The sequence below is a fragment of the Culex quinquefasciatus genome, chromosome 1 (assembly GCF_015732765.1).
Source record: "Culex quinquefasciatus strain JHB chromosome 1, VPISU_Cqui_1.0_pri_paternal, whole genome shotgun sequence".
In the NCBI taxonomy this organism is placed as follows: Eukaryota; Metazoa; Arthropoda; class Insecta; order Diptera; family Culicidae; genus Culex; species Culex quinquefasciatus.
Genome location: NC_051861.1, coordinates 83343979 through 83632336, shown reverse-complemented (window position 1 = coordinate 83632336; position 288358 = coordinate 83343979). Strand labels below are relative to the sequence as shown.

At 38.3% G+C, this 288358-nt stretch overlaps 11 protein-coding genes across 17 annotated transcripts in view; 6 read left to right on the top strand and 5 right to left on the bottom strand.

The window, feature by feature from the left end:
* Positions 1-30511, top strand: part of LOC6040802 (protein toll) — a 41244-nt gene extending 10733 nt beyond the window's left edge. Inside the window, 4 exon segments of the mRNA XM_038266672.1 lie at positions 4210-4248; positions 26062-27505; positions 27507-28997; positions 29067-30511. Coding sequence (XP_038122600.1) covers positions 26216-27505; positions 27507-28997; positions 29067-29636 — 3351 coding nt within the window. The 5' untranslated portion in view covers positions 4210-4248; positions 26062-26215 and the 3' untranslated portion in view covers positions 29637-30511.
* Positions 1-51159, bottom strand: part of LOC6040797 (cation-independent mannose-6-phosphate receptor) — a 209579-nt gene extending 158420 nt beyond the window's left edge. For 4 of the 6 annotated variants that reach the window (XR_005279066.1, XM_038266675.1, XM_038266678.1 and 1 more), the window contains exons 1-5: positions 50923-51158; positions 44275-45142; positions 38811-39807; positions 37766-38752; positions 37647-37708 (exon numbers count right to left, since the gene is read on the bottom strand). Coding sequence is in view for 5 of the 6 variants with exons in the window: in XM_038266675.1 (XP_038122603.1) it covers positions 37647-37708; positions 37766-38752; positions 38811-39807; positions 44275-44472 (2244 nt within the window). In the remaining variant the exon portion in view is untranslated. Of the gene's footprint in view, positions 1-37646; positions 37709-37765; positions 38753-38810; positions 39808-44274; positions 45143-45583; positions 45690-50922 lie in introns of those variants that run through there. The other 2 variants (XM_038266677.1, XM_038266676.1) reach the window with 2 other exon arrangements.
* On the bottom strand, positions 33422-35984 carry LOC6040798 (protein toll). The gene has a single exon (XM_001850090.2). The coding sequence runs from the start codon at positions 34751-34753 to the stop codon at positions 33470-33472; it is 1284 nt and encodes a 427-aa protein (XP_001850142.1). The 5' UTR covers positions 34754-35984; the 3' UTR covers positions 33422-33469.
* A 1259-nt stretch (positions 51160-52418) lies between the features above and the next one.
* LOC6040801 (histone H2A.V) lies at positions 52419-63983 on the bottom strand. Of its 2 annotated transcripts, none has more exons than XM_038266715.1 (4): positions 63609-63673; positions 63257-63371; positions 63061-63174; positions 52419-53455 (listed from the first exon to the last, which is right to left on the bottom strand). In XM_038266715.1, exons 1-4 carry the CDS (start codon positions 63656-63658, stop codon positions 53270-53272), a joined length of 465 nt encoding a protein of 154 aa, XP_038122643.1. In that variant the 5' UTR covers positions 63659-63673; the 3' UTR covers positions 52419-53269. The 2 variants fall into 2 exon arrangements, with proteins under 2 accessions (XP_038122643.1, XP_001850140.1); XM_001850088.2 differs by lacking the exon at positions 63609-63673 and adding an exon at positions 63753-63983 and having other exon boundaries at positions 52422-53455; positions 63257-63334.
* Positions 63984-70079: 6096 nt separating this feature from the next.
* On the top strand, positions 70080-72497 carry LOC6040800 (digestive organ expansion factor homolog). Its single transcript, XM_001850087.2, is given in 2 exon segments — positions 70080-72197; positions 72200-72497. Coding segments are annotated over 2 exon segments (2277 nt in total). The 5' UTR covers positions 70080-70201; the 3' UTR covers positions 72481-72497.
* Positions 72498-75268: 2771 nt separating this feature from the next.
* On the bottom strand, positions 75269-76092 carry LOC6040799 (39S ribosomal protein L40, mitochondrial). The gene is made up of 2 exons (XM_001850086.2): positions 75948-76092; positions 75269-75888 (listed from the first exon to the last, which is right to left on the bottom strand). The coding sequence occupies exons 1-2, from the start codon at positions 75971-75973 to the stop codon at positions 75312-75314; spliced, it is 603 nt and encodes a 200-aa protein (XP_001850138.2). The 5' UTR covers positions 75974-76092; the 3' UTR covers positions 75269-75311.
* A 472-nt stretch (positions 76093-76564) lies between these two features.
* On the bottom strand, positions 76565-273015 carry LOC6040796 (heparan sulfate glucosamine 3-O-sulfotransferase 3B1). Its single transcript, XM_038251521.1, is given in 5 exon segments — positions 76565-77375; positions 77377-78035; positions 78102-78285; positions 251576-252045; positions 272521-273015. Coding segments are annotated over 3 exon segments (1101 nt in total). The 5' UTR covers positions 78237-78285; positions 251576-252045; positions 272521-273015; the 3' UTR covers positions 76565-77068.
* LOC119770561 lies at positions 240405-242433 on the top strand. The gene is made up of 2 exons (XM_038265667.1): positions 240405-241066; positions 241143-242433. The coding sequence occupies exons 1-2, from the start codon at positions 240405-240407 to the stop codon at positions 242431-242433; spliced, it is 1953 nt and encodes a 650-aa protein (XP_038121595.1).
* On the top strand, positions 246748-249402 carry LOC119770558. Its single transcript, XM_038265658.1, has 3 exons — positions 246748-247409; positions 247486-248113; positions 248161-249402. Exons 1-3 carry the CDS (start codon positions 246748-246750, stop codon positions 249400-249402), a joined length of 2532 nt encoding a protein of 843 aa, XP_038121586.1.
* A 9399-nt stretch (positions 273016-282414) lies between the features above and the next one.
* Positions 282415-283228, top strand: LOC6053737 (39S ribosomal protein L22, mitochondrial). Its single transcript, XM_001869735.2, is given in 2 exon segments — positions 282415-283011; positions 283014-283228. Coding segments are annotated over 2 exon segments (657 nt in total). The 5' UTR covers positions 282415-282524; the 3' UTR covers positions 283184-283228.
* Positions 283229-287446: 4218 nt separating this feature from the next.
* Positions 287447-288358, top strand: part of LOC6053736 (post-GPI attachment to proteins factor 2-like) — an 18353-nt gene continuing 17441 nt past the window's right edge. Inside the window, exon 1 of the mRNA XM_038266899.1 lies at positions 287447-288169. The gene's annotated coding sequence lies outside the window, so the exon portion shown is untranslated. The remainder of the gene's footprint in view (positions 288170-288358) is intronic.

Sequence of the window (288358 nt, the reverse complement as noted above, 5' to 3'; positions counted from 1 at the left end):
GGTTATTAACGATAAAATGATCTATTATTATATATTAATTAACGATAAAATTATCTATCGTTATCGTTATTTCGATAATTCTATCGGCGATAATGAACAGTAAATATTTTTTTTATTTTTTTCTGAAATCGACTTAAAGTATAATCTTCAATGCTTTCACTAGAATATATATTTTTTTGAAAATGTAGTAAGTTTCATGGTATAAGCACTCAAAATTGTTCACGAAATATAAAAAACGTATTTTTTTTTCAAAATTTGCATTATTGGGGTATCAAACGAAACGAAATTTTGTATGCTATTTCTTTTTTTAATACCTTTTTTAGAAAAATACTAAAATTTTCACAAAATACCGATTGGATCGAAAATACTCAAATTATAAAAATGTGCAATATTGGTATCAAACGAAGCGAAATTTTGTATGCTTTTCACTTTATAAGAGTTTTTTTTTAATACTAAAATTTTCACTAAGTACAGTATTTTTCGAAAATACTCAAATGTTCATATTTTGTAATATTGGTATCAAACGAAGCGAAATTTTGTATGCGTTCTCACTTTATAAAGTTTTTTTTTTAATACTGAAATTTTCACAAATTACCGCATTTTTTCGAAAGTACTCGAATTTTCATAATTTGCAATATAAGTATCAAACGAAGCAAAATTTTGTATGCGTTCTCACTTTTATATAGTTTTTTAAATACTGGAATTTTCACAACATACCTTATTTTTCGAAAACACTCAAATTTTCATAATTTGCAATATGGGTGTCAAATGAACAGAACACATGCATTTTCAAAAATCACAAAATACTGTATTTTTTCGAAAGTACTTAAATTTCCATGATATGCAATATGGGTAACAAACGAAGCGAAATTTTGAATGCTTTTCACTTTTTTTCTTTTTTTTTTGTAAATACTAAAAAGATTCACAAAACACAGTATTTGTCGAAAATACTAAAATTTTCTTAATTTGCAATATGGGCATTAAATGAAGCGAAATTTCATATGCATTTTCACATTTTTAATTTTTTTTAAATGCAAAAACAAAAGTACTTAAATTTTCATGCTTTGCAATATGGGTAACAAACGAAGCGAAATGTGATATGCATTTTCACTTTATCAGAGTTTTTTTTTTTTCAACACTCAGATTTCACAAAATAATATATTTTTCGAAAATACAGTCCTGAATCCGATTATCCGAAGGCCTCCGAAAAATTTCACTTCGGATAATCGAATCACGAAAAAATATTTTTTGGTGACTAACTACGCTCAAGGGAGCGTTATTTTATAACGTAACGCAATTGGGTGGGAGGAGGGGAGGGGGGGGTCGAATGCCGTGTTACGCTCCATTCAAAATTTTTAGAATTTGTATGGAAATTTTGTTACGAGGAGGAGGGGGTCTAAAAATCTGATATTTAGCGTTACGTAATAAAAGAACGCTCCCTAAGTGATTTAAAATTGTTTAAAAGAAGATGACCGATATGATGGTTAAGAAATATTGAAAACAAAATGCATTTTTTTACTAAATAGGCAACGAACTATTCAAATTCGACTAAAATGGGGTCGCAGAACTCGAATTTGATGTTTAAAACAAGAGAAACGAAACAAAATTGAACGTGATTCGATTATCCGAAGCCCCTTCGGAAAATCGAACTTCGGATAATTTAAACTACGGATAATCGAGTCTGGACTGTACACACATTTTCAAAATTCTCAAAAGAAATTAACTTTTCAATGTTTTTAATATTATCCAACAAACTTTAATAAAGTAAAATAGCATACAAATGTTGTCGATTGTCCGCGCTCCATACAAAAACGATTGACAACTGTCCACGAAATGGCGGTTATGATTTCCAAAAAAGTGTTCACGTGATTTATGGATGGTCCCATAGTAGTAAAGCTCAATTGATCAACTCTAGTGTTTTTAAAGGTCCTAAAACCTATAGGATTCTCTTTGTTTATAGAACCTTTTCTAATTAAACTCTAGAACTGTACCAGAAGCTTCAATTGTGGCAATCCTCCCAGGTGCACCACCATTCGCCTGCGTTGCACCATACGTGTAGTACAGTGGCACATGGTGTCGCCCGGACCAAGTGTATTGTAAGCAACATCCCCAAAACTGTGCGGCATCGGCTTCCCGGACCAGATAAGGGGTCTGATTTATGGGCTGCTAGTGCGCGATGCCATTACATGTTACGGCTTCGACTATAAGTTACACACCCGACACTTGGTTATCTGGGCGGTAGCCCAAACCGCCGTTACGGCGGCTCGTAAACCAACCCAGTTTTCGGTAATGAAGTGCCAACTGATTTCCTTGAAGTATTCACGGAAATCTGATTAGCGAATCTGTGCCTCATCAGCGTAATCCTTGAGGGCAAATGCTCAACCGCGGTAACAATTCCGGAAGATTAACGCAACAAGTCATCTGGCTTGTATCTTCCGAAATCTGTCCTGAAGATGTTTTAACAAGGCCGTTTCTTTGTGGAAAATCGTATAATTCTAGCCGGCATCCACCGCGTCGGAATCAGGGCGAAGGAGCGACGGATTTCGTAAGGTAAACACAATTTTCTTTCCCCGCTCCGCGGCTGTTTGTTCTTTGTCGGCCGTAATTCGGGCAGTGTTGCCAGAAATTTATTATTTATGAGACCCGTCTGGGATATTTTGGGGTTGTCAATATTAAAACAACTTGAATGTATTGTTTGAGGTTAGGTTAGGACCGACATACTTTTAGTGTCAACTTGACAACTTTTGTGATTAAATACCGTTTTCAAAACGTTGTTACAAACTATCCATGACGATGCTCTTAACACAAATTTGACAACAGTAGTTTGGCAACACTGCATCCAACATTGTTAACGAGAAGGCCGCGATGTCTTACGCACAGCCGGGAAGGAGGGCGAAAAATCAACAAAATCGGAAGAATAAATGAGCATTTCCTCCCCCGGCCACCGAAACAAAGGTTGTACCGGCTCATGAATCCGACGAAAGACGCACACGCACGTGCGAGTTCCGGTCCGGGCCGGGAGAATCTAGTGTTTATCTTTGTAAGTATAAGGTGGGATGGCGGGGCGCGAGTTCACTTGAGCTGATTTATTTGATTTCTGTTGAATTAATTGAATTCGTTATTTTGCCGCATCCATATCGTGACCGGTGGGGATTTGGACGGAACAATAGGTCAAAAGGTTGAGAGATTGTGTATTGTTTTGATTCTGAAGAATCGTTGAGAGGAGTTGAGTGTACCACTTCAGTGTGCAAAACTAAAATATATTACCAAAATGAAAGCGGCCAGCCTACTACGTTGTGTTTACCACAGAGAGGATTCTGAGAACGGGTCACATTGCACAGAATCTACAAGGGAGGAAGGATGCGTGGACATACCGTTCCTAACGCTCCATCAAACTAGCTAACTCTTTTTTGACGCTTTATAAAGAGAATGAATGCTTCTTGTCTTAATTGTACCACTGTTATGTGACAGTTTTTTTTACTTTAAAAATGACAATTTCGCCAAAAACCGAAACCCCCCGCAGGCTCGTACCACCCAAGAAGCCCACCAACTGAGGCCGCGGTAGTTCCCACCTCAAACCTTAAACCTTGATTACTTCTGCGGCATTTTACCGGCCATTTCCAGAAGTCGGTACGATACCATCTCCATGCTTGAAATTGTTATTTTCCGCGCGGAACAAAGAAAGCGAAACACGAAAATTAGCGAATTGCGAGCGGGTTTCCAATTTTTAAAATGATATACCGCTAGAATTGTTCCGTTTTTTGTTTTTGCGAGGAGGGGGGTCAACTGACGATGGCAGATAAATTGTGGAGGTTCCACAGAAAAATAAAAACAGCAGCGACATCTTTTGTTAAACAATAAAAAAAACAGCAGTCAGTGGCAGCAACACTGTTACGTAATGCAATTAAATGCTTTAATTAGCACTTAACGGCGCCTGAAATTGGTAACAAGTGGAACGTAAATAATAGCAGATTTGGAAACGGATTTTGGAGGTCGTGGACGCAGGAGGGAGAGATAATGAACTGAGATTTTTTTAGCACTCTGAGCGTTTTTATTTAACACAAAAGTTCACTTTTCGCAGTTTAATCTACTGGCGAAGGTTATCTGGCCTGCGAATGCGCATTTGCGTGTTTGTGGTCCAGTGAATTAAGTTGCAATGTTTATCAACATAAAATACTCATGCAATTTTCTTTTCTTTGTTTCTTTCAGATTAATCGCAGTTGATAGCATCACGAATCTCAAAAGCAAGTAAGTTAATCGAGATTTATTTGTAATTATTGTAAATCCGTATCCATATTTGTAAATACTAAAAAAATGATTCACTGACTCACTCACTCACTCACTCACTTACACATTATCTCACGTATAGCTTATGTTGTTGAGTTTGTGTACAATCATTACAATAAAGCTTTTTAGTCAGAGATTTACCAACACATTCAAAGTATGTTTACATGGCTGCTGGGGTTTGTTTGCATCATGTTTGCTATCTCTTTCTAGCAAAGTTTTTTATCAGGCGACTTCTAGCTGGTTGTGTTTATTGACCGCCCGATATGCCCACCAACATATTTCGCAGGGCTGTCACAGCTCGAGCTCGATCATTGTTTGCATCAGAACACTGTGACGAGAAGTCCGTCATTTTAGGTTAAATTATATTTTTTTACTGGGCCTGGAAAGCCTTATATCCTTAAGCCGACTACGAAACTATGAAAAGTAGAATCTGTTTCAGACTTGGTTTTGCTGATACAAATTACCTCAAACATAATTTTTCGTCGATTAAAAATAAAATTCTTGGAAGGCTCGCAGGAAAATTCCAAGCCCAGCTAATTTCCAACTCCCAAAAAAAATAGTAAAAATCTGCCCCATAATTGGTCCAACCCTTGAACCCACAACGTCCAGAGGGTGCTCGCGCCCTCTGGGGAGGACGCGCTCGCCGGTCGCGGACATAATTGCACCAAATCAAGTGGAAACAAGAGCGAAAACAGGCTTCCTGCCCGGGACAATTCCTCCAGCAAAATGTAACGAAACGGAAGAAAATTCCCCAACCCCCCCAAGAAGCAACTCAACAAAAAAAAGGACACAAGAATCCTAATTTGCCCATCAGCAACATTTCCGGCTGCTTCTTCTACTTCTATTTTTGTCGGTTTCCAGAGTCTGGGACTTCTGGGAATCCTTTTGCAATTTCAGAGCGGGCAAGAAAAGGATCCATGGTGATTTTCTCCGGGCAAAAGTCTGTTTAAATATTATAATCGGCTTATTTATGGGGGCCGGCTTCCGGCCGCGCCGGTGGGGCAATGTCTTCTTCCCCATTCCCAAATGAATTAATAATCATGACTAATGGTCGAAATCTGATTGAAGCGAGCCCAGGGACCGAAAACTGGCTTCTGTGGCGAAATTAGGCTACTTTTTCATAAGCACCCTCGCGCCAACTCGTTTCTTCCCGCTAGCGTCGCCCAGATGGCAGCACCCTTCGCAGAAGGGGAGAAATTATCCTTGCCGTGTAGAAATGCCGGCATTTTGTTTCTATTTTTACATATTTATGAACACACTTTTTGCGCCGGGTATTCAGGGTTGTGGCCACTTCCGGCGCCGCGACCATAAATATTTATTAACACAAGGGAGGTTTTTGGAATCGGATGTTGTACCGCAGAGGGCGCCCTCTCGACCACAAGTTCGGGGGGCAATTTAAATCACACTTTTTTGCGTTCAGAAGCCACTTTTTGCTGAGTAGAGTGAAAAACGGTCAAATCAAAGATTAACAGACTTAGATTCTAAAAGAGCTTTATGACTGTGAACGCTAGCGCCGCCTTGCGGCCAGTAGAACAACCGAAACTTAATTTGTCCAGTTACGACATTTTTGGACTTTTTCACATGCAAAATTGCTGAAAATCAGCTCGTAACAATTCATAAATAAGCCTCCATACATTTTAAATTATGCATGAATAAATAGTGGTCGACCCTCTCCGGGTCATTCTCTGTCACAAAATCGAGCAAGAGAATGAGCGTGTTTGCATTTTGGATAAAATTTGTTTAAATTTTATCACGCTCAAATGGAAAGCTCAGACAGGCGTGATTTTGACAAAAAATAACACATCGACTACAAAATTGGCTCGGAAAATGTGGCAAGCGGGGAGGTTCGATCATTACCACATCATTAATGCAATTCAATGTGCACCGGCCACACACACACACTGTTTGACTTTCCGGGCTGTCACACAGCTGTCGGGTGACCCTTAAAAGACCGGGAAAATAGACTTTTAAAATCAGGGTTTATAAAAAAAAATCTCATATTTTTAAAAGGTTTCACTAAGGCTTTCTATGCCCAGTGAAAATTATAATTTAAACCAAAAATTACGAACTACTCGTGACAGTGTCCTGATGCAAACAATGGTCGAGATCGAGCTGTCACAGTCCTGCAAAACAGTAAAAAAAATAGCAAGAAGTCGCCTGACAGAAAACTTCAGCTAAAAAGGGATAGCAAATTTGATGCAAACAAACCACCAGCTAACATGTAAACATACTTTGAATGTGAACACCTCTGAGTGCCACGGAAGTTCATTTGTTTGCGTAAAAATCTGCTTTCTCTTTCTCGCAAAAGTGATTTGTCATGCGACTTAAAGCTGGTTTTTAAAGGCCTACCGCCCGATGACAGTTAACATATTTCACAGAACAGTGACAGCTCGAGCTCGATTTTTGTTTGATTTTTGAGTTAAATTATATATTTTTAACTGGTTTTAGGATGTCTTATGAGGGTGTATTATTACCATTTTTTTTTAACTTTTTAATTCAACATTTTTTTGACAGTTCATCAACCACAGACAAACAGATATGAATCTGGAAAAAAAATCGTTTATGAATTCTGTTAATAATATCCCAATGTTACGAAATCTTATTATTGCACGAAAATTGACATGTAGAACTGACAGAGGTTAGGCGATGCATTGTTTTGACAGATTGGCACTGCATGTTCCTCTAACGTGGATTGACGAGACAGAAAACCGACGTTTTACTTCACCATCCGATAGAAGCTCAGTATGAATATTAGCATCATATTTAATTACACAGATATCGTGTTTATCAAAACAAAGTTTCTCTAAAACTTAGACCCATTGAGGTAATTTTCGACTTTTGCAAAGGTTTACTATAAATCAAACCTACAAAATATGACTTTCACTAAATAAAAAGTGACAGCTGTTTGTTTAGAACAAAACACGCTTAAATGAACCTATTCAATTTTGGGTTAATTGTTTCTGTCGATTTTTTTAAACCTGTTAGAAAACATCATAAATAGCTCTTCAAAATTTTGCACGTTTTACCCAACCAAATTTTCCCCATTTTGGACGCTGCGGGATCCTGCTGGGGTGCCAGAAAAAAAAGCATCTGCTACCGCCCTCCGGCGTGGCGTGTCCACTCTAACTAGCTTGAATCGGTGTGTTTGTGTTGGTTGGTGGTGCAGTGTGTGTGTGTTCTGTTTTTGTTTGTTTTTCATTCCGATGAAATTTGCAATTTTAATTAAAAGGATGCGCGCATTCGCAAACAATGCAAATATTAGCTTTTCTACATACGTCAATTTAGTTAATTGATTTCGTTTTTTTCTGCTGTTAGCTGAGCGTGTTATCCAGCGTGATAATGTTTCAAATTGGTTCCGTGAAGTGCAAATGTTGATTCACTGCATAGTTTGGCGAACGTCAAAACAGTTGACACGTTCACTCGAGATGACTCAAATTTGGTTAGATTCTACCTTCCAAACTACCCACTTTTTGACAGTTGGTTTGGGTTGCAAAAAGGATTGTTCAAGGCTGCCAAACTATTTGTTTATGTTGGCAAATAAGCTTGCAATAAAAACAAACAAATTTCTAATGGATTAGTGCGCAATGGTTGCCAGACTCATTCTAGGCACGAACTTTCCGCCCACAATTAGTGCCCATGTCCGACGCTGTGCTCCCAGCCTATTGTAGAACAAGTCATAAATCTAATTATTGTCGACCCTAGTCAAGAAATAATTCGCTCTAAAACGAGCTGATTATCTTATCTCCCCACTTAAAAACAAGAAGAAAGCCTCTTTCCGAAGCCGATCCCGCTGCCCAGAAGATGCCAAAGATATTCTGAAATGACCGCAATTTCGGCCACAAAGGAAACGATTGATCTAATTACCCGAAAAGTTCTTCGCAACGCAAGGTGGCCGCCGCAAAGTTTCGGCCAGGCCCGACGAAAACCATCCAATTAGAACAAAACCACCGAAGCAATCCGGCTTTTCTCGTGGGACCATCATGATCCGGTTACCTTCTCCTCTCTGTAAAGTTTCAACTTTTCCGAAACGAGAACTTTAATTACACCAACTTTTGGACGACCCCGTCCGCAGGTCCCCCTCTTTTGAGGTTATTTCCCACAAACGTCACCTAGAAAGTCAGAAGCTCGCGCCAAGGAGGGGAAGATTTATTTCACCAAATTCCTATCACCTTGAGGTAACTCTAGGCCAGAGCGAGCGAGCGAGTCACCGAACCATGACCCATCACCTTGGTGCACCACCAAGTCATTAGGACAAACCGCAGCAGACAGAACCACCCTACCCGAGAGGATGACCGAACCCTAGACTAATTGATTCGTCTCCGGAGGACAGAAATGCCACCACACCGCCTCCCTATGAGCATGATGATAAATATTATGAAATTATGAGAAATTCAATTTAGAGTGCCACCTGGCGGTCGTTGACGGTGGCTTGTTTACTTGGAAGAAATGTGCAGCAAGTGGGTTTCATCTTTCACCTTCGTGAGCGGAGAAAGAATAATGGAGGTGAACGGTTTTATTACCTGTATTATCAGGGGATCCCGAGAAAAAACGTGCTGCCAAGTGACAGTTGAAACAGTTAAATCGATTTTCCTAATCTTATTATTATCATAATAATCTATAAAAATATGTTTGTGGTGATTGCAAACATATCCGTAGTAACAGTTCAATAGGGCGAAGCTGCGTTTGTAAACAAGCAGTCTATCCCCCTCTTACTTGACGTGAACTGTCACTTGAGCGAAAGGGGTAAACTGCTTGTTTACAAATGCAAATTCACCCTATTGAAATGTTACTACGGATATTTACAAACATAAACAAATAGTTTGGTCACCTAGAAAACAATCGTTTTGGCAACCCAACTGTCAAAAACTGAGTAGTTTGGAAGCTAAAATCAAACCAAATTTGAGTTATCTCGAGTGAACGTGTAAGTATTCTTTTTATTTCCTGTTGGTTTTATTGACTGACTTTTGATTACTCTTTTCTTAAAATTTAAAAAAGAGAAAAAAATCTAACTAATATTGTTTTTTTTTCTTTTTTTTTCGTGTCACTAAAGGAAGTATTCGACTATGACAAACAAACAGCACATTGATAAATGTCAAAATATTTTGTCAAATCCGTAATAAAATCATGCAAAATAAAACCAACAAAATTAGTATTGCTAAAGTTTAACCAACCAAGATTAAATTGAACTATGAAATTTAGAGATTATTTTTTTTTCGGGATCTCCTCCCCTGGTCCACGACGAAATTGATATTTGCACAATTTCTGCCACCGTCATGCTCGTCAGAAAATTGCCGCCTGTTGACACCAGGCGCCGCTCTCGGAGTTCACACCACGCCGAGCTGCTTTTGCTTTCACCTCAACGCCTGCTGCTGCGACGCTAAAGAAAATTATATTTTGACAGCTGGAGAGCACCTGTGCGGGGCATCTTTCCCCTGCCCTTTGTTATTAACCACAGTCACATCTGCTTTGACGGAAATTAAGACATATCCACGTGCCTTCCACCACAACCAACAGGTGTCATGGCGGCGGCGGCGGAGACGAGGAGGAAGCAGCTATTGTTTCCGCTCTGTCAGTTAGCAAATGTCACCCGCAACTAGTGCCTATGCGGCAGGGAAATAGCCAAGGAAATGGTCGATTTTCGCAGACATGCCGCCGCTGCCGGATGTTCGGCTAGGTTAGGTTTGTTTTGGCCTGTGGGGTAGGTTAGGTTTAGTCATTACGACGAGCCCCCGGGTGAAATAATTGTGTAATTGAAGATGGCACAAGTTGAACTTTTGCGTCGCGTTGTTACTGTTTTGGGAATTAGCTGAAATTTAGTCGAGCTATTTCAGCAATAGATGTCAAAATCTCTTGAAATTGATAAACTTTGACAGCCGTGACAAGCGCCATCTCGCGCACATTAGCGCTGGTAAACTTCTTCATCCGGCCAAGCTCGTGGCAAACGTCAAAACCGGTCCTGGTCGCCACTCCATTAAGGGGTCGTGCATAAACCACGTGGCCTTTTTTTGGAGACCCCCCCCTCCCCCCTCATGGTTTTTCGTGGTTTCACGCCAACCCCCCCCCCCCCCCCTATATGACCACGTGGCTTTTTCCTCCCAGGTGAAAAATCTTTAAAAAAAATACAAAATAAGTATAGATTTAAAAAATGTTTATCCACAAATGATGTACCGTCAGTGGTGGTGACTTTTGGTCAAAAAACGATATTACTGTTGTTATTTTAACACAATAAAACATTTCAAATTATATCGAAATAAATATTGTTGGGGAATGCTCCTGAATTTACCAACATTTTCCCAGAATATGGCTAGTATAATCACACCGTTCATAAATGCCAATCATTTTAAAATTAACTCAAACTCACCCTTTAGAGGGGGTGACATTGGGTCAAACAGAAAACATTTTAATTTGTGTAGGTGCTGTAACACCATTAAAATCAATTTAATAATATATAAAAAAAAACAGAAATTCACTTAAAAGTGTGAAAAAAGTATGATATCACAAAGTTTAAGGTAAATAATAACAGTATAACAATTTATTGAAATGGTCCAGAAAGTAAAAAATACTCTCAACAAAACAAGCAACTTAGTAAAACATATGTATTCAAAATTATGGAATTGCAGTGCAATTAATTGCATCCAGAATAAATATGCTTTAAGAATTAAAGCTATTTTGATTTATAAACAGCATTCATGATTTAATTTAAATGCGCTTTAAAATATTTTCTTAAAATTGAAATTAATTAAATAGAAAAGTTTTGTTTCAGGAAAAAAATATTTTCATTTTATTTTAAGGGAAATATCTAGTTATGAAAGCTCCTAGTTAATATTTATTTAATTCCAAACATTCATAAAAATCCAAACTAAAGCAACTTTTCTTTTTTATTAAGCATGATTGATTCCAATGATTCAGTGTGTCCAAAAAAGTCGAGCTGTTTAATTTTTTTCTCCATACAAGAATCAGAGACAGGGACAAACATTCAATATTACGACCTTTTGAAATGTTAGTCTTAATTTTTTTGAAAATATTGATTTCGAAAAGATCGGAAAATTTCACGAAAGTTATATTTATAAACATTGAAAATCGCACCATTATTTCCCGCATAAAATTATATGATGATTTGCACTGTTAAAACCATGCAATTACAATACATATTATGATATTTATGGTAAGTTTATTGTTGACGTTTTCGAACTTTATTGGAATGACGATGAAGCTACTATAAAATTCATGGTTACAACTAATTGAAAGGTTTTGTTATTGGAAGTCTCATAAAGTTATAACAAATAAGCTACCGTAAAGCGTATGGTTACAGAAAATTGCACGGTTTTTATATTAGTTTTCTCATGATGTATTTAAAAAAATAGTAGCAGTAAAATATACAATACTCAAACTTTTACAAACACAAAATAGGAAATTAGGATATGTTGATCAAGTGTTTTGTTTAATATTAAAATATTAAAATATTTAAATATTAAAATATTAAAATATTAAAATATTAAAATATTAAAATATTAAAATATTAAAATATTAAAATATTAAAATATTAAAATATTAAAATATTAAAATATTAAAATATTAAAATATTCAAATATTAAAATATTAAAATATTAAAATATTAAAATATTAAAATATTAAAATATTAAAATATTAAAATATTAAAATATTAAAATATTAAAATATTAAAATATTAAAATATTAAAATATTAAAAAAATAAAATATTAAAATACAAGCCTTACCCGACAAACTTCGTTCTGCCCTTTTTTCGTTTTTTGACGTTTCTTGATTTTTTGCTTATTCAGCCTCCTGTGATCAAAATATAATTTTATGTCTCTTTCTCCATACAATTTGTCGATGCTCCGGAATCGGTTCCAGAGTGGCCAAAGTGTCAATTAGTTAGAGTAAAAACCTTCCTTGGGCCTATACGAACCCAACGCAACTAAAAGCACCTCGATCCGACACTCCGTATTGAACTGATATGCGTTCGAACAAAACCGTCGAAATTTTTTATATATATAGATTAAAATATTAAAATATTAAAATATTAAAATATTAAAATATTAAAATATTAAAATATTAAAATATTAAAATATTAAATAAAATATTAAAATATTAAAATATTAAAATTTTAAAAACATTTAAACATTTAAACATTTAAACGTTTAAACATTTAAACATTTAAACATTTAAACATTTAAACATTTAAACATTTAAACATTTAAACATTTAAACATTTAAACATTTAAACATTTAAACATTTAAACATTTAAACATTTGAACATTTAAATATTTAAACATTTAAACATTTAAACATTTAAACATTTAAACATTTAAACATTTAAACATTTAAACATTTAAACATTTAAACATTTAAACATTTAAACATTTAAACATTTAAACATTTAAACATTTAAACATTTAAACATTTAAACATTTAAACATTTAAACATTTAAACATTTAAACATTTAAACATTTAAACATTTAAACATTTAAACATTTAAACATTTAAACATTTAAACATTTAAACATTTAAACATTTAAACATTTAAACATTTAAACATTTAAACATTTAAACATTTAAACATTTAAACATTTAAACATTTAAACATTTAAACATTTAAACATTTAAACATTTAAACATTTAAACATTTAAACATTTAAACATTTAAACATTTAAACATTTAAACATTTAAACATTTAAACATTTAAACATTTAAACATTTAAACATTTAAACATTTAAACATTTAAACGTTTAAACATTTAAACATTTAAACATTTAAACATTTAAACATTTAAACATTTAAACATTTAAGCGTTTAAACATTTAAACATTTAAACATTTAAACATTTAAGCGTTTAAACATTTAAACATTTAAACATTTAAGCGTTTAAACATTTAAACATTTTAACATTTTTGAACGCAAACTCACATTAACACTGAACCCGTGCGACCTTCTTTTAAAGAGCGCACCATTACACTAAATCTGTGCGACGCACCTGAAACGAACGCACCATGGTTCGAGCGAGCTGTCATTATTTTTCATTCGCGCATGATTGATCCTGTTCGTGTCGCGCGTTTCGAGAGGAAATTTCCGCGTAAAGTCGTGTGTCCCCGGGGATGTGGAACATCCCCGGCATTTGTGCGTGTTCGCGGTGCTAATAATGGCCCCGATCCCGGGTTGGACAGTTCCGCCGGAAGACCGAATCGGAAAGGTTCGGGGTTGGCGAATAGGTGTTGCCGCTGTGAAGCAACAATATTTTTAGGTGAGTAATTGAAAGTTGGCGTAATTTTTGGAAGGCGGTATCTCATATCACAACAGCGGAAGGAATTTTCCATAACCATTTTTTTTCTTTTCTATACAGGGACACTTCTCCACGGTGAACCTGCTGCTGCTGCACATCCCGGACCGCCGTGGTGCGCCGAAAGTATGTGTGGAAGCGCTGGTATGGAGTGACTGCGTTCTCGGTGTAGGCTGGACCGCTGGATAGATCCACCGGATGACGGATCTAGTACGACTCAGGAATGGTAACAAGGAGTTCAGCAACTACGTGAGTATTGGGGTATGAAGTGAAATGTTTACCTTGGAAACTTTCATCTGGGCAGAGGTACGACTTGAGAAGCTAACGTTGAAAAACTCATTTGATTTTTGATCGATGTTGTTTCTATTTCGAACGAGTCTTTGACGTTCAATTATAGTTTCTCAAAAGTATTGTACGATCAGTTCCTAACTGGACTCGGTCGTTGGAAACGACCGACGAAATAGGTGGCGGGCCAGATGCTGGCATAAAAATGTCAAAACCTCTTCCCCCTCACTTCGTCTCACCATCCAGCTGCAGCTTTGTTGACAAACAAACAGAGCGCGCGGTCACATGATGGCGACATCGGGCCAGAATTAGGGGTGATCATGTGGTTAAAAATGAAACTTTTTTCAAGAAAAATAAGATTTTTCCGATTAAATTTAAAATTTGCGAGCAAGTTCGAAAAATGATTACTGATGTCGGAGAAGTGATTAGAGATCAAAATTTAGATCCCTATTTGTTTATAGACTAAAACTTTTTCACATCAGTTGGGAACCCCTAGGTCTATCCACGACTATTTCCAATGACCGTGAGAACCCAGTCAAATCAATCCGAATTCTGAAACGGAATCTAATTAGAATCGTACACAAATTCCGTTTCAAACGCAACAACCGGTTCGAACACGGAACCGGTTGTTGCGGTTGAAACGGAATTGCGAATTGCGATTCAATTAGATTCCGTTTCAGAATTCGGATTGAATTAACTGGTAACTTTCCGATACTAGAACTTACAATTTTGGTAGAATTTTTGGAATGTTTCATCGGTAAATTTTCTCGCGTCATCCCAGTCACTAAATATTCTTCTAGCAGAGCTGGTTCTGCCAATACTGCTAGAACGTTAGAACATTTCTGCTAGAATGCTGTAAAAATATCCAGCTCTGTAAGAACTCTGCTAGAAACTTGCAAAAACGTCGTGACTCGGTGATGTCGATGAAAAGTTTGGCGGGGATGGACACTTTTTCGCCAAACGTCGGCCTGACATGTGCCATTAGGTTTGTACGTTGTAATGATTCCAGAAAATCCAAATTGTAAGTTCATTCACTGACGAACTGACGTGCTACCCCATACATTTTTGAACTACTCTCTCTCTCTCTATCATTTTTGTAAAAATTCAAAGTGCACGTGCTTCTGGGAACCCCAAAGTTCTTGCTTCCCCTCGAGTTGAGCCTGCGGAGAAATTTTGTTGGTCGGTGTAATAAACTTTCGATTGTAATTTGGCGATGGTAGATAGAAATCTTACCAAAGAGCGGATTAGTTAAATCGAACATATTTGAATTAAAAAAGCACTCTAACGTCAAAACCAATAGGGTCCTAAAGTCCTATGTAAATTTGTATGTACAACGGTAACAAACACGATTAAAAACCTGTCTGTTGCATTTTTTTTTTCTAAGTTCAAAATTGGTTGAAAATGCAATTTTCAGTAATCACCACGTAGTTTTGCAACATTATTTATTATTTTACTTTTGTCTAATTTAGTATTTTCTCTTCAACAGGGGCTTATTCCACTGAGGATTGTGCTTCTCGATTACGCGAATGTCCATCCCAAGTACGAAGCAGTGAATCCTGCACCGGATACCGACATTCCGGACAACGCCAAACAGTAACTGTTTGCTTGGCTGATTGAAGCGGAATCACAAAAGAAAACGACGCTAAAAAAAGTGCAAAATAAAGTGAAAAAAAATACAAATAATAACGATAAAAATACTCATTAATTTATTGTATTAACCATTAACTTCAATGTCCATTTATATTTTTACCATACAGTTTTGTGGAGAAAAAACAATAAATAAACGATAAAACTTACTGTAGTTATTATTTTATTCGATGTACGGATATAGTTTTTACAGTACATTTTGGTAGTGAAAAACCCATGAAGAACTGTAAATTGACTGTGCAATGCATTGTAATGCTTGCTGTTTTTATTATTAATGTATGATGTTTTCTATAGTCAGGACGAGTTTTTGGATGAAAAATGCAACATTAGATTAACAGTAAAAAGTGTCGTATTTGGAAAAAAAATGTATGGAAAAATTTCGAAATTTTTATGGTACCGGTGCATAACAACCCCCCTTTTTTATGGTAAAATCCCAAAATACGACGCAAATTATCTTAAAAAACGATGCTGTCTACTGTTAAAACACTGTCAAAATGACAATATTTTTTATCGTTTTGTAACGTTAAAATTTACTGTAAGTTTATCAGAAATCTTTATGCGGGTAGTAAACATCAATTTTTCTGTTTTAAAATCTTTGCATGGCAATATCTTAGAAACAAAACAGCAAAGAATTTTCTCAGCATTTCAATTTTTTTTTTTTTTTCAAAATTAGGCAAACTTGGGCACTATTTTTTTAAATTAATAACTGCAACTAATTTAAAAAAAAAGTTACCTAAAAATAGCAATAGCTTGAAAACGGTGCACTTTATGAAAATTTCACTAAGGTACTTTTAGATTGCAAATTTGATTTTACATCGAAAAATAAAATTGAAATAAAGTTGCGGTCAATATTTCGATTTTTTTTAATCAGTATTGATTCAAAAATTCATTACTCAAACAACAATTTTTTGCCCGTTCTGAAAATTTCTGAAAAATAGGCAAAATTAAAAAAAAATAAAAATAGCGTTTTTTGCAAATCATGTTTTAGTGACAAAATGTGAAATTAAAAATCAGCAAAGTAAATTACCATTTATCATTTTTTTCAGTGTAGTCCTTATCCATAACTATAACTTTGCCGAAGACACCAAATCGACCAAAAATTTCTTCAAAAGATACAGATTTTTTTAATTTTCATTGCTGCCAAATTTGTATGGAAAACTATAGGTATGGACAAACTAATGATGCAAAATGGCTTGGGCACCAAAAAAGGTTTCTGACGGATTAAAAAAATCAAAAAATTATAATTTAAGAATAAAGACCGATTTTGTATAGAATTGCTCGAAAATCGATTTCGTGTCTTTGGAAAAGTTGTAGACAACGCGCTAAAAATCATTATTTTAGTCATGGACATCCAAATTGTTTAAGTCTTACTTTAAATTGCTTTGCTATCGACTACGTGTTTTGATAAATTTAAAAAAGATTGAACCTAAATTTGGAATTTATTTTACATTTTTTTCAGTTGTTTAAATAGGCAATTATCTACGATTTAAGATTTTTGATCCAACTTTTGGTTGGAGATATTACCGCAAAATAAATACAAAAAAATATTAAATAAGATAATTTTTCAAGCGAGTTGAAAGTACCGTTCCATCTTTTTTAATGAATTTTATTTATGTTGATCTTGACGGCATTGAATTGAAATTTATTTCACAAATTGATATCGGCATTTGAAAATTAAGTGACTCTTTAAAACTTTTTAGTTATTATTTTAATGTGTCTATATATTTGAGTGGTTTTATCTCAAATATGAAGTTGAGGGTATAGTATATTTTCTCAGCTTAAAGAAAAACTAATATTTTCAGGAAAGGCCCCTATTTTTTTAAACTTTAAATGTTTTAAATGTTTCTCTTTGGCTCAAGAGATGGTCCCTATTAACATAAAAAAACTAAAAAAATACCTACAACTTTGACGATGGATAGTAATCGTGTATTTTATGAAATGTTATGTAATATAACAATCCGAATTATGTAACCCATGAAATAAGGAATATATTTTAGACCAAAATGTTCATCAAATTTTTTGGTAAATCTTAAAGTATGTATCGTTCGTTTTTTCGTTACTGGTTATTTTTTAATGTTAGACGTTTCACTTGCAAATGAGGTAGTGAAACTGAAAATTTGCGCGATAATCCTGAAATTGGGTTTTTTAGTTTCTTTGTACTTAAAAAATATTGCATGAGAGAGGAGATACAAGATATCTTGAGTTTGTTTTAAGTGTCAAAAGGAAATCTTTCGATTAAGATTCTTCGATCACTTATAGGACCAGCTACGGTAATTAGCTAAGATCTGAGATTTTGAATTTTTTTCACAGAGAATCATTTTTAGACACTTCATTTATAATACATATTTAGTTTTTTGCCTTGTTACGAAAATCTTATAAAATTGTCAGCAATATTTATTTTTTAAGTTGTTCCAAAATAGAACTATCGAAGACTAAATCTACTTTCAATGCAAATTTGCAAGCACATTTTAGCTACTTGATACCATCAACAAAAACTGAAATTGTGTTTGCATTTTGGTACGCATTTTTAGGGTATATTAACTTTGATACTGTCACTTTATTTTTTAACAGCTTTTAAACTTTTGCAAAACGTAGTTACATTAGTATTAAAAAGTGTACATTCAATTACAGGCTCAAAGTATTGATATGAATCTGCCGAAATATATAACTCAATATTGAATTGGAAAATATTATGACATTGAAATATAAGTAATAATTTTAAACACAATAATTATATGGTTTTGAAGTTTAACAAAAAATGTATGCATATAAGTAAATTTAAAGCGCGTATTTTTTTGTTTTTTTTTTAAGAAAGGATTTTTTTAAAGGCCACGTGGTCAGCCGTCGACCCCCTCCCCCCATGGCTTTTCATGGTTTTTTTTCGATCGGATTTTGGACCCCATCCCCCCCTAAGGAGACCACGTGGTTTATGCACGACCCCTAAGCGCTCCATAAAATTGTTTTAATTAAATCCCCGGCATCATCCGGAGCAGTGGCAACAACAACCAGTTTGACACCTCGACTGGGTCAAGCTGCACGTCTGGAGCCGTAGAGTTTGCGGGTGTGACCACAGATAATCAGATGTTAAACTTTAACTTAACAAATTGGATTCGTTTGACAGCTAACGTTTGCTACCCAAACGTAGATGGCGACACTGTCAGCAAGGGGCCTTTCAAGTGTCAAGTCTCGCAATACCCAAGTCTGTGGCCAAGACACCAAAACACAGCAGTAGAAGAGAGGAGACGCTCCCGGAACTTTAATGATCGCATTAATTGCTTCGATGAAAACTCGTTTTCTGCTTCGGGAAAAACTTGTCATAACACGACGGCTTCAATGGCAAAACTTTGCCGTCTGAGTCGCATAGTTTTCCCCCTGGAGATGGAGTGATATTCCGGGTAGGAACTTTACAAAGCCTACTCTGGACTAGAGGCGGCAAGCGCGGACGATGGTCAGCAAACTTTGATTAGTTTGAGTGTTGAGGAATCGAGAGTGGGGTTTGATAAGGATCGATTTAGAGACGTTTAAACTCTAATTACATTGAAAATAAATGAAAATCAAGTCAGAAGAAATTTTAGAATTTAATGGAAATTATTAATTAAAAATATTCAGGGACCATTCATAAACAAAATGAAAACTTTAACAAATTTAAATATTATTTTGACTTTTCATGAAAACTTAGAAAATCTGGCAACCCTGCATCGAAATATCGCCAGTTAAGTAAAAATTATTGAATAAAATGGCTTTTAGAACCGCCTTACTGTTCGTTGTTGGATATGTACTTAAAACTCCTTTCAAAGTGGAATTAACTTTGACATTTGGCAACCCTGTCATAACCTTGAGTTTTTGTGGAAATTGATTCTAAGCCTCATCACTTATTGAATGATAAGTATTTAAAAGATATTCTTGAAATCTGGGAACACTGCCAAAATTAAAAATAATTTAAATTCAAAGATCAAACTACAAGACTCAAAACAATTAAACCCCACTCTAATGGTCCAAAAGCGAAACTGTCCCACGCTTGACACCCCCACCCATTAATGGAAAGTGAAAAATTATGATGAATGGCCATTATAAAGCGACCGAACTGGCGCCTTTTGTTTCGCGCCAACCGAGAGAGTGGTTTTGATTTCGCCTTTATTTCGTAATTAATGTTGACGATCACCGAGTCTTCTTTTCTGGGGGGGTCTTCTTCAAACTTGAATGGCTACCAGCCACCACGATTTGGCGAGGGGAAAACAATAAATCACCAAGTTTTTTTTTGTGGTGGTGCAAACGCTTTGGAAGCGTTTTTTTTCTGACGTTTCTAGCGGAAACTCGCCTCGCGCGCTATGGAAACTGTTACGATTACGACAGATTCAGCTCAGCTCAACGAAAAAAAATGAACCTCGAGATAACAAAGCTCGTTTAATTGGCCACACCAACTGCATCTCATTATTGGCATCACTGCTCGGCAGCGCCACCACGCTCGTGGTGGCATTTCGCAACCGCAAAAATCGTTTGCTTTTGTTGATTTTGCTTGTGTTTTTTATGAACCCATTGCTGGCGCATTAAAAATTCACCAGTTTCGTCAGGCCCGTCCGTCTATCCGCTGCACCAGTTACATCTATTAAGCATGAGCAGCAGCAGCCTCAGCTTAATTGAATCTGTGCCCTTGGCGTGCTAGCGATGTCTAACTGCAGTTGCCAGTGCACCACTGACGATGGCAGTGCCATCTAGCTTCAAATAGCATTAACAAAAAATTGTGGTGTGGGAACGTGCTGAGAGACGATTCACAGTCAGACGACGAATCTCATTTGGGTTTTTAATTTTGAGTGACAGCTCTCTCCCTATATATAAGTGAGATGCATCCACTTTTCACAATAGAGTTATTTACGTGCGCATGTATTGCGTATACATACACGAAAAAAAGTGAGGTTAAATTTTGTCCGGCCAGCAAAATCAAATGGTGCGCTAGTGTGTGTACGCGAAACGTCATAAAGCTCTATTACCGTTCAAGAGCTAAACGACATGCGACACCTAGTGTTGAGTAGCAGAACAGAGCGAAGAATGTCGATTGAAATTTCCGCCCTTTGAGGTTATGTACAGTATGTAAAAAAAGTATTTACACCCCTTGGGCACTATGCACATTTTGTGATGAAACATGTAAAAAATTTAAAGTTTGACAGGAACCTAGTACTACGTTTTGTTCAGAAACTCATGCCAAACATTTTGCTACAAAAAGCTCATGAAAAGATGATTTCTATAAAAAGTTATATAACAAATACTATTATGAAAATAAAAAAGGTGCAAAAAAAGTTAGGTTGACTTGTGAATCGTGGATCGGTTCGGATGCCGGCGGATTTTCCTACGACGTAATTCCGGGTTGGTACGAAATTCCAACGAAAAATCTATTCTATCGATACAAAAACCCTCAAAACGGTGTTATACCCACTCCAAAATGTTTATTTAGCAATTCTATGGTAATATATTGACATTTAGTTGAATTAAAAGTTTGCAAAATTAAGTTTAGATAAGTTTTATGTAGAATTTCCAGAGTTATATAAACTTTTATACTAAGTAGTTAGTAAACTTTATATTCAATCCAAATTATTTTTTTAATCAGTCAAGGATGCCTATTTGGAGTTGGGAGACTGGATTTATGGTGATTTGTCAACAAATAACATTATTTATGTTAATTTTTCGAAAGGTGTACACACTTTTTTTGCACCTTTTTTATTTTCGTAATAGTATTTGTTATATAACTTTTTATAGAAATCATCTTTTCATGAGCTTTTTGTAGCAAAATGTTTGGCATGAGTTTCTGAACAAAACGTAGTACTAGGTTCCTGTCAAACTTTAAATTTTTTACATGTTTCATCACAAAATGTGCATAGTGCCCAAGGGGTGTAAATACTTTTTTTACATACTGTATGCGAATTCTGTTTTGTTAAATTCCAGCGTTGAAAACAACTTTTGAGCAAAAATTCGAGCTGATACTTTGTTAACTTTTGATGCTCTATCATTTTAAACAATATTATTTTTTCAAAAATATTTTTTTTCAATTTTTTTTTCACTGCGTTAATTTATAAAGGGCAAAGAGTTAACAATCGTACTACTTGAATTTTTTCTCAAAAGCTGTTCTATGAGCTGTAAATTCAATTTTAAGTTTGCATTCCTATGTAACCGAACAGCGAAAATTTGAATCGTCATTCTTCGATGCTTTGCGCCATCTGTCGGAATTTTTAAGCTTTTGATCGCGAATAAGTCAACACGCAAACTCTCAGGACATCAACCCATTGGAGTGATTTCAAACTTATTCAAAGTATAGCAACTTACTTACAAACTGTCAAAATTGCAATGGTTTGAGTCTTGACTAGTTAGGAAACAAACTCAACAATTTTCTTCTACAAAAATGATAAAGCCAGGAAAGGGCTAACAAGAAAAGATACGTGCATAATTTAAAAAGCTGTAGAAGAAATGCAATAAAAGCTTGACGACAAAAAACTTCACCACTAATGATGGAAATTTGCTTTTCTCCAGACACATACATAGAAAAAAGGAAAGTGTTTCTCCTCCTCCTCCAGAGGGAGCCACTAAAAGAAGGGGTTTTAAGCTTCCTCACCAGGGATGGAACTTTTGCTGATTACAATTCCGCAGCGGAAGCAACCTACAGGAGAGAAAATGAATAATGCTCATACCATGATGCTACGACGATGGTGCAACAAATGAGGACTCCCCCCGTTTCCCTGCCGGAATTCCCAGGAAAGGACACTGCGGAAGCGAACGTGGCCAACATTTACATATGGAAATTAATGGATGCCGGTGATGAGCTTTCGCTATTTTTTTCCGACCCCGGACCGCGTCCAACGCGAAAATGGAATTTCCACATCGCCACCACCTGTTAAAAGGGGGGAGGGGGTCTTAAAAGCATATTTAACTACCCCTCCCCCCGCGCCACATAATCCCACCACCTACCGGCAAAAGGTTACCATCCTTTACACTAAAGTTTGAGCCCATTGTCTCCCCAACTAAACCGACATTCTGCATACATTCAGGCGATAACGGGGACCAAAATCCCCACCAGAGGGAAGCACCACCGCCGCGCAACGGAACAATCCAATCCGATCTTGCCCACTAATCTCCCCCGTGGCTGCGGTGAAAACAATCTGTGAGCTGCTCCCAAATAAGGAGCTTTCAACCCGGTTAGATTTTATGAAAATTGGAGCGTAAATATTAAATGTTATTACATTGGAAGCATAATTTCTGCCCGCTTTCCCGCAAGCTAGCCAGCCAGAAACCTATCATCGTCGATGGTATAACGAACGCTTCCAGGTTCGTCTCTTGGATTTTCTCACCCCTTCCACCAGATTTAGAGGGAGGGAATCTGATTGGTTTCTCCCGACGACGGTGTCTAGTTGCAGGGGATGATTGCCAAGAGGTAACGTGCCAATTGTGGGCAATTTTGGAAGGGTAATCAAAGTTTTACATAACCAAAAAATAAAATAAATATTAAAAGCCTTGATAAATTTATGCTTTGAAACATTTATTTTTTTCCAGGATTTTTTTATTTCTGATTGAAATAATGGTTGTTGGTAATGATATAATATTGTTATCAAACAATATTTCATTTGTAATCTATGTTTTTTATGACAAAAAATATCTGTTCACGACAATTTGCTGGAATTACAGACATTTTTAGGGAAAATACAGATTTCTCATTAAGAAAAGTGGCAACCCTGTCTTTTTGTTTATATTGTGCAATTAATCAAAATTTCTAGGATCCCAGGAAATAGCAAGCATGACTAAATTTAAACTAAATATCAAAATTCTTTACATAACATTACACGGAAACGGAATCGATCGCCAAAACGCGATTAAGTTCACCAAATCAAGCAAAACAATGTAAATGGGCCAAAGCCGAAGCTGCTCGTTGCTAATGTAAACATCCACTGACGTAAGCAGGACAGACTGTTTACATTTCAGCTTTGGTTCATTTTAATTGGTTTGGCTTGAAATGTTGTTATTTTGCAAATTTAATAACGTAAACAAGGAAAATTAACCAGTTCGGGTGGCCACACAAAATTCATTCTCGTATTCCCAACTTTTTCCAAAACCTCAAAAATTATGCAGTTCTTACTCAAAGGATGGTTGCAAACTAAAAACTGTTTATGAAAAAAAGGTCAATCGATTTTTTTCATAAATTTAAAAAATCAAACTATTGACAGTTTTAATAAAAATATAAACTTAACTATATATTTAATTTTAAAATCTTCAGAATAAAGCACTTATAATTTCGATTTTCAGAGAAAACACTTAAATCAATGCATGAAATTTCCAAACACAAAGTTTGTGTTGCTCGGTTTTAACTGGAAAATAAAGGGATGAAAAAAAGTTAAAATAACTCAATTTTATTCTATTTTTTTATCAGAACATGAAAGTTTTAATCTTCTAAAAACAAATATCTAGCATAATATTGATCAGGAATCTTTTTATTTTTTTTTAAATTTTCATTTTAGATTCTAAAAATCAATCTTGGCAATTTTTGAAGAAACAATTTCTTTTAACATATTTGTAATGGTTTAAATTCATAGTATTTCTGGAATCGAAATATTTTCAATAAGTGAAAAGTTTCTTTTTCCCATTTAACACTAAAACCGATTTTTAACCAAAGTTTAGTTACGGAAATTTTGATACTCAAACATGTATAGGTCATCGCTAAAATTTTAAAGCTATCGCTGTTTTTTGCCTATTTCGTCGTTATTCCGCGCCAAAAAAAAACCCGGATTTTAATTTCAAAAAATTATGATTCGGAATCCTGGTAAAAACCCTCCTCCCATTTTTGAGTATGTAACGTAAAATTGTCCGAGGAATCCGATAAAAATATTTCCAGATAAAGACGCTTTGGTCCAGACACCGTCAAAACGACATTTTAAAGATTCAAAAGACCTTTTCATATGTAAGGCTAGATTTTTGAAGCTTCTTCTTATAATTTTTCTTTGAAAGGCCAACTTATCACCTTTCATTTGCGTTTAAGACTAAAAAGCTAAAATCGGTTGAAATGGCGGGGAGTTATAATTTTTTAAAAAGAGTGGTTTTTGCGAAAATCGACAAAAATGGCAATTTTTCAGACCACCCTAACACGGCGTAGGTCACCCAAAATACGGTTCTAATTATTTCGGCCAGGGGAACATTTTGAGCCGGTTTTTCAATTCTTTGGCTGTAACTGGGAACTTCTTTTCACTTCGTCACTACAAATTTAAACTGACCACTTTTGATTAGGGACCATCCATAAACCACGTGGACCATTTTGGGGAAAGGGGGGGACTCAGGAAAAAATATTTATGATAGTTTGAAAGTTGTTTGTGAAGTTATTTTAAAAATTAAGCAAAATAATGCTGAACTAAACTTTTGAACAGGATAACAGAAATTATACCAGAAAGACCACAATTAAGAGCAAATTTCCCCTAAAATTAACCAGAACCAAACACCCACACCCACATACAAACATCATAGAGCCGGGTAGAACCAGATTGTTTGCTTATGTGATAATGGCAATGAAGACTAGGAGGATGACAGCAAATCAGAATTCATTAGAGTTGCTCAAATTTGACTTTTTGTCGGAGCCTAAATCTCGAAAATGAGCTCGATTGAACGAAATCTCAAGCATCCCAAGCTCGGTAATGGACGGCGAAACGTCAAATTTGATCCACCCTAGTATCCATACTACGACAATATCGGGGAGCCGATAAAGGGCTTCTTCTCTATAGTGCTTAGAAAGCATCATTGAAGCACACCAAAGGCCACGAGAGCAATGTAGATTGCATGCAATTGATGAAGAATTAGTTCCATTACGGTGGAGTCGCTTTCTTCGCCTGTAGCGTCCAAGAATGCTAATGTTGCAAGGCACAATTGAAATTACATGCTGTTTAAAATTTGTTTGTTTAATGTTTATTCAGATGTCACCTTTTGCAACATTTGCGAAACTTTCCAGCCTTTTCTTTTTTGGTTTTTGACCGACCAAGTGACTAACTAAAACAACATTATTTATTCCTTTACCTGGCCCTTTTACAACACACTGTCGTAAACAACAACTACTTCACAGGTAACCACCACCACTTCTCGTGAGATCCCTTCGAGGACAGTAGGTAAAACGGGATTTCCCCGGCTAGGATTTTTGGCACCGTCCCGGGGGACTGTTTTACCTCGGGCTTTAAGATCCCAACCAGACCGTTCCAACCGTCGAGTCAGTTCTCGCCTGGCAACGGCAGCGGAAAGTTGTTGTAACAGTGCATTTTTTAAAGTGAAACACCCAAAACACGTGATCAGTTCTGAGAAAATGAGATTTGAATTCTGCTTCTAAAATAACGGTTAGTTTGAATTGAAAATTGATGGATTTGACAGTTGTGTTTCCAAAAAAGTGCAATAGATGTCGCTGATTTTTCAAGTTTTAAGTTCACTTGTCTGTGCTTCCAGCACAGATAGATAATATCTCAAAGCGAAAGCGCCATTGTTTCCAGCAGCTCGTTAACCAATTCTTTGTTTTTTTCTTTCTCTGTGTTGCAGATTTTATCCAAACCCACAACGACTATCGCGTGGAGATAGCATGCTGCTGCAAGTTTACAATTTATGCTAAAATTATCACAGAGCGGCAACGAAAGGCAGCGAAGCAGCGCATAACGACGAGATTTAGATCAGGAGAGTGACCTACAATCCAGCCATGGGACGACGACGGAGTTGGGGCGTCCAGCTGGTGGCTCTAGCGGCGGTGTTACTTACGCACAATTTGGCAACTTCATTTCCGCAGCACTACGACTACGTTATCGGGGAAGAGTTGGGACCGGGCGGGGGAAACGGGTTGGTGGCGGCCAAGCAGGGCTTCAAGTGCCCCGAAATGACGGCCATTAGCGAGTGCAGCTGCATGTACGCCAGCTCCGATTACGAGATTCAGTGTCCCGTGACTAATCCGGAAATTACAGTGAAAATCAAACCAGACAAGTACGCCCAGATCCAGTGCTATGACCGGCATGATTTTGGGGAGTTGCCCCAGCTAACGCTGGGTGACACCGAGCAGGTCAAAATCATTCACTGCACGTTACCGCCGCACATCTCAATTCGGCAGTACATCAACTTCCTTGGCGTGAAGCACATGAAGGAGTTCTGGTACCAAAACTACGGCAAAGACCTCGGAGTCCGGCTCGTCCGTCAGCACTTTGACGGCATGCAAGACCTGGAGAAGCTTTTCCTTAGCTCCGGCATCGAGGACATCCAACCGGACCTGTTCGCCAACCTGTCCAACCTGAAGTGGCTCGTCCTGCGAAGCAACCACGTCAAACTACTCCACAACGTTTTCGACAACCTGACCAACCTGACCGTCCTCGAACTCGGCGCCAACCAAATCACCGAACTCGAACCCGGCCTGCTGAAAAACCAACGCAAGCTCCTTCTCCTTAACCTGTGGCGCAACCAACTCCGCAACATCACCAAAGAATCCTTCCGCGGCGCCGAATCCCTCCAACAGCTCGACCTCTCCGTCAACTCCATGGAATCCCTCAACCCGGACGTCTTCGAGCTGCTCCCCAACCTGCTCGAGCTCAACCTCGGCTTCAACCGCTTCTCCACCCTGCCCGAGAACCTCCTCGCCGAAAACCGCAAGCTCAAAGACTTCAAGTTCATCAACAACCAGGTCCCGATGCGAACCCTCCCACCGAACTTCCTCGGCAACCTCCCCCAGCTCACCAAGGTCTTCCTGAACCGGTGCAACTTTGTCGAACTCCCGCCGTCCCTGTTCCGCGGATCCAGTGCCATTCTCGAGCTCGACCTCAGCTACAACCAGCTGAACGCTCTGCCGGAGCTGCTGCTGCGCGATCAACGCGACCTTCAAACGCTGAACCTGGCCTACAACGAGCTGGAAGTGCTGCCCGAGATGCTGCTGGAGAATACGTCCAAGCTGCTGACGCTGCGGCTGAGCTACAACCGGCTGCGCAATTTGACCAGTAACATCTTCGCCTTCGCTGAAACAGCTGACGGAGTTGCACCTGGGCAATAATATGCTGCACACGATCCACGTCAACACGTTTTCGCAGACGACGGCCCTGAAGCGGCTGGACATGCAGAACAACCAGCTGGCCTTCCACGATCTCAGCTTCGTCGTCGAGGAGCAGAACATCGCCGAAGGGGACGGAACGCCGTTCCAGTATCTGGAGTCGCTGCAGGTGCTGAACCTACGCAACAACAGCATCACTACTGTGTTCCGAGATTGGAACGTGCTGAACCTGAAGCTGAAGGATCTGGACCTGAGCTATAACAACATTTCCTCGCTGAACTACCACCGGTTCGAGTTTTTGTCCGAGTCGATTCGGGTTAACTTGAGCCATAACCGCATCTCGGAGATCGACCTGAGCGACATGGAGTCGATCATCGGGACGTCGTACAACAGCGACGCCTCGAAGATCTACGTGGACGTGAGTCACAACCCGCTGGACTGCAGCTGTATCTTCTTCTTCTTCGCCCAGTACCTGCAGAAAGAGATGAACGAAACAGTTTACAAGCGGATCGAGATCGACACGAGCAACCTGCAGTGCGCGGAACCGAAGGATCTCCGCGGAACTCCCGTCGGACAGGTCAAGTCCGAGGACGTTTTGTGTGAGCTGGACCGACCCGGAACTAGCATTCGTCGATGCCCTGTCGGCTGCAGCTGCTCTACCCGCCGCAAGGACTTTGCCGTCATCGTCAACGGAACCGGCCAGGGACTCGTCCAGATTCCGGAACTTCCGCTGCCCCAATCGTTCGGATTCCGCTTCATCGAGCTGCACATGGACCACAACAACATCACGGAACTGCCAACGGACGCCCTCCCCGGCTATTCCAGCGTTGCCAAGCTGTACGTTGCCAACAACGCCATTTCCGAGCTTCTTCCGGAGAATCTCCCAGCTAGCTTGCGCATCCTAGACCTGACCCACAACCGCCTGACCAGCCTGAACGAATCCGTCGTGGAAGCGCTCAACAGCAGCAAGCAGCTGACGAACCTCAAACTGTCCGGCAATCAGTGGCGCTGCGACTGCACAACCTCGGAAATGCTCCGCTTTGTGCGCAACAGCTTCCGCAAGGTGTCGGACATCTCCCAGGTGGCCTGCAACGACGGAACCTCGATCGAAGCCATCCAGATCGGAGATCTGTGCAACGAAAACCTCAACACGTACATCACGCTCAGCATCATCCTGTCGATCCTGGGACTGCTGATCGGACTGCTCACCGTGCTGTTCTACACGTACCACATGGAGATCAAGGTGTGGATGTTCACGCACAACGTGTTCGTGTGGCTCGTCACCGAGGAGGAGCTGGACAAGGACAAGATGTACGACGCGTTCATCTCGTACTCGCACAAGGACGAGGACTTTATCACCGACCACCTGATTCCGACGCTCGAGAAGGAGCCGATGAACTTCAAGACGTGCTGGCACGTACGCGACTTTATGCCCGGCGAGCTGATCCCGACGCAGGTAAGATAATACAATGAAGTCCCGTAAATTGAACAGAAACTAATCCATCTCTCCCCCTCCCATCCACAGATCATCAAATCCGTCGAGGAGTCCCGCCGCACGATCGTCGTTCTGTCCAGCAACTTCCTCCAGTCCGAGTGGGCCAAGATGGAGTTCCGCACCGCCCACATCAACTCCATGTCCGAGAAGCGCGTCCGCGTGATCATCATCATCTACGGTGACATCGGCGACATCGAGAACCTGGACTCCGAGCTGAAGGCCTACCTCAAGATGAACACCTACGTCAAGTGGGGCGATCCGTGGTTCTGGGACAAGCTGCGCTACGCCATGCCCCATCCCCCGACCGTCAAGGGACTGAAGCGATCCGGCCTGATCAAGAACCACATCCGCAGCTCCGTCGACGACAAGCTAGAGCTGATCAAACCCGTCCCCGTTACCCCACCCCCACTGACCACGCCCCCCGCGGAAATGAACGGCTCGCTAAGCCCCGCCCCCTTCATAATCTCGAACGGAAAATCGCTCATGAACGGAAACGGCTATCACCACGCCGGAAACGGACACCTGCTGAATGGCCACGCCAACGGACACGTGAACGGCGCTTACGTCATCAACAGCAACGCCAAGCAGAGTGACGTGTAGAAGGATCAAAGACTGAACGCCGCGTGAGATTAGGAAGCCCCGCCCCCTTCACATTAAAAAACCAACAAACAATCTCGACACCTTTAAATTGTGATAAAGACAGACAAAACAAAAGCACGCGTAGCTGAATCTCCCCATCCCCTAATACTAACCCTAAAACTGAGTGCGGAATATATCATTAGCGCAAATCGGCAAAGAAAAAAAGTCATTTGTACAAAACGATATTGTAGTCTAAGATCTCGAGACAGAACGTTAAGAATCTTATGTGGCAAGATTCTATTACGGTGACTGAAAAACACAAATTCACGCAAAAAAAAACAAATGAACACTTAGAGCTTCAGCAAAAAAAAAAAAAAAACATGAGAACGAATCCAAATTACTTACGATAAAGCCTTTTGTACATAGAGACTTATTTATTATTAGTGTCTTTTTTGTAGGTAGCATTAAGACACGTAAACAACACACTCGAATAAGCAATCTTTGTTTAAATACCTTACACTATACTCGTCGTAAACGTTAAGCTAAGTTAAAAAAAACTACTATTTGTTTTATAACTCTTGAATGAATTCGTTGTTTTTCCAACTAAAAAATCAGCAAATTTTGCTAAAATGTGTACCCTTCCCCACTAAATTTAAGAAAAATTGTGCAAGCGATTGTTAGTTTTTTTTCTATTCTTATTTGTAAACAATTGTAAAAGATAACGAAAACCGGTAGCGTTAAGTAGTTTGTTAAAAAGAAACGACGACACAGCAAGTGTATCTGAATCTATCCCAAAAAATAATAGCAATATATGGAGATCACATTGTGAGACAACTTAAAAAAAGAAGAGTACGAATGAAACTATGGATGAAATAAATATGTAAATTTTTAAATGACTCAAGTGTTTTCAATTGCGGTTCACAGTCCCTGAATTATCTTTACCACTTCACTCCAATTAAAAAAAATATCCGAAACGTTATTCCCTTTCTCACCGCACTGAGATAAGGGTAAAATCGAAGAAAGGTACTTAGAAATTAGCTTCGTAGCCACACCTTCACGTACGAAAATTTCCACGCAAATTGAAAAAAATAACGTAACACGCTCGGAAAGAGCCTCTTCGGATAAATATAATACTTGTACTGAAAAAAACAATCATTTTGCAACTTCATCATGCAACGCAAAAAAAAGAGGCAAACAAAAATAACCGCTTTCGAACTTTTCAAAGAAAATAAACCTCATTTATCTACGTTTGACGTTACACCTGCGAGCGTCCACTTAACTCCCGGTGGTTTATCACTTTTTCGTTAGACATTTTTAAAAGTTTGTACCCTGTTGATTTGACTGTCGAGCTGTCACTTTTACACGGCGCTCACATACACTATAAAGCTATCTAAGCCCCATCTCACTCACACTAGCTTACCATTTGTTTTTACTGGCGGGTACAAATTTTAACCCTAAAAACTCTTCGTGTACAAACACTTAATACATGCGCACGTAGATAACTCTATCAAAGCAAACGTTGGATAGTGTGCGTGAGCTCCGTGTAAAGAGGGTGTCAACGGGAGCGTTCTTTTATTACGCAACGCACAAATTTGTATTTGTTACGGGCCTTGACCGATCTTATGCACCAGGTTCCCGACGAACACGCACTGCCCTTACACCTACATCGCACCCTTGTTCGGAGTCGGTACGAGCAACACGCTAGAACACGCTTTGAGTGTTCGTGCCAGACATTCACACATTTCCGGTTACGCATTTGAACTCGTTCCGGAAGCGGTACAGTGTTTTGGGTTTGATGTAAGTATAAGAGCCTAAACATTTATGTATAGTGTGCATTCCCTAATCTTAGTCGTGTTTATCTGTTTCTATTTCTTCTGTCAAGGTGTTTTGTTACATTTTTTTTGGACCTAAGCATGTTGTTCAAAAGTTTACCAAAAGTACAATAATGATAAGTGTATGACTTTGATGATTCAAACTATTGAGTAAAGACTCGAACCTCACTTGTTAGAAGAAAAGGGTGAAGATTGAAAACAATAGACAGTAAAGGAGAATATACTTTCAATCAATAGTAAGAGAATCATAATTGTATGTTGAAGAATAAAAAAAGTGCTACAAATTTTAATGTTATATACTAACGGATGCGCTAAGATCTGGCCTACACGCCATTGATGTTGAAAATAAACGCTTCAGTGGCCAATATGCCTCAAAAAGCGAAATTTTTCGCAATTCGCAATTCGCAATTTTCAGTGTAAGAACGGGCCTTGACCGATCTTATGCACCAGGTTCCCGACGAACACGCACTGCCCTTACACCTACATCTCACCCTTGCTCTGAGTCAGTACGAGCAGCACGCTAGAACACGCTTTGAGTGTTCGTGCCAGGCATGCACACCTTCTTTTCCGGTTACGCATTTTAACTCGGCCGGGGGTGGTACATTACGTAGGGTTTGATGTAAGTATAAGCGCCTAACCATTTATAGTGTGCCTATCAATTTTCATTAAAGCAAAAACTGTTTTATTTTTAGTTTGAATTCAAAAACTAATTGTTATTTAGTGTGTATTGTTTTCTCCTGAAATCTCCCTATTGTTGAGTTGTGTTTATCTGTTGCTATTTCTTTTGTCGCGGTGTTGTGTTACAATATTTTGGTCCTAAGCATTTTAGAAAAGTTTTTCAAAAGTACAGTAGTAATATTTGTGTTAATCCTTTAATCATTCCATAAATTGAGTAAGGGCTCGAACCTCACTTGCTTACGAAAAAGGTGAAGTTTCAAAACAATGGACAGTGAAGGAAATATACTATGTAGTAAAAGGAAGATAGTAATTTCTGAAGTAGATATAGAAATTAACAATAGTTAATAAAAAGAGGTAACAAACAAGCTTAGATTGTATTGAGGGCAATTTACAGGGAAGATGAGAAATTATTCAAATAGATAAATAAAGAAAAGGCACATGATAAACAAAATTGACATCGCTGCCAAATTAAGGGAAAGCAGACAGTTTTTACAGCAACATCAATTGGTAAAATAGAGTGGAAAAGCGTTGAGAAATAAGAGAATCAAATAAGTAAAATCGAAATTAAATGGAGGATAGTAAACAGAAGCCGTTTTAGAAAATCAGTGAAAACAAAATAAACAGAAGATAGCTGATAGCTGAAATGGAAAGAAGAGAAACCCCGTTCTGCGATGCTCAGGTACATCCACAGCAGTTGACTCAACATACTGCGAATCAAAACAATACCGTCTGCAATCACAAATTACTTCCCTTTCCCACATTGTCGCGCCCTTTCTTTTAGCCGTCTCTACTCTGACCCTCGCTGGTCAAAGGTTTACGAGTCGTTTCCACAGGCCACCAGCTAGGTTACACCTTGTCATCATGATGACTAAACCAAGCCAACGTGGAGGTAAGAAAATAGGACACTTGCAAGGAACCAGAGCCATGCTGTTTTGTTCAAACAGCACTACGGATGTAGTTGGGCTCCTTCCGGGAAGTTCCTCGCCTAGGTGTGTCAACCGACGAGTATCATCAGTATCATGCACCCTTGGCCTGCAAAAAAAAAAAAAAAAGCGAAATTTTTGAAAAAAAATCTTTTTTGCGGGTTAAATCCCATTGAAAATTCAAATTCAAAGCGCCAGCTCCTGTTACGTCCAATCAAGCTCATATTTTGGATTTGGTCTCAATACGTCCACCGGAACAAACCCTTGAATGCCCGCCAAAAAGTCATTTTTGTTACATCCTAATTGATATGCCCTTATGATTTTTTTTCTGATTCAGTGAATGGGAGTGGATTAAATAGAGTAACACATTATATTTAGGATACATTTAAATCTTATTCAAAGACTTATTAACTCTAAAATTTCACAGCACAACATCCGCCAACCGTTTCGCCTCCCTCGCCCGGTTCTTCTCCCGCAGCAGTTCCGTCTGTTTGCGCGTTCTCTCGCTCTGTTCCCGCCGGTGCTTCCTCATCAGCGCGGCACTGCGATGGGGCATCGCATAGAGCAATTTTTGCCACAGAAACGGGTCGTCCCGCTCGAGCAGAGTCTTGCTGCGCAGTGACGTTCGCAGTTCGTCAAACTTTTCCACGTCCTCGGCGAGGATCACGATCAGGCGAGACCGGGTGAGGGCGGACTCGAACGTTGTCCGGAAGCTCGTAAGCGTCCACTGGGACTGGAGGTACTGCTTGGTGATGTAGATGATGGTGCGGCGCGAGCTTCGGATGGCCTGCTCGAACTGCTCGGTTGGGATTGGATCGCCGGGGATGAAGTTTTGCGTGAGGATGCTGCACAGCTTGTAGGAATGGGGGGCTTTCTCGAGCGTTGGGATGAGCTCGTTGACGATAAACTGGTCGTTCCGGTGGGAGTAGGAGATGAAGGCGTCGAAGGGAAGCAGGGCGGCATCGGGTTCCTCGTGGCTAACGAATCCGAGGCAGATTTGCAGTGAGAAAAGCCGGACTTTGATGGAGTGACGGTGCCGGATGTACAGGGCGGAGAAGGTGATGGTTAGGGTGAACAGGACGGATCCTAGTACCATCAGGAACATGACCTTGGTTATGCACGATCGGTTGAGGTCGATGAGGCGTTGACCGGAGGTGCAGGTTGGGACGCGGAACTGCTTGAACTTTGTGCCCAGACGAACCATCTGCTTTGCTAGATGGCATTCACAAGGCCAAGAGTTGTTTATCAGGACAATCTCACGAAGAGTTTTGGTTTTGAGGGCATGGTCCACGAAAGTATCTTCAAGTTGGTGTAGCTTGTTGTAGGTCATGGATACGAAGGACAAATTTACATGTAAACTAGCAACATTCAAAGCATCAATCTCATTACCATCGAGTAAGAGTTTATTGATCAGTCCAAATCCTAGATTATCTTCAACTGCTGGAATGACCCGTATTGAGTTGTTACGGACATCCAGCGTAACGGATGATGAGTTGAGCGATATCTCTCTGGAAATCAACGGAACTTCCTCAAGTAAACTATTTGAGCAATCTATAGTAAGATTTCGTCTGGTTTGATCAATCCGGCAACTGCGACACTCCTTCGGACACAATTCACTCCAGTAGTTGGTAGCATTTTCGTTCAGTCTCTCTCCACTCACGAAGATTCCAACCCAAAACAAAACAATCGACCAGAACAGCTTCATTCTCGCGCGCACGGGATGAATCACTCTAACCGACGACGCCGGAATTGACACGGAAGGTTATCGCGATGCTGTGGCTGTCGATGCACTGAGTTCTCGAAACGTGCTGCACGGGTGATGCATCCCGAAGTGCCGGTACGTGCTTCGCGATTTGTTTATAGTAATTTGATTGATGTGGGTTTTCTGAATCACTGATAACAGGTGGAATGTCTCGGTAAGTGTGAGTTTTGTTCTTCTTTTGTCAGTACAGTTTGGATGTTGAGCGAATTGTGGCGCCATTACCACGGAAATTAATGTTCGTGGCATTTTTGGTACCAGATGTCCCATGGCAGAGGGTTCGGAGGAAGCAAAATTTCTCAGCATTGGGGGCTGTAGATTAGGGTGTTCCAAATCCGCGAGTCCGAAGGCTTGATTGTTGAGGCAATTATACTTGATTGTTGAGGCAACGAAACATCATAGCGCTTAAATTAACGTCGTAGGTCTGACCACTTAAAATTAGAACATCGTTATCCCAAGTAATCACATGGACGAATATTTGTAAAATTGTTTAATGCCCTAATTGATTTATATTGTATGATTTTAACAAAATGTTATTCGTTTAATTTTTGCATTAAAAAAATATTAATTTCAAAAAAACGGGGTGACATGGCTGGAATTTGAATTTATTGTTCAAAAATTATAGATATTTTGTAAACATGTATTGCCACAAAACCACGATTTTTTAAATGTATTTTTTAAATTGTGTTTTTGAAAATAGTTTCGACGAAATCGTTATTTTAAAAACTTCGATAATCACTGTGATTCTAACAAATTTACCGTTTTCAATAAGATATTTTGGGCCTACTAAGCAGATCGCATTTTTAATTTGATGCATTCTCAAGTTATACATGAATAAGTTGTTTTTTTAATGCTTTAGCTCGTACATTATCAACATTTTGATAAAAAATACCTTATATCGCTGTAAAAGCACGAACAATTAAAACACTTTTTGCCCCTATTTTGGGAATATTGCTCCTATCATACGTGCATATTTTCGGACTACCTTCTGATTGGTTGAAATCTCCAAGCACGTGGCGATTTTTTTTGACGTACGGTTCAGCCCCAGCTCGTACAGTTCAGCTCCAAAAAGTACGGTCATAGCCATAGTCTTCACATTTTAATGAAAAAATTGTTTTAAAATGCATTTTACACTAGTTCTTCAGTTGTTTTGCAATCATTAGTTTTCAAAAAATCTAAGATCTGACAAAAACAAAAATTGTATCGAAAAAAAAGATTTTGCATCGAAAATTTTCAAAAAATCTTAAGATATTTTTATAAACCCAAATATGCTAAAAATGATTTTAAACGCAGGAGAATGTATTTTAATTTGATTTCAGCTGGTTGCACTTGAATTTTCATTGAAATTGTGAAGTTTATTGTAAAAATATTTTTTTGCCCCCTGATTTTTCGGGCCAATTTTGAAGGGGGGGGGGGACAATTTTAAAAATTTAAAATTTAAGAATATTTGAAATGTTGAAACTTTAAAATTTAAGAATATTTGAAATGTAGAAAATTTAAAATGCAGCTACAGTTGAATGGTTACGGTGTTCGCTTTGTAAGCGAATGGTTCTGGGTTCGATTCCCATCTGCTCCTATCGAGAAAGTTAAGGACATAGAATTACTTGAAATGCTGAATGTGAACGAAAAATCAAAGTTGCTGGAGGCGGGGATCGAACCCCCGTTCTTTGGATTGATAAGCAAAAATGCTGTCCACTAGGCCATGGCGACTTGGTGAGCTCAGACTGGAGAGGAATACTGTTACAACCAACCCGAAACGCCTTTCGAGGTGTATCCTAGGGTTCTACCTCTCCTACTAACATTGAGTCCAAAACCTCCCTACAAACATCTATACCACAAAGGTGACGTAGGGGTCCTTGCGCACTTTAGATAGGTGTTTACCAACGATCCTTCCCATCCCTGAGGATAGCTCCCGGTCAGGACCCCCTTATGCCCTGGGTAGTATTACACACTCATCAAAAGATGAAGACATGGTATCTCCCGTGTTGGATTGTTGTTCCGGATGAGGGTCTAATAGCGTTGTGGAGCCTTCCGTTGGTGAGGCATCCTCCAAATGCTAATGCTAATGCTAATGTAGAAAAATTAGAATTTTAGGATTTAAGAACTTTAAAATTCTGTAATTTTAGAATCCTGGAATTTCAGAATGTTAGAATTTTTTAATTTTAGAATTTTAGAATTTTAAAATTTCAGAATTTTAAAATTTTAGAATTTTAGAATTTTAGAATTTTAGAATTTTAGAATTTTAGAATTTTAGAATTTTAGAATTTTAGAATTTTAGAATTTTAGAATTTTAGAATTTTAGAATTTTAGAATTTTAGAATTTTAGAATTTTAGAATTTTAGAATTTTAGAATTTTAGAATTTTAGAATTTTAAAATTTAAGAATTTTAGAATGTTAGAATTTTAGAATTTTAGAATTTTAGAATTTTAAAATTTTAGAATTTTAGAATTTTAGAATTTTAGAATTTTAGAATTTTAGAATTTTAGAATTTTAGAATTTTAGAATTTTAGAATTTTAGAATTTTAGAATTTTAGAATTTTAGAATTTTAGAATTTTAGAATTTTAGAATTTTAGAATTTTAGAATTTTAGAATTTTAGAATTTTAGAATTTTAGAATTTTAGAATTTTAGAATTTTAGAATTTTAGAATTTTAAAATTTTAGAATTTTAGAATTTTAGAATTTTAGAATTTTAGAATTTTATCTGTCACTATTGAATTAATTTGTCAATCGAAATCTAAACCTTACAATTCTGAGACGGCAGTGGGTTAGGATGCTATCCGGCAATCTCCGGGTGAATAAATGTCCGTTTGTTCAACCAACCCACAAAAAATCACTTACCTCGTTTACTTCAAAGTTCTCGATCGCAGCACAGGCCACGTGTAGATTAACGTTGATGTTCCCTAAAACAAAACCAACCGTTACGTCCCGTTTTAAACCGATATTACCCATGAACTCACCTCCCGTCCCCTCACAGCTCGGATCCTTCGCCGTAAAGTGCACTTTTAGCGCTTGCTCCTTGTAATCGACCAGCGCCGTCAAATTCTTATCGCAAAGTTGGATTTTCCCGCGCTTCAGCTCCTCCGAAACGCTGCCCTTGCTCGGGCTGACCTGCAGTTCCCCGGAAGCGAAGATCTTCTGCAGCGTGATCGTAGCACCCGTTTCAGCGTTGAATACTTCACAGGCCTTTGGTCGGAACTCCGCCACCACACCCGGGCATATCACGTTCGTTGGCCACTCGAACCGGTAGTGGCAGTCGTGGAGGATTTCCTGCAGGATCGGGTTGCCGTGACCCGCTTTGGGCGCGCAGTAAAACTCGATCTCCGTCGACAGGTCGGTGGCGTTGTCCTGCGGACAGTGATCCCCGCGTAGGTACTTGAGGTGGGCACGATCGCCTACGACCACCAGCGATGCGTCCGGATAGCCGAGTGAGAGCTCGTTGGTTGGTGTTTTGTCTGTGGGGCGCTGCTCGGCCACACAGGCCGCGGAACCTCCGCGACATCCCAGGCCAAACTCCGAGAGGAGAGGGCGGCAAACGTTGAGGAAGAACTTTTGCTGCTTATTTTTGACGGCGGTTAGCGTGTCGTTGACATCGGCCAGATAGTTCCGTTGAGATGAAATCAGCGGAGTGAGGTCGAGTTCGCGGTCGTTCGACAGGTTCATCGCGGAGCAGGAAATGTTTCGCAAACAGGCCAGCTCCGTCTCAAGCTGTACGATCAGTTCACATCCGGTGTTCTCGACCACCTTCGGCGGAGGGGTGGTCTGGCCCTTGTCCGTTTCGCAGATGAATTCGATCTTGGTTGACCAGCGGACGTTGCTCGACTGGTTGCAGACGGCGCCGGATTCGTAGCGCAGGTATGGCGCACCGGTAATGTTGTACTGGAGATCGGCGTTGATGTTCCCCAGTGAAACTGTTTGGGAGTTGACCGAGGAGATCTCGCACGATCCTGGAAATATATTTTGAGATTAGTTTTGAAAATAGCAACGGAACCCAAATCAACTCACCCGGACACTGCGTATCCGACGTTTTACAAATAGCAAACTCGTACGTCCTGTTCGCCTCCACCAGCTTAATCTGCTTCCCAGCCAGCGAGCTCATGTTGAACACGAACCCACTGTTCGGGTCAACGACGGCACAAAACTCGCGCTTCTTGCAGGCTAACGACGTTCGCCACGTGAACAAATGCGTGCAGCCTTCCTTGCCCAGATATTCCGGCCCAAAATCCGTTGCCGCTTCGTCGCACTCGAAGAAGATCTTCGAGTTCTGGCACTTGTCCTCGGCGGAAGCGAGATTCATGACGAGTTTCCCCTCTTCAATTGTCGGATTGGCGTCCGTCTGTCCATAATCGTGGTACTTTTTCGTATAATCAGACTCGCTGTCATTCACGTGACAAACGCTGCTCCCAATCGGACACATGGTCATGTGGCCATAATGAACCGGTTTACAAGCGGTAACGGAAAAATGCGACCCATTCCGATCCGGAACTCGATGGTTTAGCTGACTCAGCGGAAGCAGGTTGAACACGTGACCGGAAGGATCCCGCACGGCACACTCATTCGCCCGCAACCTCTCCGGAAGTGGCGCGCAAGCGTGCTTCGTTCGCCAAAAGATAAAGTAATTGCACTGATCGTCCGAGTACGGCACCACACTCATCGGTTCCGGTTCCGGCGCGTAGCTGCACATCAGAATAATATCCAGCGAGTAGTTCTTCCCGTTCCTGCAGGCATCCCCGCCGCTAAAGTTAAAGTGCAACCGGCCATCGATCAGCTGCAGCGTAGATTCCCGGGCCAGCAGCACCTCAGATTTGTCCTGGCGCAGAAGACAGGCGGCACCGCCGGACACGCCGTTGCAGGGCCGCTTCAGGTGGTCGCACACGTCGAAGGTGAACGTTTCACCAATGTCCGATTTGATGTGGTGCACCAGGTCCGAGTCAAGCGTTGTGAGGTTGAAGGTGATGTTGTACAGCGGTTCCTGGACGAGGCAGTTTTTGCTGTTGAGGACCTGGAAGTAAGAGAAATTTTGGTGAGCCTTTTGAAAGATTTAATGGTGTTTGTTGGTAGAGGAATGGGAAAATGCGAATTTTAATAAATGCAATAACGAAATTTCTGATTTCAGGATTATTATCCAAAGTGCTATCACGAAAACCACTCAGAACGACACGTTGAGGTCGCTCGCTCGGTCTGTTGAGCATGTAGATTTACACTATAGGTGAATTTGCAGAAACGCTCGCACGGTTTATAAATCTTTTCAAATTTCAAGCATAATCAATCCGCCAATTAACATGAAATCAGAATAAGTTGCCCCGAACCCTCTTCGATTAACGTGAAACTTTGCTCTAACGGTAATTATGGTCCATGACATGTTAATATTTTCATATCTCGTGTCGTTGGGGCTGTACGCCGATTTCTGGATTTCTAGATTTTCACTAAGATACGTTTTTCAATGATTCCTAGCTCGAAACCGTAAAGAGATCAAAATTTTAGGGAAATAATCCGAATTTTTTTTATCAAAATAGCTTTAAATCCGCTTCCTTTTCCAGTTTGTACGCCTCCTTGCCCTAAAAAAATGTTACTAACAGGATATCGTACAATTACTATTTCTCGTTTTTTTTTATTCATAAATTATTTTTATAAGGTCCATTTAGGTGCTGCGGTTAGGTTAGGATCGAGGATCGGTTCAACATCTAATACATAATTTAAAAAAAAAAAAACAAAAAGAACTCATTACATTCCTTACTTTGTGCTTGCCATTTCATTAGGGCACATAACTTTTGTAGACAAGAGTGTGTCCCTTTTACACCTTATGTAAGCTGTCATTTGAGAGAAAGGGATACACTATTGTTTACAAAAGTGATGTGCCCTTTTGAAATGTTAGGCTCCACTTGGAGATCATGTCGAGCCAAACATTTCATTAGGGCACAAAACCAAAACGTAAACATTCGGGATCATTCCACTATTCCATTCATTAGTACACTCTCTACATGCCCTCTAAGATTCAGATTGATAGCAAACAATTTCCTATAGAAAAAATCACAAACACAAAATGGCACATAACAATGCACAGTGGGAAAAATCGAGGCAAAAAACGGACTTAATTAATGCCGGTCAATTAGAACTTTCAACCAAGATTGTTCTTATGTGAAAAAATCCGAGGAATCGATTGGTGATGGTGAGAATTCGCGGAAATTTGCGTGAGGCCCGTTTAACGTCTATTTACCTTATTTTTTGCTGCTAAATAAAAAAACTTCATCATCCCGGTACGAGAATCGAACTCACGACCTCTGGATTGGAAATCCAGCACGCCGTTAGTCGAAACCCATCTCCTACCGGTCAGTATTCCCAGTGAGCAGATTTACTCTTTGAAGGGATCTGACTATGCCGAGCCAGACAGGAATCAAACCCGCGCTTACAAGGCGAAACCCGTAATCTCACGGCCACGGAAGCTCGGCAAATATGTTGTTGAAATGTTCAATATTTTGACATAACTTTTTCTTAAGTGAAAAATTGCGAGGAATTGATTGGTGATAGTCAGAACCCGCGGAAAAGGTCGATTTACCCTTATTTTTTGCTGTTAATATAAGTTTTAAATTTGTTTGTGAAATTTTTAATATTTTGACAAAGCTCTTTCTGAAAATTCGCAAAATGTTCCATGAAAATTATTTCGATGGATAAGAAAAAGTTATGTCACCGCATTGAACATTTAAGCAACATATTTAGAACTTATAAAAACAGCTAAAAATAGAGTGAATTGACCTAAAACGGGCCTTACGCAAATTTCCGCGGATTGTCACCATTACCAATCGTCTTCTTGGAATTTTTCACATAAAAAAGTCTTGGTTGAAAGTTCTAATTGACCGGCATCAATTAAGTCCGTTTTTTGTCTCGATTTTTACCACTGTGCAGTGAGGTACTCCTCGATATTAGCTCCTGAAAAGTGCTAAAAAGTGCAAAAAATGCCTCACGGCAAGAAAAAGAGGCGGTCCTCACCAGCAGGATCTGCAGATTTGAAGAAGCTAAAGAATGCCGAAGCGCTACCAGTAAAGCCAGGCAGTTTGAGCAAGGACGCTCAAAGTTCGTCTGGAAACCAGTTTGCTACCCTCCCTGTGGACGCAAGCGAGAATGAAGAATTCGAACGAAGGGAAAAGTTGCCACCCATTTTTGTGAAAACATCGTCATCGGATTCGGTGCGAAAGTGGCTGACCGGGTTTATCAAATCTGGTGCTTTACGAGCTTCCATTCGCTTGTGTGCTGATGGACTCAAAATTCTGCTACCTGGCAGAAAGAATTACAACTACGTTCGGGATTTTCTGAATAACACAAAGATTGAATACTACAGCCATGACGATCCAGGTAAACGCCCCATGAAACAGGTCCGCCATGGCCTGAACGACATGGATATGAGTGTGTTGAAAGAAGTTGAACGTGGTCGAAGTCTTCAAGATGACGAGACACAACAAGGACATCAAGTATCGTGATCAACTGTACCTGGTTCATCTCGAGAAAGGATCGACAACGCCGTCTGAGCTGAAGGCAGTTCGGGCAATATTCAACATAATCGTGACTTGGGAACGTTATCGTCCAGTGCACCGTGACGTGACGCAATGTTCGAACTGCTTGCAGTTTGGACATGGTGGAAGGAACTGTTTCATCAAGAGTCGTTGTGCAACCTGCGGAGGTGAGCACAAAACACAAGCTTGCGAAACAATCAACGAGAACATCGAAGCGAAATGCTTCAATTGCGGCGGCGACCATTCTGCCAAGAATCGAAGCTGCCCAAAACGAGCTGAGCTTGCAAAAATTCGGCAGCAAGCGACGACGAGGCACCAACCAAATCGTCGCAAAACACCACCAACTTTCACGAACGTGGATTTTCCTGCTTTGACGTCGCCAGGAGCGGGATCTGCTCGAGTGGTTCCAAATCTGCAGCCATTGCCGTTGAATCAGCGGCCAAAAGTTGCAGAGAATAAAACACCTCCAGGCTTCAGTCAGCAACCGAGGGAAAACCAACCAGCATCAACGGATGAAGGCAGTAGTGACCTGTTTTCACCACAAGAACTTCTGAACATTTTCTTCCAGATGACAACAACTCTGCGTGGGTGCAAAACTCGTGCGGAACAAGTAAGAACGCTTGGAGCATTTATCTTAAAATACAGTTCGTAGTTTACTCGTTCTAATGATCTTGAATATTTCAAAGAATTTTTATTTTAGTTTTAAGTTAGGATTAGTTGTTAAAGTGATTTTTTTCTTTTTTACCCAAATGTATTCGATTAACTGCAAAAATGTAAAACAATTTGAAATAAATAAATGAATGTGAACAGTTAATAATAAAACGAAAAATTTAAATGAAATTTAATTATTAAAAGAAAGTTCAATAAAGACATATTAAATTCAAAAAAAAAACGAAGTTTTTGTTTCGCTGAGTGCACTGAAAGACACCAACATTGCAATCTCAAGTGTTTTTTCACGCGAGAGTCTCATGAAGCGATTCATGAAGCGATTGAGCAAGCCGCTGGCAGCCAGCGTGTCGTGTTCGCTCGCAAATGGTTGCGCGCTCCAGTCGGCAATGATTCGTTCGGCGATGAGTGAGTGAATTCTGATCTTTGAACAGGGAATCAGGACCCTGTGCTTATAATTTTGCGGAAGACACCAAATCGATCAGAAAATTCCTTCTAAAGATACAGATTTTGAATATGTAAGTACCATTTTGTATGGACAGCTGCCAAAATTGCATAAAGAGTTGTATGGGTTAACCAATGATACAAAATGACTTCTTCCCCCAAATAGTTAGATTTTTGTGACTTTAGAGCTCAATGGATTATGTTTACATAGGGGAACAGCATCTAATTCCAGCGTGCCTCTAATGTTGGCAGGTCAGAACTTTGACATTCAATTAAAGCTAATTAAAAGCGTTTTCAACTGAAATCGAGTGATAAATAGCTCAATAAGAAGTGAGCAAGTAAGTTTCTATCAAAAGTTATGCAAAATTAGTTGTTTAAATAGTGAAAATCAGCAAATTGGATGGAGTTAGGAGCAGGTGCTTAACCTGCCAAACATACGAGAATTTCCCCTAAATAAAAAATGTAAAAAAAACACTCTCAAAACTGAAAACAACTGTCAATTTAAGAAAAACAGCAAATATGCAAAAGATAATGTTTAAAGGTTGTAAAATCAGCTCAAAACTGCCAATAAAAACAAAAACTTAAAAAATGAGAAAAAAAAAGTGTTAATGCATTGGCTCAGTTCTTCTAACGCCATGTCGGAGTCATCATAATATCATCATCCTCTTTCAATAACAAAATCACATTCCCCTTTTAGCTTCCACGCCGTTCAGCGCAGACACCGACACCGATAACGAGCAGAAAACGTGTGCTTATCTGTTTTGCTGGTTCAACCCATACCCACCCAATTCAATGATGTGTAAGCAAATTAAACCCGACATCAACAACAACAAACGAGAGCAAATACTCACGAGACTGCTCCCGAGCGATCCTGCAGGAAGCAAGGCCACCGCTGCCACCAACGCCACCGTCAGAAACAGCTGAACCGAAGAAGTTGTTATCAATTTCGACGTTGTTGTCCTCCTCGGCGGCGCCTGCCGGGGGAGGACTATCGATTTTTCCACCGCCAAGCCGTCACGGCCATGGCCATCACCTCCACTTATTGACATGGTTTTTCACGCGACCTTGTGTCTTCTCCTAACTACTTTCGTGTGTGCTAATGTTGAGTTGTTTTCACTAGAACTGAGCTGTTTTCTAAATTAGCACCATCCTCAAGCAGACTTGCCTTTTGGTTTTCGATCTTCTATCGCGATTTGTATCACAAACAATTTTCAACAAGTGTGCTCTCTCTACGACGAGTTCACCTTTAGCTATATGAAGCGTAATACACACGTGTATAGAGCGGACTACCACCAAGTGTGGTGTAAATTTAGTATTTACACACCTTTCGGGGTTGACACAAATACGTGAACCACTGATAAGAGAGCCTTATCCATCAAGTGCACCTTGTTTTGAACAAAGAACGGCCTCACTATGAACTTTTTGAGCACTGAAATCTTCCTCAAATCAGCTTTCCAAACCTTTCTTCAAAAAATGCATAAAAAATCCCTTAATTTTCCTCTCTTCCTGATTTCATATCGATTCGCAATTACGTCCGTTCAAAACCACCTGCGACCGCACTATAAGCTACTGCCGACGCGATGTTGTTTAGTTGTGGTACCGTGCCGCACTCTTTGGTTCAGTTAGCTGTGACGAACACTCTCTGCTGGCTCTGCACTGCTACGCGTTGAGTCGGCGATTCATCAGCACTCCAAGAAAGTGTAAGAGAGAGAGAGGGACCTGGAAAACAGACATAAAGTGGCGATTAGTAAAACTGTAGTGTGGAAAAATGTAAATAAAATTGGAAAACATTGCAGGTTTAGTTTGGGCGGTGTTGCCATTTCATTTTGATTTTTTTGTAAAATGTAGATTAAAAATTACATTAAAACGACAGTTTTGGAAACAGCAATGTCCCATCCATATGGCGTGTGCAGATTCAGATCTGTGTTGATAAATGAGTCATCACTGCGGTTAACTTTACGCAGTATGTCTGGCAGCATAAGTGTTCGTTGTGTATCAATACAATGGCACACAATAGATGTTTAAATTAATAAATCAATACAGGGCTTTAACGCGAGAGTCAAATAATAACCAGAATCGACCAAAAGATGCAGTAGTAATGGTACAGGCGTAACCAAAATGACAAAGGACGAAGAAAATATATTAAACCCACGAGCTTACCAGTTATTAGCTGAGAGCACCTTCCGCTTCGGCGGTAGATCACCGATTGAAGCTCGCATTAAAAAAGACACGTGTTTATATAGGGTTGGCTAGTTCTCCAAGTCGGCACTTGGTGGCGCATGTGAGCCGAGCTGAGCGCCTTTCGCCTGAAAAATCCAGACACAAGAAGTTCGGGCAAAATTGGTTTTGCTAGAATCTTTCTAGAACATGAATACCCAACAACCTCTGGCCCGCGACTGCTTTTAATAAAAAGTTCTATGACTGATCGTTTAGGCTGTTTGTGAATTGTTGAATTAATTAAATGAGTGTCTTAATTTAAAAATAAAGCCTGAGATAAAATTTTCACATTTTACAATCGTATATTTGTTTAAAAATGTAACTGAATCAACATTTTATTTGGATTTTGCCTTTTAATGTTTCAGAACTGATCAAATATTTAAATAAAAATGGCACAAGAAAACAAAATTATCCAATCTGCAAAAATGTGAAATAAATGAAAAAACTTGACTAACAAATCACAAAAAAGACACTGAACATAAAATTCAAAAATAATAACTGCTATATACTAATGATCGATGCAAAAATGTAAGAAAAATAAAAATTGAGGCCTAAATCTAAGTCAAGAAACCAGAGAATAGAGATTAACAAAGTTTAAAAAACTTTGAAAAATAACGAATTGGGTCCTAAAATTAAGCTTAAATTTGTGATAGTATTGTCCATATTATCAGCTTATTAAATAAGCTTCTGAGTACAATGACCCTTTGTACGACCTGAAACGGTTTTAAATGAATTTTTCTATCAAATTAAAAAAAATATCTTTACGGCCCTTTTTACATAAAAGATTCTAAATTATTTTTTTCGCAAAACACATTTTTTTGCTGTACCGTACATCGGAATTTCACAAATGAGCAATTCTCTACCAAAACCGGGAATGGATTTTACTAGTATTTTTTTATTTGACTAAAACTTTGTGGGGGCCATCCCTCTATAAGTTATTTTGTGTCATTGGTTCACCCATACAAGTCTCCATACAATTTTGGCCGCTGTTCATACAAAAATGATACTTAAATATTCAAACATTTGTAACTTTTGAGTGAATGTTTTGATCCATTTGGTGTCTTCAGCAAAGTTGTAGGTATTGTTGAGGACTATTTAGAAAAAAAATGGTACACGGAAAAAATGTCTTTTTCTCACAAAAGCAAAATTTCCTAAAATACGTATTTTTTTATTTTGAAAAATGTTGAAAAAAATATGTTTTAGGGGCCAAAAATCTTCCACTGAGTTATGATTTTTAGAGAATTTCATACGAACAATTTTTTTATTCAACTTTTCATATGTTAAATTGAATTTGCCGGAACCCTTTGCCGTTTTCAAGATATAGTCACCAAAAGTTTGATTTTAGCGAAATATTTGCAGTTTTTCGGCAAACCATTTCCAAAAATATTTTTTTTGAAAAGTTCAGAAAATTTACTATAACATTGTCTAAAAGAAACTAAGGATAGGACCTCTGGTTGCTAAGATCATCTGCTGAAAGGAAAAGAAACGGGAAAATTGAAGTTTTCTAAATATCACCCAAAAAAAACCCACCATTTTCTAATGTCGATATCTCAGTAACTAATGTTCCGATTTTCAATGTTAAGGCCCAATACGCACATCCTAAGAAAAAGGATCAAGTAATGACTTTATGAACAGCAGAACAAAGGAGAGGCAATGATTTCTTGGGGCTTTTCTTCACTCTCTCTGGCTTGCTTTCGCTGCCGCTGCTCTGCCGTTCTACGCATAATTGTCTATGTCATTTTTGGACGATTTTGACTTTTTAACATTTTTAAGTTAAGTTTGTCTTATACTTCTAGAAAAACACATAAAATCTAGTCCTTTGTTCGGAAACTCATGAAAAACAACACCAAGTCTGTTTGTCCCATCGTTACACTTCTGTTCCACCAAGTATTTTCTCTCATAGGATCATTAGGTTAACGAAGCATTATGCTTTGTTTACCTATTGTATAGCAAGAGGATCATAAATAAGAGTGATAAACTACTAACTGGGGCGATTAGGGACACATAGGACGGATAGGAACCCACGGAGCAATAAAGCGTAGAAACACAGAAATCGGTCGAAAAATTTCAATAGCGTTTTTCTCAGTTGCACTTTTTTGACCATGGGACAATTATGCGTAGAACGGCAGTGCTGCTCATTTAAAATTTATCTTCCTTCCAAAGTGCGTATACAGATAAAAACATGAAACATTCGAGAAATTTTTCGATCTTTTTGAAAACAATAGGTCTATTCCCGTACTGCAGAATTCTGCAATTCTGCACAAAAACGGCAGCAGAGCGTTCCCGTACTTTTCTGCAACAAAGTAACTTTTCTCTCAGGCAGAACTTCTGCAATGAGAGAGGTAGAAGTTGCAGCAAAACCGTTCCCGTACTTTTCTGCAAGCTCTCTCTTCTCTTTCTTGTTGAAAAGTTACTGCAATTTGGTGCGATGGATGTTGAGTACACGCTTACATAAAATTTGCAAGTTGGGTGAAATCAAGCATTTTATTATTAGTTGTAATAATAAACGATTTTGGGGTAGTTTTTTATGTCTGGTTTTATTGAGAACGATTTCTTTTATGTTAACGATTTCAGGCTTAGTTCATTCATGTAAATGATAAAGCGATTTTTTTAGTGTTATTATTTTTACCTGATAAAACTTAAGCCATAGTGTTACAGCACGGCTAGTACCCCAACAAAAAATGTACTTTAAAAACAAATAGTTTTTAAAAACTTTTAAAAGACTCATTTCTTTTGAGTTTAATAATTTCAAATAAATATTTATTTAGGAATTATTTTTGATCATAAATTGATTTTTAAGATACTTAATATATGTGTTAAAACAATAGGTAAATTTAATTGGCAAATCATAAATTGTACCTTTAACGGCGCTACCAATTTGTATATGAACCAAAATAACCCAATTGTCGAAATTAAAGTTCTGAAACTCTAAAACTCTAAAATTCTTCAATTTTTAATTTTTTTGATTCTTAAATTCTTAAATTCTTAAATTCCTAAATTCCTAAATTCTTAAATTATTCAATTCTTAATTTCTTACCATCTTGAATGATAAAAAATACACATTTTTTGGAGTCATATTTTAGGTTAGAAACACATATTTAGACGATTTATAGATTGGAAATTTTGACTGTTTCTATTTTATTTATATTTTTATTTTAAAATTTTTGATTGACAGAATTTTTTAATTTTACTTTATTTTTGAAGTTTTAATTTCTTAAATTTCTTTTTTTTAATTTATCTATAGTTTTTGAATTTTTGATGTTCTGCACTCATAAATATTCAAAATTTTGTTTTTTACTTCGATTTTTTTCGACCTTTTTAAAAAATTTAAAATTAGGATTTTTTGAAATTTTAATCATTTTGAAATATTTAGTTTTTAATTATTTGAATTTATAAACTTTGAATTTGTGATTTATTATTTTTTTTTATTTTTCTGAATTATTTGCATTTTTAAAATTCTCAAATATCTGATTTATGTTTTTAAAAGTTTGAAAATTTGAAAATATTAGTTTTTATATGTTTGATTATGGATTTCTTAATTTCCAGATTTCTATTTTTTTTTTTAATTTGCCGATTTCGCTGCGTCACCGTTGTTCTCTCATGTGACATCCAGTCATGATTTATCTATGTTACCCTGAATAATCTTTCAAACATTCTGCTATTGAAACATGTATTTTTGGTCCCTTCTATATTAAACCTTTGTTTGTCTTTTTTTAAATCATATTTATTAAACGTACCTGCCACTCTCATTTGTAAAATTGTTTAAATAATGTAAAAGTTTTGAGTTGTTTCTAATATATGATTTCTACCTAAGCATAATTAATTTCTAGTTACTTAATAAATAATACTTCCTTGATTTTTTAAAATAAAATGTTGTGCTGCATGAAAAAAATAATTTCCCATTTCTAGAGGCAAACTTGTTACAATTACTTTTTTGGCAACCATTTTTTTAATATTTTGAAATAATTAAAAAACTTTAATACCCAATTTGAGTAAATTCACTCAACTGTGTACAATATTGCAGAAAAAGTACTGGAACGCGCTACCCAGGCAAAAGTTTTGCCGCTTCTCTCCTTGCAGAACTTCTGCAAAAGAGAGATCGCAGTCAAATCAATCCGAATTCTGAAACAGAATCTAATTAGAATCGGATACAAATTCCGTTTCAAACGCAACAACCGGTTCCGCGTTCGAACCGGTTGTTGCGTTTGAAACGGAATTTGTGTACGATTCTAATTAGATTCCGTTTCAGAATTCAGATTGAGTTAACTGGGATGAAGAGAGCGAGCTGAAAAGTACGGGAACGTGCTGTAAAAAAGTGAATTGCTGGCTGCAGAATTCTGCAGATCCTGCAGAAATTCTGCAATTCTGCAAGTACGGGAATAGACCTAATATTTTGAATTTTTTTTTTCAATCAAGACTAACATTTCAAAAGGGCATAATAATATTGTCCAACCCTGGTTATAGAAAAATGGAAATTTATTGAAGATTGAAACTGACGACATTGAAACTGTTTGTTGAAGAATTCCGGGTTTTGGTAAAAACCACCACTCCCTTAAAATATAATCATTTGCCAAACATACACTAAGTCTTACACAACCAACCACATTTGATTCGGAGCGTTTGGTACGGTATGTCCACGCATCCTTCCTCCCCTGTAGATTCTGTGAAATGTGTGCCGTTCTCAAAATCCTATCTGCGGTAAACACAACGCAGCAGGACTGGCCGCTTTAATCTTTGTAATAGGATTTCGGGTGTTATCGGATATATTGCAAATATCAGATAAGTGCTCGAGGCGTAATCTTATCACAAGACTTTCCAGCATGCTTTCATTGGACTGGCTGCGTTTGTGTTAATTTAAATTAGATTTAGGTAGTTGAATATCCTAAACTAAAGAAATAAAAATAGTAAAAATACCCACATTTTTTTAAGTTTGTCAACTGGCACCACAGATTTTCCCAACCAACACAAACGCAACCAAAATGCATTCATTTTACACACAACTTTGCAAGAGCGATGTTGGTATTACTTTTTCGCGAAAATTTTTCTTCATAAAAAGCACTTTTTTTTGTTTCTGTCAGCTGATATTGCGACAAAAGAAACCGCGAGTCATCGACGGGGTGACTCATATTTTGCATTTATTTAGAGCAAGTCCTTCAAAAAGAAGAAATAATTATTATTCGTTTTTCATTTCAGAGATAAGAGCAAAATTCTTTAAAATATTTGCTACACCCAAAATGACCTCGAGAAAAGTGCTTTATTTGCCTTAATTTGACGATGAGTACCTTTTTGCTGAATCCACTGCTGACTGATTCTAAAGAACCGACAAATATTTCGCAGTCTTGTGATAATTGATAACTTCAACTAGAAAACACTTTGAAGAAACTCACTCGCGACGACCGAGACCGTTCAAGAACCCGCTCCGGATCGAAATCGAACCGAACTGACGGCGTTTTTGTTTTGCTTTGCAGATTCTTTGGCGTGTTTTCCTCTTTCGTGTTGTGCAAAACAAAAAGGGCGCACGCTTGAAGGTGTGTGTGTGTGAGTGACATTTGCAAACTGTCAAACGCGAAAAAGCCGCAAAACGCCCTTCGGAAACGTGCGGGGTGCAAAAATAAGGAGTTTGGGGATAAATTTTGCCTCTATCACATTTTCCAAAAAACTTTCATTATTGCTTAGTTTTTTGTTAAAATTCTTGAAATTTCAAACACATTTTCAAGCTGTAATTTATGGTTGAATAGAGCTATCTAAGCCCGAGCTCACGCACACTAGCGCCCCATTTGTTTTGCTGGCGGGTACAAAATTTAACCTCAATCTTTTTCGAGTACGTACACGCAATACATGGGTACGGTTCTCGTTGCCCTTTCGATGCTTGCGTCGATGGTGTCGACGTCGGCCAGCTTGTGTAGATCGACGGCTGGGCACCACGGGTCCACCATCTTGAGCAGCTTATTCTGCTTCACCTGGAGTCGTTTACGGTGCGATTTCTCCAGCCCGCCTAAGCTCGCAAGTTCTCCCAGGATTGAGCAAGTTTATGGAAACTGTTTTTTTTTTATTTTTTATTTGGATAAACTTTTTGTCTATTTTTTCTGTGATCAAAGCAGTCATTGTACAATTCTGGATTTTTTTTTAAAAGGTCCACTGCCGTTCTACGCATAATTGTCCCATGTCAGTTTTTGACGATTTTGACTTTATGCCATTTTTAAGTTTAGTCTGATGTGTACTTTAAGAAAAACACATAAAATCTGGTACTTTGTTCGGAAACTCATCAAAAACAACACCAAGTCTGTTTGTCCCATCGTTGAACTTCTACGCATAATTGTCCCACCAAGTATTTTCTTACACGAAATCATTAGTTTTACTAAGCATTATGCCTTGTTTACCTGTTGTATAGCAAGAGGATCACAAACAAGGGTGATAAACTGCTAACTGGGGCGATTAGGGACACATAGGGTGAATAGGAACCCACGGGACAATTATGCGTAGAAACACAGAAATCGGTCGAAAAATTTCAAACGCGTTTTTCTCAGTTGCACTTTTTTGAACATGGGACAATTATACGTAGAACGGCAGTCCAATAAACCAAATTTTTAGTTTTTTGCTTTTTGGGTGTTTTTTAATGCCCCTAACTCATGGCGGAATTTTCTGATCGATTTGCCGTCTTCGGCAAAGTTATAGGTCTTGCTTATGACTTTTCAGAAAAAAAGAGTGCACTTATTTGATAAAAAAAAAAACATTTTTTTAAGGAACGTGTCATCAAAATAAACCCTAAACGCCATTCTCGTTTGTCTTAATAGTAAAATTTTATTATTTTTCATCGAAAATATAATAAGAAAAACGCACTTAACTTATGTACTCTAGATTTTAGATTTTCTTTTTTCTCTCATTTTAGTTTTCTCTCTCAATTTGCGTTAAAAATTAGTTAAAGATTGTATTATTTCTTCTGGTTGTGTGTGTGTGTGTGTGTTGTTGTTGTTGTTGGTGCTGCTGATGTTGTTGCTCTTATCGCCACTCTGCTGCTGACAAGGAAATCTACTAAACTTTATGCTGCTGCGCGCGCCGAAACCAAACAGAATCCAATTGGGGGAAAGAAAAATGAAATCAAGACTACCTCCTCATCTTTGCAGTTAGTTGCGTATTTTTGCGAAAATTTTATTTCTCTCTCGTTTTGCTATGCGCACAGATTTTTTTTTTCTCTTTACTAAGAAACATGGTTCTAAAACTGACTGTGTATGCACTAATAAAAAGGAAAACATTATCTCTCTCTTAACAAACAAGAAAGTCTTGTTCTCGCCGCGTTTGTCTACTAAGGTTAAAGATCGTCTCGTATTCTTCTCTTCTCTGATGCTGCGATCTCCTCGCACGAGCGATACCAGGTAAGGTTTGAAAAATAATTACAGTTATATTAATATGCAGTTTTTTGTTTTGTTTGTGAGTGTGTCGTTTGTGTCGACGTGTGTGTGTGTCTGTTATTGTTTATGCTGTTGCTGTTGTCTCACGTTCTCTCACACATTTTGGTGGTCGTCCACGCGCGCGCTTCTGGATGATATTTTCAGTTAGAGTTAAAAAATAAGAAGGGGGAGAGGGGTGTGTGTTCCTTGGCTGCGGGGCTGCTTCGGGGGTTTAGGGAGGTTATTCGGGGCCGCCCTTTTTACCGATCAGCGACTTGTGGATATGCGGGATGACACCACCGCCGGCGATCGTCGCCTTGATCAGACTGTCCAGCTCCTCGTCTCCGCGGATGGCGAGCTGCAAGTGACGCGGCGTGATACGCTTCACCTTCAGATCCTTGGACGCGTTGCCGGCCAACTCGAGAACCTGGGGGGAAAATGGAAGATGGGAAACATTACTTGAAAATTGCAGAAATAGTGAACTTTTTTGGAAATGTCAATACCCCTCACTCCCCTCGTGGACAATGTATGTTGAGAGAACTAGAAGCGCTTCCCTACCGACGTAAGAAGTAAGGTCATGTAAATCGAAAGTGGATGGACGGATCGACGTAAAAGGCATTTTTTTGTTTGATTTCATGGCCTTTAATAACGGACGTCAATAAAGAAGAACGTAAAGAGGAGAATTGAGAAACGACATTGCTAAAAAATATGCTGCTGTATATCACTGACTTGTGAAATTCCTAAAACCAATACTCGGAGCTTATGATGGCGTGTCCATATGCTTCATCCTTCAATCCACCATCCAGGCAGCCCGGAGAAAGCCAAACAAGCGTGTGAACACGGGATTGAAACTCCTCTGAAAAACCTGTATCATTTTCTCATTCGAAACAGTGGCGCTACGTGGTGGTAGCTGCCCTGTTTATTACACTGTGAAATTTTTCATGGCCAATCCAAGGAACCAGAAGGTGACAACAGAAATGTCCGTCCAAAAGGGGTGCTGCAAAAACCTTATTATTTTTAACAAATTTTCAAACAAATCAGCAACGAATTACAAGTTTGACAGTCGAACTATACTTAAAGGTTAGTTTTGTTATTTGTTTTTGCAAAACCGCATATTTTTAACGAAAGTGCCAAAAATATTCGAAATCACCTTTTGCCTCTTGGTGGCGCTTTGTGTTAGTATGTGTGAGGTCGATGTTTGCGGACGTGACAGTGTTGTTACGGGAGTGTCGAAAAAAAAATCCGCGCCAAATCCGCGCCGACATAAAATCCGAAACTGCGCGAAATCCACGCCATATAAAAAAAATATCGCGACTAACATTTAAGAAATTTTATTTTTTAATGAAGAAAAACTTATTCAGAAAGTATTTGATTAAAAAAACTCGTATTATGTTTAAAGGCTCCAAAAGAATGAAAGCAAAAAATCCATTTAAAAAAAATCCTCAAGAGACGGTCAAGGCAAGGGTCGTGAAAAAAAAAAATACTTCAAAATTGAAAATACAACATTTAAAAACCTAAAAATTTAACTTCAAAAATGTAACCTCAAGTTCTTCCAGGATGCTTTTTTCGGACTGGCTGCGCTTGTGTTCGATAAGATTAGATTAGAAAAATATAACCTCAAAATAAAATCAAAATCTAAAATTATAATTTCGCAATTCGCAATTTTCAGTGTAAGAACGGGCCTTGACCGATCTTATGCACTAGGTTCCCGACGAACACGCACTGCCCTTACACCTACATCTCACCCTTGCTCTGAGTCAGTACGAGCAGCACGCTAGAACACGCTTTGAGTGTTCGTGCCAGGCATGCACACTAGGGTGGTCCAAATCTGGACTTTTTTGGGGCTACCCCCTGAAATCAAAGATTGACCCATCACTAGGCTAAATTCCAAATTTGAGCTCATTCTGACCACGGGAACCACTCCCTCCAATCGCTTAAAGTTTGTATGGGAAAAATCGTCAAAATGTATGGAGAAAAGCAACTGTTTTACTTTTTTACCTGTGGAAGGCGCAATAATTATCCGATTCTTACCATTTCTCAAATGTAGAACCTTCATTAAATTTAGAACAACTTTCCCGAAGATACCATATTTTTAGGATTTTTTCCCGCGAAGTTATTAGCGCCCAAAACTGACCCTTTTTGCGCGGCCAGCTGTAAGGGGCTACCTAACAACGATGTTTATTTCCAATTCGTAAACGCACGTGCTCTCTCTCAGGTTCAAACTCTCTCACGAGCTTGCTCGCCTGCCTGCCTGCCTGTTTACCTACAAGCGCGCGCTCTGTATTTCTGCTTGGACTTTTGTCGTCGTCGTCGTCGTTTTCGTTTGCTATCCGCTGCGCTGCGTTACTGGCATGTTTATTATAATTTTCAACGAAAATAGCAGGTTTGATTTGACTTATAAAATGTAATGTAATATGTGATTATCAATAGATATCATATTATCAGAGCGTGTGAGAGAGAGTAAAAATTTCGATGAATTAGCTCATCCATGAATCGTCATCTGTTCTGATCCAAACCTAATTGCAAACGTTTTGGATTTTAATTTATCTGCTTTTGTTACAAGAAATACCATGCAGTTTTTTTTAGATAAAAAGGAAGGAATTTTCTTTAGATTTTTTTTTAAACTGAATCCAAATGAGTATCTTAAAGGAAGGCCGCAACTGCAAGATCTGAAGGTAGTTAACGATTGTGCAGAAAGAGATGTTTCCTGAATCGAAAAACTTACAGGTAAACTGACAAAAAATGATAAACAGTTGCAAAATGTGTTGCAGGTGATCTAGGAACACAGAAATAAATTCCCAGAAAGAATAAAAAAATAATTTTAGAGAGTATTAATGAAAATTTGCAGCAATAATTGTAAAATTGCCTTGATTTGTTCTGATTTGTACTAAAATATATTTTTGTTAAAGCAAACTACCTAAAGGAACAACATTTGTATTACCTGAAGATTTTTTTTTAAATAATTGAATCATTACCATGTTTCTTTAGCATATACGAAAAACTGCGTGTAATGCTTGGAAAAACAAACAAACCCTGTTCCCATGACATTTGCTGTATTTTTTAAATTGAGCCTAAGCTGTCTTTTCTTTGAACTATTTTTTCAGCGCAGTTTTTTTATTTTTGTCATAATTTAAGAATTTATATGCTAAATATATCTCAAAACAATCCTGCTATTTTAGTTGAAAATCACAATAAACATGCCAGAAACTCAGCGCAGCGGATAGCAAACGAAAACGACGACGACGACAAAAGTCCAAGCAGAGAAACAGCGTGCGCTTGTAGGTAAACAGGCAGGCAGGCGAGCAAGCTCGTGAGAGAGTTTGAACCTGAGAGAGCACGTGCGTGTACGAATTGGAAATATACATCGTTGTTAGGTAGCCCCTTACAGCTAGCCGCGCAAAAATGGTCAGTTTTGGGCGCTAATAACTTCGCGGGAAAAAACCCTAAAAATATGGTGTCTTCGGGAAAGTTGTTCTAAATTTAATGAAGGTTCTACATTTGAGAAATGGTAAGAATCGGATAATTATTGCGCCTTCCACAGGTAAAAAAGTAAAACAGTTGCTTTTCTCCATACATTTTGACGATTTTTCCCATACAAACTTTAAGCGATTGGAGGGAGGGGTTCCCGTGGTCAGAATGAGCTCAAATTTGGAATTTAGCCTAGTGATGGGTCAATCTTTGATTTCAGGGGGTAGCCCCAAAAAAGTCCAGATTTGGACCACCCTAATGCACACCTTCTTTTCCGGTTACGCATTTAAACTCGGCCGGGGGTGGTACATTACGTAGGGTTTGATGTAAGTATAAGCGCCTAACCATTTATAGTGTGCCTATCAACTTTCATTAAAGCAAAAACTGTTTTATTTTTAGTTTGAATTCAAAACTAGTTGTTATTTTACTGTTTATTGTTTTCTCCTGAAATCTTTCCTAGTGTTGAGTCGTGTTTTTATGTTGCTATTTCTTTTGTCGCGGTGTTTTGTTACAATTTTTGGTCCTAAGCATTTTAGAAAAGTTTTTCAAAAGTACAATAGTAATATTTGCGTTAATCCTTTAATCATCTCATAAATTGAGTCAGGGCTCGAACCTCACTTGCTTAAGAAAAAGGTGAAGTTTTAAAACAATGGACACTGAAAGAAATATATATGTAAAGAATCAATAGTAAAAGAAAGATAGTAATTTATGAAGAAGATAAAGAAATTAACAATAGTTAATAAATAGAGGTAACAAACATGCTTAGATTGTATTGAGGGTAATTTACAGGAAGATGAGAAATTATTGAAATAGATAAATAAAGAAAAGGCACATGATAAACAAAATTGACATCGCTGCCAAATTAAGGAAAGCAGACAGTTTGTTGCAACAGCATCAATTAGTAAAATAGAGTGGAAAAGCGTTGAGAAATAAGAGAATCAAATAAGTAAAATCGAAATCAAAAGGAGGATAGTAAACAAAAGCCGTTTAAGAAAATCAGTGAAAAATAAACAGATGATAGATGGTAGCTGGAAATGGAAAGGAGAGAGAAAACCCCGTTCTGCAACGTTCAGGTACATCCACAGCAGTTGACTCAACATACAGCGAATCTAAACAATACCGTCTACAATCACAAATGACTTCCCTTTCCCACATTGACGCGCCCCTTTCTTCTAGCCGTCTCGACTCTGACCCTCGCTGGTCAAAGGTTTACGATCCGTTTCCACAGGCCACCAGCTAGGTTACACCTTGTCATCATGATGACTAAACCAAGCCAACGTGGAGGTAAGAAAATAGGACACTTGCAAGGAACCAGAGCTATACTGTCCTGATCAAGAAAGATCTAACAGGACTACGGACGTAGTCAGTGACGCTCCTTCCAGGATGTTCCTCGCCTGAGCGTCAACTGAAGAGATATCATCAGAATCATTCGCACTTGGCCTGCAAAATCAAAATCTAAAATTATAATATGATAAAATTTTAAATTTCGAAAGTCTAAATATTCAAAATCTTAGAATTTTTATACAGTTTGTAATCCAAAATGCTCGCTAAATTTCACTCCGAAAGAAATATAATTTCCGATATTTAAAATAATGTCTTCTCATCATTTCAAAATCTCTTACATAAAATAGGACTTCAAAAATTGTGGAATTTAAGAATTTTAGAACTTAAGAACTAAGAATTAAAAAAAAAACATTTTAGAATTTAGAATCTTAGAATTTTAGAATTTCAGAATTTTAGAAAATTTAAGAATTTTAGAATTTTAGAATTTCAGAATTTTAGAATTTTAGAATTTAGGATTTTAGGATTTTAGAATTTTAGAATTTTAGAATTTATAAGCTTAAGAATACTAAAAATTGATTAGATTTGAGAATTTTTCCTATATTGTTTTGAATTTGATATTTTTTAGTTTTAAAATTTTGACTATTTAATTTTGATTTTTTTTAAATCTTCAAATTTTCGATTACCCAAATTTTTGGTGTTTTGAATTTCAGATTGCTAAATTTTTGAATTTCGAAATTTCAGATTTTTTAAAATACGATTATAGAAATTTCGAAAAAATTAATATGTATTTTGATTTTTTTTTTGTTATAATAAAACGTTACTTAATCCACCTTTAGGTGGTTGGTGCCTTCCTCATATTCATAAAGTCAATACATTCAGTAAAAATAGCAACATTCCCCTTAACATGTTTAACAAATCAACTTTATTACTCATTTCTTTTGATATGGTTCGCAGACCATCAATATTTCTGGCTCATCGGCAAGGTCTGATAAAAAAACCTATCCAACGATAGTTCGCATGGAAGATTCAGACAATATTTTTATCACAATATCTGAAATCAAACCTCTAAAAAGTGTATAAATAACACTTAAGTGCCAATAACTTTTAATAGGGTTGTCAGATCCTTGATGTTTTAGGCTCATTTGAAAGGTCTTTTGATTATCTAACTAACGATGGGTCGCATGATAGACCCGGACATCATTTTTACTGAAATATTTGAGATCCGGCCTCCAAAAAGTGTATAAATAACACTTAAGTGCCAATAACTTTTGATAGGATTGTCAGATCCTTGATGTTTTAGGCTCATTTGAAAGGTCTTTCGATTATCTAACTAACGATGGGTCGCCTGATGGACCCGGACATCATTTTCATTGAAATATCTGAGATCCGGCCTCCAAAAAGTGTATAAATAACACTTAAGTGCTAATAACTTTTGATAGGATTGTCAGATCTTTGATGTTTTAGGCTCATTTGAAAGGTCTTTCGATTATCTAACTAACGATGGTCCGCATGATAGACCCGGACATCATTTTTACTGAAATATCTGAGATCCGGCCTCCAAAAAGTGTATAAATAACACTTTTTTTTTTTTTTTTTTGCTTAAAATTATTTATTTGGCTTCTTGTTAATACATTTTTGGGCCAGGTTTAATCTTCTTAACTTCTTCTTCTTTTCCAACAAGTTGTAGCAGTTTTTTGTATCTGCATAAATAAAGCATGGTTCTTTCGTTATTTGAAGTGGATTTTCGTTTTCGTTGCTGCTGTTGATTGCGGTGTATGGTGTTTGTAGTTCGTTTTCGTGTCTATCTTGAAACGATAAATCGGGTGCGTTATCGTTGTCAATCTTCTTTTCTGGTTCTGTTGTTTTCACGGTGTCGTCTTCGTCTTCTTCATCTGATCTGGTGCTGTTGCTGTCCATGTGTTTTGATGCGACTGTGCATTTTTGCCCCGCATGTAGTTTTTGGGAACAATAGCGACACGTCTTAATTTGTTCTTTATGAACAATGTACGCCGATAGACCCTCAATCTTGACGAATGAAGGTATCGGCTTTTTGATTTTCATCCGCACGACCCTCACCCCGTTCGGGATACCGGGAAGAAGTCGCGCCATACCTCGTTGTGGATTGAAGTTATCTCCCCGTATTGTTGTAGTTGATCCTCGATGAGATGATTTGGCATTCGAGGTGGCAAATCGTGGACTTTAACCTCGATAGTGCCATCCTCCACGTAGATCGGAATTAGGAACCGCTTCTTCTCATGCACAATGAAGTGCTTTGAATTGTGGTCCCTAGCGATGCGGAAAGCTTGTTCTGGCGTTGTTGTCTCGATGATGACCTGATTCCTCGACACGTTCACCTGCAGGTTACGCACCGACGACAGGTCCAGTTTGACTTGCTGCTGCAGAAAGTTCTGGATTGTCCCCAATTCGGGAACCGCTGGCATGACATTAAAGTCAAAAACCAGGGAGTTCTGGCGAAAAGTTTTCATTTCGTTTGGCACTAGAACAATGAACGACCTTGGGCCGCAACCGTCTCACAGAAGAAAGCGAACAGTTCACGAGCGCAAATGCGACCGCTTTGGCTGAGTGTAGAATAGCGACTGTATAAATAACACTTAAGTGCCAATAACTTTTGATAGGATTGTCAGATCCTTGATGTTTTAGGCTCATTTGAAAGGTCTTTCGATTATCTAACTAACGATGGGTCGCATGATGGACCCGGACATCATTTTTACTGAAATATCTGAGATCCGGCCTCCAAAAAGTGTATAAATAACACTTAAGTGCTAATAACTTTTGATAGGATTGTCAGATCCTTGATGTTTTAGGCTCATTGGAAAGGTCTTTTTAATACCTTTCTGAAAATGTATAACATGACAGGGTTTCTTACAAAAACCACCCTTTTTACAATCTTCCGGACATACGCCAAAATCGTTTTTTTAGCATAACTTTTGAAGTACTTTACTAAACTTCATAATTTTCAATAGGGACTTATGGGACCCCAAGACGAATCGAATGAGACCAAAACGGTCCAAATCGGTTAAGCCAGTGCTGAGATAATCGAGTGCATATTTTTTGGTGCACAGACCCTCATCCCTACACACACACACACACACACACACACACAGACATTTGCTCAGAATTTGATTCTGAGTCGATTGGTATACGTGAAGGTGGGTCTACGAGGTCAAATTAAGAAGTTCATTTTTCGAGTGATTTTATAGCCTTTCCTCAGTAAGGTGAGGAAGGCAAAACTATTAATTAATTGAATGTTCTGATTTTTTGGTTTTCGCCAAGAATGTTTAAATTTAGAAAAACAAAATTCTACCGATTAAATTCCATTCCAAAATTCGAAAGTGGAGGCCAGCTTCTGTTATTTGGCGCCCACCAGAACAAGCCCCAATAATAGGTTTTGTTACACATTCTAATGTCTATATCTTCGGGAAAAGTTTGTAATATTTGATTTACAAAATTAAAAATTGAATAAATCCAAAATAAAATTAAAAATAAATGAGGTTAAAAATCATTACTCAAAACTCAAAAGAAATTAAATATTCAGAGAGGAGATGTTAAGAAATGAAAAGAAACATATAAAAAATAATTTCTACATAATCTTCATCTTTATTTTTGACGTTTCGTACTAAGAAAATACAAACAAACATTTTCAGAAGAAAATTCAATTAATAAAAATTATGAAATTCTTGCACTCAAAGGAAAAACAAATTATCGTAATTCCACATTGTAATTTGTATAAAAGTTTAAAATAGTAAAGTTTGTAATTTCATAAAAGTTTAAAATATTTTTAAACCAGTCCAAACATGTTAAATATGATTATCGATGCAGAATAATGCATTGTTCTCAGTTGATTAGACTTCAATTTCCATTGAAATTTTGATATTTTTTTGAAAAAATATTTTTTTTGCCCCTCTGATTTTTCGGACCAATTTTGAAGGGGAGCGAAACTTTGAAAAATATTTGCAACGGCCTTTTTTTCTGTTTTTTTTTTAATTTAATTTTTATTTTATTTTAAAAAAATCAAAATTTGTATTTTTTTTAAAAATCTTAATTTTATATTTGTTTATATTTTAATTTTTTTTCCAATTTTTAAATCTTTTATTTTTTATATTTTTTTAAACGTTCAAGTTGTTTTTATTATTTTTTTTTTAAATTTTAATTTTCTTTCCGTGCTTGATTCGATTTTTTCCCAGCTTGATTCGATTTTCTGTGCATAATTCCATTTGATGCGTTAGCAAACAGGCTGAATATTTGGCTCGATCTGGTTCGAGGCTCGAGCCAAAATTCTCAGTGGGGAGTTTTTATTTTTTAAAAAAAGGTCCAATAAATTTTTATTTTTTTTGCTTTTTGGGTGTTTTTTTAATACCCCTGACTCAAGGTGCTACCGCGGTGGGGTTGACACGTCGGGTGCAAATTTGATTTGCTTCGATGTTTGCCACCAGCGCTGGAGATGCACTTAACCCTTAACTTTTCGAATTTTCGAGTTATTGACATTTAAGGAACAGTTGAACTCCATATTTTTTTGGAAAGAATATTTTTTAAAAAGTTTCTTGATGGCGTTTCAATTGTTATTTAAAATTTTTTAAGCGGTTCATGGTTTTTTGGCACCAATAAATATAATAAGAAATTTAAAGAAACAAAAAAAGTGAAAGTATAGATAAAATAATTCAAACAAGAGAAATCCCCTATTTTTTCAAATTTTACTGGGAGCGTAAAAAAAGTTCTAACTTTTCATTCTTTGTTTACTTACTACGCGCCAAAAATACGCAAGCCGTTACGCAACCACCAGGCAGGACTAACACCACGCACATCTGCGCTTCTGATGCGACACAATTCACACGCATCAAACAAAAGCCAAAAGGAAAACAAAATCGCGCTACGAAATTACGCGCCAAAACCAGTTTCTCCCTCCTCCCTTTTCGACAAATGTGTTTACAAACAAAACCGTTTCCCAAAAGAAAAAAAGAAGTCCAACGGGAAAATCGAATCAATTCAAACTTTGGCAACGCATTTTGCGCCCGTTTTCCCCGATGCGTAAAAGAAAGCGCATCGTCGATAAAAAAAGTGACGCGCGCGCGTCAACAAACGAGCAAAGGAAACCCCGAAAAAATACGTTAAACACAAAACAAAATGGCGCGCCCGCGCGCGCTGCCACAACAAAACAACAAACAAAACGCGCGCGCTCTCTCTCTCTCTCTCCTTCAACCCTAACCTCAAAAAGGGAAGAGGCGGCGTCGTCGTCGTCAATTCGAGCTTCGTGGAACTTACCTCAGCGGTCAGGTACTCGAGGATGGCAGCGGAGTAGACGGCGGCCGTGGCACCGACGCGTCCGTGGCTGGTCGTGCGGTTCTTCAGGTGCCGATGGATACGACCGACGGGGAACTGTGGCGCGAGAGGGGAAAACGCGAGAAATCGAACGTTAGCTTTTGGCGCCAAATTTGAAAAAGTGCCCAGTTTCGCTTACCTGAAGTCCGGCACGGGCCGAGCGCGATACGGCCTTGGCTTTCGCCTTTCCGGAGTCCTTGCCAGCTTTGCCTCCTGCCTGCAAAGTGCGTTGAAAGTTACAAAATCGTTCAAATCTGTTTCGTCAGCCGCCGCCATAACGCAGCGACAAAAAAGTCAACACAAAAATAGAGGTTATCTTCCCGCCGGGAAGAGTTCGGTACGTCAGGCAGGCCTTGGAAATTTCCGCGCTCTCCGAGACTCTCCCGCGGAGGTTTGCCTGAGCAACCAGCACAGAGGAAAATCCGAGGAGGCTGTGCCATCGGTATCGATTTTCCCAAACGTCACAAATTTTCCGCTGGAAAAAAACGAACTTCTTTTCGCCTCTTCCTCGAAGCAAACCCAAGCCGCCGCCGGAAGCCATCCAAGCCGGCGGCAGCGGGGCGTCACTTTCGGAGGTTTCCCGCGCGCGCCGGAAGATAACCTCAAACCTCACTACTTCCCCACCAAAAACTCACCATTTTTGCTAATAAATCGCTGTTTTAATCACTAAAAATCGCTTGATAAACACGCACACACTTCTCGCCGCCGCTTGCTTGCTTTTTTTTTGTTCTTTGGAAAATGGCTGCCGGAGCTCGCACCACTGTGTTTGCTTGGGGAGATTGGCTTGGGCTGTCTGTCTGTTTTGAGCGCCGAAGCGAGAGCACGAAACACGTCCGAACGGAGCGAGCTAAAGAAGAATACTGACGGCAAGACGGCGGTTGGTGAGCGGATTTTGAGCGCGCGCGAGAGGTAGACACAATAAAAAGAGCACGCGCCCGTGCGAAAGAGAGAGGAAGAAGGGGAGGTAGAAAGAAAATGGCCAACGCGCGCGATTGGACAGCTGGCGGTCAATCCAAGAACTAACATTTGGTTCGTGTCTTTGCTATGGTAGGTAAACGGTCAAGGGGTGGGACACTCGGTTTTGTTTATTTTACTGTTTTATTTATCCAGAAATTGGGTACTAAAGCCCTATGTCAATTTTTATGTACAACGGTCATTTTAATGCAAAATTTTTTTTGACAGGACAACATTTTTTCGATGGATCAACTATGGTCCCCTTGGAACGAGCTGTCAAGTAGGAGCTTTTCTGTCAAGAAGGACCGCGAGGTTAATTTTTCAAAATTGATTTAAAAATCCATTTTAAACTCTTTGTGGTTGTACAAAGGGTCATTGTACTCAGAAAAATAAGCTTTATCGCTGTAAACAATAATATCAGCAATCTATGCTTCATTTTAGGACCCAATTAGAAGTGCAACATGGAGCTTCTATGAAGTTTATCATGACAGTTGCGAAAGTTTAACTCCATAAGGCTTTCTAGTCAGAAATTTACCAACACATTCAAAGTATGTTTACATGACAGCTGGACGTTTGTTTGCATCAGGTTTCCTATCTCTAAGGCTTTCTAGTCCCAGTGAAAAAAATATAATTTAACTCAAAAATGACGAACTCCTCGTCACAGTGTCCTGATGCAAACAAAGATCGAGCTGTAGCTGTCACAGCCCTGCGAAGTATGTTGGCTGACATATCAGGCAGTCAGTCAAAAAAACCAGCTAGAAGTCGTCTGACAAATTTTTTTTGCTAGAAAGAGATAGGAAACCTGATGCAAACAAACGTCCAGCTGTCATGTAAACATACTTTAAATGTATTGGTAAATTTCTGACTAGAAAGCCTTCTTTCTAGCAAAATTTTTTTGGCAGGCGACTTCTAGCTGGTTTTTTTGACTGACTGCCCGATATGTCAGCCAACATACTTCGCAGAGCTGTGACAGCTACAGCTCGATCATCGTTTGCATCAGGACACTGTGACGAGGAGTTCGTCATTTTTGAGTTAAATTATATTTTTTTCACTGGGCCTAGAAAGCCTTATCCCACTGAGAAATGTAACGCCCCGATCGGCCTTCGTAAGCCCGATTTTATTCTACCATCAGACTGATCGGGTCGTTACATTTCTCAGTGGGATGTTGCCGGCTCACGATTCTATGACAATTTCCGGAATTCCATTTCCCGGAATGGACGTTTTACGGAATGGACATTATCCGGAGTGGACGTTTTCCGGAATGGATCACGCAGAAAAATATTTTGTAGAATCAGCCTGTACGAGGTTTGCTTCAACAAAATTTTTTGTTGAATATAATCAAAAATTTTTTGCATTGAATCAACTCTCGAATTTTGTTGTTTCAAATCTGAACATTTTATTATTTCAAAGCAGTTTTTTTTGTTGAATCTACCCTAACTTTTGTTCATCGAGATTTGACAAATGGTGCGTTCAAATCAGAATTTTCTTAGAAACAACGTCGGTTTTTTGTTGACTTAAATATGGATTTTTTGTTGAAACAACTGAGTTTTTTTTTCAATTTGTTGATGATTATTTTTATTTAATCAATAAATAAATTCGGCAATTCATTTTTCAAATTTTATTGAAGATCCCAAATAATTTCAACCAACTCTTGAACAATCTGATTCGCTGTCCTTGCACCGCACCTGGTGTTGCTAACAACATCGCTCGTTGAACCGCCAAGTTTGCTAAGTTGCATCTTCAGTACTGGCTTCCAGGCTTCCAGGTAGATCGTGGTTTTCCACAGACTTCTGCAAGACGCTGGTTTCGTTGAAGGCTATTTTTTGGGATTTCCATTCGATCTGCTGACCTGGGTTGGTTTTCCGCCATGCAACTTGTTGAGTCCTGGTTCGTGGTGGCTTTAATACAACCCGGGAGCATGTTGACAGCTCCCATACAAACTGAGCGTACCCCTTTTTGTGGGCCCAGTGAGCCTAAGATGGCGGCTTTCTATATTATCTAGTCGAACTTTTGAAAATGGCGAATAGTTTGAATAAATAAAGTGTTTGCCTTGTTTCAGTTTAAAACGACAAAATATGCAGTCTAGAATCATTTTCTTCTTCAAATATTAGTCTAGAACAGATGAAGTGAGCGGGCCGCGAAAGCCGCCACGAAAAAAAAGTTTCCCATGCAAATTATGAGTTGCGTATTTATTGGGCGGACTCCGACGAGGCCCACTCGCCATCTGTCGGTGGATACGCGCAACTCACGTAAACTGTCATGTTAGGGGACGACTGCTTTAATATCACCTCGAATCTCGAGCACTTGCGTCCCGAATTTCGCGAATCATTGCTCACGCTCATTGCCGCGGCAAGAGAACAGGATAGAATCACACGTATGGCCTAGGGACCTACATAGGGAAATGAAATGGTCTGGGAGAAATTTCAAACACCCAAAGTCAATCAAATATAAGGTTAAAAAACTTATAGTTTTTCTTTGGTGCTGGCACTTTTCTTGTACCGAACAAGCACAAATATAACAAAAACTACTAGATTATTATCAACAACAGTTTTACAATACTTGTAATTGTTTTAAGTCTCGTTTTTTGCCAACATTATTTTAAATTGATTCCAACCTTCTTCTTGCAAGATCTTGTTGCTCGATTGGAACCCCGATTTGACAGTTCGATTGGATCCCTGAGAGTGACATTTCGCCTCTCCATATAGACAAATCCAGCGAAAGCTCAACGCTGCTTTTTGATGGTGAGAGATTTGACAGCTCCCATACTAAATGTCTCGATTTTCATACTTTTTGTTAATTATCTTTTAAAATAAAAAACTTAACATATGAAAACTATATATTTTTGGTGCCCAAAATTCCTGCTGAATCGAATGGTGTACTTATCTCGATTGCAAATTTTTTGAGCAGTTTTCATTTTAATAATATTCTAGACACATTTTGTGCACCTAATCAATCAATACTTTTATCATAAATAATCATTTTATTGCTTAAAATTGAGTTTTCCTGAGCTCCCATATTCAAATACACTCAAACCCCGATGGTTTGACACCAACTGTTGTCAAACGAACGGGGTCACTTTTTAGTTTGACACCCCTTTTACACGGAGTTCACACACACTACCAAACGTTTGTTTTGATTGTGTTCGTGAGCGCCGTGTAAAAAGTGACAGTTCGTCACTTTTTAGTTTGACTTTGACCAACCAACGGGGTACAAACTAAAAAAGTGTCAAACGATAAAGTGACCAACCACCGGGGGTTGAGTGTACATGGAAGCTGTCATTTCTAACACCATTGGCCACCTAGCGGCCATTTCAAACTGGATTCATCTATAGGCTTTCTAGTATGGCCTGGCCGCACGAAACGAAAAAAAACGAACTTCGAAGATGGATCATCCGCTTGCCGAGAAAAAAAACTTAACATTTTGACAGATAGCGGGCACGTGTAAACAACAATAGTTTTTATTTAAACCAAAAAAATAAGTTAAGTTGAATTAACGCTGTTTTAGGTAGAATCAAAGCGTCATTTTTCTTGTTATTTCTCAAAGAGTTTGACCTCGAGTTTGACAAAATACAGTAAGTTAATTCAACTCAAAGTTTTGAGTTGTTTCAATTGGTTTTCAGGGTTACTGTAACAAAAAATCGTCAAATTAAAACAACACATTTTTTTTATTCGAATAGGCTTGATTTTTCTGCGTGACGTTATTCGGAATGAAATTTCCCGGAATTGACGTTCCCCGGAATGATTTTTTTATATTACATGATTTGACAATGAATGGAATCTTGCCTATAGTATACTCGCTTACTTGTGGATAAGAATTATTTAGTTTGTACCCCGTTGGTTTGACCTAGTCACATTTAAGAAACTCGATATTTTGACAACAATATGAATGATAAATACATCATGAATGATAAAAAAGAAAGCGAAATGTTCGGACCTCGGAGACAGCCCTGGATTCTGAGTATATTCAAAATTTTGGCCAAATCTAATGAAAGGACATTGTAGCCCAACTCAATCCCTATGGAACGTCGAAAGAAATTTGATGAAATATTAGTTTTGGTGTAAATGGCAGCCTACGAGCGAAAAAGTATTTTTTTGCAATTCCGTCGTGAAACTATTTACTTTTCCTGTCATTCTTGAACGACGAAATAGCCTACTTTTCTGTACCAAAAATAACAGAATCGAATAGCAACACTTTTCAAAATAAATGCTGAAAAGTTCTACTTTTCAGCACTCAAATGGATGCTAAAAAGTTGAACTTTTCAGCACTTGTTTCGAAAAGTAACACTTTTCAACATTTTTTTGATTTAATCGATTTATTGACAAAATACATGAAAATTTGACATAAAATTTCACTCAGCGTGTATTTTTTGGAATTGCAAAAAATGTTGTATGGAACTCGTTGCAAAACTTGTTTTTTTCAGCACTCTTCGTATTTATCCAACTCGGTGAACCTCGTTGGATAAATGTACAACTCGTGCTGAAAAAATCCTCTTTTTGCAACTTGTTGCATAAACTACTATTTTTGTCCATAATTTACTTCTACAACCCAGAATCAAACATTTATGAATAACTTTTTAAAGGGGCGTCCATAACCAAAGCCCTTAATATGGCAGACGTGTATCTAGTAGACACACCTTTCCCCCAAATATGAACCTGATTGGTTAAAACTACGACTTGTGAGAGTCATTTTATCATTGTTCCACGTGTCTCATTGATGACTACTCTACCCTAAAACGTTTCTTTTCCAATTAAAAATAAAACACTTTAACCGATACAACGTTTTTGTTCCATAAATGCATGGTAGTATCAAAAACTATCCAACTTTTAAATTGAAAGATTTGATCTTCCTACGAATATTCACCAACGCGAACTTTTAATCCCACGAACGATCTTTTTAAATTTAGAGTATTTTTTCTGTTTGTGTACAAAAACAAACAAAATCAATCACAAATCCCACAAAGCATCGATGCTTCCTTCTTACCAACTCTGGTCGTAAAACAGATGCAGGTCTGTAGTCTGTAGTATCGAGAAATTAAAAAGAGAGATGTGAGCCGGTAACATGGAGTGAAACTTTCTCAGCTTTCATGGAATCCTTCGTAAAAAAGATGCAGGTCTGTAGTCTATAGTATCGAGAAATTAAAAAGAGAGATGTGAGCCGGTAACATGGAGTGAAACTTTCTCAGCTTTCATGGAATCCTTCACAGCAGCTTGACAGAAAGTTTAACTCCATGTTGCACTTTTAATTTCTCGATAGTCTATTAGGTTTTACGCCGACTAAATTTTTAGTTTAGAAATTTGACAGTTTGGCTGCACTGTTTACATTTTGTGCACGTCTGTCTCAGCAAAAATGTGTGTAAGTGTGCGTCCGTGACGTCACGCTGTAAAACCTAAAGGTAAGAACAAGATTGTCCGTCAGACCTGAACGCAAACGCAAAATTTTGCGCCTGTCATCATAGCCTCACCGACCATTGAATAAAACAATCCCTTTAGATTGTTCGACTGGCAGTTTATAAAAAAAATCTAAAGGTAAGAACAAGATTGTCCGTCAGGCCTGAACGCAAACGCAAAATTTTGCGCCTGTCATCATAGCCTGCCAGTCATCGACCATTGAACAAAGCAACCCCTGCAAATTGTTCGACTGACAGTTGATGGAAAAATCGAACTGGCACAGCGTTCTGCGTTCACCACTGCGTCGAACATGTTCTTAGCTTAATCCAGGTTTTTAAGCGAAGATGGCGTTCGAATGTTGAACGCCCGAAATGTCAAAATCACGCAGTGGCACCAACATTAGAAAAAATGTGGCTGTCATGCCATGGCACACTTTTTTCGTAATGTTGGTACCGCTGCGTGAATTTGACATTTCGGGCGTTCACCATTCGAACGCCATTTTTGCTTCAAAAGCTGGATAGTCTTGGAGTAATTTTTATTTTTTCTGCTTCTTTTCCATAACCGTGTAATCATTTTTTGACGTTTTTCTCCGTTCTCTTTCGTGCGATGTTTTTTTTTTCAAAAGCAAAACGTGCATTTGTTTACGTTCGCATGTTGAATCAGCACAAAATCCTGCAGCATGTTATTCGTTGTGGTTAAAAGTTTTCATCAATCATTTTTTTAATTGAAACAAAAGTGCAACAATGGCCAACAAACACCACAAACCCTCGGGCGGCAAACGCGGCCGCGGTCGCCCCGTCCTCACACCGGCCATGAAGAAGCAGCAGCGCAAGGAGCGCGCCCAGCGGGCACCGGTCTCGCGCTTCCGGAAGAACCTGCGCCACATGGAGCGCAGCAAGGAAGCGATGGAAGCGCTGCGTCGGCAGCAGGATGCTGAAGTCAAGTACAAACGGAAGATGAATGGGGCGGTGGAGGAGGAGCAGGAGCTGGCGGCGATGGGTAGTGATGGCGAGGAAGCCGGGGAGGACGACCACTTTGACGTGCTGGTGAAGACGTTGAACAGTGGAAGGAAGGGGGCGGATCGGCGGGAGGTGGCGATTGAGAGTGACGAGAGTGAGGAGGAGGAGGAGGAAGAGGACGAGCAATCAGCGGAAGTTGAAGAGGAGGAGGATGAGGAGATGGATGATGGTTCTGAGGTTGAGGAAGAGTCCAGTGGGGAAGAGGGCGAGGAGGAGGAGGAGGACGAAGAGGAGAAGGACGAAGAGTCAGATCCTTACTTGAACCACATCAGTTACAACATTAGTCCGCAGATGCTGGAATCGGTGTCGGCCAACCCGGCCGTCACGAACAAGAGCACCATCGCCTTTGGCCGGTTGGGACAGCTGATGGTGGAGATTCCGAAGGATCGTAGCAAGGAAGCGAAGGGTGCGACGTTGCTGGATGACGACGAGAAGTACGCGCCGGAAGGGACCGTTCCGAAGGCATTGAATCCGGAAAAGTTGGATGTGAAGAAGCTGTTTATAAAGGAAAAGATTCAACGGAACTTAGAGGATCCGGTCTTCAACAAACTGCAAGCGGAATGCTTCTCAATTTTGAACAACTATCAGGACTTGTACTTTCCTGGGAGGAATCTGGACAACGGGTCGGATCTTCAGATGGTTTACTGCCTGCACGCCCTGAACCACATTCTGAAGTCGACGTCGAAGATCTTGCACCACAATTTGAAGCTGGCGGAAGCAAAGGGAAAAAAGAAGAAAAAAGTCGCGACGGTTCTGGAGTACCGTGACCAAGGTCTGGTTCGCCCAAAGGTCCTGATCGTGGTCCCGTTCCGCAGTGCGGCTTTGAAGATCGTCGACACGATTCAGCGCCTCTTCACCGGGGATGACCCCAAGCTGGTGACCAACTACAAACGCTTCCAGTCCGAGTACGGCGGTGAAACGCTGGCTTTCCCAAAGGTCAACCCCAAGCCCGAGGATTACGAGCGGACATTCGCGGGCAACACCGACGACAACTTCCGGATCGGCATCTCGTTCAGCAAAAGTTCGATGAAACTGTACACAAAGTACTACAATTCGGACCTGATTCTTGCCTCTCCGCTGGGACTCCGGATGACCATCGGCGCCGAGGGCGAATCCGAGCGGGACTTTGACTTCCTCTCATCTATCGAACTTCTAATCCTAGACCAAGCGGAAATCTGCCTCGTCCAGAACTGGGACCACGTGCTGCATCTGATGGACCACCTTCACCTGCAACCCCAATCTACCGAGCACACCGACTTCTCCCGCGTCCGCTACTGGTGCCTCAACGGATGGTCCCGCTTCTACCGACAAACCCTGCTCCTTTCCTCCCACGACCTCCCCGAATTCCGCTCCATCTTCAACAACAAATGCGCCAACTACCACGGCAAGGCCCGCGTCGCCAACCCCGTCAAAACCGGCTCAATCCGGCACGCCATCGTCTCCCTTCCCCAAACCTTCCACCGCATCGAAGTGCCCTCCCTCGAAGCGTCCTACGACGCCAAGTTCGCCCACTTCACCACCGTCCTCCTGCCCCAACTCCGCTCCGTCACGATGGCACGCACCCTTATCTTCATCCCGTCCTACTTCGACTACGTCCGGCTGCGCAACTACTTCAAAAAGGAAGAGCTCAACTTTGTCCAAATCTGCGAGTACTCCAAGGACGGCAAAATCGCCCGCGCCCGGGACATGTTCTTCCACGGCAGTGCCCACTTTATGCTCTACCCGAACGCTCGCACTTCTTCCGGCGGACGCGAATCAAGGGCATCCGCCACCTGGTCTTCTACCAGCTTCCTCAATTCCCCCAGTTTTATCCCGAGATGATCAACCTGATGGCGGACGAGTACCAGAACAAGCACGACGGAGTGGACGCGAGCTCGATGACGGTTACGGCGCTCTATACGAAGTATGATTTGCTGAGGCTTTCGGCGGTCATTGGGACGCAGCAGGCTGCCAAATTGGCCGGAAGTGCGCGGGCGGCGCACACGTTTACCACGCAGAAATAAACGATTGCTGATTTGAACTGAAGTTTGATGATTTGTTGAAAGAAACCCCGACTTTCACTTCCCAAACACAGACGTCTATTTTAAACACCAAGCCTATCAAAAATGCCCCAATCTTGCGTTGACAATCTGCCGAGATTTCTAATTCACGTCCAGCATTGTTGCTTCTGGAATTCAGCTTCGAACTCATTTCCGTTGCGTTCCATGCAGGAAAGAAAAACAAGCCTCGGCGTTTTGGAGGCAAGGTTTTCTTGCGGATCGCTACAGTGTTTGCCTTTCGGAAACGGCAAAAGAGTGGTCGAAACTTTGGGAATATGACTGCGCGACCAACAGCCATGCCATGTGCTTCGCACCGTTCAATGTTGTTGTTAGATTGTTTCGATCGTCATTTCTTCAGAGTCGTCCACCCGCTTTGTTTAGCTCCGGTGCAAAACGGGCATTCTACGGCGGCTTCCAAGTATCCTGCAGAACGTCGTCGGATCTTTCTCTAGAAAGCCGTCACGTTGTTGAGTGTCCTGTTGAGTGATATTATTTCGGTGTTTTATTTTCTGAAAATTGAATCAATTTAACTCACTCCCCTCGGATGCGGACCAACAAACTCGATAAATGAATAGCGAAATCAGATCGGTTGAGTCGCTTTTTCCTGGTAGTTCGAATTGGACGATTGCAAAGGAAGAAGGAACCGTGCAATCCCTTCGTCACGGATGGTTTGCGAAGGCGGACCTGAGCTGTGACTCAGTTAAAAAACAAGTAAACGTCAAACCTTTAAACGTCAAACGGAACTAGGGGTAAGCAAGTGAAACTCTAAAATTAAATAAATAAATAAACATTTTGAGAAATTCAACGTTTTTTAAATGTATTTGGGATTAAAAACAAGACAAGAAACCAAAACAAACTTGTATAAAATAATGCGCTCGCTTGCGCCATTCATCTTTCTTTAATTTCGTGTGCAAAGCCTAAAGGACTAAAATCAGCGGCTTCATTGCAGATAAAGCTCATCTGACAGTCCATTGCCTGCATGACGTCCGGAAATTCCGCTTCGAGTGGGAGATCGCCCACACTACCGGATGATCAGTCAAGCGATGGTTCTCCAAGTTCGCATTCGACGAGAACTGGATCAACATTAGGATCAAGACCGAATCGAGGATTTAGCCACGCCGGGTTCATCGTACACCGGCTTACATCTGATTTCTTACCAACATTTCAAACTCTCTGAAGTGGACGTTCTGGCGATAGCTGCGACCAGCTGTGCCAAACATATTCCATTCCAGCGTCTGCAAACAGTCTCCTTCGGCAGCATCCTCTGTTTCGAGAGGATGAAACTCGCCATCCGGAAAAGGATCCACAAGTTTCTTCCAGGAGTTTTGTATTGTCTTCAGCGAGATTTCGTCCCAGGCCTCCGCAATCCAGTCGATTGATTTTTCATTAAAGAGGAAGGTGTCCAGCTGGAGTTTTTTCGTTGGAAAGAACAACGTTCCTTGCAGCCGGTCAGAAAAAAAAAACGAAACCTTGATGCACGTATATTTCGTGCTTCTGTAGTTCCCCAAACAACAATTCTTTGGCCTAGGCTCGCAAAAAATCAAATGAAACGATGATGTTGGCTTCACGCTGTTGGAGAAGCCAGATGAACAAAACTTTCTTGAACTACGGGAAGCTTAGACCTTTCATGATCTTCCGATTCAACAAGCCATGCGAGTTTTCAGGCAGCTCATCCCTCTGCGGAATGAACCTTGTCACGGTGGAAGAAAAAACGCCGTATTTCCACCGTCGCTCGCAAACTCGTCGATAATCTGGACCTTCTGCGCAAGTGAAAGAGTTTTTTGCTTCCTCTTTTGAGCTTGCATTGTGATCGAGATTGTGATATGAATGGTACGTCGTATTAAGAATTGAAGCAACCGAAAATCTGATCGTACTGAACCAAAATTGTTTGCATTTAAATAATTACAAAAAAAAAAATAAAAAAACAAAAAAACAAATAATTTATTATCGGAATGACAGAATTTGTATCGATCAAGTTTGCATCGACTTTACCTCTCGTTGGTTTTTGATGTTTAGTCGTTCAGCCCAGCGCAAGGAAGCGTCGGAGATGTTGGAGGCTCAACTTGTTGTAACGCGTTCAGTTGAAAGAGAACAGTGCATCTTATTCGGAGAGATTTTCCTTGTCTTCAATATACGTGAACGCTTCGCTATTCGAGCGAACGAGCTTGAACCACGATAAGAACATGGTGTGTAGCGTAAGGTACGCCCCGAAACAGCAATCTACAAGGTCAAGAACCTGCAGCAAGCCTGATCTTGCAAAAAATGCTGGAAATCCGCGAAAATGTGTGTTTTGATGAATGCAGAAATTTATGTGGATGAGGTCCAGCCGTACTTGCTGCCACTCCGGATCTAATGATGCAATGCGACTGCTGTGGAAAAGTGTGCATCGAGATTAAGTGACTGTTCCAACTCTCTAAAAAAAGCTGACTCAACAAAAGCCTCAAAATTCAAGATATGGATTTTGCTTTTGCCACCGCTGTTTTGCTTGACTTGTTGCAACCCGTCTTCTATGTATAACAAAAATGAAGTCGGCTTTTGAGCCGACTGTCAATTTACTGGTTAGTGTCCTCGCTCAAGAGATTTCTCAAAGCTCGAAAGCTAGCTTGTTCGATTGCGCCTGGTCGGTATGCAAAACCAAACTTTTTTTCCTTGCTAGATAATTCTCAGAAGAAGTTCGATGTGATATTTTTTTGTTTTCACAGTAGTGTTTTGAGTAGATTGTGATATTCCAACCATTAAAAAAGTCTCTGACTTTACAATTTCTACAAGCATTCATTCAACATTATCATCATTATTCACTCCCACTTCTTCGAAATGTCGATGTACTCGCCGTCCGGCATTTCGTACCCCCGAATCGGAGGCGTCGCCACCGGACCGACCGCCTTCAGCGGCACCAGCGCCAAATCCGGCTGAATCGCGGCCTGGTACAGCGCCTCTGACTCGAACCGCAGCTCGTTCAGGGCCTTCGTCTGGGCGGCCAAAACCCGGTCAATCAGCTGATAGTCGCCGAGCTTTTCCTGCATCTTGAACTTGGCCCACTGCTTCTCCAGCAGCACCCGTTCGTCCTGCATCGCGGGCGTGACTTTGACGCCCTGTGTCCGCCGGCGCTGGGCCTGCTGGTCCAGCAGCTCGATCGGAACCTGCAGGTCTTCGACCGGTTTGAGCTGGCGAGCGTTTTTCTCCAGACGGCGGATTTGCTTTTCCAGGCGTTTTCGCTTGCGGTCTTCGCGCTGCTTCAGGACCTGGGGGTCGATTTTGCGCTTCTTTTTGAGGGGTTCTGCGAACAGGGCCGGTGTGAACCGGAAGCAGCTGGGTCCGGCTGCGGTGTGCAGGGAGTGCGCGAGGAAGGCTTTTGAGGGGGCAAGGGGAGCCCTGAAATTTTAATATTTTAACTTTTAGACAGCAATTAATAGTGACCAATCAAGCCTTACCGCAGCAAAGAAAGTAGTAACGACATTTTACTGCAATTTTAAATTAAATTTTAAGAAAAATCACGCGAACCTCGACGATTCGGTCGATTGTTTTGATCGCACTCTTTCGTAACCATCAGAACAGAAGAACGAGAGAAACGTCAAAATGCAGATACACGGTTACGCGAAAGTGATCAGATTTTCATTTTTTCAGCAATAAAAAAACATCGCACAACAGAGTGCTCGAAAAAGGTACACGGTAAATGAGAAATAAAAAATGGACATGGAACTTTACCCATAAATTTTAAGAAGCACAAACTCGCGTGTCGTAACGGTTATAACGTGTATAACGGTCATTCGGTTGATTGTCTTTTTCTATCAAGAGATCACTCAACTTTTTCTGCCGAATCCCAAAATGGAATACCAAAGCCATTTTGGGAATTTTAAAGTTTTCATTTTTTTTCGAATTTCAGAATTTTGATAGAGTTCTTAAATTTTAATTAGTAAAAAAAAATTAAATTCTGTTATCTGCAATATTTTAAAATATTTGGATTGGATATGTTTATAAATCAATCTTTGGTATAATAATAGTGTATTCCAGGAAATGTGATATAAATTTAAAATAATAATAAGTTGTGTTTATTTCAACGTAATTTATTTCCAGTTCAAAGTCATTTCTTTCCTGTTGGAAAGATCATTGATTTACAAACTCGATTTACAGCACTCGAGAATCACAATGAACTTTTAGCAGCATTCTTTGTGTTCAACCTTTTTCAAGAATTTGTTTTTGTTTGTTTTGTATAGATTTGTGCGAATGTGCTTACATCTTATCCTGTCTGTGCAAAACTATCTGTTTCATATTTTATACATCACGCAATATTTGGTACTGTTTTAACACTAATTGACCTCTTGGAAAATGAGTTCTGCCTACATCAGTTCAAGTGTTTGTTTTGCTTACAGTCTAAACTAAGGGGTTTGGTTCGTATCTCTTTGAGGCGAATCCGAAAATGCCACAAGATGGCACTGCTTCGCTCCGCTGCTCGCGCCAAATACTCGATGGCACCGTTTGATTTAGCTATAGGAACTCTACTCGCGGCTATTTACAGCGGCTACCGGTTGTCCCACCGGGTCACCAGCGACCCTCAGGGCCACCCAAAGTTTATGCCGGTCAGCTGGTAGAACTTGAGGTTGAACGGCCGGTAGAACTCGCGGAGTCGCTCGATGGCTTGGGATTCTATTTTGGGGTGATTGCGACCTTTGGTCTTGCCTAAGCAGTGCGGCGAGGATCGTTCCTCAGATTTGAGCAGACAGGGGAAGCCCTTAGTGGAGTTGAAGTAAAAGTGCTTCTCGTTGACGACCCGCTTGAGGCCGAGGAAGTCCTGGACGCGGCCGATCTCGACGGCTGGGTCAGCGATCAGGCGCTCACCACTGACGAAGATTAGCTGGGAAGGGGAAGTACTCGAGCCATCGCTCGAGATGTTTGGCGTAGACTCCGATCTTGACGGGTCCCCAGTTGGTGTCGACGACCCCGCCGGAGGTTCCGTTGAGAAAGGCCAGCTCTTCAAACCGTTTCATGTCTTTCTTCTTGCTACGGGCTTGGGTGTAGTCGGAGATTGCGCGGGTTACCGGATCCCGGACCACTACCAGCAGCTTTGTGCTGGGGTTCATGTGGTAGACCCGTTTCGGGGCTTCTTTAGTTATGAAATAGCTGGGCGTTTTCTCCATCGTGATTTGACCTTCTATCGTGGGTGGCATGTGATGGCGGTACCAGTGTAACCCTTTGGCGTAGTGACGATCGAAGAAGTGAACCTCACAACCCGCTGCCCGGACATCCGGATGAAGTCGGATAAACTCCAGCAGGGCCCGCGTTCCGGACTTTTTGACGCCGATGATCAGCGCATCCGGTAGGTGTCGCGATGGTCGTAAACCCTGTTGCCGCAGAAACCGGTACTTTGGCGATCCGTCCGAGGCGTTCAGCATACCTTTGGCCTCGAAGCCGCTGCTATCGTCCGTCAGAGGGACGATCCGTACGATCGAGCCCAGGATTTTGATCTGGGGCGCCTCGGTCTCCTCCGTTGGTGTGGTCATTGTGGTGATGCTCGTGTGAGCCTGAAAGTAGATTAGAAAAATCAAATTAAACAGTTGCCTAACCTGGGGCGCTTTACCCCCGCATACCTTCTTCCACGTTTTGTTGATGCTCGATATTAGGCATGTGTTGAACGTATAGGACACGTACAGCATACAAATACAGACGACGATGGTAATCGCGATCGTACGATTACTCAGATTGGCATACCATTTGTACACCATATTCCTTGCTCTGCCTTCCGCCAGATGACTCTGCCTTCACGACGCAGAGCTGAAAATGGGAGAGGAAGAAGAAGAAAGAAACTCTGTAAATCATGACAGACCGTAACTAAATTGCATAACCGCAGGCGGTTTGTACAAACAAACAGACGCTGGGAGTTGGAGAGTGTGAGAGGTGAAATGCACTTTTGCAAATTTCACAGTCAGTGTTGAGCATACGCACGTATGGACATAGTTGTGGAAAGTTTTGGGGTATGTCGGTGCTAGCGAGGGTGTTTTTGGCCTGTTCAGGGTGACAACATTCTTAAATTTTGTTATAAAAATGCGTAGCTTTGTTCGATAAATTTTATCAAATTAATTTCTTTAAAGCCGGCAAATATTTTTTTTTCAGACACGTCACCCTGCTCGAAGTGTGTGCCATGAATTACAAATCCGGCAGCGCCAGCTGCTGCCCAGTTTGACTCTCTCTTAGTCTTTTTTTTTCGCCTGCAGCTAGACTTGCAAAGTGTTCTGTTTGTACGTAGAGCCACGCCGGATTGCATACTGGTAGGCGCTCTAAGCAAGCAAAACAAAACGAAAAGGAAGAAAGCGTTTCAATCCGACACGAACTTGTGTCTCTAAATTTGAAAGATAAATAACCACGTGTCGAGACAGCAAGGTGACTTGAGTCCTTAACCGCACTAAGGCTATCCGCACCGGAATTGCCGGTGGCCTAAAGTCAGCAGTTTATTTGCACTTGTTCCGGTTACAACGGAACATAACCTAGGACCGTTGCTTCCTTACGCGCGTGGTTGGTAATTTAATCATGGCACATCGTTTTCCTTTCGCCGACGACCTCTTTTCTTATTCCGGTGACGGTGACGGCTGCCACCGAGTCTGAGCGATAACGAGCGGAATATTCGATGAGCTAATTTTCACCATGTCGAAAAAGTTTTTCCCGCATTTTCCATGCGGCCTTCGATGGAAAGCTCGTCAAATGAAGGAAGGAAAAAACGGATACACCGGTGTGTGTGTGTGTCTATCGAAAGTTTCATGTGACACATAGTTGAGGAAGGGCGGGAAAAACAGACGAAATTTGATATAATGTGCGGAAAGTTTGTTGTCACAGACTATCGGATCTGGAAGTTGTCAACCATATTATACGACCGCAAAGGATTTACAATGGGATTTATATTCAATTTTAAAACATCATCTTCGTGGCCCTTCTTGACAGAAAGTATTTTAAACACAAACGATTAAAAAAATATATGCACATTTTTTTCTCAATGAAAAAAAAACATAAATTAGAAATCGGACTACATTTTCGGATTTTTACAAGAACAGATAAAAGTAGTTTAAAATAAAAAGCCATTGTTAATGTTATTCAAATTTGGATTTGAGAAAAAATTTGAGCTGTTTTTGAAAATTTGTACAAAATATCAAAAAATAATCATTAGAATTTTTTTTGTTAAAATATATTATTTTTCTAATCACAGTGTTTGGGCAGAGAGTAAAATATCCATGCTCCAAAACCATCATATTGCTTTTAAATAATGTATCCGTGAATAGTATGAGAAAATATGTTCAAGAATAATATTGACACACTAAGTTGAAATGAAAACAAAAACGTGAGGAAGGCAAAAAACCATGCAGACAATATTTTTTTCTTTGCAAATCTTTTTGCCTTTCTTACAAAAGAAAGGATTAAGGTTTGCTTTTGGAAAAACGCTTTTTTAGAAATTTTTAAAAAAACGTGCACGGCGAGGAATCGTCCCAGAAAAAATCCTATTACTAATTTGAAGGTTTTGATGCGCTCCTTCGATTGAATTTTTGCCTGTAACCCGGAACGTAAAACCCTGATTTTTTTGTGCTCTTTTTCTTCAGATTTGTAGCCGTGGGGTCGGAGACGAACAATTCATTTTTTGATTCACAATTTTCGACCAGTAATTGTGGTCATAGCCATTTTTAGAAGTATTGTTAGAGAGTTTTACAGATAACACTATCAAATTAAAAGAATTTAGGTTCAAACAAAAAGCCGTTCGAAAACATGCGCCATAAACTGCTTCGGCCCAAAATTTGAAGCTTTTCCAAAATGTATTTCCAGAGATACAGTATGTAAAAAAAGTATTAACACTCCTTTGGCACTATGCACATTTTGTGATAAAACATGTTAACAATTTAAAGTTTGACAGAAAACTGGTACTACGTTTTGTTCAGAAACTCTTGTCGAACATTTTGCTATAAAAAGCTCATGAAAAGATGATTTCGATAAAAAGTTATAAAACAAATACTATTACAGAAATAAAAAAAGGTGCAGAAAATTTTTGTACACCTTTCGAAAAATTAACATAAATAATGTTATTTGTTGACAAATCACCATAAATCCAGTCTCCCAACTCCAAAAAGGCATCCTTGACTGATTAAAAAAGTAATTTGGATTGAATATAAAGTTTACTAACTACTTAGTATAAAAGTTTATATAACTCTGGAAATTCTATATAAAACTTATCTAAACTTAATTTTGCAAACTTTTAATTCAACTAAGTGTCAACATATTACCATAGAATTACTAAATAAACATTTTGGAGTGGGTATAACACCGTTTTGGGAGTATTTGTATCGATAGAATAGATTTTTCGTTGGAATTTATTACCAACCCGGAATTACGTATCAACATATCAAAAAATCTCGAAAATAAAAAAATACGTATTTTGGGAACTTGATTTTTTGTGAAAAAAAAGTTGATAAAAAAATCCGCAAAAAAAATTCTCAATAGTCCTCAACAATACCTACAACTTTGCCGAATACACCAAATTGATCAGAAAATTCACTCAAAAATTACAGCTGTTTGAAGCCATTAAGTACCACTTTTGCATGGACAGCAGCCAAAATTGCATGTAGATTTGTATGGGTGAACCAATGATACAAAATAGCTTCTTTGGTCATAGGGAAGGTCCCCACAAAGTTTAAGCCAAATCAAAAAATTAAAAAAAATAAAAATGGTCGAAATCGGCCGGTTTTTGTAGAGAGTTGCTCTATTTACAGTTGTGAATTGAACTATTCACAACTGTAAATAGAAATTAATATAATTTAAAATAAACCTTGACATGAAATTTTAAAAAGAACTGATAAGTTCAATAAGAACATTAAATCAAATAAATTAAAATAAAATTGAGCTCTTTCATATTTTTTTTTGAAAATTAAATATGAGTGTCAAGAAGATAAGAAAATGCATTATTCCATTTAAATTTAGGGAATTCTCGGGAAATTTACAAATTTCCCGGGAAATGGGAAATATTTTTTTTCGGGAAATCTGGGACGGGAAATTGGACGCTCTACTTCTAATCAAGGTTTGTTCATTTAATTAACTTTACCCTAAACCTGAAAAATGTATACATGCATTTAATAAAAAAGTAATTCATCTTCTGAATTTCTTTTTTTTATTTTTTATTTCGTATTTTTGCCTTCCTCACTGAGGCAAGGCTATAATCCTGGTCTAAAATTGAACTTTTTATTTAAAGCTCGAAAACCCACCTTGATGTATACATATCGACTCAGAATCGAAAACTGAACAAATGTCTGTGTGTATGTGTGTGTGTATGTGACCAATAATGTCACGCAGTTTTCTCAGCACTGGCTGAACCGATTTTGACCAAACCAGTCGCATTCGACTTGGCTTAGGGTCCCATAAGGTGCTATTGAATTGCTTGAAGTTTCGATAAGTAGTTCAAAAGTTATGTATAAAAATGTGTTTTCGCATATTTTCGGAAGTTGAATAAATGGCAGTAAACTGAACCAAACATCATCATGTTATACATCGTTAGTTAGGTAATCAAAAGACCTATCCAACGAGTCTGAAAATTTGATAATCTGGCAACCCTGTCTCGAGTTCTGAACACTTAAGTGATATTTATGTACTTTTTTGTAGCCGGATCTCACTTAAACGTATGTAAACAATGTCCGGATCCACCATCCAACCCATCGTTGGTTAGGTAATCGAAAGACCTTTCCGACGAGTCTAAAACATTGAAGATCTGGCAACCCTGTTTCGAGTTCTGACCACTTAAGTGATATTTATGTACTTTTTTGTAGCCGGATCTCACTTAAACGTATGTAAACAACGTCCGGATCCATCATCCGACCCATCGTTGGTTAGGCAATCGAAAGATCTTTCCGACGAGTCTAAAACATTGAGAATCTGGCAACCCTGTCTCAAGCTATGAGCCCTTGAGTTATATGTGTGTTTTTTGTATTCCGGAACTTAACGAAATCAGACGAAATTTGTGTCCAAACCCATCATATCACATATCACCCATTGTTTGAAAAGAGTGAGGAAGGCACCAACCACATAGGTGGATTAAGTTAGTTTTTTATTTGAAGGCAACTGGGTTGTCTCGCCGACAGTTGAGCCAGTTCGATTTGCAATGCCTTTCTGCTGGGTCGCGGGATTTTTGGCGTTCGTCGTCGGTGTGCAACAACAACAAAACCTTAGGATACCATTTCAGCTCATTCGCGATCAAAAGCTCAAAAATTCCGACAGATGGCGCAAAGCATCGAAGAATGAAAAAACAAAATTAAAATTTTCAAGTTTTGCAAGAAAAAAATTGAAAAAAATATTTTTGAAAAAATAATATTGTTTAAAATGATAGAGCATCAAAAGTTAACAAAGTATAAGCTCGAATTTTTGCTCAAAAGTTGTTTTCAACGCTGGAATGTAACAAAACAGAATTCGCATACATAACCTCAATAGGCGGAAATTTCAATTGACATTCTTCGCTCTGTTCTGCTACTCAACACTAGGTGTCGCATGTCGTTTAGCTCTTGAACGGCAATCGTTCGCTTCGTTAATCATTACCTCACTAAACATCAATCATTTAAAACTCGTAAATCATCTCAATTTAAAAGTCAGACTGTAAAATTCTTCATTCTTTAATTACAAATGATCTGAGATCTATCTTTCCACAGCCAACTGTCTAAGGTTAAACCATTCCATTAAAAATTTTACAACCGATAAACGGGATATGTCTCATCCGCAGCATCCGATTGCTTGCCTTGAGAATAATACATAATACCGTTCAACAAATACTATGATTTTGGGTCACATCATCATCTTTTATGATGAATCCTAACACCCTATCCTACTAACAAATTTTCAGGTTCCTGGCGCTTGTGGGGTACCTGCGCTAACTAACGAGATCTACAAACTGACAGGCGGGCGCCGTTGGTGGCCAATGACGGTTAACTATTCGCAACTGATCTAGTTTTAGCAATCATGGTGTTTTATCTTTTCGGCGCATTCATACATGCTGTTGATAAGGGAAACACCACTTGATAGTCGAAGCCTATGATCAGTAGTGCTGAAAGGATATTACGGTTCTGTTCAGCAACGGAGGGGCAACCATGAGTGGTCTCTCATACTCATGCTCTCAGGCTCACGCGTATTTTTTTATTTGAAGGCAACTTTGTACATTTTCTATGTCAAATCAATACAAAACAATTTTGTGGGATATATGAGTTATGCAAGCTCCATGATTAAAGGATGTAGCGTTGAGTTTGACTGTCCAAAACATTCTGAATTTATAGTAATTATAAAAGTCCTCCATAAGCTCACACATGAAATGCTGAGGCTTTGCTTACTGACCATTAATCAAGCTACTTGCTTTAATCGTGTAATAAGCTATTACAAACAAACTATTATTTCATTGTAATATTTCCTCATAACAATTTCAAACAAACTCGATTTAATGAAAATTGTTAATGAAAAATATTAAAATTGAAATAACAAGCCAACGTCTCAATATTTGAATGCAAAAAGTGTTTTAAGGGTGCACAGCAACGAAGGAAGTTGTTGTCTTCTTATTCCAAAATAGTCATTTGATGGACCCAATCCTGCAAAACAACCGGATTGTAAAATTTGTCAAACTTTGTGGTCAATTGCTTTGTGGACAGTACTAGGGGATGAATAAAAAAAATATGTCGATAGTACCCGTAGTTTTCAAGATACTAAAATGTCTGTAACAAAAATCTGGGTGCAAAAGCCTGTTCAGTTGTTTTACAATCATTAGTTTTCATAAAATACAAGATTTGACGAAAACAAAAATTTTAGCAAAAAAAAAAAAACACATTTTGCGAATTTTACCAAACATTTTTAAAATGATTTTTAACGCAGGGAAATGCATTTCAAAATGATTTCAGCTGAATGCACTTAAAATGTAATTAAAATTTTGAATTTGTTTGTAAAAGTTTTAAATAAATTCAGATCTGTTCAACCTCGTTTCTAAACGGCAATCGATCTAAATTATTGTTTCCAACCCATTTATCTGTGACGTTTTTCGTTTCCCAAGACACCTTTTCTCAATGTTTGTGTGTGGCGTGGCGTGGCGCAACGGCGAAAGGATCAAGCATTGGTACACACACACACACACATTTTCGAGCTCGTTATAACTTTATGGTGATTCGGATCCAATTTTCGTATTCAAATTGTTTTCTTGTGGGGCAAGTTTTACGTGAATGGGGTTTCAATTTAAAGCCAATTTTGGGCTGATTGCTGCGCCAGCACGAGCTCACCTTGAAACAGAAAATCTTTTTGCCTTTTTGGTTCGGCGAAATCATAACAAATCTTGTGTGCTGTTCACCAGAGAGAGGGAAAAGTTTGAAGTCGCGAAAACAACCTGCGAGCACCAGTACGAGAAAGTTTTCCAATTGTGCTCGGTTTCTGGGTCGGACGACAACGTGGTGTTTATTCGTGCTGTCCTCATCATGGTTGGGAATCTTTTCGAAGAACAAACACACCGTTTTGAAGGAGTTTTGCGAAACAATTAGTTGAAAAGTTGGAAGGCAGTGCAAGTTTCATTGAATTATTCTAATTATATAATTTTGTATTTTGCCCATTATCGCCTTATACCACCCTGAAACTCAAGAGCAACCAGTCAACCCAGCTCAGTCGAAAAAACTAATTGCTTTATCGATTTCTTCCCGGGAGACTATCAGCCCCCTGTAATCAGCAAGAACCCCCTGCGCTTCATCAGCAATATCCATGACCATGTATAATATAAGAGTGCCGAGAGTGAACCTTCCCCACACTCAAATTTACACGGCAGTAATCATTGTCATTAAAGCTCATCCATAATTCAGTCGAAAGACACGCTCGCCTCCGTACAGGTGCTTTTTGAAGCCGTCCCCGATCCCATCCTGTTCAGCTGAGCTATCCATCTCTCAATCATCGTCCTTATGCAAGGAATGTCCTCACTTCCGTCCGCGTCCTCTCCGGTGACATGTTTTCTCTTGCCATATAGCAGCACAAAGATTAAGTTTTGTGTGACGACGACATCCCTTCGGAGGAGTTCCGGCCCAGGTTGAACCGAACTATCATTATTCACCGTCTTTCGTTCTTGCTACACTCAGTTGGTTGCGAAAAGTCACATTTAGGCAATTAAAGTACATCCCTTTACACTGTTGCTTGGATGGCACGTCGTCGGTTGTATCTGTTTTAATGATTATTGCGAAACCCGGTTTAATTTTTCTACTCGCAGTTCAAAATACGTAAAAAAACAGTTTCGTTGAGTTTGTTTACCCTACATGTTAATTGCTTGGCACGACGTCGAGCGTTTTTGATTTTTAACTTTTAAAAAATATGGTTAATTGTATCCATCTCATAGCTTCATGGCTTGCGAGGCATGTCGTTAAAGGATTTCTTATTATTTTCATTACTGTCTTAGAAACAGTTTTGAAAATTAAAATCGAGTAAAACTCAATTAAATTTCATTTTAACTAAAATCAACTTTTTACTATTACATGCCACTGAGTGTACCACTTCTGAGCACACCGGAGAAGGACAGCAGATAAGCTCTCGTGGCAGCATCGCATCAGCGGATTTTCCAAAGGAACGCACCTCCTCCTCCGCACTTGTCGTCAATCACTTCCGGGGGAGGGGGGACGATCCTAGGCCAGGCCAGCTTTCCTAGAACGTCGCAGTGAGGTGGCATTTTAATTGAAACTAGCAGAAACATCAACGGTAGCAGCGGCAGCAGTGACAAGGGACTGATTTTGATCTTCATCGTTCTTCGGAGCGGATGTTCTACGACGAAGATGGAGCAGATTATGCGGTGTCGAGCTTGATTAGTTGAGGTGCCTGATGGGCGAAGCTGTACAGGGGAGGAATTGATGAGGTTCGAGCAAATTTTGGTCGTAACTCAAGTCTGTGGGTTTCAAGTGTATTATTTTCACCTTGGGAGAACCTACCGATTGTTGTTTTTTTTTGTCTTTTTTGTCTTTTTTGTCTTTTTTGTCTTTTTTTGTCTTTTTTGTCTTTTTTGTTTTTTTTTTTGTCTTTTTTGTCTTTTTTCTTTTTGGCTTTTGGTTTTTTGAATTCTGTCTTTTTATTTTCTTGTCTGAGGATCGTAATCTTGAATCTTTGCAGCAACTTTTCTGCGTTTTTTGTATCTAATATTTGGTCTTTTTTCTATTTTTTCAAAATTTAGTTTTTGATTCTTTGTCTTTTTTGTCTTTTATAGAGTGTCTTTTTTGTTTTTGTCGCGTGGTCTTTAAAAATATTCTTGTCTTTTGATTTTTTTTGTTTGTTCCTTTTGTTTCGTCATTTTTGTCGTGAATTGTGCGCTGCTTTTTGTTTACCCTCTGAAAATGCAGCGTCATCAGTGCTTAATTGTCTTTTTGTCTTGGTTGTAAAAAAATATTCGGAGTGAAAAGTGATTTTTTTGTTTGTTCCTTTTGTTTCGTCTTTTTGTCGTGTCTTTTGTCGCTGCGAGGTCTTTTACCCTCTGTCTTTGTCAGCGTCTTCAGTGCATTTTTGTCTTTTTGTCGCTTGGTCTTAAAAAATATTCGGAGTAAAAGTGATTTTTTGTGTTTGTCTTTTGTTTCGTCATTTTTGTCGTGAATTGTGATATAGTTTTCGATAAAAACGATCCGAGTTCGTTAGGTTTATCGTAACAAAATTATTTTGATTCATCAAGAACGTCGTGTGGTGCGCTAGTCTTTTTGTGTTGAAAAGTCCTTCCCATAGCTCCGTAGCTCTTTTTGGCTCGACGTCGGTTGTTTGTGTGTTTTGCCCTCTCCATAGCATCGTAGTCGAGAGGCAACGAAAATCTTTACCTAATCTAGTCTTTTAGAAAGAAGATAGGAAGGCACTTGATGATTGAGTTCGTCGCGTCTTTCCGTAACAAATTCATGAACTTTTTGATTATATAATTAAAATCAGTCTACGCTATCATTGCAGCATTGCGTTTAACACCTCATACTATAAACAAATATTATTTGGTTTTTTCTTTCCACAGCCGGCTGTCTAAGATTAAACCATTTCATTTAAAATTTAACAACAGTTAAACGGGTTTTGTCTCATCCGCAGCATCCGATTGTCTTGTGAGAATAAAACTTTTTACCTTTCAACAAACACTTTGATTTTGGGTCGCTTCATCATCTTCTTTGATGAATCCTGTCCAAACACCTATCCTTTTAACCTTTTTTCAGGTTCCTGGCGCTTGTGGGGTGTAAGCACAGAGTAAATCAGCTGCCCTAGTAGCAACCTGTCGCTAACTAACTTTCCGTCCCTTAAAATCGAGATCTACAAACTGACTTGGCGGGCGCCGTTGGTGGCCAATGTCTTTTACCTATTCGCAACTGATCTAGCTTTAGCAATCATGGTGTTTTATCTTTTCAGCGCATTCATACATGCTGTTGATAAGGGAAACACCACTAGATCGTCGAAGCATATAATCAGTAGTGCTGAAAGGATATTACGGTTCTGTTCAGCAACGGAGGGGCAACCATGGGTGATCTCTCATGCTCATGCTCATGCTCATGCTCTTTGACAAAAAATGAAAAATATATGTAAATCACTCATGTTTTTTTATTATGCTATGAATTCAAATTATTCTTCTTTAATTTAAATCTTTAATTTCGTTTACCAATGAAAGTAATTTTCATATAATTAATTTAAAAGCCACCTGTAATCCCGCTCACCACCGCCCATCGAATCTGTAACATATTACCGCTGATGGAAATTATCTCTCTTCTCGAGGTCGAATTTGTTGATTGTTTTAATAACCTTTCACCCCCTTTCTGGATCAACCCAAAATTACCCACATTCTGCAGGCGTTCCTACCGCTCTGCCACTTTGCGTTGCGTCACACAGCCAGAGAGAATGGCTCAATTTAATTCAACAATTTGTGGGTTGTCATCAGGACCCTTCTTTTCGGAGCGCACCCCCCCACAGTGATGATGACTGTGTCGCAGTGGGTGGCCGGATGCGATAATCTGATGGTTCACCTTCTCCTTTTTCATGGTGGTGATGTCCTCCCACCTTCCCCTGAGGTACAGTGCAACACTACTGTTTTGACATTTTTAAGTTTGATTTCGTCAAAACTGAATTTACTTAGAAAGGTGATTTTTGATTGATTTTACTATAAAAATAAACAAAATAAAAAAAAAGTTCAAACGAAACCACCGGAATTTAACTGTATCCGGCTCGAGTTGAGAAATGATGCATAAAATCGAGCTCAAATGTCGATGTGAGGTGGTTTCTTTTGTGTGTGGCACTTTCACATGGCTTTAATTAAACTTGGACCGTTTCATCGACGTGGGTGGGAAAATTGAAAACTCTCGTTAAACGAACAATTCCCGAAAAATTGATCAATTATTGGGTCCCTCCACTTGTGCCCAATGACAGTCGAGTACTAATTGGAGGGGTAATTTATTCAAATTGTGATTCCCGTTATTGTCTGCCCCTTGTCAGCAAGAGGAACATTTTCGATGGAAATACTGTATTTCTGTAATTCGAACAACTTTTCCCATTCTCCGTAGCGAAACAGCATTTTCAATCAACTGTCACGTTAGTAACCGTCCTTTGACTTCGTCGGAAGCTGGAAGAAGTCACATTGTGGACATCTATTATTCAGCGACCGCTTTCATCTCCTATGGTCGTGCTCTCCAAGATTGCCATCAATGGGTCCCCGCAGAGAAGCTCTCTGCGGTAGAGTGGCCTCGAGACGTTGTGCTTTGTGTAACTGGTATCTCCGGAAACATTAGCATTAAACTTGGAAGAGGATGCAGTGGTTAGTGACAAAACGATTATTTGGATACGGTTTTGAGGACAGTTTGAGGAGCTTAAAACATATTACTTCAATGTTGTAAAAAGTGCTATTATTTTGCACCGAGTAACCAAATAAATAACTCATAAGTGTGATATTCTCAAGCTTGTATTTAATTAAAACACATTTATGCGGTCTGCCATGCACCGCTTTATTCGTACACCTTCGTACACTGACTGACTGACAGCTCCCCCACGCTTATTGTCGTTTACCTCAACTCAACACTAATTCAGCCATAACACGGCTAATCTAGAATGCCACAACACATGCATAGCTCTACACGCTTATCGCTGACTACCTAATTCAGGATAATGTTCAGGATGCCACATCCTCCCCTTGCCAAATTGAAAGATATAATAAGTACACTAACAAAACAATAAAGTTAATGTTAATCTAAAATCCTTTCTGCTGCTTCTCATCTCAAGTTTTGTAACGCCTTGTGAAGTGTCCGTCCCAAAGCGCGAAGGCTACCGGCTTAGGCTGCCGATATCAATGATGCCAGTTGTCGTGTTGATCATCCAACCATCCTGTCTTCCTCCGAGTCAACTAAAGTAACAAAAAAGAACTGAAGAGAAAAAAAAACAAAAATCAGCAGTATACCAAGCTCTGAAACGTAAAATATAAAAGTAAAAACCACGTATATCAGGCATAAGAAATCATAATCCTCTTTGTAACATTTTTAACCACGTATTTAACCGTATCACCAATTTGAATGAAAACTGTTTAAGGCTTCCTCTCCGAACAAAAATTATTGTTTTCATTGACAGACGTGAGCCATGTGGTAAACGTATAATCTTCAGTGAACATCCTTCTTTACAATTATATAAAACAGTGATATAAAAATTCTCCTTTCATTGAACTATCTCCCTTCTATTGGCTATTCGAATGTTTCTTTTTCCTGCGATTGATTCACGCGATATCGGTCCTCAACTTAGAATTTATTAACTGTTGAAGATATTCTATATCTCAGCTAATGGTAGTTGTTGTACACAAAAGATGCTAAAACAATGCAATAAATTGAATGAGTTTCCACAAGGCTTGAATGACATTGATAAATAGCATTGTTAAATAACATGAATTTCAGAAACAATACTTCTTCCGAGAGTTAAAGTACATATGTTTAGTTGGTTAAGAACTCGGTCCTATTTCCATCCACTAATTTAACAAATTATATTCTACTTATATTCAAATTATATTATATACATTCTTTACATGACCTTGATTGCTCTTCGCCTATTGAGCTTTTAATCACTTGGTTTCATATGAAATCGTATGTCTAATCTAAGATCCCTGGAATCTTTCAATTGGGTTATATATTTATGATATTGATTAGAGAGCATTTTGTGATGAAAACTCTTTTTTTGAGAGAGTGATTCTTGGCTTTACCTTATTAGAAACTATTTCACGAAGAACCATATTCAACTACGTCGTGGTAGTTATACTATAGTTAGAATTTAACGATTCATACCGCGGTTGGCTTTTTGTATTTATTCCGTTTACACAAGTTTCGACGTACGTAAGTAATGGTATTTGTATTCAATTTGTTTGATAACAATTTTAACTTTCGTGGCCTGCTATCTCTAAAACCGTATTTTGCTTGGTATTTTGTATATTATCTCCTTATATTTTTATATGTGTGTTTAACTGTAGTAATATATTATACTTGTTCCTTATTTATGAATTCGTCAAACTTACGTTGACTACATAGATCTCTGCTAAAAAAAACTAAATACAATTGAGCGGTAAACATTATGCAGTAAGGCTGGCAACTTACATTTTTGCGATTTATTTTCGTTTCAATGTACTTCAACCATTAATATTGACTCATTATATTGGAACATTTTTCTAAGACTTATTAGCAACTTTCCTTGGACAGAACGTGTCTATTTTTAATTTGCATGGACAAATATTTCAGTTATTTTATTTTATTTTGTAAAATTCTTTCATGTTATTATCTAATCTTTTACAGACTTTTGTCCTCACAGTAGTTATGTTCTTCTCATTTAAAATAACTTAACTTAACTCGATTCCTTCGGTAACTGCATCTAGCTTTAGACCAATTTCGACTCAAATTCTCAACAACTTTTCCTTTTTTTTTTTTAACAATTGGTCTTAGACTAACTCCGACTCAATTTTACAGGAACTGTTATGCTGCAGTTGGCCTTGGGCTAAACCCGACTCAACTTTTTAGGGCGATTGGCCTTGGGCTAAACCCGACTCAATCATTTGCAGCAGTTGGCCTTGGGCTAAACCCGACTCAACTTGTCAGTAACTGTTTTGCTGCAGTTGGCCTTGGGCTAAACCCGACTCAACGTTTTAGGGCGATTGGCCTTGGGCTAAACCCGACTCAATCATTTGCAGCAGTTGGCCTTGGGCTAAACCCGACTCAACTTGTCAGTAACTGTTTTGCTGCAGTTGGCCTTGGGCTAAACCCGACTCAACTTTTTAGAGCGATTGGCCTTGGGCTAAACCCGACTCAATCTTTGCAGCAGTTGGCCTTGGGCTAAACCCGACTCAACTTTCCAGGAACTCTTTTGCAACAGTTGGCCTTGGGCTAAACCCGACTCAACTTTTCAGGAACTCTTTTGCAGCAGTTGGCCTTGGGCTGAACCCGACTCAACTTTTCAGGAACTCTTTTGCTGCAGTTGGCCTTGGGCTAAACCCGACTCAACTTTTCAGGAACTCTTTTGCTGCAGTTGGCCTTGGGCTAAACCCGACTCAACTTTCCAGGAACTCTTTTGCAACAGTTGGCCTTGGGCTAAACCCGACTCAACTTTTCAGGAACTCTTTTGCAGCAGTTGGCCTTGGGCTGAACCCGACTCAACTTTTCAGGAACTCTTTTGCTGCAGTTGGCCTTGGGCTAAACCCGACTCAACTTTTCAGGAACTCTTTTGCAGCAGTTGGCCTTGGGCTAAACCCGACTCAACTTTTCAGGAACTCTTTTGTAGTAGTTTATGTTGTGCTTAAACTTTCGTGCTAATAACTATCCGGTCCTTGGACTAAAACCAACTCAATCAATTTTTGGGTGACCTGACGCCTATTACAACAACACAACACTTTACCTGAAAGTCGTCCTCGGACTAAAACAATCTGTTTATACAAATGCTCGCAATTCAATTTTTAAATTTTATCGTAAACTCTATACTTTCCCTCTCTTTCTTTTTATTTTTTTTTTAAACGTCTATTTTTACAGTCACCACAATATTCCTTTACCGTGCCTTTATAATTAATTCCTCAGAGCAATGTTTGATACTTGGCTCCCTAAATATGACTGTTAGGAGTTTCCCAAACGCAATTGCAATTATTAAAAGTACGAACAGTTCATATGATAGTTTATTCCATTTTGAAAATCTATATATCGATCAACAACAATTGTTTATCAACTGCTAAACATTAGATATATTTTTTTCGCATCCTCGCATTCCACATAGTAATTTTCTTTGTAAGTAAATTGAATCCGAATCAATAAAAATTACGCGAATTATAATTATTTGATCTAATATTTTATGTTCTCAAATAGGATCGACAATAGGATTTTTTTTAGAAATCTAGAGTATTTTTTTCAAAACAATCAATATTTTCCAAGTCCAAGAAATCTAAGTTTTTTTTGGCTTACTAAATCCATTCCGTAACTTACAACTTGTATACATATTTAAACTTGTTATATTCATTTTATCCTCCTCATCTCCAGAGCTAACGATGAATAGGACTTGGTTCGAGCCTTAAAACATTTCAAATGTTATGTGAGATCTTCACTCAAAAACAATGTATTGCTTATTGCGAGATGAAATCACGTTTCTCCTTCGCTGTGACTGACAGGAGATTATAGCCGCCTAACTACCGCAGTGAAAAAAAAATCAGCAAGTTGAACTGAAATTCTACGTTGATTCTACGGCTGTCAACTTGATTTTTTTTTGAATATTTAAAAAAAAAAGTCAGCTAAAAACTCAAGGCAACCTTTGACAACAGCCAAAAATTTGTTCTGCGGTTGTCATGCGGCGGTCATGCGATCATTATCTTGCGGTCGAACACCGCGCTTGAACTCTAATTATTGACGTCTCTCCCAAGCAAATATTGTATTTTGTCACTGCTTATGAAAATAATTCAAACCAGTTAATCAAAACTTTCCACTTTTCTAATGCACTCACAAAAATAATAACTTCTGTTCAACAACCCAATAGGTGAATGTATAACAATAACTCATTTATCTACCTTATTAATTTCATTCAATCAAATTATCGAAATAGAATATCCTACAAATAATTTGTACAAATATTAAGAAATAATTTAAATTCCTAAATCGTTACCTAATATTCAACAAACCTTTTAGTCCGTTCAGAATGTTAGTGTCGAATTTGCAAAGATTTGTATTCTGCCGAAAATCAAAATCGAAGATCCAGAAAAACAAGCAAATTCTCAGCCCGGCGTGTTAGCACCATTTTATCAGAGTTCCAACAGAAGTAGATATTCTAACTGTATTCTATCAGAAATCCTGCACACTACCAGCAGCTCTGTTAAAATATTTCTTGACTGGGTTCCTGGGCAATGGAAAAAGTGAGAAAACTCGTGCACCTAGCTGTTGCTTTTGGCCGGGTGATGGTTGCGCAACGCGAAGTAAAAGAGAGAGGAAGAGAGAAATCAATTATAGAGGAGAAAAGCAACTCGCGACAAAATTTTGAGGCTAGGAATTTTGACAGGTATGATTTTCATAAAGTATTCGCCTCCTTCTCTCCCACAGAAAACCTGGGAACGAGGTAGCTGTCAAACTAGGCCAAAATGTTAAAGTCACTCACAAAATGAACTTTGAGTGATTTGAGTTCATTCCTGACGTCACGATTTTCTCCTCTATTGCTGCGGTCGTTGCATAACGTGAAGAATGCAGGGAATGGGCGCGGATTGGAAGCAAGATGCTGAGCGGGGGGGGGATGATAAGGGAGAACCACGTCGTTTGTGCGCCCTGCTTCGGTCAAGTTTTTTTTTTATCTGTGAAGAAGACGCACACCAGTTCTCCCAGAACCAAATCGATTAGCAAACTCTCAACCTTCAGCAGGCCGTTCATGCGGCCATCACGCATAACACTCACACACGCACAAGCGCCCCTCTGCACCGCTCGCTTCCCACAAACAAAAATAAAATAACCGGAACATACTCACCGAACTCCAGCATCTCGGCTACCCGGCCCCCTGTCTCACTATGGCAATTCCAGCTTTGCTGCCCGCTGCCATCGTCGCTACGATGCCGTCCTGCTGCGCGGAAAACGCCACCGCATTTCACACATATTTTTTTTTCACACACAGGAAATCAACTTTTTCCTACTTCCAACTTTCAGACTTTCACAAAAATCACAATTTATCAACATGGCAGGATCGCCAATGTGATATTCTCAAGCTTGTATTTAATTAAAACACATTTATGCGGTCTGCCATGCACCGCTTTATTCGTACACCTTCGTACACTGACTGACTGACAGCTCCCCCACGCTTATTGTCGTTTACCTCAACTCAACACTAATTCAGCCATAACACGGCTAATCTAGAATGCCACAACACATGCATAGCTCTACACGCTTATCGCTGACTACCTAATTCAGGATAATGTTCAGGATGCCACAATAAGAAGCTTTTGAAAGTACCTCGCATCTCCAGCGAAATGTAATGAAGATCATATTTTATGGAGATGCATGATGCTTGATTGAATCCGAAAAATGCACTCCGTTTTCCGATTCAAAATCATGTTCATTGAGAAAATCATGACACTTTGAATTGATTAAATCAATGCTATTCATCAACGTTTTCTTAATTATAGTTAACAAACTATAGTTAACAAGCACTGCCTTAAAGGAGCTCTGGCTCACTGGCACGTGCTGCAGTATTAATGAAAAATGTAAAGATCGATGAAAACATGAGAGGGCATGTAGCCCTACTCCATAACATAAAGAAATAATCAGAATATGAAAAATAAGACAAACCGAGCCTAACTCCGAATGGAGTAGGTGAATGTTCCAACTTCCAGTTGGATGTGCGTAATTCGGTCTTTATATATATAAAAAAACTTTTTGAACTTTTCAAAATTTTATCACATTTTCTTCTTCAGGTAATTTAAGCACTTCTCTACCACGGCCCGTATGATTCCGTGGTTTTATTCTGCTTTCATTCCGATTTTTTTTTTTAATTTATATTTATTCAAATTTCTTTTCCATGTACATTCATTCAGTTAAAATATTATTGAGTGTCCAATCACAAACGATGACTTTTCACCTCAATTTTAAATACTAGCAACTTTCATTTATTCATGAAATATTGTAGCTTTCGCTATTCAGTGATTTCAAATGTAGGAGGTCCTACATGTACAAAAGGGAAAAGGGATACCTTAAAACTAACTTATAAACTATATAAAGAGCGGATCAATGCAGCTGAAGACTGCAATGATTTTTGTCGAAATGCATCAATTATCTTATTGGACATAACATCCAAAGTGTCAACTTCGGCTAATTGATGAAGTTCACTGGTGCTGAACCAGGGAGGAAGTTTCAGAATCATTTTCAGAATTTTGTTCTGAATCCTCTGAAGTTTTTCTTCCTGGTTAAGCAACAGCTTGTCCAGATCGGCACAGCATAAAGCATGGCAGGTCTGAAAATTTGTTTATAAATTAACAGTTTATTCTTGAGACAAAGTCTAGAATTCCTGTTTATAAGTGGATACAAACATTTAATATATTTGTTACATTTAACCTGGATACTTTCAATGTGATCCTTGTAAGTAAGGTTTTGTCAAAACCAAGTCCAAGATATTTCACTTGATCCTCCCACTTTAAATTTACCTCATTCATCTTTATAATGTGATGACTTTTGGTTTAAGAAAATCAGCCCTTGGTTTGTGAGGGAAAATAATAAGTTGAGTTTTGCAGCATTTGGAGTAATTTTCCATTCTTTCAAATAAGAATTGAAAATATCCAAGCTTTTTTGTAATCTTCTTGTGATGACACGAAGGCTTCTGCCTTTGGCGGAGATGCTTGTGTCATCAGCAAAAAGTGATTTCTGACATCCTGGGGGCAAATCAGGCAAGTCAGAAGTAAAAATATTGTATAAAATTGGACCCAAAATGCTTCCTTGAGGGACGCCAGCACGTACAGGTAGTTGATCAGATTTGCTATTCTGATAACATACCTGCAGAGTACGATCCGTCAAATAATTTTGAATAATTTTCACGATATAAATCGGAAAATTAAACCTTTTCAATTTCGCAATCAAACCTTTATGCCAAACACTGTCAAATGCTTTTTCTATGTCTAGAAGAGCAGCGCCAGTAGAATAGCCCTCAGATTTGTTGCTTCGAATTAAATTTGAAACTCTCAACAACTGATGAGTAGTTGAATGCCCAAGGCGAAATCCAAACTGCTCATCAGCGAAAATTGAATTTTCATTAATGTGCGTCATCATTCTATTAAGAATTATTCTTTCGAATAATTTACTAATAGATGAAAGCAAACTAATGGGCCGATAGCTTGAGGCTTCAGCAGGATTTTTATCCGGTTTCAAAATCGGAATTACTTTGGCATTTTTCCAACTACTGGGAAAATATGCCAAATCAAAACATTTGTTGAAAATTTTGACCAAGCAACTTAAAGTTGCTTCTGGTAATTTTTAATTAAAATGTAAAAATGCCATCCTCACCAGGGGCTTTCATATTTTTAAATTTTTGATAATAGATTTTATTTCATTCAGATCCGTATTAAAAACTTCATCTGATGAAAATTCTTGTTCAACAATATTCTGAAATTCTATTGAAATTTGATTTTCAATAGGACTCAAAACATTCAAGTTGAAATTATGAGCACTCTCAAACTGCTGAGCAAGTTTTTGAGCTTTTTCCCCATTAGTTAATAGAATATTATCACCATCTTTTAAAGAAGGGATTGGTTTTGAGGTTTCTTAAGAACCTTTGAAAGTTTCCAAAAGGTTTGGAATAAGGTTTAATTTGTTCGACATCTCTTGCGAACTTTTCATTTCGCAGGAGAGTGAATCTGTGGTCAATAACCTTTTGCAAATCTTTTGAATTCGCTTCAGTGCAGGATCACGAGAACGTTGATACTGTCTTCGGCGAACATTTTCAGACGAATCAGAAGCTGAAGATCGTCATCAATAATGGGAGAATCAAATTTGACTTGGACTTTAGGAATAGCAATATTCCTAGCATCCAAAATTGCATTAGTTAAAGATTCCAAGGCTGAATCAATATCAGCTTTGGTTTCTAAAACAAAATCATGATTTAAATTATTCTCAATATGATGCTGATACCTGTCCCAATTAGCTTTGTGGTAATTAAGAGCGAGTTTTTCACCAATGTGTAACAGGTCGTACCGAGGTGCTCCGATTTGGATGAAACTTTCAGCGTTTGTTTGTCTATACATGAGATGAACTCATGCCAAATATGAGCCCTCTACGACAAAGGGAAGTGGGGTAAAACGGGCTTCGAAGTTTGAGGTCCAAAAAACCTAAAAAATCTTAAAATTGCTCGCATTTCCGAAAATTTCATCAAATTCCAACTCTCGTAGATGCATTTGAAAGGTCTTTTGAAGCACTTCAAAATGGGCCATAGACATCCAGGATCGGTTTGACTTTTTCTCATAGCTTTTGCAAATTACTGTTAAAAATTGATTTTTTTAAAACCTTAATATCTTTTTGCAACAGCCTCCAACACCCATACTTCCATAATTCAAAAGATAGGTAATTTCATGGACTATAAGCCTACGGTATTAACTTTTTGGCCAATCGCAGTTTTTCTCATAGTTTTTCGATTTTTCTACAACAAACATTTTACAACGTTAGTTTTTGCCCTGTAGGCCTCCATAGCGGCACTTTTTGGTTTCAATTTTGTCATATTCGGAATCCTCGGAAAATTTCACGTTAGTTAGAAGTATTGAAGTGGTAAATTTGATTTAAAAAATAATTAAATAAAACATTTTTGAAAAAAGAAATTGATTTTATTTACCCTGCGATCAATGCGTCAAACGCTGTATCAAGTAGGCGAAAACCTGTTTCACCCCTAATCCAACAAATTGTTAAAAAATATTTTTATTCATTCTAAATGGCAATTTTTCCAATCAAATTTACAACTCCAATACTTCTAACTAACGTGAAATTTTCCGAGGATTCCGAATATGACAAAATTGAAACCAAAAAGTGCCGCTATGGAGGCCTACAGGGCAAAAACTAACGTTGTAAAATGTTTGTTGTAGAAAAATCGAAAAACTATGAGAAAAACTGCGATTGGCCAAAAAGTTAATACCATAGGCTTATAGTCCATGAAATTACCTATCTTTTGACATATGGAAGTATGGGTGTTGGAGGCTGTTGCAAAAAGATATTAAGGTTTTAAAAAAATCAACTTTTAACAGTAATTTGCAAAAGCTATGAGAAAAAGTCAAACCGATCCTAGATGTCTATGGCACATTTTGAAGTGCTTCAAAAGACCTTTCGAATGCATCTAAGAGAGTTGGAATTGATGAAGTTTTACGGAAATGCGAGCAATTTTAAGATTTTTTATGCTTTTTTGACCTCAAACTTCAAAGCCCGTTTTACCCCACTTCCCTTTGTCGTAGAGGGCTCATATTTGACATGAGTTCATCTCATGCATAGGCAAACAAACGCTGAAAGTTTCATCCAAATCGGAGCACCTCGATACGACCTCTAGAACAAACCGAGCAGAATTTATAAATACTGCCTCTTAAACACAGAACTATTGGGTCTGGTAACTGCTTCATGAGAAAGTGAAAAAGTTACTGGAAGATGATCAGAATCAAAATCAGCATGAGTCACTAAAGGACCACAATACTGACTTTGATTTGTCAACACCAAATCAATTGTTGATGGATTTCTAACAGAAGAAAAGCAAGTTGGCCCATTCGGGTATAAAACCGAATAAAGACCAGAAGTGCAATCTCTGAACAGAATTTTACCATTGGAATTTACTTTTGAATTATTCCAAGATTGGTGTTTGGCATTAAAATCACCGATGATCAAAAATCGAGATCTATGCCGAGTAAGTTTATTCAAATCCCTTTGAAATAATTTTTATTTTCCCCAGTGCATTGGAATGGCAAATATGCAGCTGCAATCATAATTTTCCCAAAAGAAGTTTCAAGTTCAATGCCCAAACTTTCAATAACTTTTAACTTAAAGTCACGTAACGTGCTATAAGTCATACTACGGTGGATAACTATTGCAACTCCACCGCCATTTCGATTCATTCGGTTATTAGTTATAACTTTATAATCTGGATCACTTTTCAAATAAGTGCCAGTTTTTAAAAATGTTTCGGTTATAACAGCAACATGCACGTTATGAACTCGTAAAAGTTGAAAAATTCATTTTCTTTCGCTTTTAAAGAGCGAGCATTAAAATTCATAATATTGATGGAATTACTTAGATCCATGATTAAACTTCAGGGTAAGAACAACATCATTCGCAAATTTTAATCCAATCTGGATTGCTTCCATCATGGATGTAGCATTACTCATTGTTTGAATCAAACCAAACAGTGAGTTTTGCAAAAGTCATTTTTCAAACGTAACATCGCCGAGATCAGAAGATCCCAAAGCGTTGCCAGCAGAAAAATTTTCAAATGAGATTTGAGGTACCTGCCCAATTTCAGAAAGATTGGTAGAGGATTTAAAATTCGTGGATGAACCCGAAACGACGTTAGCATAAGAAATGCCATTGTTGTTACCTAACTTTTCCACGGTAGGGTATTTCTAGAATTGTTCGAGTGAGACAGCACGAACGTTTGATTTAAAGATGCAGGTACAACCTGACTTTGAGAAAATTTCGGTTTGGATTTCGGCTGATGCTTAGCACGAGAATCCAAAACCTTTTTCTGATGGGGCAATCCCAGAAATTTGATTTGTGATTTCCACCACAATTTGCACATTTAAATTGGGTGACTTCTTTCACGGGACAATTGTCCTTGTCGTGAGAAGAATCCCCGCAAACCATGCATTTTGGAACCATGGCGCAATGATCAGTACCGTGACCGAATGCCTGGCAACGCCGGCACTGGGTCAGATTCTGGCCATTACCGCCATGTTTCTTAAAATGCTCCCACTTTACCCGTACATGGAACAAAAACTGAACTTTGTCCAAAAGTTTCAAATTGTTGATTTCATTTCTGTTGAAATGAATCAGATAAAATTGTGAAGTCAAACCAAAGCGAGAAATATTCCCGTTTGATTTTTCTTCATTGGTATTACTTGGGATGGGGCAAAGCCAAGCAACACCTTAAGTTCGTTTTTGATCTCATCCACCGACAAGTCGTTGGAGAGACCTTTCAAGACCGCCTTGAATGGCCGAGCATTCTTGGTCTCATACGTGTAGAAATTGTGTTTGTGGTTTTTCAAATAACCAACAAAAGTTTGGTGATCTTGTAAAGATTCCGTCAACAAGCGACATTCTCCTCGTCGACCAAGCTGGAACGAAACTTTCAAATTGCAAGTTTCCTTGCAATTCTTCAGTTGTGTTCGAAAGCTGGCCAAATCGGAGACGGAAGGCAGAAGGCTCAGTACGAGAAGAAGGTTCCTTGTCATCAGTTTCGGATAAAACACCGAAACTGTTTGTCAATGGAATTGGAGGATTGACCTCACATTCAGAATCAGAATCAGACCTCAGAAGAGGCTGTTTTCTTTTTCTGTTTCCGTTAGCCGGTTTAGCGTTCAAACGCTTCACCGACGTAACGACCAAATCTTCAGAAGATTTGCGTTTACCTTTGTTTTGACGCATTTTGCAAGCAAAGTTCTCTTAAAAAGATGGCTTCGTTTGTAAAATACAACAAAATTTCAGGCGGGGTTAGTCTTGAAAAGACTGTTTAGAATTTTGGAAAATAACTCAGGTAGTCTTTAAAAAGACTGTGAATTTTGTTTTGAAATAACTCTGAGCTTAGGTAGTAAAAAATACCGCAGCTCTAGTGTCCGTTCACCACGAAGGTTCGCAAGACACTGTTTCATTCCGATTTTATTCTGCCTTCGTTCTACCTTCATTCTGCCTTCAATCTGCTTTCATTCTGATTTCATTTTACCTTCATTCTGCTTTCATTCTACCTTCATCCTGCCTTCATTTTACTTTCATTCTGCCTTCATTCTACTTTCATTTAGCTTTTATTCTGTTTTCATTCTGCTGTAATTCATTTGCCTTTCATTCTGCTTCATGCTGCTCTTATTCTGATTTAATTCTGCTTTCATTCTGATTTCATTCTGCCTTTGTTCTACCTTCATTCTGCCTTCATTTTACATTCATTCTGACTTCATTCTACTTTCATTCTGCCTTTATTCTATTTTCATTCTGCTTTAACTCTTCTTTCATTCTGCTTCTTATTTAATTTCGCCTGCGTTCTGCTTTCATCCTGCTTACAATCTGTTTTCATTTTCCTTTTATTCTGCTTTCATTTTGGTATACGTATACGAAACACGTATACGTATTTAATTTGTACTTTTCATTTTACGAAAAAATTTCAAACCTAACCCTGTTTTACGGTTTTTTTTAAAAAAGGTGGAGGTAATTTTGTATTGTAAATTAAAATTTACAATGCTCGCTAAAAAACGATATTTGTTCATAATATTTCATGAAAAAAACATGAGATTTTTTCTCAACGTGACGTAAACAACATATTTATGTGTACTGCTCTGTGCTCGTCTCGATATGAACAAATAAAGCTCTAATGGGTATATTTTTTGAAAAAAAAAAAAAAAAATAGTTCGGATATATGAATTTTAATAAAATTAATTTTGATTTATGATTATTTGTCGTTTACGTCACATTGTGAGAAAATCTCATGTTTTTTCATGAAATATTATTAACAAATATCGTTTTTGAGCGAGCAAAATAAACATTTCCAAAATATATGCCTTCCCGTTTGTAATCATAGTAGCCAATGTTTTATGCTAAAAACGCTTATATACCAAGAATTTTGAAAATCCGTCACTTTTTGTTCACTAAAATACAAATATCTTGGCTTTGCGTGGACATAAATTGAATGTTAAAAAAAGCAAAATGATCTCCGTGAAATTTCCTATAAGCAGAATGCATTAATTTTGGCTGCAATTTTTTTTGGCTCGTTTAGGGGAGTGATTTTTTAAATTTTTTGGCTAAAAAATATAATTTTTTCTCCCTAAAACGCTCTGCCATGCCTAAACACAAGCTTTTATGGACTTTGTCTGTACAGGAATTTGTTCAGGGAACATTAAACTATAACTTCAAGCCCAAGGCGGCCAAATTTGAATGACTTTAGTATGATTGTTACGCGCATTTCTGAAAAATACTCGAAAAATGCACTTTTTTCATTCAAGCTCCGCGCGCGAGTTGTAAACCATTTTTGGGAATTTTTCGTTGTATGAAAACATTGTTCCTGACATCTTAATCTATCATTCTAGGTATGAGCACCGAAGATTTGACAACTTATTATTTTTTTGGGACGGCATATCAGTTTGGACCGCGGTAGGATAAAATTCACTTCAAGAACACTTTCAAACTTCTGAAATGAATTGTTAAACGGATTTTGATCCGCTTAAAAAAGTTCTAGAAATTAAAAAAAAATAATTAAAAATTGATCGCGGTGGATACTTTTCTACCACAGTTTTTTTTAGATCAATGTGATAGATGCTTTAGTGGATTTTTGACAGTTCAAATTATTTCAAAAAAAATCTACCATGATCTACCGAGGTCGGTTTAACAATACTGCTCTGAAGAAGTTTTGAAGAGAATTTTATCCTGCAGCGGTCCAAACTGCTATGCTGTAGCTAACATGAAGAACACCTGAAACTTTTTGCTACCTGGAAAGTTATTTTTGTTACAGACGCGTGATATGTCGAGCTCAGAAATTGATTTCAGTTGAACAGAAGTTATCCAAGAACTGGCGTCCCGTTTCATCTTAAGCAAACCGAAATAATTACTACAATACCAGGTTAAAATTTTAAAACCATTACTAAGTTTTTTTTTAAAAATCTAAAGATAAATCTAAACTATTCGCACTACAGCATTGGCTTGGCGTTCTCGATTGGGAGATTCCTACTCGAAACTAGGTGTCCGAAGGCTTGATTGTTGAGGCAATTGCAAACCCCTTTTTACACCTTAGCTTCCATCCACCCCGGGATTCGAACTGGCGACCTTTGGATTGTTAGTCCAACTGCCTTCCAGCGACTCCACCGATACCGGACCCAGGAAGACGACTCCTACACCTGGACTGAGCTATCGACCTTCCCTAACCTAATCTAACCTCCAGGTTAGACCGGGGCCAACATTTACTTCCCCGTCCGACGGAAGGCGTGATCAGACAAATTTCGTCTCGAAAAATGCCACCGGGACCTTCTGGGATCGAACCCAGGCCGACTGGGTGAGAGGCAACCACGCTTACCCCTACACCACGAGTCCCGGCAATGTAGAAAATTGCAAGATGAGCACTCAAGATTTATCGATATTTTTGAAAATATTCAAATTTATAGATGGTGATGGGATGAAATATCGACAATGTAATTGCAAATCCAAATGCAAATTGGTTTCACCATATGCAAGTGCATTAAATTATTCATAGATAATTGTCTAAAAAATGTAACCAGATAGTTTTTTGGTCAAAAAGGTTCAAAGTTTTATGTAAATGAATTAAAAATTTTATTAACACTGGAACGCCCAACGCATGTCCAACTTACACGGACGCCCAAGCCTCCCAAAAAAATTGGAACGGTAACTTTAACTCGCTGGTTCTCGGGCATAACTCAACCAATCGGGACGATTCTTGTTTCCAGGGATTTGTAAGAATGTCTAGATGATCCTAAAATTTTGCAGAACTTGATTTGAACAAATCTGTTATTTCTGCGACCGAAAACATCGTTCCAACTTTTTCAAAAAGACTGCCTCCGCGGAATTTTCGACGATTTTTTTTTACACGCGAAAAAAAAAGTTGGAACGATGTTTTTGATCGCAAAAATTACAGATTTGATCAAATTGAGTTCTGCAAAGTTCTTGGATCATCTAGACATCCTAACAAATCACTGGAAAAAAGAATCATCTTGATTGGGTGAGTTATGCCCGAGAACCAGCGAGTTGAAGTTACCGTTCCAACTTTTTTGGAGCCTTGGGCGTTGGAATGTTAAAGAATTGTCACAAAAACAGGGTGGAGCCGAAAAAAGAGGGATGAGCCAATTAGCACCAAATTTGGAATTAATGTTTACTTTTGATGAAAGTCCCAGAAATCCAGTTCTTTAACAGAAAAGCTCTTTAACAGAAAATTGTGTTTGAACTTTTTTAGGTTTCTGTGTAAAATTTGTTCGAGTTTCGTTAAGATTAGTGCACTGACCACGGGGACGCGCTGTCTTGTTTTTGCATGCTCGTTTTCATTTCTTTTGTGTCGCTGTTTGTGTGCTTGGGTGAGTGGTTATTATAATTAAATAATGGCATCATTAGGATTCGGAGTGAAAAGTGATTTTTTTGTGTGTGCCTTTTGTTTCGCATTTTTATCGTGTATTGTGTGCTGCGAGGAGAAGATTACCCTCTGAAAATGCAGCGTCATCAGTGCATTATTGGCAAAGGGAGCGCGTGGTCGTAAAAAATATTCGGAGTGAAAAGTGATTTCTTTTGTGATTTTTAAAGCCCTTCCTATATCATCGTTGATCGGAAGGCACGGCGTCGGGTGGATTGTGTTTAAATTTTTCGAATAAGGTTTTATTTTTTGCGGTGAAAAAGCCATTTCTATATAATGAACGAAAGACGCACTGACAATTTGGATCGTTGAGTTAATAGTGGAGCAAAATAACTGTGTGTGAGTGATTTTGTGTGTTAACCAGAAAGACCTTCCCATAGCATCGTTGCTCGGAAGGCTCGCCGACGGGTCTGTTATGAAAGTCCTCCCCATAGCATCGTAGCTCGGGAGGCATCGAAAAGCCAATACCTTATCCTACTAACCCAAAAAAATAATAATCACGTGATGCTTGAAGGAGATGCTGTGGATTCAACGGTCTCAAGCGGTATCAACAAGTATATAGCGAAAAACTATGTGCTTGATAAGTCTGCAACTTCAACTAGCGGACTAACATTCCTCCCTTTCGTTGAACTGCAGGCTTCTTGGGAGGGCGCCGGTATTGACTAATAAAGTAGAGATCTTCAGAGGTTAAACAGTGAACGAATGGTTGGCTCCCACTGATCATTTTTGATTCATTGTTTAACTTCAGCTGATCTGTCAATAACGGAGTAGCAGCTCATTGGCAGTCAACCATGCTCATGCTCAAAATTTGTTCGAGTTTTGTTAAGATTTACATTAAATTAAATTTGTACCAGCCTTATTGAATATATCCGAAGTCTAATAACAAGTGTTGGTAAAATTGTAGACAGCATTTTGACAGTTTGAATAATTTTCCTCATTCTAATACTTTAGGTTACTTTTTACAAGTCTCAAAGTGTAAAACAGTTGACATCTTTAGCTACATTCCTAAAAAGGTTCCAGCTGGCAAATGATTTTTCAAATATTGCTCCAGAGTTAACGATAGCAAATTTTCTCTGTTTATCAAATGAAATTTAGTTAAAACTTAGTTAGATTTTGAAGTTCTGTTATTGATTAAGGTATTCTCAAAAAATATACAGATTTAAATTGTTTTTTTGATCACCCAACGATGCGGAAACATAATATCTGCTGCAATCCTAACCTTCTTAAATTTCTTTACCTTTCTCAGCTTCAATCCAACACGGGAATTTCCCCACCTATTGCCCGGAAAACTGCCTGGAAATGCTCCCACTCCTCCTCGCTTTTCATAATTCTCCCCCTTATAAAATAGCTGCACGACGTCTTTGGCCAGAGTGTTGGCGGAAGCCCGCTCACAGAGGGCAGATAAATCGCGATTTCTGGCGTCTTCTTGAGCACGCGAATAAGCCAATTTAAATCCGACGGCGATGGCTGCTTGAAGCTACGGTATCAATTTTCCCGCGTTGCCACTGGCGCTGATTTGCCATGAAGTAGAGAGTAGAGTCACCCGGAAAAGCCTACACCTTGATGCTTTTCCGGTTTGCTGTTTTTGTGTTCTCTATTTTTATGATTTTATTTTATTCAGATTGGCAGGTAGTGGAATGCAGAGTTGCTTTCAATGTGAATGGCTGGATGTTTGTTTGGAAAAGATGATACATTATTAGCAACTCTCTTAGTTGCATTGCTAATTTCTGTTTGCAGATGAGTTTTGAATAGGTAAGTTCATGTATTTTGAATATAATTTTTATCAGCTTATTAAAAGGCCCTTGTTTTAGGATTACAAGCCTAAAGGAGTTTGTAAGATTAAAACAAATTATTGGTCAAACCCTCCAGGCAAATATTTACGCAAAAAAAGTCCGTCCCGCTGCCCGTGACAGGTTTAAAACGTGACCTGAACCTCTTTTGGTGGAAACGCCTTCCGGCTGATGGGACCAGGCCAGTGACAGCGAAATATCACCGGTTAATTGACACCCTCCGGCGCACGCAGTGGAGTGGGAGTGGGCCTTTTTGCTAATTTCGTGCCTCAATTTATTTATGAATGAAACGCGGCTCATTTTATGCACAGACACACGCACACACACACACGTGCTTAATAGGTGCCGAATTGGCAGATTTTTTTCGCAATGAAACTCTCCCAGGGGTTCAACCCTGGTGGGTTCAATCGACTGATTGTATCGGGCAATTAAAAAAGTGCTGTTTTAATTATCAATTTTATCTCCACCGACATCATGGCCGGCTTAATCACTGCTGAATTATGCAGACTGTCGGCAATTTGAGCGGCTTCCGGCAGCGGAGAGGACGAAATATTCCCAAATGCATAATTTTTAATGTGTTTTGCGGTCTATTTTGTAGCTTAATTATTGCACACTTTGCACCAAATTCTCCCCCTGTGCAAATCACTAAATATTTGCACACCGAAAAAAAAAAACAATATTCTAGAGAACTACGAAAATCAATTCAATTCAAAATAAGACTTTCTCTGGTAAAAAGGCTCGTATTATTAGAAAAATTTGCAATTTCTTTTTTTTATTTCTTCAAATAACTAAAAGCTACATACAATTGTAGCAGCTTACCATACAAAAATGGTAAAAAATATTCAAGAATCAGTATATTGAAAACGATGTTATCTGATCGATTTTGCATCACCGAAAAAAAATGAAGGTATTGATGGAAAGAATTCTAGAATAAAAATAAAAAATAACCCGTTTTTTATTTTGTTTTTACAAAAAAAAACGGGTTTAATAACCTAAAATGGAATCTTTTATTAATAATTTTATTTGGCTGTTTTGCTCTTCTTTGAACAGTTCGACGTCGTCGTGCTATCTTGTCGCACCCGCTATTTCGACGTAAACAATAACAAACACGTTTTGTTTGGCTGACCATTATGTGCATTGTCCCGAAGGTTGGTTGAAGTTGGTTGCTGGAGTTATAATAACAAATGTTTACGATAGTCTTACTTGTACGTGCGTCAAACACGTTCTGACCTGAAATCCCTTTGGCCAATTGTCGCAATTACATCAATTTTCAGGGAGTGACAAGATAGCACGACAAGATTGAAACCATAGACTAATAAAAGACTACTCAGTGGGCTCTGATCCATGACTCAACCTTTTTATGACCCCTCGACAGGGCCGGTTCACTGTCAAAAATGACAGATCGAAATGTCAACAACTGGCAGCTCTGACTTTGACATGACATTTTGCGCAATGTTGTTGTTTGGGTTTGGGTTTTTGTTTTGAATTAAACGGAACCAGTTTCCGGAAGAGGACGGCGATTGAGTGAACCATCGTCTGGAGGGGATCCCGAACGAGATCCCGAGGGTGGTCGATTCTAGACAAGAAGCGGCTCTCGATCGAGATCATTGCGGAATGTTGATAATCTTCTTCTCCGAGAACGATCACGTGAGCACCGTCGGGTTTGCCAAGCAAAGCCGGCGCGGGCCGCCTCCGGTTAATACCGGCAGGGCAAAACCGTCCTCCTCCAACCCGGAATTATCACTCTGAAAGGAATGAATGTCCTTGCAGACGCCATCTTGGCCTCGACGAATTGCACCTACTTCAAAAACCTCAAAACAGCCAAGATCTTTGCTCTGAACTGTCAACTTGTGGCATTCCGAACCCCAGCGATAACGTCGTCAAACAAAAATTTGTCCCCGAACCAGCATCACCAACAAACCGCCCCAAGCACTTCTTTCGCCGTCGCCGATATAGGCGAGCTGTACGCGGAGGTCAGCAGAAAGAAAGCCCCCAAAAAGGAAGCCCGCTTCGTCCCGGAACCGAAACCCGCCGAAGTCGCTAAGTCCAAGAATCCTCTTAATAAGTCATGGGAAAAAAACCCTTCTTTTACTTTAGTACAAAGAAAACAAAAACGCCGATATTTTTATCATGCACTTGAAAGTTTATTTTCAATGGTTGGTTACTATTTTTTTCAACATGATCGAAATTCACTTTTTTTTGTTCACAAAGTTCTTCTTGACAAACTCCTTGCCCTTCCGGATGTTTGTTTCAGCTCCGGAATGTCCTTCTTTAGCAGCTCTAGCTCGTAGGCGTTCACCTTGGGCAGACCAAGGTTCGGCGAGGGCAAAACGGGCTGCGGCGTAGGCCGTCGTGAACGTGGCCGATCCGGCACCGGCCTTGGCCTTGAGGACCTCCTGAATGCGTGCCGTCAGGGCGGCAATCTTGTCCTGGGGAAGCTCTGGGGTTCACTGGGATAATGGTCTTGCCGGAGTGGCCTCCGATGACCGGAATGTTGGCCCGCCGAAGTCGACACCCTCACCGATTAACTTGTTGGCACGGATAATGTGCAGCGTCGAAATGCCTAACACGCTCTTTCGGGCCCAAAACTCCGGGTTACCATCGAGTTGCCTAGGTTCGAGGTGATTCAATCATCCGGCGGCGAGGTCGCGGACGATCGAGCCGTTCGTATTGAACAGATTTGGCTTGCGAGGAATGATGAGAAAACAGCAATCATCTGGAAAAGAGAACACAAATGATAAACCGAAATAAGCATTTATTTTAAAAGCTAAACATTACCTTACAAACCAAACACCAGTAAATTTCGCTTGTTTCGCCAAACAAAAATCCCTGCACAGCTGATTGACTTGTTTGCAGCCTGCTGCCTTGATTGCTAAGAAAAACAAAAACAAACAAGATGCGCGCGTAATGGCCTATCTACAATCACTTAACTTAGAACATCTAAGTTAAGTAGTTACTTAGGAAAGTCTGCAACTTACGTTCGTCATCCACAATCAACTTAGAAAACTTGCTGGGCTGATATACGTTGCTATGCAGTTGTTTGTTTACCTTTGATATGGAAACGTCAACTTACCGTAGATTTTGAAATTTTCCAAACCAAACGTCAGTTTCTAATTTGATTACTTTTCCATTGTAGAAACTCAGATTCATTTCCATTGATTCAAATTCCCAAGCTAAGTGAAATTTTCTAAGCTAAGTGATTGTAGATAGGCCATAAATCAGCACAAAACGAAATCGAAAAAACCAGCGCTGCCATGTCGTTCTGTCATACGAGGGGCAAGCCGATGCGTGGTTCAACGTGGTACCCGCGGTTCACAGCTTATGAGTCATAATTTTTGAAATGTTTTTGTTCCGAGTGTTTAGTCTTTAATTAGTCTATGTTGAAACTCCTTTCACAAAAATGCAAGGAGTTTTTTCGGCTTTCGTTGAATATCTCAGGATTGAAATCGAATTATGGGAATCTGTGATGATCAAAATGTGAGACATTGTGATCTGTACAAAATTGCGTTCTTGACTCAATTTGGCCCAAAATACGCGTACGACAAGTCAGCACGACGGCGACGAGCTCTTAGTTTTCTACACACATCTTAAATAAAATCAAACATTTTTATTTTTATTTTCTATGAATGTCAACTTGTCAACTAATGTCTTATTAGTAACATTAAAATCTCGCTTGTTTATCCAAAAGGCTTTGAAAATGTCATCTGAAAATCAGAATGGTGAATGCTGAAAACGTTTTGATACTGCTGAACTGCCCATGTTCGCATAAATGTCCCATATGCAAAAACAGCAAACTGAGAAAAACGGAAGCCAAGTTTGTCCCACACATAAGGCTACGAAAAAACTGGATTTCTCCAAGATTTCTAGAACAAAGTACTGGATGTTATAGGCTCTTTTGAAAGAGCACATGATTTTGAACCAAACTACATCAATAACTTAAAAGTGATGAAAATGCATATGGGACATTTATGCGATCAGGGGCAGTGAATGCTTCATAAACAACTATTTCAAATTTTTTTAAGTTCGAAATATTTCATTTTTTTTAATGAAGTAAAAAGATTTAAATTTTAATTAAACTAATAATATTTTTCCGGTTTGTCAGTAGAATTCCCAAGTTTTTCTAGGGTTTTACCCGGTGGAATCCAATTCCAGACATTTTCCCGGTTTTCCCGTTTTTCCTTAGTTGGCCACCCTGTAAACATAATCCTTTTAGTTCACGAAATATTCACAAAAGTTGTGCATGCAGTGTGTAATAGTGCGTCTTCTTTCTCAAAGGTGATGTGCATGCTTTTGCATTCAATTTTACCATCGGATTTTCAGCTGTGCAAATAAACAACTTATCACGTCAAATGTCTAACGCTTCTTGCCCGTTGAATCTACTTCACACCTGTTTAAATGCAAAAGTAATTCTCTTTGTCTTCTTTCACATTTCGCGCAAATCCTGCCGCAGTGCCTCCACAATTGCATATTACTAGGCAAATCGAGAATTTATTGCGACTGCTGCTGCGGCAGCTGCAGGGCGCCCGAGTGCAATTCTGCGCGATATCAAATTTCGCTGTCAAACTCAGACTCGGCCCGGCAAAATACGTGACTTGTAGCGCCACTTTCGGGCGCCACATGTTTTGAAAACTCAAACGAACAAATTGTGTTTACGGCGATGGGCCGAAATGTATGCAAAACATGCACCCCGGCTAAAAGGCTGCCTAACTTGGGGCGCACATTTACATTTGACTTTTCCTCTTTATTTCGGTAAAATAAGCCCTTCCAACCTATCAAGTTTATATTTAATGCTCAAGTGATTTTTCCTCCACTCGTTTCTTTCCCCCCTTCCAGGAAGTGCTCCATATCTGATTTCATTCAATTAAGGCTTTAGTTTGACCTCACCTTTCCGTTTCCGAGTGGCTTCCTGGCCCGGATTTCATGGCTCTTCATGCCCGGAAAATCTAAAAAAGCCGGCCTTCATACCAGCATGTTCCGGACGTGCAAAAACAAGTGTGCTTGCATACTCCCCACAGTTTGTTATTGTTCCACACACTCACACTGACTTTACTCTGACTGGTACTATCACTCCGGTTTGTATAAATAAGTTTTCCCCATTTATCAATTTGAATACGAATGTGTCGGGTCTTGTTTGGCAGAAACCGAGCGCCGTCCTGACGTTCAAGCTCGGGGATCGGGTTTCACAGCTGCAGTCATGGTTCGTAGAGAACGGGTTTGGTAGCGGGATCGACCGTTTATGGACTTAACGTGACGTTAGTTAGTTTATCATACATTTTTTTAGTTGTTAGTATTCGCCAAGAGATGGCGACACCTTGGAACTGTCAATTTTCATATCAAACCGAGTTGCTGGAGAATGCTCGTCAATAGATGGCGCCTTCTAACTGTCTATTTTCATATAAAAATGACGCATAAGTTTTCTTGAGATCGCCGATAGATGCCAATATTCCTCACAATAATTTAAATTAAAAAGTTACCGCCGATAGATTTCGACACCGCATAACTGTCCAATTTCATGTAAAAAAGCCGGGCTTCTCATGCTTTCCAATAGATGACGAAACATCATAACTGTCAATATTGATATAAAAATGTAGCAACCAGCGCTTGCCAACAGATATGATGATCTCAAAAAATCAAATTCAACATTAAAAATAAAACTGTAGTTGAAATATATCTTCATGTAAAAAGAGAAAACTATATAATTGTTTGTGCTTGCCAATAGATGGCAAATCTCATAACCGTCAATTTTCAATGTTTATATGAAAATTATGACCCATTTGAAAGATTTAATTTTTGTGAGTTATTAGTGCTCACTAATAGATGGCGCCACTCCAAAAACATGCATTTCTTAATCAAATTTAGTGTTTTATGCTAATTTTGATAAGAAAAAGTTAACTTGATCAAACCGAAGCTCGACTGTACCAGTCCGGTTATGAAAACTTGCAGCTCGAGTGATAGTAACGGATAACAGAGAGCTTTTTTTCCGTCTATATTAGCATAAGAGCTCGTTTTCCTCCTACAAAAACAATCCATAGTAGATGGTGCTCGCTCGTGCATGTGTTTGTGGATTCATCTCTCTGTGTGTGTGTGCACACACCAAAAATAAAACTTTGACTTATGGAAAAATACGGAACGATGAGCTCGCCACACCAGAATGGATTTAATTCAACCAAAGTTGCTTGTTTTATTACTTTTGGAGGGCACGGCGAGCAACCACAAAAAAAAAGTTACTTTTTCGCGCTCTCCTTCCTGGTGGTTTTGGGGGAAATCTGATCTCGTCGAATCTGCTGCTCTGTGGTGAGGTGGTTTTCATTACGCGACAGGAACAAAAAAATTGAATTTCAATCCGGATTACAAACAACCCACCGGGCGCGAGGGATGAAAAAAAAAAAGATCCTGGAGCGCGAATAACAAGGAAGTAATTGAATTTTAAATCAGTCTCCAAATCGATATGGCTTGTTTTTTTTTTGAGGATGAGGGGTTATTTTTCTGTGAGGCGTCTCAATTTTTGTTTGGATGGATTTAGGGATGATTTGGGTACACGGAGAAAAAAGAGTTCCGAAAATCGTGAACAAGAGTTCATGAAATAGGGAACCACGAACAAAGTGTTCAAATCTCATGGTACGTTTTCGAAAAACGTACCATGGAATTTGAACACTTTGTTCGTGGTTCCCATTTTCATGAACTCTTGTTCACGATTTTCGGAACTCTTTTTTCTCTGTGTAGTCGAGGGGAAATGTTAGGGAAGATTAAGTAATTACGAAGCTCCGTCTTAATTTTTTGCGTTGATTTGTTGTTTTTTGATAGCCGTCTTAGAAGCCATGTAGAATGGTATGCAAATTTAATAAAAAAAACGTTACTTAATCCACCTTTAGGTGGTTGGTGCCTTCCTCTCATTTATAGAGTGATTACAATCCCCTAAAGTGTCCACATGGTTTATGGATCTCCCCTAACGTGATCGCAGCACCTAAGAGGTCCTAATAAAAATAAGGGACGAGTAAAAAAAATAGAATTCCTACAGACTTTTTGTCAAGATTATACAGACACCGCCTTTCAGGAAAATGGCATCCCTCTACAAGGCGTTTTTCGTGGCGATCAGACGAGATCATTCGAGGTTATTTAAATCCAGACCATTTTTTAAAATGCTTGAAATTTTAAATAGGTAAGTCAGATCTTGAAAATTCTTAATCCACAAGAAAGGTTTTCTTATATGCTTTCTAAAAATATATAACATGTGAAGGTTTCATGATAAAACCAACCCATAATTTTAATTTAATATGAAACAGTTTTTTTAACATAACTTTTTAAATACATGATAAAACCGCATGAATTTAAAAAGTAACTTAGGGAACGTTAAGACGGATCGATTAAAACCATTCCGGCCAAAATCGGTTGAGCCTGTGACAAGATATTCCAGTGACATTGATTTGGTACACATGTCTACATACAGCCAAACACACAGACATTTGCTCAGCTGGTGATTCTGAGTCGATATGTACAAATGAAGGTAGATCTAGGAGGTCTAAATAAAAAGTTCATTTTCCGAGTGATTTTATAGCCTTTCCTCAGTAAAGTGTGGAAGGCAAAACAGACAACATCCTGCAGAAGATCGATTAACTTCCACCGAAACGTCGGGAAAAGTTGACGAACCTACAAAATGCTTCATACCCCCACACTTACCAGCTTGGTGTTCATTTAGAAGAGATGTAATATCACTTAATGAATTGAAAATGTCGACCAGATCTTCGTCAATAAGATTAACCTACTAAACGTTTGTTTTAATGATGGAATTTTGTAGAGATTGCTTCATACCCTGACACTTGCCAGCTTGGTACTAATTTAGAAGATATGAAAGAATTCTTTTTCAAGCATGTCCTCAGGTATTGCGATAATTACTATAATTAAAACTTTAAAAGTTGATATTCATCACAATCATGGAAAATTCTAAAAATGATTGACATCTGACCTTGTATAATTCTCAACCAACCAAGGTTTGAGTGCCCTTCACCGCCTTTTTCCAAACATAAATTTCCATTCAAAACTATTCAACAGTTGCAGCTGGGGTTTCCCATTTCAAAGCCATCGTTTTTTTTGCACTCAATGTCCCTGGTCGGAAAGCTCAACGTTGGCTATTGGATTGCGAACGAGGCCATGTTGAAACGCATTTACGCATAATTGATACTGGTGAACCGCGTACGGGAGTCGGTTTTTGCCATGGTGTGTGTGTGTGTGTTCCGGCACATCCGGTTCCATAGATCATTCATACACTCTCCGCCGGGGCACTTGTGGAAACACTCGGCAGCCGATGTTGTTGCTGCTGCTGCTGGTGGTAGTGGCAAATATGCATTGCGTTTAGTGACGAAACTATCCCTTGGCTAGTGATGTTCGGAATGTTTCATATGTTAAAAATATATTGGTCATGAGATTAATGAAGACAAAATTGAGTTGTGGAACTGTATACATCAATCTATACTAAATTTTAAGGTTAACAAACCTAAATTTTCAATCATCTCTTCTAGACGAGCATCAACTTGGTAAGTGTGGGGGTATGGAACAATACACATTAATCTAAACTAAATTTTAATTTTTTAATTAACTAAACGAATTGAAACAGTGTAGCACCTTAATATAGGATTAGAACATAAGTTATGTAGCATCTCGGTCCCGCCCGTGTGGATCAATCGGACCGCGCACTGGACTACCAATCCAGAGGTTGCTGGTTCGAATCCCGCGGCGGGCGCTCTAAAATTCTTTGCGTAAATATGGGTATCCGGTGCCGTCGCTCCGTGCCGTACTCAAACACTTAGGAGCCCAGGGCGGCGAAGTCCTTGTAGATAAAAGGAAGACACTAGTGGTTGGTACTAGCAATGGTGGCCGACAGCTATAAAGTCAACTCCGTTTTATGTAGCATCTCTTCTCGATTAACATCTAGATTGTAAGTTTGGGGGTATGAAGCAATGTATATCATAAACAAACTGTACTGTCATTGTAGAAATATCTTTTTCAGGGTGTTCATCAAATGCAAAATTCTAACAAAACCTTCGCAAAATGACCCACCAAGGGACACTCCACCAGAATTAGAAATGACCTGTGGCCGCCATGAATCTACACCGGGAGAGAGAGGAGCAACTAGAGAAGGCTACACCCGGCCAAGGCCAACAACTGTGAACCAGCAGTACGGTGCAGGGACGTGTTTTTGCGAACCTGCTCTAATCCAGCAGGTCGTCCGGCCGGAAACGGGGAGAGGGCTCAAACAGGCCGAACTCATCGCCCGGATGTGAAGTGTTGCAGTGCAGTTTTGCACGAAGCATATGGACAGAGAGACACTACGCGTGCAATGACATTTGTTTGCAAACATTTTCAATTCAATTGCGTTTGCGGAGTTTGCTATTGCTGAGGTTAAAAAGTTTTGCTTAAATTGCTTAGGTTCGGTTTAATTTTATATTTTTCAACAACAGATTGAAACCAGCATATCAAGCATTTCTTCGAATTAATGGAGTTTTCAAAGTCCAATCTAACCTTTTCACAGAACAAATCATCGTCACATACCTGCCATCACTCGTAAAAAGCTTCCAAATCCACTTGAAAGTTCTTTAAAACTCCCCCCCCCCACCCTCTCACCAAGTTTGGCCACATAAGTGGAAGAACAAATCGATTTGCCCCCTTTTGAGTTTTCTTGAAAAGCAAGCTGCCCGCTCTATACGACTAGAAAAACGAGTCAAGCAATTTGCTGGCCATCCCACGGACACGGTCACGTAGCAACATTAATTAATCTCTCTATTTTTCCCGGTCGATTTTTGCCGGGGTGGCTTCTCGGCTGTGTTGTGAACCCGGTGTCCCCGGAGGGATTTTGAGTCCTTCCTCGGCGGCCAGCGATCGTTGGCAGGAATCGGGCGAAAAAATAAAGCAAATGTAATCCCTAGAACAAGACTTTTCTGCTGGATTAGGGGAGAGTTACTAGAAGTTGCTGACTTTATTTTAAATCTGGTTGATATAAAATTGTTAGTAAGAGCTCACACTTGAATAAACGTTTAGATATTTTTTGGGGATGTTGAAAATTTGTTATAAGCTGCCCAAAATTTAAGTTTGATGACATTTGGTTTAAAACTGGCTAGGGATAGTTTTCAAAACAGGCCATAAGTGCAACTTCTTTGTTAGAACCACCGAACCATGGGGAAATATTGGTTGGGAGCGGACATACTCAGTGCAAAAGTGAAAGTGTTTACGTCAAACGATCGGCCTATCTCCTGAGAAGAACCTGGAATCTGACGATCGGGATACCACCTCGCGGCGTCTTTTGAAGATTTGAGTTTTATGTTAAAGATTTGCTGTTTCTTGGTGAGAGATTTCCATCATAAGTTGTTAAATTATCATATTCCCGTATATTATGATATTATTAAATTACCCTTCTATATCTTCCCCATTATCTCTTTCCCAATTCCCATTTTCCCCAACTTCAATTGCCCAATTCCACTTCCCTCCTAAAAATATAATTATTTGCCAATTTACACTTCACACCACACCTAACTGACTTGGAGCGTTTGGTACGGTATGTCCACGCATCCTTCCTCCCCTGTTGATTCTGTGAAATGTGATCCGTTCACCGAATCTGTCTCTGCGGTTAATGCAACGCAGTAGGCCTGGCCGCTTTAATTTTTGATGTACATTTTTGGGGTTACTCGGATGTACTGCAATTATTAATATTGACAAGAAAGGACTTGAGGCGTAATCTAACCGCAAGTTCTTCCAGGATGCTTTCTTCGGACTGGCTGCGATTGTGTTCGATTAGATTAGATTAGATTAGATTTGGTTTAAAACTGGCTAGGGATTGATAATTTGAAGAATACTGGATCGAAGATTGATTGATTTGATTGATTTGATTGATTTGATTGATTTGATTGATTTGATTGATTTGATTGATTTGATTGATGATTTGATTGATTTGATTGATTTGATTGATTTGATTGATTTGATTGATTTGATTGATTTGATTGATTTGATTGATTTGATTGATTTGATTGATTTGATTGATTTGATTGATTTGATTGATTTGATTGATTTGATTGATTTGATTGATTTGATTGATTTGATTGATTTGATTGATTTGATTGATTTGATTGATTTGATTGATTTGATTGATTTGATTGATTTGATTGATTTGATTGATTTGATTGATTTGATTGATTTGATTGATTTGATTGATTTGATTGATTTGATTGATTTGATTGATTTGATTGATTTGATTGATTTGATTGATTTGATTGATTTGATTGATTTGATTGATTTGATTGATTTGATTGATTTGATTGATTTGATTGATTTGATTGATTTGATTGATTTGATTGATTTGATTGATTTGATTGATTTGATTGATTTGATTGATTTGATTGATTTGATTGATTTGATTGATTTGATTGATTTGATTGATTTGATTGATTTGATTGATTTGATTGATTTGATTGATTTGATTGATTTGATTGATTTGATTGATTTGATTGATTTGATTGATTTGATTGATTTGATTGATTTGATTGATTTGATTGATTTGATTGATTTGATTGATTTGATTGATTTGATTGATTTGATTGATTTGATTTGATTGATTTGATTGATTTGATTGATTTGATTGATTTGATTGATTTGATTGATTTGATTGATTTGATTGATTTGATTGATTTGATTGATTTGATTGATTTGATTGATTTGATTGATTTGATTGATTTGATTGATTTGATTGATTTGATTGATTTGATTGATTTGATTGATTTGATTGATTTGATTGATTTGATTGATTTGATTGATTTGATTGATTTGATTGATTTGATTGATTTGATTGATTTGATTGATTTGATTGATTTGATTGATTTGATTGATTTGATTGATTTGATTGATTTGATTGATTTGATTGATTTGATTGATTTGATTGATTTGATTGATTTGATTGATTTGATTGATTTGATTGATTTGATTGATTTGATTGATTTGATTGATTTGATTGATTTGATTGATTTGATTGATTTGATTGATTTGATTGATTTAATTGATTTAATTGATTTGATTGATTTGATTGATTTGATTGATTTGATTGATTTGATTGATTTGAATAATCAATTATGAAGAAAATGCTATGATTTTTCAGGAGAACCCAGTTGATTCCGACGAATATGCCCATTGCCCATTCCCATCAATCTAATCGGTGATGTCTTAACGATGTGCGATAATACGGAGATTTCCTGATTATTTTGTGTTTGTCTTCCTAAAAGTCATTATTATTATTCTATTATCGGCCTTTTTTCATGGAGAGCACTTGCCGTAGAGCGAACAATTTGTATTTTTGTCTCGATTTGTTTGGAATTGAATATTAATGTTTATTTATTGCAATGTAAAAAAACAAAATATGTTCAAATTTTGAAGTTGTTTGAAACATCAATTTAACCACCAACTGAACACTGTTGTTCGCTATCATCACCAAGCTCTCGAATGCGAGGAGAATTTTTGATTAGGCCCCGTACTGAATTCAATAGCAAACAAGCGCTCCGCAGCTGATTCTGGAACCGCACGTGTCCCAAAAAGTCTTCCCCCCGGCGGCGTCCGTCCGAGGTGGACGCGGTCTATTTGCCCAAATGGTGGCGGCGGCGGTGGCAGGCAGTGGCGATTCGGTTCATCGGCTGTGACTTTGGCCGATCGATGGGTCCTTTCTGCCAAACGGAATGATCCCGTCCGATGGCGGGTCATAAATTCTGGAAGCCATGGAAAAAACGAGAAGGGGAGGAGGGGCCTTTGGGTTGTTGATTTTACGAGATGAGCCCCCCTCCCCCTCTTAAACTCATGAGAGCCGGATTGGCGGGATAAAAGCGCGTAATAGCCGTCGTAAAGTATCAATCTTTCGCTTTTGGTACGAAAAATACGCGCCTTAATGTAGGCTGTATCTGCTGCGCCCCGTGTCAAGGGCACACAGATTGTGATGATTTTGATGCGTCTTATATTTCACTTCAAAAATTGTTGCGTCATTGTTGCAAAAGTTACGAGCTCAAGCCCCCCCATCCCCACCCGCCTTTAAGGGTGGTAATTTTTTGAAGTGGATGTGACATTAAATTTGCTAATTTGATGAATTGCGGCTGCGGTCGTAACTTTGTCTAAACCCGGAAAGAATCGCCCGAAGTTGTACAATCTCGCAATGGCTTCCCCCGAGGAGCCAGCGAACAAAACGATAGTACTTTCGGTATACTTTTGTGGAAATTAAACCATCTTTAATACCGAGCTTTTCCTGGGAACTGAGCGCTCATTCGTTGATAATTTATACCCACTTCAGGCAGTAATGAAACCACCGAGCAAGCGAAAAACAAAGTCTCCGAAAAACTTGCGGAATGTTCGCTGGAAAAAGCTTGAAGCGAAAAAAAAGAAAGAAACCCCGAAAAGTCCAAGAACTGCACTTTGCCAACACTACGATGTGACGCTGTGGACTGGGAAAACTTTTCCGTCCACTTTGCCGACTTTTCCGGCATGGTCGGAACCTTGGTAACCCTTGACGTAATCTTAAAAGATTGGAATTTATGTTGAAGCAAATTTGAAATTGTTGTCAATAATTACCAAAAATAAAATGTTATTAATTTGAAAAATCAGATTTGCGAATAGAATATGTTTGCCATTCCGTCATGAAACTTTTACTTTTTCCTGTCATTCTCGAACGATGAACAGCCTACTTTTCTCTACCATGGTTTGACACAAACTGTTGTCAAACGAACGGGGTCACTTTTTAGTTTGACACCCCTTTTACATGGAGTTCACACACACTACCAAACGTATGTTTTGATAGTGTGCGTGAGCGCCGTGTAAAAAGTGACAGTTCGTCACTTTTTAGTTTGACTTTGACCAAAAAACGGGGTGCACTAAAAGTGTCAAACGAAAACGTGACCAACCACCGGGGGTTTAGTGTAGTAACACTTTTCCAAACAAATGCTGAAAAGTTATACTTTTCAGCATTGAAATGGATGCTGAAAAGTTGAACTTTTCAGCACCTGTTTTGAAAAAAATAAAATTTTCAAAAATGAATAAATAAATAAACGGTTCATTGACTAAATACATGGACATTTCAATAATGATTCTGTTCAAAGAGTGGTTTTCGAAATTGCAAAAATGTTGTATGGAACTCGTTACAAAACTTGTTTATATTTTTATCACTCGTCGTATTTATCCAACTCGGTAAATTTTGTTAGATAAATGCTGAAAAACCAAACAGAACTTATACAACCTGTATCGCAAATTTATCCAACGAGATTTACCGAGTTGGATGAATACGACAGATGCTGTTTTTAGTAAAATGTTTGCTTTTCCGCTTGAATGAAAAGTATAACTTTTTGATAAAAGTGCTGCTAAGTTGATCTTTTAGGCACTCAAATGAATGCTGCTCTCTAGCAGTTACGAGCACTGAGTTAGAGAAATACGACAAGTGCTGTGAAAATCAAAATTTGCAGCGAGTTTGTAACACTATTGCAATTCAGAAAACAAAACACCCTTTGAATTGAATTTTTAGTCAAATGTCCATTATGGTGACAAGAAAAATACCCCCTGGCTCGATTCTTTAGGCAATCATACACAGCTTAAAAAATAGTAACCCCGCTGCGTGTAAAAGGCCTGGGTGTAAAATAAATATTGCATTATTTTATTCAATTTTATGTGAACCTCGTTGGATAAATGCACGACTCGTGCTGAAAAAATCCTCTTTTTGCAACTTGTTGCATAAACTACTATTTTCTGCATACATTTTTGCAATTTTTCCCATATAAACTTCAACGATAAAAAGTGTCTCTTTAAACTGCACCGATTTGGCTCAAAATTGGCACAGATGCTTATTTTTGCTTAAGGAATCGAATCAGAGGGTATCCCTGATGCCGATTTTTTATTGTCACCCTAATGTCCATGTATTTAGTGAATTCAAATCCAAACTATATTGGAAGGTATTACATTTCGTTACAAGTTTAACTATTCAGCACCCATTTTAGTGTTGAAAAGTAGAATTTTTCAGTTCTTGTATCGAAAGCAATTCCTCGCGAAAACTGAATAAAAACAAAAATGCTCGGATTGCTCCCAAGTTGGAGTGGGGTAGAGGGTGACGATTCTCGAGATTTTCAATTTCCCGGGAATCGAGAGTTGGATTTGGCCATTTCCCGGGAATTCCCGGGACCCGGGATTTTTTGACTATGCCAATAGTGCCAATAATTTTAAAAGGAAAGGTCATAAATTTGTTTCTTTTCAATAAATTCAGTTACAAATTATTCACACTTAATCAAAGAAATGTTAATTTAAGAAGCCTCATTATTTTAAAGAACTAGTTCAACCTTTTTCAGTCGACTCTCTGGCTGTCGATCTTCTCGATATCAATATTGCTCCATATTTCGATGAATTCTTCAGTCCCTTCAATCTGCATACTTCAATTCTCTTCATTCCTCGATATTTTCTCTTGCTTGAAGGATTTGATTGATTTGATTGATTTGATTGATTTGATTGATTTGATTGATTTGATTGATTTGATTGATTTGATTGATTTGATTGATTTGATTGATTTGATTGATTTGATTGATTTGATTGATTTGATTGATTTGATTGATTTGATTGATTTGATTGATTTGATTGATTTGATTGATTTGATTGATTTGATTGATTTGATTGATTTGATTGATTTAATTGATTTGATTGATTTGATTGATTTGATTGATTTGATTGATTTGATTGATTTGATTGATTTGATTGATTTGATTGATTTGATTGATTTGATTGATTTGATTGATTTGATTGATTTGATTGATTTGATTGATTTGATTGATTTGATTGATTTGATTGATTTGATTGATTTGATTGATTTGATTGATTTGATTGATTTGATTGATTTGATTGATTTGATTGATTTGATTGATTTGATTGATTTGATTGATTTGATTGATTTGATTGATTTGATTGATTTGATTGATTTGATTGATTTGATTGATTTGATTGATTTGATTGATTTGATTGATTTGATTGATTTGATTGATTTGATTGATTTGATTGATTTGATTGATTTGATTGATTTGATTGATTTGATTGATTTGATTGATTTGATTGATTTGATTGATTTAATTGATTTAATTGATTTGATTGATTTGATTGATTTGATTGATTTGATTGATTTGATTGATTTGAATAATCAATTATGAAGAAAATGCTATGATTTTTCAGGAGAACCCAGTTGATTCCGACGAATATGCCCATTGCCCATTCCCATCAATCTAATCGGTGATGTCTTAACGATGTGCGATAATACGGAGATTTCCTGATTATTTTGTGTTTGTCTTCCTAAAAGTCATTATTATTATTCTATTATCGGCCTTTTTTCATGGAGAGCACTTGCCGTAGAGCGAACAATTTGTATTTTTGTCTCGATTTGTTTGGAATTGAATATTAATGTTTATTTATTGCAATGTAAAAAAACAAAATATGTTCAAATTTTGAAGTTGTTTGAAACATCAATTTAACCACCAACTGAACACTGTTGTTCGCTATCATCACCAAGCTCTCGAATGCGAGGAGAATTTTTGATTAGGCCCCGTACTGAATTCAATAGCAAACAAGCGCTCCGCAGCTGATTCTGGAACCGCACGTGTCCCAAAAAGTCTTCCCCCCGGCGGCGTCCGTCCGAGGTGGACGCGGTCTATTTGCCCAAATGGTGGCGGCGGCGGTGGCAGGCAGTGGCGATTCGGTTCATCGGCTGTGACTTTGGCCGATCGATGGGTCCTTTCTGCCAAACGGAATGATCCCGTCCGATGGCGGGTCATAAATTCTGGAAGCCATGGAAAAACGAGAAGGGGAGGAGGGGCCTTTGGGTTGTTGATTTTACGAGATGAGCCCCCTCCCCTCTTAAACTCATGAGAGCCGGATTGGCGGGATAAAAGCGCGTAATAGCCGTCGTAAAGTATCAATCTTTCGCTTTTGGTACGAAAAATACGCGCCTTAATGTAGGCTGTATCTGCTGCGCCCGTGTCAAGGGCACACAGATTGTGATGATTTTGATGCGTCTTATATTTCACTTCAAAAATTGTTGCGTCATTGTTGCAAAAGTTACGAGCTCAAGCCCCCCATCCCCACCCGCCTTTAAGGGTGGTAATTTTTTGAAGTGGATGTGACATTAAATTTGCTAATTTGATGAATTGCGGCTGCGGTCGTAACTTTGTCTAAACCCGGAAAGAATCGCCCGAAGTTGTACAATCTCGCAATGGCTTCCCCGAGGAGCCAGCGAACAAAACGATAGTACTTTCGGTATACTTTGTGGAAATTAAACCATCTTTAATACCGAGCTTTTCCTGGGAACTGAGCGCTCATTCGTTGATAATTTATACCCACTTCAGGCAGTAATGAAACCACCGAGCAAGCGAAAAACAAAGTCTCCGAAAAACTTGCGGAATGTTCGCTGGAAAAAGCTTGAAGCGAAAAAAAAGAAAGAAACCCCGAAAAGTCCAAGAACTGCACTTTGCCAACACTACGATGTGACGCTGTGGACTGGGAAAACTTTTCCGTCCACTTTGCCGACTTTTCCGGCATGGTCGGAACCTTGGTAACCCTTGACGTAATCTTAAAAGATTGGAATTTATGTTGAAGCAAATTTGAAATTGTTGTCAATAATTACCAAAAATAAAATGTTATTAATTTGAAAAATCAGATTTGCGAATAGAATATGTTTGCCATTCCGTCATGAAACTTTTACTTTTTCCTGTCATTCTCGAACGATGAACAGCCTACTTTTCTCTACCATGGTTTGACACAAACTGTTGTCAAACGAACGGTGTCACTTTTTAGTTTGACACCCCTTTTACATGGAGTTCACACACACTACCAAACGTATGTTTTGATAGTGTGCGTGAGCGCCGTGTAAAAAGTGACAGTTCGTCACTTTTTAGTTTGACTTTGACCAAAAAACGGGGTGCACTAAAAGTGTCAAACGAAAACGTGACCAACCACCGGGGGTTTAGTGTAGTAACACTTTTCCAAACAAATGCTGAAAAGTTATACTTTTCAGCATTGAAATGGATGCTGAAAAGTTGAACTTTTCAGCACCTGTTTTGAAAAAAATAAAATTTTCAAAAATGAATAAATAAATAAACGGTTCATTGACTAAATACATGGACATTTCAATAATGATTCTGTTCAAAGAGTGGTTTTCGAAATTGCAAAAAATGTTGTATGGAACTCGTTACAAAACTTGTTTATATTTTTATCACTCGTCGTATTTATCCAACTCGGTAAATTTTGTTAGATAAATGCTGAAAAAACCAAACAGAACTTATACAACCTGTATCGCAAATTTATCCAACGAGATTTACCGAGTTGGATGAATACGACAGATGCTGTTTTTTTAGTAAAATGTTTGCTTTTCCGCTTGAATGAAAAGTATAACTTTTTGATAAAAGTGCTGCTAAGTTGATCTTTTAGGCACTCAAATGAATGCTGCTCTCTAGCAGTTACGAGCACTGAGTTAGAGAAATACGACAAGTGCTGTGAAAATCAAAATTTGCAGCGAGTTTGTAACACTATTGCAATTCAGAAAACAAAACACCCTTTGAATTGAATTTTTAGTCAAATGTCCATTATGGTGACAAGAAAAATACCCCCTGGCTCGATTCTTTAGGCAATCATACACAGCTTAAAAAATAGTAACCCCGCTGCGTGTAAAAGGCCTGGGTGTAAAATAAATATTGCATTATTTTATTCAATTTTATGTGAACCTCGTTGGATAAATGCACGACTCGTGCTGAAAAAATCCTCTTTTTGCAACTTGTTGCATAAACTACTATTTTCTGCATACATTTTTGCAATTTTTCCCATATAAACTTCAACGATAAAAAGTGTCTCTTTAAACTGCACCGATTTGGCTCAAAATTGGCACAGATGCTTATTTTTGCTTAAGGAATCGAATCAGAGGGTATCCCTGATGCCGATTTTTTATTGTCACCCTAATGTCCATGTATTTAGTGAATTCAAATCCAAACTATATTGGAAGGTATTACATTTCGTTACAAGTTTAACTATTCAGCACCCATTTTAGTGTTGAAAAGTAGAATTTTTCAGTTCTTGTATCGAAAGCAATTCCTCGCGAAAACTGAATAAAAACAAAAATGCTCGGATTGCTCCCAAGTTGGAGTGGGGTAGAGGGTGACGATTCTCGAGATTTTCAATTTCCCGGGAATCGAGAGTTGGATTTGGCCATTTCCCGGGAATTCCCGGGACCCGGGATTTTTTTGACTATGCCAATAGTGCCAATAATTTTAAAAGGAAAGGTCATAAATTTGTTTCTTTTCAATAAATTCAGTTACAAATTATTCACACTTAATCAAAGAAATGTTAATTTAAGAAGCCTCATTATTTTAAAGAACTAGTTCAACCTTTTTCAGTCGACTCTCTGGCTGTCGATCTTCTCGATATCAATATTGCTCCATATTTCGATGAATTCTTCAGTCCCTTCAATCTGCATACTTCAATTCTCTTCATTCCTCGATATTTTCTCTTGCTTGAAGGATCTTTTCCTCGACGGTCCCTTGGATTCTGTTTGCTTTAAAAATCTCCTCCGGTTGTCAATATTGTCACTTTCTCATGGCTTGCATAGACATTTTCTTTGCGAAACAAAGCTTTGAAGGGTGTTTGACATTAGTTTGTTTTTGATTGTTGGACGTTGCCATGATTCTCTCCCATAGCTGGGTATCAAGAAAACAATATTTTCAATCGAGTCTTCATTTTGCATCGTTCTGTAAACTGATGATTCTCTTCCTCGACGGTCCCTTGGATATTGACTACCAAAGAGTCGACTGTAATCAAATATTGAGGTTGATGAGAAACACAAAATGACTTAATGAGGATATGTAAATTGAACTTATTGAAAAGGGTGTTCCCTCTTAGAAATAACAAATAAAAATAATTTAACAAAATAACTTTATGCAACAAAATTTCACTTATAATAAATGAAACTTCAGATAATCGAATCTCGACAAAAAAAAATTTTCGCTGTCTTATTTTTGATTCTTTAAACTACTCCAAACTACTCTGAGATTATTAGGAAATTTTTAAATCCAAGATTCAAATTTGACTAAAGTGTTGTTGCAGAACTCAAAATTGATGTTGGAATACGAAAAAAATTTTTTTTTCGTGATCCGAATATTCGAAGTCCCATACAAACCTTCGAATAATCGAAACTTCGGATAATCGAGTCTGGACTGTATTTCATTTCTGGGATGTAACTGCTACTTTAAGGTAAATTTTGGGCTCCACATTTTTTGGGCTTCTCGCAATTATAGTTATTGAAATTTTCGATTAATTAAAATTTACACTTTCTAAATAACAAGATTAGAGAAGCATAGGTTTATTCGAACTTGAACATTGAACATCCAATGTTCTAAGCCATTTCGAATTTTTAAATGTTTTTTCTGATTAGTTTATAACATTTTGCTTCGATATTTATAAGTAGAAAATTTCCCGGGACTCTCGACCAATTTTCCCGGGAATCGAGAGGTCCAAAAATTGTCGATTTCCCGGGAAATTTTTCCCGGAAATTCCCGCTCGTCACCCTCTAGAGTGGGGGTTCCTTGGTCGAAATTATTTGACCCGTATTTTTGTTTGGCCATCAGGGTGGCCGCCTACTATTATGGTGGTCCGTAAAATGGCAATTTTCGTTGATTTTCACAAAAATCATACTTTGCAAAACATAATAATTATAATATGCCTTGAAATATTGTAACATCGTAACATACTCAAAAATAGGAGGATTTTATCAACAGAATTCCGAGGTATAATTTTGAAAATAAAAACTGTGTTACACAACTCAAATTAAAAAAAATGTAAAAGTAAAACTATTTAAATTTTAATCTTAATATTATCTAAGAATATAAGAATAATGATTCCCGGGAATAATACAAAAAAAAACCGAGAATTGGGAATGAACGACTTCATGATAAATTCAAGAAAATAATTTTCCGTCGGCATGCCTTCCGAACACTGAGAAAACACTAATTTGAGCGATTCGAGATTCATGATTGAAAAAACCAGGTTTAAAAATAGTATTGAGGGTTAACCAGTGCTGGACCTCGGTTTTCCGACAACTTGCCGAGTGTCGAACGCGAGCGCAGGTCGCGACGATGTCGACGTGAGGGAAAATTTATGAGGCCAGAAATTTTACACACACACATGCCGGGTGGCGTGAAAGGTTTCACCGGTGCAAGTTTTTTGGGGAGCGGACCTCAGAGCGGCCACTTGGCAGAGTTTCTGCACTGTCTTCTGTTTCTTCTGGGGGGCTAAGATAGTGTGTTCTAGGTGGAAGTTTTTGGAATTCACACGGTGGTGGAGCTGCCCCGGAAAAGGCTCGTTATCATCTCGTTTTACTGCCCGGAAATGGTTCGTTGCTGTCATACATTTTTAGTTTTTAGAATGATTCTAGGGTTGCCATACAAACGTATTTTTTTAAAGTGAAGTCAAAATATTTTTTTCTTATACTGAAATCTGTTAAAAAATCATTCAAAAACATTAAATTATAAAATTACACCAGGTCCTTCCTGTGCAATCCTTAGAACATAAACTGTACTCTCTTGCAGCACTAGGGTACGAGGGTACCGCAGGTGTAACTTTGGAAAACTTTACTTTATGAGTCAAGTGCACTTGTGCCGGCGCGCTTACTCTCTCACTCACTCAAGTTCTCAGTGTCAGTGTATAGCAATGGCACGTGCAAGCACAATTCATTTAGTGCGCTCCAAAGTAAAATATATCATTGGAAAGTGGCATAAATATGCATGAGTTTGGCAAACTTGGAACTTGGGAACGAAAAGGTGTGCTAGTTTGCAGAATCTTGAGTTTGAAGATGCAGTAACATGATGAAGGTTGTGATTGAAAAAGGAGCAAAATGGAAATCGAATTTCCTTTAAAAAAATACATTTGTCTGTTTAAAATATTAAAAATGGCCGGACCAAAACAATCTTCAAGATTAATTTTCAAAAAATTCCGCAATGGTTTTACAAATTTCACGAAATCATTACAGAAATGAAATTTGCAAACATTTTAAAATTCATGTCTCTTTATGTTTCGTGGTCCAAAAAATCACTTTCGCGATTATGCTCTTCTGTATTCTCAAATGGTGAAACGGGCTAATTTCTATCGTCAAAAAATTACAGTACTGAAAAGTACTTTTCAGCATCTATCTTCTGTCAAAAAGTAATGCTTTTCGTAATTGTTTTCAAGTTTGACACATATCTTGATAGTAGGTAGCATTTAAGCCGGAAAACAAACGATAGTTTTACTGAAAAAAAAAATACATTTCAAATGATGTTTTCCTGAATTGTTTAGTTAATTGACTGCTTAAAAACTGTTGTTTATTTTTTCTATTGATCAGAAATTGCATTCTCGAGTCGAGATATACATTTTATATTATTTAGAAACTATTTTTATATGGGCAGCTGTCAAATTTGTATGGACACATGTACGTGTAGACAACCAATGGCGATAAATGGCTTTTGTGATCACAGCGAATTCTCACACAAATTTTGAAGAAATTCAAATTTGAAAAAAAAAAACAGGAGACATTCTATTGGAATTGCCCGATTGTTTTATTTATTTTAGAGCCTGTTACTTTTTTTAAGGCACATTTCTTTTTAATATTTTTCAAATAGAAAAAAATCAGTTTATAAGAAAAAAATCTGATAGTTTGACAAAAAAAGAACGGAAAAAAGAAGAATAAAAGAAATTGAAAATGGTTTTCCCGGCTTCGGGGGAATATTCAACAAAAAAATGTTGTCATGCTATCATGATACCTGTCTGTATACAACTGTATGGATATATGCTATTATTGCAAGACGACAAAAATTAATGAAACAGTAAAAAAAACAAAACATAAAACAAAACATTAAAAACAGAGCAGGTGAAAAAATAAAATAAAAAAAACCTATTGAGAAATCAATGATGATAAAACAAAAGTTTGTAATGCAGCACTTTAAGGGGCTACAAACATGTAAATCGTCAAAATTGTCCGAGGTTGGTGTGAGAACACATTTAAACTTTTTTATAATCTTATCTTTATAGTAAATTTGGTGAATTTTCTGTAATATGACATTTTGTGATTTTCTACATGTATGTAACCCTTTAAGAGAAACTTTTATTATTTTACAATAAAAAACAAAAGAAGTAACAAAAAATTCAAGTTTTATAACAAAACATTGAGCACACAAATAAGGATGCAGAACAGTTGATAGAAAAAGATCGAATTAAAAAGAAAAGAAAAAGATCGATAAAAACAATAAAGGGCTTAACATTTTAGCTGTAGAAAAGAGTTCCTTAAGAAACAAGAAATAGCTAATAAAAGTTGAAAAGACTGCCAAAAATGTGCCTTAAACTAAAAAAATAATTGAAAAACAAACAAATATTTATTATTTTTTTATAAGTAATTTTTTTATTTAATTTTTTATATTTAATTTTTTTATAAGTAATTTAAAAAATAAAAGTAAGTAAAATTGAATGACTCAAAGTTTAATTTTTTTAACCTTCTGAACTTTCAACACTAGTATCGAAAAGTAAAAATTTTCAACATTTTTTTTTTGTTTTTACTAACGCATATGAGCAGTTCTCTACGAAATCGATCTTTTTTTTGAATTTTAATTTTTGTATTTTTTAATCCGGCTGAAACTTTTTTTTGAAAGATCGGAAAATTTCACAAATGTTTCATATTTTAACATTGAAAGTCGGACAATTAGTTGCTGAGATATCGACGTTAGAAAATGGTGGGTTGTTTGGGTGAGACTTAGAAAACATCAATTTTCCTGCTTTTTAAACCTTTGCATGGCAATATCTCAGCAACTAAATGTCGTATCAACAAAGTTCAAAAAAGCAAAATATAGAGAATTTTCTCAGCTTTTCAAAAATTTTTTTTTTTCAAAATTGGGCTAACATGAGCACTAATTTAAAAAATGGAAAACTGCGACTATTTTCAAAAAAGTTACCTAAAAATGGTTTAAACTTGAAAACGGTGCACTTTATAAAAATTTCACTGAAGTAGTGCGTCCATCCCGGGAATTCCCGGGACAAAAATCCCGGGATTTTCCCTAAACCGGGAATTCCCGAATCCCGGGATTTTTTATATTTTGTCCCGGGTTTTCCTGAAATTGAAAAAAAAACATCAGTTGTCTGGAAACTCAGATTTGGTTTTAAAGCATTAGCAAATATTCGGCATATGTCAACATTTATTTGGCTTATTAGGGAAAATTATTAAAATTTTAGTTTACGGATCCGCAAAATGCCGAGCACTTACAATATTTTTCATTAAATTTTATTTATTTTTTGAATATTTACGTTTTATTTTTTTTAATTTATTTTAAAATTGAACAAAATCATATTTAATTATTTTTCATCAAACATCGTCATTTGGAGCAAATTAGGACAATAGTGACGAATTAAGACAGCATAATGTTCTGATAATTTTAAATTAACAAAACAATTAGTACACCAATTTTTAAATTTAATGCTCTAAAATATCCTGTACCTATTCAGACTGCAGTCCCGATTTCCCCCAGTTGGCGGTAGTGACTTAAAAATGCTTTGTAAAATATGTGTTATATAAAACATGAAATTCTAAACTTTTCCAAAATTTTACATTGTATGGTAACATTTTATTTGTTTTCAAAGAACAAAAAAAAAACAAAAAAAAATATTTTTTAAACTAACTAGAAACTTGTTCAGATTAATGTAAAGATTATCACCAATTAACAGTATTTAGATAATTCTATGATTGTAAGCTTGAAAAACATAACAAATTTAATGAAAAAATATAATTTATGACGGTTTTTAAAAAAAATCCCGGGATCCCGGGAATTCCCGGGATTTGAAAAATATTTTTCCCGTTTCCCGGGAAATTCAAAACCCGGGAAAATTGGACGCCCTACACTGAAGTACTTTTTAATTGCAAATTTGATTTTACATCGAAAAATGAAGTTGAAACATTTTTGCGACCATTATTTCGATTATTTGAAAAAATGAGTGTTGATTCGAAAATTCATAACTCGGTCAAAGATTTTTTGCTCAACCTGGAAATTTCTGAAAAGTATGTCCCCTAACACATGTCAAAAAATAAACAAAATGAAAAGTAGGGTTTTTTTGCAAAACAGTTTTTGTGACAAAAACATAAATTAAAAATTACCATTTTTTTCTTACCGTATATCATTTTTTTTGAGTGTAGTCCTTATCCATACCTACAATTTTGCCGAAGACACCAAATCGATCAAAAAATTCCTTCAAAGGTTACAGATTTTTCAATTTTCATATATCATGTTTGTATGGACAGCTGCCAAATTTGTATGGAAAATTATACGGACTTACTAATGATGCAAAAAGGGCATACCGAAGGCATCAAAAAAGTTTCAGCTGGATTAAAAAATACAAAAATTCAAATTAAAGAAAAAAGCCCGATTCTGTAGAGAACCGCTCTACTATTATGCAACAAGTTACAAAAAGAAGGTTGTTCAGCACGAGGTTTACAATCGTCTATGTGTTTAGTCAATTCACCGATAAGTTAAAACTATATTGAAAAGTATAACTTTTCGATACAAATGCTGAAAAGTTCAACTTTTAAGCATCTATTTCAGCGCTGAAAAGTAGAACTTTTCAGCACTTATATCGAAAACAGGAAAAGTTATTAGTTTCACAAAGGAATTGCAAAAAAAAAATAAGATAAGATTTCCAAAAAAGTGTCCAAGTGGTCCCAAAAAGTTCAGAACCAAAAAAATTGTCGCAACTATTGCTTTTCCCTGCCTCAAGCTCCAAAATACTAAATTTCAAAAGGTCAAGGACGAACCAGTTTACCGAAATTACACGTCCAAATTTGACTGCCGGTGACCAGCAGCTGACTGTTTCACCCTAGAAACCATACAAAGCCCATCCTGTGCAGTGCTGCCAGTGTGACAGCTGTCATGTCACATGCACTTTTGACTGCACAAGAACATAAACGAAGCACAAAAAATAAACACCCAAAGCTCCCTACAAGAGGCGAAAAGGGACAATATCCTAAACACATCGTGTGCAAAAAAACCGTACGCCTAAATGTATGCTCACTCGCTTGCTATACACGGAAGGACTATCTTCAGGGGACGTTGTCATACGAAAACGAGCTTCTCCGGACGGGTCATGGGACCTGGTGCTAGCCTGTATAGCGAGATGCGATGAAGCAGACAAAGAAGCTTCCGTTCCACATTCGGAAAGAGTCCCTGGGAGCTGGGTCTTTAACGGAGCGACAGTTGTATGCGCGATAAATCAAGAAGAGTCTACATTTAGGGGGTAACGTGTTTGCCTATAGACGGGGGCTGTCACTGTGAGCGAGGGAAAAGCATAGAAAAAATTCCAATTTTAACTTTCTGCTTGAAACCGTGACTTTAACATTGCGAGAACATAAAAAAGGTTCAAACCGGTAAATCCAAACAGCAATCAACGTATGAATTCAGCTGGAAAACAAAAATCTAGGATGAACAAAAAAGAATCATGTCGAAAATAATCTCCTGCTTGTTTGGCAGATTGCCTGGTTCTCGCAAAATATAATTAAAATCAAATTAATTTCGGCGGAACTTTGTTGCTACGGTCGTCCGTCCCGGAGGGGGCTTGCATAAATCAAGGCGCACAGAACGCGGAGAGGCTCGACAAGATTACCTATTTTTAGGCGCAAAAGCGATTTCAATTATGTTTTTCTTTGGACGCTCTCCTCGCCTCGAAAGAGGTGGCCTCTGGCTGGTTATAAGCCCTTTTAGAAGCTCGTTTGGGGTAAACGGTGCAATTAGGGCAAGTTCCTTAGAAAAAGAGTGAAAAAAGCTTCCGCGTGAAGCTCCCCTGGTACTGTCTGCCATTCTCGTGAGAACACGGCTACTCGAAACTTGACCATCGCGTGTATCGCTAACGGTCCAAAAGTAGCTGCTCTGAATAATAAATTGAGTTTTGTGCAAAACAAATTGAAATGGAAGTGTGCTGTGTCTGCGAACTTTTGCTTCCACGTGTGTGCTTGATTCTTTTTGTATGTACCTTCTTTTGATGAATTGAAAAGTTTTGCATGGACTATCGGTGAGAGTGTATGCATTTATGGTGGAGGTATTTTGAAGAAAGTACATTTTCAAAAGCTCTCTAGATCAAATATTTGCTTGTACGTTTTGTGGAAAATGATGAGCAGAGTGGCAGGTTGGTCGGATTTATTCCGGAGAAAAACGCGTGGTTTGCTAACTAAACTGGAGATCTTTATTAAACCGCGTGCTTTTGTAACGGATGACGCAACACATTTGCTGTTGTTGTTTTGCAGCTCTGACAGCTGCGCGTGAGGTCGACAGGGGGTTCGGCCGACTAGGTCGACTCGATGACGACTACAGGGTTGTTCATCTCAACACCCCCGCTCAATCCTGGGAGTCGCCATGTCCCGCACGATGCCACCGGATCACAAAGATCAGCCCCCGCTGAATCAGCACACCCACGACATCCGCCTGCTCCAGGCCGATTACCTCGATGATCTTCCTTCGGTCTTCCTTCGCAGCAGGTCACACCGGCTCCTTGCCCGTGTCCTGCTCCACTCGCTCGTCGATGCCTCGCTCGCATCTTCGGAACCTCTGTTCTCAACTTCTCCTTGATCTTCGTTGCTGCAGGGACGTAGACTTCCAAAAACGTTTCTGCCGCTCCGCCATCCGGCTTCCGCGCAGAACCAGCAGTCTTCTTCCTCGATACGTCAGGCTGCTCCTCGATTTCCGACAACGCAACAGGGGCGAAGTCAGCTGCACTCAAGGCCGTGTATGCCTTCTTGTCCTGCTTCGGTTCTCGCTTGCTTCGACCTCGTTGTGGTTTGGTTTTCTCCGCTTCGTCGCTTCCGCCCTCGCAGCATCCCTCCGGATCTTCGGGCACGCGACCTGGTCCACGTTCGTGTAGAACCAGCAGGTACAGCCTCCCCGACTGCTTTCCGATCGCCACAGTTCTCTCCTCCTGCTTGATGCTCACTGTTCCCGAACTGAACACCACCTTCAGTCCGCGCTCGTCCAGTTTCCGAACCGACAACATGTTCGCGCTGGCTTCCGGGATGTACAGAACGTCCTTCAGCGCGATCGGGATCGTCTTTCCGTCCACGGCTGAGGTCAGACGGATCACGCCACGATGCTCAGCAACGATCGACTTCCCTTCTTGGCAACGGCGATTGTCACCGGGTTCTTCAGCGGCACGAGCTCCTCGAACAACTCACGATCCTTGGCGATGTGTTCCGATGAACCAGAGTCCACGATCCAGCTCACCTCCCGCAGCTCCGGAAGCTTCTCCACGCCGACGAAGCACACCTCGTCGTCACTCGACCCGTAGCGTGCGCTCGCTTTCGTCGCGTCGGACTTCTTCTCCGGACAGTCTGCAGCTTTATGGCCCTCTTTTCCGCAAACAAAGCACTTGAACGCCTTCTTCTTTTTCTGCTGTTGCGACTTCAGCGCACTCGTTCCCGAGAAAGCCGCTTCCCCCGTCTTCACACCAACCGATTCGCTGGAGTTCTTCCTCGTCTCCTCGTCGAGCAAACGGCACTTGACGAATTCCAGCGATAAATCTCGCTCCGGAACCGTCTGAATGCTCGTCACCACCATCTCGAACCTCGGATTCACCGTCAACAGCAGATGACAGATGACGTCGAGTTCATCGATGGTCGCTCCAGTAGACTTCAACTCACGGATTATCCGGTCAAACTTCGTGAAGTGCTCCCGTAGAGTGTCGCCCCCCTGGCGCAGCAGAATCAGCTCCTGCTTCAGGTGCAAACGTTTCGCCAAACTTTGCCGCTCGTACATCGCAGCCAGGGCCAGCCAAATCTCCCTCGGCGTCGACTTGTCCTGGAACTGCTCGACGTGGTCGTCATCCAGCCGCGAAAGCAGAAACGACCGGCACCGTTTCTCCTTCTTCTTCCTCTTCTCCGCCGCCTTCAACTTTACCTCCTTCTGCGCCGCCGTGTCCTCCTCCTTCACATTCAGCTCCTCCACTTCCGCCGCCTCCTGCTGGATGCATTCTTCCAGCTCGTGCTCGTCCAGCACGGCCAGCATCCGGCACTTCCACGACCGGTAGTTCGAGCCAACGAAGAGTGGCACCCCCGCAACAACGCCGTTGGTCTCCATCCTCAATCCGTTCCACCAACTTCCGAACTTCACTCACTAAAACGCCGCGAAAAACAACTTTTCGGCACTCGCGCAACCTGGGCCCATAACCTGATGAGCAGAGTGGCAGGTTGGTCGGATTTATTCCGGAGAAAAACGCGTGGTTTGCTAACTAAACTGGAGATCTTTATTAAACCGCGTGCTTTTGTAACGGATGACGCAACACATTTGCTGTTGTTGTTTTGCAGCTCTGACAGCTGCGCGTGAGGTCGACAGGGGGTTCGGCCGACTAGGTCGACTCGATGACGACTACAGGGTTGTTCATCTCAACAGAAAACACATATCGACGTCGTCGTGCTATCTTGTCGCACCCGCCATTTCGGCGTTCCGTGAAAAACGCGGTTTAATGTTTGATCTTGAATAAACAAAAACGAACGCACGCAATGTAAACAATAACAAACACGTTTTGTTTGGCTGACCATTATGTGCATTGTCCTGAAGTTTGGTTGCAGTTGTATGCTGGAGTCCCAAACGTTTACGGTAGTCTAACTTGTACGTGCGTCAAACGCGTTCTGACCTTAAATCCATTTGCCCTGTTGTCGCACTTTCATCAATGTTCAGGGAGTGACAAGATAGCACGACGAGATTGAAACTTCTTTCATATGTAAAGTGACAAAAATGCACGGAGTTTTTTCGGCTTTCATTGAATATCTCAAAATTGAACTCGAATTTTGGGGATCTGTGAAGGTCAAAAGGTGAGGCATTGTGAGCTGCACAAAATGGTGTTTTCAACCTAATGGAGCACCCGCAGTCGAGCAGTTTTTGAAAGTTCGCTCCGTAAGAAATACATTGTAGAAAAAAGCAAAAACTGCTCGAATGGAAATGCTCCATTGGGCCCAAAATGCACGTACGACAAGTTAGCACGATGGCGATGATATGAGTGGTTCGCTATGATTTCACAAATCGATTTGTTTTGTGTTTTTTTTTTATATTTTTATTTGGAAGAAACTTTGTACATTCATTTACTACGTCAAAAGAAGCAATTTTGCATCATTAATCTCCATACAATTTAGGGTGCTGGTCATACAAAATGGGTATGCAAATGTGTGAAATTCTTTATCTTGAGAAGGGATTTTATGATCGATTTGGTGTCTTCGCCAAAGTTGTAGGTTATGATTAGGACCTTTTGGGTACACGGAAAAATCAAATTTGTTGTTTGATTTTTTATCACTAAAAGATCAATTCCCAAAATACTTATTTTTTAATTTTCAATTTATGGAAATGTTTGAGGGGATTCCAAAAGACATCTTCTGGGTCATAATGCGTGGCTTTGGCGATTGTCCGTGCGAATGAAATCGTAGAGAGCTACTCAAAAAACGATTGTTGTTTGTTTTATGAGCAGTTTTCTACGGAATCGGTATTTTTTCTTTAATTTTATTTTTCGTATTTTTTAATTCGGCTGAAACTGTTTTGGTGCCTTCGGTATGCCCAAAGAAGCCATTTTGCATCATAAGTTTGTTCATATAATTTTCCATACAAATTTGGCAGCTGTCCATACAAAACTGATATGGGTAATTCTCTACCAACTCACACGAAATCGGGAAAAGTTGCCCCGACCCCTCTTCGATTTGCGTGAAACTTTATCCTAAGGGGTAACTTTTGTCCCTGATCACGAATCCGAGGTCCGTTTTTTGATATCTCGTGACGGAGGGGCGGTACGACCCCTTCCATTTTTGAACATCCGAAAAAAGAGGTGTTTTTCAACAATTTGCAGCCTGAAACGGTGATGAGATAGAAATTTGGTGTCAAAGGGACTTTTATGTAAAATTAGATGCCCGATTTGATGGCGTACTCAGAATTCCGAATAAACGTATTTTTCATCGCAAAATTTTTGATTTTAAAATTTCGTGTTTTTTCTAACTTTGCAGGGTTATTTTTTAGAGTGTAACAATGTTGTACAAAGTTGTAGAGCAGACAATTACAAAAATTTTTATATATAGACATAAGGGGTTTGCTTATAAACATCACGAGTTATCGCGATTTTACGAAAAAAAGTTTTGAAAAGGTTACTTTTTGCGTTTCTCTTTGTTTCGTCGTCCGTGTCTGTCGCGGGTGACCATGAATGGCCATGATCGATGACGACCAACTTTTCAAAACTTTTTTTCGTAAAATCGCGATAACTCGTGATGTAGAACATTGTTACACTCTAAAAAATAACCCGGCAAAGTTAGAAAAAAACACGAAATTTTAAAATCAAAAATTTTGTTCTAAATGAAAAAATGACCCTTCTGGGACAATGCAGATTCAAAAGTTCATTAAAATTTCCCATAAAATGACATGTTCCAAATTTTTTTACAGTCGAGTAACGGAAAATGGGAGAATTTTTAAAACTTTTTTAGTGTTTTTTTTCGATGAAAAATACGTTTATTCGGAATTCTGAGTACGCCATCAAATCGGGCGTCTAATTTTACACAAAAGTCCCTTTGACACCAAATTTCTATCTCATCACCGTTTCAGGCTGCAAATTATTGAAAAACACCTCTTTTTTCACATGTTCAAAAATGGAAGGGGTCGTACCGCCCCTCCGTCACGAAATATCAAAAAACGGACCTCGGTTTCGTGATCAGGGACAAAAGTTACCCCTTAGGACAAAGTTTCACGCAAATCGAAGAGGGGTCGGGGCAACTGCTGTGTGAGTCGGCGGAGAATTACCCATATGCGAAAATTCAAAAAATTGTATCTCTTGAAGGAATTTTTTGATCGATTTGTTGTCTTCGGCAAAGTTGTAGGTATGGATATGGAATACACTGAAAAAAATGATACACAGTTTAAAAAATTGGTGATTTTTTATTTAACTTTTTGTCACTAAAACTAGATTTGCAAAAAAACACTATTTTTTTTTTATTTTCTGATATGTTTTTGAGAACATCAAATGCCAACTTTTCAGAAATTTCCAGAATGGACTAAAAATCTTTGACCGAGTTATGATTTTTTGAATCAATACTGATTTTTTCAAAAAATCGATATATTGGTCGCAAAAAATTTTCAACTTCATTTTTCGATGTAATATCGAATTTGAAATCGAAAAGTACTCTAGTGAAATTTTGATAAAGTGGACCGTTTTCAAGTTATAGCAATTTTTTGGTAACTTTTTTGCAAATAGTCGCATATTTTCATTTTTTTAAATTAGTGCCCATGTTTGTTCACCTTTGAAAAAAAATATTTTAAAAAAGCTGAGAAAATTCTCTATATTTTGCTTTTTTTGAATTTTGTTGATACGACCCTTAGTTGCTGAGATATTGCCATGCAAAGATTTAAAAACAGGAAAATTGATGTTTTTTAAGTCTCACCTAAACAACGCACCATTTTCTATTGTCGATATCACAGAAACTAATGGTCCGATTTACAATGTTAAAATATGAAACATTCGTGAAATTTTCCGATCTTTTCGAAAAAAATAATTACAAAAATTTAAAATCAAGACTAATATTTCAAAAGAGCGTAATATTAAATGTTTGGCTTTTTTGAAATGTTAGTCTTGATTTGAAAATTTTGGAAAATATTTTTTTATAAATGAAATTAAAAATCACCGAATTTATTTTACCGTGTATCATTTTTTTTCGGTGTAGCCCATATCCATACTTACAACTTTGCCGAAGACACCAAATCGATCAAAAAATTCCTACAAAAGATACAGTTTTTTTAATTTTCACATATCAGTTTTGTAAGGACAGCTGCCAAATTTGTATGGAAAATTATGTGAACAAATGATGCAAAATGGCTTCTTAGGGCATACCGAAGGCGCCAAAAAAGTTTGAATGTATGACAAAAGGTCGAAAGACATAAGGTCGAATGGACAAAAGGTCGAACTAAAAAAATAACATTTTACCAAACAAAACTTTTGATTTGAGCCAAAATACACATAATGTTAATGTGATTTAAAAAATTTCTTTAATGTCACTTCTATAGTTTTGAAAATTTAGAGGTCTTTTGAATAAAATCTTGCCCCCGGATTGTTGGAGGCATTTTGAAAAAGGGTTGGGGGATAGAGGGGGTTTTCTATAAAATATAAATAAATTCGATTCTTATTTTTTATACAGCTATGTTTTTGAAGTCAGATTTTTCTTAAGATCTATTGTGACCATGACAAATTTTTTTTAAGAAGTTGAATTTAAAAAAAAACCGAATACATTTGAAAGAATGGAAAAATTCACAAAATCATTACGACAGTCAAAAATAGGTTTTTAAAAATAAAATTTAAACTTAAGAAATGTTTTAGAAGTCGAACTTTTTTTTTGAAGAACTGCTCATATTTAAAAGAATGGAAAAACTCACAAAAACATTACGGCATTCAAGAGTAAGTTGTATTTAAAAATAAAAATAAGCTTCCAAAATAGAAAGAATGAAAAAACTCACAAAAATATTACGACATTCAAGAAAATTTTGTTTTTAAAAATAAAAGCTTAAAAAATATTTAGGAAGTCAACCTTTTTTTTTGGAAGAACAGTTCATGTTGAAAAGAATGGACACTTACAAAATTATATTGAGACTCACGAATTGATTGTTTTTAAAAATACGTACAAACTTTCAAAATATTTTAAAATACGAACTTTTGTTTTAAGGAACTGCTCATGTTTGAAAGAATGGGAAAACTCACATAAATATTATGACAAACAAGAGCAGGTTGTTTAAAAATCAAATAAAAACTTAAAAAAATATTTCAGGAGTCTAACTTTTTTTGGAAGAACTGCTCATGTTTGAAAGAATGGAAAAACTCACAAAAATAAGTTGACAATCAAGAATTGGTTGTTTTTGAAAATAAAAATAAACTTCCAACAAATTTCAGATGTTAAACTTTTTTTCAAGGAACTGCTCATGTTTGAAAGACTGAAAAAACTCAAAAAAATATTTTGATAATCAAGAATTTGTTGTTTTTAACAATAAAAATAAACTTCCAAAATATTTTAAAAGTCGAACTTTTATTTTAAGGAACTGCTCATGTGTGAAAGAATGGAAAAACTCACAGAAATATTTTGACAATCAAGAAAATGTTGTTTTTAAAATTAAAAATAAACTTCCAAAATATTTTATAAATCGAACTTTTGTTTTAAGAAACTGCTCATGTTTGAAAGAAAGGAAAATCTCACAAAAATATAACGACAATCAAGAATAGGTTATTTTTAAAAATAAACTTCCAAATTTTTTCAGAAGCCATGGAAATCTTCTCAAAAACGGATTTGGAAATTATTCTGCTTATTTAAAAAGAGATCATAACTAAATGATGGATAAACCAAGAATTAACTCACAGAAAAAACCAGACTTGATGGCAAGATTTTTTTTTCAAGATTTTCACATTCGACCTTTTGTCCTTTCGACGTTTTGTCCATTCGACCTTTTGTCCACTTTCGACCTTTTGTCCATTTGACCTTATGTCTTTAGACCTTTTGGCATTCGACCTTATGTCTTTCGACCTTTTGGCATTCGACCTTTTGTCCATTCGACCTTATGTCTTTCGACCTTTTGTCGCACGTCCGTAAAAGTAACATGCAGTAGAAACATTCTTTCCACTGAGTCAATATATCATTGACCGGAGAAGCAAGCAAAAAGAATATAGAATGAAAAATGGAATTCCATTGGAGTAGAGTATTTTTTTCCAAGGCCTTCGGTTAATCAAAAAGTTCCTCAGGGAATGATGATATCTGGTTCCTTTATCCTCTCCAAAAAGAACTCTAGATATCTTCGCGCCGGCCAAATATATTTTTCATGGTTTTTCAGTAATAAGCTGGACAATCTAAAGCATTTTTGGAGTGAAGAATTCGTATAAACTTATCTAGAACAAATCGTTTTGTTGATAAATGGCGCTTAAGACCTTTTGCAAACTAAATCGAGATATATAAAAGAGTGCAACGGTAAAGTATTATTTTTTTAATACACGAAATAAAATACCGCAAATTTTGGTGGGATTGAGGTCATATCGGTTTTCAGAGCGTCGTCTTCTGGCATCCTTTTACAAAGTCTCTGACTAATTTGTTAGATAATTTGGATGCTCATGGTTTGGTGTGTAACTATTTTCACGAGAAGTTTTTAATCCCATAAAAATACAGTCAAAAAAGTTGCAATGGCTAAAAATTGCTTTTTTATTACAAAAAAAATATCCTTAATTTCAGCAACTGCACCCGCAAAAAGTAGCAAAGTGACCAATATTTACGAGCAAACAGCTCGTAACAAGCGAGCAAACAAGCTCAAAATTTGTTAATGCAAATTTTTCCGGTGATTAAAAAGGGCAAGCTACTGCGCAATCATCAATTCCGTAACCACCGCAAGTAAACATAAATTTTTACGGCAAAATAAACCAGCCTGGCCACAGTCAACCCCCCGTCGTATCGAATTAATTTCGCGCTGCTTTTTCATCCACACACAAACTCACAACCGTACAAGTCGACAGGCAATTTTCGACCCTGTTTAACATATTGTTTTCACGTGGCGCGGCGGAAATTTACCGGACTCCCCGGATGAGCACGTATTCCGGAGGGGGGTTCTCTGGCCTTCCCACATCGGAGATTGCGGAATTTCAGGTGCAATTTTGCAGTCTGACTGGGTGACATTTCGCGTAGAGAGTACTTTTTATTAAAAGTGCAAACGTTCACCGCAGTATGCCAACTTGCAGGCGCACAATTTTGTTTGCAGTCTACCTTTAGGCGTAACGAGTTGTTCTTTTTTTCCTCTGTGAGAGCGCGCCATCTCTTGTCGAAAAATAAATAATGCAGTGTTATTTCCGTTTGCTTTCTTTTAGGCTACGCGAAAAGGGGGGGTCATCCTCCCACTCACGTGGGGGCGATTGAAAATTTTATAAAAACATTTTTCACGCTCCACCGGACCAGCCCCTCCCCCCTTTGTTGGCGGCAATTGTTGCTGTCGAATTTTATCGCCCACCCAACAATTTGCAGGCCAACATTTGCGAGAGCGGGACGGACGTAAATCGTCCGAAAAGCATGAAATGAATTACCATATTAATTTGCGAACAATTGTGTATCCCTGCCCTCCCTCGGGTGGCCCTCCCTCCCCGTCCTTCTCTTTTCCTCATAATAACAACAACCCCGTGACGAAAATGGGTGGCTTTTGAATTCCCCTCCCGGGGTGAGGGAAAATTGGCCACGTGCCAAGGCTATAGAATAGATATATGGAGAGACAGTTGTCGGGTCGGGTTGCAATGGGTCATAATTTCGGTTGTTAATATGAGTGTGTGAGAGCGAGTGTGTGTGTGTGTGTGCCTCAGACTTGCATTCGTCTTGGGTTGGCTGGCAAGAATCTTGTCGGAAATCTTGTCTCTGCTGGGATTTCTTCATCTAGCCTTGCTGTGCTGCTGACTTGTTGCATGGTTTTTGGGGCCAACCGAGTTGCAATCAAGTTTCTTATGACTAGTCGTTTACCCTAATGACCGATGGAATGTCTCATTGTTTGGAAGATATTTTTTTTCGATGGAATTTGGATGATTATGATTGCTACCTAACGTAGTATTTCATTCGCATGTTTGATTTGTGTTTAAGTTAATTGTACCATAAACCGTAGTGACATTGATAGCTGACTTTGTGACTTTGATATTTCTTTGATTTTTCCGCAAAATGAATAGTACAAAACAATTAAATACGTACAGAATGGTATTAAATCAGCAGAGCGTGGTGAGAAGTGTTTCAAGTAGTTCAACAAATAGTTTTCATATAAATTTAGGTTTAAAAAGTCTGTAATTACAATGATGATAATTAATAGTGTTATTTCAAAGTGTCATGATGCTCTCAATGAAAACGAGTTCAAATCGGAAAATGGAATGCATTTTTGGAATCTTTGGATAATTTTCCACTCAGATAAGATAAAATTAGTTTGTTAACAATACATTTTATTAATTTTTGAAATATTTAAAAAAATAAAACAGATTAATAGGAATTGTTATATACAGTGTGAAAACTCTTTATTGCTGATACTTTGGATTCCGTTTAGGATGCAATACTAGAACGTCCAATTTCCCGTCCCGTGTACCAAAAATAAATTGAAATCCTATCAATGTCACCTCAGTTTACGGTAATTCAATGGCGGGTCAACTTTCTCCCCCAATATAGGTTCTGAATAGAAATAGAAATAAAGCTTTTCATTTAAATATTAAAACTTTGCGAACAACAGCCTCAAAAGCTATCTCAATTCATCAAAAAATCCCGATTTGTCCCAGTTATTGGTACATTTTTATCACTATATCGTAAATCAACCCTCCTGAATCCGTATATCGTGGTTGCCTAGTCTGATTTATACAGTCCAGACTCGATTATCCGAAGGCCTCGGAAAAAATTCACTTCAGATAATCGAAACTTCGGATAATCGAATCAACAAAATAAATATTTCGCTGTCTTATTTTTGATTCCCTAAACTACGCTAAAGCGATTTTCATTTTTTTAATCCAAGATGGCGGCCAATATGGCGGTGACGAAATATGGAAAAAATGCATTTTATTATTTAATAAGCAATCAACTATTCAAATTTGACTAAAATGAGGTCGGAGAACTCGAATTTGATGTTTGAAACAAGAAAAGAAAAAAAAAAACGAAAAATAGATTTTTTTGTTCGATATCCGAAGTCCCATACAAACCTTTGGATAATCGAAACATCAGATAATCGAGTCTGAACTGTATATAAAAAAAAAAACAAGAATTAAATTAATTTATTTTTTAAACATCTTGGGTCTGATGTTTGATTGATGATCTGTCTTATTAATTTATGGAATCAACTTTACCGAGTTCTAACTAAAATTCCTTACATTTTATGTTAAAAAAGTATGCTGTAGTTATTGTTATGTCTTGTTTCATGTTTTGACACACTATGTTGTTATTTGAAGGCTGATGGTTTAAGCTTATATATAGAAAAAAAAACTAATAAAATAATCAAATGTTTTGATTTCCTGAATACAGAAAAAATTGAAACAATAACAATCAAATGTGACTTGATAGTTGAAGCTTGATCAGCGATGGAAGAATCGTCTTCAACAGAAAATCTATTGACGCTCATCAAGAGAAAACATCGCAACGGGACATGGCTTTCCTCTCTCGTGCACGAAGAATCGGTAAGAAGAAACTCAAAAAATCATCATCATCTATGCGGCGGAACATCTATTTCACAACTACACTTGCAGCGGTAACGTCACAAATCGAAAAATGATCTGTCACTTCTTGTAGATGGGCAATGTGTGTTAACAAAATGAAATAAATTATTTTAAGTGGTGCTAACAAGGATAATCACCAAAAATCTTCAACGGATTGATTTAGTTCGAGAAGCTCGGGAGCGATTTTCTTTTTCGTGATTTGCCTCTTCACTCTTTCGCGAGTGAAGAAAATCCGCAAGCGAAGTAGATTTTGTTGCGATTATTCCATCCCTGCTTGTAATCAATCAAAATTGTTTGGAATTTTGTACATATTGATATTTATTCTACCTAAGCCATATTGGAAGTTACCTTGGATTGTCCGTTTTTTGGACGTTTTAAGAGGTCTTAATTGAGTTTTGCAACATAAGTTGTTTGAGCAATTCTCTGAGAGCGAGTTGTGGCGCTATAACCACGGCAAATAGTGTCCAGGGCATTCGTGGAAATACAATGTCCCATCCCAGAGGGTCCCGGAGTACCAAACCTTCTTAGCATGGTGCTCCCAACGAATACAACCAAAAATCTCGGAGCGTATGGTGGTGTGTCCCCACGCTTCTTCCTCCTGTCGATTCAGAATTGTGTTGTTGTTCGAACACTCAGTGCTCAAACTCAACCCAATTACGAGTCATCTCTGCGATACGGCTTTACGCAGTAGGCCTGGCCGCTTTAACGCTTGTGATGTCTCAATGCATTTCAATGCAATGGCGCACTACAAATGTTAATAAATGACAAGAAGAGTGCTAGGCGTCATCTAACCTAAGGCACTCTCCAGGATCCCTTCGAAAGATTGGCTGCGCTAGGGTCTGATTAGATTAGATTAGATAAGTTGTTTGAGCAATTCTCTGAGATTTCGGTCATTCGATTTTTGCCTTCCTCACCTTACTGAGGAAAGGCTATAAAATCACTCGAAAAATGAACTTATTAATTCGACCTCGTAGACCCACCTTCACGTATACATATCGACTCAGAATCATGTTCTGAGCAAATGTCTGTGTGGATGTGTGTAGGTGGGTGGACAAAAAAATGTTACTCGATTATCTCCGGACTGGATGAACGGATTTTGACCGTATTAGTCTCATTCGATCCGTCTTGGGGTCCCATAGGTCTCTATTTAAAATCAGCAAGCTTAATTAAGTACTTCAAAAGTTATGCTAAAAAAACGATTTTGGCGTAAGTCCGGAAGATTGTGAAAAGAGTGGTTTTGCAAGAAAACCTTTAATGTTATACATTGTCAGAAAGGTATTAAAGAGGCCTTTTTAATGAGCCTAAGACATTGAAGATCTGACAACCCTATCAAAAGTTATAAGCACTTAAGTGTTATTTATACACTTTTTAGAGGCCGGATCTCAGATATTTCCATGAAAATGATGTCCGGGTCCCTTATGCAACCCGTCGTTAGTTACATAATTGAAAGACCCTTCAAATGAGCCTAAAACATTGAAGATCTGACCACCCTATCAAAAGTTATTAGCACTTAAGTGTTATTTATTAGCCTGTCCCATTTTGAGGTCATGTCGAGGAATTTCAGGTGCTCACTTCTTAAATGATAGATTATGATGTTAGGAACAATGTTTTCTTAGACAAGAAAAAATAATAAAATACTTTCTCGCACCCCCTAGTCGATTTACTGAAAAAAGTCACTTTTTTGAACAAATTTTCTAAAATCGCTTGGAATCAATACAAAAACTGTTTCGATCTGGTGTGTATTATCTTCAAACCATAGGTTTTTGTCCATAGATTAAGATGCACTATCAATATTGGACCAAAATTTAAGTTTTTGGACTCTCCCAGGCGGATTTGTGTCGAAAAAATCGCATTTTTTCGAAACTTTTTTCAGAAATGCTTATTTAATTTAGGGTAGCCTATTTTTCCCAGTGAAACCAATACATGCAGCTTGTAGGAAATTTCATGGCGAAAATTTTTCCTCTGAGAAAATGCAATTTCGACACTCCAGAGCCGAGATATTTGAGTTTTAGTGAGGAAAAAGTGCCAATTTTCAAAATTTCTCAGAATTCAGAAGCAAGGCCTACTAATTACACGATGTAGCAAGCATATGTCTCAAAGGTCAGGGTATGCTTTTTATAGTAATTTTGGCTGCTGAATCCGAATCTGAAATCAAATTTTGTGTAAACAGTGATGTTTTGGAGCTACACCCTTTTGGAATGTTATTTGCGTGTTTAAGAGGCAGTTTTTGTAAATATTGCTCGGTTTGTTCTAGAGGTCGTATCGAGGTGCTCCGATTTGGATGAAACTTTCAGCGTTTGTTTGTCTATACATGAGATGAACTCATGCCAAATATGAGCCCTCTACGACAAAGGGAAGTGGGGTAAAACGGGCATTGAAGTTTGAGGTCCAAAAAATATAAAAAATCTTAAAATTGCTCGCATTTTAGTAAAACTTCATCAATTCCAACTCTCTTAGATGCATTCGAAAGGTCTTTTGAAGCACTTCAAAATGAGCTATAGACATCCAGGATTGGTTGAACTTTTTCTCATAGCTTTTGCAAATTACTGTTAAAAATGTTTTTTTTTAATCAATATTTTTTTGCAACAGCCTCCAATACCCATACTCTTTTAGTTCAAAAGTTAGGGAATTTCATGGACTATAAGCCTACGGTAATAACTTTTTGGCCAATCACAGTTTTTCTCATAGTTTTTCGATTTTTCTATAACCAACATTTTACAACATTAGTTATTGTCCTGCAAGCATAGCGGCAATTTTTAGTCTCGCTTTTGTCATATTCGAAATCCTCGGAAAACTCAAACTTCAATGCCAATCTTGGATGTCTATGGCTCATTTTGAAGTGCTTCAAAAGACCTTTCGAAGGCATCTAAGAGAGTTGGAATTGATGGAGTTTTACTAAAATGCGAGCAATTTTAAGATTTTTCATGTTTTTTAGACCTCAAACTTCAATGCCCGTTTTACCCCACTTCCCTTTGTCGTAGAGCGCTCATATTTGGCATGAGTTCATCTCATGTATAGACAAACAAACGCTGAAAGTTTCATCCAAATCAGAGCACCTCGATACGACCTCTAGAACAAACCGAGCAATATTTACAAAAACTGCCTCTTAAACACGCAAATAACATTCCAAAAGGGTGTAGCTCCAAAACATCACTGTTTACACAAAATTTGATTTCAGATTCGGATTCAGCAGCCAAAATTACTATAAAAAGCATACCCTGACCTTTGAGACATATGCTTGCTACATCGTGTAATTAGTAGGCCTTGCTTCTGAATTCTGAGAAATTTGAAAATTGGCACTTTTTCCTCACTAAAACTCAAATATCTCGGCTCTGGAGTGTCGAAATTGCATTTTCTCAGAGGGAAAAATTTTCGCCATGAAATTTCCTACAAGCTGCATGTATTGGTTTCACTGGGAAAAATAGGCTACCCTAAATTAAATAAGCATTTCTGAAAAAAGTTTCGAAAAAATGCGATTTTTTCGACACAAATCCGCCTGGGAAAGTCCAAAAACTTAAATTTTGGTCCAATATTGATAGTGCATCTTAATCTATGGACAAAACCTATCGTTTGAAGATAATACACACCAGATCGAAACAGTTTTGTATTGATTCCAAGCGATTTTAGAAAATTTGTTCAAAAAAGTGACTTTTTTCAGTAAATCGACTAGGGGGTGCGAGAAAGTATTTTATTATTTTTTCTTGTCTAAGAAAACATTGTTCCTAACATCATAATCTATCATTTAAGAAGTGAGCACCTGAAATTCCTCGACATGACCTCAAAATGGGACAGGCTATTATTTATACTAGGATGTAACAAAAATGACTTTTTGGCGGGCATTCAAGGGTTTGTTCCGGTGGGCATACTAAACCCAAATCCAAAATATGAGCTTGATTGGACGTAACAGGAGCTGGCGCTCCGGCCTTCAATTTTAAATGGGATTTAACCCGTAAAAAAAGATTTTTTCAAAATGTCACTTTTTGAGGCATTTGTCACTGAAGCGTTTATTTTCAACATCATTGGCGTGTAGGACAGATCCTTGCGCATCTTTTGGTATATATAACATTGAAATTTGGAGTACCCTGGAGCTTGGTACAGACCTTCAAAGTTTGGCATTTTTTCGCAAAATCGGTCCCGGCAAAAAAGATATGCGTCGCGCCTTGCGACGCCCTAGACGCCATTTGATTTTGCCGGGACCGATTTTTCGAAAAAATGCCAAACTTTGAAGGTCTGTACCGAGCTCCAGGGTACTCCAAATTTCAATGTTATATATACCAAAAGATGCGCAAGGATCTGTCCTACACGCCAATGATGTTGAAAATAAACGCTTCAGTGGCCAAAATGCCTCAAAAAGTGACATTTTTGAAAAAAATCTTTTTTTGCGGGTTAAATCCCATTTAAAATTGAAAGCCGGAGCGCCAGCTCCTGTTACGTCCAATCAAGCTCATATTTTGGATTTGGGCTTAGTATGCCCACCGGAACAAACCCTTGAATGCCCACCAAAAAGTCATTTTTGCTACACTCTAATTTATACACTTTTTGGAGGCCGGATCTCAGATATTTCAATGAAAATGATGTCCGGATCCGTTATCCTACCTATGATAAGTGGTAAGAATAACTGAGTTAAATTGATAGAACACTGAAAGAGCAGATGTTGCTATTTTGGATAAAATTTCTTCATAAAAGTGAGGAAGGCACCAGTCACCTAAAGGTGGATTAAGTAACGTTTTTTTTAATCCAGCTGAAACTTTTTTGGTGTTTTCGGTATGCCCAAAGAAGCCATTTTGTATCATTAGTTTGTCCATATAATTTTCCATACAAATTTGGCAGCTGTCCATACACAAATGATGTGTGAAAATTCAAAAATCTGTTTCTTTTGAAGGAATTTTTTGATCGATTTGGTGTCTTCGGCTAAGTTGTAGGTTTGGATATGGACTGCACTGAAAAAAAGATACACAGTAAAAAAATTGGTGATTTTTAATTTCATTTTTTGTCACTTGGTAACTTGATTTGCAAAAAAAAAAACAGTATTTTTATTTTTTTAATTTTTTGATATGGTTTAGAGGACATCAAATGCCAACTTTTCAGAAATTTCCAGAATGGGCAAAAAATCTTTGACCGAGTTATGAATTTTTGAATCAATACAGATTTTTTCAAAAAATCGAAATATATTCAAAAATTTAAAATCAAGGCTAACATTTCAAACGGGCCAAATATTTAGTATAACGCCCTTTTGAAATGTTAGTCTTGATATATTTTTTTTGAAAATATTGAAAATATTGTGAAAATATATTCAGAGGTGGGCAAACATGTGCACTAATTTAAAAAAATGAAAAAATGGGACCATTTTCAAAAAAGTTACCTTAAAATGGCTATAACTTGAAAACGGTGCCCTTCATCAAAATTTCACTGAAGTACTTATTGATTGCAAATTTGATTTTACATCGTAAAATGAAGTTGAACATTTTTTGAGACCAATATTTCGATTTTTTGAAAAAAACAGTAATGATTCAAAAATTCATAACTCGGTCAAAGATTTTTTGCACAACCTTGAAATTTCTGAAAAGTTGGCATTTGATGTCCTCTAAATCATATCAAAAATAAAAAAATAGAAATAGCGTTTTTGCAAATCAAGTTGTAGTGACAAAAAGTGAAATAAAAGATCGCCAATTTTTTTTTACCGTGTATAATTTTTTTTCCAGTGTAGTCCTTATTCATACCTACAACTTTGCCGAAGACACCAAATCGATCAAAAAATTCCTTCATAAGATACAGATTTTTGAATTTTCATACATCATTTTTGTATGGACAGCTACCAAATTTGTATGGAAAATTATATGGACAAACTAATGATGCAAAATGGCTTCTTTGGGCATACCGAAGGCACCAAAAAAATTTCAGCCGGATTAAAAAATACAAAAAAATTGAATTACCGAAATCTCAAATAATTGCTCCTTTTTCAAAAGGTCAATTTTTAAATGAATATATTGCTTTTTAATACTGATGACTAAATGTCAAAAAATCAAAAAATCAAACCATCCACATTAACGACCCCGGGTCTTTGTGGTCTCTATTGCAAGTTTCTGTTCGAACCTAGGAGTCCGAAGGCTTGAATGGGGAGAGCACCCAAACCTCTCTTTACTCCAAGGAACCTTCCACCCCAGTGTTTGAACTGACGACCTTTGGATTGCGAGTCCAACCGCCGCCAGCGATTCCACCGGAGTAGGCTTGGTTTGGTGTGTTGTTTGTACTTATGGCATAGAGACAACTCCTACACCTGGAATGACTTAACGGCCTAACAACCAAGGCCGGGACCGACATTTTACTTCCTCATCCGATGGAAGGTTGCAGCAGATGGGAATCGAACCGAGAATCATCCGCTTACAAAGCGGACAGCGTAACCATTCGGCCACGCACTGCCACTAAATGTCACAGACTGTTATTTTATAGATTTATATCCAGGGGGAAGGAATGTGGAATGTCTGATGTTTCGTTGTATGGGAAATGCCAAAGCTTCATCAAATTTACCCCCTACGTTGTCAGCTTATTTGCGGCCAACTGGCAACAGTGCTCATAATGTTGCACTCCTTGATCGTTATTATAATTTGTGGTGCGGTTCGATTGGTTTCCATACCCTGCGGTTATAGCAATATTATATTGTGGGATTAGCAAATACTGAACGTTGCGGTCAACGAAAATTCCACAATAATCACTATATCTCTGCTTGGGATTTTATTGATTAGAAATTTGCACGGCAATGCTAGAGTTTGCTTTTCCCTTCGCATCTCTGTGCAAACAATTTCGGATTTTCAAACATTTGCCCAAATGACTCTATCAAATTGAAGCAAACTCCACATAAAATCAACATTTAACCACGCGTCCCCTCCTCCCGCGCTCGCTGTTTCCATAAATATTTCAAAGCAATTTGCCAGATTTGCTGCCAAAAGCTCTTCTCAAATCAACTGTTGCATATTTTAGCCTTCTCTCCCCGCAGGAAAAAGAGTTGAGCTTTTCGCACCCCCCGCGGGGTTCGCTCCGTCGCTGGGGGGTTGGAAAAACTTTTTCCCGCACAAACCGCGTCAAACGCGCGCGCATTTTCCGGGCCAATGTTTTGCTGCTGCTGGGCTGGGTGGGTGGTGGTGTGAAATACTCGCACAACACTTCTTTTTATTGCTGGGTTGGATTCAGCATTCTTTATCGTTTTGTTGGGTGAGTTTTTTTCTTCTCTGTGCTTGAAACAAGAAGATTTGCTTTTTTTGTGGCACCTTCGGAGTGGAAAGTGTTGTTTTTGACACGAGAAGTGTAGCTTCATAGGATCAACAATATTGTAAAAAAAAGTTTGAATTAGAAATGGCAGCCGGTTCAATTTGTTTTAAGTTGACTTATTTTTATAAATATAAAGATAAAGTGATACGATCTCAGAGCTTGTATTTCACCGATTTATGAAGAGTTTTTTCTTGTTTGTTTACGAACTTAAATTATTTCATTAAAATGAAAAAATAAAGTTTACTCTCCAATTAACAACAGAGAACATCCACCCTTGTCCAGTTAGTAGACAACATCACGAGCAGGACAAAAAAGTACCACCCCAAAAGTGCTATAAAAAGTTTAAGAGTGCAAAATCTTTCGCTACAACAAGATCGGGGTGTTTTCCGTTCCAAAAAACGCTGGGGCTACAATTTTAAGGGATTGGAAGCTACTCTGCGTCCTTCTTTTATTCAAAGCCTCTCTCCGTTTCTTCATGTATAAACCAGGGGCCGGTTTGGAGGGGTAAAAGGAGAGCTTTTTCGTGCCGAGTTAAAGTTTGTAAATTAGTTATTGAATTATATTTGTTGGGTCGTCCACAGTTTCAGGAGGAGTTGTTTTTCAAGCAGGCATTAGCAGCGTAAAAGACTGTTGGGAATTTCGTAATGAAACTTGTGTTTAGGACGAGGAAAGTAGTTTTGGAGCGAAAATTTCCAAGTTTGAATTGTTGGTAATAAGTGAAACGTTAAAAGTTTGAACTCTTTTTATGAGAGAGAAATTAAGGAGACTACTTACAATGATGTTTTCAGTGGGTATTACCTAAAAGAAAGAAGAGAAAAATTTGAATAAATATTCAACAAAAATACAGAAAAGTATATTCCTTATGCTCTAGAAGGCGCCTCCATAATCAAACTTTATTTACTTTAATTCAATGGAGCCTCCTGGTGTTTCACAATTCATAATCAAAACAGACTAAAGCTCACATATGTGCGAAGAACCTGCATGCATAATTTAGAACTTTTTCAAAAATTTGCATTTATTATGAGTCATTCCCTTCCCCCGTTTTTTACCTAGCACCAAATTAAGAATTCCATTACCATAAGCAAACACCCACACGGTTCACTTTTCGATCGAACACGTGAAGCAGTAGCGGAGCAAAAAAATACTTTCAAGTACATATTCTGATGAACGAAGTTCGCCATCGTAAAAGACACCCCGGCTTAAGGCTTCAGTCTACCCGTCATGATGGATTATCGCCGTTCCTGCTAAAAAAAAGACAATCCCTCTTTTTCCCATTGGAGGGTAAGGCGTCTCTTATTGTTAATTTTGAATTCGAAAAAAAAACTCATTTATTATGAATTTGCGAAGTATTTCTAACTAGAAAAAAAATCACTGAATTTGTTTATGACGTTGTTCTTTTCAAACACCCCGTGAAAGCTTAGTGTCATCGACGTTCCCCGGGTGATTTTTCAACATCCCCGGAACTAGTCCCGTGGGAGAGTGGTGGATGAAGTGCACGACGCTTAAGGGCTGAAGGTTCTCTGTTCCATGCGAGAAGTAGGAAAAGAATAATCAACTAAGGTCGAACATTTTTCAACGTTCGATAGTGTTACCTACGGTGATGGGGGGGCTGTAAGGGTTGTGCATTGTTCATTTACCAATGTATTGTTTATTTGTTCACCTTATAGTTTTTTTCATGAAAAATGGTTCTTTGTTGGAACAAATAGTCGAATCATGAAAAAAAATATTTCCGTTGTCTTATTTTGTATCGTTGAGCTGAACTATGAGCCCAATAATGCCATAAAATAATCTGGGAATTTGAAATCCAAGATGGCGTTGAAGTAACACACAATCCACCACTCAATTTTGCCTGATTCGGGTTTGTTGAACTTGTGTTAGATGTTAGAACGAACAACATATTAAAAAAAAAAAAAATACATGTATTTTATTTTCGTGGTTTGATTATTTGTAGATCTTTTGAAGACCTTTGGAGACAATCTTCAAGACATTGCACAGTGGCCCAGATCACAAAATTAAGCGGAAAATGGATTTTCCGAAAAATGGTGAAGTTTTGGTGCCTTGGTTTCTTCGGAAGAGTTGTTGTAAATAGAGAGGAACAACTTCTGGATTGGTTCAATATTAGAACGGTTCACGATTGTAGTGATTTTGAAAATCTTACCTTTCATAAATATTTTTGGGATTTTTTGCCTTCTATAATGTTGTTAGACTTGCCTATCCATTCAATTTGTCGAAGAGGGTGGACTCTTTGAAAAATTGCCATAGCCAAATTTATTGAAAATTCATATAAAAAAACTAACTTCCTAAGATTTGATGGATTTGATCGAAAATTTCATCTACTTTTTTAGATTCGGTATAAAAAAGAACATAAATGACACTTAAGTGGTCGTAACTTGAGACGGGGTCTCCAGATTTTCAATGTTTTGGACTTGCTGGAAAGGTCTTTCGATTACATAACCAACGATGGGTCGGAAGAGAGATCCGGATACAGTTTACATGCATTTAAATGAGATCCGGCCTCACAAAGTACATAAATATTTCTAAAGTGGTCATTACGTGAGACAGGGTTGCCAGAACTTCAATGTTTTGGATTTGTTCAAAAGATCTTTCGATTACCTATCAAACGATATTTAACATTATGATATTTTGTGCGATTTCCTGCCATTTATTGAACTTTCGAAAATATGCGAAACACATTTTTATACATAACTTTTGAACTACTTATCGAAACATCAATTAATTCAATAGCGCACTATGGGACCCTAAACTAAGTCAAATGCGACTAGTTTGGTCAAAATCGGTTCAGCCAGTGCTGAGAAAACTGAGTGACATTATTGGTCACATACACACACACATACCCACAGATATTTGTTTAGTTTACTATTCTGAGTCGATATGTCTACATCCATGTGGGTTCTCGAGCTTGAAATAAAAGTTCACTTTTAGAGCAGGTTTTTAGGCTTATCTCAGCGAGGAAGGCACCAGATTTGTATTGAAAAAGACATAAGACAGTTCCAAAATTTGGAAGCAGGAACTGATGATTTATAAATATTTGAATTTATGAAATTATTTTTTCCCGAGATGTTCAGTCTATTTACGAGTTTTTTTGGTGGTGCAGGAGTAAGTCAGCCTGGGTTTGATCCCAGAATGTCCCGGTGGCATTTTTCGAGACGAGATTTGTCCGATCACGCCTTCCGTCGGACGAGGAAGTAAATGTTGGCCCTGGTCTAACCTAGAGGTTAGATCGATAACTCAGTTCAGATGTAGGAGTCGTCTCCCTTATGGTACGTTCGTTTGAACAACCAGTGCAGCACTGAGTGCCGCACTCGTCGGTGTCAGTTTTGTTTCAATCGAACGTCATCTGTCAGTGTGCTTGGAACTCGCATGAAACTGAAAAAATATCGAGTGCGGCACTAGAGTTTCAGTTCCAAGATGGCGGCAAAACTCGTGCGGAACTAGCGCGAGTTTCTTCAATGAAACACTTTGACAGCTCTGAGTGCGGCACTCAGTGTGGAACTAGCCATCTATCGAACGTACCATTAGAGAGCCTATATGGAGAGGCGAAATGTCACTCTCAGGGTTCCAATCGAACTGTCAAATCGGGGTTCCAATCGAGCAACAAGATCATGCAAGAACAAGGCTGGAATTAATTCAAAATAGTTTTGGCAAAAAAAAAAACGAGACTTATAAAATTTACAAGTATTGTAAAACTGTTGTTGGTAATAATCTGGTAGTTTTTGCTATGTTAGTGCTTGTTCGGTTTAAGAAAAGTGCCAGCTCGAAAGAAAAACTACAAGTTTTTCAACCTTAGGTTCCCTATGTAGGTCCCCGGGGTGGAAACTAAGGTGTAAACAGAGGTGTGCAATTGCCTCAACAATCAAGCCTTCGGGCACCTAGTTTCGAGTAGGAATCTCGCAATCGAGAATGCCAAAGCTATGTTGTAGAACGAATGATTAGATTTTTTGAGCTGTCCTAATTAGCCTCTTGTGTCCCGTTTGTCCCATCTTGACTCATGTGTCAATATCTCTTAATTGGTATTTTTTGATAATAATTTAACGAATTTCGATCAAGTTAAATAAACGAATGTGTAAATTAATTGGTTGAAAATCACCACACAATTTTACCAGTTAGAAAATCATGTTAGAAAGTTCTAACCACGGTTATTCTACAGGAAGCCAATTCAACGAACAATTTTCCCTTGATAGACCCTTGACATTCCATCAAAAGCCAGCAGCAGCAGCAACCGGGTTCGCAGTCATCCGATCCCGACGACTTCCCACCACATCAAATTTCATGGCCGCGCGCGCGTTGATCCACGAAATCGATATTGTATATCCAACAGGCCACACAAGTTCCAATGCCTTCACGGTTTTGACCCTCAAGTGCCCGAGTTAAAGCTTGGTTCTTTGAGAAAATGTGTACAACTAAATGACTCCTGAGCGGATTTTTTAAAAGAACATTTGAGTTATTCAAATTATTAAAATATTTTTTGATGATTTCTTGTAAACAAAAACAAAAAAAAAACATATACAAATACGTACTGTAGAGGGTTAATACACCCCATATGGAACGCAGAGTTTTCTCCAGTCATGGAAAAACTGTGAGGTTCACATACACACGCTGCACACATACTCACACACACACAGGCACGCGATGCGCAACGCCCACCTCATAAAAGGTGCAAATTCGTTTATGCAACCTTATGCAGCAAAACATGCCTCTTCTTGGAACGACGACGACCTGCAGGCAGGACAGCATCAGACCACACTGAGCCCAGGTGTTCCCATGCGTCACCGGGTACGAAAGGTCGTGGCGTGCCCTGAAGGCCATACCGCACAGCAGCCGGAGAGTCCTGGCCTTTTTTGCATACACTGTTGCAGCACGAGGACATTCTTTTTTGCAACGTGCTGTGCCAACGGCGTCACCGTTGTGCTATTTTGTCGCAAGTTTTGATCGAAAAAAGAAAAGAAAACTTTCAAGCTCAAAGCAGTCCTTGACTTGTAAACTCAAACGTCAATTTCGCCACGATGTCGGTCCCGTCGGAGCAGATCCTCAACGAGCAGCCGCTCTACACGCCACCCCAGGTCTACCGGGAGTTGCTGCACTCGGCCCGGGAGGCCGATCGGTGCCACATCAGCGGCGTTGACCAGTCTATCCTGGAGACCGACTACGGTGATGTGCAGTTCGAGTCGTACATAGACGATGGAAGCTACCAGGACGATGACTACGGGGACATTCTGGAGAGTGCGATGCCCAGCGGGTACCGGTATCGGATTCCGGAGGAGGAGAGCGTTGATCTGGAGGCGGTTCTTCAAGAAGGGGCCATCGATTGGGACGCACCGGTTGCGGCTCTGGAGAGCTCGCGACTCTCGGCTGTTTCTGGCATGTCTATTCCGTTGGACGAGGGTGAACTGCTGGAGGATTCGTACTTTCCCGGATATCTGGACGACGCCGTAAATGGGAAGGTTCCCGTTATGGAAGGGATGACGCTGCTGGAGGCGTTCGACCGTCGAGCGGAACACGAGTTGAAGCAGGTTCGCGAGCGACTTGGTCTTTCGCACACGTCCCGGGTGTCCGAGGCGGATGTCTCCCGGATGTCCGAGCCCGGAATGGACACTTCGGTGCGCGAGGAGGATATCATGGCAGCGATTGTGGGCGTTCGTATCGACCAGAAGATTCGCAACCTGACCGAGACGGAACTGACCAAGGCGATTGACGGGCTGATGAACGTGGAGTTTATGCACGAGTTCAACGTCAAATACGAAGTCATGCAGCGGATGAGCCGCCAGGTCGTGGGCCAGTTGGTGCCGGAAAAGGACAAGGAGGAGAGTGCTGCCGCAGCGGGCAGTCCTATTGGGAAGAAGTATCCGAAATTTGACGTGGTAAATGTTGGCGATGAAGAATCTGGACGTCCGCTGGAGATTGTGACCTATATTGGATCTACGAGAAGCAGGAATTGATTGGAAAATATGTATTTCGAAATTCTAGGAAATTTAATAAATTCTTCAATTTTCAATGTTACAAGATGATACCACACCAACGAGCTGCCGTGGTCCAGTATCTGGTGCCACTAATGGAATGGCCTCCGGAATGGAACGCGGACAGTAACCTGTGCGGCGGCGTCTCCCTCAACAAGCGTGTGGTCTCCGCATGTGGTCCGAAAAGCGATGAAATTTGTAATCTTTGGGGTTGGGCATGGCTATCGTGACGGAATGGGATTTTTTTTTTGTGTGAAAGATATTTCCCGCTCAACCCAGATTTTCGAGATGAGTATTTCGTGCATCATGTAAGGATGAAATTTTAACAGGTGCTGAAATAGTTTTGTCAATGTCACTCATATGGAAGCTGCAAAATTCTTTGTCAACTCTGCACCGAAATTCGAATCCGTGCTCTTTGCACGTCAGCTTATCTCTTTACCTCTGAGTCAAGTGGCAAATATCCATATTTGAAAAAATGATCTGAAAATGTTTCAACATAAACGGTAGCTTAAATCTCATAAATATTTCATACAGATTGATTAATGACTGTCATCAGTGCAAAAACAACAAAAAAAATCCAATCGAAAATCCCAGCCGCTCATGAAAAATGAGATGTCAAACGCGTTGGCACATTCATTTCCTAAACAAATATTTATCCCATAATTTAATAGACCGAAACGACACGCACTTCGTCATTTTTCTTTTTTTTCTTCTGCCAACCAATATCGAATGATTGATCAGCAAGGACGAGCGCCAGCCAGCATGTGGTGAAATGTACCGCGGCACATATTCCGCCATCATGGGTGGGTGGAAATATGAGATTTTGTTTCTCGGGTTCGTCGAAAAAGCACTCACTTTTGATGGCGCTCGGTCACGAAACTTGCTGGTCGCAGACGAGTGGGAGCTTTTGAGTGTAATGATATTAGTGTGCACTGAAAGTGATGGGAATGTGGAGGAGAGAGAATGCACTTTTTTTATTGGGAGGAATTGCTCATCAAATATTCATTGACATTGGTGCATTCTAATAGATTTAAGCTGCCTAATAGTAGTTTATGTAAAAAATTGCCAAAATAGGATTTTTTCGGTGATGAAAAAATCAAGTTTCGCCACGACTTCCATACAACGGTTTTTGCAAATACCATTTGAACAGAATTATAGGACAAATGAGTCAATGGATCGTTTAAATCAAAAAAATGTTGAAAAGTACAACTTTTCCCAACAAGTGCTGAAAAGTTCTACTTTTTAGCATCCATTTCAGTTTTGATTTTTTGCAATCCCGCTGTGAAACTGTCTACTTTTCCAGTCCTTCTGAAGAAACGAAACAGCCTACTTTTAACTACCAGAAATATCAGGTTTAAAAATCAATATCTTCCAATACCAGTACCGAAAAGTAGTGTTTTTCAGCACTGAAATGGGTGCTGAAAAGTAGAACTTTTCAACACTTGTATCGAAAAGTTTCATTTTTCAATATCGTTTTGTTTTGAACGGTGAATTTACTCAACACATGAGGGTAATTCTCCGCCAACTCACACAGAAGTTGCCCCGACCCCTCTTCGATTTGCGTGAAACTTTGTCCTAAGGGTAACTTTTGTCCCTGATCACGAATCCGAGGTCCGTTTTTGATATCTCGTGACGGAGGGGCGGTACGACCCTTCCATTTTTGAACATGTGAAAAGAGGTGTTTTTCAATAATTTGCAGCCTGAAACGGTGATGAGATAGAAATTTGGTGTCAAAGGGACTTTTGTGTAAAATTAGACGCCCAATTTGATGGCGTACTCAGAATTCCGAATAAACGTATTTTCATCGAAAAAACACTAAAAAAGTTTTAAAAATTCTCCCATTTTCCGTTACTCGACTGTAAAAAAATTTGGAACATGTCATCTTATGGGAAATTTAATGTACTTTTCGAATCTACATTGTCCCAGAAGGGTCATTTTTCATTTAGAACAAAATTTTTCATTTTAAAATTTCGTGTTTTTTCTAACTTTGCAGGGTTATTTTTTAGAGTGTAACAATGTTCTAAAAAGTTGTAGAACAGACAATTACAAAAATTTTGATACATAGACATAAGGGGTTTGCTTATAAACATCACGAGTTATCGTGATTTTACGAAAAAAAGTTTTGAAAAAGTTGGTCGTCATCGATCATGGCCATTCATGGTCACCCGCGACAGACACGGACGACGAAACAAAGAGAAACGCAAAAAGCAACTTTTTCAAAACTTTTTTTCGTAAAATCGCGATAACTCGTGATGTTTATAAGCAAACCCCTTATGTCTATATATCAAAATTTTTGTAATTGTCTGTTCTACAACTTTGTAGAACATTGTTACACTCTAAAAAATAACCCTGCAAAGTTAGAAAAAACACGAAATTTTAAAATGATTTTTTTTGTTCTAAATGAAAAAAATGACACTTCTGGGTCAATATAGACTCGAAAAGTTCATTAAATTTCCCATAAAATGACATGTTCTAAAATTTGTTACAGTCGAGTAACGGAAAATGGGAGAATTTTTAAAACTGGTTTGTGTTTTTTTTCGATGAAAAATACGTTTTTTCGGAATTCTGAGTACGCCATCAAAACGGGCGTCTAATTTTACATAAAAGTCCCTTTGATACCAAATTTCTATCTCATCACCATTTCAGGCTGAAAATTATTGAAAACACCTCTTTTTTCGCATGTTCAAAAATGGAAGGGGTCGTACCACCCCTCCGTCACGAGATATCAAAAAACGGACCTCGGATTCGGGATCAGGGACAAAAGTTACCCCTTAGGACAAAGTTTCACGCAAATCGAAGAGGGTGTCGTGATCGGGGACTTTCTTTTATAATAAAAACACAGATATTTTGCAATTAACAAACAACACGTCTTATTCCACAGAAATTAACCACAAAACTGATTTGACAATCTTCATTTTCTCTTTCGCCGGCCGCACGCATCTCGTTGTTTTCTCGCTCGTTGTTCTCTCTCGCAGCTCGCTAGCGCGCTCTCGCACTCAATCCACAATCAGCTAACAAGGCAATATTCATGAAGGTGCGCACTTTTTGTTGCGCTCTTAACTCTTATTTATTAATTATATCAATCTTATAATAAGTACTCATTTAATAATTTATTACATATTCAATCCTGCAACCCATAATCCCTACATTCTCCCTCTTTTCTACTCTCAAGATGACGAATATCAATCATAATTCCTAACAGAAAAATTGCATGAATGCTAAATCAATCAATGTTTTTTTTTAAATTTCCTAAAAGATTTTCGTCGGGTTCCTCGACTTTGTTTTCATGCTGACCTAAATACGAAAGCGCAGTCTTCGAAATGTTTCATCTATGTTGTCCAAGAGACTGACATCCGATCGCAGAAGTTGTAGAAAATGGAATGCGCTGATGAGGTTGAAAATTTAAAACACCTGAAAATATAAGAAAAGAAAAAACGAGGAGGAAAACAAAACCACAAATATTTCTCACACAAACGCAGGTTTATCATTCTTTATGCAATACGAGATTAGTGATTGTTTACCTGATTTTCTTTAAATTTTATGTAATTTAAAATTAGAAAGCAAATTTTACAAATTTTGCTTAAACCACATAACACGATTTAAAAATAATAATTCAAATTCAAAAGCAATTTTTATTTTTTTAAACATTTCGAATTAAATGGAATCACATTATTTTTATTTATTATCATTTTGTGAATATGAAATATAAAACAATGTGTTCTATATTCAAAAATCTAACATGTTGCACAACAATGAAGCATAATTCTGGCGTTTTTAAAGTTTTAAATTTATGTGTACCTTAAAAAACAAAGAATAAACATTTCTAAACATATATATAATGTGGTAATTTATTCAACTTATTTAAAAAAAAATCGGAAACAAAAACTATGACAGGCACAGATATTGTTTTTACTCAAATTTACACTTTGAATTTATATGCGCCCGCCACGGAGTTCAAACCGATCTATGGATTATGAGCCCAAGCCCAGTGCCACGTCCGATTGATCCACCAGACGGGACTTGAAGGTAAACATAAACTGATTTAAATATTAAATGCAGACGTGACGAAAAGTGTATGTTTGTAATTAATACCCAAAAACACCCAAAATGGATCTACAAGCAAGCTTATTCCTTCCTCATTTTCAATATTTTTATCTGTACTTTTCTGTAATTTATTCCCAACCAAGCTGTACAGCTAAAACAAACAACATTTTTTAAAATAAAGGCTAGTATGGAGATCGGAAGGAAAAGGGGTAAAGAAACAGCTTTACGAACAGCAGAACAAAGGAGAGGGAGCGTTTTCTTGGGGCTTTTCTTCACCCTATCTGGCTTGCTTTCGCTTCAACTGCTGCCCATTTGTATTTTGTCTCGACCGGTTCCTTCCGATGTGCATACACCGCTTAACATTGTATTAAAAACAAAACAACACATTTATAAAATAAAAAAATAGTCCATATTTCAGTTTAAGGTGATATCTTGAAAAGCAATCTCAATAAATGAAGCAAATTGCAAAAATAATATAAATAATTCAATTAATGCTCAAAATGTACTTTGCTCAACAAAATACATTTTTGCTTTGCTGCACAAAATACATTTTTTTATAAAAATAAAATCAAATGTTGTTAATTCTTGTCACAAAAGCTTTCTGAAAATATTTTTACCGATTTAACGATTTTGTTCTGTAAATGCATGGTAGTATCAACATTTTTCAACTTTTATATTAAAAATTTTGAACTTTCTATTAATATTCACTTACGCGATCTTTTAACCAAACAAACGATAGTTTTTACCGAATAATTTTTTCTCTGTTGTGTCTACTTAATAATATTTTTGTTTATCTTGAAACAAAACATAGTTCAGAAAATATTATTCTAATGAATAAAACAAAATCATGTGGTAAATTGTTGCAATAAAAATAAAATATATAAACTGAAATAAATGCCATTCCGCTATATTCGATTTCTATTATATGTCAAATTAATTTTCTCTTCAAATTGCATTTATTGTAGCTAAAGGTATGGATTCAAGCACTTTTGATATTACCGTAGATTAGATTATTCAATGTTACATTTAATCATGATCAAAACAATGTTTAAGGTCATTTTATTTATAAATACCATCAAAATGTACTGTGCTTATCAGATAACAACAACAAAAAAATTTATTCAATTATTCTTGTAATGCATAGATGTATAGATTGCAATCTAACTACTTTCTCAAAGGGTTCCAGCACAGGCGAAACATTTTTCAAACTACCACCGCAGAGGTCTGTCAGGCTCCAACACGGAGGAGACAATATCCTAACCATAAATTCCTTCAAAACGTATCTTGCTTATCTAAAAACAGCTGAAAGATTTTTTTAATGTTTTATTTTTAAATATTTTGTTTTATTTTTCTCGTAATGTAAAATGGGTTCCAAGCAACTTTGATATATTACATCAGTAGATTGTTCACAGAAACTTATTTTTTTTAATCACGATCTTTACAATCCCTGTCAATGGTTTCTTTTCTTATTTAAAATTTTTACTTTTTCATTGCTGATAAACTCCTGTTATGTAATTTGAAACAGTTTGGTTTCATAATTAAGTACAATCGATTAAAGAACCCCAAAGTTACTTTAATTTATTTCAAAATAATGTTTCCTTAACTAAATTTTTATATATTTACTTTACTAAAATTCTGAAAGTTTTTTTTAAACTCAATAAAATGATACATTGTTAAAATAAAATTCTATCGAAATTAATGAATGATTTTGAACTATTTTGATACAAATCACAGATATTGCATTGAAAAGTAAAAATAAATATAATTTATATAAATATTTCCGAGTTTTTTAAAATTATGTTTTTTTCCGTTGCTCAATTCAAAATTAATATTTAAATATTTGTATTATTTTCTCTTGTGACGCAACGCTCTCACAATTTAAGTTATATTTTAAGCATTTCTGATGATTAATCATTCCTTTATTTATTATTTAAAAATACATCAAATTAATTATTAAGTGAATTATTTTACCTTTTTTAACTAATAATTACATAAATTTTACGTCCCTGTGAAATAATGTTGAGTTTCAAGAATTTTTTTTTTATCACAGCTGAGTAGATCGATTAAAGTAACAATTAACAATAACAACTATCAATATGGAATATTTAATCATTAACGTCTTTCAATTTAGAGGTTTATCTTTCAAGAGAGGACAACTCCAGTGTTAGTTATAGTGACAACCGTTTTAGTCCTATTCGATGAATTTAAAATCATTTTTTTTATGTAGTTCACAGACATAACGCCAAAATACATATTGCTTTGTCTGTGGATACCAAAAAGTGCTCACATTCACATTAAAATTTATTTATTCATTTTCTTAGGTCAATTTCTTTTGTGATGTCAAAGATGGTCCTTAATTGAATGAAAAGATTTGCTGAACAATATATTTTAAAATCCATAAGGCTCCTTCTGCGAAGATATTTAAAAAAAAAATCATCACAAAAGTCGGTCGGGTTCCTTTATCGAGGAGATTGTTATCTGACTGCTTTTGCAAAGAGCTCCAGCACAGATTATTCATTTTTTAAATCTGACTACCATCACAGAGGTCTGTTAGGCTCTAACACAGAGGAGACTTTTTTTCTGACTACCATCGCAGAGGTCTGTCAGGCTCCAATACAGAGGAGACTTTTTTCTGACTACCATCGCAGAGGTCTGTCAGGCTCCAACACAGAGGAGACTTTTTTCTGACTACCATCGCAGAGGTCTGTCAGGCTCCAACACAGAGGAGACTTTTTTCTGACTACCATCGCAGAGGTCTGTCAGGCTCCAACACAGAGGAGACTTTTTTCTGACTACCATCGCAGAGGTCTGTCAGGCTCCAACACAGAGGAGACTTTTTTCTGACTACCATCGCAGAGGTCTGTCAGGCTCCAACACAGAGGAGACTTTTTTCTGACTACCATCGCAGAGGTCTGTCAGGCTCCAACACAGAGGAGACTTTTTTCTGACTACCATCGCAGAGGTCTGTCAGGCTCCAACACAGAGGAGACTTTTTTCTGACTACCATCGCAGAGGTCTGTCAGGCTCCAACACAGAGGAGACTTTTTCTGACTACCATCGCAGAGGTCTGTCAGGCTCCAACACAGAGGAGACTTTTTTCTGACTACCATCGCAGAGGTCTGTCAGGCTCCAACACAGAGGAGACTTTTTTCTGACTACCATCGCAGAGGTCTGTCAGGCTCCAACACAGAGGAGACTTTTTTCTGACTACCATCGCAGAGGTCTGTCAGGCTCCAACACAGAGGAGACTTTTTTCTGACTACCATCGCAGAGGTCTGTCAGGCTCCAACACAGAGGAGACTTTTTTCTGACTACCATCGCAGAGGTCTGTCAGGCTCCAACACAGAGGAGACTTTTTTTCTGACTACCATCGCAGAGGTCTGTCAGGCTCCAACACAGAGGAGACTTTTTTTCTGACTACCATCGCAGAGGTCTGTCAGGCTCCAACACAGAGGAGACTTTTTTTCTGACTACCATCGCAGAGGTCTGTCAGGCTCCAACACAGAGGAGACTTTTTTTCTGACTACCATCACAGAGGTTTGTCAGTCTCCAACACAGAAGAGACTTCAAAATTAATTATGACTAATCAATTATAACGGCAAAAAACGTTGCTCAAATCAAATTTCAAAGCCAAACATTGATTGTCAATTTCTGCATAAATCTATAAAATTTTAATTAGAATTCTAAAACGATAGTTTTCAATTTCCACAGCATCAAGTAACAATCTAATATTGCATCAAATTCACAGTAAAAATTTATCGTCAATAATAACAACAATCAAATCTTCATTCAAATGAGAACCATAAAATTAATAATCAAATTTTGTATCAACTTCAAAACAAAACATTGGTCATCAATTACCATATAAACAATCAAATATTGCGTCAAATTTTAAACTCAAAATTGCCCATCATAAAACCACAATCAAATATTGCATGAAATTTAGAACCGAAAAAAAATACCGATCTATAATAACAAAACTCAAATTCAGAAAACAAATCTTGGCCTTCGATTGCCACAACAAAAAGCAACTCTATCATCATATTCAAAATAATAACTGGTTTTCGATTACCACAATATCAATCAAACCTCGTATCTTACTCGAAACAAAATATTGGTTTTCATTTATCGCAAAAATAAGCAAATTTGTCATCTTACCATAAAAAAAACATTGGTCTTTAATTCCCTCATCAACAATCAAATCTTTCAATCAAAATTAAACCTGTAAATTTTGTAATTTGTGATTTTATTGGACTTTGCATCAAGTCATTGCCACAACAAGCATATCTTTCATTAAATTTAAAACAAAACTAACAAGAAGCAAATATTTATCTTATTCAAAAATAAACATTGGTCTTCAATTACCAAAATAACCAGCATCCAATCCAAAATAAAAAATAAAAATAATGATCATCAATAATAACAACAATCCATAACAATCAAATTTTGCATCAAATTCAAAACAAAACATTGGTCGTCAATTATAATAACAACAATAAAATTCAAACAACAAATTTGATTTCAATTACCAAAACAACAACTAAATTAAAAACAAATTATCTACCTTCAATCGCAAACCAATCCTCCATCTTATTCAAAACGAAATATTGATTTTCAATTTCCACAATCTTGTCAAATCTTTTGTCAAATTATAAACAAAATATTGATTTTTATCAATCACAAAAATAAGAAAAAAACTTGAAGTCTAATTCGTAACAAAACATTGGAGTTCAATTTCCACAACAACAATTAAACATTGCATCAAATTAAAAACAAAACATTGGTCGTCAATCAAAACAACAACAATCAAATCTAAAGCAAAAATGTGATTGTACAAAAACAATCAAATTTCGAGCAAATTATTTGCCTTCAAATTCCACCATAAACTTAGAATAAAACATCACAACGAAAAGCCAAACTTACTACTTCAAAACAAAACATTCATTCCCAAAATCACAACAACAAGCAAATCATTCATTAAATTTAAGACCGTCAATTATCGCAGACAGTTTTATGCCTTTTATCAATTTCAAATAACAAGTTCAAGCAAAAATCTACCTGTTTCAAAACACAGGCAAAACAACAAAGCGAAACTTTGGACCTGCATCCTGGCAGGTAAACAAAACTGTTGGATTTCACAACACAACAATTCAAGCAAAACAAATGATCTTTCATGAATCAAAAGGTTCGACTTACCGGACTGTGCCATTGTCGTGATCGGGGACTTTCTTTTATAATAAAAACACAGATATTTTGCAATTAACAAACAACACGTCTTATTCCACAGAAATTAACCACAAAACTGATTTGACAATCTTCATTTTCTCTTTCGCCGGCCGCACGCATCTCGTTGTTTTCTCGCTCGTTGTTCTCTCTCGCAGCTCGCTAGCGCGCTCTCGCACTCAATCCACAATCAGCTAACAAGGCAATATTCATGAAGGTGCGCACTTTTTGTTGCGCTCTTAACTCTTATTTATTAATTATATCAATCTTATAATAAGTACTCATTTAATAATTTATTACATATTCAATCCTGCAACCCATAATCCCTACAGAGGGGTCGGGACAACTTTTTCCAATTTCGTGTGAGATGGTAGATAATTACACAAATGAGTAAAGTTTGATTTGAGGATTACGATGTAAAGGAAAGGCTTAATAAAATTAGAGATATGGAATAGTTTAGAAATTAATATTGTTACTAAAATAGAGCAAATTATGTTTAAATCTTTGTTTCTTAGTTTTTATTTGTTTGATTACCTTTTAATGAATCACTTTGCAAAACTTTAATCAATTCAAGTGCTTTCAAACACCATGCATCTCCTACTTCTTCCAACTTGATACCGTCAACTGGGGCGAATCGGGACACATGGGGCAAATTGGGACAGCAGTTTTAACCATGTAGGAGCACAATATTTTGATTTTTCTGGGTGGTTACAGTTAGAACAGACTCAGACCAACAAAATGTGTACATCCATTTCCAAATTTAAAACCATTAAATGCTCTAAACACTGCTATCCCTATTCAGACTGTAGTCCCAATTCACCCCAGATGACGGTACAGCAAGTCTCAAATGTCCCAAACTGCTCTAACTCTTTACCCTCATAATTTTCACTCATCCCCAAAAGGAGCAAGAAAACCCAAATCACTACCCCCAGCATCCGATATCACTCACACGAGTGGATAAATTTCCACCCTGCTTCTCCAAGAAGTGGAAAGCAACACACGCGTGAAGAAAAGTTCCACAAAACTTGTCCCGGAAAAAAATAGACGTTCCAACACAACTACTGAAACGGTCCCGAAAGTAGATTTTCCTGTTGAGGTTGCTCCTTTTCTTTCCCATTTTGTCTTGTGTTGTCCCCTCTTCTCCTTGAGCAACAACAATGAGGGAAGGGGGGGGGGGACGTGGAACGACAAGAAAGGAGTCCCCGTTACTTCTTATTATTCTTCGCTAGACAGAGCGGAAATGGTTCTTCTTCTTTTCATGTGGAAGCCTTTGTCTGTCAAAAATAACAAACCCTTTTTCCGTCGGAACGGAACCGGATGCTGGAGTACACTTCAAACGAGGATTTTTTTTAGCTTTTTCTGACTTTGCTGTAAAAATATGAAGAAAGTCAACTGTAAGGAAAACAGTGGAATTATGAGAATCATATAAATTGTATACTAAATTGAAAAGGCTGAACTAAAATTGCTTTGGAAAGTGTTTTTTAACTTCACAGTTTAAAATATAAAAATCAACACAAAGAGTTACAAACTTTTGACTTAAGTTTTTTACAGTGATTTCACATCAATTGAGCTCAAGTGTTATTCAATCCAAGAAACTGTTGATCAAATGTGAAAGGGATTATATCTCTTTGTATTGATGGATTTTGATATACTTTTTATTTGGAAAAGAGTATCTGCAAAATTTAACAATCTTTTTTTTATAATTGGTTTAATTTTTTTTTATTGAACATAACCATAAATTTCAGCCATAAAATATTCAACTTCAACAAATTTCACACTTTAAAACCAACGTACGACATCAGTGTCGTTGCAAAGACAGCCTACTGTAAATAACTAACCCCAGAGAGGCTTCACTTGGAAAAAGCCGCAACATTACTTACTAACAAGTTACCACAGAAAGTGTGCCACACGTGGAAGAAAGGTGTCACACACACTGACACACGCACAAACACTTTATTTACAGCACAAAGTGTGTGTACCATTTTGAAAATGTGCCCACATTTGTAGGAAAACGTACCGTAAAGTTTATTTCCACCCACTGGGTCACCTCAATGAGGGTGGTGTGTACTGCACACGTGCCCCCGACCAAGTTGGGACACGTGGTAGTGACACCAGCAGAAAGGGTAAGGCACATGACTGTTGTTGGCACACATAAAACCAGGATTCACCATTATCTGTTGGATAACATTGTGTGCGTTTTCTTAGAATGATTGACTAGAAAAAACCCCATTTCATGGTCAAATAAATGACCACGATGAAATTGGTCAAAATTATTCCATAGTTCTAGCCAATTTTAGTAAAGTCCCTTATTGGGTATATCAAATAATTTAAAAAATCAAAATCATCAAAATTTCAACTTTTCAGAATAATTTTTTGCTTAAGGACCCCATTTTATGGCCAAAATAATGACCCCGACGGAATTGGACAAAATTATCCCAAAGATCTAAACATATTTAACAAAACAAAAAATAATAACAGATTGTGTTGTTGACACTTAAAAACTTTTCCGTTTGTGCGATTTATGGTAATTTTATTTCTAAGTCAGAATACCAAACGAATAACAAATCTTGTTATTAGGAGAGTTATTGAAATGTATAACATTTCCTCTTATTAACGTGTTATTAAACATTTTCAATATAATATCACTTCAATACCAAATCTTGTTATTTTATCAGAAAATGTTATTATTTTTTCTTCTCGAAGTTGAAGTTCAGGATAAAATAATAACACTGTTTGTTATTTTAACAAAATTTTTTATTGAAAAATTATCAATTTTGTTATTACCCGGTTTGCGATGTTAATAAGTGAGAAAATTGTGACGATACTTGCGTGTAGATTGGTCTGGCAACACTGACCGGACTTGGTCTTGCTGGAAATCGCGCTCGATTATTTTCGCTTTTTTTTCGTAGCTAAAGCTGGTTTTTCGGGTCAAAAAGTTTATTAATCGCCGCAGAAGTGTTTCGTCTTTTTGGGAAAGATGGAGTTCTTGTTAAATTCCATGATTTTAGTGCATTTTCAAGTGTTTTTGTTTTTGCCGCCGTCGCCGAGTTCTAAAGCATTTCTTCATACCTTTCTGTTGTATTAGTGTGTACGCCAAGGCGGCAAAAAAGGTTTTGGTGTTCCCTTGCGAATCTTGTGTGTATGACGTGTAGCTTTTTAGCCTGCTTTGTTGGTGTTTTAAAGCTCATTTCGGAAGAGAGCAGAAGTTCGTAGTATGTGTAGTGCGGTTTGGTTTGTGTTAGGCTGCGGAGAACGACAAAATGCAGGCGGAGAGAGAGAATTTTCGTTTGACTGTATGGTTCAGCGATGACAGTGGTGCGGAGGTGTTGATGTGTTGAGTTGACGCGTTGAAAGGAAAAAGGCGAAAAGAGCTTTTGCGTTTGTATTGCAATGGTCTCACGAGTTCGAGCGGTGTGTGAGGGTAGCGCTTTGTTGCTGCTAGTGTTTGTGTCGTCATAATCATGATGATGATTCATCATCCGTCTCTGGCAGCGTGGAGGCTGTCGGACCGACAACGTCGGTGTGTTGGTGTGTATGCTGAAAATATTTCCGGTGAGTTCGCTCCATGTTGAGCAAACACTTTGCCGTCAGGGAGCATGGATTAGGCTTTCTAAGCTCGATGTCGCCTATTCTGATTATTTCATTTCCTTTTCGCGAAACTCTGTGATCGTGGCGTGAGACTGGTTTCGGCGGGAGCAGCGGCAGAAACTGGTGAGGAAATTCCAATAGGAATTCAGAGTGAGAGAGTGCACGTATGAGGGTTTGCGTGTTTGCATGTTAGAGTACAATTGAGCTAGATTCAGTGTTGCCGGATTGTCCAATATTTTTTGAATCTTATATTTTTTTTCCATAATTTATACGCGTTGACTTTTGTGGAACAATCGGCTACTAAATGAGGAACTACTAAACGGTTTAGTGAATTCGCTACAATGTGGATTAAAGCCGTGTGTGTATGTGTGTGTGTGTTTGCGTGTGTTTGCTTGTTTGTATTTTCTGTGTCAGTGTTTTTATTTTCAGAGTATATCAGTTCATTCGGTGCCGTTAAACGTTCCGTGTCGTGGTCGGTTCTCCCCGCTAAGTAATTCCGTAGTTATCGTTCCGTACCGCCGGTTTGTCGTTCCATGTGATTAGATCTGATCGAAAAGATGTTTATTTTTATCCGGCTTCGATTCGAGCGCGTCAGCCTTATTGTAATCATCGGTTTTATCTCTTTTCCGTGCGTGGTTGATTCGACTTTACATTGCTTTTAAATATTTTCTCAATCTTCTCAATGAGGAGTCGAGTTGAGTTGGAGAATTTGAACGGTGCGCGTCGCGGTCATCACGCAGGATTTTCGTTGCCGTTTCCGTTTTTGTTGTCCCCCCGATTGTGCGTGTATTTCGATCTGGGCGGTTTCGCGTTTTCGCGTTGGTTTTTTCTTTCCACAGCCGGCTGTCTAAGATTAAATCATTTATGCTAAACTCAACACCAAATAACCGGGAATAGTCTCATCCGCATACTCCGACTGTTTGCCTTGAGAATGCATAATACATCACACCATTAAACAAAATTTATTGATTATTGGGTCGCATCATCATCCTCTATGTTGAATCCTGGCCATTACCCTTACCCACTAACAAAATCCCAAGTAGAAGTAGTTTTCCGGCACACGCGGGGTGTGGATATCGTATAGAACCCACCCTTGGTAGCAGCCTGTGCTAACTAACATTCCCGTCCCATTCCCTCGAGATCTACAAACTGACATGGCGGGCGCCGTTGGTGGCCAACGACTGTTTCCTATTCGCACCGGCTCTAGTTTTGATGATCGTGATGTTTTATCTTTTCAGCGCATTCATGCATGCTGTTGATAAGGGAAACATCATTTGATCGTTGAAGCGTGTGACCGGTTGTGCTGATGGAATATTCTGGTCCTGTTCAGCAACGGAGAAGGACAACCATGGGTGGTCTCTCATGCTCATGCTCATGCTCAATTGTGACGATACTTGCGTGTAATTTTCGTTAGGCTGTATCACATTTTTATTACATATTCTACAGCTTAATTATTCATAAATCTTCTGTTTAACAAAATAAGCCTGATAAATCCCACAGAATGAATTTCTAACAATACAAAAAAACAATCCCTCATTTTGAGCCGTTGAAAAGCGCCAATTATTCCGAGCTCAGCTTTTTCTCGAAAAAAAAAACCAGCATAAGCTTTCCCAACCGTGTGTGGTGGGGTGCAGAAAAACGGCAAGCTCCACCGAAACGTGATTCCTTCTTATCTTGTTAGCCATCGCCATCGTCGCCGGTTGGTTTTGTTTCGTTGGTTGGTGACTTTTCATTAGTGCGCCACGTGCCGCGTGTGCTTTTCCGGTGTCTTGAGCATTGAGCAGGAGTGGAATTAACCCTGGTACGAGGTTTATGGAACAGATTGAGAAAAAACTGATTTCCAATAATATTTCAAATTAAAGATGTTCCATTTTTGCATATGTTAAGGCGTTTAATAGTAAAATTTGTTGACAATGCATGAAAAGTAATAACCCCTAAATTCAAGAAATAAACAATTATAATTAAAAAATAACAGAACAGGGTTAGAAGAGATGTAGAGAGCTGCAAGAGGGAGGATGAATGAGAGATAGCGCAAAGGAGTGCTGAATTTTCCGCCCATTTTCACACGACGATGACAACCCCAAGACGGCGATGGTGTCGCCAGAGTGAAACAGAGCGGAAACACCGGTAAGGATAGAATCAGCCAGCCACCCCCGCTTTTCCCTCCCTCCACGCCGGGTGGATTAATTGTATATAATTTCTTGCTCCATTGCTGATGAAAAGTAAACTTCCGGGAAAACTCGTTTGGAACTGTGAATGTGAGTGAGCTTGTTTTTTCTTTATTAGTAAGAGAGAGATTGCGTTTTTTGCTTGTTTAGGACTCTTGGAGCAATTTAAGGTTTATGGTAGGGAAAGAGTGTTATTTTACAGCTTTTTTTATGGTTTTAGGTATAAAGAAATACAGCTCTACAAATTTTATGATTATTGATGTTAATTAGGTTATTTACACAGAATCCTAAAACAAGTTTGCAAAACACTTTTTACCGCTGACACTTGAACGCTTGATGGACAATTAAACAATTAAACAATTAAACAATTAAACAATTAAACAATTAAACAATTAAACAATAAAACAATTAAACAATTTAACAATTAAACAATTAAACAATTAAACAATTAAACAATTAAACAATTAAACAATTAAACAATTAAACAATTAAACAATTAAACAATTAAACAATTAAACAATTAAACAATTAAACAATTAAACAATTAAACAATTAAACAATTAAACAATTAAACAATTAAACAATTAAACAATTAAACAATTAAACAATTAAACAATTAAACAATTAAACAATTAAACAATTAAACAATTAAACAATTAAACAATTAAACAATTAAACAATTAAACAATTAAACAATTAAACAATTAAACAATTAAACAATTAAACAATTAAACAATTAAACAATTAAACAATTAAACAATTAAACAATTAAACAATTAAACAATTAAACAATTAAACAATTAAACAATTAAACAATTAAACAATTAAACAATTAAACAATTAAACAATTAAACAATTAAACAATTAAACAATTAAACAATTAAACAATTAAACAATTAAACAATTAAACAATTAAACAATTAAACAATTAAACAATTAAACAATTAAACAATTAAACAATTAAACAATTAAACAATTAAACAATTAAACAATTAAACAATTAAACAATTAAACAATTAAACAATTAAACAATTAAACAATTAAACAATTAAACAATTAAACAATTAAACAATTAAACAATTAAACAATTAAACAATTAAACAATTAAACAATTAAACAATTAAACAATTAAACAATTAAACAATTAAACAATTAAACAATTAAACAATTAAACAATTAAACAATTAAACAATTAAACAATTAAACAATTAAACAATTAAACAATTAAACAATTAAACAATTAAACAATTAAACAATTAAACAATTAAACAATTAAACAATTAAACAATTAAACAATTAAACAATTAAACAATTAAACAATTAAACAATTAAACAAATAAACAACTAAACAACTAAACAACTAAACAATTAAACAATTAAACAATTAAACAATTGAACAATTAAACAATTAAACAATTAAACAATTAAACAATTAAACAATTAAACAATTAAACAATTAAACAATTAAACAATTAAACAATTAAACAATTAAACAATTAAACAATTAAACAATTAAACAATTAAACAATCAAACAATTAAACAATTAAACAATTAAACAATTAAACAATTAAACAATTAAACAAATAAACAACTAAACAACTAAACAACTAAACAATTAAACAATTAAACAATTAAACAATTGAACAATTAAACAATTAAACAATTAAACAATTAAACAATTAAACAATTAAACAATTAAACAATTAAACAAATAAACAACTAAACAACTAAACAACTAAACAATTAAACAATTAAACAATTAAACAATTGAACAATTAAACAATTAAACAATTAAACAATTAAACAATTAAACAATTAAACAATTAAACAATTAAACAATTAAACAATTAAACAATTAAACAATTAAACAATTAAACAATTAAACAATTAAACAATTAAACAATTAAACAATTAAACAATTAAACAATTAAACAATTAAACAATTAAACAATTAAACAATTAAACAATTAAACAATTAAACAATTAAACAATTAAACAATTAAACAATTAAACAATTAAACAATTAAACAATTAAACAATTAAACAATTAAACAATTAAACAATTAAACAATTAAACAATTAAACAATTAAACAAATAAACAACTAAACAACTAAACAACTAAACAATTAAACAATTAAACAATTAAACAATTGAACAATTAAACAATTAAACAATTAAACAATTAAACAATTAAACAAATAAACAACTAAACAACTAAACAACTAAACAATTAAACAATTAAACAATTAAACAATTGAACAATTAAACAATTAAACAATTAAACAATTAAACAATTAAACAATTAAACAATTAAACAATTAAACAAATAAACAACTAAACAACTAAACAACTAAACAATTAAACAATTAAACAATTAAACAATTGAACAATTAAACAATTAAACAATTAAACAATTAAACAATTAAACAATTAAACAATTAAACAATTAAACAATTAAACAATTAAACAATTAAACAATTAAACAATTAAACAATTAAACAATTAAACAATTAAACAATTAAACAATCAAACAATTAAACAATTAAACAATTAAACAATTAAACAATTAAACAATTAAACAATTAAACAATTAAACAATTGAACAATTGAACAATTGAACAATTAAACAATTTAACAATTAAACAATTAAACAATTAACTAAATATTGTTTGAAAATTTTCATGTTTTCAATTGTTTTAGTTCCTTGAATAAAATGATTGTATTGACCATATTTTGTTTTGTTAACCATTGAAAACTTCAACTCAAAGTCAAAGAATTCCAATTAAAATATCCGTTCCATCGCCACTCGCCGATTTGAATACAAAATTAGCCGAATCAAGCCACTCACCGCAAACACAAAAGCAGTCTTTTCCACGAGCCAAAGTCTCAAACTTCTCAACTTGGACTCCCCTTCCCTGATGTAGTCCAGCCAGAAAACAACAGCGAACAAACTCCCCAGTCCCAGTCCAGCGAAAGCTGATGCAGACAAAAGAAACTTGTCCTGCTCAGCGAAATCCTGTCCAGGATAATGAAAGGAAGCACACAATGCAATCACGACTTTGCCCTCCCCCTCCCAACCACCTTCGCGTCCTGTTCATCTAGGTCCTAGGATGAGTCTTCTTTCCAATCGCGCGCTGTCAACATTATTGCTTCCTCCGGCGCTGGCTTCTAGCAATGACAACGGGCGGAAAAAGCGGAGGACGCATCCGGTGAAAGAAAAACTTTACGCCACCACCCGATGGCGGAGGCGACGGCGTCTCCGGATCCAATCATGTTGACCCAGCCAGCAAGCAGTACCTCTACCTACTCATTCGAAGGCCAATACAAGGTTAAGCATAGCTACTTTTATCTGCATCGTCAGTTAAAGTTGCCCTTTGTTGTGGGTTGTGGAAAGCTTTGTAATTGCATGGTTATTGATATTTTGCTTTTAATTTAAGGAATTTTGGTTAATTTAAACTTAATCCGTTTCATTGCGATGATCATTCTGGAACTAGGTGAAAATTTTCAGTTGCAATAACATCTTTGGTTAGGATGGTCAAATCCAATACCGGTGCCCTCCCAGAGACTTGCAGTTCAACGAAAAGAAGGAAGCATTGTCCAGTATCGCCCTGAATTTGAAAATTCATCAGCAACAGAATTAATCGCTCTATGTTTGACAACATCACGTGAGACAGTTGAATCCAATGATGTAGAAATGATCGTTTTAATGAATAGGGTGGTATTGAAAAGGTCGGATGATGGATCTGGACATTTTTTACATATCAGATAAGTGAGATTTAGTTTCGAAAAAGTACTTAAATACAATTCAAATGGTCATAACTTGAGACATGGTTGCCAGATCATTAAACTTTTGGAATAATTTGATTGGTATTTCAATTACCTATCTAACGATGTATAAAATCATGGTGTTTGAGTCGAGTTCCAGTCACTAATCTATCATCCGGATACATGATTGATCACATTTTTAAACATAACTTTTGAACTACTCATCAAAACATCCTAAAAATCAAAAGGTACGTATGGGACCCTTAATCAAACCGGAGATAATCGGTTTGACCAAAATCGGTTCAGCCAGGGCTGTGAAAACTGAGTGATATTATTGGTCACATACACACACATACACACTCAGACATTTGCTCAGTTTTCGATTCTGAGTTGAAGATATACATGAAGTTGGGTGATTTGAAAATGTTGACTACAAGGGGAACAGCATCTTACTCCATCGTGCCCCTAATGTTGTCATATCAGCACTTTGACGTTCAATTACAGCTCAAAATAGTTTTTCCGACTACAAATATTTCACCAAATGTGATAATTAAATAATAGCATCAGTAGTGCGGTGCCTGTGTGGACGCGCAATCTTGTTTTTTCGTGTTATTTTCCGTCTCTTTTGTTTCACTGTTCGAGCGTATGGGGTGATTTATTCATTATAATTAAATAATGGCATCAGTAGTGCGGTGCCTGTGTGGACGCGCAGTCCTGTTTTTTCGTGTTATTTTCCGTCTCTTTTGTGTCGCTGTTAGAGTGCATGGGGTGATTGGTCATTATAATTAAATAATAGCATCATTAGTGTGGTGCTTTTCGAGACGCGCAGTTCTGTTTTTTTACCTTCTTCTTTTTTCATTGTTTTTTTGTCACTCGCGTTCGTTGGCTGATAAGTTTTTTTGTGTTGTTCTTTTTTTATAGTTTTTTTTATAAAAACGTACCTATTTTTTTTGAGACTAGCAAGTCGTATTGCTGGATTAAATCCTTTCTATATCATCGATGATCGGAAGGCACGCCGTCGAATATGTTTTAAGGCTTATGATATAAAATCATTTGAATTAATGAAGCCCTTCCTACATCACCGTTGATCGGAAGGCACGCCGACGGAAAATTTCTGGAGAATCTCGGTCGAATTAATACTATATTTAAATCCCTAGATAGCTATCTTTCCGCAGCCGGCTGCCTAAGATTTTTAAAATTTCAACCGATAAACAAATTGCTTATGGTCGCATCACCTACCACAGTGAATCCTGACCTCATACCCATCTTACTAACCCCTCAAAACTCATGTGATACTTTGTCGGAGACGCAGTCGATTTGGCGGTCCCATCACTCAAGTATCGGACTAACATTCCCATCCACTTCCCTGTGTCTTACCTCTGGTCGTGGCCGGCGTCGGTATTGATCAGCATGATAGGGACCTTTGAAAATTGCGAAGGGGTGATGATTGGTTCCTACTTTTCATCTGTGGTCCACGGAGCATTTTTTGGGGGTCCTGGTCAATAACGAAGTAGCATCTACGGGTAGACACCAATGCTATGCTATGCTATGCTACAAATATTTCACCAAATGTAACATCTTTAGTAAGTACACTGATTTAAAACATTTTCTGAGCGAATACTTGTAAATTAAAGCAAAAACTTAAAAAATCGCGACGATTTTTGTTCACCTTGATTGAATTCTAACGCCGCACACCGGGCAGCTTAGTTGCACAAACCAAAACATCAATTGTCTTACCAGGTTTACATTGGTCTCCTGTGCTCAATTGACCACTAAATTAAAGTCAGCCTCCAGAAAAATCTTCATTAAAGTTTCTGTTAACTGCTCACTACAGCAACAAGTTCCACAAATACTTCAGTTTAGCAAGAGAAATAAGAGAAATCCACAAAACAAAAAGCGTAACGCAACAGCGTAAAAAGAGGTTTCTCTGTATCACTGAATGGAACTGCTCGATATTTGATAGAACTTTCTGTGAGCGATCATTTCCCAAAACGAAATTTGATCGCAGATACACAGCGCCTATCATGATCGTCATTGCATGGCGACGGTCGGTGAACGTAAACACAAAGACGAAACGAACGAAAAATAAGCTCCACTCAAGCAGCCGCCCGAACGAGAGAACGTTCTCTTTCTCTCGTTTTTGTCTCTCTCTTCATGTGTTTGCTGCGTGGTGCAATCACGGGAGAAATGGTCGAAAAAAAAGATTTCCATAAATTAATCTCTGTGAGTTTTTACATTTGAGCAATTCTCTATCAAATCGGTCTTTTTTCTTAAATTTTAATTTTTGGACACTGGACACTGGACAAAAATGATGCACGGTAAATTTTTTTTGGTGATTTTTTATTTACCTTTTTGTCACTAAAACTTGATTTGCAAAAAACACTATTTTTTTTATTTTTTGACATGTTTTAGAGGACATCAAATGACAACTTATCAGAAATTTCCAGGTTGTGCAAAAAGTCTTTTACAGAGTTATGAATTTTTTAATCAAAACTGATTTTTTCCAAGAATCGAAAAATTGGTCGCAAAAATTTTTCAACTTCATTTTTCGATGTAAAATCAAATTTTCAATCAAAAAGTACTTTAGTGAAATTTTGATAAAGTGCACCGTTTTCAAGTTAAATCCAATTTTAGGTGACTTTTTTAAAAACAGTCGCAGTTTTTCTTTTTTTTTTTAAATTAGTGCACATGTTTGCTCACTTTTGAAAAAAATATTTTTGAAAAGCTGAGAAGATTCTCTATATTTTGATTTTTTGAACTTTGTTGATACGACCCTTAGTTGCTGAGATATTGCCATGCAAAGGTTTAAAAACAGGAAAATTGATGTTTTCTATGTCTCACCCAAACAACCCACCATTTTCTAATGTCGATATCTCAGCAACTAATGGTCCGATTTTCAATGTTAAAATATGAAACATTCGTGAAATTTTTCAATCTTTTCGAAAAAAATACTTTCTTGCTCTTGTCTTGCTAAAAATAAATATTGCTTATTGCGAGATAAAATCACGTTTCTCCTTCGCTGTGAGTGACAGGAAGTTAAAGCCGCCGAACTACCGCGGTGTAAAAATCAGCAAGTTGAACTGAAATTCCGCGTTGATTTGGCTGTCAACTGGGTTTGTTTTCAATATTTTCCAAAAAGTCAGCAGAAAACTCAAGGCAACTTGGGAGCGTTCTTTTATTACCTCACGCAAAAATATTGATTTTCAGATTTAAGATTTATTATTTAAAATAAATAATATAAAAATACGAGAGGATATTTCGTCGCCGTCGTGCTAACTTGTCGTACGTGCATTTTGGGCCAAATTGAGTTAAGAACGCCATTATGTGCAGTTCACAATGCCTCCGTTTTGACTTTCACAGATCCCCAAAAATCGATTTCAATCCTGAGATATTCAATAAAAACCGAAAAAACTCCGTGCATTTTCGACACATTACAAAGAAGTTTCAATCTTGTCGTGCTATCTTGTCACTCTCTGAAAATTGATTTAAGTGCGACAATTGGCCAAAAGGATTTCAGGTCAGAACGCGTTTGACGCACGTACAAGTGAGACTACCGTAAACATTTGTAATTATAACTTGGGACTCCGGCAACCAACTTCAACCAAACTTCGGGATAATGCACAGAATAGTCAGCCAAACAAAACGTGTTTGTTATTGTTTACATTGCGTGCTCTAGTTTTTTTTAAATCTAATACTTCGAGATTTGAATAAAAAAACAGCAGGTCTTAGAAAATCTCTCTTTTTGATTAAAATATCTCCAAATTTGCAGTGCTTTCGAAAAGTCACCATTCTAAACTCCTTTCTTCTGCTTTAGGTGACTAGCTCGCGTTTGTTTTGTCCTCCACCCAATGAAGAACTTGAGGAGATGCCACGTGGAAACTTTCGGCCACGTTGGCGGTCGCATCGAGACAAAGCAAGGGAAAGAAACGTGCATTGACTGAAGAACCGACCAGACTTGATGACACGTTCCTTGCTTTGTGTGCTTGTGTGTGTGTGTGTGTGGATGAAAAGTTTTGCCAATTGTTGGTTACTTTCGGATTACGTGTCCCGGCGGTCCTCAGCGGGTCTTAGCAGTGGCGTGTAGTCCGCTCCGGAATTACGTGGCAACGCCGGAGTGCTTCAAGTTTTCCAGTTTCATGATGATGACATTGTAGATCATTGTCAGTGGATTATCGCTTGTCCTCAATTGGACTGATTTTCAAAGAAAAGAGAAAATTTAAAATTATGCCAACAGGAACTGTATTGAATGAAATTCAATCACGGTAACCAATTTGCTCTGATTTCAACTTACTTACCGCTCATAACCTAATTTGATGACCTCGTTTCGCTGATAAAAAGTTATACTTTGGCAATTGTTTACAACCCCACCGCAGGCGTACTGAAAATGGCGAAATTATTTCCAACCCACCAATTCACTCCACTCCACACTCGCATAGACGCTTGGACAGACTAAAGAGGGCGCTTTTCAGTTACACCCATTGGGAGGGTGGTTTGGGAAAGTTTTCCACCCCCCATCATCATCCCTCGTGCAAACCTGGCAGTCTGAATTATGTAAATTCAACGCCTTCAGGATAGAACGTGTTAATTGCGGAGGGACTCTGTGCCACAAGACCAAAACCATACGCGAGCTTGAACCTCACGGAGAAAGAGGCAGCGCACACGGAACAGCTCAGAACACGATTTATTAAATTAAGTTTGCGCTGCCTGTTTTCGACCGAAAGAGTCTGGATCTGATACAGCAAACAGGGGGATTTCCCGGCTTTTCCCGGAAAGAGCGGAAAACATCGGTGCACCTAGCACAGTTGGTGGTGGGAATTAGGACGGAAAAGTTTATGATAAGAAGTGTAAACAACTCCTAAATCTACTAGCTCGATATGTGTTAGACGTGTTAGTCCATGCAGAATCTATTTGCTGATACCAATTTCACTCAATTTTTCAAATTAATTCCACAGTGCATCGTGCCCCGACACCTGCAAGATAGGCAGACTGCTCTACACCGACCACAAGCCATGACGCTGCTCCAACGCAAATTCCAACAAATTTCTACCCCCTTCGGAATTAGGGAAGGGCTTCAATCTCCTAATGTGTACACGCAACATCCAAGGCCGGACGACGTTCCATAGATGAGTTCCGGATATCCCGGCAGCAGAGTGAGAAGTCAGTAACGATCCGTCCACAAACACTCACACAACGCAAATGAACTGAGTAAATGTCGGAGCCGAGTGAGTTAGTGGATGTGAGGTGTGCGGCGATACCTTTGCAATGAAAATGAGTCCGACCAAATGAATGGAGCAATATTTGTCTTGCACTAGGTGCGAGAGGAATCTACAACTAAAATGGGGTGTCTCGTCCGGTCGTCGTCGTTCCGGGCAGAGATGGGGATAGGATCAGTGCAAACAACAGCATCCGATATGGCCGCCTGGCCCAGACCGTTGATACCCGGACACGAATGGCCAAGGTAGCAAAGTGTTCTAAACTGGGAATGCTTTACTGGCGACCATTAGGCCAGGCAAGCTGGGGCCCTGATACTGATTTATGCGAGGTCCGAGGAATTAGAATATATTTTGAGGACCAACATGGTAAGGTATCCGATATTTAGGACATACAGAATACTGATATTCAAATAGAAGTTTATGCAACAAGTTTCACGCATTTTTTTTGTAGTTAAATAAAAACTTTCGAATATCCCTGACTAATTTTTTTTGTTTGATAATATTGGCTTATTCAACTAACAAGTTAATAACACCACACGACAAAACAAAACTTGTGCCAGGCGAAACCCGATATCTCTTCGTTAACTCATAGAAAAAGCTTCTCCGAATCCGATACAATCGACAGACTTTGATTTTATGGCAACGATGACCGACGATGATAAAAAATCAAATAATTAACAATAAAGATGCGTCTTCTTCAAATTATATAATTCGTCTTCAAGAATATGGAAGCGCCATGGTTCATAGTCATTTCCTTTGAGCACAATGGAAACAACCATTAAAAATGCATGAAAATGTTGTCAAATTCGGGAAGTGCACAAAAAGCATTTTTTGTAGGTTTATTAATAAAAAAAATTTAGTGTTTAATTTTAAAATGTTGTCCAAAAAGGATTTTTGAATGTATTTTTTTATTAAAACTTTATCAATCTGACAAGTCTATGTAAACTTCGTGATATCCAAAGTCATCCGAAGACTCCCTGGAGTTAATATCTGCGAGTCTACCGCCGTAACAAGCAAAAGGTCGTCGGATTTTGACCCCGGATCATGTGCGTCACGGTGTATTTTTGCGAGACCTCAAATATAAAAAAAAATCGGTATATCTGATATTTGGCACTGTGAAAGAAGGGCTCTTTCCCGACGTTTTGCGGGGTTTACCGAAACATTTCATCGGGGGTCTAGAGCAACTTTTTTTTAAAGATTATTTTTCGATTTTATGGGATATTTGTTCAAAAAAAAATCACAGAAAATCGGTGCATTCATGTTAAAATAACTCAAACGTCTTATGAATATGCCTTGGGGACTCTAAACAACTATATTTGACCTCCAATAAAAAAAACCAACCAAATTTACCAGATTTCTAGCTTTGTTTAAAATTACCCCAAAACCCAAGCTGGAAAACCAGATACGACCGAAAGTAAATCTTTTCTTTGTACAATTTGTCATAAAATTACAGCAACACATTGCCCGGATATAAATTTGAGTATCAAACAATGCAAAACAAAGTTTATTTATTTAATAAGCTGTTTATTACCCAATAGGCTCCAAAAATATTTTTTTTGCAATTCCGTCGTGAAACTATTTACTTTTCCTGTCATTCTTGAACGACGAAATAGCCTACTTTTCTGTACCAAAAATAACAGAATCGAATAGCAACACTTTTCAAAATAAATGCTAAAAAGTTCTACTTTTCAGCACTCAAATGGGTGCTGAAAAGTTGAACTTTTCAGCACTTGTTTCGAAAAGTAACATTTTTCAACATTTTTTTTGATTTAAACGATTTATTAAAAAATATACATGAAAATTTGACATAAAATTTCACTCAGTGTGTGTTTTTTGGAATTGCAAAAAAATTTGTATGGAACTCGTTGCAAAACTTCATTTTTTCAGCACTCTTCGTATTTATCCAACTCGGTGAACCTCGTTGTATAAATGTACGACTCGTGCTGAAAAAATCCTCTTTTTGCAACTTGTTGCATAAACTACTATTTCAATCCTCTGCCACATTACACCATTACATTTTAAAACATTTTTGAATCAATCACATTGTAGAAAACAGTTTTCTGAACAAGTTCCATAAAAAAGTATCAGTTTTGGTTCAATATAAGCAGAGATATGCCCAATTTCCTAAAGTAAATAGTGCCTTTCTCCAAAATTTCTTGATTTAATTTAACAGAAAAAAAATGGTAATAATACATCTGGGAAGGGGTACATATTTTATGTCAGAAAAAAGGTGTAATTTTACCTCTGGAAATGTGTAATTTTACCACTTTGTTGGTGTAATGTCACTTTTTCAGTCTAAATTGAGGTAAAATTACATCATAAAAGAGGTAATATTCAACCTTCCAAAATTACAGCTTCCACATTTACATTATTTTTTTTCTGTGTACCTTTCACATGATGGGCACTGCCTAATATTCTAGCTATATGTTATAAATATTAGCTCAACCAAATTTTGTTCATTTACTGATTATTCCAAAATCAATCAAAAATAGCATAACATTGTTCCAAAAAAATTGGTTCAACCAAGGCTCCAACAGCTTTCCCAATTCGTTATAACTGTCCTGATTCGTCCAAGATGCTGGTACCTAAGGTAAAATTATTGGTTATATAATGTTATTTGGAATTTCGTAAATATTATACCACATATTTGATAATAAAAAATAAATTTTATAGAAATATTTAAAAAGCTAATCATTTTACGAATCTGTATAATAAAATAAAACGAAAATCCTTAATAAACCAAGATTATTCTGATAAAAAAATATTGCTTTAAAAGTTATTTCAATGATTTAGTATTAAACTCTTTCACTATTTTACAACAAAATCATAGTTTCAAGCCCAAAATATCAATTACTTTGTTAAGTTTCGAGAAAACCGGGATATCCCGGGATTCAGGAATTCCCGGTTTGGATGGATGCTCTAGCGGTCTGCCTGTGTGGATCAATCGGACCGCGCACTGGACTCACAATCCAGAGGTCGCTGGTTCGAATCCCGAGGCGGACGCAAAAAATTCTAAGTGTAAATATAGGTATTCGGTGCCCTCTCCCCGTGCCATACCTTTACACTTAGGAGACCCGGGAGGCGGAGTCTTGTCGCAAAAAGAACGATACACACCTGTGGAACCGTTGACGAAACCGCAAGGTTTAAGAGGGCCACATTATAAGGTGTTACGTCGATTCCGTTTCTAGCGGCAAAAGTGTGTGAAAATGTGTGTGTTTTTCAGAAGCAGTCAGTTTGTCACAAGAGTCTGTACATCTACTGTTTACATTGATACTCGGACTCCAAATCAACAGAGCACAGCTTTTTAACTCCACTTGTTGAATTCAATTGTGAACCGTCGCTCTGCTACATAATGGCGGCAATGTTCTTTGTCTTCCAGGTCATGTCTGTAACATATTCATCTACAGCAGTGGTCCTCAGCAGCTGAACCTCGCGGGCCATTTTGGAAATTTGCCGTAAAATCGCGGGCATGTGAAACACAAATAAAACCTACTAAAAATTTAAACTTTGCACAGCTTTTTCATATCATTTTTAGATGAAATTAAATGTTTTACAATTTTAAAATGTAAGCAAAATATATTATTTCAAGCTTAACCCGAATAACTTCGTTCTGCATTTTTTTCGTTTGTTGACGTTTTAAGCTTTTTTGCTTGTTCAGCCTCCTGTCATCAAAATTTGTGTTTACGTTACATTTCCTATACAATCTGCAGATTTTCCGGAATCGGTTCCAGAGTGGCTAAAGTTGTCTCTTTTTGGCGCAACAACCTTCCTTTGACTAAAACCAACCCAACGCAACAAAGAGCACCTCGTGCAGAATAAAATCTAATAGAAAACAATGAAAATTAAGATTTACTTTTAAAAATTAGTGTTTTATTGATGAAAAAGATTAAATTTTTTAAAGCATTTACGACCTGACTGAAGGAAACTAAGGCTTTTTAAATAATAAAAATATTCCAGCTTAATCTTTACTACGCAAAAGCAATTTTCATTAAAGAAAATCATTGGAAATCCATTAGATTTTTTTAAATGGTCCTATAAGCTATTGTCCTTCATATGTTTATAGGAATTAAAAAAAACACTTTGGATATTTTGGATGTTTATAGGAATTAAAAAAAAACACTTTGGATATTTTCTTTTTCATTAAATATTTCCACATTTAAAAAGAACATTTAAAATTAAACAAAAATCGTACTGAAAAATTTATTTAGTTAGATTGTCTAGCCAAATTTTATCATTTAATATTTTTTTACCAAAGGAAAAAGAAACACAGAAACAAGAATATAATGCATACAAAATTTAATTTCATCTTCAAATATGTTTTTTTGTTCGAATGATAAAATTAAATTAGAAAATATTGATTCAAAATCCATTTTTTATTCTTCTTAAACCCGATATTTCTTTGCACTTTTAGGTCAAGCAAATACAAAAAAAATAATGCATAACTTTTAACATGACATATATTTGATAAATTTTATGTCCATGCTTTCCTTGGTTAAATTTGAACTCCGATTGAAAATTTTAAGTAATTTAAAAATACATTTTATTGAAATTATATTTGAAACTGACTGCCAATTGGCATATAAAATCAATTTACACAAGTTAGTAGCATTTCTGATATCTGATTTCTGAAAATTTACGAAAAGTAATTTAGCGAAAATTTCAAAAAAGTCAAATAAGCGAAAGCGTAATTCGTTTTCTAGACATCATTAATCAAGATTTCGATTTTTTTTAAATAATGATTATATTTTTTATCTCCTACACAGAAAAAAAATCATGGTAATTACATCTGGGAAGAGGTACATCTTCTACGTCAAAAAATGTGTAATTACCTCTAAAAATGTGTAATTTTACCACTTTTCTTTTGTAATGTCGCATTTTTATTCTAAATTGAGGTAAAATAACATCATAAAAGAGGTTATATTCAACCTTCCAAATTTACACAATTTTTTACTGTGTACACAACTTGATGCGAGTAATCCTTAATGGGTCAGATTCCATAATAATTTCAAGAGCACCCCGCGGACCGCAGTTTGGTGACCACTGATCTATAGTATGTATGGCCTGGATTTATCTTTCGCTCTTTTTGAATTTTGTGTCGATTTTTTAACATTATAATGCATTATCTTCTTAATTTGATGATGCTTCTTTTTGCGTTGCTGTCAAATTTCCATTCTAGAGTAAATTTTAAAAACCTAAGTTTCCTGTGCTGATAGGACCTTTTGAAAATTTAATCTAGCATCATTCTTCAATTTTTGATGTGGCATCCCTGGATCAAGGATTCGTCCCGTCACCTTACTTTTCGCGCGAAACTAAACTCATGGAATAACAACCAGACTCTTCGCTTCTTCTGGACACGAACAAATGCTAGTTGCAATTTCATTTTCATTTATATGGATATGTTGATTTTTCGGGGGGGTTTTATTTAAATGCAAATATGTGAGTGTGTGTGTGTGTGTGTTTGTGTCTATATGACAAGTCGCCTCCACCGCCAAAGCGAAATTTAGTTCATAGAAGCGTCTATTTTGTATGTGTGTGTGTGTTTGTGTGATGAGATGGTTTTTCGGGAGGATACCAAGAAAAGTGTGCCATGAGAGGCGAGTATAGGGCCAGATGCATACATTATACACCAATTTGGAGTGCTTGGATTTTGCTGGAAATGGCAGCAGCCGACTTCTACAGCTCTGCTAGCTGCTGTTGGTTGGAAATGAATTCCAAAAGAGCAATCCGGACGAGTGTTCTTGTAATCGAAACTGGAATTGGTTTTCGGGAAGGAATCCGATTGCATATTTCTTGATGATTGAGCTTTGCTTTGATTGCCAACACTTGAAAGTTTTGTTGGCTTCAGTAATGTTTTATTCAGGGAACGCAACATGCTCGATTCAATTGAGTTTTATTGGTGAGTTATCTCGTTACATTAAGCTTATCTTGTCTATATAACAGATCTGTTCAGTTGTGAGTTGCATTATTACAGATTATAAAACATGTTGAAGTAACTTTTTTTTAACGAATGGCTGAACAAAGAGAAAGTTTCATTTCAATAAATGACACAATTTAAGTCAGTCAAATGCAATTTACCAAATTAAATCACAATATAAATGTTCACTCAATTCCATTACCATTTCCATTCTCCCAGAACATGTTACTCTGCGTTCACTTCGGACAAATGTTTGCCTTCAGCGAATGTCAATAAATAAATAGATTGCGCTGTCCTATGCATAATGGTGTTTACAAACGATAGGCACAATATCGATAACGGTGAAAGTCAACCTGCTTTCTACTGGTTGTTGGTGCTGTGTAGGTCAGGAAGTTATGACAGCAGCCTCCTTTAGTAGACAGGCAGGAACGCAATTAAAAGGGAGCGTACTTATATTATGTGTCAATATTTTCAATAAAATGCGAACAATTGTTTAAGCAAATAAAATGAAAATATCATAAGAATACAATTTTATTTCAGGACCATCATTTATGGACGACCCCAAACGGGAGCTCGTTTTGTTATGACTGGGGTTGATAATGGTTGTCGGACAGTTTGGTATCTGTCCAGCTGGGCCGGGCTTGTTTACTATACACGTGATCTTGATGTTTAGCTACTTTTGTATGCTTATACAAACATGTTGCTGTGCGTATTAGCTGATCCCTATCGGCTGACACTAAATTGGTTTTGAACTACGTAGCTTCTGTGAAGGTCCATTGAGTTAGTGGTTAATTGAGTCATTTTCTTAAACATTAACTTTTTGTAAAGTAATTCTGTACTTTATTTTTTTTTATATGGAGTGCCAAAAGAACTATGATCCCGAGCATGAGTTTCAAACTTAATCACTGTATTTTTTTATTTGGCTGAATGATTTCAAGTCTCGTTGCAGTCAAAGGTTTATTTATTCAACAGTGTTCAAAACCAACAACTTAACGATTACTTACCAAAAGTACTCTTTTATTGCCTGTTTCCACCTAATGCTCAACGATTACACAAAAAGGCACCAGCAAGAAAATACTTTATTTTCCAAAGATGTGCACCAGTCAAATTTCCCCAGACAGTTCTCAATTGCGAGGAATTTCCTCGCAGAGCAAACCCACTTACAAAGTACGAAGAATTCTGGCATCGACGACGACGACGTCCCAGAGGGAGCGAGAGAGCGCACTCCGTGGCGCCAACGGAAAAAAGGATTACATAGAGTATAACATCATTATGGCCTGGCCTAGGACTGCTGCTGCTGCTGTTGCTGGTCTGGTAGTCTGGTCCGTCCCGGGCATTGGGGGTTTGTTATTCCGGTGGGTTACTCCCACGGTGGCACTTTGGCCGAGACGGGCCAAGTGAACCGCAGTGATGCTGCTGCTGCAGCAGTCGGATCATCACAGTAGCCTTGCACAGTTCGTTGGAGAGCTATGGCCGTAGTCGTCCTGGCAACTACTGCTACGTGGGTGGGGTTAACCTTCTACTGTACAGTTTAACATATTCACTTAAGCGTAAACTTTTTTTTTTATTATTTATACTTTTGTTCTCCACAATCAAGTTAAAAATGTCTTTTCTCAAAAAAAGTATTTCTTTAAGGGTTAAGTTGCTGCTTTAAATGTATACCCCACTCGAGGAGGGGCGAAATTCAGTGAAGCCTGCATATATCGAGATAATCTGATCAAAGCTGGGCCTTGGTCACTGGGACTGCTCGACCTCGAACGGACGGACTAGCTCGCACTGTTGAGCGCCTCGAGCAGCAACAGACTCCAACCAGATCTATTTGGAGTTGGATGCTGGTGATGAAGTCCGCGTGAAATGTCTGCGGAGGTACAGTGGTCCGCGTAACGACGCATCTAGATTTTTTTAAGTAAGCAAACTCTTTTAAAAACAATTTTGATAAATTGCAATATGTTCAGGGGTTTGCCAATATCTCCTAACATACTATTTTTTATTGATTTTATCATTTTTTTGAACAATTGTTAATCTACAACAAACTTTGGTTGTCTTGAATTTCTCTTTTATAATTTTTTTTTTATGATATACATAGAACCCTAAAATAAATCCAAAAATTGATATTTTGACAATATTACGCAATTTTGAGAGCATATCCAGATTGAGCGGGCAAATTTACATGGAAAAACGAATAATTGGACAACTTTATAGCTTTGGTGGCCGAGGCAGTTATGTCACTGGGTATATCTGTTAAGGTCTATGGTTGGATTCTCGCAGTCGACACTTTTTGGGTGTTTTTTTTTGTATTGACGGATGATTTTTTTTTGCAAGCGAACTTCGAGGGAATAAATCGCTCACCCATCTCGAGCTGTGTTCTCTGTGTCCTTAAATGGTACCCCTATTCTCTCGGCTCGAGGCCATCATTCTTTCGGATGAGCGCAGCCCAGTTTAGAGTCTGCTACACAGAAATAAAAAAAAAAATGATGGAAATATTCATCAAGAAATGGTGACAGATTTGTGTCAAAAAAAGTGTAATATTACGTAAGAAACTGGTGAGTTTTCATCAATTTCTGATTAATATTCATCAGGATCATATTTTTACACATTTTTTAGGTAAAATTCCCCAAAAAGATAATATTCAACCAACTAAATTTTCAACATTCCAAACATTTTTTGCTGTGTAGATCTCCTCTTTAGAATGCTACCTGGCGCTTTTGATTTTGCATCAATTTCACCTTAAAATAGCTGTAATGTTTGACCTTAAGTCTAAACTGACTTTTCAAAAAATATTTTTTTGAGTTTCTAGAGTTCTTAAAGTACTTTAAAAATCATTTTCCTCTAAAACTGAACCCTGAGGTGCTAAGTTCAAAAAACTGATTCTTGAAGGTGCCCATTTTTTCATGGTTTATTTAATGGAATCGGTTCTCAGATGACCGGAAGGCCTAACTATGATTAATGTTTGGAAAAATATTTTTAAAAGTCGTTCTTATCATCAAAATCAATCCGGCCGGTGGGTCGAAGCAGTTTTTCTTTTAAAACTTACAAAAAATGACTTGCAGAAATAGTTTTTCCAAATTTCATTTTATCAAATAATGTTAAAAATGGGCAATTGTTATTTTGACGATCAAAAATGTGAAAATTGAGCCAAATAGGTTGGGCAGGCCTAGCTTAGAAGCTTTCTTTAAATTTAGTGTAAGAAGGCGAGATAGAAATTTTGTGTGTGTTTTCGACAAAGTAGCCCAATAACTTTCTAGAAGACAAAAAAATCCCAAAAATAAATATTCTTGACAAGTTTTTTTTTCAAAATCACCTTTATCGTGAACCACTTTAATTTCAATTTGCTACAGATTAGTGCGCTGACCACGCGGACGCGCTGTCTTGTTTTTGCACGCTCATTTTCATTTCTTTTATGTCGCTGTTTGTGTGCTTGGGTGAGTGGTTATTATAACTTACAGTATGTAAAAAAAGTATTTACACCCCTTGGGCACTATGCACATTTTGTGATGAAACATGTAAAAAATTTAAAGTTTGACAGGAACCTAGTACTACGTTTTGTTCAGAAACTTATGCCAAACATTTTGCTACAAAAAGCTCATGAAAAGATGATTTCTATAAAAAGTTATATAACAAATACTATTACGAAAATAAAAGGTGCAAAAAGTTTGTACACCTTTCGAAAAATTAACATAAATAATGTTATTTGTTGACAAATCACCATAAATCCAGTCCCAACTCCAAATAGGCATCCTTGACTGATTTAAAAACTAATTTGGATTGAATATTAAGTTTACTAACTACTTAGTATAAAAGTTTATAACTCTGAAATTCTATATAAAACTTATCTAAACTTAATTTTGCAAACTTTTAATTCAACTAAGTGTCAATATATTACCATAGAATTGCAATAAACATTTTGAGTATAAACAGTTTTGGGGTATTGTATCGATAGAATAGATTTTGTTGAATTTCATACCAACCCGGAATTACGTCGTGGAAAATCCGCCGGCATCTGAACCGGTCCACAATTCACAAGTCAACCTATGTGGCATCAAAGGGCATAAAATTTCCGATCTTTGATACCCATACATCGAGGTTTTCTATAAAACCCACGTTTTTAAATACCTAAGCAAAAACATTGTTATGGTTTCGTTTGAGCAACCTGCCAAAAATGTATGGAATTTCGTAATTTTTGTTCTCGTGGATCAAACTTACTTTTTGCCCAGGTATTTAAAAACGTAGGTTTTAAAGAAAACCTAGATGCATGGGTATCAAAAGATCGGAAATTTTATGCCCTTTCCGATTCCACATAGGTTGACTTGTGAATTGTGGACCGGTTCATTTGCCGGCGGATTTTCCGACGACGTAATTCCGGGTTGGTACGAAATTCCAACGAAAAATCTATTCTATCGATACAAATACCCCCAAAACGGTGTTATACCCACTCCAAAATGTTTATTTAGCAATTCTATGGTAATATATTGACATTTAGTTGAATTGAAAGTTTGCAAAATTAAGTTTAGATAAGTTTTATATAGAATTTCCAGAGTTATATAAACTTTTATACTAAGTAGTTAGTAAACTTAATATTCAATCCAAATTAGTTTTTAAATCAGTCAAGGATGCCTATTTGGAGTTGGGAGACTGGATTTATGGTGATTTGACAACAAATAACATTATTTATGTTAATTTTTCGAAAGGTGTACAAACTTTTTTTGCACCTTTTTTATTTTCGTAATAGTATTTGTTATATAACTTTTTATAGAAATAATCTTTTCATGAGCTTTTTGTAGCAAAATGTTTGGCATGAGTTTCTGAACAAAACGTAGTACTAGGTTCCTGTCAAACTTTACATTTTTACATGTTTCATCACAAAATGTGCATAGTGCCCAAGGGGTGTAAATACTTTTTTTACATACTGAATTGGACATCATAAGTGCAGTGCTTCTGGGGACGCGCAGTCCTGTTTTTTCGCGATAATTTTCATCGTAAATGATCGTAAAAATTTATTCCAACTGGCATCGATCGATTTTATGAAGAGTAAAGCGTCATTTATTTACTATTTTTGAAATTTGCTCGCGTTATCTAAATTGAATATAGTAAAAATATACTGATAAGTCCAGCCCATAGCACTACTGCTCGGTTGGCACGCGTTCGATTAAAAAACATTTCAAATAATCAATTATTCCTCTTTCCGCAGCCGGCTGCCTAAGATTTAAAATTTTCAACCGATAAACAAAATGCTCATGGTCACATCACTGCCACTCGTGAATCCTGACCTCATATCCATCTACTAACCCCCTCAAAACTCATGTGATACTTTGTCGGAGAAGCAGTCGATTGGGCGGTCTCTATCACTCAAGTATCGGACTAACATTCCCATCCACTTCCCCGTGACTCTACCACTGGTCGTGGCCGGCGCCGGTATTGATCAGCATGATAGGGGCCTTTGAGAAGTTGCGAAGCGAGTAAAGATAGCACCCACTCATCTTCCACGGCTCGTGGATGTAACTTCTGGAGGTCCTGGTCAATAACGGAGTAGCAACTGCGGGTGGGCACCTATGCTTATGCTTATGCTAACCACTTTAATTTCAATTTGCTACAACTTTTCTGATTACACCAAAGCTCGAAACCCTAATGGACATCCTCCTAATGTGAAACCAATGATGTAAATTGAAGTCTTAAAAAAATGGAATCAAAACTAACATTTAAAATAAGTGAAATATTCAATATTACGCCCTCTTGAAATGATAGAGTTGATTCCAATTTTTTTTACATGAGAAGATTCAATTGAAAAACTGGAAATGTTTAGTTTATATTTATCTTTATGTGGCTATACCCTGAAAACGTTACACTTTATCAAACAATTTAAAGTTTTCGATGCAAATTTAATTTTACATAAAAAACAGAAATAAAAAAAAAATCGAGCAAAATTTAAATAAAAAAAATTAAAATAATCGTCGCCGTCGTGCCAACTTGTCGTATGTGCATTTTGGGCCACATTGAGTTAATAAAGCCATTTTGTGCAGCTCACAATGCCTCACCCTTGACCTTCACAGATCCCCAAAATTCGATTTCAACCTTGAGATAGCCAACGAAATCCGAAAAAACTCCGTGCATTTTTGTCACTTTACACGGAGAGACCGTGCCCAGAAATTTTAACAATAAAAATTGTTGATTTTACTTTCGTAAATTTTAACAAAAACGTACTTGTTACTGCCAATTTTCAGTTAAAATAACCAAAATTCAATATTAATTTTATAACCCGTTTGTTGAAAATGCTAAAGGCAAAAAGCTAACAGATTTCCCGAACTCGAATGAACGTGCTCGACTGTTAGCTTTGGTTTTAGGAAAATCAAAAATTTTGTTGGTTGAATATAATTTACATTTGGTTGAATATTTTAAAGATGAAATTGGGTTTGTTTACGTCTGTCATTTGAAGTCAGGATTCGAACGAGAGCGGTCGATTTGTTGAGTTTGTGTCGTTAATTATGAAGTGAGAGAATGTGAAAGGTGAAAATTACACTATTTAGCTAATGTTGAAGTGGCAAATCAAAGTGTTGCAACTGGGGAGGTGGAATTGGTGAGTAGGTTTGTTGATGATTTCTTTGCAGATGAAGAGCAAGAGGACGACCTTCGCCATGAGGACCTCTAATGCGAGTGAGTTGAACACGTTATAAGAATGTTTGATGGAAAGAGAGGGCAATAAAAGGGAAAGGCGGGCCGACTCTTCACGGATAGAGCAGCCCGGGCAAATTTAACAAAATGTTGGTTAATCCAAGTAAGTATGGGTTTATTTTTGCACAATAATTTATGTGATGTGATTCTTATTAGAAAACTGAATCATTAAAAAGCTTCGTGCTTACGACGGATAAAATCTTAATGAACCATTCTTTTTTCAGAATCATCAATTATAAAATACATAAAAACACATGACAACATAAAAAAGAGATGAAGTAAAATAAAAAAAATATATAAAATAAATAAAAGAAGATAATTATTATCTTGAATGTTTTGTTGCAATACGTCTGCTCAATAAACTGGTAAGTAAAACTCTAAATATTTTTTTCAGGAATCGGAGTACGTTGAATAAATTGAATCAAATGCAATGAAAGTTTGTTGCCAAAAGTAATTGTTAAATTAATGCAAGCTTGGTAAGTAGCATTATTGATATTTCTTCTTTCCTCAATATAATTACATTTATTTACGTTCCTTTTTTCAGTTTATAGCCGAAATACACTATTCTTAGTATTAAATTACTAATATATTTCACATGTCTATTTGCAGCAAAAGGTTCACTTTAGTGAAAATTCTGTGTCCAACCACAAGAAAAATAACTAAACCTGAGACCATTGTAGATGATGATGACTTATTGGATGATTGCACAGTGATGGTAAGTGAAATTGTATACAACATAATAAAAATATAAGCTTAAAACTTGGTGAAAATTTTGCTCGGTTTCTATTTTTAAGGAAATCACGAGAACTTAAACATCTTTTTTAAATATGTTTACCAAAAAAAGTAATTTGCTTTTTTATTATTTTTTTAGTTTAATGCAACGTAACATGTTTTATAACAACAGTTAAAAAAGTTTAGTTTTGATGCTTTTTAACAGTAATTTAACAACTTCATGCAAAATAAAAACAAATTTGTACAAAACGTTAAATTTTTGGGCAGAATAAATGCGAATATAAAAACACTCAGCATTAATTTGTGAGGCATTATTACAAAATTTACTGCAAATCTAATAAAAATATTGCTAACAACTGCTAGTTATTGACTACATGTACAAATATTTTTCTGTATTCAAGTAAGACATTAGTTAAAATATAGCTAGAAATTCGGCCTAGCCTGTATCGTTGGATAATTAAAGAAAATATATATCAACACTTGCATAAATTATGTCTAATTAAGAAATGTTTTGTTATAAACCACTAATAATTTGCTGCATGCAAAAATATTTCGGTTGATACAACAAAAAAAATTGTTGAAAAATAGTTGAAAAATATTTCACAGCCAGTTTTTAACAGAATATTCCACAATATTTCAGCTGAAAACAAGAAATTTTTAGTTAATTTTCTGAAAAAAATATTCTAGCAGTTGACTGCTAGAATTTTTTCGGACATTTAACCAACAAAAATGGCAATTCCAACTATTTTTTTAGTTAATTTTAGTTACTGGTGGTCAGCAATTTCGGGTTAACAAAATCAAGAATCGATTGTTGAAAAAAAGCTGTGTAAAAAAATAACCCATACTTTTAGTTAAATTAACCAAGATTTTCTTGGATTTGCCCCGACCGGTCTCTCCGTGTACATATGAAAGTAGTTTCAATGTTGCCGTGCTATCTTGTCACTTCCTGTAAATTGGTGTAAGTGCGACAATTGGCCAAAGGGATTGCAGGTCAAAACGCGTTTGACGCACGTACAAGTTAGACTACCGTAAACATTTGTAATTATAACTCGGGACTCCGGCAACCAAATACAACCAAACTTCGGGGCAATGCACAGAATGGTCAACCAAACAAAACGTGTTTTTCATCGTTTACATTGCGTTTTTCTCGAAACGTCGAAATGACGGTGCGACAAGATAGCACGACGACGTCGACTTGCAAGTGTAACGTCACACACGTCAAAGATGACCTTTTACATGTGTGTAAACAAAGTGAAATAAATATTATTAAGTGGTGCTGACAAGGAAATTCACAAAAAATCATCAGCAGATTGATTTTTTTTGAAGAATATCGGGATCGATTTTCTTTTGCGTGTTTTGCCTCTTCTCTCTTTCGCATGTTAAGAAAGTTCGAAGGTGAAAATTATTTTTTGCGATTATTCCATCTCTGGTAATGTCCAATCAAGTTTATAATTGCGATTTAGACCTGAATGCCCACTGAAAAGTCATTTTTGTTATACTCTAGTGCCTATTAAAACCTTACATAAAATTTCATCTCTAATTTTAAATGTTGATTTTAACCACCAAACTCCATCGTCACACTCACCGTACGTGATAATCCAAGCGAAAGTGGTAAATTTAATTAAACTTCCCACCAAATCAACCTATCTCGTACAGTTGCCGGCCGCATTTCCAGGAAGCGCCCGCCGCATTCCCACCGGGGGGTCATCATATCAGGGAAGGGTAATCTGGGTTGTTGTGCCTTCTAGGCTAGATAGCTGAACCCGGTTCTCGAGACCAATGCCCGGTGTTGCCTAATTTGAGTGAAGTCATCGGGCCATAATCATAACGAGGGGTGGTGGTGGCTTGCATTTTGCTCCGAGCTCCCACCTCTAAATGGCCTCCGACATTAGTGAGGGTTTGGCCCTGAAAGGATTATCTGGACTCGGGGAAAATTTCTCTGCTTTTTTTGTGGGTGTGTGGCGCAAAAAAAAAGGATTCTTCCTTGGGGAAATGAAGGCGCTAACTTGATAAAGAGAAAGGCAAACTCCGCAAGAAACAATGCAGTTTTCCCGCAGAAAGAACTATTCCGGCGTGCAATGAATTCCAATAATTGGCAAACAGGCGGCAGTGAGAAACGCTTGCAGCATCGCAGCTAATAGAGCTATAAACTAGTTGCACCAAACTGGACTTCTGAGCGACTAGAAGGGTGGTCTTTTTGCCTTCCTCACTGAGGTAAGGCTATAATCCTGCTCTAAAAATGAACTTTGCATAAAAACGTCGTAGACCCACCTTCATGTATACATATCGACTCAGAATCGAAAACTGAACAAATATGTGTGTGTGTGTGTGTGTGTATGTGTGTGTATGTGTGTGTATGTATGTATGTGACCAACAAACTAGCTCATGTTTCTCGGTACTGGTTGAACCGATTTGACCCGAACCTGTTGCATTCGACTTGGTTTAGGGTCCCATTGATCGAGTTTTATACAGATTGAAGTTTCGATAAGTAGTTCAAAAGTTATGTATAAAAATGTGTTTTCACACATATCCGGATCTCACTTCAATGTATGTAAACTATGCCCGGATCCACCATCGAACCCATCGTTGGTTAGGTTATCAAAAGATCTTTCCAATGAGTCCAAAACATTGATGATCTAGCAACCCTGTCTCGAGGTATGGCCACTTAGGTGATATTTATGTACTTTTTTATTCCGAATCTTAGAAAAAGATGAAATTTTTGTACAAAATAATAAGTGAGGAAGGCTCCAACCACATAGGTGGATTAAGCTAGTTTTTAATCATAGAAAATAGTCAATTTGCTGATTTCGGTGGACTAACGTCTCTAATATTCTTAAATTTAGAAATAAGAATTTTGTTTTTTTTTTTTCGAATGCTCCTCCTTCTCTGAAAGCAGGCAGGCGAGGCCGGATGGTTACGCTGTCCACTTTGTTATGCGGATGAACATGGGTTCGATTCCCATGTGCTCTAGCCTTCCATCCGATGGGGAAGTAAAACATCGGTCCTGGTCTTGGTTGATGTTCAGCCGTTAACGTGAAGACTTCCATCATTGTCATGATTTTTCGTTCAAAGATATAAATTTTGCGTCGCTTTCAATATTTTGACAAAATTCCTTCAACAAGTTGTTTAAAATAGTGTCCTACACATGCTGATTCCTTTTGGCAACGATAATCCCATTCCTTGTGAAGTTATGGAAATCGTCATTAATCAATGATTTCCAACTAGGACGTCAATGACTGTGCCACAAAATTATATAAATTTTGAAGCACAATTGATTTAGATCAAAAATTCTTTCAGTGGCTTCAAGAAGGCAACAACCGGCACACGCTGATTCCTTTTGGTGCGGAAATTCGTTTAATTGAATTTAATACAGAATATAATATAGTGATGATCAATTTTCTTGGAAAATGATCAACGGCTTCACCTTAAGTCATTCCAGGCGTGGTAGTCGTCTCCCCGCTATAAAGACAAACAACACACCAAACCAAGCCTGCTCCGGTGGTATCGCTGGCGGTCGTTGGACTCGCAATCCAAAGGTTGTCCCTTAGGTGGGAGGTTACAAGGAGTAGAAAGAGGTTTGGTTGCTCTCCCCATTCAAGCCTTTGGACTCCTAGGTTCGAGCAGAAACTTGCGATAGAGACCACGAAAGACCTGGGGGTCATTAAAATGGATGGTTTATTTGTTTTGTTGACCTTCTCTGAACTACCCTGGTCAGAATTTCAGTTCTGCTTCTCCTCACAACTGAAACCCCGACCAAATGGTTTCCCAATAATGCGATATTTTCCGCATCATCTGGCGCGCCACCACAACAACCGGGCAGCAGAACTCTCGAACTCGACAACATCCCTCAACCCCGGGTGTTGTTGTGTTTGCACCTTTCAACGGGCTCATAAATTACGTGTAGTGTAGACGCCATTGTGTTGTTTCTCAAGTTGTTTGCCGGAAGAAGACTCTCTGTTGCGGGAAACTACATCGCCAACTAGCTTATGGACAGGATAATTGATACACGGAGGGTTCAAATCTCTGAACTATTCAAATGTTGACCAATCTAAATTTTTAATCAGAATTTTGACAGAAAGAAAGAACAGTTGAAATTGTTCATCAAATCGAACCTTCCCTGTACCAATCCCGGTCCAGTTCGAGGATGACGCGGATTAAACCTCAGTGCAAACAGGCGTTTGATGGATTTATGACCGGTTCTCGGTCAGTTTAGGCCTAGTCGGTGCAGCAAATACCATTAGTGGGGTGATTAATGAAAGGTGGGCTGGTAGGTACAACAGGACAAGAGTTGGTTGGATTTATGGGCGATTATCCTCTGACTTTTTGCCAATGAATGTCAGCATTCGATAACACGGGTGGAATTAGAGAGTGGGCAGATTTAGTACAATTTAGCACTCATTATTGGTGTAACAAATCATTTTGGATTGTACAATTTGCAGGATTAATTGATCAAAAATGATTCATCTGCTAATATGATAAAATGTTCGTTATTTTACATTTTTTAAATGAAATCATTAAAAGACTAGACTCCTAAACAGAATTTCATTTTCTAACCAAATGAACCAGTTAACCTCCACTTATCTCCACAACAAACAAAAGCATCCCCAAAGCCCACCTCCTCCTACCTTTCTCGAATTTTATTCGATTTCGCTAGACTTGGCGTCACGCCGAGCCAGCCAGACTTGCGGGGCGGCACAGAAAACCCAGAATCCCTCGAAATGAACGACATCTGCGAGACGATGCGACATATTCTTCGGCAGCAGACAGCAGACAATCGCACATACACGAGGAAGCCGTTTTACAAACACATGGCACGCGTTTTGCAGACAACGCGGAGAGAAGGCAGAGTCTCTGTAGCGGGGAAGTTCTTTGGAAAAATAGTTAAATTTATGTTAACAGATTCAAAATGTTCGATATTTTTTGAATAAAATTGGGTAATTATTTTCAGTCACTACACTAATTATTAAAATCATGAATATTTTTTTTTGTGAGTTCAGGCTAGTACAAATTATATTAAAAATTTTGTAACTCAGCTTTCAAATTTCAAGCCAGATTTTCAAAATTGCGAAACAAATAAAAATCGTCAAAATGCTATCAATCATCAAAAAAAATCAAAATATCAATGAAATCATAACAAAAATCCAGAACTCTAGAACTAAAAAATATAGATTGAAAATGCATAAATAAGCATTATACAATCATTTCTCTATGATAATTTCAATTTTTGATCAGTAATTATTCCCCTCCCCCTGATTTTTTGAGAAAATGTTGTGAGCCGGAAGGAGAAAGAGGGGGACAAACTTGAAATAAAATTTGCAATGTCCTTACCCTAATTCTTTAAAAAGTCTAATTATTGTGAATTCTCCTACATTCTTCTCAATCCTTCTAGATTCGTTTAAATTTATCTAAATGCTTATTTTTTCTAAATTCTTCTAAATATTTTGAAATTATTCTATTTTCAATTCTTCATAAAAAGTGTAAAGTCTTCTGAATTCTTTTCATTTTTCTTATTTCTTCAATTTTTTCCAAAATTCTCCATAATTCGTCAACATTCTTCTAAATTCCTCGACATTCCTCTTAAAGAAATCTTTTATATTCTCCTAAAATCTTCTAAATTCTTCTATTTTCTTCGAAATTCTATTAAATTCCTCAAAATTCTTCTAAATTTATATTAATAATTAATATACATTCAGAAGAATTTTGAGGAATTTTAAAGAATTCAGATAAATTCTTCTGAATTCTTCTAAATTCTTCTTTTATCTCCTAAATTCTTCAAAGTTCTTCAGTTTTTTTTTCTAAATTTTTGTAAAGTCTGTTAATTTTTTTTTAAATTCTTGGTAATTTTTCTAAATTGTTCTGAATTCAATGAATTTCTTTTTTTTATTTTTTTTTAATTTATCTAAATTCTTGTGAATTTATTTAAATTCTTCTAAATTCTTCTTTTTTCTTCTCAATTCTTCAATTTTCTTTAATTTGTGTTCTAAATTTTTGTTGAGTCTGTTAAATTTTTCGTAATTCTTGTAATTTTTTTAAATTATTCTATTTTTTTCATTATTCTTCTAATTTTTTCTAAATTCTCCTATTTCCTAAAAATTCATCTAAATTTCTTATAAATTCTTTTACATTCTCCTGAATTCTTCTAAAACCTTATTTATAATTCTAAATTTTCCATAATTCTTTTAATTTCTTCTTAATTCTTTAAAGTTCTTTTTTTTAATTTTTGTAAAGTCTATTAAATTTTTCTATTTTTTTTTTAAATTTATCTAAATTCTTCTTAATTTTTCTAAATTCTTCTGAATTCATCAGAATTCTTCTGGATTATCTAAATTCTTCTGGATTCATCTAAATTCTTCTATTTTCAAAGTTCAAAATTCTTTAATTTTTGTTCTAAATTTTTGTTAAGTCTGTTAAATTTTTCTAAATTCTTCTATTTATTTATTTATTCTTATATATATATATATATATATATATATATATATAAATATATATATATATATATATATATATTAGGGTGGGTCATCTTTTCGAAAGTGCTCGGATCCGGTTGAAATAAAGACCATCTTGTAGAGGGGACCCATAGGGGCTCTCATACTAAATTTGAGCTCATTTGGTTGAAAACTGGCTTGTCGCTCGGGGGTTAAAGTTTACATGGAAATTACTATGGGAAATGCGTGATTTTACTTCAAACGCTCCTACAGGCTAAGCGACAAACTTTAACCCACACTTACACTAGGTAGCCGTGTCGAGGGTGTTCCAAGGAACATTTTTCTCTAAGGGTTCATGGTCATCCGTTCAACCCTGAGCTTGCGCAAAGCCGAAACATCCGGCGACGCCGGAATCCTTCTAAATCCTGGTTTTAACGGTCAACGCATGCTACGAAACTTTGATTGAAGCATCACATGAATGAATGAGAAACACGACGCCAAACGTCAACTTTCTAAAATTTAAGCGCAAAACAACGGTTAACCGTCGATTTCGCTGGCCCGTCGGCAAATACAGCACATATTGGTTTCCGGAAGCACGCTCCAAAAGAGTGACATGACGAGCTGGCCACACCATAGCGGCAGAATTTCAGTGCGTACCCGCGGATGCCAGTAGCAGCGTCAACCGAAAAAAGCTTCAAGTTGGGGGAGAAATAGAAGCAGCTGCAAGGTTCAAAAAAGAAGGTCTCAAATCAGTAAGTTCAATTAATTTAGTCTAGAACTTGAAAACCTTTCAATAAACGTCACTTTAAATTTCAGACATTTGTTTCGTGAGAATGCAGAAAATCAACATCGCTGACCAACATCGTGAAAAAAAATTGCAGCAAAATCATCCGAAAAAAACGCCCGCAAACCGACAAAAGATGGGGATCTGTTGCCACAGAAGGGGGAGGAAGGCGGCCAATCCAACACAGAAAGCATCACCGGCAAGGCAGTAAAGACAATCTGGTCTATCAATGTTCAGTCCGTTGCAAAGGTCGTTTCTGGGACGCAAACCGGATGAAGCCAGAACTAATATGTACCGTGATGTACACGATGGCCATCAAAATATCCGTGCGGGATGTGGATCGACAAGAATCACATCCGGGACGAAGATCGTGAACCGGTGATGGAATTCATTGTATGGCCGATCAATTTAATCGCGTCACACACGAAATCGAAGATACGAATGTATTTATTATTTTGTGGTTGAAATAAATTCATAAGCAGTTTTTTTCTTGAGCACCTCCTATTTATTTAATTGTCTATCGAGCGGATCAGCTTCTAAGCATCTTCCTTGAGCATCTGCTTTCGCTTGACCTTCTGGGTGGCGGCACACGGCTAAATTGTCCCCAATACTCGCAATCATTCTGCCGGAAGTACATCGACGTGTGGTTTGCAAAGGAGGTCAACTGTCCGCCGCCGGGTTGAACAAGGCACGTCGGAGTGCATTCCGACGTCACCAAAACGCTGTACAGTAGGTTCCTCATCTCCCCATTGGTGGATCTTGTCCAATCGCCATTATCCACTTCTGATCTTGCACAGACATTCGCCGCAACAAACACTTCCCGTGCCATTAGCCTCAGTCCGAATTGTTCCGCAACGTAACCACTTCATCCCGCTATCTACCGGAAGTCGATGCACGCAATGATGCGAATTGTTCTCGGTCAACAACGTGGTCACTAGCCAATGACCAAGCTGCAACGCGCGGTTCGTAAATGTTGGTGAGCAAGTGTGTTGACGTTTGGCGTCGTGTTTCTCATTCATTCATGTGATGCTTCAATCAAAGTTTCGTAGCATGCGTTGACCGTTAAAACCGGGATTTAGAAGGATTCCGGCGTCGCCGGATGTTTCGGCTTTGCGCAAGCTCAGGGTTGAACGGATGACCATGAACCCTTAGAGAAAAATGTTCCTTGGAACACCCCCGACACGGCTACCTAGAGTAAGTGTGGGTTAAAGTTTGTCGCTTAGCCTGTAGGAGCGTTTGAAGTAAAATCACGCATTTCCCATAGTAATTTCCATGTAAACTTTAACCCCCGAGCGACAAGCCAGTTTTCAACCAAATGAGCTCAAATTTGGTATGAGAGCCTCTATGGGTCCCCTCTACAAGATGGTCTTTATTTCAACCGGATCCGAGCACTTTCGAAAAAAATGACCCACCCTAATATATATATATATATATATACAGCAGTTCCATTTCAAAAGAGCCTAAACCGAAAAAAAAGTTCTCCGATCGGGCTCAAAATTTTTCTGGGGGTTCCTTGGCCAAAATAATTAGACCCGTATTTTTTTGTTTGGCCATTAGGGTGACCTACATCGTGCTAGGGTGGTTCAAAAAATGGCAATTTTCGTCATTTCACAAAAACCTCTTTTTGAAAAATCATATCTCCGCGCCATTTCATCCGATTTAAGCTGTCTTAGACGCAAAGAAAGATGATGAGTTTGGCTATTTGGGAAAAATAGTAAAAGTTTCAGAAATCTAGCCTAACATTTGAAAAAGTCGCATGAAAACTTAAAATGGCGTTTGACCGTGTCTGGACCAAAGAGCCTATGTCTGAAAATATTTTTATCGGATTCTCGGAAAATTTCACATAATATAACAAAATGGCGATGTCGAACCGTACGTTTCGGAGATATGATTTTTTGAAAATAAAAACTGAGTTTTTCGACGCGCCACGCGCAAAAACGAGAAAATGACGAAATCGGCAAAAAATCAACTTTTTCCACTAAAACTGCGATAACTTTAAAATTTCAGCGATGACCTATAGATGTTTGGGTATCAAATTTTTTGTAATTGAAAGACGCAACTTTTGGTACCATAACATCTATAGGTCATCGCTAAAATTTTAAAGTTATCGCAGTTTTAGTGGAAAAAGTTGATTTTTTGCCGATTTCGTCATTTTCGTTTTGCGCGTGGCGAAAACTCAGTTTTTATTTTCAAAAAATCATATCTCCGAAACGTACGGTTCGACATCGCCATTTTTTTGTTATATTATGTGAAATTTTCCGAGGAATCCGATAAAAATATTTTCAGACATAGGCTCTTTGGTCCAGACACGGTCAAAACGCCATTTTAAGTTTTCATGCGACTTTTTCAAATGTTAGGCTAGATTTCTGAAACTTTTTACTATTTTTCCCAAATAGCCAAACTCATCATCTTTCTTTTGCGTCTAAGACAGCTTAAATCGGATGAAATGGCGCGGAGATATGATTTTTTCAAAAAAGAGGTTTTTGTGAAAAATGACGAAAATTGCCATTTTTCGAACCACCCTAGCACGATGTAGGTCACCCTAATGGCCAAATAAAAAAATACGGGTCTAATTATTTTGGCCAAGGAACCCCCAGAAAAAATTTGAGCCCGATCGGAGAACTTTTTTTTTGGTTTAGGCTCTTTTCAAATGGAATTGCTGTATATATATATATATATATTAATTCTTCTATATTCCTCAAAAATAATCTAAATTCTTATAAGTTCTTCTAAATTCTTCTGAATTTTTAAAAATACTTCTTAATTCTCCATAATTCTTTTATATTCTTCTAAATTCTTCGACATTCTTCTAAATTCTTCTTAATTCTTCTAAATTCTTCGAAATTCCTCAAAATTCTTCTTAATTCATATAAATTCATATACATTCTTCTGAATTCTTCTGAATTCAAATTACACAATTTCAATTTAGAAGAATTAAGAATCTTCTATTTTTTCTATTTTCTTCTAAATTCTTCAAAGTTATTCATTTTTTTCAAATTTTTGTAAAGTCTGTTATTTTTTTTAATTCTGGTAAATTCTTCTATTTTTTTTCTAAATTCTTTTAAATTCTTCTAAATTTTGTCATTTTTTTTTTCTAAATTCCACAAAATATATCTATTTTTTTATTCTTCTAAAATTCTTGAATTCTCCATGATTCAGCTTAGTTCTTAAATTATAATCTTTTTAAGTTCTTTTAAATATAAAATATTGATGTCATTAGGACAGTTGAAATTATTTTATGAATTCTTTGATTTTTCCAGATTCTTTTATTTTTTCTAATGTTTTTTAAAAAAATAAAGTTATATTAATTTTAGTTAATTAATATAACTTTATTTTTTTTTAAAACATCAGAAAAAATAAAAGAATCTGGAAAAATCAAAGAATTCATAAAATAATTTCAACTGTCCTTATGACATCAATATTTTATATTTAAAAGAACTTAAAAAGATTAAAATTTAATAATTTAGAAGAATTAAGCTGAATCATGGAGAATTCAAGAATTTCAGAAGAATAAAAAAATAGATATATTTTGTGGAATTTAGAACAAAATGACAAAATTTAGAAGAATTTAAAAGAATTAAAAAAATAGAAGAATTTACCAGAAAAAATAACAGACTTTACAAAAATTTGAAAAAAAAATTATGTAACTTTATTTAATTCATTGATGTTTTTTAAACCTGTTTCAAAAGTTATTAGAAACAAATTATTAAATTCTTCTAAAATGAAGAACATTTTAATATGTCAACTTTCCGGAGAATCTCTCAGCAGCCGCCAAACCAAGGAGGGAAATCCGAGCAAAGTCAACGGTCGGCCGACCCAGTTGGTGGTCGGCTGCCAGGAAAAAATCCGACTAGACATCTTGGGACCTAAAAATATACACACAACAGATTATGAGCACTTGGCACGGCCACCAGGACATTGCGAGAGGTTGTTGTGTAATTTGATGACGTTTTTAGAAAACACTGGCAAAAATTCCTATTAGGTTTTACAGCGTGACGTCACGAGCGCACACGCACACACATTTTTACAGAGACACACGTGCAAAAAATGTAAACAGTGCAGCCAAGCTGTCAAATTTCTAACCTCAAAACCGAGTCGGCGTAAAACCTAATTAGAGAATTTATAAACAATTTTAATAATCAAACATATTTATTAAAAATATGTTAAGTCTGAAAAAATAATATTTAAATTATCTAAATAAATAGTATCATCCGGACGCAAATTTCTCTCCCAAGACGCGGCTGCCGGAAAAAACGAACTTTACGAGACGACCTCAAATGACACGGCCGATGATGGGGCCGGGCTTGCGATTCCTCGCCAAATTGACGCGCGGGTTGACTAAAGTTATTAGATCTCTTGGAGAGTGTCTATTCACCCCCCCCCCTCCTTCCTCACTCCTCCCAAAAGAAATGAAACGCGTTGTTTTGAAACCATCAGGGCTGAACGAAAATGAGATTAATTTGTCGCCCGTCCGTCGTCATCGTTTTTTCGTTGACATTTTGCGTGGAATTACTTCTTGGCTTGGTCCATAAATTAAGTTCAAATTTAGGGTCGTAAATCACCCAAATGGCAAGAAATTGTTTAACTTTGTTGGAAAATGTCGTGAGGCCTTTGAGGAGGGGAGCAATTACAATGTGTTTTTGTTGAATGCCATATTAAAACAATAATGAATTCTCTGATTGATAATCGTATTATTAGGTTTTACGCCGACTCGATTTGGAGGTTAGAATGGAGTGCACTGTTTACATGGACTTAGCACAGTTCGATGCGCTCGTCGATTTTGTTCGGGGAAATTCGTCGACAATCGACGAAGACCATGTAAACAGTGCACACGAGCTGTCAAATGACGTCACGGTGTAAAACCTAATTGTTTATGTATGTTAGATATTTTGACACCGAATTTAAGAAATCGTCAATCTGTCAATGGCGTCAAGGTATTCCATACCTAAAATTGAATTACAGTCTGCGATTAGCAGAGCAGCGAGTCAGACGTGCGTCCCTCAGTCACCAAATAATTGCAAAAAATGCCTCATGGCAAGAAAAAGAGGCGGTCCTCACCAGCAGGATCGACAGATTTTAAGAAGCTAAAGAATGCCGAAGCGCTACCTGTAAAGCCAGGCAGTTTGAACAAGGACGCCCAAAATTCGTCTGGAAGCCAGTTCGCTACACCCAAAGTTAAAGAACGAGGGGAAAGTCCTCCCGAAAAGAAACGTGAGGAAAGTACTATTTTGCGTGAGTAAAGACCTCTCGCGTGTTCATTCGTTCATTGACGAGTTCATCCTATTGAGTGGCTTATATGGACAAATGACCACCACTTAGTCACCGAACCATGGTGGCCCATACGGCAAAGGCACGGTTCAATAAGCCGAAGGTCTTGGGTTCGAATCTCGGTACCGGTACTTTGTTTTTTTGATAGATGAACTTTTTTTGAAGATGAACCCATGAGTAAAGTACTCACGGCAATTTCGGGATTTATCCTCTCCGTCCGTTGCCACCCATTTTTGTGAAAACATCGCCATCGGACTCGGTGCGAAAGTGGCTGACCGGGTTTATCAAATCTGGTGCTTTACGAGCTTCCATTTGCTTGTGTGTTGATGGACTCAAAGTTCTGCTACCTGGCAGAAAGGATTACAACTACGTTCGGAATTTCCTGAACAACACAAAGATTGAATACTACAGCCATGACGATCCAGGTAAACGCCCCATGAAGCAGGTCCTCCGAGGCCTGTACGACATGGATGTGAGTGTACTGAAAGAAGAGCTCAAAACTCTTAAGTTGAACGTGATCGAAGTCTTCAAGATGACGAGCGAAAATTAGTTTTTTTTTCATAAAATTATTTTTATTAGATCAAAACTAAAATTAGTTGTTAAGGTGATTTTTTCTTTTTAACCCAAATGTATTCGATCCAGGTGGGGTCTCGTGGCGCAGAGGTAGCGGCTTCGGCTGCCGATCCCGATGATGCTATGAGACGCGGGTTCGATTCCCGCCTTATCCACTGAGCTTCTATCGGATGGTGAAGTAAAACGTCGGTCCCGGTTTCTCCTGTCTCGTCAGAGGCGCTGGAGCAGAAATCCCACGTTAGAGGAAGGCCATGTCCCGGGGGGCGTAGTGCCAATAGTTTCGTTTTTCGTATTCGATCCAATGCAAACATGTAAAACAATTTGAAGTAAATAAATGAATGTAAACAGTTTATATTAAAATGAAAAATATAACAAAGATGAAGAGCATTAGGCCATCCCAATTAGAATTCAAATGAAATGTAATTATTATAAGAAAGTTCAATAAAAACTTTTCAGAAGAGCTTTTCTCTACGAAATCTGTTTTTTTAATTTTTGTATTTGTTCAGCTGAAACTTTTTTGGTGCCTTCGGTATGCACAAAGAAGCCATTTTGCATCATTAGTTTGATGATACACGGTGACACACGGTGGTCATTTTTTATTTAACTTTTTTTTTTTTCAGTAAAACTTAATTTGCAAAACAAACTATTTTAATGTTTAACTTATTGTTTTCTGTTTATAAATCTTTGCATGGCAATATCTCTGCAACTAAGGGTCGTATCAGCAAAGTTCAAAAAATCAAAATATAGAGAATTTTCGCAGCTTCTAATTTTTTTAAAGTGGGCAAAATAGAGCACTAATTTTTAAAAAAATATAACTGAACAGAAAATTAAAAAAACGCATTTTTTGCAAATCAAGTTTTAGTAACAACAAGTGAAATTAAAATCACCAAATTTTTTTACCGTGTATCACTTTTTCAGTGTAGTCCATATCCATACCTACAACTTTTCCGAAGACACCAAATCGATCAAAAAAAATCCTTCAAAAGATATAGATTATTGAATTTAAAAATATCATTTTTGTATGGCCAGCTGCCAAATTTGTATGAAAAATTATATGGAGAAACTAATGATGCAAAATGGCTTCTTTGAGCATACTAAAGCGCTAAAAAAGTTTCAGCCGTATTAAAAAATTCAAATAAAAAATCAAATGACCGGAATTGCTTTGGTAGACATTATCGTTTTAAAGTGATTAGTATCTCAAAACTACAATATCTCAAAGAGCATGAGCATAAGCATGGTTGACTGCCAATGAGCTGCTACTCCGTTATTGACAGATCAGCTGAAGTTAAACAATGAATCAAAAATGATCAGTGGGAGCCAACCATCCGTTCACTGTTTAATCTCTGAAGAATCCTACTTTATTAGTCAATACCGGCGCCCTCTCAAGAAGCCTGCAGTTCAACGAAAGGGAGGAATGTTAGTCCGTAGTTGAAGGTGCAGACTCATCAAGTATACAGCTTTTAGCTATATACCTGTTGATACCGCATGAGACCGTTGAATCCACAGCATATCCTTCAAGCATCACGTGATTAATATTTTTTGAGTTAGTAGGATAAGGTATTGGCTTTTCGATGCCTCCCGAGCTACGATGCTATGGGAAGGACTTGCTGGTTTACACACAAAATCACTCACACACAGTTATTTTGCTCCACTATTATCTCGACGATCCTAAATGTCAGCGCGTCTTTCGATCATTATATAGAAATGATTTTTTCACCGTAAAAAAATAGAACCTTAATCGAAAAATGTATACACAATTTACCCGACGCCGTGCCTTCCGATCAACGATGATATAGGAAGGGCTTTGAAAATCACAAAACAATTGATTAAGATTACACAAGCACATAAAAAACAAATTACTCAACGAAAATGACGCTCAAGACACAAATAATTCAGTAAGGCAAGCGCGTGGCCTCGTCGCAGCAAACAATTCACGTAAACATTTTTTTTTCATTTTTATGTATTCTTGAAATGTTATCAAATAAATTATTAACACAATGAAACATGCAACTGCCTCAGCTGTTCGAAATTTAAATCACGTTCCACGCCCGATCGATCACGTCAAATTTTAAAATCGGACTTAAACGAATCGCCAATCAATTTCAGAAAACTCCCCCCCCCCAAATCGGACCATTTATTCTGTCTGGTTTGCTTTTCCAGCACGGACTCGTCCCTCGTTTTTCTTATCATTAAATAATTGATGGCGTACGCGCGCTGATTGATATGGGTTCGGGTATCGGTATCGATTTCGAATAAAAATAAAACAAATTCATCTCATCTCGGGAGATGGCTGGTTCCGCCGGCGGCAAATATTGATTTTGTAATAAACCACCAGCGCCAAGCATGTGTTAACGTCGTCGTCGTCGTCGTCGAAAAAGTAAATCCTCAGCCGTTTTTCCGGTTGGCCAAAAACCTGAGGAAAAAACCCAGTGAAACCAAACCAACTCCGATGGTGGCGATAAAATTCCAAACTCGTTCCTTGTTGGCACTTAAATTTTGTTATTTGACAGGTGAATTTCCCCCCAGAGGACGGTCCGTCAGAGTCAATTTTGGCTCCTTAACCCTTGACGGATCATCTAATTGCAAATTTTGTAAACATTATATAATCCTAGAAACTAATCACAAAATGTTACAAAATAATAGAACCAACTCAAATTCATTTTTTTAACTCAAACTGTTCAGGCAAAGGGTTAAGCAGAGTTATTCTCGTTCGTGGGTGGCTGATGGCATTTCCTTTTTCCAATGCACGTTTTGTCGGAATTAGGAAATGAAACAAAAACCGGCTGTGAAACCACATCAACGAATTTGCCTGTGAAATTACACTGTGAAAATTGCTTCGTGTTGAAAGGGGTTTGGAAAAGACAACTTGTACTATTCTTAAAAAGATCACAACATATTTTTTTTATTTAATCGATTTTACTTAATTTTAATGCAATTTCACCAGTTTCCTCTCAACAGTGCTGCCAGCGTTGTGGGAAAACCACCACAACCACACTCTGTAGGAGACGAATTTTCTCTTCCAACCGCGAAGATTAACGACTTAAAAACTTCCTCAACAATGTTTTTTTGTGTGTGTTGGTTGTTGCATCGGCAGCATAGCAAGTGAGCCACCCACGCACACCCCTCCCCCGTGGGACCAACTAAAACCCAGCGAAAGAGTGTAAAACATGTTTTATCGCTCGATTTTCGCCTTTGGACCATTTTTCCAGATATTCTCGACACGACAAGACTTGTCCCTCAGCGGAAGCTGAACTAGATTTTGAGGGGGGTAGAGGGCAAGTTGTTGTGCTGGAGCTGATTGGATGAAATAAATTGCTCTTTTGTGAAGAAAATGTTGAAATTTGGTGGATACTGTAACATTTTTAGCAAGAATGTTTTGTTGAAATGAACGAAAAATATGTTTTTTTGAATTCTGAGTATGCCATCAAATTGGGCGTCTAATTTTACATAAAAGTGTCTTTGACACCAAATTTCTATCGCATCATCGTTTCAGGTTGCAAATTATTGAAAAACACCTCTTTTTCAGCATGTTCAAAAATGGAAGGGGTCGTACCGTCCCTCCGTCACGAGATATCAAAAAACGGATTCTCCGATTCATGATCAGGGACAAAAGTTACCCCTTAGGACAAAGTTTCACGCAAATCGAAAAGGGGTCGGGCAACTTTTCCCGATATAGTGTGAGTTGGCAGAGAACTACCCTTCTAACAATCATACCTTAAAATCCTATTGATGGATATTCGCAATTTTTGGATATTCTTTTTTGTAAAAAAATCTAAGAATCAGGAAAAAAACATTTTGAGACCTTAGACTTTCTAATCAGCAAATTTATTTTGCAAAGGACGTTTTAATATATTCAGCTAGTTTTTTTTAGAACTCATATTTTTCCTTGATAATAAATATATACTTTTTATTGGATATCTTCTTTATTCAGCAGTCAGCAGGGAAAGAGGGTTTAACAATGGTTACGTCGCTTTATATACACTATCTACCGGAAATACAATAGGTACCATTATTGCAGTTATTATGCAAGCAAATTATACTAAATCAAGAGTAACGTCTTATTACGTAATAGAGTTATCTACCAATTTATCACTTGAAAGCCTCTCTTTCTTTTGAAACGAGGCGCTCTAAAATTGGTTCAGCAGTTTCAGATCTACATTTTTTTTAAACATGTAGTTTTTGCGAAAATTGACGAAAACGCTATGTTTTGGACCACCCTATTTCGGATAGGAGCACTAGCATGGCTCACGGATATATGAAAAGACAAAAGTGTTTGAATTGGAACGCCTTAAAAGCAATAATGAAGCAATATGGTTTCAGAAGCTATGCTGAAATTTTGAGCTCATTTGGTTAAGGTTTTGTTGCTCCACTCTTGACCTGAAGTTATATTGATATTTCAATAAATTTAATATATTTATATTTCACTTTTTATCTCTTCTTCGGGAAAGTTTTCCAATACCCAATGAAATTTTATCAAATTAGAGGATTCTTATACACACAAAAAAATATTTCCGAATGTTACATCATTTATGATGTAACACTTTTGCACGTCATTAAACATTTGAATTTAAATGTAATTTGATGTAAATCTGCAACAAATTATACGTAAAAACATGATTTTACGTGTGATTTAACCGTTTACGTCGAATCTCAAGTTTACATCAACTGTGTTTACATGTGATTCATGTTTCCGTGTCGAGTAAATTCAAATATTTTTTTCTGTGTAGGTTTCGATCTGGGGAAAAAATTAAATCAAGACTAACATTCTAAAATTGCGTAGAATTTAATGTTTGCCCATTTTGAATTGTCAGTCATCATTTGAAAAAATAAAATATTGTTCTTAAAAAGTTCGGAGAATTTCACGAATGTTTTGTATTTTAACAATGAAAATCGGACCATTAGTTGCTGAAATAACGACATTACCAAATGGTGGGTTGTGTGGGTGATACTTAGAAAACATCAATTTTACTGCTTTTTAACCCTTTGCATGGCAATATCTCAGCAACTAAGGGTCGTATCAACAAAGTTCAAAGAAGCAAAATATAGAGAATTTTCTCAGCAACACAAAAAAATTTATTTTTTTCAAGATTGGGCACACATGTAAATTAAATAAAAATAGGATTAATTGCGAATATTTTAAAAATAAATACCTTAACTGGCTGTAACTTGGAAACGATGCATTTTATCAAAATTTCACTAAAGTACTTTTTGATTTGAAAATGGCTTCTATGGGCATACCACCGAAGGCACCAAAAAAGTTTCAGCTAGATTAAAAAATACAAAAAAAAATTGAATGACCGAAATCTCAGAGAATTACTCATTTTGTTTGAAAATGATGTAATAAAAATAGTAATTCACGAATAATAAAATTCAAAGCATTCGGCCTTAATAGTTCAACTCAATTATAGAGGTCTTATTAATTCAAAATATAGAGAAAAACTAACTTAATCCACCTATGTGATTGATGCCTTCCTCACTTTTTACCAACAATGGGTAATATGAGTGGTTTGGACACATATTTCAGCTATTTTTTTAGATCCAGAAAAATAAGTACACAGATATAACTTAAGTGGTCTTAACTCGAGCCAGGGTTGCCAGATTATCAATGTTGTGGATGTCGTTGGAAAGGGTTACGATGGGTCGGGTGATAGATCCGGACATCTTTTGCATACATTTAATTGAGATCCGGCTTCAAAAAGTACATAAATATTACTTAAGTGGTCATAACTCGAGACAGGGTTGCAAGATCTTCAATGTTCAGATTCGTTGAAAAGGTCTCTCGATTACCTAACCAACGATGGGTCGGATGATGGATCCGGACATCGTTTACATGCATATAAATGAGATCCGGATATATGTGAAACACATTTTTATACATAACTTTGAACTAGTTATCGAAACTTCAAACAATTCAATAGCGATGTATGGGACCCTAAACCAAGTCGATTGCAAATGGTTTGGTCAAAATCGGTTCAGCCAATGCTGAGAAAGCTCAGTGAGAATTTTGGTCACATACATACATACACACACACATACACACACAGACATTTGTTCAGTTTTCGATTCTGAGTCGATATGTATACATGAAGGTGGGTCTTCCAGCTTTTTAATAAAAAGTTCATTTTTAGAGCAGGATAATAACCTTACCTCAGTGATGCAGGCAAAAATACGAAGTTTATTTTTCGAGTGGATATACAGTAGACTCTCTGGCTGTCGAACTTCTCGATATCAATATTGCTCCAGCTGTCAATAAATTTGTCAGTCCCTTCAATTAGATTGCTTTGATTTTTCGTTCTGTAATTTGATTAGAAGTGGGCAAACACGCTCTTTTTAGGAGCCGCTCATTTTCGTTCGCTCATTAAAAAGAGCCGCTCTTTGAACGGCTCTTCGCTCTTTCAAAATTTAGATGAAAAGTTTTTTTAAGAATTGTGTGATTTTGTAAGTAATTTCACATTATGAATTATTCGATAAAAATTAAAGCAGAAAACTAGAAGATACCCTTGAAAACCATGGTCTTGGTGGTCTCTTTGTCTAGATTTCTACTCGAACCTAAATATTCGAGTAATTGAATGGCATCCAAACTTATATCTAGGATGCTGGAAAAATTGCTTTTTAATTTTGAAATTGCGATTATTTCTGCAATAATTGAACTAATGCTGATATTATATTTGGAGAAAATATTCTGTGTACTCTTTTATACATGCTGGATTTATCGATGAAGTCTTTAAACGCTTTATCAAACAAAAAGATTTATTTTTTCCAATTATGCAATATGAAATATGTTTTTTTTTTCATTGTGTTTAGAAAATCATTTACTTTTGGGATTAATTTTTGTAAGCATTGAATTATTTGAAATTGCTTTTTCAATTCTCTAAAACAAAAAAATAATACTATATTTTTGGAAATTCAATTAATTATTTTTATAACAAAAATCATGCAATCTTGAAACGGTTCTTTCAGAAGACAGGAGTATAAAAAAGAACCGCGATTCTTTTTTTGTGAGCCACGGTTCGTTCGCTCTTTTCAGTGAATCGGCTCTTTGAGCGGCTCGCTCTTTTTTCGCCCACCTCTGAATTTGATAACTCCCACTCTAGACGGTCCCTTCAATATCGACAACGAGAGAGTCCACTGTAATATATTTGTTATATACGAAGGAGCAAAACTAGTTAGTTAAACATTTCGAGAATTCCAAACATTGTAAAAATGATTTCAGAATGTAATTAGTCAAATGTTTGAAGCTGTTTCATGATTCTAAGAAACTCATTCATTTTGCCACAAGGGTTCCATAAACCAGCAGTCTGCTCCTGATCTCGACCCGGTAAAACAACAAAAGTTTACTTATATCATGACTAACACTCGCGCAAGGAAGATGGAACAAAAGTCAACCAGACCAGACCGTTCCAGACAGAACGCGATGCATGCATGCATATTTCTTATCTGAGTCAGGTTGAACTTCGTAAAGTACGGACTATTGACTAGGCTCACTAAGCGACTATTGGACTAGGACTAAGGACTAAGGACTAAGGACTAAGGACTAAGGACTAAGGACTAAGGACTAAGGACTAAGGACTAAGGACTAAGGACTAAGGACTAAGGACTAAGGACTAAGGACTAAGGACTAAGGACTAAGGACTAAGGACTAAGGACTAAGGACTAAGGACTAAGGACTAAGGACTAAGGACTAAGGACTAAGGACTAAGGACTAAGGACTAAGGACTAAGGACTAAGGACTAAGGACTAAGGACTAAGGACTAAGGACTAAGGACTAAGGACTAAGGACTAAGGACTAAGGACTAAGGACTAAGGACTAAGGACTAAGGACTAAGGACTAAGGACTAAGGACTAAGGACTAAGGACTAAGGACTAAGGACTAAGGACTAAGGACTAAGGACTAAGGACTAAGGACTAAGGACTAAGGACTAAGGACTAAGGACTAAGGACTAAGGACTAAGGACTAAAGACTAAGGACTAAGGACTAAGGACTAAGGACTAAGGACTAAGGACTAAGGACTAAGGACTAAGGACTAAGGACTAAGGACTAAGGACTAAGGACTAAGGACGTCGTATCAACAAAGTTCAAAGAAGCAAAATATAGAGAATTTTCTCAGCAACACAAAAAAATTTATTTTTTTCAAGATTGGGCACACATGTAAATTAAATAAAAATAGGATTAATTGCGAATATTTTAAAAATAAATACCTTAACTGGCTGTAACTTGGAAACGATGCATTTTATCAAAATTTCACTAAAGTACTTTTGATTTGAAAATGGCTTCTATGGGCATACCACCGAAGGCACCAAAAAAGTTTCAGCTAGATTAAAAAATACAAAAAAAATTGAATGACCGAAATCTCAGAGAATTACTCATTTTGTTTGAAAATGATGTAATAAAAATAGTAATTCACGAATAATAAAATTCAAAGCATTCGGCCTTAATAGTTCAACTCAATTATAGAGGTCTTATTAATTCAAAATATAGAGAAAAACTAACTTAATCCACCTATGTGATTGATGCCTTCCTCACTTTTTACCAACAATGGGTAATATGAGTGGTTTGGACACATATTTCAGCTATTTTTTTAGATCCAGAAAAATAAGTACACAGATATAACTTAAGTGGTCTTAACTCGAGCCAGGGTTGCCAGATTATCAATGTTGTGGATGTCGTTGGAAAGGGTTACGATGGGTCGGGTGATAGATCCGGACATCTTTTGCATACATTTAATTGAGATCCGGCTTCAAAAAAGTACATAAATATTACTTAAGTGGTCATAACTCGAGACAGGGTTGCAAGATCTTCAATGTTCAGATTCGTTGAAAAGGTCTCTCGATTACCTAACCAACGATGGGTCGGATGATGGATCCGGACATCGTTTACATGCATATAAATGAGATCCGGATATATGTGAAACACATTTTTATACATAACTTTTGAACTAGTTATCGAAACTTCAAACAATTCAATAGCGATGTATGGGACCCTAAACCAAGTCGATTGCAAATGGTTTGGTCAAAATCGGTTCAGCCAATGCTGAGAAAGCTCAGTGAGAATTTTGGTCACATACATACATACACACACACATACACACACAGACATTTGTTCAGTTTTCGATTCTGAGTCGATATGTATACATGAAGGTGGGTCTTCCAGCTTTTAATAAAAAGTTCATTTTTAGAGCAGGATAATAACCTTACCTCAGTGATGCAGGCAAAAATACGAAGTTTATTTTTCGAGTGGATATACAGTAGACTCTCTGGCTGTCGAACTTCTCGATATCAATATTGCTCCAGCTGTCAATAAATTTGTCAGTCCCTTCAATTAGATTGCTTTGATTTTTCGTTCTGTAATTTGATTAGAAGTGGGCAAACACGCTCTTTTTTAGGAGCCGCTCATTTTCGTTCGCTCATTAAAAAGAGCCGCTCTTTTGAACGGCTCTTCGCTCTTTTTCAAAATTTAGATGAAAAAGTTTTTTTAAGAATTGTGTGATTTTGTAAGTAATTTCACATTATGAATTATTCGATAAAAATTAAAGCAGAAAACTAGAAGATACCCTTGAAAACCATGGTCTTGGTGGTCTCTTTGTCTAGATTTCTACTCGAACCTAAATATTCGAGTAATTGAATGGCATCCAAACTTATATCTAGGATGCTGGAAAAATTGCTTTTAATTTTGAAATTGCGATTATTTCTGCAATAATTGAACTAATGCTGATATTATATTTGGAGAAAATATTCTGTGTACTCTTTTATACATGCTGGATTTATCGATGAAGTCTTTAAACGCTTTATCAAACAAAAAGATTTATTTTTTCCAATTATGCAATATGAAATATGTTTTTTTTTTCATTGTGTTTAGAAAATCATTTACTTTTGGGATTAATTTTTGTAAGCATTGAATTATTTGAAATTGCTTTTTCAATTCTCTAAAACAAAAAAATAATACTATATTTTTGGAAATTCAATTAATTATTTTTATAACAAAAATCATGCAATCTTGAAACGGTTCTTTCAGAAGACAGGAGTATAAAAAAGAACCGCGATTCTTTTTTTGTGAGCCACGGTTCGTTCGCTCTTTTCAGTGAATCGGCTCTTTGAGCGGCTCGCTCTTTTTTCGCCCACCTCTGAATTTGATAACTCCCACTCTAGACGGTCCCTTCAATATCGACAACGAGAGAGTCCACTGTAATATATTTGTTATATACGAAGGAGCAAAACTAGAAACATTTCAAACACCTACATTTTGGACAAAGAGTTAAACATTTCGAGAATTCCAAACATTGTAAAAATGATTTCCAGAATGTAATTAGTCAAATGTTTGAAGCTGTTTCATTTTTTTTTTGATTCTAAGAAACTCATTCATTTTGCCACAAGGGTGACCCGGTCCATAAACCAGCAGTCTGCTCCTGATCTCGACCCGGTAAAACAACAAAAGTTTACTTATATCATGAGCACCAAGGGACTAACACTCGCGCAAGGAAGATGGAACAAAAGTCAACCAGACCAGACCGTTCCAGACAGAACGCGATGCATGCATGCATATTTCTTATCTGAAGTCACGCGTTTCACACTACTCCGGGTGGTGCCTTAAGGTGTGTGCACAGTGGACAGAAAGTGACTGTGCCCCATTGCTGACAAGATTTCCTTACGTTACGCTCACTTATGCGCCACTCACAATTGTGAAATGTTTCGCCGGCGTCTTGAGCGGTTGAACTTCGTAGAGTACGGACTAGGGACTAAGGACTAAGGACTAAGGACTAAGGACTAAGGACTAAGGACTAAGGACTAAGGACTAAGGACTAAGGACTAAGGACTAAGGACTAAGGACTAAGGACTAAGGACTAAGGACTAAGGACTAAGGACTAAGGACTAAGGACTAAGGACTAAGGACTAAGGACTAAGGACTAAGGACTAAGGACTAAGGACTAAGGACTAAGGACTAAGGACTAAGGACTAAGGACTAAGGACTAAGGACTAAGGACTAAGGACTAAGGACTAAGGACTAAGGACTAAGGACTAAGGACTAAGGACTAAGGACTAAGGACTAAGGACTAAGGACTAAGGACTAAGGACTAAGGACTAAGGACTAAGGACTAAGGACTAAGGACTAAGGACTAAGGACTAAGGACTAAGGACTAAGGACTAAGGACTAAGGACTAAGGACTAAGGACTAAGGACTAAGGACTAAGGACTAAGGACTAAGGACTAAGGACTAAAGACTAAGGACTAAGGACTAAGGACTAAGGACTAAGGACTAAGGACTAAGGACTAAGGACTAAGGACTAAGGACTAAGGACTAAGGACTAAGGACTAAGGACTAAGGACTAAGGACTACACCCAAACGGTGGTCGCATGATTGTGATGCATGGAGGCATGAAAGTATATCAGAATATGCATGAAATCTGTCCTCATGCATTTTTTGCGATATTGCGGTATGACATTTTTGCCCGTTACCGACAATTATCGACATTACCGACGGCTGAATGATTGTATTGCAAAAAAAATCCTTACAGAACGAGGATTGAATCATCAACTTCTTAGATGATGATCCGACACGCTACCACCGCGCCATGGACGCTTGATGAATTGAGAGGGACCAAGCACCAACATATTCTTCTCTCTGGAGTGTTGCTCGGAGACGCACCAGCTTTATATGTGTTGGTGAGAACTGCAGATCGCTGACAAGTTTAAGCGCGGGCAAAAATGAGCTATGAGCTTGCTGCAAAAACTGTTATAAAATATAACATTTTCTGCAGCAAATCCACTGTTGCATATTTTGATATATTTATTTCCTTTGGGTGTAAGGATTAAGGACTAAGGACTAAGGACTAAGGACTGAGGACTAAGGACTAAGGACTAAGGACTAAGGACTAAGGACTAAGGACTAAGGACTAAGGACTAAGGAAAAACTAATGAAAAAAAAAATGAAGGAAATGGCCGTACTGATCTTAACTTTCCTGTTTTGTAAATCTTGCCACACTCAATTTCTCTCAACAGTACGTGACGTGAACCTTCTTTTGTGGTGGAAAACGACGGTTCACTCGTGCATATTTTAGTTATTCATTACTTCTGGGGAGCAGCACAACGGCGGACGTGCCGGGGCATAGTCACTTCAGCCAGACAACTCAAGAGAGCGTCAGAGAGTGTGTCTCACCAACACTTTGGCCTAAGTGGGGGGCGGCGGGTGGAGAGGACACTCCTCGGGGCTGTTTGGCTCGGGCTGGTGCTGGCGACGCGACAGCTTGGAATGAAAGGATTTTTATTGAGAAAATGTGACGGCGATTAGTCGCGTTGATGGGTGCCGGCGCTCTTCCCCCGGTTTCTGGTGGACGTTGCGAGGAGGACACCATAACCGGTTAACCGTTTCTTGAGTGGATGGGTGGGGGAAAATGTGGCCAGCCAAGCAGGCACGTGCCGTTGGATCAAGTGGGGAAACTTTGGAAAATGTTGTCGTCGAGGATTAACTACCGGAATGTGATTAATGAATTGAGTGTTGGTCTACAAAGTGGTGTGATACAGCATGTTGAACTGAGTAATTGTCGAAAAAGGTTTCATAAGGTGTTTGATGGTTTTAAATAGTTTTATAACGTAACTTTTAAACAATTTTATTAAACCCGAAACTGGACCAACTGTGACAAATTCCGGACATTTTCTCAGAAATTGATTCTTAGTCGATTTGTCTAAATTAAGGTAGGGATACCCAAGACGATGGGATGGTAGGATAACTTTTTAAAATACTAAAAATCAATAACAAAGGTTTATTCGTAGAATAACATAGACTGTCATTATTTTGTTATTGCAATAACAAACCAAAACATTACAAGATTTGTTATTTTGTGCGGTACACAGAAAAAAATCAATTCCCGTAATCGTGAATTAAGTTCACGAATGTGAGATCCACGAAGGAATTTATTCATGAGTATGGTGCATTTGCACCATAAACGTGAATATATTCCTTCGTGGTTCTCATAATCGTGAACTGGCTTCACGGTTTCGAGAATTGATTTTTTTCTGTGTAGAATGGAACGGCCTAATAACACAAATTGTTATTAAATCGGTTTTTTTTAACAAAACAAAAGTTATTGATTTGCAAAACCAACTCGAATTGGTCATAACTCCATAGTTCTAGCCGGGTGGCGGAGTCGGGTACCTTTTTAAAAGCGATTTATCGACTTCAACTCCGACTACGGCTTCTGGAGGGTTAGCGACTCTAATTTCAGTTCTCCGAAAAGACCCGACACCAACTCGATCAACACTCCCATAAAAAAAATGCTGAAAATAAGCTAACTCCGACTCCGACTCCGACCAATCACTTCAGCTAATTTTAGACTCAAGCTTCGCACAATTTGCTGACTCCGACTCCGGTTTCTTAAAAAGCTCGAAATCCACCGAATCTGACTTCGACTCCAAAGCCCTAGCTCTAGCCGTATTTTACAAAATAAATTAAAATTTAGACAGCTTGACTTTTTTCAATTTTTTTAATGAATTTTTTTAGAGGGTATATCAATAACTAAAAAAAATACTACTTTCAAAATCTCTTCGTTTTTAAAAGTTTGAGTTCAAAGACCACAATTTATGGCCAAAACAATGACACTCTGAGAAAGGTTGTCAAAATTATACCATATTTCTAACCATATTTTACTTATTCCCATAGCGAGTATATCAATAATTGAAAAATTAACTAAATGCATTAACATTTTGAGCAACTTTTTTTCTACGATAAACTTTACTTCTGTTTTTTATGTTTTTCTTGTTTCATTTTTAGTTTTTTTTTAATTTTCATCTATCTTGTTCTGTTTATGCTTATTTTTGGTAGTATTTGGCCTATTCTACCACCTCCTATCATTACATTTTGCATCTATTTTTTCATGTTTTTAGCCAATTTTTTTCTTTTTTTTTCACATTTTCTGCTATAAAATGGCACCACTATCATTTAAATTGTAAATAAATGCGTAGAGGCATAGTCTGGGACACTAGAAAAATTATTGCATACTTCTTTTTACTTAAAATGTAGGAAAATACAGCCAAAGTTGACCCTTTTAATAATTTCCTTTTTTAAAAACATTGGCAAAGTCACATAAAACAAGTAAAACTTCTAACACATAAATTTTCCAAAACTTTAAGAGTTCTTCTTTCCAATGCTTTTTAAAGATCAAAAATTGTTTAAAAATTGATTTTTGCCGATTTTTTAAATCGAAGCCCGTCTTAAGGCTAAAGGGTTGTAGAGGGTTAAATGTTTGAAAAAAAAAACGCAATTCTGAAGGATTTTTTTCCGTATTTTTTTACAATTTTTAAACCATGCACAAACTAATTATCAACGCATTGAATATTATAAATTGCACCAGACTAAAAGAAGTAAGAGTTCTTCGGCCAAAATAATTTTGTCCAAAAAACTTTTAGCTAGCCACGTTTCGAAAAAGGTGACAAGTTGGGCTTTTAATAAAAAATAGTAAGACATTTTGAAAACATAGCTAGATACACCTACAGTTTAAATGCATTTTTGGGTCTCGGGACCAAAGAGCTCACAGCTAAACATATTTTTCTGTGATTTTTCAGGATGTTTTACATTACATATTCAATAATGTGATGCTATTTCCGTTAACGGGATTCTGAGATATGATTTTTGAAAAAGTATGAATTTCGATATATCAATTGAATCAAAAGTACCATGGTTCTCCATCGAAATATATTTATTATTTTATGCTGGAGATGGTGAATTATGTTCAACTAATTTAGCGAATTAGAATATTTTTTTAATAAGTCATATCTCAGAATCCTGTTAATGAATATTTGCCTTTTTTGTAAATATATAAATATATTTTCAGCTGTCATCAGCACCATTAAATACAGTTTCCAATGGATCTATAAGTGTATTCATCTTTGTTTTCAAAATTTTATTGAAAGCTAGATTATCAACTTTCTATTTAAACGTAGCAATCTAAAATTGGATCAGCAATTCCACAGATATGATCTTATGAAAAATGTGTTTTTTTTTTTGCAAAAATCGTCAAACAACGCCATTTTTTGACAGCCCTATTTCGGATAGGATCACACCAATCGCCAAACAAAAAATACTAATTATTATGACCAGGGAATTCCCATGATAAATTTGAGCCAAATCGGAGCACTTTTCATTTGGATCCTGCTAGTTTGACGTGGAATCGCTGTTGTGCATTTGTATAAAGTTTAACAAATTTCAATCTTAATTGCAGAATTATCAACAAAGGTTTTCAAGCACATACCTTATGATTTAATCAATCAATATTACTAATGAAATCTCCTTTCAGATCCCTTCTTGATAAATTACCCACTTCCACCTGAGTTCCGAAAGACCTTCTCAACCCAACTCAATTGTTGTGCTGCCGTTTGTTCTTCATCGTCTGACTCAATGAGGGCCATATCGCTGTCTTCACCTATCACTTTCGGAGGTGAAATATTTGAACCATTTCGGGGAGGGCCCCATGAACATTGTGAACATCGAGCACCAGCAGAGCACAAGCCCCCATACATATTTCAGTATTATTCGTCCGTCCGGGGAACGAAAAAAAAACGGCAACCATCCATGCCAAGCGGCTGGCAGACAGGTGAGAAAAATCATTCCAACATAATCCTTTACACCTTACTACCTCACAGCAGGGGGTGGTGGGTGGCTCCAACATATTGGCAGACTTTTTTTTATTATTATTTTGCTTTTTTTTTCTTCTCACCAACAGACGAAGTCAGAGTTAGTCAATCCGTCACGCCTCAGCGGACTCACACGTACAACAATCTGACATACACAAACACACACACATACAAACTCGCAACTCTTTTCCTTCCTCATTTCCGCTTTCCATTTATTTTGGACGTCTTTCAGCAAACCCCAACGACCTCCCTCCCTCTCCCAATAATGTTTGGTATTTTATTTTATTTGCGTTGTTTTTTTCCTTCCTCTCTTTCTCAGGGAACAACATTTTTTTCTTCTCACTCTTGACGGGGAAGGTTTTTCCTTTTGGCTATCCCTACCTTCCGCGTGTGACCCAAGCCGGCGAAGTGATGAGGAAGGAGCAAAAAAAAAACTCATCAAAAACGCGGGAGTGTTTCATCCCGTTCATTCGTGCATACTTTAGAGCTGAAACACCAGCGAAATTATTTATAGCTCATTTTCGGTTGATAGGGTAGAGCGACAAGTGGATATTTGCTGTGAAAATGGTTAATCGTATCTTAAACAAGAAATCCAAGAAAATGTGCAACAAAACTATTAGCAATTGATTGAAAAATTATTTTTTTCCCTCTTACTAGTAGTCCAACGTAAAAAAATATCATGATTTCTATTGTCGAAAGGAGCTAACAATTAACGCTCTTACCCTAGTCATGGACTGAGTTGATTTTTGCCTTCAATAGCTGACAAGAATTTTTTACCTCGCTAATAAGGTGGCAAAAAAGAATGGACGTGACCCTAATATTCTGACTATGAACCTGGGATGGAATTTTATACTTTAATTACTTAGTCGTGCGCTTTGATGTGCTCAGCTAAAGTTGAGAAAATTGATATTGATCGGAAATTGGGGTGGAGTAATTAGCCTTTAAGTTAAAAATTATGCACATAATCATAAATTCTCAGAGTACTTTTCGAAACAAAAAACCAAACTCATAAATCAAGTCAAAAAGTTAATCCAGTCAAATTTAAACAAAACGTTGCCTTCCTTTCATTTATATAGTATCTTTATCTGAAATAGGTTTCTCCTGTCTCGTCAGAGGCGCTGGAGCAGAAATCCCACGTTAGAGGAAGGCCATGCCCCGGGGGCGTAGTGCCAATAGTTTCGTTTCGTTTTTCATCTGAAATAGCAACAGCAAGCATAAAAATGTTGTATAACATTGTTGTATGTTAGAACATTTGAAATACTTGAAATATTTGTTATATTTGACATATGCTAAATACTTGAAATTCTTAAAATATTTGAAATACTTAAAATATTTGAAATACTTGCAATATATTTTGAAATATTTGGAATATTTTAAATACTCGAAATACTTGAAATACTTGAAATGCTTGAAATATTTGAAATACTTGAAAATCTTGAAAACTTGAAATACTTGAAATTCTTGAAATATTTGAAATACTTGAAATATTCGAAATACTTGAAATACTGGCAGTTTATCTTGAAATATTTGGAATACTTCAAATACATAAATTTTTTGAAACACTTGAAATACCAAAAAAAAATGAAATATTTGAAGAACTTGAAATACTTAAAAACTTTGAATCGAGAGTTGAATTTTGCGGTTTCCCGGGAATTCCCGGGACCCAGGGTTTTTTTTAGTTTTATGCAAAATTATTGTGGTTCCTTTTCCCACCTTCCCTTTCTCTTATCCTGATATCCTCCCCCTCCCCTCCCCCCGCCCCTAAATATTATTATCTGCCAAATTTACACTTTCACACCACACCACAACTGATTCGGAGCGTTTGGTACGGTATGTCCACGCACCCTTCCTCCCCTGATGATTCTGTGAAATGTGATCCGTTCACAGAATCTGTCTCTGCGGTTAATGCAACGCAGTAGGCCTGGCCGCTTTAATTTTTGCCATACATTTTCGGGGTAACTCGGATGTACTGTAATCATCAATATTGACAAGAAAGAACTTGAGACGTAATCTTACCACAAGTTCTTCCAGGATGCTTTCTTCGGACTGGCTGCGCTTGTGTTCGGTTAGATTAGATTAGATTAGATTTATGCAAAATTATCGTTGGCGTTTTAAAGAAACTTGATATTGTTATTACCATAAAATGAACCCAAGTACATCATTTATTTATTCATTCGTCAAACAAACGTAGACTACATAGATCGTTGCTTACCAATTACAGGACAACAGTATTTAAGTTATTATCTATCTTCTTTGGATGTAAAACTGGTTTTTCACAGCGGATTGAGTCATAGTAAAACCGATTATGGCACTTTATTTGTTATATGTCTCCATCATTCTGTTGATAGGATCGTCTTATTTGGTCTTAGCAGACATAAACTAAAATCTAACTTTCATGATAAACAACGATGCAAACCAGCATTTAAAAGTAGTTTTATTCTTCTGTGAGTCAACTGTAGATATCATGTGAAAGAATATTTAAAAAAAAATAAAAAGGAAAACGGAAAGAAATATTTCAACCAGGTAGACTGTGAAATTAAATAATAATTTAATATTAGGGCCGATGAAAAACACTTTGCTGGTTTATTTCATTTAAAACTTGATATTACTGTGAAGAAAAAAAGTTAACTGACATCAAAGCTCCCCATTTTTGTGATTATGGTAATTTTGCATTGGTTTTACTTAAAATGGCTCTTTATTTATAATAAGGATAAGGAGCCGACCACGCATGACGTCCCGTTAAACTACGCTTGCAAGTTGGGATTTGTGGTGGCTTTTGTGGTTAACTGCTGTTGATAATCGTGGAAGCGAATTTCCAGAAACCACGCAGAATTGCTCAAATTTATATAACTTGGAATTACTGCCTAACTTCCAGCTTATTGAGAATTGGATCGAATGACAGCTGTCAAATGCACAAAACCACGTGCTTGGCAATAGTACGTCCATCCCGGGAATTCCCGGCACAAAATTCCCGGGATTTTTATATTTTGTACGGGGAATTCCCGGAATTAAACAAAAATCTTAATTTGGCCTGGAAATTACATTAGTATTACAATTAATAAGTTTCAACTTTTCTAAAATTTCAGATAAATTGGTACCATTTTATTTGTTGTCATTTTTGTTTTTAGACATCTTAAACCAATTTTTTAGCTGGTTTAGTCATGTCATATAGAATTAAATAAAAAATAAATATTTATAAGATACTTATTAAATTTGAATTAGAAATGTGGTGCATATAAAATTCATAGCACAACAGAGAACAGCAAAAATTAGTTTAAACTATCTAAAACCTGCTATCCTTGTTTAGATTGATATTAATAGTATTGAGCTAATTCTATAAATATAAAGCTTGAAAAAAAAAAACAATTATAAAGAAAACATAGATTTTATGACTTTATCAAAAACTAAAAACTTCCCGGGAATAAATAAATATTTTCCCGTTTTCCGGGAAACTCAAAACCTGGGAAAATTAGACGTCCTGCTTGGAAATCATCGAACAATTGGGTAAATATCAACATCATTTTGAAAACTGATTTTGGCGTTTGAGTGCATTTAAAATTCAAAGCACAACAAAGAACAAAAAAATCTTTAAAACGATCTAAAAGTGCTATCTTTGTTTAGATTGATTTTAACAGTATTGAGCTGCCCATGTTCTCATAAATGTCCCATATGCAAAAACAGCAAGCTGAGAAAAACGCATAACAAGTTTGTCCCACACATAAGGCTACGTGTTAAGTTTTCGCAAAAAAAACTGGATTTCCTCCTGATTTCTAGATCAAAGTACTGGATGTTATATGCTTTTCTGAAAGAGCTCGCGATTTTGAACCAAACTACATCAATAACTCAAAATCGATGAAAATGCATATGGGACATTTATGCGATCAGGGGCAGTGAGCTAATAGTATGATTTTAAAAACATAACGAATATAAAGAAAACATAGATTTTATGACGTTTTCAAAAATTTCCCGGGATAAAAAATATAAAAAAAATTGGACGCCCTACTAGAAAATCATCGAAAAATGTGGTAAATATCAACATCAGTTTGACAACTGATTTTGACGTTTTAGTGTTTTTCATCCAAAAAAAATTGAATTGGAGAGCATCCAAATTTGCGGACAATCCGAATTCGCTCTGTACCATAAAAATTTACCATTAAAAAATTACTAGTAGTTACATGAATTAATGGGAAATAAACGAATTACTGAGTAACTATGGAATTACTCGAATTACTACGGAATTACTAGGTAATTCCAGAATTACAGGAATTACTGAAGAATTGCGGAGTAATTCTGGAATTACTGAATTACTTACTCAAAATCCGAATGATCCCGTACTAGCTGTAACTTTGGTTTCTTATATGAAAATTAATAGGCAATAAATAGAATCATGAAAGGTTTATCGAAGTTATCTTCTTAACAGTTATTTTTTATTATTTTATTATTTTCTGAAGTATGTTTTCACAAACAAGAATCATGGAATTACCAGGATTACTGAGATTAGTAGGAATTACCAGGATTACTCTGGAATTACTCAGTAAATTCGGAATTACAGAATTATTTGCTCAAATTCCAAGCAATTGGGTCCTAAAATGAAGCTTTGATTGGTGATATTATTGATTATAGCGATAAAGCTTATTTTTCTGAGTACAATGACCCTTTGTACGACCACAAAAAGTTTAAAATTGATTTTTAAATCAATTTTGAAAAATTAACCTTGCGGTCCTTCTTGACATAAAAGCTCCTACTTGACAGCTTGTTCCAAGGGGACCATAGTTAATCCATCGAAAAAATGTTGTCTTGTCAAAAAAAAAATTGCGTTAAAATGAAAAAAAAGTGATCAGAAATGGTTTTTAATCGTGTTTTTTACCGTTGTACATAAAAATTGACATAGGGCTTTAGTACCCAATTCCGGATTAGTGACCAGTCTTACACGATGCTGGACACACCTTGAGAATATTGTTCGTTTCTTTCAATGGTACACGCCATGCCGCATTGCGTAATGTACCGTAGATATTGTTGCCAGCGATTTTCTGCACTTTTGTTGCAATAAAAAACATACCTGCCAACAATGCGGCGATTCGAAGAAGAAGATCAATAAAAACTAAACGTGCAGTGTGGGATTTGACCGAGGGGCGCGACAATAGTAAGAAATTAAATTATTTAATTAATTAACGGCAGAAATTATATACATTAACGATTGTTTACGATCAAAACATCGCCACCTCTCCTTACACTACATTGATTTGACAGTTTGACACCGCGCGTGTTTGTTGTTGTTTTTGGTGCAATATTTGTGTCCTCGAAGAGCAGGTCCAGCAGCAAAGTGCAAGCGCAGCACAGGCGAACCGGAAAAGTACGCAGCGCCATCCAGGGTGGTAAACAGGACGTGCTGGACGATATCGAAGCTGGCCCAGGCGGAAGATTCATTGGAGAAGGCCATCATTTACTTTTACTTTTATGCACCAAAGTCCTTAGCGATCGGCAATGTGGCATTTTTGTTCCAGACCAAGGGCCGACCTTGGAGGGGAAGGGGCAAAGGTTCTGTGCCCCCCCCCCCCGTTTTGACCTTGGCGAGTAGGCTGCCCTCCAATTTGCCCCCCCCATACTCAGTCGGAACTCAGCGCTGCTGTTCCAGACACTTCAAGAAACGACCAACTCAACACGGTTCCAGAATTGATACAATTTTTGTTAGAAATAAATGAAACAACAGAGTTGAGTTATTTTATTTGTCTATTTTCAATCAAATCTACCAAAAAGTCACCAACTAACTAAATGCCACTCCAAGAAACTAACCCTGGCAATGGTTGCTCTTCCTTGTCCCCGGTCCTGAACCTGCGAGCGTCATTTGCCGGACCGAGCGTAAATGCACAGGATTTCATTCCCCCGGTTGAAGGCATCGCTGTCACAAGCCACCACCAGCTGCAACGAAATATTGGTAGTGTCCGACGTCTGATTGTTGTTTTTAAACTTGAACTGCATCCTGCAAGGCGCATCGATCGTAATCGATGAAACCGCACTTTCGCTGCTTTTTGATTTGCTACTGGCCATTGTAATCAAATTCTGCCAGCTTCAACTCTTCTCCGCCTATGGCACGTTTACACCGTCCTGCTCAAGAATCTTCTCCGCGTCTTTCTTTTTTTATCCAACGCGACCAAGAATGTCTAGAACTCAGCGGTTTTTCGAAATATTCGATAGTACAATAATTAACAAGTCCATTTTTATACAAGCGCGAAACAAAACAAAACAAACTTGACAGCTGAGCGCGCGAAAGAGACACGAAGCAAACCAATGTTTTCAAAGCAGGTGTGGCGCTGTCAAATCTCAAATGACATGAGGAATTTAATTCCTTAATGTATTAAATACAGAAAATTGATATATTAAGGCCTTTGTCACGCCCCTCGGATTTGACTGCGCGCATTTGCCGAAAGTGCGGCGCGTCGTTTTGAGGCTGGTTTGCCGCGTGTCTTTTTCGGGAATACGCGCAATATCAATACGGAAAGAAGCGCAGCTGTATTTGGGGGTTGAGTATTCAGGATTGATGAATGCTGGGACGGGACGGCTGGATAGAGTCTTCTTTTTGAATGTTTACGTTTGTATTCTTCTTCAGTTTTTTTGCAAGAAAATTCGTGTTCGAATACAAATATCAAGCAATCTGTGATTCAGATAGCTTGACAATTCAAATTTTCTTGATGATGTTTTTCAACTCAGTGCTCAAGCATGCGGATGACTTTTTCTTTTGTTGAAATGTTGTTTAGTTTTTCCTCGAAGGTTTTTTTTTAATTTGGCTGTTAAAATTTGCGGTTGGACGTGGGTGGAGAATCCTGAGTTTATGTTCCATCGTTTTACGGTGGATACGTTCATAAGGAGCTGCCGGATACAAAACACTAGAAATGGTTGGCAAATCAAAGATGACTCGAGGTCACGCTCGATACGATCACGACAAGTCAAAAATGTTCACTTCTTCAATTTTTAATGTGTTTTTTATATGAAAGATTTTTAATTTTCATTTGATTTGAAAATGCAATATGATTTAAATACGTTTTCTTACTTCAATCTAAAAAAATCCTAAAAAGCCTGCAAGTCATTAAATGGGAGGGAAAGTTTTTTCTTATCTATAAATCTGCTACTGTCGTTGTCCCGTTACGCAAAGAAAGTTAATAAATCTTTTTAAATCCAGTTCTACGATGTTGTTTCTTCACGTAAAATTTTAATTTCACGGGAAGCACAGGTTTAATATTGTTCAATGTAGATGACATTTCTATGTAACGCGCAAAAAAATAACAATAGTAAAAACAATGGGCAAAATAATCGTCAGTTCATGAAATGTATTGTTTTTTAAAACGAAAATGTTGATAAGTCGACATTCGATGTACGATAGAAATAAATGCCTTTTAATAGAAAATATTTTAATCAATCTATTAATTATTTGTGAAATTGATTTAAAATTGTTTTATTTTTTTTCAACTCAAATTACAATACTTCTCATTTTCTCCTCATAAGAAAGGACTGGTTTAGGTTGACAGAAGCGGCCATGTTGAAAGTGGTTTAGTTTGACAATAGGTTTTTTTCTCTTTGTTTATCCCATCCCAGGATAAATGTAGTCGCTAAAAGCTGAAAGTTTTACAACTCTGGTTTCTTTCTAACGCTTGAAAACGCCTGCAGCTAGCAGGGATGGAATAATCGCAAAAAAATCATTTTCGCTTGCGAACTTTCTTCACCCGCGAAAGAGCGAGGAGGCAAATCACGCAAAAGAAAATCGGCCCCGAACTTCTCCAAAACATCAAACTGTTGATGATTTTTTGTGAATTTCCTAGTTAGCAGCACTCAAAATTATTTATTTCGCTTTGTTTACACTCATTGCCCATCTACAAAAAGTGACAGTTCATTTTACGACGTTATACACATTCAAGTGTAGAAGTGAAAAAGTTCCGCTGAATTATCAAGAAGATGATTTTTTTAGATTCTTGTTACCGATCTTTCTTGCGCGAGAGAGGAGAGCCATGCTCCCTTCGGATTTTTTTCTCCTGATGAACTTCCAAAGACTTTTTTTTTGTTTGACGATGATTATTCCATCGCTGGCAGCTACACACAAAAATATTTCATTTAAATTTAAATACGATTTGATGTAAATATACAACAAATCATACGTAAAAACATGAATTTACGTAAAATACAGACAATTACATTGAATCTTTAGTTTACATCAACTGAGTTTACATGTGATTCATAATTGTCGAGTAAATTTACACTTTTTTCTGTGTACAGCCGGGTATATCATAAAATGAGATGATTTGCCAGTGTCTTGATCTTTGCTTAGCCTTGCTGAATAAAAGTGATCAGAAATTATTTTCGATCGTGTTTTTATTACCATTTGACTAAAATGACATAGCGGTTTACTGACCTGAATTGAAGATTCGGCTATTATGCCAAATCAAGTATTCCGAGAACAACGCGTTTGTCACCAAATCTTCGCCATGAGAATTTCATAGGGGAATTGGATAGTAGCCGTTTGGTTTTTCGCATCGGCAGCCAAACTAAACAATATTATGGTGAAATTCGAGTTTCAGAAAATGCATTGGAACATCCTCTACCACTTGGAGCATAACTCTCGATTTTGACAAAGGTGGATAATAACCGTTTTTTTCAATTATGGGCAGTTTAGGACTCTGTTGTCTATTTTTTAAAATATTCAGCAATTCCTTACGAAAACAGCACGATTCGGAAAAAAGTTGTCTGATTTGACCCAAAATTTGACTTGGCCTAGGCCGAAATCATCAGGCCCGTATTTTTTAGTTTGTTTGATGTTAGGCTAGATCAACAAATTGTAAATTTCAACAATTTTCGCAAAAACCAAGTTGCGTCTTTTAATTACAAAAATTTTGGTACCCATACATCTATAGGTCATCGCTGAAATTTTAAAGTTATCGCAGTTTTTGTGAAAAAAGTTGATTTTTTGCCAATTTCTTCATTCTCCGGTTTTTGCGCGCGGCGCGTCAAAAAACACAGATTTTATTTCAAAAAATCATATCTCGGAATCCTGTTAATGAACTCCTCCCATTTTTTAGTATGTTATGTAAAAATGTCCGGAGAAACCGATAAAAATATTTCCAGACATAGGCTCTTTGGTCCAGACACTGTCAAAACGACATTTCAAAGTTTCATACGCCCTTATCATATGTTAGGCTAGATTTTTGAAACTTCTTATTATTTTTCTTTGAAAGGCCAAATTATCACCTTTCATTTGCGTATAAGACAATTGAAATCGGTAAAAATGGCGAGGAGTTATGATTTTTCGAAAAAAGTGGTTTTTGCGAAAATCGACGAAAATTGCCATTTTTCAGACCACCCTAACAGGGCGTAGGTCACCCTAATGGCCAAACAAAAAAATACGGGTCTAATTATTTCGGCCAGGGAACCCCCAGAAAAATTTTGAGCCCGATCCGAGCACTTTTGTTTTTTTTCCATGCTGTTTTCGTGGGGATATGCTGTATATATATATATATATATATATATATATATATATATATATATATATATATATATATATATATATATATATATATATATACATATATATATACATATATATTTTTGTAATTAAAAGACGCAACTTTTGGTACCCAGACATGTATAGGTCATCGCTGAAATTTTTAAGTTATCGCAGGTTTTGTGAAAAAATTTGATTTTGTCAATTTCGTCATTCTCCGGTTTTTGCGCGCGGCGCGTCAGAAAACACGGATTTTATTTTCAAAAAATCATATCTCGGAATCCTGTTAATGAACTCCTCCCATTTTTTAGTATGTTATGTAAAAATGTCCGGGGAATCCGATAAAATTATTTCCAGACATAGGCTCTTTGGTCCAGATACCGTCAAAACGGCATTTCAAAGTTGCATACGCCCTTTTCATATGTTCGGCTAGATTTTTGAAACTTCTTACTATTTTTCTTTGAAAGGCCAACTTATCACCTTTCATTTGCGTATAAGACAATTGAAATCGGTTGAAATGGCGAGGAGTTATGATTTTTCGAAAAAAGTGGTTTTTGCGAAAATCGACGAAAATGGCAATTTTTCAGACCACCCTAACACGGCGTAGGTCACCCTAATGGCCAAACAAAAAAATACGGGTCTAATTATTTCGGCCAGGGAACTCCCACAAAAATTTTGAGCCCGATCCGAGCACTTTTGTTTTTTTCCATGCTGTTTTCGTGGGGAATTGCTGTATATATATATATATATATATATATATATATATATATATATATATATATATATATATATATATATATATATATATATATATATATATATATATATATATATATATATATATATATATATATATATATATATATATATATATCTATATATATATTAGAGTGGTCCAAATCTGACTTTTTGGGGCTACCCTCTGAAATCAAAGATTAACCCATCACTAGGCTCAATTCCAAATTTGAGCTCATTCTGACCACGGGAACCCCTCCTCCAATCGCTTGAAGTTTGTATGGGAAAATCGTCAAAATGTATGGAGAAAAGCAACTGTTTTTTTTTACCTGTGGAAGGCGCCATAGTTACCCGATGCTTACCATTTCTCAAATGTAGAACCTTCATTATATTTAGAACAACTTTCCCGAAGACACCATATTTTTAGGATTTTTTCCCACAAAGTTATTAGCGCCCAAAACTGACCATTTTTGCGCGGCTAGCTGTAAGGGGCTACCTAACAACGATGTTTAATTCCAATTCGTACACGCACGTGCTCTCTCTCAGGTTCAAACTCTCTCACGAGCTTGCTCGCCTGCCTGCCTGCCTGTTTGCCTACAAGCGCGCGCTGTTACTCTGCTTGGACTTTTATCGTCGTCGTCGTCGTTTTCGTTTGCTATCTGCTGCGCTGCGTTCCTGGCATGTTTATTATAATTTTCAACTAAAATAGCAGGTTTGTTTTGAGATATATTTAGCATATAAATTCTTAGATTATGTCAAAATTGAAAAAAAAGTGCACTAACAAAATAATTTGAATAAAAGACTTAGGCCTTGGCATAGCCTCGTTTAAAAAATTGAAGCAAATGAACAGGATTTGTTCGTTTTTCCGAGCATTACAAGCAGTTCCAATTCGTACACGCACGTGCTCTCTCTCAGGTTCAAACTCTCTCACGAGCTTGCTCGCCTGCCTGCCTGCCTGTTTGCCTACAAGCGCGCGCTGTTACTCTGCTTGGACTTTTATCGTCGTCGTCGTCGTTTTCGTTTGCTATCTGCTGCGCTGCGTTCCTGGCATGTTTATTATAATTTTCAACTAAAATAGCAGGTTTGTTTTGAGATATATTTAGCATATAAATTCTTAGATTATGTCAAAATTGAAAAAAAGTGCACTAACAAAATAATTTGAATAAAAGACTTAGGCCTTGGCATAGCCTCGTTTAAAAAATTGAAGCAAATGAACAGGATTTGTTCGTTTTTCCGAGCATTACAAGCAGTTCCAATTCGTACACGCACGTGCTCTCTCTCAGGTTCAAACTCTCTCACGAGCTTGCTCGCCTGCCTGCCTGCCTGTTTGCCTACAAGCGCGCGCTGTTACTCTGCTTGGACTTTTATCGTCGTCTTCCGATCTGTCGTCGTTTTCGTTTGCTATCTGCTGCGCTGCGTTCCTGGCATGTTTATTATAATTTTCAACTAAAATAGCAGGTTTGTTTTGAGATATATTTAGCATATAAATTCTTAGATTATGTCAAAATTGAAAAAAAAGTGCACTAACAAAATAATTTGAATAAAAGACTTAGGCCTTGGCATAGCCTCGTTTAAAAAATTGAAGCAAATGAACAGGATTTGTTCGTTTTCCAAGCATTACAAGCAGTTGTTCGTATATGTTCATTAGAGAGAATGATTCAATTATTTTAAAAAATCTTCAGGTAATACAAATTTTGTTTTTTTTACTCTAAATATCATCCGACCAACTGCTTGTCCATTCGAAGGCGATTTGATTACAGATTTCAAACTAGCTAGCTCAACAATCTCTATTTTTGAGGCTTTTCTTTTAGACATCGTTGCACTTTTTGGATGTTTCGGAATCGTAAACTTCTAATAATCGTCAATGGCAAAATATACCGCAATTTGTTGTAAGGAAGTTTTTTATATTTTCGGCAGATAAAAATATTTTGTATGGAATGAAAAATAATCGTGATCAATATGATATGATATGATATGATATCTATTGTTAATCACATATTACATTTAATTTTATATCTCGAAATAAATATCGAAATATATCTTGAAAATTATAATAAACATGCCAGGAACGCAGCGCAGCAGATAGCAAACGAAAACGACGACGACGACAAAAGTCCAAGCAGAGAAACAGCGCGCGCTTGTAGGTAAACAGGTAGGCAGGCAGGCGAGCAAGCTCGTGAGAGAGTTTGAACCTGAGAGAGAGCACGTGCATGTACGAATTGGAAATAAACATCGTTGTTAGGTAGCCCCTTACAGCTGGCCGCGCAAAAATGGTCAGTTTTGGGCGCTAATAACTTCGCGGGAAAAATCCTAAAATATGGTGTCTTCGGAAAGTTGTTCTAAATATAATGAAGGTTCTACATTTGAGAAATGGTAAGCATCGGATAACTATGGCGCCTTCCACAGGTAAAAAAGTAAAACAGTTGCTTTTCTCCATACATTTTGTCGATTTTTCCCATACAAACTTCAAGCGATTGGAGGGAGGGGTTCCCGTGGTCAGAATGAGCTCAAATTTGGAATTTAGCCTAGTGATGGGTCAATCTTTGATTTCAGGGGGTAGCCCCAAAAAAGTCCAGATTTGGACCACCTAATATATATATATATATATATATATATATATATATATATATATATATATATATATATATATATATATATATATATATATATATATATATATATATATATATATATATATTGTTGGCACCGCGATGAACCGTCCTAGTGCAGCACGCGAAACACGCCAGCCGAAATGCTAGTTGAAAGAAGAACGCAGAAAAGGGACGGAGCATCCGGAAAGCCGGCTCGTCCAGATCAAAAACAAAATCTATTGTATTATCACCTAACCAACAGCAGAAATTCGTGCAGGAGATAATTTGCTTTATTTGCGTCGATAATTAACTTTTTGAACAGTGACCAGTTTGTAAACTGTTCATCTCGTTGTAAGTGATCATTTGATACAATATTTGTGCGCACAGTTGTATAATTAATCTTTTTATTAGCGATATTACTTACACCGCGTGGCTCGAGGCCGCAAGGGGCGAAGAGTAGAGATAATTAGCCAGAATTAAGGCTGCAAAGCCGTTTTCGGATATGTAAGTTAAAGAATAATTCGTTTTCGCACAAAGTTTCTTATATTTGATTATTTCGATTAGCGCGCAGAAGTTCCGCTAGCAAAGCTAGCCTGTGAGAAGAGGTTAACGGAGTTACAAGGAAACTATTCATGTGAGTTTGTTTACTACACTTGAACCCACACAATGCTAAATAAATATTACTTTTTAGTTTTAAGCTGTTACAACAAAGAACTGCTTTAAAAATCTAGTTGTCCGAACTACGGTCCGAACAAATCTTAAAAATGAATAACCTCACTGGCTTTTGCTGCGGGATCTGCAAGGCTGCGGTGGAAAAGGACGGCGACATGCCCTTCTGCGACCACTGCCAGCAATTCTTCCACTACGAGTGCGCGCAGCTCGAGAAGGGTGTCAAGGACGATTCCTGGAGGTGCCCCAACTGCGCGACCGAAATGGAGGTCACCCAGGTCATCGTGAAGTTTGACGACCTGGAAAAGACCCTGCAGGAGCTGGAAGCAGAAGCGAAGCGCCAGGAGAAGAGAATCTTCGCGGAACAACAGCTGCACAAACGTCGCCTGGAGCTGCAACAGCAAACACAGCAGCGTCAACAAGAGGCCGAAAGGCAGATGCTGGCCCTGAGCAGCAGCTCATGGAGCAACAACTCGTTGCCGAGAAGCAGTTCCAGGAACAGCAGAAGAAGAATAAGGAAGATTTTGAGGCCAAGATGGCACAACTGAAGGCCGAGGCAAAGAGTCCTAAAACGAAAAAGGAAAAGAAAACTAAAACGTCCAAAGGGGACAAAAAGAAGCTCGATGCCTCAGGCACGGCTGGCCCCAGCGGAATCTCAACGCCGCTCCGACATCCGGGAGTTACGATTCCAGAAGTACCAAAACCAAAACCGACTCCGATACCGGCGGACTCAGGTGAAGAGGGTAACGGCAACGAAAGAGACGAGTCCGGCTCGGACACTAGCGGAACGGAGACGGAATCCAGTTCGTCGGATGATGAGCAGGAAAAAGCGGAAGTAGAACCACCCAAGCAGCTACGGGGCCAACGAAGGCGCAGCTTACAGCCCGCCAGTTCTTGGCCAGAAAACTGCCCGTATTCACTGGACGCTGCGAGGAGTGGCCAATGTTTATAAGCAGCTACGAGACGTCGAACCTGGCCTGCGGATTTTCGAACGTCGAGAACCTCGCCAGACTGCAAGACAGCATTCGGGAGCCAGCGTTGACCAACGTGCGCAGCCTACTGTTGCTGCCCGAGAAGGTCCCGACGGCGATCGAAACTCTTCGCATGCTGTACGGCCGGCCCGAACAGCTTCTCAACACGCTGCTGATCAAGGTACGGAAGGCCGACTCTCCCAGGTCGGATCGTCTGGAGTCGTTCATTTACTTCGGCGTCGTGGTCCAGCAACTCGTAGACCACCTCGAGGCCACCCACATGAACGATCACCTGGTCAACCCATTGTTGATCCGAGAGTTGGTGGAGAAACTACCCGCCGGGTCGAAACTCGAATGGATTCGGTTCAAGAAGCTGAAGAAGCACGTCTCGCTCCGAACTTTCGCTGACTTCCTGTCGGACATCGTGACCGATGCAAGCGAGGCCACACTGTTCACCGAACCGCAGCTGCAACATCAGCCGCAGGCTCGCAGAGACGCCAAACCAAAACTGGATCCAGAACTCACGAAAGCTACCTTCACACTCACGCTGCTGCGGAGAATAGCGGAGACACAAACCATGCCGGTGTTAACAACAAAAGACCATGCAGGATTTGTGATCGCACCGACCATCGAGTCCGCAACTGTGAAAAGTTCAAGCAGCTGAAATTGGAGGATCGTTTGGACGCAGTCAAGAAGTGGCAACTCTGCAAGCTGTGCCTGAATGAGCACGGGTCTGCCCGCTGCCGGATGAACTTCAGGTGCAACGTGGGAAACTGCAAGGAGCGGCACAACGCACTTCTGCACAGCGACGTCCCCGCAACGGTCGTCAACTGCAACGCTCACGATGTGCGGGCCAGACAGCCGGTGATCTTCAGGATGATTCCGGTCACGCTGTACAACGGCGGCAGATCGGTCAACATTATCGCGTTTCTGGACGAGGGAGCTTCGTACACGTTGGTGGACGAGTCCATCACGAAATTGCTGAACGTTCGCGGCGCAGTTCAACCGCTGCGCATTATGTGGACCGCTGGAGTTTCAAGGCTGGAGAAACAATCGGAGAACGTCTGCCTGTCGATCTCTGCCAGAGGGGTGTCGACTCAGTTCCAGATCAAGAACGCCCACACCGTGAACGAGCTGAAGCTTCCGGAACAAACCGTGTGCTTCGCCGACGTCGTCAAGGAGTACAAGCATCTGCACGATCTCCCGGTGGCAGATTACCGCGGCGCGCCGAAGATCTTGATTGGCTTGAAGGATCTGCACCTGTACGCGCCTCTCGAGTCTCGTATCGGCGGCGCTGGAGAACCAATCGCTGTAAAGTCGAAACTTGGATGGACGATCTACGGCCCCCACGAGAACAACGCGCCAGCAGCTGGATTCGTAGGTCATCATGCTAGTCACCAAGTCTCTAACCAAGACCTACATGATCTCCTGAAGAACCAGTACCTCCTCGAGGAAACTGGCATCTCCATGGCGCTGCTGCCGGAGTCGGACGAGGACAAGCGAGCCAGGTCGATTCTGGAGTCAACGACAGTGCGCATCGGGGATCGATACGAGACCGGCCTGTTATGGGGAGCGGACGACACAAGTTTCCCCGACAGCTACGTGATGGCGCTGAAAAGATTGAAATCCCTGGAAAGAAAGCTGCTGAAGAACGACTCGCTGTACGACAACGTGCGGCGCCAAATCATCGAGTATCAACAGAAGGGCTACGCGCACAAGGCCTCACAGCAAGAACTGGCTGCGTGCGATCCGCGAAAGGTGTGGTACTTGCCGCTGAACGTGGTGACGCACCCCAAGAAGCCGGAGAAAGTACGCCTCGTGTGGGACGCGGCCGCTGATCTTCCGATTCCGTGAACGTCCTGTCGGATTCGGTGGTGATATCAGGGAAATGTATCACCAGCTGCGCATACGGAAGGAGGATACGAACGCCCAGAGGTTCCTGTTCCGGAACGACCCAACGGCCGAGCCTGAGGTGTACATCATGGACGTCGCCACCTTCGGGGCAACTTGCTCGCCGTGTGCCGCGCAGTTTGTGAAAAACAAGAACGCGGAGGAGTTCTCGAAGCAGTATCCCGCGGCGGCGAAGGCAATCGTGGAGAACCATTATGTCGACGACTACTACGACAGCGCGTCGACGGTCGACGAAGCGATTCAGCGGGCGAAGGAGGTCAGACTCATCCACTCGAAAGCGGGCTTTGAGATCCGCAATTGGGTGGCCAGTTCAAGCGAGGTTGTCCGCGCGCTGGGCGAGAAGAAAGCCGATCAGAAAGTTCATCTCAGCCAAAACAAGACGACCGGTTACGAACGAGTGCTGGGCATTGTGTGGAACACTAGCACCGACGAGTTCTTGTTCTCTGCCGAGATGAGAGAGGATCTGGAGCGGTACTTGAAAGGAGAGCTGCGGCCCACGAAGCGGGTGGTGTCGAGCTGCGTTATGAGCCTGTTCGACCCTCAAGGTTTTCTGATCTCGTTCACGATCTTCGGGCGGATTTTGATCCAGGACTTGTGGCGGGCTGGCTGTGATTGGGACAAGGCGGTCGACGACGAAGCGTGGGAGAAATGGAAGCGCTGGGTGAGTCGCCTGCAAGAAGTCGAAGGCGTTCGAATCCCGCGGTACTACTTCCAGGGGCGCGCACGATCTGAACTACGAGACGTTGGAGCTTCATGTGTTCTGCGACGCGAGTCAGTGCGCTTACGGTGCTGTCGCCTTCTTCTGGATTATGTCGTCGGTAGGCCCAATCTGCGCGCTCGTGTCCGGGAAGTCAAAGGTGGCACCGCTGAAGCTACTCAGCATCCCGCGCTTGGAACTGCAGTCAGATGTGGTCGGCTCGAGACTCATGAACTTCGTGCAGGAGAACCACACCCTCAAGATTGCGGAACGGTTCATCTGGTCAGACTCTGAAGTTGCTTTGTCGTGGATCCATTCTGACCAGCGAAAGTATAAGCAATTCGTTGCCTTTCGCGTCGGCGAAATTCTGACGCTGACCAAGCAGAGCGAGTGGCGGAAGGTGCCATCAAAGCTGAATCTGGCAGACATGCTCACCAAGTGGGACAACAAGCACAGTTTCCGGCAGGACGGGCCATGGTCACGAGCGCCGGAATTCATCGAAGAAGCCAAGAGACTGTGGGACATCTCGAAGCAGCAGGTGCAGCTGAACACGCCCGAGGAGATGCGAGCGAGTGTGCTGTACCACAGCATCATTGTCACCGAGCAAATCATCAATCCTCAAAACTTCTCTCGCTGGACGGTGATGGTAAGATCCGTGGCGTGCCTGGCTCGATTTCGCTCCAATTGTCGCAGAAAAGCAAAGGGTTTGCCGATCGAAGCACTTCCCCTTTCGAAGGCGATGAAGGGGCTCGTGAAAAAGACCGTGCCAGTAGTTCCAGTCCCGCTGAAGCGGGAAGAATACCAGATGGCGGAAACATACTTGTGGAGATGGGCGCAAGCGGGCTACTTTCCGGACGAGGTGACGACCCTCCTTAAAAACCTCGAACTCCCCGCGGACAAGAAGCTATCCTTGGAGAAGAGCAGCGTGCTGTACAAGCTGACCCCGTTCCTGGATGAGCAGAAAGTGATGCGAGTTGACGGTCGACTTGAGCGAGCTACCATGGTTCCGTTTGAAGTTCGCTTTCCCGTCATCCTGCCCAAAGGTCATCCCGTGACAACGAAGCTGCTGGAGCACTATCACCAGAAGATGGGCCACGCGTACTTCGAGACGGCAATCAACGAGCTTCGACAGCGTTTCTTCATCCCGAACCTACGAGCCGAGCTGAAGCGGGTGATGACGGCGTGCGTGAAGTGCAAGGTGGAGAAAAGCGTACCGGCGATCCCGAGAATGGCACCACTTCCAGTCCAGCGTGTGACTCCATATCAGCGGGCGTTCAGCTACACCGGGTCGACTACTTCGGCCCAGTAGCAGTGACGGTCGGGCGGCGTTCCGAAAAGCGTTGGGTCAGCCTCTTCACGTGTTTGACCACGCGTGCCATCCATCTAGAAGTCGTGCATAGCTTGACCACACAGTCGTGCGTCATGGCTATCAGACGATTCGCTTGTCGGAGGGGAATGCCCATCGAGTTCTTCAGCGACAACGGCACGAACTTCCAGGGCGCGAGTAAGGAGATCGTACGCGTGGACGCGGAATGCAGAGAAGAGTTCACCGACGCCAGAACGAGCTGGAACTTCAACCCACCATCAGCGCCGCACATGGGCGGGGTCTGGGAGAGGCTTGTGAGGTCGGTCAAGGAAGCACTGAAGGCGTTCGACGACGGGAGGAAGCTAACGGACGAAGTGTTGCTGACCAGTTTGGCGGAAGCGGAGGATCTCATCAACACACGTCCGCTGACGTACCTGTCAACCGAAGCAGGATCAACCGAAGCTCTCACGCCCAACCATTTCTTGCGAGGAGTGACGACTAACGACCGCGGAGCTCAACGCGCTGAATCGACCAGTCCAGCCGAAGCTCTCGAGACTACTACAAGCGGTCGCAACTCCTTGCTGACTGTTTTGGAAACGCTGGATTGCGGAGTACCTTCCGACCCTGAACCAACGGACGAAGTGGCACGCGGAGGCGGAGCCTATCGCGTGTGGAGATGTCGTCTACGTCGTGGAAGGCGCTAATCGCGGTAACTGGGTCCGGGGTATCGTGACGGAGGTCTTCAAGGGTGCCGATGGACGCATTCGGCAGGCGATGGTGAGGACAAGCAGAGGTGAGCTGAAGCGGCCGGTGAGCAAACTGGCGGTGCTTGAGATTCAGGAGCGTAAAACTGGTGCGAAGGAGGCTCCACCCACCAGAGTTACGGGGCGGGGCGATGTTGGCACCGCGATGAACCGTCCTAGTGCAGCACGCGAAACACGCCAGCCGAAATGCTAGTTGAAAGAAGAACGCAGAAAAGGGACGGAGCATCCGGAAAGCCGGCTCGTCCAGATCAAAAACAAAATCTATTGTATTATCACCTAACCAACAGCAGAAATTCGTGCAGGAGATAATTTGCTTTATTTGCGTCGATAATTAACTTTTCTGAACAGTGACCAGTTTGTAAACTGTTCATCTCGTTGTAAGTGATCATTTGATACAATATTTGTGCGCACAGTTGTATAATTAATCTTTTTATTAGCGATATTACTTACACCGCGTGGCTCGAGGCCGCAAGGGGCGAAGAGTAGAGATAATTAGCCAGAATTAAGGCTGCAAAGCCGTTTTCGGATATGTAAGTTAAAGAATAATTCGTTTTCGCACAAAGTTTCTTATATTTGATTATTTCGATTAGCGCGCAGAAGTTCCGCTAGCAAAGCTAGCCTGTGAGAAGAGGTTAACGGAGTTACAAGGAAACTATTCATGTGAGTTTGTTTACTACACTTGAACCCACACAATGCTAAATAAATATTACTTTTTAGTTTTAAGCTGTTACAACAAAGAACTGCTTTAAAAATCTAGTTGTCCGAACTACGGTCCGAACAAATCTTAAAAATGAATAACCTCACTGGCTTTGCTGCGGGATCTGCAAGGCTGCGGTGGAAAAGGACGGCGACATGCCCTTCTGCGACCACTGCCAGCAATTCTTCCACTACGAGTGCGCGCAGCTCGAGAAGGGTGTCAAGGACGATTCCTGGAGGTGCCCCAACTGCGCGACCGAAATGGAGGTCACCCAGGTCATCGTGAAGTTTGACGACCTGGAAAAGACCCTGCAGGAGCTGGAAGCAGAAGCGAAGCGCCAGGAGAAGAGAATCTTCGCGGAACAACAGCTGCACAAACGTCGCCTGGAGCTGCAACAGCAAACACAGCAGCGTCAACAAGAGGCCGAAAGGCAGATGCTGGCCCTTGAGCAGCAGCTCATGGAGCAACAACTCGCTGCCGAGAAGCAGTTCCAGGAACAGCAGAAGAAGAATAAGGAAGATTTTGAGGCCAAGATGGCACAACTGAAGGCCGAGGCAAAGAGTCCTAAAACGAAAAAGGAAAAGAAAACTAAAACGTCCAAAGGGGACAAAAAGAAGCTCGATGCCTCAGGCACGGCTGGCCCCAGCGGAATCTCAACGCCGCTCCGACATCCGGGAGTTACGATTCCAGAAGTACCAAAACCAAAACCGACTCCGATACCGGCGGACTCAGGTGAAGAGGGTAACGGCAACGAAAGAGACGAGTCCGGCTCGGACACTAGCGGAACGGAGACGGAATCCAGTTCGTCGGATGATGAGCAGGAAAAAGCGGAAGTAGAACCACCCAAGCAGCTACGGGGGCCAACGAAGGCGCAGCTTACAGCCCGCCAGTTCTTGGCCAGAAAACTGCCCGTATTCACTGGACGCTGCGAGGAGTGGCCAATGTTTATAAGCAGCTACGAGACGTCGAACCTGGCCTGCGGATTTTCGAACGTCGAGAACCTCGCCAGACTGCAAGACAGCATTCGGGAGCCAGCGTTGACCAACGTGCGCAGCCTACTGTTGCTGCCCGAGAAGGTCCCGACGGCGATCGAAACTCTTCGCATGCTGTACGGCCGGCCCGAACAGCTTCTCAACACGCTGCTGATCAAGGTACGGAAGGCCGACTCTCCCAGGTCGGATCGTCTGGAGTCGTTCATTTACTTCGGCGTCGTGGTCCAGCAACTCGTAGACCACCTCGAGGCCACCCACATGAACGATCACCTGGTCAACCCATTGTTGATCCGAGTTGGTGGAGAAACTACCCGCCGGGTCGAAACTCGAATGGATTCGGTTCAAGAAGCTGAAGAAGCACGTCTCGCTCCGAACTTTCGCTGACTTCCTGTCGGACATCGTGACCGATGCAAGCGAGGCCACACTGTTCACCGAACCGCAGCTGCAACATCAGCCGCAGGCTCGCAGAGACGCCAAACCAAAAACTGGATCCAGAACTCACGAAAGCTACCTTCACACTCACGCTGCTGCGGAGAATAGCGGAGACACAAACCATGCCGGTGTTAACAACAAAAGACCATGCAGGATTTGTGATCGCACCGACCATCGAGTCCGCAACTGTGAAAAGTTCAAGCAGCTGAAATTGGAGGATCGTTTGGACGCAGTCAAGAAGTGGCAACTCTGCAAGCTGTGCCTGAATGAGCACGGGTCTGCCCGCTGCCGGATGAACTTCAGGTGCAACGTGGGAAACTGCAAGGAGCGGCACAACGCACTTCTGCACAGCGACGTCCCCGCAACGGTCGTCAACTGCAACGCTCACGATGTGCGGGCCAGACAGCCGGTGATCTTCAGGATGATTCCGGTCACGCTGTACAACGGCGGCAGATCGGTCAACATTATCGCGTTTCTGGACGAGGGAGCTTCGTACACGTTGGTGGACGAGTCCATCACGAAATTGCTGAACGTTCGCGGCGCAGTTCAACCGCTGCGCATTATGTGGACCGCTGGAGTTTCAAGGCTGGAGAAACAATCGGAGAACGTCTGCCTGTCGATCTCTGCCAGAGGGGTGTCGACTCAGTTCCAGATCAAGAACGCCCACACCGTGAACGAGCTGAAGCTTCCGGAACAAACCGTGTGCTTCGCCGACGTCGTCAAGGAGTACAAGCATCTGCACGATCTCCCGGTGGCAGATTACCGCGGCGCGCCGAAGATCTTGATTGGCTTGAAGGATCTGCACCTGTACGCGCCTCTCGAGTCTCGTATCGGCGGCGCTGGAGAACCAATCGCTGTAAAGTCGAAACTTGGATGGACGATCTACGGCCCCCACGAGAACAACGCGCCAGCAGCTGGATTCGTAGGTCATCATGCTAGTCACCAAGTCTCTAACCAAGACCTACATGATCTCCTGAAGAACCAGTACCTCCTCGAGGAAACTGGCATCTCCATGGCGCTGCTGCCGGAGTCGGACGAGGACAAGCGAGCCAGGTCGATTCTGGAGTCAACGACAGTGCGCATCGGGGATCGATACGAGACCGGCCTGTTATGGGAGCGGACGACACAAGTTTCCCCGACAGCTACGTGATGGCGCTGAAAAGATTGAAATCCCTGGAAAGAAAGCTGCTGAAGAACGACTCGCTGTACGACAACGTGCGGCGCCAAATCATCGAGTATCAACAGAAGGGCTACGCGCACAAGGCCTCACAGCAAGAACTGGCTGCGTGCGATCCGCGAAAGGTGTGGTACTTGCCGCTGAACGTGGTGACGCACCCCAAGAAGCCGGAGAAAGTACGCCTCGTGTGGGACGCGGCCGCTGATCTTCCGATTCCGTGAACGTCCTGTCGGATTCGGTGGTGATATCAGGGAAATGTATCACCAGCTGCGCATACGGAAGGAGGATACGAACGCCCAGAGGTTCCTGTTCCGGAACGACCCAACGGCCGAGCCTGAGGTGTACATCATGGACGTCGCCACCTTCGGGGCAACTTGCTCGCCGTGTGCCGCGCAGTTTGTGAAAAACAAGAACGCGGAGGAGTTCTCGAAGCAGTATCCCGCGGCGGCGAAGGCAATCGTGGAGAACCATTATGTCGACGACTACTACGACAGCGCGTCGACGGTCGACGAAGCGATTCAGCGGGCGAAGGAGGTCAGACTCATCCACTCGAAAGCGGGCTTTGAGATCCGCAATTGGGTGGCCAGTTCAAGCGAGGTTGTCCGCGCGCTGGGCGAGAAGAAAGCCGATCAGAAAGTTCATCTCAGCCAAAACAAGACGACCGGTTACGAACGAGTGCTGGGCATTGTGTGGAACACTAGCACCGACGAGTTCTTGTTCTCTGCCGAGATGAGAGAGGATCTGGAGCGGTACTTGAAAGGAGAGCTGCGGCCCACGAAGCGGGTGGTGTCGAGCTGCGTTATGAGCCTGTTCGACCCTCAAGGTTTTCTGATCTCGTTCACGATCTTCGGGCGGATTTTGATCCAGGACTTGTGGCGGGCTGGCTGTGATTGGGACAAGGCGGTCGACGACGAAGCGTGGGAGAAATGGAAGCGCTGGGTGAGTCGCCTGCAAGAAGTCGAAGGCGTTCGAATCCCGCGGTACTACTTCCAGGGGCGCGCACGATCTGAACTACGAGACGTTGGAGCTTCATGTGTTCTGCGACGCGAGTCAGTGCGCTTACGGTGCTGTCGCCTTCTTCTGGATTATGTCGTCGGTAGGCCCAATCTGCGCGCTCGTGTCCGGGAAGTCAAAGGTGGCACCGCTGAAGCTACTCAGCATCCCGCGCTTGGAACTGCAGTCAGATGTGGTCGGCTCGAGACTCATGAACTTCGTGCAGGAGAACCACACCCTCAAGATTGCGGAACGGTTCATCTGGTCAGACTCTGAAGTTGCTTTGTCGTGGATCCATTCTGACCAGCGAAAGTATAAGCAATTCGTTGCCTTTCGCGTCGGCGAAATTCTGACGCTGACCAAGCAGAGCGAGTGGCGGAAGGTGCCATCAAAGCTGAATCTGGCAGACATGCTCACCAAGTGGGACAACAAGCACAGTTTCCGGCAGGACGGGCCATGGTCACGAGCGCCGGAATTCATCGAAGAAGCCAAGAGACTGTGGGACATCTCGAAGCAGCAGGTGCAGCTGAACACGCCCGAGGAGATGCGAGCGAGTGTGCTGTACCACAGCATCATTGTCACCGAGCAAATCATCAATCCTCAAAACTTCTCTCGCTGGACGGTGATGGTAAGATCCGTGGCGTGCCTGGCTCGATTTCGCTCCAATTGTCGCAGAAAAGCAAAGGGTTTGCCGATCGAAGCACTTCCCCTTTCGAAGGCGATGAAGGGGCTCGTGAAAAGACCGTGCCAGTAGTTCCAGTCCCGCTGAAGCGGGAAGAATACCAGATGGCGGAAACATACTTGTGGAGATGGGCGCAAGCGGGCTACTTTCCGGACGAGGTGACGACCCTCCTTAAAAACCTCGAACTCCCCGCGGACAAGAAGCTATCCTTGGAGAAGAGCAGCGTGCTGTACAAGCTGACCCCGTTCCTGGATGAGCAGAAAGTGATGCGAGTTGACGGTCGACTTGAGCGAGCTACCATGGTTCCGTTTGAAGTTCGCTTTCCCGTCATCCTGCCCAAAGGTCATCCCGTGACAACGAAGCTGCTGGAGCACTATCACCAGAAGATGGGCCACGCGTACTTCGAGACGGCAATCAACGAGCTTCGACAGCGTTTCTTCATCCCGAACCTACGAGCCGAGCTGAAGCGGGTGATGACGGCGTGCGTGAAGTGCAAGGTGGAGAAAAGCGTACCGGCGATCCCGAGAATGGCACCACTTCCAGTCCAGCGTGTGACTCCATATCAGCGGGCGTTCAGCTACACCGGGGTCGACTACTTCGGCCCAGTAGCAGTGACGGTCGGGCGGCGTTCCGAAAAGCGTTGGGTCAGCCTCTTCACGTGTTTGACCACGCGTGCCATCCATCTAGAAGTCGTGCATAGCTTGACCACACAGTCGTGCGTCATGGCTATCAGACGATTCGCTTGTCGGAGGGGAATGCCCATCGAGTTCTTCAGCGACAACGGCACGAACTTCCAGGGCGCGAGTAAGGAGATCGTACGCGTGGACGCGGAATGCAGAGAAGAGTTCACCGACGCCAGAACGAGCTGGAACTTCAACCCACCATCAGCGCCGCACATGGGCGGGGTCTGGGAGAGGCTTGTGAGGTCGGTCAAGGAAGCACTGAAGGCGTTCGACGACGGGAGGAAGCTAACGGACGAAGTGTTGCTGACCAGTTTGGCGGAAGCGGAGGATCTCATCAACACACGTCCGCTGACGTACCTGTCAACCGAAGCAGGATCAACCGAAGCTCTCACGCCCAACCATTTCTTGCGAGGAGTGACGACTAACGACCGCGGAGCTCAACGCGCTGAATCGACCAGTCCAGCCGAAGCTCTCCGAGACTACTACAAGCGGTCGCAACTCCTTGCTGACTGTTTTGGAAACGCTGGATTGCGGAGTACCTTCCGACCCTGAACCAACGGACGAAGTGGCACGCGGAGGCGGAGCCTATCGCGTGTGGAGATGTCGTCTACGTCGTGGAAGGCGCTAATCGCGGTAACTGGGTCCGGGGTATCGTGACGGAGGTCTTCAAGGGTGCCGATGGACGCATTCGGCAGGCGATGGTGAGGACAAGCAGAGGTGAGCTGAAGCGGCCGGTGAGCAAACTGGCGGTGCTTGAGATTCAGGAGCGTAAAACTGGTGCGAAGGAGGCTCCACCCACCAGAGTTACGGGGCGGGGCGATGTTGGCACCGCGATGAACCGTCCTAGTGCAGCACGCGAAACACGCCAGCCGAAATGCTAGTTGAAAGAAGAACGCAGAAAAGGGACGGAGCATCCGGAAAGCCGGCTCGTCCAGATCAAAAACAAAATCTATTGTATTATCACCTAACCAACAGCAGAAATTCGTGCAGGAGATAATTTGCTTTATTTGCGTCGATAATTAACTTTTCTGAACAGTGACCAGTTTGTAAACTGTTCATCTCGTTGTAAGTGATCATTTGATACAATATTTGTGCGCACAGTTGTATAATTAATCTTTTTATTAGCGATATTACTTACACCGCGTGGCTCGAGGCCGCAAGGGGCGAAGAGTAGAGATAATTAGCCAGAATTAAGGCTGCAAAGCCGTTTTCGGATATGTAAGTTAAAGAATAATTCGTTTTCGCACAAAGTTTCTTATATTTGATTATTTCGATTAGCGCGCAGAAGTTCCGCTAGCAAAGCTAGCCTGTGAGAAGAGGTTAACGGAGTTACAAGGAAACTATTCATGTGAGTTTGTTTACTACACTTGAACCCACACAATGCTAAATAAATATTACTTTTAGTTTTAAGCTGTTACAACAAAGAACTGCTTTAAAATCTAGTTGTCCGAACTACGGTCCGATATATATATATATATATATATATATATATATATATATATATATATATATATATATATATATATATATATATATATATATATATATATATATATATATATATATATATATATATATATATATATATATATATATATATATATATATATATATATATATATATATATATATATATATATATATATATATATATATATATATATATATATATATATATATATATAAACACAAATTCCATTTTAAGAGGTTCACAAATTAGCAAATCTCCGAAAAAAGATTCTACTGAAGGAGTCTCAACAGATATTCATATGCCTGGTACAAATTTTATCTAAAGTTTTACCCTTTGGCTTTGGTCAACGTCTAGAGGGGGGCAAAAACTTGGTCAAAAAATACATTTCAAGCTCAAATTTCAACATTTTTAAGCAAAAACTATCACAGCTTTAAACACAGATATAAATCCTATGTAGCTGATTTCGTTAACGTTTGTAATTTAATTTCGATGCAAATGTTTTTGAAATCAACAATATTGTTTCCAAAATCGAAAAAAAATGTTGACTATTTTGGAATCATTTCAATTCTTAGCATTAAAGGATATGCTTACAGGATTTCTAACCGTGTACATTATTACAGTTGTGCTACTACCGAAAATTTGCAAAATATAAAATATGCGTTTACAAAAATAAATATAAGTATTTTTTCCGACATTATCAGATTCGCGAAAAAAAATATGTCTTATTGATTAAAATTACGAATATTTGCGTTATACAATGTATTTTCAATCGTTAAAATCAACTGTAGAAGATGTTTCAACGAAAATTTTAATTATCATCCTTTTTTTTGCTCTCGATTTTTTGAGGCTTTTATGAACAAAAACTTGAAATAAAATTTGAATGACCTAATTACAATGTAAACAGGTGCAGGTGGTTATGTTGCAGATTTGGTCAACATGACCAAAAAACAAATTTAAAAAATAAAACTTGTTATCTGTTAAGGTTTATTTGTACATGAATGGATATGAATTCTTTTTTACGATTCTTCAAAGTTATAAAGATGGAACATGAAACATAACTTTGCACAGGAGATGCAAAGAAAGGGTCACTGATATTTTTTTTATTCAGAAAAACGGACGTCCATCATCATTCTTCCGAAAACCCAAACTCATATGCACGGTCCCAATTCACCTTTTTCTGTTTCAAAAAATGAGCCCAAGATAATGCCATCACCCCAAGTCCCCCCCCCCCCTCCCTTATCACCCTTCACTTACCTTTTTTCCGAGCTCTATCCGCTACAGCAAGCTGCCTGGTCTCAACCTGATTTTTATTAATTTTCACCTCACTCGGCTACACGATCCTTCACTTTGCGCCCAGATATTTTCGGGGCCACCTCGTTTCAGTCGTCCCCAAGAGAGGAAAGCGACAGCCTCGGCTGGATTAGATGACGGCCCTTTCGCCGGAGTGAAAACCCTTTTTTCTGTTCTCGGATGATGAGCGCTCGTTAGCGTTTCTTCCCTCCCAAAAAACCTCACCAAAGCCCCTCCAGCCAAGGTTGAAAACGTTTATTTCAGCACTTTTCCTCTCTCTCTCTCTTTCGTCTAGTACTAGCATTCGGCAGGCACTTTTACGGAGCGATGAAAGACACACGACAGCGGTGCCATCATCAGGCCGTTTTCCGTGACTCTTGTCATTGTCCCTAACCTCTCCTTTTGGTGGGCGGTAGAACTTAGGCCGGCGTTTTCTGTGAAAAGGTCCAAGAGAAAAATGGCGTAAAGTGGTTATTGGAGGAGAAATGGACACTAAAAAGACGAATCTAGCGCGGAAAAATGCTGAACTGTTCTTCTTTTGTAATTCGATTTTCATAACCTCACTCTCCGGAGGACACTTTCATTGTGTCCTATCCCATTATTGTTGTCGTATGGGCGAATCTCGCAGAGAAGAGACCTGACAAACAACAATTTAATATTATTAGAGCAGCGACATCTGTGGGGACAATCAGATTTTACCCCTGAATGTATGTAACCCCTTTCGTCTTTGTTACTGTTTCATGTTGTTTGACAAGTGCTTTCAGTAGAAAATGAACACTTTGACACATGTGGTGTAACAAAAGTATCAAAATAGTCCCTTTTACATTGTTACCACCCCAAAAAAGTTTGGAATTCGGCGTTACGGAGCCAAAAATCGTTTCCGATTCTTCGATTCCTTCAGCCTCTCTAACAGTTGGAAATGTTTTGCGTAAATTTCCCACGGGGTTTTCCGGGGCCGAAGGTGATCGAAGCTGATGTGGTGGAATCGCTTTTTCGCCTGTATCACGTTTTTTTTTTTCTCCCAAAGCAATGCTTCGGTGGCAAAGTTTTGGCCGTAGAGATTTGGGATCTCAATCAGAAATGTCGAAAGAAGGTGGCGTTTTTTGACGAGGGTAAAGCGTGTGGAAGAGATCATTGAAGGCAGAGAGTTGAGCTGACGGTTTATTACTTCGAAAAGTACTGACGTTTAATAACTAGATTAAACACGAATATGTTGATCAAACTACTAGAACTTGTTTTTTTATTTATGACGCATTCTATCCAAGATTAAGCCTAATTGAAGAAAATGCCAATTCAGACATTTAAAGAAGATTTTTATTTTGTTGGACAAACCAAATCACTTATGTATTATCCCTTATTACCTAATTTCACTTCAGACAATCGAATCACATTTTTTTTTCGTTTTCTGATTTTTGATTGTCTTGACCCCTAAACTTCTCTAAAATGATTTGAAATATTGGAAAAATGACATTTTTATTTAAAATGCAATCAACCATTCAAAATTGACTAGAATGGGGTCGCAGAACTCAAATTTGATGTTTAAAGCAAGAAAAAAAGCATACGAAAAGCATTTTTTGTTCATGATTCGATTATCCTCAGCCTCATACAAACCTTCGGATAATCGAGCCTGGACTGTATGTGTTGTAAAAATCAATTACTAAGGTAATACCATTTCAAAATTATGATAAATAGAGAATTTTTAAAGCGTTATGGTGAGTTTTGAGTATTTTTATCAATTTACACACACAATACCTGCTTACATTACATATTCAAAATTAAACACAATTTTGCTTCCATTAACACTGACAATTGAAATTGCTAGAACAGAACTTAAATGATAGTGGTATCATATACGGACACGGGGAACACAGATCGAAATTTTTCTCTCGAGGATCATTTGAAAAAAAAGTTCATCCGTCAAAACATAAAAAAATAACAAATAATACAAATAAAATAATAAATAAAATAATACAAATAAAAAAATAACATTTACAAATAGTGTCAACTACGGGAATTGAACTAGAGACCTTTGACAAACTAACCCAATGACTTGACTGCCTCGGTAAGAAGTCGACGTTAATACTCGTTGGAGATTCATTGTTTCAATTAACGAATGAACACATTCGGTGTGAGTTGATAGCATTATTCTTTCGATTTTGGCACTGAGCCCTCAATAAATTTTGAGGGAACGATTCACTCGACTCTAAATTGTGGGTGTATCAAATCTTATATTTCGTCCTTCTTGTCGTACTCGCCATTTCGACGTTCCGAGAAAATCATGTTTTAATGTTTGATCTTGAATAAACACAAACTAGAACACTCAATGTAAACAATAAAAAACACGTTGTATACTATTATGTTCCACCAGTGCAAGTGGATGATTGTGTTTGGGTGCAAAGTGAAAAAAAAACACGATTGTGAAATGGATCTTTTTGTACTGTATTCGCGATCGTGAAAATCAGGAGTAAGTCACACTGTAGTTATTAAACAAGATCGATCTTGAAATTTATTTGTATTAATTGATGAGTTATTGTGTGCATAAAGCCCTTTCTTCATCATCTCTGGTTGGAAGGCAAGTTGACGGTTGAGTTCGTTAGGTTTATCGCGTAACAATATTATTTTGATTCATCAAGAACGTTGTGTTGTGCACGAGGAGAGCGTACGGGCGCATTGGACAAATGTCGTGTGTGTAAGGCAGCTTCATTTAAATCGCGATTTCAGTGCGAATTTCTAAGATTGGACCTACTAATTTAGTGTCATTCGGTCGGCCGCGAAAAGTTAGTCGTGAAAATAGTGGAGTTTGCCCGTTTTCTTTGATTATTTGTGCGTTTTGAACGAATTATTTTCGGTCGGTGGTGACGTTTCTGGCCACCTTTGTGTTTATTTTTTGCGAGCGCCGTCGTGAGAGAGAAAATTGCAGGCGATAGTGTGACCTGACCTAAACACACTTCGAAGCGCTCAACTTGCATGCAAGTGTGGTGCAAGAGTGACTGCGCGGTGACAGCGACGGTGGAATAAGATGGTGTTGGTCAGCCGATGACTCCCCTCTCCACCGTACCCCAGCACGAGGTGTATGTTGTGAGCTGCCTAGAACTTTGAACGCGATCGGCTCGTTGAAAGATGTGGGGTGGAAAGGTGGAAACATGTGAGAGGAGTCTGCAAACTTCACCCTGCTGCTGAGAGGGCTTGAAGCAGGAGGTGCTACCTGGGAGGAACGGGAGACCAACGATTAGCACTGTTTGTCGTGCGAGGGAGGAGCTCAGGTAGCTCAGCGTTGTCTGACGTGTCATTGCCCTTGCCTTACAGTGCTTCCAGATTGTATCCTTTGCAAAGAATTTCTAATATTTCTTTCTCAAATATTTCAATATTTTTCTCACGTCTACAATCTCAACCTCTACGCTGTACTGTACGCTTTGCCTCATTTCCTTTAATAATTTATTATTTTTCAGCTGGTTACAAAGGTAATTTAATATCTAAAACAAAGTTATTGATTATATTCATTTATTATATTACATTGTACTATATATTATTACACTAAACACAACTTTCACAACAATAACGCAATAACAAACCGGAGCGTTTGGTACGGTATGTCCACGCATCCTTCCTCCCCTGTAGATTCTGTGAAATGTGATCCGTTCTCAGAATCCTCTCTGCGGTAAACACTACAATTATTAATAATGACAAGAAAAGTGCTTGGGGCGTAATCTAATCACAAGACTTTCCAGCATGCTTTCATCGGACTGGCTGCGTTTGTGTTAGATTAGATTAGATTAGATTAGATCAAGAACGTTGTGTTGTGCACGAGTCTTTTTTGTGTTGAAAAGATCTCCCATAGCTCCGTAGCTCGGAGCGCTCGTCGTCGGTTGTTTGTGTGTTAAGCCCTCTCCATAGCATCGTAGATCGAGAGGCAACGAAAATCAATACCTTATCTAGCTAACATAAAGAAGATCGGAAAGCACTTGATGGTTGAGTTCGTCGCGTCTATTCCGTAACAAATTTATGCATTAAATGATTATATAATTAAAAATCAGACCTCGCTATTACTGCAGCATTGCGTTTAATACCTCATTATATAAATAAACATTATTTGGCTTTATCTTTCCACAGTCGGCTGTCTAAGATAAAACCATTTCATTAAACATTTAACAATAGTTAAACGGGAAATGTCTCATCCGCAGCATCCGATTGTTTGCCTTGAGATTAACACATAAACGCATTGAACAAACACTATGATTTTGGATCGCATCATCATCATCATGATGAATCCTGACCAAACACCCTTTCCTACTAACAAATTTGCAGGTTCCTGGCGCTTGTGGGGTGTAAGCACAGGGCAAACCAGCTGCCCTAGTAACAACCTGCGCCAGCTAACATTCCCGTCCCTTAATTGAGATCTACAAACTGACATGGCGGGCGCCGTTGGTGGCCAATGACTGTTACCTATTTGCAACTGATGAAGTTTCAGCAATCATGGTGTTTTATCTTTTCAACGCATTCATACATGCTGTTGATATGAGAAACATCACTAGATCGTTGAAGCCTATGATCGGTCGTGCTGAAAGGATATTACGAACTCGTTTACTATGTTTTCCCAACGTCCCTGAGGACTCTTGAAAACTGAAAAAAGCGCACGTTTTTCTTTCATTCGTCAGAAATGTGCGTTGTTTAAGTTAGTTTTGTAAATGCGAGTCATACTTTGCATAGAGAACGTTTGTTAAACATGTCATAAGAACTCTTGACTATAAGATACTGAACTGGGTTTGGTGAACGTTGTTAGAACCGTTTAACAACATCCTGTCTTTAAGATTCAGAAGTGAGTTAGGAAAACGTTTTGAGAACCGTTCAAGAACATATCGTGGCATCAAGAAATTTTAAGAGGCTTTTAATAATTTACGTCTCAGGTTTTCGCTTTAAATATATTTTTCTTTATTTAAAGCTTTATTTCTAAGTAATGTCACTTTACGATACTTTAACTACTAGTTTTTGCGATTTAGCAGTTTTGATAGGGATATGTCATATATTTAACCAATAATATAAAAATATCAACCATAAAAAACCATTCAATTTCATTATTATGGTTTTGGAGATCATTTTTTCAATGTTTGGGTACTAATCAACATCGCTTGAAACTACAGTATGTAAAAAAAGTATTTACACCCCTCGGGCACTATGCACATTTTGTGATGAAACATGTAAACAATTTAATGTTGACATAAACCTAGTACTACGTTTTGTTCAGAAACTCATGCCGAACATTTTGCTGCAAAAAGCTCATGAAAAGATGTTTTCTATAAAAAGTTATATAACAAATACTAATACAAAAATAAATAAGGTGCAAAAAAAGTTTGTACACCTTTCGAAAAATTAACTTGAATAAAGTTATTTGTTGACAAATCACCATAAATCCAGTCTCCCAACTCCAAATAGGCATCCTTGACTGATTAAAATATAATTTGGATTGAATATAAAGTTTACTAATTACTTAGTATAAAAGTTTACATAACTCTTGAAATTCTATATAAAACTTATCTAAACTTAATTTTGCAAACTTTAAATTTAACTAAATGTCAATATATTACCATAGAATTGATAAATAAACATTCTGGAGTGGGTATAACACCGTTCTGGGTTCTTTGTATCGCTAGAATAGATTTTCGTTGGAATTTCGTACCAACCCGGAATTACGTCGTCGGAAAATCCGCCGGCATCGAACCGGTCCACAATTCACAAGTTAACCTATGTGGCATCGGAAAGGGCATAAAATTTCCGATCTTTTGATACCCATACATCTAGGTTTTCTATAAACCCACGTTTTTAAATACCTGGGCAAAAAGTAAGTTTGATCCACGAGAACAAAAATTACGAAATTCCATACATTTTGGCAGATTGCTCAAACGAAACCATAACAACGTTTTTGCCTAGGTGTTTAAAAACGTGGGTTTTATAGAAAACCTAGATGTCTGGGTATCAAAGATCGGAAATTTTATGTCCTTTAGATGCCACATGGTTGACTTGTTGGTGTGGACCGGCGGATTTTCCGACGACGTAATTCAGGTTGGTACGAAATTCCAACGAAAAATCTATTCTAGCGATACAGACCCCCAGAACGGTTATACCCACCAGAATGTTTATTATATCTATGGTAATATATTGACATTTAGTTAAATTTAAAGTTTGCAAATTAAGTTTAGATAAGTTTTATATAGAATTTCAAGAGTTATGTAAACTTTTATGCTAAGTAATTAGTAAACTTTATATTCAATCCAAATTATATTTTTAATCAGTCAAGGATGCCTTTGAGTTGGGAGACTGGATTTATGGTGATTTGTCAACAAATAACTTTATTTATGTTATTTTTCGAAAGGTGTACAAACTTACCTTATTTTTTTGTATTAGTATTTGTTATATAACTTTTATAGAAAACATCTTTTCATGAGCTTTGCAGCAAAATGTTCAGCATGAGTTTCTGAACAGAACTTAGTACTAGGTTTATGTCAACATTAAATTGTTTACATGTTTCATCACAAAATGTGCATAGTGCCCGAGGGGTGTAAATACTTTTTTTACATACTGTATATACTCTGGTTCCCGGTGGCTGCATTTTCAGTTTTCCTTTTTGATGAAGAATCCTCAGAGCAAGTATCGAACCCAAGATCACTCCAAACTTCAAGTCCGGGCGCGCGTCTGCATCTTTCCACGAGGGTTTATGTTGGATGAGCAGGCCTGATCGCCAACAAGAAGTCTGCCGTTTTACCAAGTTCATTAACAGTTTGCCAAAACTTCTTTTGAACATAAGCTGATTCTATTTTTAGAACTAGCTGTGATTGTTTCTTCAACATGGTTTTCTCGGTTTTTAAAACACGAAGGCGAACTACATATAAACAACTTGTTTATGAGAAATCCCAGCCAAAGCCAAAGGTCAAATCTACTATGTTACCGTAATGTGGGGTGAATCGGGACTACAGTCTGAATAGGGACAGCAGTTTTTAGCAGGAAATGGATGTACACATTTTGTTGGCCTGAGTCTGTTCTAACCGAAACCAACCAGAAAAATCAAAATATTGTGCTCCAACATGGTTAAAACTGCTATCCCAATTCGCCCCATGTGTCCCGATTGACCCCAGTTTATGGTATCATGTTTAGCAAACTGAAATGAAACATCATGTCTGCAAATGTCATTTCGCTAACCGAGTTCTACAAGCATGTTTCATTTAAGTCAGAATCAACTTCAAAATGAACTTTTCGTAATCCGTTGCTAGATTTGGCATTTGTGTTACATAACCATGTTCAACAATGGTTTTTTGATCAAAATGTGATCAATTGACCATATGTTATGACACTTGTTCGATAATTAACGTATAAAAACGCTTGTGCAGCAATTGTTCAACAAAAAAATAAAAAGCGCTGTTTTTCTTGCTACTTGGGTCATGCTCATGCTCAAATTAAATTTGCATTGGCTTATCATAAAAAATGGATTTTTATGAATATTGTCGAATATGGCATTCTTATAACTTCTAAAGATGATCCTGGCTAAAGTAATGACCAAACAAAAAATACGGCTCTTTTTAAACTTATAGACCGATCGATTAAAACAAAGATTACCAAATTCATCCAAAAATCAACCTCCTGGAACTGGCTCATCAATCAATTCAAATCAAAACCAGCTCTAACTAATGACTTTCTTTCTGGAAAATGTCAGCAACAACATCACCAACAGAGGCACTCAATTATGTGCACAACCTGAGAAGAAATCCGAGAGATCGCTGCTGCTGGTTGTTGACCTGGCCAATGGAGGAAAGAATCGTCGCCAATATTCCACTGCATATTGAATTACATTTCATTAGCGCAATTTTGCAGTGTTGCCAGCTCTATTTTTAAGTTTTGACTAAAAAATTGTTTTAAGAATGTTTATCTGAAAATTGCGTATGTTGAAATAAATTTCAACTTGTCTTGTGCTGTATTATTTCTATTTTATGAGTCCATTTTTATTATTTTTCACGGTGCAGCAGTCGGTCAAGGTGAAAGAAACAGTCCACCTGCCACCACCCACTTCCATTTTTTTATTTATTTTAAGGACTCGCTGCAGACGAAAACGGAAAGAAAACAAAATATCCTTGCGCCTCGTCTTTCTCTTCCGTTTTCGTTTGTATATAAGCAGCAGCGCAGGGTAGGAGAAAATTACGAATTCGACGTTACGGTCTTGTTTTGCCTCATTTGGAGCGTCCTTCCGCGTATCAGTCGTATTGTATTTAGCTTTTTTACCTAAGGGCATACCCGATCTCTTTGAACCCTGCTAGGATCCATTTTAAAATTATATGACTGTATTTCTAATAAAACAGAATTTTGTCCTAAAATGAAGCTTAAATTGCTGATATTATTGTTTACAGCGATAAAGCTTATTTTTCTGAGTACAATGAACAACCACAAAGAGTTTAACATGGATTTTTAAATCAATTTTGAAAAAAATGTCCTCGCGGTCTTGACAGAAAAGCTCCTACTTGACAGCTCGTTCCAAGGGGACCATAGTTGATCCATCGAAAAAATGTTGTCTTGTCAATTTTTTTTGCGTTAAAATAAAAAAAAAGTGATCAGAAATGGGTTTTAATCGTGTTTTTTACCGTTGTATATAAAAAATTTACATAGAGCATTAATACCCAATTAACCAAACAGTCTGATTCAGGTACAAGAGTTGGATAAGTTTAAAGTAACATTCAAAACAAACTATTTTTTTTCATAGTTCAAAATAATAAAGTACTTAATTATTCAAAATATAAAAAAAATAAGGGAGAAAAAATAAATAAAGTCATAATTGGGCAGTAGAGGTTTTGCATGATTAGTTTTAAATTTTATCACAATGCACAGTAAACGTTATTTCCATAAATAAAAGTAAGTGTAACCAAGGCCAGAACATCCTGAAAATGTGACCAAAAAAAGGGAAAACAAAAACAATGAAATGGGGAAAACTGGTTTCCTTCATTTTCCGCATTCACACACAAACAAAAAAGGCAAAGCAGCAGAAATAACGGAGCCAAGGTTGTTTGCGCGGCCGTTGTTTGTTATTGCTGTTGCTGTCACTTTGTAAATAAACACTATTCTTACAATAGCACCCCAACGCCACTACCATCACCATCATCGGTACGGTATCTTTATTCAAGGAAATCGACGCTAAGTAGTTAGTACCGCAGCGATAGCTCAACACGATATTTCTTCCTGCTATGGTTGCATGGTGGAGAAAGATTTCTTGGGCTTATTTTTTATTTAATTTTTTGCCGATAAAAAATGATAATGATTACCTTTTTAGTTCTGAAAAGGTAATTACAATTTAAAACAAAATTAGCCTGTTTAATCAATTTGAATTAAATTTAAATATCTGAATAAGTGTTTCACCGATATCACACTTTCCTCATTTGCTCCTAATCTAAAGTTACGTTTGTGGGATTGTCCTACCAACATGATAAGACGACACTCAGACACGGTGGAGACAACACTTGGCAAAGGCGACCAAGTTAGTCCTGGCTCCCGGAAAGAGAGGCTAAGGGATAAAGCGGAAAAAGCTTCGAGAATTCCTCTGAAACAGACGCGCTACGACGAGAGGGAATTTTTTTTTTTTTTATTTTTTTTTTTTTTTATTTATTCAAATTTCTTTTCCATGTACATTCATTCAGTTAAAATATTATTGAGTGTCCAATCACAAACGATGACTTTTCACCTCAATTTTAAATACTAGCAACTTTCATTTATTCATGAAATATTGTAGCTTTCGCTATTCAGTGATTTCAAATGTAGGAGGTCCTACATGTACAAAAGGGAAAAGGGATACCTTAAAACTAACTTATAAACTATATAAAGAGCGGATCAATGCAGCTGAAGACTGCAATGATTTTTGTCGAAATGCATCAATTATCTTATTGGACATAACATCCAAAGTGTCAACTTCGGCTAATTGATGAAGTTCACTGGTGCTGAACCAGGAGGAAGTTTCAGAATCATTTTCAGAATTTTGTTCTGAATCCTCTGAAGTTTTTTCTTCCTGGTTAAGCAACAGCTTGTCCAGATCGGCACAGCATAAAGCATGGCAGGTCTGAAAATTTGTTTATAAATTAACAGTTTATTCTTGAGACAAAGTCTAGAATTCCTGTTTATAAGTGGATACAAACATTTAATATATTTGTTACATTTAACCTGGATACTTTCAATGTGATCCTTGTAAGTAAGGTTTTTGTCAAAACCAAGTCCAAGATATTTCACTTGATCCTCCCACTTTAAATTTACCTCATTCATCTTTATAATGTGATGACTTTTGGTTTAAGAAAATCAGCCCTTGGTTTGTGAGGGAAAATAATAAGTTGAGTTTTGCAGCATTTGGAGTAATTTTCCATTCTTTCAAATAAGAATTGAAAATATCCAAGCTTTTTTGTAATCTTCTTGTGATGACACGAAGGCTTCTGCCTTTGGCGGAGATGCTTGTGTCATCAGCAAAAAGTGATTTCTGACATCCTGGGGGCAAATCAGGCAAGTCAGAAGTAAAAATATTGTATAAAATTGGACCCAAAATGCTTCCTTGAGGGACGCCAGCACGTACAGGTAGTTGATCAGATTTGCTATTCTGATAACATACCTGCAGAGTACGATCCGTCAAATAATTTTGAATAATTTTCACGATATAAATCGGAAAATTAAACCTTTTCAATTTCGCAATCAAACCTTTATGCCAAACACTGTCAAATGCTTTTTCTATGTCTAGAAGAGCAGCGCCAGTAGAATAGCCCTCAGATTTGTTGCTTCGAATTAAATTTGAAACTCTCAACAACTGATGAGTAGTTGAATGCCCAAGGCGAAATCCAAACTGCTCATCAGCGAAAATTGAATTTTCATTAATGTGCGTCATCATTCTATTAAGAATTATTCTTTCGAATAATTTACTAATAGATGAAAGCAAACTAATGGGCCGATAGCTTGAGGCTTCAGCAGGATTTTTATCCGGTTTCAAAATCGGAATTACTTTGGCATTTTTCCAACTACTGGGAAAATATGCCAAATCAAAACATTTGTTGAAAATTTTGACCAAGCAACTTAAAGTTGCTTCTGGTAATTTTTAATTAAAATGTAAAAATGCCATCCTCACCAGGGGCTTTCATATTTTTAAATTTTTGATAATAGATTTTATTTCATTCAGATCCGTATTAAAAACTTCATCTGATGAAAATTCTTGTTCAACAATATTCTGAAATTCTATTGAAATTTGATTTTCAATAGGACTCAAAACATTCAAGTTGAAATTATGAGCACTCTCAAACTGCTGAGCAAGTTTTTGAGCTTTTCCCCATTAGTTAATAGAATATTATCACCATCTTTTAAAGAAGGGATGGGTTTTGAGGTTTCTTAAGAACCTTTGAAAGTTTCCAAAAGGTTTGGAATAAGGTTTAATTTGTTCGACATCTCTTGCGAACTTTTCATTTCGCAGGAGAGTGAATCTGTGGTCAATAACCTTTTGCAAATCTTTTGAATTCGCTTCAGTGCAGGATCACGAGAACGTTGATACTGTCTTCGGCGAACATTTTCAGACGAATCAGAAGCTGAAGATCGTCATCAATAATGGGAGAATCAAATTTGACTTGGACTTTAGGAATAGCAATATTCCTAGCATCCAAAATTGCATTAGTTAAAGATTCCAAGGCTGAATCAATATCAGCTTTGGTTTCTAAAACAAAATCATGATTTAAATTATTCTCAATATGATGCTGATACCTGTCCCAATTAGCTTTGTGGTAATTAAACACAGAACTATTGGGTCTGGTAACTGCTTCATGAGAAAGTGAAAAAGTTACTGGAAGATGATCAGAATCAAAATCAGCATGAGTCACTAAAGGACCACAATACTGACTTTGATTTGTCAACACCAAATCAATTGTTGATGGATTTCTAACAGAAGAAAAGCAAGTTGGCCCATTCGGGTATAAAACCGAATAAAGACCAGAAGTGCAATCTCTGAACAGAATTTTACCATTGGAATTTACTTTTGAATTATTCCAAGATTGGTGTTTGGCATTAAAATCACCGATGATCAAAAATCGAGATCTATGCCGAGTAAGTTTATTCAAATCCCTTTGAAATAATTTTTATTTTCCCCAGTGCATTGGAATGGCAAATATGCAGCTGCAATCATAATTTTCCCAAAAGAAGTTTCAAGTTCAATGCCCAAACTTTCAATAACTTTTAACTTAAAGTCACGTAACGTGCTATAAGTCATACTACGGTGGATAACTATTGCAACTCCACCGCCATTTCGATTCATTCGGTTATTAGTTATAACTTTATAATCTGGATCACTTTTCAAATAAGTGCCAGTTTTTAAAAATGTTTCGGTTATAACAGCAACATGCACGTTATGAACTCGTAAAAGTTGAAAAATTCATTTTCTTTCGCTTTTAAAGAGCGAGCATTAAAATTCATAATATTGATGGAATTACTTAGATCCATGATTAAACTTCAGGGTAAGAACAACATCATTCGCAAATTTTAATCCAATCTGGATAGCTTCCATCATGGATGTAGCATTACTCATTGTTTGAATCAAACCAAACAGTGAGTTTTGCAAAAAGTCATTTTTCAAACGTAACATCGCCGAGATCAGAAGATCCCAAAGCGTTGCCAGCAGAAAAATTTTCAAATGAGATTTGAGGTACCTGCCCAATTTCAGAAAGATTGGTAGAGGATTTAAAATTCGTGGATGAACCCGAACCCGAAACGACGTTAGCATAAGAAATGCCATTGTTGTTACCTAACTTTTCCACGGTAGGGGTATTTCTAGAATTGTTCGAGTGAGACAGCACGAACGTTTGATTTAAAGATGCAGGTACAACCTGACTTTGAGAAAATTTCGGTTTGGATTTCGGCTGATGCTTAGCACGAGAATCCAAAACCTTTTTCTGATGGGGCAATCCCAGAAATTTGATTTGTGATTTCCACCACAATTTGCACATTTAAATTGGGTGACTTCTTTCACGGGACAATTGTCCTTGTCGTGAGAAGAATCCCCGCAAACCATGCATTTTGGAACCATGGCGCAATGATCAGTACCGTGACCGAATGCCTGGCAACGCCGGCACTGGGTCAGATTCTGGCCATTACCGCCATGTTTCTTAAAATGCTCCCACTTTACCCGTACATGGAACAAAAACTGAACTTTGTCCAAAAGTTTCAAATTGTTGATTTCATTTCTGTTGAAATGAATCAGATAAAATTGTGAAGTCAAACCAAAGCGAGAAATATTCCCGTTTGATTTTTTCTTCATTGGTATTACTTGGGATGGGGCAAAGCCAAGCAACACCTTAAGTTCGTTTTTGATCTCATCCACCGACAAGTCGTTGGAGAGACCTTTCAAGACCGCCTTGAATGGCCGAGCATTCTTGGTCTCATACGTGTAGAAATTGTGTTTGTGGTTTTTCAAATAACCAACAAAAGTTTGGTGATCTTGTAAAGATTCCGTCAACAAGCGACATTCTCCTCTTCGACCAAGCTGGAACGAAACCTTCAAATTGCAAGTTTCCTTGCAATTCTTCAGTTGCGTTCGAAAGCTGGCCAAATCGGAGACGGAAGTCACAACAATTGGCGGAGCCTTTACTCGTTTCTCGACGGCAGAAGGCTCAGTACGAGGAGAAGGTTCCTTGTCATCAGTTTCGGATAAAACACCGAAACTGTTTGTCAATGGAATTGGAGGATTGACCTCACATTCAGAATCAGAATCAGACCTCAGAAGAGGCTGTTTTCTTTTTCTGTTTCCGTTAGCCGGTTTAGCGTTCAAACGCTTCACCGACGTAACGACCAAATCTTCAGAAGATTTGCGTTTACCTTTGTTTTGACGCATTTTGCAAGCAAAGTTCTCTTAAAAAGATGGCTTCGTTTGTAAAATACAACAAAATTTCAGGCGGGGTTAGTCTTGAAAAGACTGTTTAGAATTTTGGAAAATAACTCAGGTAGTCTTTAAAAAGACTGTGAATTTTGTTTTGAAATAACTCTGAGCATAGGTAGTAAAAAATACCGCAGCTCTAGTGTCCGTTCACCACGAAGGTTCGCAAGACACTGACGACGAGAGGGAATCGTTATACCAATACCAACGTGCAAGTGGCATTACAACTATTATTGCGGGGGTTTCGCTAAATATTCGCCAGGCTGCTGAGGGTTTTTAGTGCCACAGCTTCGACGGCGTTGGCCGCATCGTTCGAGGGAGGGCACATGGGCGTTACAAGGAAATCGGAAAATTTAATCTTCTTGAATCAAATAATATTCACTGATTTGAAGGTCTCGGGATCCAATTGCGGTAAAATACCATGCTTCTCAATAGAAATAAGTTCTCGGTACAATTTTCTGAATACGAAAGATGCGTCAATTTCGATGTACGCACCGAATTCCAAAAGTTTTTTTTTTTACAAATCACATCACCATTTCAAAATTGCCAAAAGGGGACGCTATTATTTCCCAAATGTCCGATTTCTGAAAAATTTGTAATGTTGGAAAACATCTGAGTTGAACCCGATTTTGAAAATTTGTTTCAGAAAAAAACATTTGTTATATATTTCTAGTAAACCAACACCTTTAAGTGGCTGAAATTGCACTTTATCTGAGCTGTTCAAGATTTCGCTTACATCAAGTTCTTTACTGCACTCCGCGGTTCGAGTTGCATGGTAATGGAGGTCGCCGGTAACCGCCAGTCGAAACGGTTTCAGATCTCTCTGGCAGAAGTTTATGAAAAATTATCTCTTACCACAGACAAATAGTCGTTAAAAATCCACCAATCACACCTACCAATTGTAAACAAGTGCACTGCGCAAATGTGATAGAAATTGTAGAATTGCAAAAGACATCAACATCTTTTTGTCTGTGGGCTTACTCTGGCAACGATCCCGGTCATGAAGTAATGCTGATCATGATGCGAAAAAGCAGTTATGCGGAAATTCAATTCCAGTGGCCAACCTGTAACGATGGTTACAGGGTTTGCTTTAGCTTTCGAAACACTTCATTTTACCAAGTTTTTCTATTTTGAAACACTGCCCCTAAAGTTAATTCAGTCGAATGGCTATATTTAATTTTATGTAGTATAGTTTTAGATGCATTTTTCCTTTGAAAAAATATTGTTTTTTTGCAAGGAAGGTGGATACTTTTGACGTTTATATACTTTGTTTTTCTATTTCACTAAAAAAAACGGCGGCTATGAGTTTAATCCGGCTTAAGTTGTTGTTTGTTTGTTCAATTATTTATTTTAAGCAGCTTTATCCTTCTCAGTAATTCGCTGCCATGATTTGGTTTTAGTGTTTTGCTTTGAAGATAATGACAATAAACTAAATTATTCAGAATTTGAAGGGCAAATTATTCACCAACATTACTAAAATTCATTCACTCAGCAGGAAATACTGCGGCAAAGTTGCAAAAAACGGCAGCAAGAAAAGTTCATGACAGATGACATCAAGATCGAAAATCGATGTGAATAAACATAAGATATATGTACAAAATAACTCATTAGGTGAACGTCAAACTGAATGCTCCAATTGTGCCTCTAAGGCTCATATTCAAATCCATATTGACATTCATAATGTCAAGTTTAGTTTAAATACTTTGAAAGCTATGCTAAAAAACAATATCAGCAAATAAAATATAGATGTCAAATGGTTTGTGTATCGTTTTTAAAGAAAACCAACCGTTCCTTAATATTTTAGGGAAGCATTAAAAAAAATTCCGATATGTCTATTTTTTTAATTTCTGAAATCCCGATCAAAAGTTATGAGCACCTAAGTCTTCTTAGGCACTTCTTAGGGAGAGTTTCAGATCTGTCAACCCTATCCAAAGTTATGAGTATTTTAAGTAACATTTAAAGAACAGCAAAAATTATAAATCGAGATGACCCATGGGAGTTTTTTTAGGGTATGTTATCCATTAGTGGACCTATTTCCCAAAATGGACCCTCTCAAGGTGTATTGATGAAAAATTTAATGAAATTTTATCAGCATCTGTAATTAAACCTTTAGATTTGTTTTGGTGAATTTAAATAAATAAATGACATGGAAAAATTGAAAAATACTTTTTCTATTGCAGTGATTTTTGACACTTTTTGTTTTTATCATTTGAAAAATATGTTCAAAAATCTGTTGGGTTTTGATGTCGTTTTAAGCCAAAACATATGAAAAGCTTGTCCTTCGGCAGCAGGCTGCGTACCGGAACTCGACCGTGTGATTGCAGCCTCAACTCGAGAACGAGGTGAGCACGTCGACCGATGGATTTCCAGACAGCTGCGGGATCCGATCCCACAGACGTTCCATTGGAGGCGTTAGGCCACCATACCCTGCCTCGAAGACACTGCCCGCGTCTGTCGACTCCCTGACACCCAAAGTGCGTGTCAGGTCACACTGTGGCAGGGCCATCCAAACCACATGCTCCATCTGTTGACGTTCAGGGCTTCCTTCAGCACCGCACGCACCGCCTCTTCCAACGCCTTCCAGCCTGTAAAGAATTCCTCCCACGTACCGCTCCCGTCCTTCCGTTGCCCCAACCAGCACAACTGCTTCTCCTTCGTTACCAGCGATCTCGGCGGCTTCGTCGGACGGTGAGTCCTGGAAGTGTTGCAAGTGCGGAACCTTTTTCACGCAGAGCTCGTTCGCCTTCGGCAGAACTTCCTCCAACTTTGGCAGAAGCGAGATAGAGATACGCCTTTGCAAAAAAAATGTTCAAATTATGTATGAACTTCTGTGGCTATGCTAACGGTGTCACAAATTCATCATAATTGTGTGTTTTCATAAAATTTATGATTTTTAATTTTTTTCTGCCAAGATGGCGGTCAATCATATTCAATCAGAGCACGCATTTAGCGCCATAATTATGCACTGCTTTTTGGCCGCGATAAATGCTCTTTTAGGAGCTTATGGTTTTAAGTGAGCTTTTTACATGCCTAATGGCACTTGACAGCTACAACACCCTAGGTTTTAACAAAGCATGCGATAAAACCGTGTGGCATGGCATTGCCATCTGGTTTTCAAGCCTCTATTAACTCAGCTAATCCTCTGCTGCAGCGGATGTCCCTTTGATGTGATATTAGAATAAGAAATATCTCCTTTCCTCTAACTATCCCCTATCTATTAGCAATTTCGAAGGTTATTTTGTAACTTTTTTCCTTCCCCTGCTCAAATTTTCTTCCGTGTACCAGTAAACTCTAACACCGTTTGAATTAGTCAGCTGTTGAAAGGTACCCCATATCTCAGCTTAGGATAATTACACCCAAAGTTAAAGAACGAGGGGATAGTCCTCATGAAAAGAAACGTGAGGAAAGTGCTATATTGCGAGAGTATAGTCCTCTCGCGTGTTCATTCGTTCATTGGAGCAGTTCATCCTATGAGTGGCTTATATGGACAAACGACCGCCACTTAGTCACCGAACCATGGTGGCCCATACGGCAAAGGCACGGTTCAATATGCCGAAGGTCTTGGGTTCGACCCTCGGTACCGGTACTTTTTTTTTTGATAGATGAACTTTTTTGGAAAATGAACCATGAGTAAAGTACTCTCGGTAATTTCGGGATTTATCCTCTCCGTCCGCACACAGTACCATTTTACTATCGAATCGTGCTCTTTATCCTCTCGTATGCCGATGCCCAGTTCTGGGTGTACTGCACTGATGTTTTTGCCAAAACAATCCAATAAATGAAATGAAAAGCCTCTATTAAAACTTTCATAAAACCTTATTGAACGCCAATCGGCTTTTATATCCACCCGGTTTCAGGTGCGAGGCATAAAACCCTGTTAGAACCTATTAATTTGCTCTTGCTTGTTGGTTGCGGTGAATGCCCAAATAACACTATTAAGCAATCTAGATGCTACAATAAAACCTTAATAAAACTTGGTGGTGGCTAGTTAGTTTAAAAATGTTACTTGGGATGCCAAATATGAGCCCTCTACAACAAAGGGAAGTGGGGTAAAATGGGCATTGAAGTTTGAGGTCCAAAAAACATAAAAAAATCTAAAAATTGCTCGCATTTCCGTAAAACTTCATCAATTCCAACTCTCTTAGATGCATTCGAAAGTTCTTTTGAAGCACTTCATAATGTGCCATAGACATCCAGGATTGGTTTGACTTTTTCTCATAGCTTTTGCAAATTACTGTTAAAAAAATATTTTTTTGAAACCATTTTATCTTTTTGCAACAGCCTCCATCACCCATACTACTATTGGTCAAAAGTTAGGGAATTTCATGGACTATAAGCCTACGGTATTAACTTTTTGGCCAATCGCAGTTTTTCTCATAGTTTTTCGATTCTTCTATAACAAACATTTTACAGCGTGAGTTTTTGCCTGAACTAAAAAAGATATTCTGTTTTCAGTTTCAGAGCCATGTAATTAACTTATATCTGTAAGCCCATACTTCCAATTGAAATCTGGTCAAAGACAATCTTATGGGAAAGTGGACGAGCTTTCCGTTAAAAATATTCACCAGACTGAAAAAACATGTCTGTCGTATAAAAATTGCCAAAAACTATCAAATAAACATTTTTTCTACATTTTTATTTTTAATGCTGCTGAGCAGTTCTCTCAGATTTCGGTCATTCGATTTTTTTGTGTTTATTAATCCGACTGAAACTTTTTTGGTGCCTTCGGTATGCCCAAAGAAGCCATTTTGCAGCCGGTTTGTCCATATAATCTTTTCATATACAATATTTTACAAAAATTCCAAATCAAGACTAACATTTTAAATGGGCGTAATATTGAATGTTTGGCCCATTTGAAATGTAAGTCTTGATTCAAAAATTTTGAAAATATTTTTTTCGAAAAGATCGGATAATTTTACGAATGTTTCATACTTTAACATTGTAAATCGTACTATTAGTTGCTGAGATATCGACGTTAGAAAATTGTGGGTTGTTTGGGTGAGACTTGGAAAACATCTATTTTCATGTTTGTAAACATTTGCATGGCAATATCTCAGCAACTAAGGGTCGTATCAACAAAATTCAAAAAATGCAAAATATAGAGAAGCTTTTCGAAAATATTTTTTTCAAAAGTGGGCAAATATGTGCACTTATTTAAACAAATGAAAAACTGCGACTATTTTCAAAAAAGTTACCAAAAACTGGCCTTAACTTGAAAACGGTGCACTTTATCAAAATTTCACTAAAGTATTTTTTTATTGCAAATTTCATTTCACATCGAAAAGTGAAGTTGAAAAAATTTTGCGAACAATATTTCGATTTTTTTTTAAAATCAGTATTGATTCAAAAATTCATAACTCGGTCAAAGATTTTTTGCACAACCTGGAAATTTCTGAAAAGTTGGCATTTAATGTCCTTTAAAACATATCAAAAAATGAAAAAAATAAAAATAGTGTTTTTTTTGTAAATCAAGTTTTAGTGACAAAAAATTAAATAAAACATCACCAAAATTGTTTTTACCGTGTATCATTTTTTTCAGTGTAGTCTATATCCATATCTACAACTTTGCCGAAGACACCAAATCGATCAAAAAATTCCTTCAAAAGATACAGATTTTGGGACAGCTGCCAAATTTTGTATGCAAAATTATATGGACAAACTAATGATGCAAAATGGCTTCTTTGAGCATGTCGAAGGCACCAGAAAAGTTTCAGTCGGATTAAAAAACACAAAAAATAAAATTCTAAATAAAGACCGATATCGTAGAGAACTGCTCCACTGTAACTTCACAAGGATTGGACATTAGACAGTTTCAGTAAATGATTTTTGTATTTTTTAAGGTGTCCATCCTGCATTTGTCGTGAGTCTTTTTGTAACATCTTAGGCTATTTTCACAAAAATGTTGAACGAAAAAAAAAGGAGAGCCTTCAAATTTTACTTTTAAACTTAAAATTCATAAAAAATCTCATAAAAGTCACGTGTTTTTTCTTTCAGTGTTCAGAAAGCCCGTCGAATTTCCTACACGTTTGTCTTTGACAATTTTTTGATACGATGCAATGGCTTCGAGATACAGTAAATTTAAATTACGAAACACAAAAATATTTGAAACACTTACGCCCATCTCAAAAGTCATTTTCGAGTACAATTGGCTCCAGATACACAAAAATGGCTTACATAAGCGTAGGATAACATGTCTACAAAATTTCACTGAAATCGTAGAAGGTCGGTTTAACACAAAATCTGTCACCAATGCCTGATGAATATCACCATTTTTTTAATGTAGGGTTTCCACAAATTGTTAAAATACCCTAGTATCAACCTGTTTTGTTTTTCTCAAAGATATTTATTTACTATAAGGAACTTTTTTCGCATGACGATAACATCATTAGTCGCGAAATTTGTAATACTTTATTTAAAAACTAAGCATTAAAAGTACCGTCAAATTTCCATAAAATTCGGATGCTTTGTGATTGGCAAGCCATTGCATAATATAGTAGTAGTTTTGGTTTATGTTAATACAAATTTCAAAAGTTTAAATCGCGTAAGCTCCCCTCTCATCGCCCACCAATGCCTTGCCCAATATCGTCCTCACAATCGAATGGCACCCCATCACAATCCAATGGAGGAGGGGGCGGTGGGTGGGAAATCAGGATGGAAACGGATGACGATACCGTTCGCTCCAAACAAGATCGGAGGAAAAGAGGAAAAGCACACTCGCCCGTGTGTTGGCAATTTTCATTCAACTTTTCCCGGCTCCCCACACACAACACAACTCTTGCGAGAGAATTAGGACTGCGCTCGGAAAAACTGTGAGTGAGTGAGTTCTCTCTCTCTGTGTCTCCCATTCTCTTCATTCAAACACAACATTCAACATTGTGGCCCATCACAGCTCGGTGTGTAAAGTGAAAACAAAATGTTCGCAAAAGAAAAACAGTTTTCAGCATTCAAAGCCTCATCACACACAAACACACACGCAGACACTCTTTGCGAAACGAACCTGAACTTGTTTGGCGATGAATGGAGGCTCCTGTTTTTGCGGAGTTCAAACGTTGCAGTCGTTTAATGGAGAACTTGCGTACTTTGCGAAGGAACTTTTCTCTGGAATCCTCTTACAGCTTTACAATGTGTAATCCATAGCTGTAAACACAGTTGTGTATCGATTCATGTTTGTTTTTTTTTGTGAGTTGATGTTGTCGATTTATTGTCCTGCTATCCAAAGCCTATAAAAACAGCTGTGACCTCTTCCATGGTTCACTGATGATGGGTTATTTCCGGACTCTTCCCCCACTAAACCACCGTTTAAATTCACTAACTTGTTTTCAAAATAACAAGAAAATTGCTTCACAAGCTAATTTCCGTTAGCAAAACCCCGGCAACTCGCTGAGGCATCCGAAACCTTCCAGGACACGAACTTCGAAAAACCCGTACACCGAGGGAATAGCACGTGCTTGCGCTAGGACGACCCGTGAGAGACTGAAGGAAGCTGCCAACAGGCGGAATCGTTCTGTGTGCTCTCGCCGCTGACGTTGGCGCCGTCGGTCAGTTGTTGTTGAGTTGGAGATCTCGTCGGTGGACCCGACCGACGACCGCCAACGAAGACGACGACGGTGAGCGAGCGTCGCGACGCGGTGTCGTCATAGTTTGAGTTCTTTGGGGTGGAAGGAATGCCAGGATGAATTTGAAATATTGAGGGTTTTTGCATTTAAAACATAGTTAAGAAATATATTTTAAAAGGTAACTTAATTTAAAAGAAGATGTGAATTGGCCTTTCTCAGACTTGCCAGATCTTTGAACGTATGGCACAAACACCTTTGCAACGATGTGGAGTTTATAGTGTTCATCCAAATTTACAGAAAAAAAAACATTACTTAATCCACCCTTATGTGGTTGGCGCCTTCCTCACATTTAAAGGGTGCTATCCAAAATGCAAAAGTGCGTTAATATCACTTAAGTGCTAATAACTTTTGATAGGTTTGTCAGATCTTCAAAGTTTTGGACGCGTAAGAAAGGTCTTTTGAATACCTATCCAACGATAGGTCGTATGAGAGGTCCAGACAGCATCTTCATCTAAATATCTGAGATCCGGCCTCGAAAAAGTGCGTAAATAACACATAAGTGCTTATAACTTTTGATAGGGTTGTCAGTCAGATCTTCAATGTTTTGGACGCATTGGAAAGCTCTTTTGAATACCTATTCAACGATGGGTTGCACGAGAGATCCGGACAACGTTTTCATCAACATATCTGAGATCCGGCCTCCAAAAAGCATATAAATAACACTTAAGTGCTTATAACTTTTGATAGATTTGTCAGATCTTCAATGTCTTGGACGCGTTGGAAAGCTCTTTTAAATACCTTTCTAAAAATGTATAACATGCCGGGTTTTCTTACAAAAACCACCCTTTTTACAATCTTCCGGACTTTTGTTAAATTCGTTTTTTTAGCATAACTTTTGAAGTACTTAACTAAACTGCATAATTTTTAATAGCGACTTATGGGACCCCAAGACGGATCGAATGACGCTAAAACGGACGAAATCGGTTCAACCAATGTCGAGATAATCGAGTGACAATTTTTTGATCAACATCCCACCACACACACAGACATTTGCTCAGAATTTGATTCTGAGTCGATAGGTATACATGAAGGTGGGTCTAGGAGGTCTAATTGAGAAGTTCATTTTTCGAGTGATTTTATAGCCTTTCCTCAGTAATGTGAGGAAGGCAAAAATAAATGTAATGTAAGTACTAGTAGTCTGAATTGTCAGACAATATAGCCATATCTTCAATATCTTTCGTGACTTCGAAAGTCGATTGGACGTAGACTTAAATGCCTCTGGAGAATTTAGTCAACATCTAAACAGGGGTTAGCAAAGGATGGCCCGAGGATTCGTTTTGACTAATCATGTTAAATCTAGTGTTAAATAGCCCTCTGATCAACTTGAAATTGATTTAAAAATATTCAAAATAAAGGTATAGATATTAGGATGTAACAAAAATGACTTTTTGGCGGGCATTCAGGGGTAACAGGAGCTGGCGCTCCGCCCGTCAATTTTAAATGGGATTTAACCCGTAAAAAAAGATTTATTCAATAATGTCACTTTTTGAGGCATTTTGGCCACCAATGCGTTTACCAAAAACATCATTGGCGTGTAGGCCAGATCCTTGCGCATCTTTTGGTATATATAACATTGAAGTTTGGAGCATCCTGGAGCTCGGTACAGACCTTCAAAGTTTGGCATTTTTTCGAAAAATCGGCCCCAGCAAAATCAAATGGCGTCTCAGGCGTCGCGAGTTGCGACGCATATCTTTTTTGCCGGAGCCGATTTTTCCAAAAAAGACGATAAATTTAACGTCAAATGCGTAAGGGTTATGGAGTTGATATGTTTATCAAACAATACATGCATAAAAAATATTTTTTTGAATTATTTTTGAGTGTTTTCTATACTTATCAAACCAAAGAAAAAAGATCTCTTGGAAGTTTTTTGCAGCACTTCTTAGAAAAATGTGTTTAACTCAATCTAAACATTTTTTAATTTTTTTCTTTGTTTTCTACAATGAGTTTTAGTCAATTTCGCACAACTATCTAGAACAAAGCTAATTGTTTTACCCACATGCTGACGAGATACAGGCTTGGGATCAAGTCTCCCCGGGGATCAAGTCTCCCCACTTTCCCCTATATATTGCATTTGTATGGTCTTAAATAGTTATTTGAATGATGTTTTATGGCGCATTACATTTTGGGGAATGGTTGTTACAGCTTGAAATAACATCATTTCATCAAGGATTATTCGGAATATCGAGCAAAATTCTCATTGATTTTACTTTGGCCAAATAATTAAAAAAATGAATTGAGTTTGATAAAATAAAAAGCAAACAGGAATATATTAAATAGATGCATGTCTTATGTTCAAACCATTCAATCCGCCACCACTGCTCCCGCGTGGGAAACCTCGGGATAGCACCGTCACCGCGTTCAGCTCAATCGGGATGTATTTCGCATGCCGCCAAACGACATCATCATCATCGTCATCGTCAACATTCCCAGCGTCATTCCGTCGCCTAGCCATGAATGGGGTTCGGGGTTTCGCTCCGATGTTTGAGTCTCTCACTTGAAATTCCTTCCTCTCACTGCGCCTCTCTTTCTCTCTTGAATTTCAATGGGATTTTCACTATTTCCACGATTTCCACTTATGTTTCTAGTGTTGTTGCAGGCCAATGATGTTGTTGTTGTTGGTGCTGGCATACCCTGGGAATAGCAGGACGATGACGAAGAAGGACCAAGTGGTGCATTGAATCACGACTTGGACAATGGAGGAACATGAGAGGGACTGGGGGTGGTAATGGAATGTCTGAAATTGCTCAAGTGCTGCTGCTCCAGATTGTTTTAATTAATTAGCAACTTCTTGAACTGTCTAATTGATTGTACTGATTTGTGCACATCAAAAGGAGGGAATGCAAACAAAATTTTCCCGTTGAGATTAGAGATTGAACTGAAGAGTGTTGAAGGGGTGTTAACTCGGCAGGTGGCTAAGAAGATATGTGGGAAAATATTTAAAACACGTGCAACGGCTGTCTTCAAAGCGTTCCTGAACTGTGAACATCTAGTCAGTTGCTCGTTTGATTTTAATGGCTTGATACCGTTGTGGACTGGAACAGAAGGTTTCTCAATATTTTTACCTCAAACATTGAAAATTGAAAAAGATCTAGTTGTTAACCAGAATAATACATAGTATCAATTGAAAGCTTGGATGTCTCAGTCGTATGCAATTTTTTATTTTAATCTTTGTTTGATATTTGTTCTAATGATTTAAGGAATTCAACAAAATATTTAAAAAAACTGTTTTTTTAGAGATAGAGTACCCGCGGGTGAAAGATTCTTAAAATATTTAAATTGTCATTAGATAAACAGAACAGCTCGCAAAATTGTATGGAGACCTGAGGGCTTTTGTTAATTTGATTTGGTTAACCGCGGTGGATTTTTTTGAAATAATTCCAAATGTCAAAAATCCACCAAAGCATCTACCACATTGATCGCACAAAAAACTGTGGTAGAAATTTATCCACCGGTAGATGCTTTGGTGGATTTTTGACAGTTCGAATTATTTCAAGAAAATCCACCGCGGTTAACCAAATCAAATTAACAAAAGCCCTCTGTATAAAAAACCAATGACGAACAATTCTTCCAGGAATGAATAATGTTAGCTTTTGCTGTCCAAACTTATTTTAAGTTGATTTAAAGTATTTATTTTTTTGTAAATTTCTACGCGATGGCAAGTTGTTTAAGAAAAAAATCTTCTTTGTTCATAGGAAAATAAGCATAAGCTTAAGCATAAGCATAGGTGCCCACCCGCAGTTGCTACTCCGTTATTGACCAGGACCTCCGGAAATTACATCCACGAGCCGTGGAAGATAAGTGGGTGCTATCTTTTCTCGCTTCGCAATTTCTCAAAGGCCCCTATCATGCTGATCAATACCGGCGCCGGCCACGACCAGTGGTGGGGTCACGGGGAAGTGGATGGGATTGTTAGTCCGATACTTGAGTGATAGAGACCGCCCAATCGACTGCATCTCCGACAAAGTATCACATGAGTTTTGAGGGGGTTAGTAGATGGGTATGAGGTCAGGATTCACGAGTGGCAGTGATGTGACCATGAGCATTTTGTTTATCGGTTGAAAATTTTAAATCTTAGGCAGCTGGCTGCGGAAAGATAGATAATTGATTATTCAAAAAGTTTTTTTTTATCGAACGCGTGCCAGCCGAGCAGTAGTGCTATGGGCTGGACTTATCAGTATATTTTTACTGTTGGTACAATTAAGATAACGCGAGCAAATGTCAAAAATAGTAAATAAATGACGCTTTACTCTTCATAAAATCGATAGTTTGATGAGTTACTAGTAAAACTGCAAGTTGGAATAAATTTTTACGATCATTTCGCGAAAAAACAGGACTGCGCGTCCCCAGAAGCACTGCACTTATGATGTCATAATTCAATTATAATAACCAATCACCCCATGCACACAAACAGCGACACAAAAGAAATGAAAATGAGCATGCAAAAACAAGACAGCGCGTCCCCGTGGTCAGCGCACTAATCTTCTTTGTTCATAGGAAAATACCCACGAAGTTTCAGCCAAAACTAGAATACAAAAGAATAATCGTTGTTTGAAGTGAATAGGTTATATGCAAAATAGGATCATTTGACTTAGATCAATCAGTCGCGGAAGCGTAAAAAAGTTTCTCCCAAATACAGTCGAATCTCTGGTTGTCAATATCCAAGGGACCGTCGAGGAAGAGAATCATCAGTTTACAGAACGATGCAAAATGAAGACTCGATTGAAAATATTTTTTTCTTGATACTCAGCTATGGTAAGAATCATGACAACGTCCATCAAACAAAAACAAACTAATGTCAAACACCCTTCAAAGCTTCGTTTTGCCAAGAAAAATGTCTATGCAAGCCATGAGAAAGTGAAATTATTGACAACCGGAAGAGATTTTTAAAGCAAACAGAATCCAAGGGACCATCGAGGAAGAGATCCTTCAAGCAAGGGAAAATATCGAGGAATGAAGATAATGGAGCATTTCCATTCGAGCAGTTTTTGCTTTTTTCTACAATGTATTCCTTATGGGAGAACTGTCATTTCTACCACTCGAATCCGGTGCTCCATTGAAGTATGCAGATTGAAGGTACTGAAGAATTCATCGATAGATGGAGTATTATTGATATCGAGAAGATCGACAGCCAGAGAATCGACTGTAGAAAAAAATACACAGAAGACTCTATTTGTAAAAATGTATTGAATTACTCAGTTGTAGTTTAATGGATGAGTCCTGGAAGGTCGTTATAAGATTTAAAAATATGTTCCCAATGTTTAGAGTTTGGACGGAATTTAATATGCAAAAAAAGTCTTGAGCTTTTAGTCTGGAATGATTCCTACCCCGTGCACAAATTTTCAAAAGTATCTGAGTAAAGTGTTTTTCTCCAAAAGCAAACCTTGAGCCTGTCTTTTGTAGGAAATGCAAAATTTTGAGAAATTGCTTGTGAACTATCCAGGTTTTTAAGCGAAGATGGCGTTCGAATGTTGAACGGCCGAAATGTCAAAATCGCGCAGTAGCACCAACATTAGAAAAAAATGTGGTTGTCATGCCATGACACACTTTTTTCGTAATGTTGGTACCGCTGCGTGATTTTGACATTTCGGGCGTTCACCATTCGTAGGCCATTTTTGCTTAAAAAGCTGGATTCAACGTACATTTTTCATGTTTGTTCAACCGGAACGGGCACTTCCGTCCATGTTATCACGCAGAAAAATAAGGCATATTTGAATCAACAAAACCTTTTGTTGATTTGAAAATCAAGATTTTTGATGAATCAACGCTAAACGTCAAAGCAACTTTTTTCAAAACAACAAAAGTTTTTTATGGAATGGAGCACTTCCATTCGAGCAGTTTTTGCTTTTTTTACAATGTATTTCTTATGGAGCGAACTGTCAAAAACTGCTCGACTGCGGGTGCTCCATAGAGGTTTCTACGTGCGCATGTATTGCGTGTACGTACACAAAAAAGATTGAGGTTAAATTTTGTCCGGCCAGCAAAATCAGATGGTGCGATAGTGTACGTACGCGAAACGTCATAAAGCTCTATAGACATACCCACGCGCGAGAGTGTGTTAGTTTGTAACAAAATTGACACGCATATATAGGCAAATCGAGTAGAATGATTCGTCTGTCAAAATCAGCTGTGTCCTTTGTTATACCACGAGCACGTGGTAAACAGCTGGTTTTTACAGGCGATTGATCTACTCGATTTGCCTATGTATGTGTAAAAAAAGAATAAACAAAATCCTCGACAAAATCAGCTGCTTGGAATCCAACCAATCACAATCGATCAAAACCAAAACAATACTTTGAATACGAATACTAACACAGGATCATGGTGTGCGTGAGAGAAACCGTGGAGATCTCTATTGAGCAAATCAAGGTTTTTTTCAACTTAAAATCGGCGTTGATTATATTCAACAAAAATTTTGTTGAATCAAACCTCGTACACAGAGAAAAAAGAGTTCCCAAAATCGTGAACAAGCGTTCATGAAAATGGGAACCACGAACAAAGTGTTCAATTTCCATGGTACGATTTTGAAAAACGTACCATGGGATTTGAACATTTTGTTCGTGGTTCGCATTTTCATGAACGCTTGTTCACGATTTTGGGATCTTTTTTTTCTCCGTGTACCTACAGGCTGATTCTACAAAATATTTTTCTGCGTGATAAGACCGGCCAAAATAATAAGCACGCTTCTTTTGTTCAGAAACGTTTCCATCTTCCTGTTGCTTGTAGTCGTAGTGACACAACATGATGCAGTAGGGTGTAGAGAAAACTCAATTTTCCAGCACATCCTTTAAAAAATGTTGCTTCGTGACTCATCAATTAATATGGAATTTTAATATTATTGCTGTCTTTACAGTTTTTCACGTTAGTCAAATTTAGTCATTTCTAAAATTTTTTGATGAAGTTTTTGACGAAATTCAATGTTTTCAATCACATTCATACATGTGAAATTGATTCAATAAGTTGGATTTTTCAATAAAATATTCGTTTTAAATATTAACATATCAACTTAAACTAAAAATGTTAACTAAACCTTAATTTCAAGAAAAAAAATCTAAAGTGGTCTAAAGTGCCATTTTGAATGATCATTCAAAATGGGTCCACAAAAAATCAGCTCGCGGACCACATTTGGCCCGCGGTCCATACTTTATGGTACGTTCGTTTGAGGGCTAGTTCCGCACTGAGTGCCGCACTCAGAGCTGTCAAAGTGTTTGTTTGAAGAAACTCGCGCTAGTTCCGCACGAGTTTCGCCGCCATCTTGGAACTGAAACTCTAGTGCCGCACTCGATATTTTTTCAGTTTCATGCGAGTTCCATGCACACTGAAAAAGAATGTTCGTTTGAACCAAAACTGGCACCGACGAGTGTGGCACTCAGTGCCACACTGGCTGTTCAAACGAACGTACCATTAGTCACCCCTGTTTCACGCTTCATATTCGGTTGCTCTGGAATGTCCTCTACAACTTTCCCGAAGAGAGTATAGTGCTAACTTGCTACTGGAAAAATATAGTTACAAAAAGTGAAGCAGGTTTTCCTTTACTTCTTCTTGGCGAAAACCTGCGCAAGCGAGATCACTTATGTCAAAATCTTTGCGCCACGTGGCTTAAAACGTAAACAAAGCCAGCTGATGATGCAAACTCATGGGCATTTTATGAAATGGTCGTATAAATTTATATTAAAATACCATTTCTATCAATGGAGCACCGGATTCGGGTGGTAGAATTGACAGTTCTCCCATAAGGAATACATAGAGCTTTATGACGTTTCGCGTACACACACTAGCGCACCATTTGATTTTGCTGGCCGGACAAAATTTAATCTCAATCTTTTTCGTGTATGTACACGCAATACATGCGCACGTAGATATCTCTATTGTAGAAAAAAGCAAAAGCTGCTCGACGGCTGATGCTCCATTCGTTTATAAACGATTCACATTGAATGGAGCACTTCCATTCGAGCAGTTTTTGCTTTTTTCTGTAATGTATAGTCCGTTTCTTTCAAAGGTACACGACGCGCGGCATTTCATAATGTGCCATAAACATTGTTGCCAGCGATTTTCTGCACTTTTCGAGCAATGGCATGCGATTCGAAGAAGAAGATAAACAAAAACAAAACGCGCAGTATGGGATTTGACAGCGCGCATTTGCCGAAAGTGCGGCGCGTCGTTTCGAGGCTGGTATGCCGCGTGTCTTTTTCGGGAATACGGGCAATATTTCTTATGGAGCGAACTGTCAAAAACTACTCGACTGCGGGTGCTCCATTCCGATTCAGAATGGAGCACCCGCAGTCGAGCAGTTTTTGACAGTTCGCTCCATAAAAAATACATTGTAAAAAAAGCAAAAACTGCTCGAATGGAAATGCTCCGTAACCGACAGAGTCTCGGCCCGAAACTTCAAACACGAACAAAAGCAGCGAACCGAAGATTGGCAATGACGTTTTGGAAGTTTGACAGTTTGGAACGCATGAATTACCCCATTATCGGATTCCTGCACGGGTGATGTGGAAATTGTTGCACATGGCTGAAGTTGGGAATTTTGCAACTTATTTAAATTTATGTTAAATTTCAAAATGGAGCACCCCCCCGCAGGCGAGCAGTTTTTGACAGTTCGCTCCATAAGAAATACATTGTAGAAAAAAAGCAAAAACTGCTCGAATGGAAGTGCTCCATTTAAACACGAATCTACAGCGAATCGATGTGGAAACTAAAGATACACTAAAGGCACGATGATTTGCTGTGCAATGGAGCAGTTTTTGCTTTTTTCTACAATGTATTTCTTATGGAGTGAACTGTCAAAAACTGCTCGACTGCGGGTGCTCCATTTTGATCAGAATCGCGATAAAAGTGGTTAAAATTGAAAAATAATAATAAAGCAAATTCTGGTCTAGAATTTAACAAAATGTTATTTGTTTTGTAAGACCTTATGTTATTGCACAATAATTATAGATTTTTTTTACAAAAAAGTAAATTTTTCGGTTCGTCCACAATCAATCTTATGTTTGTAAACAAACGACGCCATATTGCCAATGTTGTTCGGTAGCTCATATCAGGCCATCGCCGGGGCCCTGGTAACCGAGGACCGATTTAAAAAAATGCATAAACAAAAAAATGCAAATGATAAATACGCCAACCTTGACTCCAATAAATTATCAAGAGTACTCAAAGATGATTTCAATCAGCCAAACTGCTCGAATTCTTCCACCCTCAAAACTAATCAGCGTGTATGCGATGTTTTTTTTTCGTTTTTGTTGAATCACCCCTTGCGCAAAAGCTGTCAAACTACCAAAATAAACATCTTCTGTCAAATTCCACAATCCTCGCGAATACATAATCGATCCGGTGCATTTTGAAAACACTAAAAAATCGTGCTACTTCTCTGTTATTCCAGCGCAAAATGTCCGCTCTACTGCAGAGCTTTCGCCGGCTAACGCTGCTCAGCAGCAGCAATCTTGTTCCGGCCTTGGTGGGCACGACAACTACCACCAGCAACAACTTCCACACGAGCAGCACGTTGTCCAAGCAGTGGAACTCTCGCAACACCGGCCCTTCCCGATGGCTGCAGCTAAACAAGATCGTGTACCCGCCGCAGGCCCCGGAAGAAACGCCCCGACCAGCTTTCGTATGCCACCAGAAAACCAACATCAAGTACAGTCCCAAGAAGATGTGGTACATCGCCAGCTTCGTGCGCGGAATGTCCGTCGATGAGGCGCTAAAGCAGCTGTCGTTTGTGGACAAGAAGGGCGCCGCCACTATCAAGGAGGCCATTCTGGAAGCGGTCGAAATGGCCGTCAAGCGAAACAACGTCGAGTTCCGGTCGAACCTGTGGGTGGCGGAATCGTTCTGCAGCAAGGGACGCGTCTTCAAAGGTTTCCGGCGGCACGGACGGGGCGGTTCGGTGAGGTCGAGTACAAGCACTGCCACTACTTTGTGCGGCTGGAGGAGGGGGCACCGCCGGCGAACTACTATCCGGGCCGGGAGCAGAAGAGCGGCAAGGAGATGCTGGACGAGTGGGTGGAGTCGATGCGAAAGAGGAAGGTTATCAATTCGTTGTAGAGAGAGACGATTAGTTTGTGCTGGAAATAAATAGAATGAGTTAAGTTGATTTGTGTTTCAATACTAGCTTTATCACATGATTTAAGCAACTCCAATATTGACTAAGCAAATTTTCAGAACTAATCGATCGCAATGGTTTTTTACGCAGATAATTTAGTAGAATGCGCCGAGATGTATGCAGCACACACATCTGAAGTTTGGCAAAAACTCTTGAAAGCTTTGCACATCGGCAGCTTTTAAGTCCTGTAGCGTATGCAAAATGTAACTCAACGGCCGTAAAATAATAAATATTTGATGTATGCATTTCTTCTTTGGTATTGATTGTTGCGAAAATAATTATGAGCAATCTGCATTCACGTTCTTTAAAATTAATGCGAAAGCACAGAAGTATTAATTTTGGCTCGAGTTGCATCAGAGCTTGATCCTGAAAGAAAATACCTACTGGCTGTTGTGTTGCGAAAAAATAAAGACATCTGACGAACCAATGCAGACCTTTTCAAGTAGATCCGACGCCTTTTGAGTGCGAGCATAACCTGGAGCATAACATTTCCCTCGATCCGGAGCAAATACTCCACTTGATGTTTACACCTAGTGACCTGCTTCATTCTCAGAATGTGAACGCATCAATATGTACCTCAACCACCGTACGGTTACAGATCGGAAGGAAAGGGTTGAAAGGGAAACAGCTTTACGAATAGCAGAACAAAGGATAGAGAACGATTTCTTGGGGCTTTTCTCCACACTCTCTGGCTTGCTTTCGCTGCCGCTGCAGCCCATTTGAAATTTTTCATGACCGGTTCCTTCCGAAGTGCATATATCTGGAGCAACATTTGAAAGGGGCGGTACGACATTGCTCTTACGGCCTTTCATTACACGCGTTTAAATGAGACCAAAGGCCGTAAGAGCAATGTCGTACCGCCCCTTTCAAATGTTGCTCCAGATAACGTCATGATTCGAAATCCGGACACTTAGTGACATATCATTTTTGTTATAGCTGGCAAAAAATCATGTAATAAGTTGGAAATGTAGAAATATCATCAGCATGTAGTATAAACAGTCAGTTTCAAGAAAATGCATGCAAAATATGTATTTTCTAACAATTTTTCATCAGAATTTTTAAATTAAAATGACTTGTTGTGCTTCGAATTCCGGACACTGATAAAAGCTGATTCGAAATCCGGACACTTTTGCTTCGAATTCCTGACACTCGATTTTACTTAAGATTCGCACAAATTTGGACTGAAATGTTAGTGAATGGCATTCTTTAGGTCTCCAATAAGCTGTTAAAATCAAAACAATCGATAGTTTATATAAAAATTTGCTAGAATTTAAGGAAATCGAAACCATAAATTTCTACTTTGCCTTCCCGGTGCTTCGGACGCCTATGAAATATTTCAAGTGAAATGTTTCGCATTTTTGGTAAACTTATAATTTTATTGTATTAAATTGTTTTGGCATTATCCACAGCGTTCAAACAAACTTTAAATGAAAGTTCATGTTGGAATTCATCAAATAAAACAGTTTTGACATTCATAATGCGAACTTATATCCTAAAAAATGAATAAACAAGATGAAGTGTCCGGGTTTCGAAGCGTCCGGGAATTCGAATCATGACGTTATATGCACTTCGGAAGGAACCGGTCATGAAAAATTTCAAATGGGCTGCAGCGGCAGCGAAAGCAAGCCAGAGAGTACGCTCAACCCCCGGTGGTTGGTCACTTTTTCGTTAGACATTTTTTTAGTTGGAGTACAAACTAAAAAGTGACGAACTGTCACTTTTTCCACGGCGCTTATGAACACTATCAAAACAAACGTTTGGTAGTGTGTGTGAAATCTGTGTAAAAGGGGTGTCAAACTAAAAAATGACCCCGTTCGTTTGACAACACTTGGTGTCAAACCATCGGGGTTTGAGTGTACCGCTCAAAAAGACAATCGCTTCTTACAACAGTGCTCAATTCCTTCTAAAGAATTTGTAATTATAGATAAACATAATCACGAGTAAAATTAATTTATACTTTTAATGATAGAAAACTACATTTCAAATGATAAAACTTGACCTACCTGTTGCAAATTGTTGGAAGTCAACCCTAAGTGCGGCCCTGGTGATTAGTTTAGTTTAGCTTTAGGCGCAGTAGGCTTTGCCACGCGCATCTTTTATATAAACACCACCCACTCTGTGTTAACCCTCTTTCCCCGAATAAACGCCAACTCGTCAGGTTGTGTGGCCCAGCACATCGCGTGGCGCGTTGCCAAGGATACCGCGAACGGAAGGAAAAAGTTTTTCCACGTGCGCGGACACCCGGGAAGGTGACGTAGTTTTTTCGCGATCGAAAAGTGAGTTAAGTTTTTCGGGAGTAAGACACGAAAAGAACGTTTTCTAGTGCGATGGAGTACGAATTTGTGTCGCACGCGTTCGACGGGACGAATTTCTCGTGCTGGAGTTTCCGGATCGAAGCGGATTTGAAGGCGCAGAAACTCCACCACTGTATCGAGCGGACGCTGGAGAAGGAATCGTTTTTCACGGTGGTTGCGGAGGAAGGCGTGGCGGAGCGGGTGCGGAAGGAAGCACTGCAGAAGTCTCGGAAGGAAGAGGACGAAAAGTGCAAGTTGTTCCTGCTCAAAACGATCGCCGAGCCGCAACGGGAGGCCGTCCGCGGAATGTCATCGCCGAAGCTGATGTGGGAAGCCCTGAAGTAAGTGTCGGACCGGAAAGCAGCGCGTGCCGGAAGTAACGGAACGTTTCCGTTCAAGTGTCGCGTCTGCGGGAAACCGGGGCACACGAAGGTGGACTGCCCGTGGAAGCAGAAAGTGAAACAGGCTGCCGGAAGTGTGCAGCAGCTGAAGAAAGGGAAGGTGCATGCGGCGGAAAGCAGTGCCGGTGCCAAGGAAGACGTGCCGTTCGTGCCAGAAGCGGAAGAAGCCAACAATGAGGAAGCAGACGGAAAGTTCCGGTGGGTGCTGGACAGTGATGTTTCCGAGCACATGGTTGGTGATTGGAATCTGCTGGTGAATGTGAGTCGGATGGAAACCCCGAAGGTGGTCAACGTGGCTGAGTTGGAGAGTCAAGAAGAAGTGCCGGAAGATAAAGTGTGCACGGACGATCAACTCGACAGTGAAGAATCGGATGCAGATGACACAGTGCAAGAAGAAGAAGATGTGCCGGAAGAGAACGCAGTACCAGAACTGGAGGAAGCTGCGGGAGAAAGAAGAGGTCGCGTGAAGAAGCATCCGGCAAAGCCCGACCACGAGTTGAAGCTGAAGTGGCCGGCAAGGCTCGTGGATGAGATTCCCGACACAAATGAAGTGCTGCAGAAACGCGACGACTGGCCGCTGTGGAAGCGCGCTATCGACGACGAGTTGCGGTCGCTTGAGAAGAACCGCACGTGGGATCTCGTCGAGGCACCTGCTGGTCGCCGAGTTTTGTGCTGCAAGTGGGTGTTCAGGATCAAGAAGGAAGAAGACGGTATTGCTGCCAAGTACAAAGCTCGTCTCGTCGTGACGGGGTGCTCGCAACATGCGGGGTACGACTACAAAGAAAAGAACGCCCGAATCGTCGCTCGTGAGCTGCCGGCAGAAGCGGTGAAACAGCTGCACCAGACAAAAGTACGGAAGCCTCCAGGATTTGAGAGGGGGATTAAGGTGCGCAAGATGAACAAATCACTGGTTGGTGCGAAGGCGCTGCTGAAGTCCCGGAAAAAGCGGTACAGGTGTCAAATGCTGTTCAAGAAGATCTCGAAGCTTGAAGGAGCGCAAACGGAACGAGACCGTCGATCCGCTGCTGGGAGTAGCAGGCGGAGACCGAGGGAGCGACATCAACGATCGCCGCATATTTTTTTGGGATTACAGATATATTTTCCAAGCGTCTGCCAGATGTAAATTTACACATTAGTAGAGGTAAAAAAACCTTTTTTCTGACATAAAAGATGTACCCCTTTTTAGATGTAATTTTACCACGATTTTTTCTACTGTAAATAGTAGGTTTATGAAAAAAAAAACATAAAATTTATTAAACAATTGCAATTGATAGAATAGAAAAATAACAAAAAAATAAACCAAAGGTTTGTTATTTTTGTTAAGCAGTAATTTTCTATCATGTTTTAAATTATACAAAAAATGATAATTTAAGTACCCCATTAATGACTTTCCAAACTTTTTGTCCATCGCGAGCGAGCGAAAAGCGCACATTTTCCTCACCAAAATCCAGTGAGAAAAATCTCACCTTTCGCTCTCGTCTGCTCTCGCTAATTTTCCCTTCGCAGCAAGGAAAATCTTCAGTCCGTCGTCGTCGTCGTTCACTTCGCCAGTGCTTGCTCGCGGTCGGTCGTGGAAATTTCAACGCTTGTGGTGTTTTGTGCAAAAAAAGGGCGAACGTGGGTGCTGAAAAACAATAGTTTTCCACCTTTGGGAAAAACAAGTCACGTAACACATCTTCCGGAGCGTGGAAATGACCAGGGGAAAACGAAACTGGGATGAATTTGGACGGTGGTGTGATTAGCGAATAAAAAGGCGTGCGAAAAGAAAAGTTGCAGTGTTTTTTTTCGAGGAGGAAAACTCTTTTCCCGATTGAAGGAGGAAAATTATCGCAATGCACTTGAGAGTTTTCTGTAAAAAGTGATTTCCCGAGTCATCCAGCAACGTAATCCAGTAAAATTTCGTACTCGCGTACAATTGTACCTGAAAAAGGGAAAATCTTGTGTGACCCCCTTTTTTCCAGCAGAAATCGCGCAGTTATAATCCTCCTTCCCCCCCCAGTGGAAACGAGAAGGGCGAAAACGCAGTAGGCGAAGAAGCCACCACCTCCTTCTTCGCTGTGGAAAAGCATCGTACAAGCAAAGAAAAACGGAAAGCAGGCCGTGGAAAAACAGACTGCCAAACGGGGTGGGTGGAGAACAACCAGATCCACCACCAATACTAAGGAATATTTGGCGGATCAACAATAACGGCAGCAGCAGCAGTGAGGAAAAGTGAAAAGAGAGAGAGAGAGAGGTAGGAGGAAGTTCACTGCTCACTTGAGTTTTCCTCGCGTTTGTGAATATTGGATGGGGGAGGGAATCGAGTAGTAAGACAACTTGCGATATGGGTAGGGTGGTGCTGGTGGATATAAATTTGATTTTGCTGTTGATTTTTTTTATTTATGGATATTTTTATCTGATTGTTTTTGACCGAGAACAAAGT

Coding starts and splice junctions, on each gene's coding strand:
- LOC6040798 (XM_001850090.2), bottom strand. CDS start 34,753: ATGAAGCTGTTCTGGTCGATTGTTTTGTTTTGGGTTGGAATCTTCGTG.
- LOC6040801 (XM_038266715.1), bottom strand. CDS start 63,658: ATGGCTTCCGGCGGCGGCTTGGGTTTGCTTCGAGGAAGAGGCGAAAAG. Junction 63,175..63,256: donor CGGCCCGTGCCGGACTTCAG/GTAAGCGAAACT, acceptor CTCGCGCCACAG/TTCCCCGTCGGTCGTATCCA. Junction 53,456..63,060: donor TCGAGTACCTGACCGCTGAG/GTAAGTTCCACG, acceptor TTTTCCCCCCAG/GTTCTCGAGTTGGCCGGCAA.
- LOC6040799 (XM_001850086.2), bottom strand. CDS start 75,973: ATGTCGTTACTACTTTCTTTGCTGCG. Junction 75,889..75,947: donor TTACTACTTTCTTTGCTGCG/GTAAGGCTTGAT, acceptor TTAAAATTTCAG/GGCTCCCCTTGCCCCCTCAA.
- LOC119770561 (XM_038265667.1), top strand. CDS start 240,405: ATGTATCACCAGCTGCGCATACGGAAGGAGGATACGAACGCCCAGAGG. Junction 241,067..241,142: donor AAGGCGGTCGACGACGAAGC/GTGGGAGAAATG, acceptor TACTACTTCCAG/GGGCGCGCACGATCTGAACT.
- LOC119770558 (XM_038265658.1), top strand. CDS start 246,748: ATGTATCACCAGCTGCGCATACGGAAGGAGGATACGAACGCCCAGAGG. Junction 247,410..247,485: donor AAGGCGGTCGACGACGAAGC/GTGGGAGAAATG, acceptor TACTACTTCCAG/GGGCGCGCACGATCTGAACT. Junction 248,114..248,160: donor TCTCTCGCTGGACGGTGATG/GTAAGATCCGTG, acceptor CAATTGTCGCAG/AAAAGCAAAGGGTTTGCCGA.